The sequence below is a fragment of the Oncorhynchus mykiss genome, chromosome 13, assembly GCF_057628025.1.
Source record: "Oncorhynchus mykiss isolate SJ-2025 chromosome 13, ASM5762802v1, whole genome shotgun sequence".
In the NCBI taxonomy this organism is placed as follows: domain Eukaryota; kingdom Metazoa; phylum Chordata; class Actinopteri; order Salmoniformes; family Salmonidae; genus Oncorhynchus; species Oncorhynchus mykiss.
In genome coordinates this window covers 30,541,704-30,830,061 of record NC_143034.1, presented here as the reverse complement: position 1 = coordinate 30,830,061, position 288,358 = coordinate 30,541,704, and the positions used below count along the sequence as shown (strand labels likewise).

Here is a 288,358-nt window from a genome sequence, read left to right as displayed (position 1 = left end):
TGAGAACGCTTGGTCCTCAGGCTGGGCTGAGAAGTGGTCACCTCAGTTTCCCAAACTCGGTCCAAGGGTTGCTAATTTTTTGCCCTAGCACTACACAGCTGATTCAAATAATCAACTAATCGTCAAGCTTTGATTTGAGTCAGCTGTGTAGTGCTAGGGCAAAAACCAAGTTTGGGAAACGCTGTTTTAACCCATGGAAGCTGCAGCCTATTCTGTTTTGTAAAATACATAGCTGCCTACCTAATGCTGAATTGAAATAATGTTGATTTAATTTCTTCAAATAAAATGGAATGTATTAGGCAATAGGCCTGTAGGCTACTGTACTGGAAGGTTGTCATCTTGACATTTCCCAGCCCCAATCACGTGATTTAATTCTGTATCCCCACTCATTATCCAAAAGGGTTTCCTATGAAGTCAATCGCTGATATTGCTTTCCAGAAAACGTAACCCATCCCGGGTTGAAAAGTTCATCTGAATAGGGGATGACTTATTTTCGGTGGTGAAAAGTTCACCAGTTTATTAATAATGCAGCATGTTGGTGTGAAGGAGATGCAACAGACAGCTGTCTGGGGAGTTGGTTTTAAAGACAGGAGGGGAAGTAGCCCTCACACTATCTAGACGCTTCCATAATATCTTTGCATGTTAGATACATATTCTGTCTGAGTGTAGCTTCACCCAGAGAGGTCAAATGGAGTTTGAGGCTTGAAGTCCCTCACAGCACGGCTCTCATGAGGGTGGTCCGTAGTGCCATATGTTATGTAGGCCTTCACACTTTTATAAGAGGTGTGTGTAGACACACACTTACACATTCAAGATATCCCGTTGGCATGCACGGTTGCTTTCAGAGGCATGGAAGTACACGCCTTGACACCCTATGATGGCCCAACTTGGCAGGGTGCCACAAAAACTAAACTTGGTGTTTACGCCTTGAAGAGGATGGTGATATACAGGCCTCTTCGAAGGCTGAACTTCAGCATTCATCTGAATTAACGTTCTAGACAAGAATGGCGTCTGCTGTCTCCCATTTAGAATTGCTAGAATTTAAATGGTATCCATATTTGATGACAAGCCGCTCACATGAGAGACATTTTTTAATTTTGGCGTTTTCTTTCACTCGACTTCTCACATTTCATCCTGTGAGTGCCTCCATTCATTGGAAGCTTTGTGGCCAATTCTGCCCGGTAACAGTGCATCTGGGAGGTCAATGATGTGGTGATTGGTGAAAGAGGCTTTTATTTTAGCATGGTCAGACATTGGAGCAGGGTGCAGGTAATCCGCTTTTCTCCATTAGCATTAGGGTAACATGAGATCTACTGGTACCGACTTTACTACGGTGTGCTGAATGGAAGGGCTCGGGGTTGGTCAAGTCTCCATGGGTTGGTCAAGTCTCCATGGGTTGGTCAAGTCTCCATGGGTTGGTCAAGTCTCCATGGGTTGGTCAAGTCTCCATGGGTTGGTCAAGTCTCCATGGGTTGGTCAAGTCTCCATGGGTTGGTCAAGTCTCTATGGGTTACTACCTCCCAAGTCCCATCTCCATGGGTTATTACCTCCCCCTGAGGTCACTGTGACATGTCCCACTGAGATTTAACTCAGAGTAATCCTAACCTTAACCAGGTCATAATCCTAACCTTAACCAGGTCATAATCCTAACCTTAACCAGGTCATAATCCTAACTTTAACCAGGTCATAATCCTAACCTTAACATTACGGGAATTAACAAATATGTTATCCTGTATCAGTGGTTAGGGGCACCCTAAGGATCTGGTCATCCAGCCTGTCACTAACCTTACAATGACTGATGAATTCACTCAGGCTAAGCTATTTATGTTTTATTTTTTAGCAATTTGACTGTGAAATTCGTGGGATTTTGTGTTCCTTAGAATCAGCTTTTGACAGCATGTTGCTAGCGTTTAGAATCACAAATCCATTTTCAGTATATAAGCCTACACTTTCTTTAGCCAAGACTCCGACCTCTTATGATGCTCGTTTTCTCCTCATTTCATCCTGACGACATGTCCATTTGGTCCCTGCAGGATCAGTTTAGTCTGTCTTGTGTTCTTGGCTCATAGCCAAACTGTCGGCTCTAACAGTGTAATTTCCCCTGACGAGCTGATTGGTCGTCTTCACGGTGTCATTTGGTTTGTGTCGTGATTGTCTGTGTCATGATGTTGTGATTCTGTTCGATTGGCTGTGTAATTTTGGTCGCTGTCCTGGTCTCCGGATTAAACGGGCGCGATTTGAGCCGTAACTTCCTTGCTTTGTGCTTCACTGTGTAATTTTCCTAGTATTTTGGTGACTGTCTTTTCCTCCCTTGACATTCTTGTGTGTAATCAATTTTCACGTTGTCTCCGGGACGTGTGCGTGTGTGTCGTCGGGCCCGGCAGCCTGTCTGTTGGGGACTGGTAAGCGTGACTGTGTGTGTGTGACAGACTGGCTTTTCCTGGCAGTATCATGACTCTGTCGGTGCTTAGTGTGCTTCTCCCCAGCCTCCATACATAACTCCATGGTGAGACTGGTTCGTTCCACTACCCACCCTGCTATTCCTTTTCCTCTTTCCCAAAACAGACAGAATCACACAAACCACCAACTTTCTGACCTCATCCAGAACTTGTGTGTGTCTGCCATACATTTTATAGCACTCTTCCTCCATGACAGCCTGTATATGAAACTGGCAGACATTTGAAAGATAGTGTACAGTACCTAAGAGAATGCAGGCAAGTCTGTGTTATGGCTATAAGTCTCTCTCAGGATCCTGTCTCTGGCTCGTGCGTGTCTCAGAGAGTGTGTGTGTGTGTGTGTGTGTGTTGCGGTATGGGAATGGAAAGTGCCCCATCACCTGCTCCCTACTCCTCACCCTGCATAAATAATGACCGTTGAGTCTGTGGGGCGTTGAAATGTGTGTGTCGTGACAGACACTGCAGACATTGAGTGAGTGCATACTCCAGCTTTGAGTAATGAGGTGGGCTTTGAGAGTAGTGCATTCCCTGGGACCGCGCGGCTGTGTAAAGGATACCCCCCCCCCCGCCCAGTCTGTGTCCTCCCAGCGCCTGCAAGGGAAAATACCTTTCCTGTCACTTGTCAGTATGGGGAGCATTTTAGTTACGCTAATTTAGGTTGGCAAATTTTGTACGTATGTAGTCTAGGCATAGGTTTTTGTGGTGTTGGATACCATGACGGTAATTTCCCTTTTGGGATTCATAAAGTACCATCTCGCATCTCATCTCTGTCGGGTCGACTGTTACATTTCACCTGTCACTTTGCGGGCATAGGAGAGTAGCCTAGACACTGCGACACAGCAGTTCTATGATGGAAGGAGACCCAGAGACCCCTCTCCTCTCTTCTCCCCTCCTCTGTTTTGTGTCCTCACATTCTCCAGGGTCATCCATCTATCTGTCTGGGTCAGACTTTGGCCCAGACTCATTCAGGCTCGCGGTGAGTTATGTCGTCATGGAGGTCAGACTCCTAGACAACACTGGGGCTGCTACAGCCTTACCTCATCAATCCCTTCCCCCCTCCATTGCTCTACTGTTCCACCCCTAATGTCCCCCAATCAGCACCAGTGGTCTTGATGAGACTGGCCAACTGGGTACCTCCCAGGGTCCAGAAACATCTCCTTGGAATGTCTTTCCACTCCTCTGGCTAATGTGTAGGGGCCTGGCTGGGTAGTAGCCTGCTATCTGTCTGCTGGGTGGGGATGGGGGGGATAGAACTTAGTGTAGTGTGTGTGTATCCAGATTGTCATACCTTCATACTGGGATATTCTGTAATATTCACACGGAACACAAGGGGTGCTGTTTTCAAACCTGTAATCCAAAGGTTATCAAAGCTAACAAGTAAATGTAAAATTCCATAGAAAATGCTAATGAGTGCATTGCCAATATTTTGTTTGGGTCAGAAACTGTACTATACAAGTAACTCCAAAATGCTACACAGTTTGCTGCAAGCACAAAACAAATATTTCCCAGCAAGACTCTTGATCCACAAAGGTATTCTTCTCTTTTGTTGTTAGCTCTGAAGAAGCTAACCACTTGGCTAACTAGCTACTAAATTAGCAAACCAAATGAACAACCGCAGAGCATTTGGCACATATTAGACAGCTAACTTAATAGTTATAAGATATCTAGCTGGCAAACATTTAGTTGTGAATTCCATACTGTAATTAGATCACCTGGCGCATGTTGCAGAACAGTGAATGACTCACAAGGCTCCGTCCGGTCTCTTGTCATTGTGTGCTTGTAAACAAACACCATGTGGACTGGGGACTACCTGTAAGCTTCATAATGTGACAAGTGAAATGAAGAACGTAATGTTCTTTATCTCCTAACATATTGCACAAGTTGACTGCAGGTATTTTACTTATGTAGCTACAAATATTAAAACGTATTGAAAAACGTAAAAGAAATTGTTTCAACGGTATTGGAAAACATCCTGTGGCTTTTTCCAAATACCCCCAGTATACGGTATACCGCCCAACCCTACTGAGTTCTATTGCTACCTAGAAGAACGTGGCAGTCCTAGGAAGACATTCCATAACTTTGGCCCAATTTAGCTCACCTGGACCCCATTACACCAGGAGAGAGATTTACAGAGATGGTAGAGAGAACTGTGTACGTGAGCGAGAGAGAGCTCGACATAGTGCTCATGCAACTCATCTTTTCTTCTCTTCTGGAAGCCATTGTGTGTTGGCTCTTGGCTGTGATGCTTACCTCAGGGACTCACTCCGTATTGGAAAGAATGCTTGTCTGCTCAAAATTTTACAAGGGAAGCCTCTCTAACCACTCTCTCGGCTAGCCCGTAATGGGCGGACAGACTGACGGACAACAGGGGTTACCCAGGGCAACCATGAAGACGACTAACTAGAGCCAAGCCAGAAATCCTCCAATAATTGAGCTGTTAAATGTTTTGAGGGAGCACCACCCAAAAGTGAGGTTATCGCAAAAGGGGACTGGGATTCTGAGCAGGAATCCAAGGCACTGGCGGGGATCAGATTCCAAGCTGAAGTTGGTTCTCATTTCATAATATCAGTCGGACTTCAAATACCTGGAGTGAAGGATTGAAATGGAGTGTAGCTTAGACTATTTGTGTAGGCCTAAACTGGACTTTGCCTTCTCTTATAGGTCTAACAGTGCCCCTGTTTGACCCACATGCTGTCTCTTGTGCTTTTGGTTGTTTTATTTAATATGTAAGCTCATAGGGTTCCCCCCCCCCCCCCCCACAAGCTGCTTTGTGTTGTATTGAGAATTCACTAATATTGCTCTTCCATTGTAGCACACCGATCATTTTACTCATCTAACGTTTCTTCTTCTCTTCCCTTCCAGTGCTGTGTGCGAAGAACTTGTCAAAGAAAGACTTCTTCCGTGAGTAGTAACCCATATATATATATTTTTTTGCATCAGTGCTATTTCTGTCCTGTCCTCCCACCCTCCCCCCCCCACGCCCCGTGCATTGGGATGGGATTGTCAGCTAGCTGGCTGGCTGGCTTTGAAGCCTTCTGTAGATGGAGTCCCATAGGAGCTCAATCTGCCTGCAGTATTGGCTGACGAATACAGATTACAGATAGAACACATGATGCACATCGACGCTTGTCCCCAATGCTATCCAATGAGGTGGAAGAGCATCGGTGATGAGCTAGTAATGCCTGACGCATGCTGTTATGACCGACACGGATGAGCCATTTTAATGTAGTTTTAATGTTACTCAGTCATTAGGCTGACTGTGAAAGGCTACCGGTCGTTAAGTAAGAGACAGGAACTTCACAGTTATCTTCACAGTGGCTTTATGCCAGAGAGCCGGTGTAGTTTTATATAATGGCGAGACGAAGATACTCACCACAAATAAATACCTCTGATGGGACACAAAGCACAGGCACGTCCCCTTCATAGGCTAATTATCATAGTGTGTGGTTTTGATTTTTAAAAAAAACTGAATTGGAGCATTCTTTAGGCTATACAGTTGCACAGCTCCCTTGAGACCGTGTATTGGATTACTGTGGGCTTTAAGGCACAGTTTCCTGTAAATGACACACACACACACACACACACACACACACACACACACACACACACACACACACACACACACACCTGCAGAGGGAAGTCCCTGCTTCCTCTGCCAGTATGGCATTGGGGTGAATGTGACTCAACAAGTTTGACCTGTGGGAGGTATCTTTGCCTGGAGCCACACACACACACTCCTAACTATAGTCACACATAGTATGTCATTTCTATGGAGCACAGTCAGTGTGTGTGCGTACCAAGTTTCCGTTAAGACAATTTGGCGCCGAACAACGTGACGGGCAAGATTTTTAATTTCCTGGACATCCGTATGCATTGGATGCGTAACTCTGTTAGGGTGTCCACCCACGGTGCTCAAAATCACATTTAGATTATTGTCATTCATCTTAACAGATTGGAAAGGGCCTGTAAAAGTTATAATAAAGTAGAACAATGTTCTTATACCAACATGACAGGTTTTATTGAAAAGCAAAACATTACCCGTTGCGTATTCATCCCTGCTATAAATCATCAAAAATATAATAATTTAAAAAATATATATATTTAGTGTAGAAAAACAAGTCTCCTACATAGCAAAACACAACTTCAAAATATTATATTCATATAATACAATTTGCGAACGACCTGACCTATAGGCTATTTGTATGAACACTTTAATTAATAAATAGCAAAACACAGCTGTTTTCAAATACAATCTAGTCTTTCTAATTTAATTCAGCCTAGGCATGAACATTTTAAGTAAGCCATATTTTGTTAGTTATTAGGCTGTCTACGAACACCAGGGCCGGCCGTTCATGACTACAAACGATCCAGCTTTTGTCAAATAAACGGAAGATTTGACTTTTTGTAGCAGGTTAGGAGAATTTTATGTAGCAAGTTAGGAAAATTAGGTTACGGTTAGGAAAGAGTTAGGGTTAGCTAAAATACAAAACAATTCAACTTTTTATGTTAATTTGACAAAAGCTGGATCCCTTCTTGTCAAGACTGGGCCGGCCCGCACCCTTCCCCATTCCTGCTGTTATTCAGCACCTCATCAGTTGTGGGCCGAGTGTCTCCTCGCCAGGCGCTGCAGTACCAGGCTCTCCTCCAGAGGGCGCCCTCCTCCCGTCCGATAAACGTCCAGGGGTCAGGCCATCGAGCTGGGCTTGCTCTCGATGCCTGAGTCGGAGATGACGGAAGGGGAGCGGTTTAGGGTCTTGGAGCCACAAAATTTAGGAATTTTAAAGCTGATGTTGAACAATCAAAATCTATATGCAAATAGACATTAAGGCTTGTTCATTGCGAGAAAGCTTATTACAATGCTCCTGTGAAACGAGGCCCGTGTCATGCATTTATGAAAGCACCTGCTTCCAAAGCTCAAATTATATCTCTATTTACAGTTCTACTGCGTGATGCTAATAAATGTTGTTTATTGTAATTTGAACTATTGTGAGGTCGTGTCACGTGTGATATACGTTGTTTATTGAGAACTCTGTTTCCTACTATAGGTAGTTGGCTGCCTAGTGATTGCAACATTGTAACTCTCCGATGTGAATAGTTGGCAACGATGTTTTGTTTCCAAGTACTACTGAATAAGCTCAACTGAAATACACATCATTACTCTACTCTACTCTAGTCTATCAATCCATTCCAAATCTTTATACTATGCATGAAACGGGTGGGATATGTTGATTGTGCGTGTGTGTGCGTGTGTGTGTGTGTGTGTGTGTGTACCGTCCCTTATCAGATCTTCAAAGACTATAATAGACTGCCGTGGAACGACATGCTTCTGAGCTGCTTGCTCAACTACAACTACACACAATATTTCCTATATATAATTTAAATGAATAAGTGAAATAAAGGTCCATTGACAATTAATGTTTTGTATGCCACCTTATGACTCAGTTTCTATTGAACTGTATTCAAATACAACCACTTTCATTTTGACGCGCACATACATATCCTCCATTTTGGCTCCAATTTCAGCTATGAGCTATAAAAAATAGTCTTTCTGTGTCTCTCTCTCTCTCATATTTTTATATGTGTGTATATATATATATAAAAACTACAAGTAATTTATTGGGTTCAATCACCAACGTTTCGGCATCACCCTGAAGAAGGCACAGCGATGCCGAAGCGTTGATTTACCCAATTTACTGGGACTTTATATATAGAGTTGTGCGACTCTATCTTTATAGCTTATAGTTTATTCACTGTTAGTCAGCACCTCTACTTAAAATACTTTTCTCTGGGTGTGCGCCAGCTCATGTTTGTATCCAATTTCAGCTAGAACATATATTCATGTTAATGAATATTATTTTGGGAATTTATCTATGTCTGATGATAGTCATTTGTTTCAATGCCATCAGCTTGTGAATACAGTTACCTCAACTCATCCTCCATTTTGTCTCCAATTGCAACATAAAATCTCCATTTCATATAAACATTTATTTTCCATGCTAGATAAATGAACCATACTGTGACTGTAGTTCCATTGACTCCATTGTTTCTATGCCATCCACAGTTGTGAATACAATCCTCCATTTTGGCTCCTCCTCCACAGGGCTGCCTGACCCCTTTGCCAAAGTGGTGGTGGACGGCTCGGGGCAATGCCACTCCACAGACACCGTAAGGAACACGCTGGACCCCAAGTGGAACCAACATTACGACCTGTAAGTCACCAGTGAAGTCTCTAGACTGGGGGAACACCTTAGACCAATAAACCCTTGTTTCACCATGTCTCTTTAGTTCCAGTTTTCCTCTGCAATTTATCCTTTCTGATCTACAATAATGCCTAGTACGCAGTAGTAGCATAACCTCGTCCCCAGGGAGAACGTCTGGTGTGTGAGACTAAGAAAGTAAGGGACTAGGGTCTGGATTTGGTGAAACTCGCTGTCAACTCCTGAAGAAACCACTTCCTAAAATGGATGCCAAAGAACCACAGACATCTGTTAACACATTCTTGTTGTCTATGGTTTTCAACATTGTCACACTGTTCTGGTTTCATTGACTAAGCTGTGGCGTCTCCGATCTCCATGCGCTGCTATGATAAGCGTGCGAGGAATGCAGCAGGTTACCCTCCCTTCCCGTGCTAATGTGAAGGAACACCCACCATAAACCATTTGAGGCCTTTTGACTGGGCTGCTGCACGCTCACTCTAAGGCTAGTCCGAAATGGCACCCTATTTCCTATGTAGTGCACTACTTTTGACCAAAGTCCTGGTCAAAAGTAGTGCACAATATAGTGAAGAGGGTGCCATTTGACGCAACTCTAGTCTAACCATTGGGACTGTCCGAATGAAATGAGCCATGTGTTGTGAATGTTGAGCAGCAAGCTTTACGTGCTCTTCTTCGGAATAATCGCCACAGGGCCCAAAGGACCTACTGGCAGTGAGTTTACAGGAGGGGAAAGAGAGGGATGTAGAGGGCGGGAGAAGAGGAGAGAAAGCTAGACATGGGGAGAGAGGGGTGTGTGTGTTACAAAAAGCATTGGGAAACTATGCATAGATGTGGGTGTCTTGGCACCAAAACACTATGCACAGATTGAATAATACAGGGAATGTGGGTTACATCATCAATTAGGTCCCCAAGAAAGACAAAAATGAAAAATGTTATTAAGTTGGGCACTGCAGCGGGAAGACCTATTTGCTAGCTTTGCACGCACATGTAGATGTCTCTGTCAGTCTCTCGCTGTGTGTTTGCATGCTTGTGTGTGTGCTTACACACCTGTTCCCCCCCCTCCCCACCCACCCCATGCTTGGCTTCAAACACTCTCCTCTTCACTGGTCCCGAGGGAGTCTCCCCTGCCAGTGACCCCAGGGCTCTGTCACAGGAAATGGCTGACATGCCAAGAAGCACAGCCACAGATGGGAGCCTTCAGCCTCAGCCTGTTGGCTGGCAGGTTGCCACTGCTCTCCACACCTCCCTCTTCCACACCAGGCCAAGCCAAGTGCTCAGCACACAGGCAACCCAGCAGCCCACTCTCTGTGGGTCTGCTACTGTAGTGTAGTCTAACCCCCTCTGGACTACAGACCGTTACAGCAGATTACATTCTTCATTCGCCCTGCATGTGCATATTCATGGAAGGGACTGTACTGGTGTACGAAATGCACCAATCCAATGCTGTTTGTTTGAAATGCATTGGGTAGAGGGTATTAGTGTACACATTCAAGAAATAGGACACAGTCAAGGAGTGTGACATACAACCACTAGTGCTTGTGTACTGGAAAACTCAGCCTGAGCATTGTCGGTGTAGGTTTCACTAATACAGTCAGTGAGTTTGCAATTATTGCGTAACTTATGTAGCTATACGTTTGCAGACAGAGGCCATTAAACCCGAAAAGAGAGAGCAGTCAAAACATGTATTAGTTCAGATCATGTTTGGAGCTTGAGGAGCATACATTCTGCCCCACTCTGTTTTCATATTCGCTGCGTCAGCGCCTGCAGCAGGGCAGGCGGCATTAGAGCGCCAGGTCATGTGGCTCCCAATGGGATGCTAACGGGATGCTAATGTGATGCTAATGCACTGTATATCCCTTAGGCAAGCTAGAGACGTCATGAATAGTGAAGGGGTTGTTTTAGAGCACAAGGGCCGTAAGCGCTCTCGCTGCCCTCTGTAGGAACCAATCTGGGTGTAGACGTGACCCATTTTAGCTTCATACTGTATGTTAGAGCCCTTGATCAATTTTATACAGTAGGTGGTATCTCATATTTCTATAGAGAAAGCCAATTGATACGACTGACGGTTGCGTTTTTCAGAGGCCTTGATTGGTGAAAACCCATTCCCACTCCTTCTCTCACTGCACCAACCACGCTATCCTCCTCACCAGACTCCACCCCGGTTCCCTAATCACTCGTCCCTCTCGGGCCAGGAAACCCAGAGCAGGTGGCCGGCCGTGCTGTCATATCCCAGAAGGCAGAGCTGGTCTCGCCAGCCGTCAAGGGAGGAAGTGTGACCGTGTCGTCTGCCAGTCTGTCTAGGCCGTTGATTAGTCTAGATGTCTATATCTAGCCTCATTACTTTTAACCCAGTCTGAGCTGTCAGACCGGCATGACTGGGCACCCACTGGCATTACTAGATGTCTCCCATTGTGCCACCCCAGCTCACCAGTCACCATTAGTCACAAACCAGTAAATTGGCTAACTTGTTGCGTCATCAGCCTATAAACTGATCTAAGGCCAGTGTTGAGTGTGCCATCCTAATGGTTGAGGTAAGGGATAGTAAACTGATCCAAGATCTGTGATACTTACAATGAAAATCTCTTCAGACTAGCTAGACTGAGGCTCAAAAAGTAATACTTACCTCATACTGTGGTTTGATCATATAGCTATACTTAGCCATATGCACGGACCAGTGGGTTTGGGTCGCTCTCTCTCTCTCTCTGTGGTTTTTTTCTCCTCCTTAATTTGCTGCGGTAAGCACTGTTCTAATCACCGGCTCTACCTGCAAAGCCAGACTGCACATGGTTCCACAAGTGTGTGTGCACGCACCTGTGTGTGAACGTGTGTTTATGACTGTGTGTGTGTACACGTGTGTCTTCCTCAAGTCATTTTGACTGAGGAAATTGTGTTTACCTGTCCTCATTTTCAAAGCCTCAGACGCTAGGTCACTGTCTGGTCTGCTCTCTCATTTCCCTTTAAACGCAGCCTGGGTTTGCAACACACACACAAACTCCAAATCATGTTGTTGGCCCATACATTACCGCCACAGTGTAGAGGTGGAGCAACTTGGCTTAGTTTGAAGCCTTTATCCGGATCTAGATCAGACAGCAGGCGGAAATTTCAAACCACAATGCAAGGCTTTTAATATGAGAAAAAAAAACCCAGCTTAGATTAAAGTTTTATTTCATTTCTGTCCGTCACTCCTTTTAAAGACGTAACAATGCAAAAAGACATACGCCTCTATGGAAGCATTTATTATGTCCACAGACATCAGTTGCCAGTGATATTAGTATCAGATATTTGAGCAGACTTGTCTTTTGACAAAAGGAGACACTGTGAGGTGAGCAAATGTGAAAACTGACTAGACAACCTCTTCCCCTCTCCCTATAACAGTATGGGCCATGTGCATTTTCTACGTGCGCTCTGGGAAACCCTTCTCCTGGAAATCTTTCTCTTCATGATATATATGTACCCATGGAAGAGGGCTGAGTTGGGTAAGCTGTAATTAGACCAGTCGGTGTGTGTGTGTGTGTTACTGTAAGTGCTGTCTATCTGGGGGACTGTGGTGCAGGAGAGAGAGGGGAAACGAAGGGTTCTCCTGTCTGATTCATGATGACTAGGCTGACCTTATAGCCAGACAAGCAGCTTCATCATCGTGGACAGTTAGCACACTGTAATCAGAGTCACTTAGACCTCAGAACCCCATCCGTACATTCTGTGATGTGACTTTGTGTACACACTTGTTTCTTTAGTAGGTCATCCTCTTCGGTGTGTATGACATGTACGTCTCTCCCTTCCAGTTCTCTGCTGCCAATGACTGGAACGAATTGTAAAAATCCCTGAAGCTGGAGACTTATATTTCCCCCACTAACTTTAAACATCGGCTATCTGAGCAGCTAACCGATTGCTGCAGCTGTACATAGCCCATCTGTAAATAGCCCACCCAATCTACCTACCTCATCCCCATATTGTTTTTATTTACTTTTCTGCTCTTTTGCACACCAGTATTTCTACTTGCACATCACCATCTGCTCATTTATCACTCCAGTGTTAATTTGCTAAATTGTAATTACTTTGCTACTATGGCCTATTTATTGCCTTGCCTCCTCACGCCATTTGCGCACACTGTATATAGACTTTCTTTTTTTTCTATTGTGTTATTCGCTTGTTTATTCCATGTGTAACTCTGTGTTGTTGTTTGTGTCACACTGCTTTGCTTTATCTTGGCCAGGTCGCAGTTGTAAATGAGAACTTGTTCTCAACTAGCCTACCTGGTTAAATAAAATAAAAAATAATTTTAAAAAATTGCTTCGCTCTTACCCTGGGATAATGACTCAGCACTCCAAAAGCACAGTGATGAGACGGGCAGAGCCACTCAGTGTTGTAAGCGATGCATTTAAAGATCTTAAAAGATGCATATTAAAGAGACTAGCTCGCTCACATTCTCTCACTTTCTCACATCAGTTGGTCTGATGTTGTGTATTTGGTGACACATATTAAAGGGAATGTGTCACTCTCTCTTTGCCCTCCACAGGTACATTGGGAAGTCTGACTCCATCACCATCAGTGTGTGGAACCACAAGAAGATTCACAAGAAGCAGGGGGCCGGCTTCCTGGGCTGTGTACGCCTTCTCTCCAACGCCATCAACCGCCTCAAAGACACCGGCTGTAAGTGTGTGTGTGTGTGCGCGTTCAAGCATGTATTAGAGCAATCATTTATTTTTGCCCGTGCACTTTTTGAGCAAAAGTGAATGTGTACGTGTGTGTGTCTGGAGGTGATCTCAGTATGGTGTGAGACAGCAAAAAAAAAAAAAAAAACTCCCAACGATTACTCAAACCCAGACACACATTCCCCCCTCTATTCATCATTATTCCACTCCTATTACGCAACGCATGATCTGATTTATAGACCACATCAAAGACAAGACAGGCTTCTGTCCTGCCCCACTACCTAGAAGGCCCTACTACACACACACACACACACACCTGCCATTAAACCCTATTGATTGACGACCATCTGGGAGGCTGGCACTGTCACTGCCCCGCTCTGCCCGCTCCCTCTCTGGGTATCAGGTGCCAGTCTGGCTGGCTAGAGCCCGGAGCATGTTGGCGCTGCCTGGCCTGGTGAGACGGACGCCATCGAGAGCGGGATAGGGGGCTCCTGGGAGTTGGGAGTCTCGCCCACGCCTGGCGCTGCCAGCTCAAACACACTCCCCGGGGTTTCCACCTCTGTAGCGTGAAGGGAAACACACACACACACGTCCTGCTGTCTCTTCAGCCACAGACTTAACTGTATGTGAAGTAGACGTCCCTTTTCTACTCTTGCAGTGACTGCTTCATTATGAGTACTTACTGGAAAGTCTATTTCCTCTGTTTTACCTGGCTTGTTAGCCGTTAGCTGCTGCGTTCAGACTGGGTCCCATCCCGACTGATAGCATTAGCAGTGAACAACCGTAGGTATAGAGCATTTCTCTTTTCAGCCAAGCTATAACAGTTAAAGATGCTAGCTAGGCTGTTAAACAAGCTGTCTCCACTTACAGTATAGGCCTACATCATAGCATAGGCAATATCTGTACATCTAACTGCCCTACCTTCCTCACCCTCCGTCTATAGTATATATGTATATCTATCTATACCACTCAGCGGTTTTCTCCCTAAGTGGTTTCGAATTGGAGCCATAACCGGCTGTGACAATGAGAAATTCTAGAAATTGTCAGTCAGACAGTGTGGCACTGAAGCCAGTCAGTATGGATAGATGCTGCTGATGTGGACAACAAGGGAGACAGGCTGTCGCAAGCCCCCCCCCCCCTGCCTGTCTGTGGTCCAGACACCACATTCTCTAGGGGCCTCTTCTTCTGCTGCCTCGCCATTTCCTAACAGTCTGGCCCGGTACAGCTCTACAACTTCCTGTAAATTACTGTAGCATCACACACGCACACTGACACAAACCTCGGAGCCCTTTGTCCTAGTTACAAGTCTCCGGATTCTGTCCTTTTTTTTAGTTTTTTTGCCCCATAGTTTATTTAAATTGGTTTTGGTGCGTCTGTGATGGTGGACAGTAATGTATAGAATATATACATGGATCAGTCACTTTAGTATCGTCTATGCACTGTCTGGGTGGCAAGACTTGTATACAGAGAGACGTATACTGTTGATACACTGGAAATTAAGCCTACGTATGTTGTGTAGACAGTGTCCTGTCTTTGTGGTCGTTTTGGTTCCCGTATCCTTTGTATTCCCCCGCTCTTTCCTTTCGTCTGAGGCCCCCCCCCCCCCCCCTTCGTTTAAAAAAAAATGCACCTCAGATGTTTGTAGGGCCAGGATCCAGTTTCACTTAGTCTCTCTTCTTTTTTCTTTTTTTTTCTCCTGAAAGCTGCTTACTATTCCAACCTTGTAACCCCTAGACCGTCCCTGTTTAGTCTGGACACGTATCCGGAACAGATCCTCAGTGCTGTCTGTCAGGAAGACACCGGGGAGCGGATAGTCTCACTACACCCCCCCCACCCCCCCCCCCCCCCACCCCCCAGTCTGGAAACAACCTAGGGTGTACTCTCACTTTCTGCTCCCCCAGACCAAAGAGTTAGCTAATAGGAGCTGACATATATGTCTAGGATGAGTAGAGGGAGAGCAGCTATGGCTGATTTGGGATCAGGTCTTAACTTGCACTGTGAAATGGAGATCCCTTTACTAGTGTAGGCCTCCTTCCATTGGTCGACGGTCTTTTCTGACTCTGTCTTCATCTTTTAATATTTCTCTTGTTGTCCAAGGTATTCGTTTTCTTCACTTCTTGTTTTGAAGGCAAAGTGGTATGTTGTATAAGGGCATATTTGTTTTGACACTTATTTTACCAGGTAAGTTGACTGAGAACCCGTTCTGATTTACAGCAATGGCCTGGGGAATAGTTACAGGGGAGAGGAGGTGGGATGAATGAGCCAATTGGAAGCTGGGGATCATTAGGTGACCATGATGGTATGAGGGCCAGATTGGGAATTTAGCCAGGACACCAGGGTTAACACCCCTACTCTTACGATAAGTGCCATGGGATTTTTAGTGACCACAGAGAGTCAGGACACCTGTTTTAGCATCCCTCTGAAAGATGGCACCCTACACAGGGCAGCCCTGGGATCTTTTTTTTAGAACAGAGGAAAGAGTGCCTCCTACTGTCCCTCCAACACCACTTCCAGCAGCATCTGGACCTTGCTTAGCTTCAGAGGCAAGCCCGCATTGGGATGCAGGGTAGTATTGTGTTCCTCTTGTGGTGATGACATAACGGTATTGTAATAGCAGTGTTTGTCTTGTCCTTACTCAATACTAAGGCCAGACAGATATAATTCCTTTAAGCTTTATAAATTCCCTTGGGGGAAAAATAAAGCTTTGATAAGTTATTCTTTGCTCATGGATATTGTTCTCTTCTAAACCCACAGATCAGAGACTGGACCTGAACAAGCTGGGCCCCAATGACAATGACACAGTGAGAGGCCAGATCGTTGGTTAGTAGATCTGTGCAGTGCTGTGGACCGCACACAAGTACACACACACACACAACTCCGCACGCGCGCACACCCACAGAAGCAAGCACGCACACACACAAAAACACACTTTGGTCCGAGTTTGCAGACGTGTGGTTCTGTCTGACACAACCGCAGGTCTGGTGGATGTTTTGTCACCATCATCGGACTGTCTGAAAGGAAAGCCATGTCTGTCTGAGTAGCTCGTCGTCTTGTTTCTAAGTAAAAACCACCTTTGACCTCATAGGTTTCCACAGAGTTTGTTTGCGCAACACAGACGGGGCTCTCTGGATCCGGTGTCTCAGTACTCTGGGTTTACCTCACCACCCACTGCTTGTAGTGTTGGAGATCTTTTCCAGACTGTGACTTGACCAGGAAGAACTCTGAGCCCCAGTTCAACTAGGGTCGATAGTTTCCCTTGGTCAGGTTACGGTTAGGATAATCTCATTCTCATGGCCTTATACAGAATTGCGTGATATTGGTCTAACTAACTGCTGCTGTTGTCTCCAGTGAGTCTACAGTCCAGAGACCGTATCGGCACAGGAGGCCCTGTGGTGGACTGCAGCCGTCTGTTTGATAATGATTTACCTGACGGGTAAGGCCTCCGGATGTTTCTTTTGACTAAAGCTACATTATGTTCCAGTTTGCGTGTATCCAATGAGAGAGGCTCTGCGTGGCCAATCCAGCGTCTAGCATTTTAAGTCAGGGCATTCATACTTATGTCATTTCGTGTAGCAGAGCTGTTGAGCAGAACTGTTGTCATTGAAGTGGGTTTGTGTTTATACAGGACATCCTGCCCCCACCTATCCATCAACCAGTCATGTCAAAGTTATATGGAACGCTCTGCGTTGTTAGAAAATTTGAGGGGCTCGATTTGGATTCTGCAAGCCTCCGGAGGCTCTGAAATTGCGTCACACCCTTCATACAGAGCCTCCGGACCGCATTGCCGGATCAAGCATAAATCAGCTATTAGATCGTTTTCTTATGTAGAGAGTTATTTTTGTATTGTATAAGGTTTAGCTTGAAGGTTGATCTGAATCTGGTTGGAATAGGGGCATATTGAATCTGGATGGATAAAAAACAATTCTAATGCATATGGAAATACTTGTTCCTTGGTCTGTTGCTCACTGTGTCTGTCTTCCTGTGTGTCTGTCCGTCTGTATCAGTTGGGAGGAGCGGAGAACAGCCTCTGGTCGGATCCAGTACCTTAACCACATCACACGCACCACGCAATGGGAGAGGCCCACCCGGTACGTCAACACACACACACACACACACACACACACACACACACCTTTGCGCCGGATAGAATCTCCCTTGGAAGCTACTGACCCTGGAGGGCTGCCAACATCCAGCAGACCGTTTGTTCACACACTGAGTACCAAAGATCAGATCCATAATCTGTAATTTACGGAAACAGTCCAGACATTCTTATACAACACATCATCAACCTCCCTCTTCACCTCTGGCCTGTTTATTAGTATGTCTTCCTTACGTTGCCCTTTAAAAGGGCACCCAACCTCTCCAACTAAGTCCTAAGGGAAACCGTTGCTTATATGCCACAACTACAACCTCCCCATGCAAATCAAGCTTGTCTAGTAGTATATTGTGCCTTGCCGTCCATGCACTATTGGAAAAGGGAAACAAACCAGTCACCGGGCAGCCTAATGAGTGAGTTCCTATCAATTTCCTGAAAGGCTCAGTCCCATAAATAGGGCCAGCCAGGTTTGGCCTGGCCCACCTTTTCTCCTGGAACAACTGTCGCCTTCCTTACATAGCCCCCGTATCAGTGGAGCCGATAAAGGAAGTAAGCAAACAAATAAATTACCCCTCTGGAGCTGGCCTTCCTATTTTTCTTTAAGCTGGCTGGGGAGGAGTGTGCTGTGGGATTGGGTTAGGGGAGAGGAGGTGGGTGAGGCAGGGGTTAAGGCGGGGGGGGTTTGTCCAAGGAGATAACCAAGGCATCAGTGGCCCTGGATGGCCAGACAAAGTGGTCTGGGGCAGTGGACGGGTCGGGGGGGGGCTCTCTCTTGTCTCCCTCTCGTCTCCTCTCCTTTTCTTCCTCCCTTTGACCAGTCATCTTATCAGTTGCTTTCCTGCCACTCTCATGGACTAGACTGCCACTAAGACACACACAGGCAGGGGGACAAACCCAGTCTGACGCCATCACACGTTTACACACACACACACAAACCAATACCCCGTCAAATGTGCACACTTTCTTAGATGTTGTCTCAACCTTTGTGCCCCCCCCCCCCCTTCCTTTCCAGGCCGGCGTCTGAGTACTCCAGCCCCTCCGGGCGGCCCCTCAGCTGCGTGGTGGATGAGAACACTCCGGTCATGACACCCAACGGGGCGGCCATCGGTGTGCTGCCCAGCAGTGGCAGTGACGCGCGGGTCCAGGAGAGACGCGTCCGCTCCCAGAGACACAGGAACTACATGAGCAGGACCCACCTCCACACCCCGCCGGACCTGCCCGAGGGATACGGTGAGACGCACAACATCAACAAAACCGACATACCGGGCATAGAAACATATACACTAACACACACACACAGTCACATAACTAATGTATACACACTCATTTTCCACACTGCCTGACCTACCTGCGGGAATATGGTGGTCAGGTGATGTGGTTACAGAAGCACACACACAAGTACACACACAAGTACGCACACATGAACACACACTCTGTAATTATCAGTGAAAGGAATGAATGGAGCTTGCAGTATCCATGTAGCAGGGTAATACCAGGGAAAACATGGCTTTGTTATCAGCCTTTGAGAGGGTAGTACAACAATCTCCCTGCTACTACAACCACAGCCTTTACCCCTCCGTGTCTCTCTAGATCCCTCTGTCCCTCTTACTTTTCTCAGCTCCCTCCCTCCCTCTCTCGGCTTCCCTCTTCCCACAGCACCACATCATAACAGCTGCAGTCAGCGCAGGCTGTGTTTTCAAGGCCCCTCTTCTCTCCTCGCCCCTCCTCTTCTCCTCACTTCCCCATGTTTGCCAACACTTCCCAGCGCTCAAGTGTTCTCGCAGTGCCGAGTGATATTCCCACAAAGAAAAGACGGAGAGAGGAAGGTTGTGGGGGGGAGAGAGAAGGAGAGAGTGAGTCCAAGAGGAGGAGAGCAAGAGTGCTTGAGGGGAAGGGAGAGAGAACATTTCCCTCATTTGGAGGACAGGAAAGGGTGCATTCGAGGGGAACTGGTTTTCATTTGTGTGTTTCTGATCAACCACCACGTCTGCCCTTCTCGACGCGTCAGATATTATTATTGTTCCCTCTGTACAGCCTCTGTCTTGTATACATTATACATGCAGATGGAATGTATTTCATACATTATGCAATAAGATTTAAGTACTACAGGCTGGTGGTTGCTAGGCTGTTGCTATGGAGTGCAGCTATTTCGAGCACCCCGTGCACACAGTGTTGGACCAGTTTTGACTTTTGCAGCCGGAGACCAACACACAGTTCATTTATGTACACTGCTCAAAAAAATAAAGGGAACACTTAAACAACACCATGTAACTTCAAGTCAATCACACTTCTGTGAAATCAAACTGTCCACTTAGGAAGCAACACTGATTGACAATAAATTTCACATGCTGTTCTGCAAATGGAATAGACAACAGGTGAAAATTATAGGCAATTAGCAAGACACCCCCAATAAAGGAGTGGTTCTGCAGTTGGTGACCACAAACCACTTCTCAGTTCCTATGCTTCCTGGCTGATGTTTTGGTCACTTTTGAATGCTGGCGGTGCTTTCACTCTAGTGGTAGCATGAGACGGAGTCTACAACCCACACAAGTGGCTGGAGTGTGTCAGCAGTTCCTGCAAGAGGAAGGCATTGATGCTATGGACTGGCCCACCCGTTCCCCAGACCTGAATCCAATTGAGCACATCTGAGACATCATGTCTCGCTCCATCCACCAACGCCATGTTGCACCACAGACTGTCCAGGAGTTGGCGGATGCTTTAGTCCAGGTCTGGGAGGAGATCCCTCAGGAGACCATCCGCCACCTCATCAGGAGCATGCCCAGGCGTTGTAGGGAGGTTATACAGGCATGTGGAGGCCACACACACTACTGAGCCTCATTTTGACTTGTTTTAAGGACATTACATCAAAGTTGGATCAGCCTGTAGTGTGGTTCCACTTTAATTTTGAGTGTGACTCCAAATCCAGACCTACATGGGTTGATAAATTTGATTTCCATTGATAATTTGTGTGATTTTGTTGTCAGCACATTGAACTATGTTAAGAAAAAAGTATTTAATAAGAATATTTCATTCATTCAGATCTAGGATGTGTTATTTTAGTGTTCCTTTAATTTTTTTGTCGTCTGGTCCGCCAGCCGATTCTCTCTCTGTATATGTGATAGCGGTTGGCCTGAGGACGAGAGATTTAAAAAAAAAAAACATTGACACCTTGAGTGTCAACAGTCGAATGTGTATTGCACTATTGTTGATATGCTGCAGCAATACACTGGTTCACAGCACCGGGGCCACCAGCCACCACAATCTCCCTGTTCTGTGGAAGTTCCCCATCCTCTATTTCTACCTCCTGTTTTCATATACAACTTAGCAAGTTCAGAAATGATGAGGATACCAAACATTCGTTGTGGCATGGACTCGACAAGGTGTCGAAAGCGTTCCACAGGGAATGCTGGCCCCTGTTGACTCCAATGCTTCCCACAGTTGTGTCAAGTTGTCTGGATGTCTTTTGGGTGGTGGACCCTTCTTGACACACGCGGGAAACTGTTGAGTGTGAAAGAACCAGCTTGCGTTGCAGCTCTTTGACACGAACCGGTGTGTCTGCTACCGTACACCGTTTCAAAGGAGCTTCAATCTTTCGTCTTGCCCATTCACCCTCTGAATGGCACACATACACAATCCATGTCTGAAGGCTTAAAAAAATCCTTCTTTAACCGGACTCCTCCCCTTCATCTACACTGCTTTGAAGTGGATTTCACAAAGTGACGTCAAGGGATCAGAGCCTTCACCTGGTCAGTCTGTCTGTCATGGAACATTTTGTACACTCAGTGTACATCTCCTGCAGAGCTCTTGGGCTTCTGTTGAGCTGCATAAACTCAAGGCTCAACACTGAGCTCTGTAGAAGAACTGAACCAGAGAGTCTGAAGGAAATGATACGGGTGGTGATGAATGGCATTCGGTTAGAATGGCGGTGATTAGAGGTCGACTGATTGTTATTTTTTAAACGCCGATACTGATTATTGGAGGACCAAAAAAAAGCTGATACCGATTAATCGGCCATTTAAAAAATATATATATATTTGTAATAATGACAATTACAACAATACTGAATGAACACTTATTTTAATAACTTAATATAATACATCAATAAAATCAATTTAGCCTCAAATAAATAATGAAACATGTTCCATTTGGTTTAAATAATGCAAAAACAAAGTGTTGGAGAAGAAAGTAAAAGTGCAATATGTGCCATGTAAGAAAGCTAATGTTTCAGTTCCTTGCTCAGAACATGAGAACATATGAAAGCTGGTGGTTTCTTTTAACATGAGTCTTCAATATTCCCAGGTAAGAAGTTTTAGGTTGTAGTTATAATAGGAATTATAGGACTATTTCTCTCTATACCATTTGTATTTCGTTAACCTTTGACTATTGGATGTTCTTATAGGCACTTTAGTATTGCCAGTGTAACAGTATAGCTTCCATCCCTCTCCTCCCTCCTACCTGGGCTTGAACCAGGAACACATCGACAACAGCCACCCTCGAAGCAGCGTTACCCATGCAGAGCAAGGGGAACAACTACTCCAAGTCTCAGAGCGAGTGATGTTTGAAACGCTATTAGCGCACACCCCGCTCACTAGCTAGCCATTTCACATCGGTTACACCAGCCTAATCTCGGGAGTTGATAGGCTTGAAGTCATACACAGCTCAATGCTTGAAGCATTGCGAAGAGCTGCTGGCAAACGCACGAAAGTGCTGTTTGAGTGAATGCTTACGAGCCTGCTGGTGCCTACCATCGCTCAGTCAGACTGCTCTATCAAATCAGAATTAATTATAACATAATAACACACAGAAATATGAGCCTTTGGTCATTAAATGGTCGAATCCGGAAACTATAATCTCGAAAACCAAATGTTTATTCTTTCAGTGAAATACGGAACCGTTACGTATTTTATCTAACGGGGGCATCCATAAGTCTAAATATTCCTGTTACATCATAATTACGTAAAATTCAGGCAAATTAGTTCGCAACGAGCCAGGCGGCCCAAACTGCTGCATATACCCTGACTCTGTTGCAAGAGAAGTGACAATTTCCCTAGTTAAAAGAAATTCATGTTAGCAGGCAATATTAACTAAATATGCAGGTTTAAAAATACATACTTCTGTGTATTGATTTTAAGAAAGGCATTGGTGTTTATGGTTAGGTACACGTTGGAGTAACGACAGTCCTTTTTCGCGAATGCGCATCACATCGATTATATGCAACGCAGGACACGCTAGATAAACTAGTAATATCATCAACCATGTGTAGTTAACTAGTGATTAGGATTGATTGTTTTTCATAGGATAAGTTTAATGCTAGCTAGCAACTTACCTTTGCTTCTTACTGCATTTGCGTAACAGGCAGGCTCCTCGTGGAGTGTAATGTAAGGCTGCAAGATTGAATCCCCGAGCTGACAAGGTGTAAATCTGTCGTTCTGCCCCTGAACAAGGCAGTTAACCCACCGTTCCTAGGCGGTTCTTAACCTCTCTAGGGTATGTGGGATGCTAGCGTCCCACCTGGCCAACATCCAGTGAGATTGGAGAGCGCCAAATTCAAATACAGAAATACTCATTATTAAAATTCAATAAACAAAACATATTTTACATTGGTTTAAAGATGAACTTCTTGTGAATCCAACCACTGTAAGATTTTTTAAATACTTTACGGCGAAAGCAAACAAATCATTACAGAGTTACACAAGTCAGAAATAAAGAGAAAATGAATCCCTTACCTTTGATCTTCATATGGTTGCACTCAGAAGACATTCATTTACTCAATAAATGTTCCTTTTGTTCAATAGTCTCTTTACATCCAAAAACCTCTGTTTTGTTCGTGTGTTTTCTTCAGTAATCCACAGGCTCAAACGCAGTCAAAACAGGCAGACAAAAAAATCTGATTTCTGTTTGTTATGAAAACTCGAAATCGGCCCTAATTAACCGGCCATTCTGATTAATCGGTTGACCTCTAGCGGTGATCCATGCCCCTGAAAATGCCCAGTGTTCTTGGTAGAGGTGACTCACTTAAGGCCAGAGGGAGTGAGAGCTGCGTGGTTGTGTGGTGTCAGAAGGAAATGAGGGTAAATGGGGGTGAATGAGGGACTACATGTGCATGGACCAGGCACACACCCCGGTGTCCCTGTCACCGTCAGTGCGCACATACCGGGTGGTTACACCTACACTAATGTCCTGTCCATATTTTTTAGAACATAAACACTCATTTGTGTGTCGTTTTAAGTTGAAAGAATTGAAGAACAAAAGGGTGTGTCATTTTTAAGATTCCCTCAGCTTTTCTCAGTGTTGTCTTTCTGTGTGTGTGTGTCCCACCCACAGAGCAGAGAACCACACAGCAGGGCCAGGTGTACTTCCTCCACACCCAGACGGGCGTCAGCACATGGCACGACCCCCGAGTGCCCAGGTACACAATGCTATGAACACACACTCACCTCTGTCCGTGTCTGTCTGTCCGCGTGTCTCTGTCTGTCCGCGTGTCTCTGTCTGTCCGCGTGTCTCTGTCTGTCCGCGTGTCTCTGTCTGTCCGCGTGTCTCTGTCTGTCCGCGTGTCTCTGTCTGTCCGCGTGTCTCTCTTAATTCAATTTGTTTTATTGACATGAGGTAACAATGTATATTTGCCAAAGCTTACTTTGGAGATTTACAATATTGACATAATTAACATAATAATAATCTATATTGTCAACAGAACAGTAATAACAATGATGAAGGGTCAAAATAACCATACATATAACAATAACAATCTGTCACTCCCTCTCTCACTCTCTCTCCTTCACACAGACTAGAAACTTTGACAATTGACCTTTCGCTGTTAGACTTTTTTTTTTTTGTCTGTCTTCTGGGTCGTGTTCATTAAGGCATTCTTTGGAAAACGTTTTAAAATGTCTCTTAAGTCCAGGTAGACCTCCCTATTTCAGTCTTTTTTCTTCTGATGCCTAATGAACACCACCCTGGTTGTGTGCCCTGACCTTTCCTCACCTTCCTTAACTGTTTCCCAAAAGGTTCAATCGAACACTACACTGTACTTCTTGTTCAGTGATACGCTAATACACACACACACACACACCGATTTATCCCAAATAATGAACATATCGAAGTCTTCAGAGATTCAATGTCCTTAAGATTCAACCTTGAATCATGGTCATTTGGCCCAGAACGAGTTAAACACCCATTATGTCACGAAACAGCTTAGCCAGGCATGTGCAGACTGTTTTAACGACGAGTCCTCAGTGGACAGTTAAAACATCCCACTTCAGGGTTTTACGTTTCAACAGAAAAGAATGTTAGGTTCACGGGGGAGTAGAGACCGAGAGGGAATTTTTACAAATTATTCAAAGTGTTTTCTCAGATGTTTTGCGATCGATCCGACTCTGCCGAGTTGAATTTAGGCACGCCTCTGGGATGTCCTTTTTTATACTTGGAGAAAATATTTTTGTATACTTAGGAAGACCAATTTGCACTCAATAATCCTACCTAACTGGTAGAATAAAGATGTCGAACAGTAGTGACAGTGTTTACAAGTCGTACTTTAAAAGCCTGGTTCTACACTAAAATATCATATACTCTCATTCACCTAGATGATTAATACTCAATCAAGTATAATGATGATAATAGTAGTAAATACTGTAGTGTTATACTCATTGTGTTTATACCCTTGTTGTTTTAGCACCCTAGGTTGAGTGAGCAATGGAGTTGACGTGGTTATGGTTTAGTTGTGTTCACGGACTCCTGTGGTCCTATTTTCCTGCCCAGGGATCTGAGCAACGTCAACTGTGAGGAGCTGGGTCCTCTGCCGCCGGGCTGGGAGATCCGCAACACGGCAACGGGGCGCGTCTACTTTGTGGACCACAACAACCGAACCACGCAGTTCACCGACCCGCGCCTCTCCGCCAACCTCCACCTGGTCCTCAAGTGAGTGCAAACGCTGTCACCGTTCAGGCTGTGACCTTCGACTGTGACCTTCGACTCGAGCTGGGGTCTTTACTGTTACGGTCTACTCAGGGGTCATGCATTTTTGTAGCTGAAAACACTGGGTTTGCCTATTTTTCTAGATCACAGTGAAATATCATGGTAGCAAAAATGCAGAGGAAGCATTCTACCTGCTGTTAGCGAATCCGTCTGCTGTGTGATGGCGTCAGATCTTTATGTCCTATTTTATATCACTGTTGGTTTGTTGCTCTCTCTCTCGCTCTCTCGCTCCCTCTTTTCCTCCCTAGTCCAAACCCCCCTGGTCCAAACAGCCCTGGTCCAAACGGTCCTAGTCCAAACGGTTCCCGCGTGGCCATGGAGAGCCAGAGCCAGAACACTAACCTCAGGTAACCCTACACACACACACACACCACACTTCAGGGGGTGACAAACAATAATACTGATTCACACCACTCAACCACACACGTGTGTGTGTGCAAACTCTGCAACCTTTCACCACACGCATCACAACAGCAGCGTAAGACGCAGACTGGAAACAAATGCTGACAACGTGTGACCCTACCGGTGGGCCGTCTGTGTGTGTAGCTTTGCCACTGTTGATTTTCACATATGCAATTCAGGTTCACTAAACATGCACACACACTCCTGGCAGTCTGTCTGTGCGCAAACAGTTTGTCAGCGAGCTGCCTCAGCTGAACCTCAGGTAGTGGCATGCCTTGAAAGGCCTCTGGGCTGGATCTGGGGTTAGGGCTGGAGCCGTCCCACTACTGACGAAACACTGTAATGTGGATCAGATGCTGCTAGGCTAGAACTCTCTCTCTCTGCAGTAAGCCAGCAGGTGTGTGTGTGTGTGGTGCGTGCATGCCAGTATCCCCCCCTCCTGAGCAGCTGTTCAAACACCAGCCGTGTACCGTGCGCCCCAGTGGAACAGTCCAGTTACCATGCGCTATTACCCACATTGCTTTGCACACAGTCAGGTGGACACGGCGGAAGCAGGTGGAGGGGCAGTAGCTAAACCCAGTTGGGAACGAGGTAAATCTCAGCTAAGGTATAGGGAGCTTGAATTTCTTGTCTTACACCAAGAATGTGTCATTTTTTTCCTTCTTTTAATAAGAAAAGGTATTTTTGTATGAATTCTCGGGTGAAACCTTGCAATAACAGCGCCTGGCACGAGACGCGTGTTTGTGAAATCAACATCTGGTCATTCGGCACGAATCGTATCCGTATGTGTCAAAATAGCCCCCCCCGGCAGTGGAGCTAGCTTAGTGAGTTTACGCTGATGCACAACACTGTCTTATTCCCTTTTGAGGGCAAGATTTGCAGCACTCTGAAAGATGCTGCTTTTGGACACTTGGAATGTGTTTTTTCTTCACAGATGAGGGAAAAGTAAAGAAATGCAAACCAAAGCAATAAACTCCCACTCACTGTTGACTCAGATCCAATAGTGTCTTATTTAATTGTCTATGTATATGCCTTTGTTGTACCTCGAAGGGTGTTACGCCACTAGTCACTACCCTATCGCATTCTAGTGCTTTAGTATTTTTACAAAATACTTTTAGAGCTGTCTGTGCTGAGCACAGGTGTGTGTGTGTTACTAGTTAGTCAGGAGCCAATCGTCTCTCCCTGGAATTTAAACCCCAGACTCCATTTAAACAAGGCTGCAATGTGGCAACATTTCTTCCACCCTCTCAGTCATCACACTTCTATGAAGGCAACATTTATTCCTCCACCCTGTCAACACACTTCTATGATTCTATGAAAGGCAACATTTCTTCCACCCCCCCCCCCCTCCCCCCCCATTCAGCACACTTCTATGAAGGCAACATTTCTTCCACCCCCCAGTCAACACACTTCTACGAAGGCAACATTTATTCCACCCCTCTGTCAGCACACTTCTATGAAGGCAACATTTCTTCCACCCCCCCTCAGTCAGCACACTTCTATGAAGGCAACATTTCTTCCACCCCCCCTAAGTCAGCACACTTCTACGAAGGCAACATTTCTTCCACCCCGAATCAGTCAGCACATTTCTATGAAGGCAACATTTCTTCCACCCCGAATCAGTCAGCACACTTCTATGAAGGCAACATTTCTTCCTCCCCCCCCCCCCCTCAGTCAGCACACTTCTATGAAGGCAACATTTCTTCCACCCCCCCTAAGTCAGCACACTTCTATGAAGGCAACATTTCTTCCACCCCCCCTAAGTCAGCACACTTCTATGAAGGCAACATTTCTTCCACTCCCCATCAGTCAGCACACTTCTATGAAGGCAACATTTCTTCCACCCCCCCTCAGTCAGCACACTTCTATGAAGGCAACATTTCTTCCACCCCCCCCTCAGTCAGCACACTTCTATGAAGGCAACATTTCTTCCACTCCCCATCAGTCAGCACACTTCTATGAAGGCAACATTTCTTCCACCCCCCCCTCAGTCAGCAGACTTCTATGAAGGCAACATTTCTTCCACCCCCCATCAGTCAGCACACTTCTATGAAGGCAACATTTCTTCCACCCCCCCCTCAGTCAGCACACTTCTATGAAGACACAGTTTTCTTTCTTTTTATGGCTTTGTTGGCGCTCGCACAATCGTGTTTTATTGGGTATTAAAGGCACTTAGCAGAACACGGACATCTTGTTTGATTGCTGACTAGTTCTCAGCCGGAACTATAAACAGTCCTTACTGACTGACAACAGGCAAGTAAACAGGCAAAGTGAGACCAGATGCGGCTGATAGAAGGGTGTGTCTTATGGAGACGTTAGCACCGTCTGGGGAGAAGAGTGAGCTATCTTGGACCGGGAGGGAGGACAAAGAGTGTGTGTGTGTGTGTAAACCCTGTTTATGAATTGAGTGTGTGTATTGCATGTTTACTGTAAGTAAGTGTTGTAAGTGTTGTCACGAACCGACTCGAAGCCCGTAACCAAAAGGGAGACAACGTAGAGATCATGGATTAACAAAAATATATGTAATCACTGAAGTAGCCTATATACAATGAACAATGGTGTACCTAGTCAGTAGTGTAAGTGAATGGTTGCCTGCATAGATGTGATAATGAGGGGTGTTGAAAGGTGCCAAAGCAAACAAACAAAACAGCCACAAAAATGCCACAACCCAAATCCAGCAGTGTGTCTGCATGGAGAGATTCTCCTCCATGAATGGGGGGGGGGTGTATTTATCCCGGGACACACACTGTGTGTGTGTGTGTGTGTGTCACCCCTTCCAAACATTGAGGACTCCCCTGGCTCCAGTAACACCCCTACTGGCCCATCCCAGAACGCTCTGCGCTAAGCTGCTGGAAAACATATTAGCTAGCTAGCCTAGCGGTGCTGCAGCCAGGCCTGGCCTGCCATCAGCAGCACATCTGTCTTCGATCAGCCCCAGGATTTCAGAATATTTCACCCAACAACCACCGTGGCCCACAACACGCTTGATAAATGTTTTTCGCCGGGATTCCTCGGGCCATTTAAGTTTGTCAGAGTGGATATGCTATTGATGATGGCCTCACGATAAGCGTTACCTCGCTGTTAGAGACAGTATGCTGTGTTCCAGTGTGTGACCCCCCTAGAAAAACAGAACGGTACGGAGCCCCTAGTTAGTGGTGCTTTGGTTTTTGATTGAGGTTTCGAGTTCTTATTTCATTCCATGTAAGGCAAAGGTAGGACAATAGCCTGACCACTTATTGGTGTTTAAGTAAGTTTAAGTAAGTTGTCACTATCGCTACGTTGTCACACTTTACAGGGTTGGGAAGGAAGGAATTGAATGTGTAGTTGTATACCAGAGCGAGGGAGAGATTTAGAGAATGTGAGAGAAAGGAGGATGTGGAAGGAGAGGAATGTGAGAGTTATGCACCAAAGTGCAGACTACTGTTCTGCAATGAAGTTCCTCTCTTCTCGCTCTCCTTCTCCTTCTCTCCCGCTCTCCTTTTTCTCTCTCTCCTCTCACCTCTCTCGCTCTCTCGCACTTTCGCGCTCTCACCTCTCTCGCTCTCTTTCTCCTTCGCTCTCTCTCACTTTCGCCCTCTCACCTCTCTCGCTCTCCGTCTCCTTCGCTCTCTCTCACTTTCGCGCTCTCACCTCTCTCGTTCTCTCTCTCCTTCGCTCTCTCTTTCTCTCACTTTCGGGCTCTTACCTTCGCTCTCTTCTCTCTCCATCTCGCTCTCCTCTTTCTTTCGTTCCTGTGCTCTCCACCCTGCCTAGACTAGTGGCTAGGAAATGAAGGGATCCTGTAGTAGAGAGAGAGTAGAGGAGTGGAATAGTAAGGGGTAGATTGAGATGCGATTTGTGAAAGAGGTAGGGTGTGATTGGATGTGGAGGAAAGGGAGAGGAAGTAAATGAAAGGGTAGTAACAGAAGAATAGAAAGAAGAATGGAGACACTAATTCATTTTAATCAGATAATCAAGGAGACTGAGAGGAGACTTAGCCCACTGCTAGTGGTTTGGTGGTCGGCGGGATAGACAAATAAGTGACAGAATAGAGAATCAATAAAAGCTATTTCTGTAATCGGGTGGAGTGGCATTTACCTGCTGTTTTATATTTGACTGACTGGTTGCTGGTTCAGCCTCTGACTGGAAAAGACCTTCAGACTGCTAGACATGTCTCACACATCCACGTCGCTGTGGTCTGCACTCAGCCACACTGTCCGCCTGTCTCTCACATGCATGTTCCTGACTAAACGTGCGTATATCTATTTCTGCAGCATTACGACAATGTCTGCGTCGTATTTTTCAAGCGAGTCGTTTATATTTGGTGTGCGATGGGGGCGTCGAACTTACTTGGTGAAATGAAGGCGAGCGAATGAATCAAATGTCTTTTATGACGCCATCTTTATGTATTTGAAGTTGGTTTTGTTTACCACGGTGTGTGCCATACAAACACCTTTTTTGCCGCTTAAATTCTGTAAACGTCATTTCTGTAAAACAGAGCGTCGTCAAGGCCTTTGGATGGGTCTTTATGTATTTTTAGTCTGTCATGTGTCTTTGTGACTAATAGACACATTTTATGTAGCCTAAATACTGTAAACATCCTGTCTGTATGCAAGTGTTTTTGTCAGTGCCTATGGGGGCTCTTTGTGAGTGAGACAGGGAGGCAGCTCCAGGCTTGTGAAAGCTACCTTTGTGGTGCTAGGGTAGTGATTGGCTGACATCCTATTCCCTATATAGTGCAATACTTCCCTTGTCTGCCCTTATGGAGAACTTGGCCGTCCACTGCCAATGGGAACGTCTCCCCTCCTTTCCGGAGCCTGGGTAGATGATTGGTGATTTGAGGGTTGAGCTCCAGCGCCACAAACACACACTCCTTTGTGGGTAGTAGTCAGCACAACAGCGCCTCTTGGACGACCCTTGGTGGCCTTCTCCCCGCTGTTCACGCAAAGTGTAAAGGGCCAGGGAGAGGGAGGTTATAGCGAGGTAGTACGCCCAGCTCAATAAAGGAGCTTTTGATTCGCTGGGACCTCGGGTACCAAACCTGTGCCAACTTCAGGATTGTGACCGCTTCGGTCCAGCGAATCCTGTTCTGGCAACGCTCGCTCTCGCCTCGCCTCGTTCTTCTACCTTGGAATAACAATAATACTCCTAGATTGAATTTGAAAGTTTGTCTTTCTACCCGGATAGTCGTATTTCATCGAGGCTCGTCACAGAAAGGAACCCTCGACTCTTTCCCCTCGTGTGTCTCCGCGCCAGAGTGATTTTCGACTGAGCCGCACTTGTACTGCTATATTTACAGTTAGAAATATGCCGAGGTCATTCTGAATCGGGAACCCGAGACGCCGAACTATGCCTGAAACGTATTTTTAATTACATCGCGCGCCCTCAACGAAAACGTTCAAATTATGCTTTATTATATGGTTCAAGGGCTTCCTAACCCGAGCCAAGAGAAACTCATTCCATTTTGTTTAAGGACCTCTTTTTTCTCTGTGTGTGTGTGTGTGTGTCTTCCTAAAGTGGTTTTCAGCCCTGCGAGCCGAGCCTTACCCTCACTTTGACATGGAAGGGCCTCGACGCTGCCAATAAAATAAATACCAGCTGACTTGATTATACAGGGATACGGACCGGCGGAACACTGAGCCTGTTTAGTTTGGAGAACTCCAAATATAACACGCCTTTTTTTTCTTTTTTCCACCCCTGAAGAATGAGGGAGTGACAGGGTGAACGAGGGTGTGTGAGTGTGGGTGGGTGGGTGTTTGGGTGGCTATGTTCTGTTCTGCCTGTGGCCTCCCCTCTCAGACACCGGTTTAAAGAACTCCCTCTCTGTGAACCACCTTTGTTTGGCTGCAACTGTACTGCTACTGGACAGTAGGTCTTTTTATTAGGACCTCTGTCTTCTGTACCGTCCTGTTGGAAACTCTGGCCCTTTTGGGAGGGTGTGTGTGTGTGTGTGTGTGTGTGTGTGTGTGTGTGTGTGTGTGTGTGTGTGTGTAACCATCCCATACGGGCATAGATTGACGTGGGTACAGAGCCAGGGCAGCGGTGGACCCAGCCGCGGTTAGCCAGGGGCAGGGTGGCAGAGGGCACCGACGAAAGGCGCCAGTTTCACTTTGAAGACACTTTGAGGCTTTAAAGAGGAAACGGAGGTGTCTTACAAAGCGAAGGCTGCGTGTTTAATTAGTCTGCCAGCACTGGAAGGAGAGGAGGTGGTGGCGGAGGGCAGAAGGCACAGACGGACCACAACTCCCTCTGTCTACAACGAGCTGAGAGCCCAGAGGCGCCAGCCACCAGCACCTCACAACACTTACCTTTGTGTGCCTCTATTTTCTCTCTCTCTCTTTCTCTTGGCCCTGTGGTAATACCACCTTGATGCCCAGTGAAGTCCCAGTCTAGCCAAAGATCTAGCTCAGATTGACTCTTCTGAGATGAGAAAGAGTGGAGGATGAGGTGGGGGGGTGCAGGGGTTTCTATTAAGTTTCAGTTAGTGCTTAGAGGGCTTGTCGGAAGTCCCAAGGTTTCCCTGAGGGGGTTCATTTGCACCCATATACACGTTTAACCCCGTATTCTCCACAGTCCACACCACCTCTCTCTTGCTCTCTGTCTCTCTATCCAAATTCAAAACGAGCTGCCTTGCCATTTTAACGGAGCAGTCCACTATTGCCAAAATAGTGGAGAGAGACAGAGAGAGAAAGATGGTGTTAATCATTTCATTCCATGTGTTACAATTGTCTTGTTTGAGTTCACATAGCAAATTTTTTACTGTTTAACATTGAGCATTTCTGCTCGTCTCCCTCCCCAGTAGTCGTCAGTCGAATCAGTTGAAGGAGCAGCAGCCCCCCCCGCAGGTCCCGGCGTTGTCCCCGGCCCAGCTCCCCGATGAGGCAGAGTGCCTCACCGTGCCCAAGTACAAGAGGGACCTGGTCCAGAAGCTCAAGATCCTCCGGCAGGAGCTGTCCAATCAGCAGCCCCAGGCAGGCCACTGTCGCATCGAGGTCTGCCGCGAGGAGATCTTTGAGGTAAACTGATGGGGGGGGGGGGGGGGCTCGGCTTGTGTGAAAACCCTGTCCAGGTGTGTGATTGACGGCTTCATTTTATACTGGATCATAATGGATTGCATTTTCATGTAGATAGGTAGTGCTTTACATTGAGAGGCGTAACTCACTCATCCGCCACATCAAGAATACTTTTTATAGTAGGCTGCACAAACCTTCCTAATATTGAGTTGCACCTCCCCCTTGCTTTTGCCCTCAGAACGAACAGCCTCAATTAGTCGGGGCATGGACTCTAGATGGTGTCAAAAGCGTTCCACAGGGATGCTGACTCCAATGCTTCTCACAGCTGTGTCAAGTTGGTTGGATGTCCTTTGGGTGGAGGACCATTCTTGATGGACGTGGGAAACTGTTGGGCGTGGAGAAACCCAGCAGCGCTGCAGTTCTTGACAACCCTGTGCTCCTGGCACATACTACCATACCCTGTTCAAAGGCACCTAAGTTTTTTTGTCTTGCCCATTCACCCGCTGAATGGCACACATACACAATCCATGTCTACAAGGCTTAAACATCCTCCTTTAACTTGACTCCTCCCCTACGCTGATTGAAGTGGACTTAACAATTGGCATCAGTAAGGGATCAGACTATGGTCAGACTTTGTCATGGAAAGAGCAGGTGCTCTTAATGTTTTGTACACACTCAAAAGGCATACATGTAAAAATGACACATGCAATAGTACACTGCTCATACACCCAAACAAGTGCTTATACTGAAGAAAAATAAGAATATATATATATATCTATATAATCTGTTACAAGTCTACAAACATGCACACCCATAAGATTTATAGGTTGCTTTGCATCCATTTACAGTCTGCAAGAAAAGGCCTACTACAACTGAGCAGTAATACCCCCAAATTCGTTACGATTTGCAGTAAAAACCAGGGAGGAAAAAGGCCCTTTCAAACACCAGTTTCCACTTTCTTTCGCCTCCTCCAATCTGTTCTTCCGCGGCAAGGCATTCTTTCAGGATGATTTCAGCAGTTAAAAGTGGGGGGAAGGAGGGGAGGGGGAGAGGGAGGAAGGAAGTACCTAGTGGCAAGTTTTGGGGACAGACATCTTTCGCCAGTACAATTTGAGCAAATTAAGAAGAAAAAAAGATGACTTCATCCTGGGGACGTAACAGCCACGGGGACACGATGTGCAAGAAAGCAAAGCGAGCGTGCGCCCGTGTGTGTGTGGCGCGCCCTGCCTGCGATTTCAACAGGGACTGGTGGCATTGTTCGCCACTGACCAGTGCACTGTAATTTCCTAACTAATAACCCTCGCTTCACTCTCTTGCTTCTCCTCGAGCCTGCTTCCTCTGCTTTGCTGTGTTCACCGTTGCAACACTCCTCACAGCTCTGTGCTGTGGTGGCAGGAGTTTGTGTTTGATGGCAGCCCTCCCGAGTTACTCTGGACCCTGATAGAGGAGAGGGAGTGAGAGAGAGCGAGGGGGGGGCGGGCGAGAGAAAGCCCTTACGTGACGTAAACGGAGCTAGTGCACGTAAAGCCCACTCACACATGCACTAGCTCTCTTTCCCAGGCACATGTGTCATGGTGTTGGTGCATTCCTGCTGGTTTCTCCCAGGCACCACTAGGGCCTAGTCTACCAGGAGAGCGAGAGAACGAGGAGCGGTGTACAGCGCTGTCAAACAGCTCTGGATGGTGAATTGACTCATCTGAGGGAGTATTATGACAATGGTAAATTGTCGACCGCATATTGCTGTACTCTCTGCCCCACTTAAATTATTATTATTTGAAATTAAAATAAAGAACAGACTTTACTTGACATTATCAATTGTGGAATTCGGATCCGGAACATTGTAATCCACTGTTGCTCTTACTGCTGTTTAGAACAGAAACCACATGATTGAGGGTCGAGTTGAATGGCCTGCAGGTTGGCACATTTTAAGATTAGGGGTGTATTCCGTAGCAAAATGTTTTGCAGCAAAAACGAGACTTTATATTTTACCAATTCGGGTAGGTTCCTCCCTGTTTTGGTTCCGTTTGGTTCCTAGTGAATACACCCAAGGTTAACAGACCCATGCGCTCGTTTGTTGTGTTGTAGGAGTCGTACCGCCAGGTGATGAAGATGCGTCCCAAGGACCTGTGGAAGAGACTGATGGTCAAGTTCAGAGGAGAGGAGGGCCTGGACTACGGAGGAGTGGCCAGGTACTGCAGTCATCCACACCTCCAGGCTGAAACACTGTTAAATAATACCACGAGGTCAACCCATTGAGCAAAATTGTTTTCATCAGTCAATCTATGGTCTTCGTCTTTTCAACCAAAAAGATGCCTTTTCAAAATATTTTCAATGTCTTTTCAACATCTTTTGCTCATAGGGCAGTAGTCCAGAAAGAAACAACCTCTGTGGAAATTCACATTCAAAAAGCTTGATACATCAAACAGAAAAATTTTGGGGGCATGTGGCCAACATGCAACCCAAAATAATGGTGTTTTTATTATGCCGGTGTCACGTGACTAACAAGATGTCTGTCTTATAGGGAGTGGCTGTACCTGCTGTCCCATGAGATGTTGAACCCCTACTACGGCCTGTTCCAGTACTCCAGAGACGACATCTACACCCTGCAGATCAACCCAGACAGCGCCGTCAACCCGGTGAGAGAGAGAAATAGAGGAGTCAATAGATACATAGAGAGAGACACATAATAACAGAGAGGAGGATGGAGAACGAGCCACAAGCTGAATTCCTACGAGAGGGAGGTTCTTGTAGACTGAAGGAGGTGGAGGAGTAGACACGGGGAGAATCTCAATGACATTTTCTTGATTCCTCGTGTCTGCTCACCACCACCTCAAGCCCATTGGATGAGAAAGTCAGAGGGGAGGGACCTCGGTATAATAATGATGATAAGCTACATTTATATCACGCTTTTCTCTACAACCCAATAGTGACCACACTTGCACACAAAATAAGCATCGATGGCCAACCTCAACTCATCTCTCCTTTCTTTTTCTCCAGGAGCACCTGTCCTACTTCCACTTTGTGGGTCGTATCATGGGCATGGCGGTGTTCCACGGCCACTACATAGACGGGGGCTTCACCCTGCCCTTCTACAAACAGCTGCTGGGGAAACCCATCACCCTGGATGACATGGAGTCAGTGGACCCAGACCTCCACAACAGCCTGGTCTGGATCCTGTGAGTAGGAGACACCGACGACACGTACAGGGGGGGCTCTGACACGCGTTTTGGTCGCATATGCTCCTAAATATTTTGCTGTGCGACTTGGAAATTTAAATCTGGTAGCACCAGTGCACCTAGGAGGGAAAAAAAGTCAGATAATAATTGTTGTAATGATTAGGCTTCACTGTGCCGCTGTTTCCGAGTGGCCTAGAGAGGGGGAAAAATTGTTATTGTCTCCAGCGTAAACTGTTCAGAAATTGTGACCCGTATTTACCCGCACAATGTTTTTTCCTTCTATTGCGCGTTGGCGCTCCAGTGACGGGACGCATTTTACCTTCATAAACCCTGGGCCGTTCTAAAACGACTCGCGTGCCGTTAACACCTTAGCTAGCTAACGACCTGGTAACTTTACCAGTATATGCAAACATTTGGCGGCACAGAAAGAATGGAAAAGGGATAGCTTCTTCAGGAGATCATAGCAATGAATGAATGACTGATTTGCATGTTGTCACTCCAGAAGGTCACTGACATTCTTATTAAAGTGACAGTACAATTTTCAATGTAATGCATCTCAGTAGGAAACGGTGCTTTTTACACAATGTAAAAACCTAATATTCCACAAATTACTTTGTCATTTGAATGACTGGGATTCGTATCAACATTTTAGCTTTTATCATAAACAAATACATGTGCATGTGCTTCAAAACTAACTAGAATTCATATAGGCCCAATAACGGCAGCTCCAGAGTTCAATGGCGGCGAGCTTTACACCACTCCAGCCGACTCTTGGCATTGTGCATGGTGATCTTAGGCTTGTGTGCGGCTGCTCGGCCGTGGAAACCCATTTCGTGAAGCTCCCAGCGAGCAGTTCTTGTGCTGACATTGCTTCCAGAGGCAGTTTGGAACTCTGTTGTGACAGACTGTTTTTACGCTCTGTGTGCTTCAGCACTCGGTGGTCCCGTTCTGTGAGCTTGTTGCGCCTAGAAATTTGACAGACTAACTTGTTGGAAAGTCGGCATCCTATGACAGTGCCACGTTGAAAGTCACTAAGCTCTTCAGGAAGGCCATTCTACTGCCAATGTTGAGCTATGGAGATTGCACGGCTGTGTGCTCCATTTTATACATCTGTCAGCAACGGATGTGGCTGAAATAGCTGAATCCACTAATTTGAAGGGGTGTCCTCATACTTTTGCATATATAGTGTATAGACCTGGACACACATACAGCGTTGAGGCAGACATCTACACACACACACATACAGATGCTTGCACACAGACACAATTGAACTTACGTGAACCCCCGAAGACTTACAATACTGTACAAGCACAGCCATATACAGTATATTCAGACACACGGGATAGCATGTGTAATGTTTGAGTTTGCACGTGTGGCCGTGAGCTGACAACCTTGAGCTGAACTGTTGGTTGTTTTGTATCCATGAAATGCCACTAAAACACCAGCATGAACCAACTGCTCTCCCATCAAGACTAGCGCCCTCTGTTGACAAGACAGGCTAACATGTCCGACGACTAACATTTCCGTCTTCTCCCCTCCAGGGACAACGACATCACGGGGGTGCTGGACCATACGTTCTGTGTGGAGCACAATGCCTACGGAGAGATCATCCAGCACGAACTGAAGCCCAACGGCAAGACTGTCTCTGTCTCCGAGGACACCAAGAAGGAGTATGTCAGGTACGGAGGAGGAGGAGGCGGCCGCCTGGGTCCCAAGCACGCGCACACACACAGCCGACACGATACACACACAGCCGACACGATACACACACAGCCGACACGATACACACACAGCCGACACGATACACACACAGCCAACACGATACACACACAGCCAACACGATACACACACAGCTAACATGTTTCTGTACAGCACTTTGAGATATCAGCTGATGTAAGAAGGGCTATGTAAATACATTTGATTTGATACACACAGCCAACGTGATACACACACACAGCCGACGCGATACATGCACACAGCCGACGCGATACATGCACACAGCCGACGCGATACACGCACACAGCCGACGCGATACACACACACAGCCGACGCGATACACACACACAGCCGACGCGATACACACACACAGCCGACGCGATACACACACACACACACACAGCCGACGTGATACACACACAGCCGACGCGATACACGCACACACACAGCCGACGCGATACACGCACACACACAGCCGACGCGATACACACACACACACAGCCGACGCGATACACACACACACAGCCGACGCGATACACACACACACACAGCCGACGCGATACACACACACACAGCCGACGCGATACACACACACACACAGCCGACGTGATACACACACAGCCGACGCGATCCACACACACACACACACACAGCCGACGCGATACACACACAGCCGACGCGATACACACACAGCCGACACGTTTCTGTACAGCACTTTGATATATCAGCTGATGTAAGAAGGGCTATGTAAATAAATTTGATTTGATACACACAGCCGACGTGATACACACACACACATCCGACGCGATACACACACCCGACGCGACACACACACACACACACACACACACACACACACACACAGCCGACGCGATACACACACACACACACACAGCCGACGCGATACACACACACACACACAGCCGACGCGATACACACACACACAGCCGACGCGATACACACACAGCAACCGTCATCACCCCTCAGGTCTGAAGTATACACCTGAAACATACCTTGTGATGGAGTGACATCGTTCCTCTTAGAACCAATGGGGTTAATTTATTATTTGATTTGGTTGGTCTCATTGTGATACAATCTATTTTTCAAGATAGACCTGTTCCGACCAAGACAGCAGCTGCATGCCAGCCAGTTAGCAGCGCAGTAGTCTCTCCCCCATCCGTAACCGAAGTTAAATCTGTCTGGAACATAGGGGATATGAGGGTGAAGAGGAATAATTCCTCTGGTGCGCTGGTTTTTGCGTCACTGATTATTTGGACGAATCACGATTAAGCAGAGATGGTTGTTACCTGGCATCTTTCGAATTTCAGAAGGGGAGGGATTCGATTGGCTCATAGATGGCCAAGGGTTTCAAAGGACTACGCCTCTCGCACTGAGCCGAATCTCAACCCTCCCCTCCAGAACCAAATCTGAATTTGGTTCTGTCTTTCCAAGATTACCAGCACACCAAAAATACTTATCCCCCAGTCCTGGTTTTGGTTGAACTGCTGTGGGGGTTTCACATGTTGCAATGTTATATTGACTTAGGTCTTCTCTCTTTATAGGCTGTATGTGAACTGGCGTTTCCTCCACGGCATCGAGGCTCAGTTCCTGGCCCTGCAGAAGGGCTTCAACGAGGTCATCCCCCAGCACCTGCTCAAGTCCTTTGACGAGAAGGAACTAGAGGTATGTAGACAGTTGCATATAACATGGTCTAGGAAAGAAATGATTCACTTACTGGAAACATGACATCATTTCTCAAGAGCATACATCTTTGTGTGGGTATCCTGAATAGGGGAGGGGGGGGGTTCCAAGATGAATCTGAGACCTTGGGATATACTTTTTAAATGAAATGAAAGGTGACAGCTATCATACTTTTTCCCACGAATATACACCCCTTCAAACCATCTAATCAGCTATGTTCTCCCCTCTCTTCCCTACCCCAGTTGATAGTGTGTGGCCTGGGGAAGATCGACATAGCGGACTGGAAGAGCAACACACGTCTGAAGCACTGCACCACGGACAGCAACGTGGTCAAGTGGTTCTGGAAGGCCGTGGAGTCCTACGACGAGGAGAGGAGGGCCAGACTGCTGCAGTTTGTTACCGGGTCATCTAGAGTCCCACTGCAGGGATTCAAGGCTTTACAAGGTAAAGAGATGGGGGGGGGGGGGGCTGATGTGTTTACAGTGCCTTCAAAAAGTATTCATACCCCTTGATTTATTCTGCATTTTGTTGTTACAGCCTGAATTCAAAATTGATTAAATTATATATTTTTTCTCACCCATCTACACACAATACCCCATAATGACTAAGTGAAAAATGTTTGCTAAGTTATGGAAAATGAAATGGCTCATTTACATAAGTATTCACACCCCTGAGTCAGCAATTACAGCAGTGAGTCTTTCTGGGTAAGTCACTAAGAGCTTTGCATACCTGGATTATACAATATTTGCACATTATTCTTAATTAAATTCTTCAAGCTCTGTCAAGTTGGTGGTTGATCATTGCTGGACGGCCATTTTCAAGTCTAACTAGGTCACTCAGGAACATTTAATGTCGTCTTGATAAGCAACTCCAGTGAAGATCTGGCCTTGTGTTTTAGGTTATTGTCCTGCTGAAAGGTGAATTCATCTCCCAGTGTCTGGTGGAAAGCAGACTGAACTAGGTTTTCCTCTAGCATCTTGCCAGTGCGTCGGCAAGGACTCCCTAGTTCTTGCTGATGACAAGCATACCCATAACATGATGCAGCCATCGCCACGATTGAAAATATGAAGTGGTACTCAGAGATGTTGGATTTGCCCCAAATATAACGCTTTGTCATCAGGACATAATGTTAATTTCTTTGCCACTTTTTTTTTGCTGTTTTACTTTAGGTCCTCGTTGCAAACAGGATGCATGTTTTGGAATATTTAATTCTGTACAGGCTTCCTTTTCAATCTGTCACTTAGGTTAGTATTGTGGAGTAACTACAATGTTGTTGATCCATCCTCAGTTTTCTCCTATCACAGCCATTAAACTCTGTAACTGTTTTAAAGTCACCATTGACCTCATGGTGATTTCCCTGAGCGGTTTCCTTCCTCTCCGGCAACTGAGTTAGGAAGGACGCCTGTGTCTTTGTAGTGACTGGGTCTATTGATACACCATCCAAAGTGTAATTAATAACTTCACCATGCTACCATCTACCAATGGGTACCCTTCTTTGCGAGGCATTGGAAAACCTCCCTGGTCTTTGTGGTTGAATATGTTTGAAATTCACAGCTCGACTGAGGGACCTTACGGATAATTGTATGTGTGGGGTACAGAGATGAGGTAGTCATTCAAACATCATGTTAATCACTCTCTTTATTATACAGAGTGAGTCCATGTGACTTGTTAAGCACATTTTTACTCCTTTACTTATTTAGGCTTGCCATAACAACTTATTGACACCAGACATTTCAGCTTAATTTTTTTAAATTAGTTAAAAATTCCTCTGACGTTATGGGGTGTTGTGTGTAGGCTAGTTGCTCAAAATCTCAATTTTAATCCATTTTAAATTCAGACTGTAACCCAACAAAATCTGTCAAAAGTCAAGGGGTGTGAATACTTTCTGAAGGCACTGTAAGTATCTCTAGCTTTTAAAACAATGACATTTGTTTTCTTTGATCATATCTCCACTACCCTACCAATTGTACCTACAGTGAATAGGATTCGCCATCTTCATCGATTGTTTTCAGAATTTATCTGCAGATTATTGACCAAAAAGCCTACCGGTATACAAATTATGGAGCCAGATGAACGGCTCAGTAAGCCTGTGCTCTTGCACGTCATGGCTGCATATGAAACACGCAAAAGAAAAAATATGAATGTGCCAGGAAACAATAGGTTGTGGATTTCGACTCATCGTTACCACATTTTATAAGGGACGTGCAAATTGACTCGTAGACGATGGAAGAGCATCAGGCTCTCTCCCACTGTGTAAAGAAATTTGACTGTAACCACAGCGTACACAACACACACACCCAGGTACCGGGAGGCGGGACAGACAAACGAGCAGGGCTTCCTTGTCATCGCTCACTTTGTGACTGACAGGCGCTTGTCCTATCAATAGATCGCTAGAATGTTTTTAATATATTTTCTGACTTGTAAAAAAAATAAGTTGCTTAATTAATTGAAGTGGAAAAAGTACCTGGCTGAAAGTGAGTTTGTAACTGGCTAAATAGCCGACACTAGTGGAAAACACTGTGCGAGCCTCTGACTGCCGGCGTTGACCCCGTCTTCATGACAGAGTCGTGGTCGACCTCAGTTGGTTTGGTTAAATCCAGACAGACAGGAAGCCCTGGGGGAACAGAAGACCTCAGAGTGCAGCTGTGCGTGTTTGAGAGTTGATCTTTCTGTTCAAGCCGTGCGTGCCCGTGTGAGAGAGTCTCTGTGTGTGTGTGTGTGTGTGCCTGCCTGTGAGTCTCTGTCAGTCAGTATGTCTGTCTGTGTCTGAGGTCAACCCAGCTGTCTTTCTGTATGAAAATATACAGTATATAAAATATACACCCAGTCTTGTGTTAAAACAGCAGCCATGTTTGTTCACGTTCTAAACACGGAGTTCAACTGGTCAACTGTCCTGAACTGTCTGTCTGTGTGTAGAGAAATATAATGATGGACAACCTGAGAATTTATGATGACTCTCTCTCTCTGTGTGTGTGTGTGTGTGACCCTCCAGGTGCTGCGGGGCCCAGGCTCTTCACCATCCACCAGATCGATGCCAACACCAACAATCTACCCAAAGCCCACACCTGGTGAGTACAGTTACTGTACCACTGCTCCACTTAGACACACAGATACGCACTGCTACAAGAATGCTACTCCATACATTTAACAACATATTCTTAATTACAATGACCTGTCAATGAGGCAAAGCCATGTTATGAAAGGGTGTCCAATCTCCCAACTAATATGGTTTTACCGGTTTTAAATGCATGTCCAAATCCAATATTAATGTTTTGTATGTAGCACGGTTTAAAGAGAATTATTGAAATGCTTGTTGGCGTCAATTCATCCCGTAATGGATGGGTTGCCAACTGGCGATTTGACACGAAAATAAAATGTCATTCATTTATCGATGGATAAAGGTTCTTCAAAACTGTCCTTTCAAACCTAAAATGTACTCCTCTCTCTTCCAAACTCTTTCTCTCCCCCTCTGTCCAGCTTTAACCGGATTGACGTTCCCGCCTACGAGCACTATGACAAGCTGTACGACAAGCTGCTGACAGCCATCGAGGAGACGTGTGGCTTTGCGGTGGAATGAGTGACACATCAGTGGGGAAGTGTGTGTGTGTGTGTGTCAGCGTGTGTGTATTTTGTGCGGTCAGCGCAGCAAGACTATAGACTCTGCTGTCACCACGGGAACCCTGCAACGTTCAGGCACGCCCATGAGGATTGTGACCACACCCCTTTCTGCTGCCCAGTTCCCCAGGACAGTATGGAGACCGACTGCAGACGGACAGACAGACTGGGAGGCAGACCACACGGGAACCCTCTCCTCTCCTCTCTCTCTCTCTGCATTATTTTTTTTCCTTTCTTTTAAAAAAAATATCACTTCCTTTTTCAGCTGCTACAGAGGAGTGACGATTACATACCTTGAAACCCTGTGAGAATGCCAGCTTTTATTTAGTTTTTTAAGTTCTGTTTTTGTAATAGCTTGTATGTAATTATAATGGTGAAATCCACAGAACAACCAGTTTTGTGTTGGACCGGGAGTTTTTCCGGAAGACTCTGGTCCCTAGTATGTGCGTTCCGTGAAAGCACTTTATCTTTTATTTTATTGTGGGTCGTCTGGTGCGATCGAATGCCAAGGTCCAGACTGCAACGAGAGTATTTTAGAGAAGTTATGTTGTCTTTGGCCTGGGGGAGAGAAATATGAAGGTCCACACTGAGTAGATGACTAGGGCCGGGGGGGGGGGGGGGGGGGGGTTCCTGACCATGAGCTAACCAGGAGAAACTAGGTCTTACTGATGACCAATACAGTGTCACACAGCTAACTTCCTGCCACCTCTTGACATCAAAAGCTAATAGACATGCTAACCTGAACACCTAACCCCGTCCAGCTACACATGGAAGTAGACCTGTTGCGCTTTGGTGAAAGTCTGAGTTGAACTTAACGCTAAACATCATTATATCACACTGTACCTTTAAATCACACCATAGAAATTCCTTATCAAACGCTCAAAGTGGGTCGTTGTCTAGTGAGTGGAACTCTGTCCCAGGGACCAGGCTAGTTGAAAGCAATTCAAGGACGATGTCAGTGTTTTCAAAAGTGACATCCAACCTAAGATGGCAGGATGTTTTTTCCAGTTGCCACTCTAGAGCACTTTACAAACTGAATGGCGACAAAGGACGTGCTTTCTTCATATTAAGTTCAAATGAATATACCACGTTTTATTCCAACCATACTGCATTCAATGGAAATATACAGATAAGAAAGTATATCTACCTGTAATTTTGAGTATATATGTGTACAAAAACATACCTATTTTGTATATGGCTTGTTCCTCTTTCTATTCATGTACATGCTAGCATGTTGGTGTTATCACAGACCTCTGTATTCTCAGGTGAAGTCATCTTTCTTTGTGAGGCTGACTTGTGGAAGGGGAGATGATCTTCTGGTTATGGAAGCCGTTGTCAGGTCAAACCCGTGACCCTCTCCTTGAATGCGAGCTGAGTGCATAACCTTTAACCTTTTGGCCACTAAGAGACTGAGGTTGGGCCCAGAGAGTGCTAGAGTTATTTTTTTTAGTCTAGAAGGGATACAGCTTTTGTCAAAATGGACATTTTGTAGAAGGTTGAGGAGAATGAACCTAGCAGGTTATGAGAATTAGGTTAGGGTTAGCTAAAATGCATAGAAAAATCACCTTTTGACACGCTGTATGCCATCTAGACATGACCCTAATAGAGCCTCTACCACAACCCTTGCATGAATGGACTTTTTTTTAAACAATATTTATTTGCAATTATTTTGTCCCTTCTGAGCAAAATGTGTGTTGACATGAGAAAAATTCTGTTGAATGTTTTTTATTTTTATGCTGCCTGTTTAAATAGCAGTGGATGTGGACTATGACCATGGACTGTATTCACCTGCGTACATGCAAAATAAAATAGACCCAGTCCAGTGTGATCAAAGGTAAAGCAGATTCTCTTCAGAAAGACAATTATCAAGTATCCTAGAAATGGTGCTTTTGCACAGTATAAGATATTGTTCATGTGGTGGATCACAAGCAACCTTTTGATTTTACAGAAAATGAATAAAATGCATTAAAAAAAATATTTTTTTTGCACACGCAGACTTGTGTTGCCGTTATAATCAGCAACTTCCATCTATTTACAAAATAGTTAATGGACTGATTGACTTTTTATGTAGATATATACGCGTGTAGATATGCACACATAGAGCTCATGTCCAGTGCACGCACACAGTACTGTTTTCTGCTATCTACGTCTTAACATCATTTGACTTTCACTCAGTTTCTAGATAATAGATCAGACCATATGGACTGTTGCTTCTTGTAGCATGCTTTGCCAGCCGAGCCCTGCGACATTTAGTCGCCGACCGGTGCAATTTCTCACATGGTGTAAAACCCACTTTATTCTGTGTGTATGGAAGTATTGTGTGTGTAAATTAGTTTTCTTTTTGCTAAATTTTTGTCTGAAATTTTAACATTTTTATTTCTCATTTCAGTCTTTTGTATTTATTACAGTGTGTTCATAGTTTTTTCACATCAGCTGCTCTGTGAGCTTCAACTGACACTGTAAATAAGAAAAATAAAAGCGGAAATTATAAACCTCTTGTACCCTTGCAGAAAACAAGCAATAAACTCTATGCTGTTTGGAACTCACAGCATAATGTTTCATAGAATAAAGTGTTATGTTCTTTCCTAGGTCTCATAAAATGAAGGGAATTGGTAAGACATTTCATTTAAGTTGCACACAAAATGAGGGCCAATTATTTACCATGTAAGGCTCTCAATTTCAAAATCCATCCTCTCATCTGCAATGATTTGAAAAGACTTGACAGGTGAAAACAATGTAGTGGAAGCTCCATGAAGATGGCTTTCACCCGGGCTCATTTCCCAAAAGCATCATGAACTTAACCTTAACATGCTTTTTAGGAAACTGGGCCCTGGTCAGACCGGTGCACTGTACCAGGGACAGAACAGCTACCTGGGCCGGGTCCCTGGAACAAGTGGCCTTGACAGAACACACGATTGATAAGTGATGTTCTCACATCTATATAATGTCGGTTCATATAGGGGACATTTAGACCCGAGTTTAGTGTGTGTAAAATTGACTTTATTCCTATTTTAATGATCCTCTCTGTTATTCTAAATTTGAACTTAAACGTGGGGGAAATGCCAGTGCCAGCAAGGAAGGCATTTAGGTTGAGGAGCAAAGAAATGGAGGTGTGTCTACTTGTGTCCACAGATATTCCATATTCTAACCTTGATTTAATTCCACCACTTTTATACCTGCCAGTTTTAAGAGGGAAAAGCATCTACTTATTTTCTGAACACAATCTCCATGTACTAATTAATAATTATGTAAACTGATACTATTGAAACTAGGTAGGTCAATGAGTAATCCATTTTAACCAGGGGATTGTAAATATAGGATAAATGACAATTCTTATAGATCTATTTTACCTGGAGATTAATGTGAATCTAGTCATGGCAGAAAACTGACATGACAGGCAGGGCTATTTATGCCCCTTTCCTACAGTGAAATATGAAATGCTGTGTCATTATGCAGAATCCTTCATGTATGGCTTTATAATTTGTAGGGATTGAGAGACAAACCAAATTGGATGACAAGGAAAGTTGCAGCAAATGTAAGAGCATCTGTTAAATATTCTTAGCCACAATCGGTAGCGACCATAAGTAATAACCAGGTAGGGTAATATATTTGAAAATAAAAGAGAGCCGCACACACTAGGAGATCAGATGCAAAAATGTTATACCAACGTTTCGACAGCCAAACTGTCTACATCAGGGTATAATCACAAACACTGCGGGATGACTCGTTTATACAGTGTCAAAAGACACGGGTGTCTGTAATCATGGCCAGGAGTGGCCTAATATCATTGGTTAATAATCAAATATTAAAATGTCATATAAAGAACAGCATACAAACAAATGGATAGCATACGATCATAGATTAATTTAACCATACAAGTTTACAAACAATTACAATGGCAAAGTCACAATCACAATAATGGCTTCAGATCAAAGTCTACGTTGAGACCGAAGGGAACAAGGGTCTTTAAGTTAAAGATCCAGGCAGCCTTTCATTTTAACAATAAATTATCAAGGTCATCCACTCTCCTAGGGAGGGTGACATGTTCGATGCCAATATAACGCAGAGACGAAATCGAGTGGCCTGAGTGGCCTTATCGCCCCTACTGGATGGAAATTACAAATGTAATGGCTGTGCTCAATGCAATGGCACTTATAAATGTTTATAAATGTAGAACCTTCAAACACCCACAACAGGGAAATCGATCCCAATAAAAGGTGTTATTACGTGCTCCACTAAAGCAGTTATTTATCTTATAACTTGTCCTTGTGGTAAAAATTATGTGGGTAAAACAAAGCGCGAATTAAAAGTACGTATCTCAGAGCATCGTAGCACCATTAGGTGTAAAAACTTTACTTATCCAGTTGCGGCCCACTTCTTGGAGGCAGGCCACTCGATTTCGTCTCTGCGTTATATTGGCATCGAACATGTCACCCTCCCTAGGAGAGGGGGTGACCTTGATAATGTATTGTTAAAACAAGAGGCTGCCTGGATCTTTAATTTAAAGACCCTTGCGCCCTTCGGTCTCAACGTAGACTTTGATCTGAAGCCATTCTTGTGATTATTGTGACTTTGCCATTGTAATTGTTTGTAAACTTGTATGGTTAAATTAATCTATGATCGTATGCTATCCATTTGTTTGTATGCTGTTCTTTGTATGACATTTTAATATTAGATTATTAACCAATGATATTAGGCCACTCCTGGCCATGATTACAGACACCCGTGTCTTTTGACACTGTATAAACGAGTCATCCCGCAGTGTTTGTGATTATACCCTGATGAAGACAGCTTGGCTGTCGAAAGGTTGGTATAACATTTTTTGCATCTGAGCTCCTAGTGTGTGCGGCTCTCTTTTATTTTCAAGTTTCTACTTCGCTAGCCAGCACCTCGTCTTAATAGGTGTGCGTTTCTTTTTCTTCTAGAGGGTAATATATTTAACAGACAATTTTGTGTTCGTTCCCTTCCCTACATACGTTACATCATTTGATTTAACCTACCTTTATTTCTTTCCTCTGTAAACACGGTGACATCCTTGTGATTGAGAGTCAAGTAATAGTGGATAATAGTTAATGAAGGCCAAACGCAAATTGTAGTAAAAATCAAATCGGGACCTATAGACTTATTAATCATTATGGAGCTCAAACCGTGACTTGGCACTTGCCCTCACTGTTTATTGATCAGTGCAGGCAATTAGGGTATTATATAATTATGTAGGCATTAGGATTCATTCCCTAAAAAAAGTGTGAACAGTGTTTTTACACATCTACCCATAGGTACTGAACGGAGACTAATATGTTTTCATGCCTATCTTTCTATATTCTGAACCATTCTCCATGGTTCTACATTCAAGTCTTGCGCTGATCAAACTCAAATAAAAAAAAGGTACACCTTATTTAAATAGATTGTTTTACGAGAATTACATTTTAAAAAACTCCCTGATTACAAATTGGTAGGACACCCAGTGGGTGTGCGCTGTTTGGGGTTTATTCAAACGTATTCGGTATACAATGGAACCGCACCAATTACTGAGAAGTGCATAGGAAAGGCATACATTTCCTGATTATGAAATCGGACCCATACACCCTATTCTCATGGTACCTGGCCTTGTACGCTTAGGATGTCTTTTTAACCATTGGGCGGCAGGGTAGCCTAGTGGTTAGAGTGTTGGACTAGTAACCGGAAGGTTGCAAATTCAAATCCCAGAGCTGACAAGGTACAAATCTGTCGCTCTGCCCCTGAACAGGCAGTTAACCCACTGTTCCTAGGCTGTCATTGAAAATAAGAATTTGTTCTTAACTGACTTGCCTAGTTAAATAAAGGTAAAATAAAAAAAGAAATTGATTTGTTTGTTAGTACAGTAGTTTACTGGCAAAGGGAACTTTTACAGAATTCTGATTATCAACGCTCTCTGGTGTTGGAACAGCGTAGCGGGTTAGTTCAATAACCTAAAAACCGGACTAATAGGTCATTCACAGTACAATCAAATAAACAATTCATCGACATTGTTAAAAACGCTACGGGAGACAAATCCTGCATACAATTAAAAGGAAGAGATGGAATCAAAGAATCTTGTCCTGGCATTCATAATTAAGAGTTGCATCCAATTTTCACAATGGTCCCGTTGTGAAAGACAATTCACATGACAAAATCAAAACGACAGCACACAAAATGCACAGTGAGGGAGTCATTTAGCATTCTTAAATAATCAAGTATTTAAAACAAATCGAAGAGTAGGACTCCAATCCATGGGTTTTTAGAGACTTTAGAGTTTGTTTTCAGCAGCCGAAGGAAAGTTAGCGGCAGGTAGCTATAGATTGCTAGCTCGTTAGCGGGGTCAGTGCTGACAGCTGGTGTTGTACTGGAAGGAAGCCATTTGCACGCGACCCCGTAACCTTTGGACCTCCAGGTCGTGGAAGTAGTCGTCGTCGTCGTCCTGGACGATAATCTTCTGCAGCTCGCCTATCTCCCTCTCCATCTTGGAGCGCAGCTCCAGCTTCATCTTCTGAAGGGCCTGCAGAGAGAGAGAGAAACACTTTAATATCCTGACCCCCAACACTGCAGGATGTATGAAGTAGTCACATGCTGAACCCTGAAGAAGTTCACCTGTAAAGTATGAGCATTCATCTCAATCTCCCCAGAAATGTGGAGACAAAGTAGAGGTACAGTGTAGTAAATTGTGTGTGAATGAGCCTGCATTTACCTTTTCTTGGGCCTTCTTCCGTACTTGGATATCCTGTCTCTCTGTAGCGAGAGTGTCGGCCAATAATGAAAACTGAAAGATGGCAGAACAGCGTGGAATGAGCTTTCAGCTGTCCCGTTCTTTCACATCAGTGCCGATGGAGGAACAGAGACGAGATCAGGAAGCCGTTTCTTGGGTCTTACTTTCCCTACTAATTCCGCATAGCGTGGTGTGTGTTCATATGAAAGAGGGTCGTGTGTTGGTTCTACCTGGTCCTTGTAATAGTTCTCCATAGATTGGATCTGGTCTCTGTGTTTTTTCTGGTGCTCCTGGCGCTGCTCCTTGGCGTAGGCCCTCTGCTCTCGGAGACGAGCCTTCTGCACCTCCAAGCCCTCCTCAAACACCTGCTTAAACATCTGGAACACAACACACACACACACACACACACACTTATACAACCAATCGTTACATGTGTTTGTATAGTCATTGTGTTCATGATCTGTTTCCTTTTGACTTTACAATGGAGCTAAATACATGACAATTGTGTCAAATCTTCCCTTTAAAACAATACATGGGGTGGAAAATGGAATGGAAAGTACAGTGTTTGAAGCGTTCTAGGAGCGCCTAAACCGTGTTGGGGATGGAGGCTCGGCGCGGCGTCACTAACTGACCCTCTCCTCTTTCGTGCGGGCCCTCATCATGCGTGCTCGGAGCTGGACGTGGTAGTCACCGTGGTACTTCTTGGCCCGGGAGATCTGCTGCCTCTGCTCCTTCAGACGGTTCTGAGTCGACTTCTGTTGCTGGATACGCTCCTTAAAATCCCTCTGGGAAGGGAGAGGAGCGAGACGGCTGTACAGTTAGAGGGGCTGTTTGTATTATTGCTTGGTGTGTGTGTGTTTAAGAATGTGTGAGAGACATAAGACTGGTAATATATATATATATTATGTGTGTGTGTGTGTGTGTGTGTGTGTGTGTCTAGCCTACATGTACGCTGAAGCTCGTGCATGTTTTTGAGTGGCTCACCAGGCGTCTGTTGTGTTCTTGCTCTTTGCGGATGATCTCCCCCAGCAGGTCGTGTCTCCTCTGAGCCTCTTCCACCTGGAGAGAGAACAGTGACGTGTTAACGGGAGGAGATCGAGGTGGAAAAGTTGCAATGGTGAACCCTGGTCTCTGGGGGTCATTACGGGGCCTTTGCCCAATCACAGGCTCCGCACTTAGACATCTGTTTTAACGTTACAGACAGGTAGGAGACTTGCAGAGATCCAAGCCAAGATAAGCTAAAAACATCCCAGCTCGCCCTGTGGTTTATAAGGTGGATAGTGTGTTACAGCGCCCCCACCTGGCTGGTGAGTTTAGTGCGTGGGCCCTGCCTCTGGTTGTCCAGGGAGAGGGAGGCGTTGAGGCGGTCCACCTGGCCCAGCTGCTGCTGCCACATCCTGCCCAGGGCATGGGGCGAGAGGTGCAGGTGGGGGAACTCCTCCAGGAGCAGGGGGAGCAGGTCGTTGTCCTTCACCTTCACTGGAAAACAGGGGAGAGGGAGAGAGAGCGAGAGAATACTAATGCGCAAATCGATATCAAGCTCTTTCTCCTAAGGCATATGTAGTTGTGAAAGGATTGAATAGATAGCCAAGGAAACATCCTCCATGTTAGTTTCACCGAGGCCAATGCTGCGTTTTTAGGTTCAGGGCAAATGAAGGAGAGGAAGCCACTTTGTACTTTGATTAGATTTGAGTTGACACGGTCTCCATCTCACTGGCAGAGACTCCAGCTTGGGGGTCTTACTTGGTGGGGCTCTCCTGGTTTTGTCCTGTCGCCTGCGGCCCGGAGTCGGTTGTCTGGTCCTGGGCGAGCGGTGTCGGGCTGCTGTGGTGTACACTTGAGACGGTTTGGGGGTTCGGGGAACATCACTCAGTATGGCCTCTCTGTACTCCCTCTCCTACAGGGCAAAAGCACACATAGAACATCTGCTGTAGATAATATTGGGACACACAGTCTCTCTATCGCAGTCTCTGCCGGAGGGCTACTGTGTACACAGTCACATGGTGTCTAAACGCACACACCTCCCCAGGGCTACAATGAGTAGGTCTGATGCTGTTTACACACACCTCTCTCCCCCTCCCTCTCTTACCGCCTCCTGTGCTCTGGTTCGTTCCATGGCCATAGCAGCCCGTTCTCTGTCCTCGTACACTTTCAGCTCCTCCTCATAGGCTGTTTCCAGCTAGAGAGAGAGAAGTGTACACGCCAACTATGTTGGACCGTTCAACTTGTCTCTTTTAAAAATGTGACAATCTTTATACTGAATGTGGCGTTGGTCAATGTGATGATGTGGCAATTTCCTCTGACCTGGCGGTGTTTGTGTTGGGGCTGTAGACGGCGGAGTTGTCGTCGGCGCGTACGGGCAGCGGTGTGTCTCTGTGTGACCCTTCCACTCACCGCCTCTCTCACGGCGCCCTCTAGCTGACCTGAAAGGGAGCGGCGGGCCCGGGGAGGGGAGGGGGACAGGGAGCGGGTACAGGGGGATGTGGGTGCTCGCGGCGTACCTGGGAGAAGGGTCAGAGGTTAAAGTTTAAAGCTGAGGAAACGTTAAATCATAGAGTTGGTCAATAATGACTTATTGTAGTTCTACATTCAGGCTAGTCAACGGTGCTTTTGTTGGAGAAGTGTGGTGCAATCTGGGACCGTATCCACAAAGCATCTCAGAGTAGGAGTGCTGATCTAGGATCTGCCCATACAAATCGTATTCCTTATGATATTAAAGGCTAAACTGATCCAAGATCTGAGATGCTGTATGAATACGGCCCCTGACGTGATTGAAGAGGTGGAGTGTATGTACCTGTTGGCCTCCTTGGGGGCCTGCGACACTCCATGACACTGTCACTGTGGTGAGACTGTTTGTCCTCCTCCTTGACCTTGTCGGGCTCTCCACTCTCTCCTAGCGCTCTCTTTAACATCTGACGAGTGGAAACACACACACACACACACACACACGTGTGAACCTAGATTTACATTGCTGAGATGCCGGGGGTGACACAATCCCAGCTCCCGACACCTTAGTTTTACCCCCCACACACAACTTAGCGGTGCGATGAATGGTCAGCCGGGAAGCACGCAAAGTGAAAGCACGTCGGGTGGGATGATTCTCCGGGTGAATGGGACTGCAAGGCATCCATCAGGCGGTGAGACGGCTCAGAACTCGTCCCGTATCCCCACAATGTAAATATAGCTTGACACACACAGTCATTGGACTAACCAGTAAGGTCCACATAATGACAAGTGCGTCACACACACACACACACACGAGTGTACCACTCACCAGGTCCAGCTCCTCTAGTTGTCGGGACAGCTTCTCAGACATGTGGTGCAGCTCCTGTTCTGCCTTCCTGTTTCTCTGTCTACGCCAGGAGAGAGGCTCCTCACAATCATCCTCCTCTAGTACCCTGCTACTGCTGACAGGAGAGAGGGAGAGAGGAGGGAGAGAGAGAGAGCGTGTGAGAGAGAGAGAGGGAGGGGGAAGGAGAGGGGCAAAAGGTAGGAAGAGTAGAGACAGAAAGGGTGAGGCAGGGAGGTGAATGTTAGATTGAATGGCCTCTGTGTGTAACTAACTTATGTGCATGTATATTGCTTTTCTCGCTATGCATCTACAATGCTATTATAACCACCTCCCATTGTGTTGTTCTTACCTGAGCCCCGTCCGCCCCCTGTGAGCCCAGCTGTCCTGCTGCGTGAAGGTCTCTTCCTCCTCATCTTCCTCAGTGTCCAGTGGTGCCCTGTCCTCCAGCTCTTCCTGCAGGGTGAGGAAATGAATGTCTGGCTGTGTCCGGAATAGAACCCTCCTGGGCCCCACACTGGTAGGCTATAGAGAAAGAGAGAAATTTGCAAAATGCAACAATTTAGTCCTTAATTAGCTGTTAATTGAACATGCATTGGACATAAATTGGACATGCATTAGCAAATCATTAGATTTGAATTAGGCATGAGGTCGACTCAGCCCTCATTCGAGGCATTGTAACTACAACAGTCCAAAGGCCAAGCGGTTCGTCATGCCTTACTTCCGACTGCTCCTTGGCCTCCTCTAGCCTGGCCTTGGTTTGACTGGACACAGACTTCTCATTCTCCACTACAAATGAAAAGCATGGAGGAATAAGAGGTTGAATAAGTCAAATTGATACATGGTTTGGAGGTGCTACACATTCATCCTGTGATGCATTGGACAGCGTGCGTCACCGGGTGAGTGGTTGAAGGCTGGCCTTGGGGACACTCCATTGGTAACTGTGTCAGCCACTGGCCTTGGGGACTGAAAAGAAAGAGAGAGAGAGGGATGGTCATTCATTAGACAGAGAAAAGGGGACAGAGACAAAGGGGTGGATGCATTTCCACTCAATGGGGCGGGGAGAATTCACAATCAAACTGTGACAAAAGAGAACCCGTCAGGAGGAGTCTCAGTGGCTAGCTAGCACATGCTAACAACATAATCACGCAAAAGATGCACGCCGTTAACTACCACTCCCGGGAAGGTCGTCTAGCGGTTAAGGTCACTGGTTCGAATCCCTAGTCTGTCAATGGGCCCTTGAGAAAGGCACTTAATACTAATTGCGCCTGTAAGTCTGCTAAATGACTCAAATGTAAAACAAGGCTAAGTGAATACAGTAGTAGTACACCGTCTTATCATTGTCGTGAATACAGTAGTAGTACACCGTCTTATCATTGTCGTGAATACAGTAGTAGTACACCGTCTTATCATTGTCGTGAATACAGTAGTAGTACACCGTCATTGTCGTGAATTACAACGAGAAAGACAGAAACGAATAGCAGTAGTGTGTACAGGACAATTTGGGTAAATACTTTATTTCATCCATAACACAGCTCCTTACCATCACCTATAATGGTATATGTGAGCTCAAGGGGTACACACACACACACACACACACACACACACACACACAGATTTGAAGTCAGAAGTTTACATACACTTAGGTTGGAGTCACTAAAACTCGTTTTTCAACCACTCCACAAATTTCTTGTTAACAAACTATAGTTTTGGGCAAGTCGTTTAGGACGTCTACTTTGTGCATGACACAAGTCATTTTTCCAACAATTGTTTGGCCCCATTTGGTAATGGAATAACAAGTGGAAAGTATTTGCCCCTGCTAGCGTGTCTGGACTTGTCATAGGCTTGCAGGTGGGATGTGACGTGAACTGTGAACTGTACTTGGCGGAGGTCACTTCAGAACGCGTTTCAGAACACAGTCGTTTGCTGAGAGCTTTGAAACACGGATTCAAACGGAAAGTTGATACTGTATTACAAAGCAACGAACAAGAGTTGAGCGTAATTTGAATTGATTCAGCGTGGATATATTTGACTAAGATGGACATACCTGCGAGGTGCCAGCAGGTGCCTCCTGCTCCAATGTGGCCCCGCTGCCGAGACCGTTGGCTGGGGGAGACTGGCTACCCGATCGGGGAGCTCTGTCGGGCCTGTGGGGGATAGTCTGGTATGGGGGCTGCAGGGGGATGGCTGAGCGCAGGGGCTCCCTCAGTAGAGTGGCCTGGGTGCCTGGCGTTCCCGGAGCACCCGTGGTGCTGGGGCCCGGGGCTTGGGAAGAGGCTTCCACTGTTAGGGAGGGGTAAAATAGGTAGCTGTTAGAGGTGTAGATTTTGTAGGTCATGTCATGTTATAATAGGGTTATGCAGGATGATTGAACAAAAGGTTCAAGTGAAATATAATTTTTTCAGATTTGCCTCTAACTGGTTCACTGTTCTTTAAGTAGCCTACAGTTCTGAATGATTTTTCTCAGATACAGGTCTGTACTCCTAGCTATTAATGCCTTGCCAATAACCCTGGCATTGTGGGACGGCAGGTAGCCTAGTGGTTAGAGCGTCGGACTACAAGATCGAATCGCCGAGCTGACAGGGTCAAATTCTGCCGTTCTGCCCCTGAACAAGGCAGTTAACCCGCTGTTCCTAGGCTGTCATTGAAAACAAGAATTTGTTCTCAACTGACTTGCCTAGTTAAATAAAGGTAAAACCCTAATCCTGTAAGTGGCTCTGGATAAGGGCGTCTGAATGCCATGCAAATACCTCGTACATCTACACATCAACTCGGTACAGGTACTCCCTGTACTCCCATGTTATTTGTACTCATTGTTATTCACTGGGTATGTATTCCTTGTGTTTTATCTTTAACTCTGCATTGTTGGAAAAGGACCCGTTAGTAAGCATTTCACTGTTACTCCGGTTGTGTACGAAGCATGTGACAAATAAAATGGGATTTGATTTGAGTCTGAATGTAAATCCAGAAAGACAAGAGGACATTTTTTTCAGCACTCTATGTCATGGGCCAGGAACAAGCCTTCGGTTCCCGCCTACCTTCTTGTTTGGCCGTGAACGTGCGGGCGGAGTCTCCCAGGAGGATAAGCTCATTGGTCGAGCCCGTCTCCTCCGCATTCCAAGAGTGGAGGGAATGTTTGCTGCTAGACTGGACGGCAGAGCTGGAAGATCAAAGAAACATTGTAACGTGACCGATGTATCACTATCAAAGTAAACCAAAGGAAAGACCACCCAAACAGTGGAAAGTGCATCGGTGTGTCTGGTACGTGTGATACCAGTCCAAGTCAGAACAACTACAACCCGCACGTGTTTCAAAACAGTGCATTGGGTTTCCTGGTTTAGGAACAGAGGTTTACCCACAAGTCACCCACAATGACTCATTCAGCTTTGTTGACTTTCCAGCCAGCCTTTCTGTGCGACAGCCGTCGGGAACAGGCTGAGTAGACATAGTGACGTCACCGATGTTTGTGTTCCGTGTCCAACCTTAACATTCGCACTTACTGTTGACATTTGTGTTGTGTGGTGCTCCCTGACTGGCTGTTGTGTCAACAGGATGTACCGACTTGACTTACACGATGATGACATTTGAAGTGGTCCTGTCTGGTTCAGTCGGTAGACCATGGCATTTGAAGTGGTCCTGTCTGGTTCAGTCGGTAGACCATGGCATTTGAAGTGGTCCTGTCTGGTTCAGTCGGTAGACCATGGCATTTGAAGTGGTCCTGTCTGGTTCAGTCGGTAGACCATGGCATTTGAAGTGGTCCTGTCTGGTTCAGTCGGGAGACCATGGCATTTGAAGTGGTCCTGTCTGGTTCAGTCGGGAGACCATGGCATTTGAAGTGGTCCTGTCTGGTTCAGTCGGGAGACCATGGCATTTGAAGTGGTCCTGTCTGGTTCAGTCGGTAGACCATGGCATTTGAAGTGGTCCTGTCTGGTTCAGTCGGGAGACCATGGCATTTGAAGTGGTCCTGTCTGGTTCAGTCGGGAGACCATGGCATTTGAAGTGGTCCTGTCTGGTTCAGTCGGGAGACCATGGCATTTGAAGTGGTCCTGTCTGGTTCAGTCGGGAGACCATGGCATTTGAAGTGGTCCTGTCTGGTTCAGTCGGGAGACCATGGCATTTGAAGTGGTCCTGTCTGGTTCAGTCGGTAGACCATGGCATTTGAAGTGGTCCTGTCTGGTTCAGTCGGGAGACCATGGCATTTGAAGTGGTCCTGTCTGGTTCAGTCGGGAGACCATGGCATTTGAAGTGGTCCTGTCTGGTTCAGTCGGGAGACCATGGCATTTGAAGTGGTCCTGTCTGGTTCAGTCGGTAGACCATGGCATTTGAAGTGGTCCTGTCTGGTTCAGTCGGTAGACCATGGCATTTGCAATGCCAGAGTAGTGGGTTTGATTCCCAAGGCCACCCGTAAGTAAAATGTATGCATGCATGACTAAGTCGCTTTGGATAAAAGCGTCTGCTAAATGGCATTTACAAGCGCCTCGTCTCGTGACGTAGCGTCTTTGGTTGTATCAACAGAACAGGAACTCTGCTTGAACACGGAACTGAATCTGAAACCATGGAAATGTACATAGAAGCTGTAGGGTGGAAGATCTTGAAACACTCACTGCACACTAGAATACTGGGAGGCTCTCTCCATTAGGGACCTCTGTTCCTCTGTCTGGGGGACCACTGGCCCTGTAGGGAGGGGGGCATCCTCCACAGGAACACCGTTTGGTTCCTTGTCTGGAGGGAGGAAAGGGGGAGGATTTGAAGAAGGGAGGAAAGAGAGAGATGGGTGATTACAGCGTGGCGCAACGTGGTGACGCTGACAGGCTCCTGCTGTGAAGCAACGAGGAAACGAACAAGCCACCAGTCGACTTTCAGACCACCAATCAGTCCGTAATTATACAAATATTTAAGTCACATTAACAGACTCGGTCAGAGTAGTAGAATAAGCACTCGGGACATAGTGATCCATAGACATTGGAGCTCATGGACAGAGTAATGATCCAACCCCATTTCCGAAAGCTGAAGTGAAACAAACAACTGTTCTAGCCATGTCATTGTGAAAGTGTATGGAAGAGTTCATGGAGTGTGACAGTAACATTATCTGTAGTGACTCATGCATAGCCTATCCCACTAATTGGACATATCAACAGGTTTAAACTAGAGCCCGGCCAATCCGTTATTCTGGGTCCGATACCGGCCGATATACTGTTTTATGCCGGGAAAGTGTTATTTTCCCACAAGGTATTCGCATAAATTGCTATTCAAAATAACAATTGTCAAAGAAATATGGTTCAAAATATTGATTTCTTACATTGTGAAATTACTGAGAATGAGAATGGCTGCAAGTGTTAAGTAGGCATGAGATTCCCTTTTTTCATCCGATATATTGAATAAATTGGTTATCGGTGGAATTATCAGCCAATATTAACATAGCTGTAATAGGCCAATATTGGTCGATAATATTGGTGAACCGCGGTCTGTAGCGTCACAGACAAACATTCACAGCTCCTTTCGGATTCACGGCAAGCCACCAACCCCATCGATTTTGATAAACCAGCCTTCTTTCAATGCATGTCATTTCAATTTCCAGAGCTGATAGTCGGTCATTAAAAGTGTAATTGCTGTTTTGCGATGGGAGAGGGGGCCAGCAGACCACCATAGACGGACACAAAGGCTTGCGGAGCGCTGCCAATTGAATGGGCCAACCGCTTCCCGGTAATCCCAGAGCCAGCCGCCTCTAAACCGGGTTTAGAAACGCCATTATGTCCACTTCATGTGTGGGTGATCTCACCCAAACAGGGTTGTGTCTCAGTCAGTGACACAGATCAAGTTTGAGGGGGATGGGGTGATAGCAGATCAGGAAGAACATGGGTGATATCAGATCAGGAAGAACAGGGGTGATATCAGATCAGGAAGAACAGGGGTGATTTCAGATCAGGAAGAACAGGGGTGATATCCGGCAGGTCTTCTGACCTCAATAGGACTTCCTGGTTAAATAAAGGTTAGCCTAAATGTTGAGAGGGTAATGGAGTAAAATACGACTTTTGTGTCTACCTCCATTTTGCGACTCCTCTTCACTGATCTGCTCGGTGAGGTACTCAAGCAGCCCGTCAAAGATCTCCAGCAGGTTCTTGATGGACTCCTTGTCCCCTCGTACAATGTTCTCGCCTAGAGCCGGGGAGAAAAACCCATTAGGACAAGCGATGAATCAGTGGAACTATAATCAACACCACATTGTTGTCCTTTAATTAGAACTAACCAGTCTGCATCTTTTTACGGTGAATTTTCCTCAACAAAGAGGCTTGTGTTTGCTCTGAACAAGGCTGTGCTTTGAAATCTAAACAGCAATTTAGCCAGAGACCCTCTGCTTGTAGCTACAGTGCCTTGCGAAAGTATTCGGCCCCCTTGAACTTTGCAACCTTTTGCCACATTTCAGGCTTCAAATATAAAGATATAAAACTATTTTTTTGTGAAGAATCAACAACAAGTGGGACACAATCATGAAGTGGAACGACATTTATTGGATATTTCAAACTTTTTTAACAAATCAAAAACTGAACAATTGGCCGTGCAAAATTATTCAGCCCCCTTAAGTTAATACTTTGTAGCGCCACCTTTTGCTGCGATTACAGCTGTAAGTCGCTTGGGGTATGTCTCTATCAGTTTGGCACATCGAGAGACTGAAATTGTTTCCCATTCCTCCTTGCAAAACAGCTCGAGCTCAGTGAGGTTGGATGGAGAGCATTTGTGAACAGCAGTTTTCAGTTCTTTCCACAGATTCTCGATTGGATTCAGGTCTGGACTTTGACTTGGCCATTCTAACACCTGGATATGTTTATTTTTGAACCATTCCATTGTAGATTTTGCTTTATGTTTTGGATCATTGTCTTGTTGGAAGACAAATCTCCGTCCCAGTCTCAGGTCTTTTGCAGACTCCATCAGGTTTTCTTCCAGAATGGTCCTGTATTTGGCTCCATCCATCTTCCCATCAATTTTAACCATCTTCCCTGTCCCTGCTGAAGAAAAGCAGGCCCAAACCATGATGCTGCCACCACCATGTTTGACAGGTGTGTTCAGCTGTGTTGCTTTTACGCCAAACATAACGTTTTGCATTGTTGCCAAAAAGTTCAATTTTGGTTTCATCTGACCAGAGCATCTTCTTCCACATGTTTGGTGTGTCTCCCAGGTGGCTTGTGGCAAACTTTAAACAACACTTTTTATGGATATCTTTAAGAAATGGCTTTCTTCTTGCCACTCTTCCATAAAGGCCAGATTTGTGCAATATACAACTGATTGTTGTCCTATGGACAGAGTCTCCCACCTCAGCTGTAGATCTCTGCAGTTCATCCAGAGTGATCATGGGCCTCTTGGCTGCATCTCTGATCAGTCTTCTCCTTGTATGAGCTGAAAGTTTAGAGGGACGGCCAGGTCTTGGTAGATTTGCAGTGGTCTGATACTCCTTCCATTTCAATATTATCGCTTGCACAGTGCTCCTTGGGATGTTTAAAGCTTGGGAAATCTTTTTGTATCCAAATCCGGCTTTAAACTTCTTCACAACAGTATCTCGGACCTGCCTGGTGTGTTCCTTGTTCTTCATGATGCTCTCTGCGCTTTTGACGGACCTCTGAGACTATCACAGTGCAGGTGCATTGATACGGAGACTTGATTACACACAGGTGGATTGTATTTATCATCATTAGTAATTTAGGTCAACATTGGATCATTCAGAGATCCTCACTGAACTGGAGAGAGTTTGCTGCACTGAAAGTAAAGGGGCTGAATAATTTTGCACGCCCAATTCTTCAGTTTTTGATTTGTTAAAAAAGTTTGAAATATCCAATAAATGTCGTTCCACTTCATGATTGTGTCCCACTTGTTGTTGATTCTTCACAAAAAAATACAGTTTTATATCTTTATGTTTGAAGCCTGAAATGTGGCAAAAGGTCGCAAAGTTCAAGGGGGCCGAATACTTTCGCAAGGCACTGTAAATAGATCACTTGATTTTCTTTCAGCATTCATCATCTGTTCTCTCTGCTACCACATGGCAAGCAGTACCGATGCACCAAGTCTGGAACCAACAGGACCCTGAAAAGCTTCTACCCCCATGTATTAAGACCGCTAAATAGTTAGCTAAAGAGTTAACCAATAGCTAGCAGGACTATCTGCATTGACCCTTTTTGCACTAACTCTTTTGACTCATCACATACACTGCTGTTACTGTTTTAGCTATCCAGTTGCCTAGTCACTTTATCCCTACCTATATGTACACATCTACCTCAATTACCTCGTGTCCCTGCACAACGACTCAGTACTGTTACCCCGTGTGTATAGCCAAGTTATCATAACTCATTGTGTATTTATTCCTCTTTTTTTTCTCTCTCTACATTGTTTGGTAGTAAGCATTTCACGGTTAGTCTACACCTGTTCACGAAGCATGTGACAAATAGCATTTGAGTTGGTCAGATGATTGAATGAATACCTAGGGAATAAAGGAGTAGTTACTAGTTAATTAACTGGTGAATAGTGAGTCAAGAGTAAGTGCCGCTCACCTGTGATGTGTGAAAGGCTGATCTGAAGGTAGTCCAGAGCCAGAGAGTCGATCACAGACTGGACGTTGTGGACATCATCCTGACTGCCTGGGGTGGCGATGTAGTCTACACACACACACACACACACACACACACACACCCACACGGTTCCAAATCACAGCCTCTTGTGCACTTTGGCCACTTACTAGCTCATTGACAAACACAGTCTTGTGTTGGCAGGTTTGACGATCATAAGTAGCACTGTGTGGCATTCTTGAAATTGTAAGAATACTCTCCTCTAAAGCACTCAATTCTTGGCCTTAACAGCATACAGCGCAGCCGTTTAAAAAAATAACTAGCATGGGACAGTTGATTAGGTCTAAAAAAAAACACATATTGCTCTTTTGGTGGGCATGTTTATTGTGTCATGTTTGGTGTAAACTTACCTGGGACTTTCTCCCCCAAGATGGCCTCATACAAGGCGACAAAAACATTGGCATTACAGTCCGTCACCTTTCTCAGTCTCAGGTTAAAGTGACACTTGCTAAGGATATCATTCGCCACGTCCACCCAATCTGTAAAAAGGGCCATTACACACTAAATGCAGACCTTGAATTTATGAATAAAGTGCATAGTGTAGATCATACTTCTCAGAGCAGTGATGAACTAGACTACGTTAAAAATAAGTGGCAGTAATAAAGCCTCTCCTGAAAAATCTAAATCTTAACCCGGAACATGTTTAAAACTACCGGCCTGTATCGAATCTCCCATTCCTCTCAAAATGTTTTGACAAAGTTGTTAAGCAGAAACTCGCTGCCTTCCCGAAGCCAGATAATGCATACAAAACGCTCCAGTCTGGTTGTAGACCCCATCATAGTACTGAGACTGCATCGTGAAGGTGGTAAATGACCTTTTAATGGTGTCAGACCAAGTATCTGTCCTCGTGCTCCTGGACCTTAGTGCCGCTTTTGACACCACCGATCACCACATTATTTTGGAGAGATTGGAAACCTTAATGGTTCCCAAACTTTTTATAGTCCCGTACCCCATCAAACATTCAACCTACAGCTGCGTACCCCCTCTAGCAACAGGGTCATCGCACTCTCAATTGTTGTTTTTTGCCATCATTGTAAGCCTGCCACACACACACACTATACGAAACATTTATTAAACATAATGAGTGAGAGTTGTCGTCACAACCCGGCTCGTTGGAAGTGACAAAGAGCTCTTATAGGACCAGGGCATAAATAATAAAAATCAATAATTGTACTCTTTATTTAGCCATCTTACATGTAAAACCTTAATTGTTCATCAACAAATGGTGAATAACTCGCCACAGGTTAATGAGAAGGGTGTGCTTGAAAGGATGCACCTAACGCTGCAATGTTGTATTGGAGAGAGTCTCAGTCTTAAGTCATTTTCCACACACAATCTGTGCCTGTATTAAGTTTTCATGCTAGTGAGGGCCGAGAATCCACTCTTGCATAGGTACATGGTTGCAAAGGGCATCCGTGTCTTAACAGTGCGATTTGCCAAGGTAAGAAACTGAGAGCAGCCCTATTCAGAAATCTGGCAGTGGCTTCTGATTAAATTCTGTGCCGTTTGAAAATGTGAAGAATTTTTAAAATGTTAATCACATTTCTATTTGGCGTACCCAAGACGGCAGGGGTAGTCGTACCCCAGTTTGGGAATATGTGGTCTACACGGACAAGTTTGTGCCTGGTTTAGATCTTATCTGTTGGAAAGATATCTGTTCATCTCTGTGGATGGTTTGTACTCTGACAAATCAATGGTAAGTTTCGGTGTTCCGCAAGGTTCTGTTTTAGAACGACTTTTGTTTTCATTATATATTCTCTCTCTGTTTCAGACACAAGGAAGTGGATGGCACAAATGTTTTACTTTTAAATCTGCTTTATCTTGGCCAGGTCGCAGTTTTAAATTAGAACTTGTTCTCAACTGGCCTACCTGTTAAATAAAGGTGAAATGTTTTTTTTCTTTTAAATACACTTGGACAAAACAGAGATGCTAGTTCTAGGCCACAAGAAACAAAGAGATCTGCCGTTTGATTTAACAATTCATCTTGATGGTTGTACAGTCGTTTCAAATAAAACTGTGAAGGTCCTCGGCGTTACTCTGGACACCGATCTCTCTTTTGATGAACATATCAAGAATATTTAAGGGCAGCTTTTTTCCATCTTCATAAAATTGCAAAAATCTATCTTTTTGTCCCCAAATTATGCAGAGAAGCTAATCCATGCTTTGTCACTTCCAGTTTAGACTACTACAATGCTCTACTCTCCGGCTAACCCGAAAAAGCACTAAATAAATGTCAGTTAGTGTTAAATACAGCTGCTAGAATCTTGACTAGAACCAAAAAATGTGATCATATTATTCAAATTCTAGCCTCTCTATACTGGCTTCCTGTTAAGGCTAGGGCTGATTGAGGTTTTACGGCTAACCTACAAAGCATTACATGGACTTGCTGCATTGACTTGCTCCTACCTACGGTCAAAAGTGACGGGCCGTATTGTCCCTAGAATATCTAAGCAAACAGCTGGAGGCAGGGGCTTTCTCCTTTTGAGCTCCATTTTTATGGAATGGTCGGCCTATCATTGTGGGAGACGCAGACTCGGTCTCAACCTTTAAGTCTTTACTGAAGACCCATCTCTTCAGTAGGTCCTATGATTGAGTGTAGTCTGGCCCAGGGGTGCAAAGGTGAACAGCAAGGCACTGGAGTGACGACCCGCCTTGCTGTCTATGCCTGGCCGGCTCCCATCTCTCCACTGGGATTCTTTGCATCTGAAACTTTTGGGGCTGAGTCACTGGCTTACTAGTGCTCTTCCATGCCATCCCTAGGAGGGGTGTGTCACGTTGTGCCAGGCTTTTTTCGACTTGAGTGGGTCAAGTCACTGACGTGGAGAACTTCGTGGGCCATACTCGGCCTTGTCTCAGGGTAGTAAGTTAGTGGTCTGTTGATATTCCTCTAGTGGTGTGGGGGATGTGCTTTGGCAAAGTGGGTGGCATTATATCCTGCCTGGTTGGCCCTGCACTGCGCCCTAGGACACTGCCTCAGGACTACCTGGCCTGACGACTCTTGGCTGTAGCCGTCCCCAGTCTACCTAGTCGTGCTGCTGCTCCAGTTTCAACTGTTCTGCCTGTGGCTATGGATCCCTGATCTGTTCACTTCACGTGCTACCTTGTCCCAGACCTGCTGTTTTTGACCCTTTCTCTCTCCCAATCCCACTCCCTCTCTACCGCACCTGCTGTCTTGACCTATGAATTCTTGGCTATGAAAAGCCAACTTACATTTACTCCTCGGGTGCGGACCTGTTGCACCCTCTACAACCACTTTGATTACTATTTGACCCTGCTGGTCATCTATGAACACCTGAACATCTCGTAGAACAATCTGGCCTTAATGGCCGTGTACTCTTATAAATCTCCACCCTGCACTGCCAGAAGAAGACTGGCCACCCCTCAGAGCCTGGTTCCTCTCTAGGTTTCTGCCTTTCTAGGGAGTTTTCCTTGCCGCCGTGCTTCTAAATCTGCATTGCTTGATGTTTAGGGTTTTGGGCAGGGTTTCTGTATAAGCACTTTGTGACATCTGCTGATGTAAAAAGGACTTTATAAATACATGCGATTTGATTCAGTTTGTTGACAATGCACAGCAAAACTGCTCAGTTGGTGGCAACCATCCCAACGTGATTGTTGACGTAAAAGCAGCTAATTTGTGGGCATGCGCGGGCAGGCACAGTATGCTAGCTAACTTTACAGTTGCTAAGTTTAGAAATGTTAGCAACACCAACTACAGTGTGGTAAACTAGCTAATACTAACGCAAAGAACACTACTGTAGTTGGCAAACTGGCTATGTATGTTACAGTAGCTAGATAGCTAGGTTCAAGAAAAGTACTGGATAATTCCTTAAATAGCCTATGTAGTTATTCTCCTGATTGATATGGCTACAGTAACCACCAAGTTAGGTGCCATTTCTTCTTAGTTGGCTAGTAGATTAACCGTCGTTACCTGGACTACCTCTCTCATCATCTTGGGTTCCCATTAGGCAGTAAAGAGCGCGCTAGCTAGCTGTGTGGTAGTCAGTCGAGCTGGCAACAATACTGGCTCCCCTGACCTCTGAAAATAGTTAGTCGCATTGCTAGCTTGTTGCAGTACTTTTTCCAAATTTCGAGGTTAGCCACTCACTGATAAACCTTCATCATGAGAACAGAAATGAAAAAATGTGCCGGCTGCCAACCAGAAAGTAATCGACATTTTAAAATGCAAGTGTTTTCTGATTGGGTGGTAAACGGTTTCCACTAGTTACCCAAAACACAAAGTAAAAATGGATATACTGTAAAAATTCATGAAAACTCAAATTAGCTTTTTGGCCTTCATTTAAGGTTGGAGTTTGGCATGAGCTTGGCAGTGTGGTCAATGTTAGGGTTAGGTTTAAAAATCACATTTTAAGAAAATACATTGTAGAAATAGGCGGGGTTTATGACTTTGTGGCGTGGTAACTAGTGACGACCATGGTAAACTGGTACTTTGTTTCCGGAAGAAGCGTATAAACGATTGGGAAAATGGGTTCCTTGTCCTCTTTTTTTCTTTCTTCTAGTTATTCCAGTTGACTCTTCTGTTATTTTACAAGATAGCCCGGACAGACATTTAATAAACTACCCATATGTTTTATTAAAATATCACAGGGTGTTCTTCCGAGTATCTGTCCTAAAGTAGTTCCAAGAGTTTCTAAGCACAGAGGCCCAACATCGCGAGACTTCTGGGATGGCTAGAAAAGCAGAACAGGACTGGGTTTGGGAGTTTGAGAAGTCATTTACTTCTCCACTTCAGGGATTTTTTTTGTCGATATTCAGACAATAGCGACAATTGTCTGATAACAAAGTAACTTTTAAAAAAATAGATGTTTTCATGTCTTAAAAATATTTGACTTTTGTTAAATCATTTGTTCACAGTTTAAATGGCTTTTACAAATTTGATGTTTTTACAAGGAAAAGTAATTTTATTCATGGTTGTTTCTATTGTTTTTAACATGTACTTTTTTAAAACAAATTTAAATGTACTATTCAAATGCCGTTTTTATGTGTATAAATTGATGTACAAAAATATATATGAGCTGTTTTTAAAGGAAATGTGGTAAAACTTTTCCAAAAAAGAAACATTGCCTGCTAGGGTGCATTTTTAATTCTAATAGTTCGCCTTATTTCAATTTATGTGACAAAACAAGCAGTCATTGTAGAGAAAGAATCATTGTACCACCGCAACAGTTTCAATTACAGGTTGCACATTTTTTGGGGGGGGGCAACATTGCTTTTGTCGAATAAACTTGGGTCTATGAAAAATGATTCCTTAGTTGTTATTTTTCTAGAAATAAAGGCATAATCTAGATTCGAGCCAATGTCTTAAGTAGTTGTACATGTTATTACTCCAACCTCTTGAAAGACACTTTTTCATTTTCGTAAAACAAACATTGTATATGGAAGGAGTGCCTTTCGATTTGACTGCCTGCACATGCGCAGTCCGTTAAAACGATGACGTGTGTTTCTGCGCATGAGTTTAGCTAGCCAAAGTCGCCTTAACGTCGCCAACAAGTGGGATCTGGGTTTTCTATTAGAGAAGCAGTTTCTGCCTGTCTTTGGTATCCATTATATGTTGACTGCATTAAAATAAACATTGTAAAATTGGAAATTGTATTGTTGCTTCTTTCAGTAGACTATTGAGTAGAAGTAGCGTTCCTGTGTAAACACAATTTTGCGTCTACTACCTGCATTCATTTTTTAAATGATTTATAAGTTGTCCATGTTGAATAAGTTAATACATCAGTACTTAATTTGGCTCAAGTAATGAAGGTTACTGTAAAAATGGGTTAATAACATGTCACAAACTGCCAATCAACTAACTTCCGTGACCAAATAAGGAGAAAAAGTAGTACCAGACACAAGCGCGTTGATATGTTCCAATGTGTTATGAGCTAGTACACCGTTTGACTGACATTTGTGTCCCCGGTATTTCTATTTTCGTGTGTCGCACTTGTAGATTATCCACTTGTATTTGTCATAGATTGGTTTAGAGATATAGACGTAAATACAGTCTGTTACTTTCATACACTGCTTAATCATGCCCGGATTTTCCGACAGAGATCGTGGCAGAGACAGGGGGTAAGTAAACGCGAGTCTGTTTAGCTAACGTCGTTAGCTAGGAAAAGACGGTGCGATGGTTAGTTTTAACACGGTACTGTAGCTAGCTAGTTACGTTTTGTTTATCCCTGCCATTGGCTTTGGCTAGATGCGCAATGTTAATGCGACTTCTTCGAACCCTAATCAATTGTTAAATAACATTTTGCCTGATCTAATTGATGTAACAAGCAGGTCGGGCAAATGTTTAGCTGGCACCTAACGTTAACATTTGTTAGCTATGTATAACGCACGTTAGCAATGGGAGATTCTCAGAGGCCTATGCTATATTTGATATAATAACGATATCCACTACGCTTGCACATCGGCGCATAAAATATAGAATGTGATGTTGGTTAGGTAAGAACCTTGGAATGTTTGCTAATCTTAAATGTGGCAAATTGTTTCGAATCAAAATGCCGGCCGGTTCCCTTTGTTCCTCTACCGGCCGGAATTAAAATGGCAGCTAAACTGGTTCAAACATGACGCAGAAACTAATGTAGTTAGACCTACCACGTCTTTGCATGTGTAAGCCCTTGTTCGTGGCTCTCAGTTCATTACACAAATCATTAAATGAAGGCGTTGTTCTGTAGGGGAGTGTTAAGATAAGAGCCACGACGCTCGGTCTGAACATAAACACGCATCGATTGCGGTACGGGTTTGGAAGCATAAGGACCTTATCTTTAATATCGGCGAAATTGATACACATATTTATTGGGTTAGGGTTCCCACACGGCCATGTTACAGTGCTTGTTTACGGAAGAGGGGGTGTGGACTACCTGCACTAATTAGCTGTCTGCGTCTCAGGCACCTGTGTAAACGGAAGACTGACGTCACAAACGTGTTGTCGCTAAAAAAAAAATACTGTAGGCTGCAACGGTTTACAGTTAAAATAATTTCACAAAAGGAAAATATACTGTGATATTAAAGTAGGTGGATTTGTTTATTTAACCAATTCATGTTTAGATGGAGTGCTTGGCTTCCAGAGCGAATTTGCCCATAAATATACACTAAGGAGTAACGTTAGCCAAATATTAGACTAAAGGAACCTAACTTTTATCAAGGTAACGTTAGCTGTTGTAGTACTCATCAAGCCATGCTAACTCGTAGGGGAATGTGGGGTTTCAGCTCTGCAATGTAGCTGGCATAACTATCTGACTTCAACACCGCATCCACTGTATGCTCAGTCATCTAATATTAGGTTGTTCCCCTTACTATTTCAGGTATGGAGGTGCACCTCGTTTTGGAGGCGGCGGTGGTGGCAGTAGGGGTGGACCCCCACAGGGGAAATTTGGCAACCCAGGCGAAAGACTGCGTAAAAAACACTGGAACATGGATGAGCTCCCAAAGTTTGAGAAGAACTTCTACCAGGAGCACCCGGATGTGACCCGCAGACCACCTGTAAGTGACCCAGGCAGTTCTTTCCATGTGATTTGAGTGTGTGGTCTTCACCTTTTGATTCAAATGGTCTTTGCCAATGAACAACCTTTTATGTGTCCAATTGCAGCAAGAGGTGGAGAACTACCTGAGAAGTAAAGAAGTAACAGTGAAAGGCAGAGACTGCCCCAAGCCAATGATGAAGTTTCATGAGGCCAATTTTCCAAGTGAGTAAAACCTGTCTTCCAACTTTGCCTAAGAACAAGCTGGTTGTATAAGATGGTGGAATTGAATCTCATATGTAATCGAACTTTGTATTTTTCAGATTATGTGATGGATGTGATTGCCAAACAAGGATGGGCTGAGCCAACTCCTATCCAGGCTCAGGGCTGGCCCCTGGCCCTCAGTGGGAAAGACATGGTGGGCATTGCCCAGACAGGCTCTGGTAAAACCCTTGCTGTAAGTACATTGATTTAAAACTACTCTTGGTAGCATCTTTCTGGTACATATTTGTGCAGATGAACCGTGCTCAATTCCCCCCTCCCCCCTCCCCTCAGTATCTGCTGCCTGCAATCGTGCACATTCAACACCAGCCATTCTTGGAGCACGGAGACGGACCTATAGTAAGTACACCATAAGCCTCTTGACTAGAGAACATCCTTAGTTTTTACAGGATAATTCCCGCTGAATAACACTTGTCTCTATCTTTGTCGCTCAGTGTTTGGTGCTGGCCCCGACCCGTGAGCTGGCCCAGCAGGTGCAGCAGGTTGCCGCTGAGTACGGTAGGGCCTCCCGTCTGAAGTCAGTCTGCGTCTATGGTGGAGCCCCCAAAGGACCCCAGATTCGGGACCTTGAGCGAGGTATCTATCCACCACTTTGTTTTTCGATCATTTGTTTTCTCAGTACGTTGGTTCAGTATTAAATAATTTTGGTGACAGAGGCAGACATCTGAGTGAGTGTTGTCTGTTTCCCCCCCAGGTGTTGAGATCTGTATTGCCACCCCAGGGCGTCTCATTGACTTCCTGGAGGCTGGGAAGACCAACCTTCGCAGGTGTACCTACCTTGTGCTGGATGAGGCTGACCGTATGCTGGACATGGGCTTCGAGCCCCAAATCCGCAAAATTGTGGACCAAATTAGAGTATGTGGCTTTGACTCAACGCAATTCCTTTGGCGAGAGTTCTTCAGTATAAAGGCTCATTCCCGCAATGATTTGCAGACTTCCTCAATACTTGCAGCTCATTTCAATTGGCAGAATTCCCATTGGACTTTGACAAATCATTGCAGAGTCTGCATACCTCGACTAACCAGTACCCCTGCACATTGACTCAATACCGCTACCCCCTGTACATAGCCTTGGTATTGTTTATTTAATTGTAACTTTTTATAAATGTTTTACTTTAGCTTCTTTATTAAATATTTTCTTCACTCTATTTCTTGAACTGCATTGTTGGTTAAGTGCTTGTAAGTGAGCATTTCACAGTAAAATCTACACCTGTTGTATTTGGCGCATGTGACAAATAAAATTTGATTCGGTTTTCCTGTAGGATCATCCATTAGACTGCTTGAAGGATTTGATGAAATACCAAGTCATCTGTTTTCTGTTCTTCTCTCAGCCGGATCGTCAGACCCTCATGTGGAGTGCCACCTGGCCCAAGGAGGTGCGTCAGCTGGCTGAGGACTTCCTAAAGCAGTATGTCCAGATCAACGTGGGTGCTCTGCAGCTCAGCGCCAATCACAACATCCTGCAGATAGTGGACGTGTGCAACGACGGAGAGAAGGATGACAAGTGAGTGACACATTCCTCCTCCGCAAAGCCAAACGTCACATTTACACTGCTTCATAATTGAAGGAATTCAAACGGAAGAACTCTTCAATTGGTCATTAATTAGTCCAGGATAAAGTGAGTCATGCCAATTTGAACCCGGTCTCTTGTCTTTCCACCTAAGGCTCCTCCGGCTGCTGGAAGAGATCATGAGCGAGAAGGAGAACAAGACCATCATATTTACCGAGACCAAGAGACGCTGCGATGAGCTCACCAGGAGGATGAGACGGGATGGGTAAGGGTCATCGCAATAGTGTCTCATTTAACTGGAACATCATTCTCCTTGTAATGAGTCATGCCTCTGATGTCCATGTTTGTCTGTTACAGCTGGCCAGCAATGGGTATCCACGGAGACAAGAGCCAGCAGGAGAGGGACTGGGTTCTCAATGGTATGTCGGAAATATATTTATTTTTTTGTCACGGCAATGTTATGGACTCGTTTAATGCAACCGCTGTCAGATTTCCATGCAATAATCTGACTACAGAGCTCCGAGACCAAAACAACCCAAACAGATATCCGCCATGTTGTGTTGTCAACAGAAGTCAGAAATAGCATTACAAATATTCACTTACCTTTGATCTTCATCAGAATGCACTCCGAGGAATCCCAGTTCCACAATAAATGTTTGTTTTGTTCGATAATGTCCATAATTTATGTCCAAATACCTCCTTTTTGTTCGCGTTTAGCCCAGTAATCCAAACTCATGACGCGAGATCACTAGGTCCAGATGAAAAGTCAAAAAGTTCCGCTACAGTCCGTAGAAACTTGATTCTATACACCGTTTGACAATCTTTAGGATGTTTTTAACATAAATCTAAAATAATGTTCCAACCGGAGAATTCCTTTGTAGATACAATGGAACTCAAGTTAACTATCATGTGAATGCGCTTGGTCAGCCTCTCTGGCAGACCTCTGACTCATTCCCCTCTCATTCGCCCCCACTTCACAGTAGAAGCATCAAACAAAGTTCTAAAGACTGTTGACATCTATTGGAAGCCTTAGGAAGTGAAATTTGACCCCATAGACACTGTATTTGATAGGCAAAGAGTTGAAAAACTACAATCCTCAGATTTCCCACTTACTGGTTGGATTTTTTTCGCAGGTTTTTGCCTGCCATGTGAATTCTGTTATACTCACAGATATCATTCAGACAGTTTTAGGAACTTGTTTTCTATCCAAATCTACTAATAATATGCATATATTAGCAACTGGGCCTGAGTAGAAGACAGTTTACTCTGGGCACCTTATTCATCCAAGCTACTCAATACTGCCCCCAGCCATATTTAACTGAAATCTTTTTCCACAGAGTTCAAATACGGCAAGGCCCCCATCCTCATCGCCACCGACGTGGCCTCCCGCGGTCTAGGTCAGTATGGCTTTGGTTAAACCCTCTGGTTGTTTTCCTCAATATTTTCACTTTTAAAGAAAGTGGTTTTGGCTTTCTTTAACTTCTATGCATTTTCTGAGTTTTTCTCACCTAAAGGTGCAGTCTTTGTGGCAGGGCCTAGGCATGACAAGTTCCAGGCCTCGAGGGGGAAGGAGGACATATTGGAAATGAAGTTGCCCCACTGGCTGCCACCCAGTGGGCCTAGAGAGGTGAAAGCTCTGTGTGCCAGTAATCCTCAAGTCAAAAGGCAGTGTGGCTAAGCCTCGTTTCTGATATCTTTTTTTATTTTTTATACTTGACATTATTTGTTCTCTGTCCATGGATTTTACCTGACAAATGCCTTCGTCGAGACGTTTCCAACTCAAACGTTACACACACAAAAACAAACCCTTGACGTGACCATTTGCCTTGCATGCGTTTTGTAGAGGGCACTGTATTGCAAGTCACTGTTTGAGATTTGGAGCGATTCTGTTAGTTACGGAGCTTGTCCCCGAAAAAAAGCATGGGTGTTTTGCAAATGTCACAGCTTTCCATTGCTATATATTTTTTTTCTCCCTCACTCAAAGCACTGGTTTTCTTGAAATGGAGAGAGCAGTTTTCAACTTACTCTTGTCGAATCGAAATTGATGAGAAACTGGCACATGTGTTTAAGGGGCTATGGGAACATCTAGAGAAAGTGAAAATAGAAGAGCTTCAAAAACCAAAGTTCCTCCCTCGCCTGCTTTTTAAAAGTCATGTCGAGACCTGCCAACGAGAGACATTTTCTCAAGTGAACGAACACTGGCTTCTGGGAAGATCTTGCCTCGACGAGACTGATGGGGGCAGGGTGCTCTATGCTCTCTGAGGGGCACCACAGGGGTCAATACTTGGGCCTTTTTCATTTTTGCCTTTTTTGGGTCCCCCCTCAAATTAGTACTTGGTCTATTCGGTCTTGGCAAGACGTGCAGTGAGGCCTTTATTAGCAAGCTTCTCATGAGTGTGTACTGGGAAAAAGGACCTTCAGAACCCATACCAACTGAAAGGTCCTATATTGGCACACGAGGAGGCAACAGTGCACATAGCGGCCCTACTGCGTAGAAGCTCCTGGATGTCACTTGACAATTTGTGGGGGAGTTCGCTGCATTGGGAAAGGACTAGTGAATGCATACTCCTTAATGGTAAGACTTCAAATCCAGTTCTTTTCCTCCCCTGGTTAAAAAAGGGAGGGAGAATGCCTTAGGATTTTTTGATATGGTAAGCAAATGGAGTGTGCATCTCGTTTCTCTCTTCCCACAGTAGTATTCCCATGGAGTAGAACGTTTTTCTTGGATTGTGTTGGTTAACCCTGTTCTTTGCAGCTCAGTTAAGTCTCCAGTCTGGAACCTTTTAGCTCTCCATTCTATATGCTAACCTTGTCCTTTGGTCTGGCTGTTGTGGTGTGCAAAATCCTGTATGGCGTCCTTTTTGCCACACTGCAACACTTTACAGATGTGGAGGATGTGAAATTTGTCATAAATTATGACTATCCTAACTCCTCTGAGGACTATATCCACCGCATTGGACGCACGGCCCGCAGTCAAAAAACGGGCACCGCCTACACCTTCTTCACCCCCAACAACATGAAACAGGCCAGTGATCTCATAGCTGTGCTCCGCGAAGCTAACCAGGCTATCAACCCCAAGCTTCTCCAGATGGCGGAGGCCAGAGGAGGTAATTCCTATGGCGGGTGAGATGCGAACAAGGCTGTGGTTACATCTGCAGACATAAGATATCTATTTGAAGGGTTTTGGGGCAGAGGTTCTTAAAAAAATAATAATAAATACCAAGATGACCCACCTTGTTCTCACCATATTTGTCAACTATCATTTTAGTTTAAATGTCTTCACGCCACCCATCACTGCTATCAGTCTCATCACTGCCCTGTCTGTTTTGTCTTGTTTTCCAGGTCGTGGAGGGGGGGGAAGAGGTGGCTTTAGGGATGACCGACGAGATAGGTATTCTGGGGGAAGGAGTTACGGTGGTGGTGGTGGTGGTTACAGGGACAAGGATAGCGACAGGGGGTTCGGTGGGGGACCAAAGAGTGCCTTTGGCGCAAAAACCCAAAACGGAGGGGGCTACGGGGGTAGCACCTATAACAAGGGCGCTAGCTCTGGCGGTAGCTACGGCAACAGCTACAGCAGCAACGGACAGGCTAGCTTCGGCACCACCAATCAGGTGGGTGCATTCGGTGGCCAGAACTTCCAGGCCCCTCCACAGTTTGGAGCCGCACAGGCGGCCACCCAAAACGGCATGGGTCGCCCACCGTTTCCCTTTAACCCACAGGCACAGCAGCCCCAACAACCCCCACCCATGGTACCCTACTCTATGCCTCCTCCTTTCCCACAGTAACTGACTAGGTGTAGATTGTGCGCACAATTCACAACGAAACCACCCTTTTTCCCCTCTTGTCTTTTAAATCTTATATGAATATTATTATCCTTTGTACTGTTTAACTTTTTTTTTGCTTACAGCAGGGTTGGAATTCTTCAGTAACCCCAAGCATTGAAATGAGTCCCAATGGGGGCTGTTGAAGTGCATCTTTAACTGGTGCACCTCTCCTTGACTGTTTTTATTTGTTACATTCCTCAGTAATTTATTTTTACTAAGTAATGCAGATTTTGAGTTAGTGGTATGTTTTAAAGTGATATGTTAAGATCTTACCTGGGGGTCATGCATGGGCCTTCAAATAAAACAATTCAATTGAAGTTGTGGTGGTTCATTGTTCTATTCTGATTACTCATCCAGCATTTTATCTTAGTGGATATTCAATTAAAACAATTACATTAGGACACAAAATAATTATTATAGCAAACATTCCTAATTGCACAAGTATAATCGTTAGGAGGTAAAAGAACGTAAGATAATGGATGAAGACTTGTATCATTTTTTTTCTTGTCCATACGGATGTGACATAGCCAGCTTTACTTCCGGGTGCTCCCAGTCCACGCATTTCACATGGTTGCAATTATTTTAGATATAGACGTGTGTATGTTACTTTTTATTACATTACGTTGTCAGGCTTTGCCAAAACTACTCGTTTAAGTGCATTAACTTTCAAATGTCAATTTTCTAACGTGATTTCAGCCTAGGAATGACTCCTAAAATGAGACGTCACACAATGCATTGCTAGTTTAATTTCAGCTTGACGCATGCTCATTTACTGTGTTAGACGACTCATCTGGAGATGTGAGAATATACCAAAAACGTCACTATGCTGCAAGATGGATTTTACGCTTCAGTACTGCATCTTCTGCCAGGTCTGTCGCTGAGGACTCTGACCACACCAAAACACTGATGCAGCTATGCACTGACAGGTAACTTTTATTACATAGCTTCTGGCCAACTTCATAAAGATTATTTTCAGCGTGGAACCAACTGTGGCTATGGACCACTTGGTATGGAACTTAAAAATAACATTATTGAACAATGGTGGAACTCTGATAGGGTGCAGGGCAGAGGTGTTCGGGATAAGCACTCTACACATAAGTAAGGACAGAACTACTGAGAGGGATGGACAATTGAGTTGTTGACACCGAGAACCTACGTCAAATACTTTCCCAGAGAGCTAAGCCAGGACCAACTTATTCAGAAGCTACAGCCCCTTAACCAGAATGGTGCATCTGTTCGAGACAGTCTTTTCCAAGGTAACTATCATTGGATGTTGTATTGAACACCTCTACTATTTTTGCATGTGCGTGTAACCGATGTGAAATGGCTAGCTAGTTAGCGGTGGGGCGCGCTAATGGCGTTTCAATCGGTGACGTCAGAGGGTGTTGAGGGTGCAACAGGTCAGCACCTCAGGGTACGAAAATGTGGTTTTCTGTTTGTAAATGTAAATTTGTCCAAAAGAATAATGAAATTAATTACAGAATGTTTTGGCTTATTTCTATTGTATGTAATGAATCCAAACAGTACATCTCTCCACAATAGTGTAAGATCTTCATAAATGTGTTCAATTATAAACCTACTGATGTCTTGCCACAGTTTTTAAGACTGTTAAATGCTCTACTAAATTGTAAGTATATGTATGTCCCTTAAGGTCCTTGTGTAATTGTAATGTGATATTGTACCCCCTAGCTCGATTGTCCATTGTCTGTAATCTTTGTATGCTTATGTTCCCTCATGTGCTTTATGTATTGATTTGTTGTTAATAAATAAATAAATACAATTAAAAAGGTCAGCAACTCAGGAGTAAATGTCAGTTGGCTTTTCATAGCTGATCATTCAGAGTTAGAGACAGCAGGTGCGGTAGAGAGAGCGAGTTGAAAACATCAGGTCCGGGACAAGGTAGCACGTCCGGTGAACAGGTCAGGCAGGGTTCCATAGCTGCAGGCAGAACAGTTGAAACTGGAGCAGCAGCACGACGAGGTGGACTGGGGACAGCAAGGAGTCATCAGGTCAGGTCCTCTGAGAGAAGAGAAAGAGAATTAGAGAGAGCATACATACATACACAAGGACACCGGATAAGACAGGATAAATTCTCCAGATATAACACATGCAATTGTGATTGTTGTCTGTAACTTATGTCTACACGTACCATAACCCCACCGCCACCATGGGGCACTCTGTTCACAACGTTGACATCAGCAAACTGCTCACCCACACGACGCAATACACACTGTCTGCCATCTGCCCAGTACAGTTGAAACTGGGATTAATCCTTGAAGAGCACACTTCTCCAGCATGCCAGTGGCCATCTTAGGTGACCATTTGCCCACTGAAGTTGGTTACGACGCTGAACTGCAGTCAGGTCAAGACCCTGGTGAGGACGGTGAGCACACAGATTAGTTTCCCTGAGACATTTTCTGACAGTTTGTGCAGAAATTCTTTGGCTGTGCAAACCCAGTTTCATCAGCTGTCCTGGTCTCAGACGATCCCCCAGGTGAAGAAGCCAGATGTGGAGGCCCTGGGCTGGCGTGGTTACACATGGTCTGCGGTTGTGAGGCCGGTTGGAAGTACTTCCAAAATCTCTAAAATGACATTGGAGGCAGCTTATGGTAGAGAAATTAACATTTATTTCTCAGGCAACAACTCTGGTGGACATTCCTGCAGTCAGCATGCCAATTGCACACCCCTCAAAACTACTAGAGACACCTGTGGCATTGTGTGACAAAACTGCACATTTTAGTGGCCTTTTATTGCCCCCTGCACAAGGTGCACCTGTGTAATGATCATGCTGTTTAATCAACTTCTTATTATGCCACACCAGTTAGGTGCCAGACTGAGTTTTGGAGGGAAAATGGAAGTGAATGAGGGCGAGTTAAGTGAGGTGGAAGGTGTGGTGAAAAGCTTGGCGCCCGAGCCTGGTATCAATGGACATGATAAAGAAGAGTCTGATCCAGTAGGAGTGACCTTTTTGGAGAAAGTGGATCCTTGCCTTTTGGCAGATCCATTTGTTGTTTCAGGGTGGGTGAGAAAGGAGTTGGGTGCCGTTGAATCAGTTAAGGTAACCCATGGTGGATTTGTGATATTTGTTTGTGTTTCTTCTGACCAGAGGGAGCGGGCGCTCTGTGTTACCTAACTTGGGTCAAGATCTGTTTCTTGCTTTGCTCTTAGGAACAGGGCACCGTTGTAAGAATTGATTTCTGGTGAAGTGTTAAGTGTGGAGGTGGGGCAATTGAAGTTGAAGATTCCTGCTGTTTGTGACGCCCGCCGTTTGGTGCGACGCAGTACCAGTGGTGAAGCAGAGGAGTCACTGTCAATCCTGAGTTTTGAGTCAGTCTTTAAATCAAATCAAATGACTTTTTATTGGTCACATACACATGGTTAGCAGATGTTATCGTGAGTGTAGCGAAATGCTTGTGCTTCTAATTTTGACAGTGCAATAATATCTAACAAGTAATCTAACAATTCCCCAACAACTACCTAATACACACAAATCTAAAGGGATGGAATAAGAATATGTACATATAAATATATGGATGAGCGATGGCCGAGCGGCATAGGCAAGGTGCAATAGATGGTTTAAGGTACAGCATATACATATGGGATGAGTAATGTAAGATATGTTAACATTATTAAAGTGGCATTGTTTAAAGTGACTAGTGATCCATTTATTAAAGTGGCCAGTGATTTGAGTCTCTGTAGGCGGCAGCCTCTCTGAGTTAGTGATGGCTGTTTAACAGTCTGATGGCCTTGAGAAAGAAACTTTTTCAGTCTCTTGGTCTCAGCTTTGATGCACCTGTACTGACCTCATCTTCTGGATGTTAGTGGGGTGAACAGGCAGTGGTCCGGGTGGTTGTTGTCCTTGATGATCTTTTTGGCCTTCCTGTGACATCGGGGCTGTAGGTGTCTTGGAGGGCAGGTAGTTTCCCCCCGGTGATGCATGTGCAGACAGCACCACCCCCTGGAAAGCCTTGCGGTTGATGGCGGTGCAGTTGCCGTACCAGGCGGTGATACAGCCTGACAGATTGCTCTCAATTGTGCATCTGTAAAAGTTAGTGAGGGTTTTAGGTGACAAGCCAAATTTCTTCAGCCTCCCGAGGTTGAAGAGGCCCTGTTGCACCTTCTTCACCACACTGTCTGTGTGGGTGGACCATTTCAGTTTATCTGTGATGTGTACGCCGAGGAACTTAAAACTTTACACCTTCTCCACTACTGTCCCTTCGATGTGGATCGGGGGGTGCTCCTAACAAAGCCATGTTAGGATATATCAGTTATCCTGTTAGAGCTTTTGTGCAGAATCCACTGCGGTTTTTCGGGTGCAATGTTTATGGTCAAGTTGCAGCAGTTTGAAGGAGGGAGATTCCAAGATTTGGGAAGTGTGCAGGAGGGCATGGGATGGAGGATTGTGTCATTTTGGTGGATAACATTGTGTGTGTTAACTGTAGGGGTGCCCATGTTGCTGGGGATCAGAAGTGTCCGGTGCGAGAGAGGGAGGTTGAGGTGGCTACAGTCAGAGTATTGCAGAAAGTGTGGTATGCTGAGGTAGTGAAGAAAGTAGAGGATGATTCAAGGGTGAGGGATCCTGAGAAGATCCCTTTGAGTAGTAGATCTGTGTCAGCACAGAGGGATAGGCCAACGAGTGACATGCTTCAGTAAGGTTGACTTCAAAGCAATGTAGCGATGTACTTCATAGCAATGTACTTCAATCAACTGTACCGCTGAAATGAAATGTCAATCACAGAAAACAGATGTGGTAGCAGCTGTAGAGAAGTATTTGGGTATGCCAGATTTGACTTTAGAATAGTTTTATTTATTTATTTTTTACTTCAGGAGAGTTACAGGGTGTGTTGAGTGGTGGTGTTCCGTCCTCCCAGGCCATTAGCATGGTGTAGGAGTAGATAGGGTAGTGGAATTGAGTGGAATTGGGTAGTGGCGTTTTAATGAATGTATGACTAGTTTTGAATTATTATTTTTTGTGTGTATGTGTGGCAGGTAGCATAGTGGTTAAAGCATTGGGGCAGTAACCAAAAAGGTTGTGAGTTTGAATCCCCGAGCTGACAAGGTAAAAATCTGTTGTTCTGCCCCTAAACAAGGCACTGTTCCTAGGCTGTCATTGTAAATAAGAATTTGTTCTTAACTGACTTGCCTTGTTAAATAAAAAAAAATATTATAATGGATTTATAGTTGGGGGCGGTAATGCAGTATATTGGATCCCACCTGCTGTTAAACTCAGAAGACGAAGATGGTGTATGCATTATCTTGGCAAAGGATAAAATGCTCACTAACAGGGATATAAACTAATGTGTGCAGTTGTTGTTTTTTTTTGCGATTTGTGCGTATGGAAACTTTCTAGGATATTTTATTTCAGCTCATGAAACATGGGAATAACACTTATGTGTTGCGTTTGTTTTAGTATAATTTTTTTTAACGTGTTGAACTGTTTTGAATTATGTGCTTCACTAGTGTTGCGTGTCATGTGTAAACATGGCAAGAATTGCATAAAAAGGTATGACGACGCTGACGCTTGAGTTTACTTCCGGTGCATTTCTTCGGGTCAGTTTGGACGTGTGCTGCTAGCAGAAAAATGGCCTTAGACAAGCAAAATGAAGGAAAAATATTGCCTATGGATGAGAATAAAGAAAATACAACGGAAGATGGAATAGGACTGGAGAGTATCCTTTCTAAAGCTATAAACCTGACCCGGGACCAATATGTCATTTTGCGACACCAGTATTTTTTGGTGGAGGTGGGCTTGCCTAACTAACGTTAGTTAGCTAACGTGATGCCGGAAGGCTAGCGCTACGTGTCCTTAGAAAAGCGGTTTACAGATGTTTTCATTAGAATATTGCTAAAATAATGTTTAAGTAAATTAACATTGTCAACCTGCTACATCCATCACATAATGCAAATCCACTGCTAAAGTATATTTACTGTGATCTTTTCTCATGCGCCACTGTGTATGTAACGTTAGCTAGCTATAGGTTCCTGTGTGAATGTAGTAGACTGGCCCTTAACGCAGACTTCCAGTTCTCCAGATCATCAAGGATTCCCAGCAACAACATGGCTTGCGACACGGGGATTATCAAAGATACAGGTGAGATTGAGGACTGGACTATGACAGCGAATGGGAGTTTGACAATCATAGACTATACCTTATGTTGGCTCATAGTTACACACTGTAAAATTCACCCATCTCTTTCTCTCTGTCCTAGGGGATACTGCTCCCGGCGCTTGCGTCGTCTGCGCAAGACCCTGGGCTTCAAGTGCGGCAACAGGCACAAGTTCACTGGGAAGAAAGTGACTGTCGAGATGCTCTCTGACAACCGGTACTCTGACAACAGGTAATAGCACCCGATCCCGTTCTTACAACAGTATTAAAGTACAACTGGATTTACAATCCAAATACTTCATGCATGATGTGCATGAAAGCTGCCGGCAACCATCATTTGGTTCTAGAACTACAATGAAAATACTCATAATGCAAAATAGCAGCCAGCACTAAAGTTGGTCCAAGTCCCTTGAATATAACAAATCCTCTTTTTAGGTATCTACTGCTGGTACTGATGGAGGCTGAGCGGGCGTGGAGCTACGCCATGCAGCTGAAGCAGGAGGCCAACACAGAGCCCCGCAAGCGCTTCCACCTGCTGTCCCGCCTGCGGAAGGCTGCCAAACATGGAGAGAGGCTGGAGAAGCTGTGTGAGAGCCCTCGTGTGGATGCCAAGACCAAACTGGAAGCACAGGTAGGCTAATAGGTAGGCTAATGCCCTGATCTGGAGAGTCAGTGACTTTCCCTATTGTTTCACCTTCATTTACTTCAACATGTGGTTCAAATTCTGCGCAAGTGAAGTAACAATTTAACTGAAACTAATATTTAAAGACAAATATTTATCAGTTGAGGAACCAACAGTCTAGGCAGCTGGGCGTGTCCTTGAGGAAAGAGCGCCTCAGGGCCCTGTCTTTCTAACCTAGCGGAAATAGCTGCTGATGACCTCTGAATTAATAATAATGAATGCAACTTGTCTGCAGGCCTACACCTCCTACCTGAGTGGCATGGTGCGCTTTGGGCCTCAGGGCCCTGTCTTTCTAACCTAGCGGAAATAGCTGCTGATGACCTCTGAATTAATAATAATGAATGCAACTTGTCTGCAGGCCTACACCTCCTACCTGAGTGGCATGGTGCGCTTTGAGCTGCAGGAGTGGAAGGCTGCCATGGAGGCCTTCAACAAGTGCAAGTGAGTCTGACCCTACTATGCTACGTAAAGGCCGTGGTGTGGCCCCTTTTTTGATTGCTGAGCTTTTGATCTAGCGTATTAAGATAATTTCACATGGGGCAAATGAGGCCTCAAGAATATAGGCTACATTGTATGTTGACAGATGTCAAGTTGTCTGTTTACAAGATGTAACTACCTACGTGTAAGACGTGTGCTTAACATATCCAAACACATTCAGCATATAGCTGTGTTCTCGGACCACCATCTTGCTACTTATGAACGATAGAAAATTCCATGTGTCTGTATTGTAACCTCTCTCAGGACCATCTATGAGAAGCTGGCCAGTGCCTTTACTGAGGAGCTGGCAGTGCTGTATCACCAGCGTGTGGAGGAGATCTCACCCAACATCCGTTATTGTGCTTACAACATAGGTAGGCGACACATGCATCCCGTCGCTCAGATTGACAGTGGATTGCACTTTCATTTGCATTCACACCTCTCATATCGAGAGAATCACATACACCTCCGTAAAAAAGTTTGGGGTCACTTAGAAATGTCCTTTTTTTTTAAAGAAAAAACTTCACATTTATTAGAAATACACTATAGACATTGTTAATGTTGTACGGAAAGGCAAATCTAAGTTTGAGGTGTTCGGATCACAAAGGACATTCGTGAGATGCAGAAAAGATGCTGGAGGAGTGCTTGATGCCATCTGTCAATAATGGTGGAGGCAATGTGATGGTCTGGGGGTGCTTTGGTGGTGATAAAGTGGGAGATTTGCAAAGGGTCAAATGGATCTTGAAGAAGGAAGGCTATCACTCCATTTTGCAACGCCATGCCATACCCTGTGGACGGCGCTTAATTGGAGCCAATTTCCTCCTACAGCAGGACAATGACCCAAAGCACAGCTCCAAACTATGCAGTAACTATTTAGGGAAGAAGCAGTCAGCTGTTATTCTGTCTATAATGGAGTAGCCAGCACAGTCACTGGATCTCAACCCTATTGAGTGGTTGTGGGAGCAGCTTGACTGTATGGTATGTAAGAAGTGCCCTTCAAGCCAATCCAACTTGTGAGAGGTGCTTCAGGAAGCATGGTGCGAAATCTCTTCAGATTACCTCAACAAATTTAGAATGCCTAAGGTCTGCAAGGCTGTAATTGCTGCAAATAGAGGATTCTTTGACGAAAGCAAAGTTTGAAGGACACAATCATTATTTGTCACCTTGTCAACGTCTTGACTATATTTCCTATTAATTTTGCAACTCATTTCATGTATGTATTCATGGAAAACAAGGACATTTCTAAGTGACCCCAAACTTTTGAATGGAAGTATATGCATTCTACTGCTTCTCTCTTTCCCACACACACAACTCATTCCTGTTCATTTGACTGGTCCTGAACAACCCTACTCCCCTCTGACTCCAGGTGACCAGAACGCCATGAATGAGTTGATGCAGATGAGGCTGAGTGCAGGAGGAGGAGGGGGCATGATGGCTGAGAAACTAGAGGTCAGTGTGTGGTGTCCTACTAACTACTAATTTACTACTGGAAAGGTAGGGACAGATGTATGGCCCTACATCTATATTTTACTTGTTAGTGCAGAGAGAATCACTTTGTTCCATTGTCCATACTGTTATACCACTTAGAATGCAGGCCCAAGACATTGCTCTCTTTATCAGTAGTAGGCTAGTGTGGATGTTGGAACAGACCTGTCTTATGTAGCATACTGTTGAATGATTATGGTATTGTTCCAGGCCCTGATCACACAGACGAGAGCCAAGCAGGCAGCCACCATGAGCGAGGTGGAGTGGCGAGGCCGAACGGTGCCCGTCAAGATCGACAAGGCCCGCATCTTCCTGCTGGGCCTGGGAGACAACGAGGCCGCCATCGCCCAGGTCAGTGACCTTACCAGGGTACTAGTCACATTATCACACTGCTGAGCCAAAGCAGAACTTGACTGTTCTGGTTTCGCATCTACCGCAGTTGCTAGAAAGGAGGATGTGATAATAAAATATCAGAGCCGGCACAGTACGATTCAGGTCAGCACGGTAGTGTTAAAAGGAGGGCTCGACATTAACGCTTGTCTTCTTGTCTGGGACAAGCGACAACAACAAGTCGGACAAGCAGAATATAGATTTGTTGTCCGGCTGGACAAATAATTTGCACGTCAAACAATTGCTCAGATTCAAATTGAATCTAAGCGTCTTCTAGATGTGTTGTCTCGCGCACCGTTTTCCCGAACTCTGCAGAGAGCATCTGAGTAGAAATATTGTATTGCGTTGACAGGCACGAGCTGTCTTTCAATCACCCGCGGTTGCAAGGTGCACTTTTTGAGATCACCCTGTGAGCATTGGTTTATTCCTTGCTAGCTAGTGAGTTGTTTGCCCAGTTGTTTTTGGTCAGCAAACAGGGTTCGTACGGTCAGGAAAACATGTGCATTACCTGTGTGCAAGTGGGCCGTTGCCCGAGAGCGATGGAGACATGACAGCATGTAGCCTATAAAATAATGATAGACAACAGACTAACTAGTGAGGGAAATTCTGTTAAACCCTACTAATGTTCTTTGCCTCTTCCGACATGCTTATCAGTCACCTTTTTTTGGCTTACGGTGTTACATGCCTTTTTATTTGGGGGGGGGACCAGTAACTTGAGCTTTCAGACAAGTCAAGAAACTATCCAACTGACAAGTGGCTTAACGTTAATGTCAAGCCCTGAAAAGGGTTTTGCTGTTCTGCTTGGACACCCCTGCTTCATTATAGGCTAGTGTGAAGTAGCTATGGGGCCAGTAGCAAACTTATGAGCCTAGTGTACAAGGATGCCTTATGAACTCGAGAATCTGTTTGTGAACAGGGGTTTAGTGGCGCAGCCTAGTCGGTGCTCTTTCTTTAGCAGTATCAAGCCGTTATCAACCAGTCTGTAGTGAGAGGTTACCCTAAAGGCAGGTCGAGAGCCCCAACGGTGGCTATCGTCTCGTGTCGTTCACCTTGGGTCTCAGTAGGTGGCGTTCACTCCACTACAGCTCACTGACAGGTGTCTCTTGTCAGACTCTGCTTACCTTCCCTGTCGGTCTTCCTGTCGACCTTCCTCTTCCACCCTGCGGCCACATCAGTCACACCCACCTGCACTTGGCTCTGGCATGCTGCCGCTCGTGCTGTCAAACTGCATTCCATGCATATCAACTCACATGGCTACACCCATCAGCCCTAGTGTCTATGGACAGACTAGCATCGGAGCGAAATGGTTATCAGTTTGGGAGTGGGACCATCGTTTCTGTTAGATGTAATTGTTGTGCTTACACTTTTGAAATAAGGCTGAATTTGGGTCTGGTCATAAATTACCCTCATACCTGTCCACAACCAGTTGTATCCAAATTAGCTTTTTGAGTTGAGGGTTAACATTTCATGCACTTTGATCTATAATTGACATGTCAGTCAATGATTCTGTTACGTTTATGGGAAGGTACCATTTTGATGTGAGGAACACAAGGGTTCAGAACCAGTTGGACTGTAATACCCCCCCCCCCCCCCCCCCCCTATGGCTGCCTCTACTTCTACACTCCCCTTTTATCTACCTCAGTTGTCTAAAGTTATGGCCCATTTTATGCAGAGAAATTGCTATAGTAGACAATGTAACCAATCACAACCCTCCTTTTACTTGTGTCATTGCACATCCTGCAAATCACCAGTAGAGTGACAATTTTGAATCCATTTTCACATTCACTATGTTGGTAATGCTTACAAACTCTAAAAGTAGCATTGATCCCACTCTGATATGCCTGTGGAGTATATTATGTTCAACAATTTATATAGAATATCTAAACATTTCAATATTCATGTTTCTATATTTCAATATTCATAAATGTATGAACATTAAAATACTATTTCAGAGCAAGCGGTAGAGCTTCATTTGACATGTGTTTTTGCTTTGTAGCACACAAATGAAACATTATGGAATCTTAAAGGGAGGCCTAGGTAAGGTCAAAATGTCATATGGCAACTATTTTATTATTTCTAATTTCTGCTTTTTATATTTGACATTTGTATCTGTCAACATTCCTTCCTCCAAAGGACTTCTGTGGGTTACATTTGTCTGGGTACGTGAGGAATCCCTCAACCATTCCAACGGAACTGCCATTTAAGGCCATGCGCAAGCCCTAGGGGACATACTGAAGAAGGATGCGCCATCCCTCTCTCTCTGAAAGCACAGAAGACACCAGACTGGTTCTCCCAGTCCTTTTAGGGGCTAGGCTTTGCCAGGGTGGTGGCACTGGTTGGTGTGTCACCACAAGACACCCTCCCTACATGCTGGATGGATAGGAGTGAATGTTATTTCATTGTCTGCCCACTACGAATTTGTGTTAAATGGCAACGCTCACAGCTTTTCATTTTCATTATCTCCAGCACAGTAACATTTACATATGTGAAAATGGTGGATTTCTACTTTTTGTAGAAAAATATATTATGTTAACACATTCTACCCGATGACATTAAATGTTACGTTTGAAAAACAGTGATTTTCAAACACAGATTCATGGTGACGTGGGGAGCAAGAAAATGCCATCCCTCTGGCTAGAAACTTGTTAAATGATTATTTTTTTATCCACGGTAGGTTTCCATTCAATTGGCGGCAGAATTTGATGCGGATATTCCAAAATCCACAAAACGGACTTTGAAAAATCCTTGTGTGACGACGTAATGCACACAATGTACTTTCTCTCTTACGTTCATGTACCGGGAACAATGTTGAAAGTTAAATGTGTTTCCATCACATTTTCAACTGTCTCAAACTGTTGCGTTAAATAGCAAATGTCCCTACTCTGGTCAGATACACTGCGTCGGGTTTGGCGTAATCCAGATTTTCAGTCCTACTGTTTCTGTACCTTACCGGGGTATACGGTATTCACAGAAGTGCACACAAGCGGCGCGAAATATTTAAAAAAGTTTAAGTAGTTAGACTTTTTTTTTCTTCTTTTTTTCGCACAACAATTTAGGCAACGGGGATGTTGATCACGGAAAGGATTGAATGTCTGTGCTGTAAACCAGAAGCGTGATCTTTACATCTAGCCGCCAGATGTCAAGTTAGCAAACCAAATGCATAGCTACAGCCCGTAGCGTTCTAATAGTTGTTGTTCTAAGCAGGGGCGTAGCGTGCACCCTCGTACACATAATAAACATGTAAACAATGGGTGCGTGCTATGCCCCTGTTTTAAAACGAAATCTAAGATGTGTCAAATTATGTCCAGCTAAGATCTCCGGCAGATGCATTTTGGTTCGCTTTTTCTTTTGACCGGTTCAAATCATACCGCCGGTTTGTCGAAATACCCCGGTACACTGTCTAACCGGTATACCGCCCAAGCCTAGCAGTGCGGGTAGGCTACTTAACATGACGCAATTAAGAGCTCGAATATCTTTATTGTCAAATGGCAGTCGAGCATCGATCAGCATGTCGCCAGAATAAGTCCCTCAATTTATTGGAAAGGGGCATCAGCATCACCGTGCACTTTCACCACCCTGTGAAATTCATCGGAAATGATAAACTGCCTAGTTTACTAAACTGCATTGTTTCCCGGAGTTGGAGTGGGACGACCACATGCCATATCATCTCGTGACTCCAGTATAATGATTTCAATGTCAATATTTGTGCATTTTAAGGAGTTTCCGCCACCATTTCTCACACAATTAATTTTACAGACACAAAAAGATCCCACCATGTCAAATGAACTCTATCTTTCAGCATATATAAAATTGTACTGAAACCATCATCGGTTTCAACACAGCTGTTGTGATTTAAAAATATATATATTTATACAGTTACTTTACCTGCATAACTGGATGGAAACGTGCTGAAGGGTATGCATTTTTTAGGATATTTTTATATTTTTAAGCACATCCATATAAATGTGCCGTTTTCAAATATGTAGACACTGGTATGGTGCTGGAGATGAGGAATTGGAGGTTAAAAAGTGGCAGAATTGTCAATTGTTAAGTAGAACGCTCCCAATCATTCCCCGCCATGTTTTAGCACTTAAATAATTTTGAGGCATCTTATCCTCGGATGAATCGGTGTACATGCTTGAGACATAGTAAATCTCAGAGGATTCGCCAGTGTCTTCTCTTTAGCTGACAAAAACACAAGCAATCATTAGTCAGCAGGTGAATATATAACAAACATTTTATTAGCAATTTTTTAAAAATTTAACATGGTCACTGCTAGGACGTTCTAACTAGGACATATGAGTCATTGACGATACTGTTAATCTTTCTGACTAATCTTTTAAAACGACTGTTTATGTAAAAATGTCAATCTAAACCAGAACACTTGGCTGCCTCCCAAACCTGCAAGTTAGCCTACTGTAACGTACACAATAAGCCTGTGTTAAATCTTGGGTGACAATAAAGAACAAGGCTTCTCTTTCACATCGGTCCTGAGCTACAGTAACTCTAGGAATGTACCTCCTACAGGAATGTCTACAGCAACCTGCTCTGCTGCATACTTGTCTCTCCCAGTCACAGCCTTACCCCAAGACCTACTTTTACACTAATATTTGCATGATTTAATCTGATTGGTACCGTAAGCAAGGCTCTAACAGGCAACCATTTCAAGTATGAGCACACGTGTGAGTAAAATGCTGCCGTAGGTATTTCCGCAGCACAGGGATAGGGAAGATCTCTCTTGCTTATGCCTCACGTCCTCTATCCTCATGTCCTTCTCAATACCCATTGGAGAAGATCAGGGGAGGTATATATGGAAATATGAATTTATATTGTATGTCATATTTCTTCTGGATCACCATTTGTCCCCCACAGGCAGCCAATGAGGAGACCAAGGAACGTCTGTACGAGACCCTACTAGCCGAGTGCCGAGACACCATCCAGGCGGTGAGAGAGGAGCTGAAAACTGAAGCGGTAAGTATGACTGACTGACACTGTAAGAGTTACAGACTGATACATTTGAAGTTACACACATGACCGTTAGGGTTATAGACGGATACATTTGAAGTTACACACATGACCGTTAGGGTTACGAACTGACCGGGGTTCACATTGATACTTGGGTTTACTGACCTGACTTAGTAAAGTTCATAGGATAAACAGTAGCGTGAGTAGGAGGGTGAAGGACATTGACAGGGTCTGGTACAATCTGTCTATGGCTAAATGCTCCCTGACTTCTCAACTCTGCAGAAGCAGCGAGAGAGATCTGATGAAGCCAGTGGAAAGGTGTCCAACCTGCAGTTCCTGCACAGGTAAGAGAGGTCATTCTGTCTGACATTTTGTCAGAGGATGCGAGGCGACCCGATCTCCTCACTGCATCCTCAACTGTATTGGAGAATGTCCCTCCCCTCAGACTGTCTTCTCCAATGCGTTTTGAGAAGATGAGAAATGCAAGCAAATATGAAATAAGAGCCTATCTGTACATGGGATCAGTCTTTGACCTGTGTTTGTGTGTGTCCCTCCATAGCTACCTGACCTACATCAAGCTGTGGACGGTGGTGAAGAGGAACGAGAGCATGGCCCACATGCTGCAGGCCAAGCTGAAGGAGCCGCAGACGGATGAGAACAAAAGGGGCCCTCGCCCCCAGGACCTTATCCGTCTCTACGACATCATCCTCCAGGTACAAACACACACCTGGGTCGTATTCAGTAGCCACAAAACGGAAGGAAACCAAGTAAAACAGGGCAGTACTACCCGAGGTCGTCCAATAAAAACCTTTTTTTAGTTTTTCTGTTGAAAAATGTTTTGCTGTTGTGTGCACTAATGAATACACCTCTAACACAACACGGTGTAACATTATGTCTGGCACGTTCCAAATGTCTGTCCTTGTCATCTCATAACGTTACACTAATTGATAGTGAAACTGAATGGTTTGATATTTTCCTGCTTCATAACCACAAAACATCCAAACCATTCTTGGAGTTGGAGAAAGTTCAAATACCTCTATTTACTCAGCATACCCAGGGTCAAGTCCAAAAACTATACTGAACAGAAATATAAACGCAACATGTAAAGTGGTTTCATGAGCTTAAATAAAAGATCCCAGAAATGTTCCATATGCACAACAAGCTTATTTTTCTCACATTTTGAGTACAAGTTTGTTTACATCCCTGTAAGTGAGCATTTAGCCGAACATCCACCCGACAGGTGTGGTAGATCAATAAGCTGATTAAACAGCAGGATCATTACACAGATGCACCTTGTTCTGCGGACAATAAAAGGCTAGTCTAAAATGTTCCGTTTTGTCACACAACACAATGCCGCAGATGTCTCAAGTTTTGAGAGAGCATGTAATTGGCATTCTTACTGCAGGAATGTCCACCAGAGATGTTGCCAGAGATTAGAATGTTCATTTCTTTACCATAAGCCACCTCCAACGTCACTTTAGAAAATGTGTCAGTATAGGCAACCTGCCTCACAACCACAGACCCTGTGTAACCAGCCCGGGACTTCCACATCCGACGTCTTCACCTGCGGGATCGTCTGAGGGGGCCCGCCATTCAACCCTAATGTTAAGCCTGTAGAAATAGGATGTTTCTTTCTGACTCGTTCTATTTCCATGGTTAAGCCTCTACCCGTGAGTCAGCTTATCCTTGTTGATGTTGCCTCATGACTGTTTCTACAGAGTCTGGCTGAGCTGTCCTCCCTGCAGGGCCTGGAGGAAGATCACACGTTCCAGAAGGAGGTGGCCCTCAAGATGCTGGTCTACAAGGCCTACAGGTCAGAGCTCACACCACGGAGGTCACGCACCGTCCACACACGCATTCTCACAGGTGTCTCTTCAAAGCCTTGATGTATAAGCTAGTAAAGAAATGTCGTGAACTGTGTGTTATCACACACACTTACTTGCTGGCTTGACCCCTGCCATTTAGCTGTTTCTGATCCGCCTCAGGCCAGAACAGAAGCGTACACACCAGTCACTAACGTCCCCGCTTTCTCTCTCTCTCTCTCTCTCCCCCAGGTGTTTCTTCATAGCCCAGTCGTACGTGCTGGTGAAGAAGTGGAGCGAGGCTCTGGTCCTGTATGAGCGGGTCCTGAAGTACGCCAAGGAGGTCCAGTCCAAGGCTAAGAGCCTCAACAACAGCCTGAAGGTATCAGACACTGACTGTGGATAGTGTGTAAACGTCTGCTTTAACATGCAGGCTAACTGCAACATAGTCTTTAATAGGGCGTTGGGGCAACACGAGTCACAACGGCTTCAATGTGTCTATGCGAGGCATAGATTCTGCAGGTGTCTGGAACTCTATTGGAGTTCTCCCCCGTGAGACATTCCATGATGTGGTGGTGGGAAACGCCGTCTCAGACGCCGCTCCAGATCACCCGTAAGTGTTCAATTGGGTTGATCTGGTGACTGAGACGGCCATGACGCGTGGTTTAAATCATTTTCATGCTCATCGACCCGTTCAGTGACCACTCGTGCCACCTGGATGGGGCCATTGTCATCCTATGGGGGCATAGCCATGATAGCCAAAATAATGGACTTCCCAGTATTTTTATACATGACCCTAAGCATAATTAACTCGGCACTGTGTGGTAGCACCTGTTTTCAATATACTTTGTATCCCTCATGTATTCAAGTGTTTCCATTATTTTGACTGTTACCTATATCTACAACTCATGCGTTGAAAAGCTTTGTCTGTCAAATACTATTCATGATATAGAATCAATTGGCTCTGAGTTTAAACCATGAAATATCCACAAAGTAGGTGTTCTATTATCTTTTTGGGGTGGGGGGTGTCTGTCATTGAAATGGATACAGGTAGGTGAACATACGTGTTATTCATGATACTCTACTGTGGGACTGTCTAAAAGTGTCTTGGCCTAATGTTTTCTGTCTCCCTTGCCTAAAGGATCTGCCTGATGTGCAGGAGCTGATCACAGAGGTCAACGCTGAGAAATACTCGCTTCAGGCGGCAGCCATCTTAGGTGGGTACCTGACTTGCAAGGGCAGCCATTTTGTTTTTATAGGGTAATACCCTTACCTGGGTTAGGCAACTTTCTTTTTATTGACTTTTCTGCTCGACTTGTCATTGTTGTGACCTGACCGGTGTGTGTTTTGTAAGACTTGTGGTCTCTGGTTTATTTTGCCTGTGTTATGAAGCTGAGGGTGTGTGTTTGTATTTTAGACACGGAGGATGCTCCTGAAGCACCCTCTCAGCAGAAGGTGAAAGACAACACGGTAAGAACAATCAAAATTAGCCTCCCACATGAAAACAAAGTCTCACAGCTAACTACCCCCAATGTGCTTAGCCCTAACTCTAATCTCTCGTGGAGACATTCTGCGTGTAATTACGGTGTTTGGGTTTTTTGTCACTGGTTATTTGAACAAATCACGATTTCGCAGGTGTTAGCATCTTTTGAATTTTGGAAGGGGACATTCGGACGTAACTTGCAAAGAGAGGGTAGAGCTCCTCGTTCCACCCCTCATTCTAGCATTTCTTGATCTCTTAATGTTGACCCAGAACTTAATCTCGCTGCTGACCAATTACGTCAGACTTTAGTTCTGGGTTAACTCTGACTCCTCTGTACCTCTCAAGTTCCAGCCCGGCCACTTTCCGGGCTACTTTCAGATAATGTTGGAGTGAATGAGAAGTGTAGTGAATGCTACTGTGTGTTAGTTAGTTGTGCAGTAGTGAGAGGAAGTAGTGTTGGGAATAGGAGTGTGCCTACCACAGATTGCCTTACATGGACCAGTCTGTGGGAAAGAACACTCTCTGATCTGCCTCAGTCAATACAGGACAGAGCTGGAATGCTGCCTAGCAGACTGACATGGAAAAACTTCAATGTTTGGGTGAAATATCAGGCCTCTGCCAGACACGCTAAACTCAGCAAAAAAAGAAACGTCCTCTCATTGTCAACTGCGTTTTTTTTCAGCAAACTTAACATGTGTAAATATTTGTGTGAACATAAGATTCAACAACTGAGACACAAACTGAACAAGTTCCACAGACATGTGACTAACAGAAATGGAATTATGTGTCCCTGAACAAAAGTAACAGTCAGTATCTGGTGTGGCCATCAGCTGCATTAAGTACTTCAGTGCATCTCCTCTTCATGGACTGCACAGGATTTGCCAGTTCTTGCTGTGAGATGTTACCCCACTCTTCCACCAAGGCACCTGCAAGTTCCCAGACATTTCTGGAGGGAACGGCCCTAGCCCTCACCCTCCGATTCAACAGGTCCCAGACGTGCTCAATGGGATTGGGCACGTCTGGTATGTCAGAACACTGACATTCCTGTCTTGCAGGAAATCACGCACAGAACGAGCAGTATGGTTGGTGGCATTGTCATGCTGGAGGGTCATGTCAGGATGTGCCTGCAGGAAGGGTACCACATGAGGGAGGAGGATGTCTTCCCTATAACGCACAGCATTGAGATTGCCGGCAATGACGAGCTCAGTCCGATGATGCTGTGACACACCGCCCCAGACCATGACGGACCCTCCACCTCCAAATCGATCCCGCTCCAGAGTACAGGCCTCGGTGTAATGCTCATTCCTTTGACGATAAATGCGAATCCGACCATCACCCCTGGTGAGACACAACCGCGACTCGTCAGTGAAGAGCACTTTTTGCCAGTCATGTCTGGTCCAGCGCCGGTGGGTTTGTGCCCATAGGCGACATTGTTGCCGGTGGTGTCTGGTGAGGACCTGCCTTACAACAGTCCTACAAGCCCTCAGTCCAGCCACTCTCAGCCTATTGCGGACAGTTTGAGCACTGATGGAGGGATTGTGCGTTCCTGGTGTAACTCAGGCAGTTGTTGTTGCCATACTGTACCTGTCCCGCTGGTGATGTTTCTTGCCCTGGCCACATGCAGTCCTCATGCCTCCTCGCAGCATGCCTAAGGCATGTTCACGCAGATGAGCAGGGACCCTGGGCATCTTTCTGTGTTTTTCAGAGTCAGTAGGAAGGCCTCTTTAGTGTCCTTAATTTTCATAACTGTGACTTTAATTGCCTACCGTCTGTAAGCTATTAGTGTCTTAACGACCATTCCACAGTTGTATGTTCATTAATTGCTTATGGTTCATTGAACAAGCATGGGAAACAGTGTTTAACCCTTTACAATGAAGATCTTTGAAGATATTTGGATGTTTATGAATTATCTTTGAAAGACAGGGTCCTGACGGGCATTTCTTGTTTATATGTCATTGGTTTGGTTTATATGCCACACAGGATTGCGTTTCACTCTTAAATCTGTTATAGAAATGTCATGCTGCTATCATGAGCAGTGCATGTCGACATGGCAGGTATTAGTCGTTCACTACTGAACCTAGTGCTGGTTCATGAAAAATGACCTGCATTGGAACCACAGCGTATGTTTTCTGCTAGCTGGCAGACTAGTCAAACCTTATGACAGGTTCAAGTCATTTACTTTTACCAGTCCCTCTTCTCCATCTAATTTGTCTACCCCTACCCCTTTTGGCTACCACCCCTCTCCATCCAGCCTCTGTGCGAGCGCCTGGAAACCTTCCACCTGGACCCCACCCTGGTGGGGAAGCAGCCCAACCTGGTCCAGTTCCCCCCTGACTTCCAGCCCATCCCCTGTAAGCCCCTCTTCTTTGACCTGGCACTCAACCATGTGGCCTTCCCACCCCTCGACGACAAGGTGGAGCAGAAGGGCAAGGGCGGCCTGACCGGCTACATCAAGGGCATCTTCGGCTTCGGCAGCTAAATCGAGTCCCAGACTTTGGTGAGGCCTTCAGGTTGGAAGCAACCAGATATTGATAAACAGGCTGAGTGGGTTTCTAGAAAACTGTCATCCATCTGAACTGTGGAGACATGGCACCCTGTTTCCTTATGTAGTAGACAATTTGGTCAAAAGTAGTGCACTGCGTAGGGTATAGAGCGCCATTTCGAAATCTACCAGTTTGAGACTTCATATTCTAGAGGTTTCCTGCCTTGTTTGTTCCCTTCAACAACCCCCAACACACTTTTACAGAGGGAAATGAACCCAATTGACTTATCTTGAATTATTTTCATTTTCAACTCTTAAAAGCGTTTTCATGTACCCAGTCTCAATGTCAGTATACAGGAGGGAGGGAGAGTAAGTGTTGTATCAAACAGGAGAAACCGTATACATGCAGCCCACAGGGTAAATCCACGACCAAGCCGTGATGTCTAATAACACACATTTCTGATCGTGGTCCTACTGTCAGAATTCTATCACCTCTGTATTGCCTCCAATTTCTTATGACTTTAATATGTAGATTGTGAGAAGTTCTCAATTTAGAGAATAATGTATCCGTCTGTCTTGTCCTGCACGCCGTTGTGGAACCAATACATCTCTGCATGGTTGACAGTTAAAGTCAGACTAGACATCAGGATTGAAATGGTCCTGTTAATTTCCTTATACAACAATGGGGTTCAGTGGCCAATGACTTTATATTCGGTACAGGAAAGGACTCTTAACGTGTTTATATTCTCTAATGAATAGACTTTTTAAACCATTTGTAACTTCTGTGTGTGACAAAAGACAGAATGACCTTTGGGGTCAAAGGTGACTGCTTAGGATTCCTTTTCGCCTCGCCCCCGAAAGTCTGAGGCAGCATTCATGAACTTCTGTAAAAAATAAAAAAAAAACAACCCTAGTTCGTCTAGAAATACAGTATTTTAGTACACACTACTTCATTGTATCAGTTAGCTCGTATTCCAACAGATTTTAAATGGGAGGGTGCGGCACCCTTTTTGGAGTGCCTGACACCTCTTCAGCTTTTCCAGTACCAAAGCCAGTTCTGTAATCAACAGTCTTTAGCTATTCAACGGACCTCACATTTGCATTTGCCTATGATGACTGTGTTCTCCACTACAGGTTGTCAATTTACCTTCTGTCCTCTCTTCAATCTAAGTCTTTGTTTTCTCTTTAATTCAGGGTGATAGAGGTCTTGTACCTTCTTATTTCAATGCGTTTTTTGTTTCCCAATGTGGTCATGTATTAATGAACAGGATTTGGGTCAGATGCATGTTGGGATGGTTTCACGCATCGTCACCCAAGATGCCCGAAAAATGATTTCTGTAAACATGATTTGAAAACTAAGTGGAGTATTGAAGAGAAAATTGTGACATGATGAATTATTTTCCAGACTTCTAATTAAAAAGAGACATTTGCGGCAAACGTGGTCAGACTTTGTCCTTTTTTTCTCTCATTTCTAACTTGTTTCAAGATGTTATAACTTGGCTTTTTGTCATTTTCACTCACACCTTTTTAAATTTGACTGATACTGACTTTATACTGTAGCTTAGCTTCAATTGACAACCTCTACTACACAGACTTTATAAATCTGCTATTATAATGAAGTAATAAGGCACGAGGGGGTGTGTTTTACGGCTAATATACCACGGCTAAAGGCTGTTCTTAGGCGCAATGCGGAGTGCCCGGATACAGCCCTAAGCTGTTGTATGTAGGCCATAAACCACAAACCCCTGAGGTGCCTTATATTTCTATAAAATGGTTACCAACTTAATTAGAGCAGTAAAAATAAACATGTTGTCGTACTCGTTGTATACGGTCTGATATGCCACGGCTGTCAGCCAATCAGCATTCAGGGCTTGAACCACACTTTTATAGTAGTGCTTTTGGCACTCCCACAGTCTATTAGTGTAGTTTCATGATCATAGGCTCTTGTGTCAGGTGTGGGTGTGTGAGCAGCATGAGATGCCTGTGCTGGGTGTGTTTTTGTTCCAGGCAGATATAACTTTCAAAGCTAACCAGCGTCTTCCCACCACTTAACATTTTTCCCTTGATCCCTTCTCGGTAACTGACAGCTGGGCTCTGTCATCACGAGCCGATATGTGCCTTCCACCACGCACACTTCAGACCCCATCAAATGCATTCTAACGTCGTGGTATGGGCCATTTTGTGTGTGATAATAGGCCATGATCAGGAATCATCAGTATGAGTAGATTATGATGTGCTGTCTGGTGAATCACTTTCCTTCTACTGTATGCATATCTATACAGGGTTATGTACTTCAATATAAAATGGCTAATCACAATCCTACTTGTGTACTAAATGAATGTGGTATTAGGCTAGATGTATTACACCTTCACTGTATACACACACGTTTGTTTTCCCATGCACTCTTACTGCAAAAGTGTTGCCATGGGAACCTTGAGGCTGGCAGCTTCTGGTGTTCCTTGTACTCCACACAACCGGTATAACAGCATGACAACTGAGTTTTCCTAGTGATTATGACAGTCATGTGGTATCTTAATTGACTTACCTGGCTAAATTGTAAAAAATGAAGGACAAATTCTTATTTACAATGACACCTAGGAACAGTGGGTTAACTGGTTTGTTCAGGGGCAGATCGACAGATTTTTACCTTGTCAGCTCGGGGATTCGATCTAGCAACCTTTCGATTACTGGCCCAACGCTTTAACCACTAGGCTACCTGCTGCCCCAAATATAAAGAAATTGACAACCCTGCCCATTGATAAAAGCAGCCATATTTTCCACCTCATGGCCGTTCTTGAGGAAGACTAATGGGCATTACCAAAACACCTCAGGATTAGCAAAAACAGTAACGGTAATTATCAATCAATGGGCAAATAATAGCTTGGTTAAACCAGACTGAACATGTGACATCAAGTAAAACAAATAATTCCTTTAATGGCCCAATGGCTGTTTGACAGGAGTAAAGTAAACCCTCCCCTAACCCAGACGACGCTGGGCCAATTGTGTGCCGCCCCAAACTAGGCAGATCAAATAAAATATATAGTACACCAAAATCAAAGACCATCAAAAGGAATGGGGGAAATAATCTATCAACAAAGAAAACATCAATGTCCTTTCGCAGTATGACATGGGGAAAGGAAAGATGAAGGGGATGTGGCTGGTGTTCCTCTTTCCTTTTAAGAACACTGATCTAGTGAAAGGACTTGGCATGTCCCTATATACTTGGAATGCTTTCACCTATCCGGTCCTTTGAAACCAGCTGTCATAAATTAAAGTCAAGGAAAGTTAACAATTTAGGACTATTGTTACACAGCTCTCTAACTCTTTCACAATTCAAATGGGTCTTATCCACAAGGTAGAATGTAGAATACAAATGAAGTGGTTGAAGTTTTCCCATGATCCATTTAGGCAAATTGTGCATTCATAAATTGGCGTCAACCTGTATGCCCTCCCACCTAGCATTTAGAATTACTTCAGGTGCCCCGCGGACCGTCAAAATGATTCTGCAATGATCATTTATTTGAAAAAAACTTTCCATCGCCATTTGTCACAATAGAAAATGGGACCGAGCATATAACCAATGTGTACGCTCTATCTGAATCTTACTCTCTTGCAATGGACGTCTCCAAGCCACATTCCTCTCCGTTCCCCATTGTTGATAAGCTTAGCAGAAACCCTCATCGTGACTGAACATACAAGTCTTCCGTTTGGCAAACAAGGACATTATCAATGAATTAAGTATTTGTATGATTAAATATTTTGCAGTGGGCCTACTAGTTGAGATGTCCCTTGTCTTAGATCACTCCCCAAAAACAGTCATTCTAGGCCTCTATCCTGTTCCTTGTTGATTTCTGGTCAACCTATTGATGAGAGAATGAATAACTTTGATATCTGGTTTTATAAAGGTGCACAGTAGTCTTGTGTCCATAGCTAGGTAATTGAGGATAATGTCAAACTTTATTGTAGATTTGTGACAGGCCATCTCCAAGGGGGTGGTTTGACGCTAGTTTCCACTTCACAGTAGGGCTGTTTTTGGTTGCAGAAATGGCTTCTTGAAGACGTAAACTTTCATTTGTCTTAATTACAAATGTGTATGGGAACCATTAAATATGAATAAAAATGTTCAGTGATGAGCCTAGTTTAGTCAAGGAGAAAGCACTGAGCTATACGGGAAGGATCTTTCATGGATAGCCATGATTGGCTGAGGATAATGGTTGGGTTAACCATACAGACGGGTTGGTTGTGCGTTTACGTGTGAATTCTTAAAGAGATGGGTGGGGCTTAAGAGGGTGTGAACGATGCTGAATGGCCGTTCACAAAGAAGAGCTTTTTTAAAAATGTTCTCCTGAATGGGATAGCAAGTTTATCAACTTTCAAAGCAGCATAACTTTCCCATGTTTACTCCAACAGTGTATGAAAAACATTTTGAAGCTGAGTTTGTATAAAATGTTTAAAAAACTAAAGCAAAATCACTTACATTTGACATAATCCCCCATAGAGAGATCTGGTCACATTTGTGAAGCCCACTGTAAGGGATATGTACAAGCAAATGTATAGAACAGACCCAATTTTCTTATGGTATGTTTAAAAGAACATTTCTCTGTGGGATACATTCTAATATTCTGAACTTTGATTCAGAAAGATTTTTGTTGCCTTTTCAAAATCAATATAATACTTGGTAATTGATTGTTTTACAACAGGGATCATCACACAGTAAACCATCTATCTGCTGCAGGCCAATTTTCTTATTGAGCGGATGATCGCGGGACCTGAACAAAATTACAAATCATTTATAAACTGCAAATTGACCGGCAAAAAGCCCAAACAGATATGATATTTGACTAAAACATAATAATTTCAAACCTTTCTTACGTATGTAGGTGATCACGTGTGTCTCTATTTTTCGAAGGAATATTTGGGAACAGATTTTCAAAATGAAAATCACTTGGAGATCACTTATCGGTGTTTTTAGTCTTTTATGTCCAACAATTAAAGTTTGAAAAACTTGGGGGCCAAATAAAGCTACCGGAGGGCCGCCAGTTGGGGAACCCTGTTTTACAATATCAACATTTCTACTTGTTTATGCCCCCTTCTCTCTCTCTCACACACACACACACACACACACACTATAGGAACAGAGTACACAGGCACCCACTAAGATAGGATTGTACTTCATCTTGCCTTGTTTAAGGTTTACATTACCTCCACTACTTATTAGTATCTAATTACCCACAAGCCCATATGTCATTCTACACGGATCCTTATAGAAACGGAATGTTTCTCCAGACTCCCTAGCAAAATAGCGACAGTGACTTTAGAAAACCTCAATGAGTGGCAGTGAACCAATGAACGGGGAGGGTTGAACTAGAGAGGTGAGTAAAGGAGGGCAGGAGTGAGGAGAAGGAGTGTGTAAGAACAGGTTGGCCCGGTCCTGTGGAACTAAATAGGTTGTAAACAGGGAGGGGCACAGGTACTCTTTCAGTCAGCTTAATCACAGTGCTGACACCAACGGGGACACACACTAAAATAGGCACGGGGAGTGTGTGTCTTATCTGTGACAGCGAGAGAGGAACAGAGAGTGTGAGGGGAACAGAGAGACTTGAGTTCTGTCCGTGGAGTGGAACGTCCACTCGCCAAAAGATCCAGGATGTTCAAGAAGAAGGACAGTAATACCTTGAAGGGGTCCGGCAAGATCAGCAAGTGAGTCTTGAAGGAACGACAGCAAACTCGGTCATGCAACCCCCTCCACTCTACCGCCTTCCTCCTTTCCTCTCCTTCTTCCTAAACGTGGATTTGTTTCATATCTCCGGTGTTTGCTGTGTTGCCCTCTTTCTCGTAGAATCCTCTGGAATCTCCTTTGTTTAGTTCATTCCTAACTCCTGGATAATGGAGATTGGAAGGTGGATGGTTTACTGTGTGTTTTGGCATGTTGCCGTCGTCAAGAAGACCAACTTTTGTTCGATGTAAAGATATGAAGAGAAGTTTTGTTTGTCTCTTTGGTTGTCTTGATGTTATCGTAGATTTTGCGGGGTTTTTTATGTGGCCTTAGGTCAGATTTGCTCAGGAGAAGCATTAGAGGGGCTCTCAATCACCTGCTTGTGTATGTGTGTGTGTGTGTTTTCAGGTCACGTAAAACAGATTCAAAAATTTGATGGCGTTATCAAAGGTTCACATTGATTTGGTGACTATTCACGTCATAACATTCCCTGTGAAGGGATATATGATGGCATCAAGATTTCTACTTTACCACGAAAGAGTAGGACATACAGTACCTAGGTAAGGTAGGTTAGGGACATATAATTGTATCAATGTTCCTCCATCAATCAAGTATGACTCCTATGTCAATGCGTCATCAAAAGCGTAGCCTGGGGGCCTACATTAGCGATGAATCAAGTGTCACCCGATTAGAAAAATATGAATCACTTGAGCTTCCCTAAGGTCGAAAATCAACCCTGACCTTTTGTTTTTGTCTCGCCCTCAGCACAGGCCTGCTTAGCACCAGGATGGGGGGGTGTTTATGTTGAGTCAATGGAGACTGGTGTTAATGGGGATGTAACCTGTAAGCCTATGGGGGTTACACTGGTGAAAAGACTCCCAAGAGAAAGATGGGAATGAAAACGAGGCGGAAATACATGGCTTTATCTTGGCCAGGTCGCAGTTGCTAATGAGAACTTGTTCTCAACTAGCCTACCTGGTTAAATAAAGGTGAAATGAAAAATAAATAATAGTTTACCCAATCCATCACCTGTAGAAGTTGTCATTGGAGGGATAGTGGTGTTTAAAGAGGTTTGTGAGTCCTGTAGTGCTGGTATTTAAAGGGGAGGTTAGTGGCATCACTTCAGTGCTGCTATGGTCCTTAGGGGCAGGTTGACGTGAGAACACAGATCTACGGATTACTGAATCGGTCATCTTATGCTGCTGGTACAAGCATATGTAATCTCATTACATCATAATAGATGTTTTACTGTTGATAGCAGCACTTTCATTTCAAAATGGCTCCTTGGGTTTAAAAGGAACATGGGCAGAAATGTTGGGGTCGTGGAATGTGTAGTCAGTTTAGCAAATACAACTACACAGTCAATAGTGGACTATTTTCAACACATGCACTGTATCACCTGAATTGGTGAAATGAATTGATCCCAACTCAGATTAACAGTTGTAAGATGACAGTTACATACAGTATTTTATAGTTTATCAGGCAATCTGAAAAGCCTGGATTCTAAGCTGTGGAAAAGTATTCAACACACTTCTAACCCTCTCGGGAGATCAATGCTCTACCTTCAACCACTGCCCTGGGAGAGTACCCACTAGGTCGGCAGATCGAGAGAGCAATACAGTCAGTCACAGTCACACAGAGGGAGTGACAGAGAGACAAACAAATAGTTGTTGTGGAATGATGGAATGTTCAGCGTTTTGGGAATTCTCAGGTGGGGCAGTGGAAGTGATTCACCCTCCTTTTGATCCCAGGTCGTCACCTCTAGAGACCATTGGGTTTAGGTCCCAAATGGCACACTATTCCCTACATAGTGCACTACTTTTGACATGGTCAAAAGTATTGCACTGTGAAGGGAATAGGGTGCCTTTTGGGACTCACCCGTGGTTTCAGTTCAAGAGTGTTGTCTTATGTAGGGCCAGGAGCTTTTCCTGAACATCAAGAACCCAGTGCCCTAGTTATAGGTTCTACCTATGGCCCAGAGTTCTTCCTGGTCAAGTCAGATAAGAACTCCTGGTCCTAGTAATACATTTGGACTTTTGTTAGTCTTGGACAAAGTGTTGGTTTTGGACAAAGGGAGTTCACGGAGAACAGCTTCACACACATCTACTCTGTGTCACTCTCTATTCTTAGCCTGTGGTTTTATATCTAATGATTTTGCGTGTAAGGTTTTGTATTTGGATAGCTTCCACAAGGATAATGGCCTCTGCATCCATCTTAAATGTTTAGGACCTTGACCTTCATTGGTCACTTAAGTAAAGGACAACAACTGAAGTGCTCGGTTCAGACAGAGATTCCATGTCCACATTCCTCTCTCTGCCTTTTTCCTTTTTGTATGTTGTATCTTCTTTGCTATTTTTCTAAATCAGATCTTTAACCTTTAACCTTTGCCCTCTAAACAGGTCCACAGCCAACGACTTGGCCTTGGTGATTGCACGGATGCAGAAGAATTCCGACCAGGTGGAGAAAGATGTCCTCCGGGCCGAAGAGCTACTGGCTGTGGTGAGAATACATACTGATGGTCTCTCTCTTTCTTACTCTCTAAATAATAGTGTGTCCATGGACTTCAATTCGGGCCACTAACCGTTCTGTTGACTCACCTACTGTCTTCATTGCCATGTAGGATGCAGAGAATGAGAAGAAAAACCGCCCCCTCCAGCACCAGAAAGTGGTGGCAAGCAACCTCTCTGAGGCTGAGGGCCTGCTGAATGACCTCTTCCTGGATGTGGACAGGGCCAAGAAGTGCAAACACCCCCAAAGCAGCGAGATAGAGAGCGAGTGAGTGACCTCTTCTAGGCCCATCCCACTGATCACAAATGTCAATTCAACGTCTATTCTACCATTTCATTGAAATGATGTGGAAACAACGTTGATTCAACCAGTGTTCCCAGTGGGATATCTCTTATGAACGCTTCAGCTGCTTCAAAAAGATTAGTCTCTGCAGAAATCCATTTGTTCCTTTAAGACATTTTATCATTGGGGGATGCAGTGAGGGTCCATCTGGATTTGTTTACTAAAACGTGTTGCTCTTGCCAGTTCTCTTTGTTATCATGCTCATGCTAAACATACTAAAACGTCTTTTCCCCCTCCCTCCCTCAACCTTTTGTTCCTTCCAGTGTCAGTCACCTCCATGACCGCTGGCTGAAAGACTGTGCCTTCTACCGGGACATCTATGAGCCTGTCAACGATGTGGAGCTGAAGCCCAGAATCGACTGGGCTTCAGTGCTCAATCGGAAACAGGTAAAAATCAAGTGTCCTCTTCTTCTTTGGCAACTAACTTAAGACCAAGCCTCCATATTGTAAACATCCTTATCAAAGCATGGTGCTCATCCCCTTGACAAACTGTTCTGGTCACCAATCCAAGCTGAAATTGACTTCCGTTGTACTACATATTGACTGACTTAGCTAACACAACGGTGCACAACACAACAACGAGCACAGCAGTATACAACGTTCAGTTCATCGCTATCCTACAGGTCATGTTCATTTAAGATACCCCACACGAATGCATGCTACCATAAAGCCTCTTTTTAGTTTTCTTCTGAGTCTAATTGTGTCCATGACTGACCATACCGTTCTGCGTGTCTGTCTCTCAGAGGGAGGTGAACACGGAAGAGTACGGGCCCACCATGGCTGACCTGAAGAAGCAGATCGCCGCCCACAACATACTGCACAAGGAGATTGAGACCTACAGCTCTCAGCTCAGCACCAGCTCCACCAGCACCAAGGTAACCCCTTCAACTCTCACCTCCGTGACGATGAATTCAAGGGTTCGTGGATTTAATGGACGTGTTTGGAAACATCTTGTACAGTGCCTTGCGAAAGTATTCGGCCCCCTTGAACTTTGCGACCTTTTGCCACATTTCAGGCTTCAAACATAAAGATATAAAACTGTATTTTTTTGTGAAGAATCAACAACAAGTGGGACACAATCATGAAGTGGAACGACATTTATTGGATATTTCAAACTTTTTTAACAAATCAAAAACTGAAAAATTGGGCGTGCAAAATTATTCAGCCCCTTTACTTTCAGTGCAGCAAACTCTCTCCAGAAGTTCAGTGAGGATCTCTGAATTATCCAATGTTGACCTAAATGACTAATGATGATAAATACAATCCACCTGTGTGTAATCAAGTCTCCGCATAAATGCACCTGCACTGTGATAGTCTCAGAGGTCCGTTAAAAGAGCAGGGAGCATCATGAAGAACAAGGAACACACCAGGCAGGTCCGAGATACTGTTGTGAAGAAGTTTAAAGCCGGATTTGGATACAAAAAGATTTCCCAAGCTTTAAACATCCCAAGGAGCACTGTGCAAGCGATAATATTGAAATGGAAGGAGTATCAGACCACTGCAAATCTACCAAGACCTGGCCGTCCCTCTAAACTTTCAGCTCATACAAGGAGAAGACTGATCAGAGATGCAGCCAAGAGGCCCATGATCACTCTGGATGAACTGCAGAGATCTACAGCTGAGGTGGGAGACTCTGTCCATAGGACAACAATCAGTCGTATATTGCACAAATCTGGCCTTTATGGAAGAGTGGCAAGAAGAAAGCCATTTCTTAAAGATATCCATAAAAAGTGTTGTTTAAAGTTTGCCACAAGCCACCTGGGAGACACACCAAACATGTGGAAGAAGGTGCTCTGGTCAGATGAAACCAAAATTGAACTTTTTGGCAACAATGCAAAACGTTATGTTTGGCGTAAAAGCAACACAGCTGAACACACCATCCCCACTGTCAAACATGGTGGTGGCAGCATCATGGTTTGGGCCTGCTTTTCTTCAGCAGCGACAGGGAAGATGGTTAAAATTGATGGGAAGATGGATGGAGCCAAATACAGGACCATTCTGGAAGAAAACCTAATGGATTCTACAAAATACCTGAGACTGGGACGGAGATTTGTCTTCCAACAAAACAATGATCCAAAACATAAAGCAAAATCTACAATGGAATGGTTCAAAAATAAACATATCCAGGTGTTAGAATGGCCAAGTCAAAGTCCAGACCTGAATCCAATCGAGAATCTGTGGAAAGAACTGAAAACTGCTGTTCACAAATGCTCTCCATCCAACCTCACTGAGCTCGAGCTGTTTTGCAAGGAGGAATGGGAAAAAATGTCAGTCTCTCGATGTGCAAAACTGATAGAGACATACCCCAAGCGACTTACAGCTGTAATCGCAGCAAAAGGTGGCGCTACAAAGTATTAACTTAAAGGGGCTGAATAATTTTGCACGCCCAATTTTTCAGTTTTTGATTTGTTAAAAAAGTTTGAAATATCCAATAAATGTCGTTCCACTTCATGATTGTGTCCCACTTGTTGTTGATTCTTCACAAAAAAATACAGTTTTATATCTTTATGTTTGAAGCCTGAAATGTGGCAAAAGGTCGCAAAGTTCAAGGGGGCCGAATACTTTCACAAGGCACTGTAGCTAGTGAACATGACAACAATTCATTTGTGTTTCAGGAGGAGTATGCTGCCATCAAGAAACAATACAACAACCTCTTGGTAAGTCTGTGTATCATATGGGTACTATGAGATCCAGAGGAGGCTGGTGGGAGGAGCTATATGAGGACAGGCTCGTTGTAATTGGCTGGAATGAAATAAATGGAACAGAGTCCAACACGGGGTTTCCAAATGTTTGATGTGTTTGATACTGTTCCATTTATTCCATTCCAGCCAATTACAACGAGCCCGTCCTCCTATAGCTCCTCCCACCAGCCTCCTCTGATGGGATCGGTGGGGTTTCACTTTCAACCTAAAAAGTAATTGTAACATCTGTTCTCTTTTTGGTCTGACTCTTTACAGTTGTTATATAATACTGTTCTATTCCCACAGGACAATTCAAAATGGCGGCACCACTACCTGAGCAGTCTGTATGACTACATGCAGAGCTGTAACAAGGAGCTGACTTATCTAGGAGACGAACAGGCAAAAATCCTGAAACAGGACTGGAGCGACCACATGTTGGACCCTCCGGACGTCCGTAGACAGTATGAGGTGAGAGTCCATCTTAGGGGTCAAATAGAGTGTCACTCAATGTCAATGTACTTAATATAACAATAAAGTATGAAAATGTTGCTTGAGGAGGTGCTTCATAGGTTTCTGGCGTGGATGTACATTTAGTTTTCTATTACTGAAGGAGCCATGTTCAGTGACATCATATTTCTTTTTTTTTTGTTGTATCTCAATCAGAACTTTAAGAACAACAGCCTGCTGTCGCATGAGAGCGAAGTGAACAAACTCCAGGACGACGGAGATCGACTCATTGAACTGAAGCACCCGGCCAGCACCACTATACAGGTACACGCCAATTTACCAATTAAAACACCTCCCCTTGTCGACTACTACCATTTTACATTGTCTTCAATCATGAATCGATCACTCTTCCGTAGATTAGACATGTAGGTCCACCAAGTTTACAATGTTCCTGAAAGATATCGAGATTTCCCCTTTTTCCGTGATGGCTTCATCTTTATACTTGTTTCAGGCTCAGAGAGATTCTTTACGGAATGACTGGCAGAAGTTCCTCAACCTGTGCATCTGCCAAGAGACCCATCTGGATAACATGGAGGATTTCAAGAAGGTAAATGTCACTCAGAATACATTAATTAACGAGGCTTCATAGTATCGTCATCAGCTTAGAATAATATTCAGACTTCCGTCTTTATTGCCAGAATGGAAAGGGTACCTTCTGTTTGGTTTTGAAGCAGAAATGTCCCTAAGCACATTACCATAGACATGCAAACTGCAGCATGATCAGTAAACTGGATAGGTCAAAGATACTGTATGTGGAAAAAAGATACCATGTTCTGATGTGTTGTCTGTCTGTGTCCCTGTTCAGTACCAACTAGATGTGGAGACACTATCGGAGTCTCTGAGTGAACTCAACTCTAGCCTGAAGAAAGTGGAAGGCTCAACTGGGAGGAGTGGCTCAGCGATGACTCTGCAACTGGAGGTAAGAGAAGATATAGTTTATTAGTCCATACTAGATGTAAATTTGTCTTCTGCTTATTTCCAACCTCTCTGATACATACACACACACACACAAATACAAATATAGGTAATGCCAGGATGTGAACACTGATATCTATTGTACATCTGGATACTGTTCCAATCTCATTGAATCTTTGGTGTTAACTTGCGCAGTAAACTTTCAACACACCCATGAATCATAAAGATGCTACATTGCATTTCATATTGAGAAAAATAAATACAACTCATGCTTTTACCTCTGCACATTTATTATCAAATTTATTGTCATATAAATATATTTTTAAAAAAAACATTTTCAAGACCATTGTTTTTTTCTACAATGTCAATTAGTGGGCTTTAACTCCCTGCACCACAATAGAGAAATAAATGGTAGTGTGCGTGTTAACACTTCACTTCTAAAGACATTACATTTCTTTCACACATTATCAAACGTTATCATGACATTACCCTACTACATTATGTAAATAGTAAATAACGTGAAGAAAAATGGTTATTCTGAAATGCAATGCAGGTGGTCCCAATTTCACCTTTACCCACTCTCTCTCTCTCTCTTTCTTTCTCCATCTCTCAGGCTGAGGAGAGCACGGTGCAACGCAACGAGCAGCTCCTGGCTGACCTGAGGAAGAGGAGCACCACCATCGCCCCCCTCAAGCTGCGCCGCTACCCGCCCACCAGGTCCACCACTGTGGAGTCCCTCTGTGACTGGAATACTGAGAAGGTATGACCAGCTGCTCTTGACCTCTCACCTTTTAACTTTGACCATGTCCTGGAGCCTCCACCACAGGTTACGGTATGAAGTCAAAGCGGGTTCGAAACCTCTGTAGAATCTTTGATAAAGCTACTAAGCAATGACGTGACTACTAGGGTAGAATAGAATGCTCTACCACGGCACTGAGAGGTGTGTCAAGCCATGCAACGTAATGTAGGCTCATGTAAACATCTAAAAACCAAACATTACCGTGACTCGGAAACTCACTAAAGTAAATAAAAGTTCCTAGGTACCTCAGTATCGGGCATTGTGTTTGTGAGATGAAAAGGAATATTTACATGTGATCCATTCTGAGGAAAGCTCTCTCTTTGTGTTCTTTTAGGCTGAACTCACTCGAGGGGACAAGTTCACCCTCAAGTCGAATTCAGACGTTGAGAACTGGGACGTATTGACCAGCGGTGGGGCAACCAAAACCTTTCCAGGGGTCTGCTTCCTGATCCCACCCCCTGACCCAGAGGCCATTGCCACCGTAGACCTGTAAGCAACAGGAGCACATGTCATTTATGTCAATTATATGACATGCATGTGGACAATAATACTTCAATTTTGTGAATTAAAATGTCTCAGTTCTAACGATTTTTGTGTGTGTGTGTGTGTGTGTGTGCGCGCGCAGACATGGTGATGTGCTTGACGACATCAAGAAGAGGAGGGCTGTTTATTTAGACACAATGAAGGACAAGATCCGTTGTGTCGAAGAGAAACCCGTGTACACAGGTGAGGAAAAAGTTGCTCCATTAATCCCAATACCCCAAAACAAAGCCTTCCAAATAACTCTGGACCTGCTACTGTTACTGCTAGGATCCTTAACTGTAAATAAGGAGAAATGGCTTCTCCAACTTTTGATTCAACCTTGTCCCGAGACCACATTGTGATATCATGTTCAATTCATCACGTCATGTAAACCCCAAGCCAAAGGGTATTTATGGGACATGTGTAAATATGCAATATGTGAAATGAACTACGGCTGCAGATAAAAATGGCACCCTATTCCCTACATACTGCACTACTATTGATAAGGCCAGATTATCATTGCCCTGTGTCCCCCACGTAGCCCCACCGTCCAACCCCAAAGCTAAAGCCGTGGCCGGTCAGCTGGATAAGCTGGATGAGGACCTGGTCAAAGCCAAGCAGGGCATGTTGAGCCGTCTGAGGGCCCCGCTGGACCGCAGTGACCCCACCACCGACCTGGCCAAGAGGCTGAAGGAGCAAGAGGTGAGAGAGAGAGTCTTGTTTTTAACTTTATCGAGACAGATTCAAGTGAAAGTGAGCAGGAAGACAGAAGGCGAGAGAAAGTCTTGTTTTTAACTTTATTGAGACCGATACAAGAGGAAATGAGCAAGGAGACTGAGAAGGAGGGAGAAAGAGAGTAGAGGTGGAGCCGGGATTTGTACCCACGCTGTGGAGTGATATGTGTTGCAGGCCACATTACCCACTCGACCAGCCTCAGGCAGTCTAAGGGGACATCCAAAATGGTACCCTATTCCGCTACTTTTTGATAGATAGAAAGCATGTCTACCAGCCATTGTAACTGTACAGTATATCTTCATGCTGGTTAACAAGCTAAATCTGAATAATTATAGATTGATATTGATGGATTCGCGCCTCCTAAAGAGGATGATAACGATGAGGAGTCTAATGACGATGATGATAGTTATGCTATTGTTGGTGAGGATGGTACTAACTCTCATGATACGGTGGTTGTACATCTTGTAGAAAGCAGCAGATGCTCTGGCAGCTATGGAGCAGCCAAAGTTGGAGAAGGACATCTCCAAAGGCCTTGCAGCCAAACTTCAAGCTGCCAAGGACAAGCAAGATGGCATCGTAGCCCTGGCCGACCTATTTAACAAGAAGTACGACCATTTTACAAACATACATTATCCCCGATCACCTGTCTTAGCGATATGATATTATCAGAAAATAGCATCACACAGAAGATCTTGCTGTTAATTATTTAAAAATGTTTGCCACTTATTCTATAGGGCCAATGCATCTCTGAACCTGGAGAAGCAGATCAAGAAAGTGGATGGCATCGTCTCTGGCTTTGAGGAAAAGCTGAATAAGGATGGCCCTATCCCAGATGTCCCCAATGCTATTCAGGACCGCACCCAGGAGATCCAGGTGGGCGGGACAATTACCAGTGCACCCCATTCCCTATATAGTGAACTACTTTTGACCAGGACCATTGCCTACACTGCCTTGGATTAGTGTGCCATTTTGGACACACCTCAACAGTCTTAAGAGAACCAAAACAGAGAATACCCTAGTGGTTGACTTGAAGTAATAAAGGACTGTATCATTTGACTGCACATTTCAGTCACCCCTTCTAATTTAGCTAAAAGCACAGCACCAGGACACATTTCAGTCACCCCTTCTAATTTAGCTAAAAGCACAGCACCAGGACACATTTCAGTCACCCCTTCTAATTTAGCTAAAAGCACAGCACAAGGACACATTTCAGTCACCCCTTCTAATTTAGCTAAAAGCACAGCACCAGGACACATTTCAGTCACCCCTTCTAATTTAGCTAAAAGCACAGCACCAGGACACATTTCAGTCACCCCTTCTAATTTAGCTAAAAGCACAGCACCAGGACACATTTCAGTCACCCCTTCTAATGTAGCTAAAAGCACAGCACCAGGACACATTTCAGTCACCCCTTCTAATTTAGCTAAAAGCACAGCACCAGGACACATTTCAGTCACCCCTTCTAATTTAGCTAAAAGCACAGCACCAGGACACATTTCTCGTATCTGTTCTCTACAGAGTCTGCGTAAAGATGTGGCGGGCTCTCAGAGTGAACTGAAAAAGCTGGGCCAGGACCTGGAGACCAGCGAGCAGCTGTGTAGTTCCCTGCAGCAGGGCTACCAGGAGTACTGCCCAGACATCCATCGCCAGGGGACCCAGGTCAAACAACTACAGAACCGCTACTCTAACGTCAACAACCAGCTGAAGGAGAGGTGAGCCCAGGGCCACTTGTCTGTTAGCTAACGTTGACTACACACCATGTCAGCAAATATATGGTATCAAAAATAGTCCATTCGTTTGCTCGAACATCAGATGAATAGAATCATTGTTTTCAGTTTGTCATCGTGAAAGTGTTTTTCATTGCGTTTTTCTGTCTCAGAGAGGGCCTCTTGCAAGAGGCTGCAGGCAAGAACCAGGAATTCCAGGACTCAAGCAAATCTCTGAACTCCTTCCTGAAAAATCTGCCTGACAACAAGATCAGCCCCAGCGATGACCTATCACAGGTCAACTCCAAGCAGACCTCCCAGAAGGTCAGTTTGTTTGTGTTGTGTGTCAAGAAGCTTTGAAATTGTTGTAGATATTCTTAAAATATCATTGTAAGACACATATTTTGCAATCAAGTTTACTTTGGTCATTTTTATTGCAGAGGGTGGTGGACGACATCAAGAGGAAGGGAGACGATCTGGATAGAGTCGTTGACCTTTCCCAAGATTTGCAGAATGTCCTCAATGTAAGACTCATTATCCTACTCCATCATAATTAACCGTTTATTTGTGCAACCGATATTTAAATATTTGGATATTGAATAATAAAATCTTAATTTCAACTGCTTGTGCAGGAATATGAGGTCAACACTGACAAATACAGCAGCGCCCTCGACAATGTGGGAGCCAACGATTCCAAAAAGCGTCACACCTCCACCCTTGCCGATTCTGTGCAGAACCAGGTAATACATAAGGAATGGAAGTCAAGAGACACAAATGACATTCATGTTTATCCACTTCTATGCAGATCCAACGTAGGGCGCGTCATGTTTACCTGCATGTTTTCTTGAGCACTGTGAACTGAAGGATGGCTGTGCTTCTTTGTACATTACAGGAAAAGGCTGTGGTGAACCACTATGCTAAAACGTCAGCTGAGAATGACCAGCTGCTCAATCAGATGGGCTTTGCTAAGAACCTCATCGCTCAGGTGAGTTGGAAAATCTGCACACAACTTATTTCCCACTGCCAGTTTTGATCAATTGAATGTGTTTCGGATACAAAATTATGAAAATGTTGAAGTATTTTTTTTGTTTACTTTTTGTAGAAACATGAGACACAATCCATAGAACCAACCATAAAACCAATCATAAACATAAAGAGCCTGCAGCAAGAGTTGAGTGCGGAGAGCGATAGACGCAGCCGTGCTGAGACTGACGTGGCTACTTTCAAGACCAGGATGCTGTCTCTGAAGAGCCGTAAAGGGATGCATCGAGTTGAGGAGAAGGAGGTACTCGAGTACTACCGCGACCCTAAACTGGAGACCGACCTAAAAGATCTGGAGGACCAAATCCACAAAGAGGTCTTGAAGCGCAGCCGTACCCAGGGTGAGATTGACGGTGTGAAAATCAAAATCGCCAATTTTGGGGACGACCTCAAGTGCATCAAGCCCAAACTGGTGACTAGAGAGGTGACTGAGTTTGAGCGAGATCCTCAGTTGGATGTAGAAGCCTCCAAGTTAAAAGACGAGATCGGCAAGATAAAGAATGAGGTTCGAGTAAAAGAGGGAGAAGTCATTCAACAGAAGACAGAGGTCACCATCCTGAATGCTACAAGACCCAACATCAGGGAGAAGATCATGAAAAAGGAGGTGATTCGATTGGAGAAGGATCCAGAGATGCTGAAGGCTGTTAAAACATTTGAGAAGGAAATTGCAGATGAAGGCCACAAGAGCAAGACTCTGAATGACGAGATCTTCCAAACGAGGAGCCAGATCAATGCATTGGAGAGGATCATTCCCACCATTCAGCCCAAGGTGGTCACCAGGGAGGTGAAGAAAGTCGAACAGGACCCTGAGCTAATCAATGAATCCAAGAGGATTCGATCAGGCCTAGAGGGAGAGAAAATTGAGACGGACTCTCTGGTCAAGGAGGTCTCTCAGCTCAAAAATCGGTATAGCGAGGTGGGGCAGTGGAAGCCCAAGGTCGAACTCAGGGAAATCGTCAATGAGATCTACCGCATAGATCCACAAACAGAGTTGGAGATAATGCGTCTGAAGAAAGATGTTCAAGACTTGAACAAGCAGCGTTCTGACTTACAGGACCAGATCACTCTGGTCATGGTCGATCTGGAAGCCCTGCGTTCCAAGAAGCCAAAGGTGGAGCTGAAGGAAGTCATCCAAGATGTGGTGAAAGAGGAGAGGAGCCCTGAGAACGAAAGAGAGATACAGAGGCTCAATGATCAGGTGAACCATCTGCACCGTACTTACAATAATGTAGAGGACCAGATTAACCTCCTGAGGAAAGAGAGGGACGAGTGGAAAGCAGAAAAATCCAAGGTGGAGACAAAGCTTATGACCAAAGATATCTTCAAGTATGAGGATGATCCGCTCTTGGAGAAGGAGGCAGATCGGCTGAGAAAGGAGGTACGCGAAGAGCAACAGCGTCGCCGTACCATTGAGGAGATGGTGTTCGACCTGCAAAACAAGTACATCCTGCTGGAGAGACAAAAGCCAGAGGAAAAAGTGGTGGTGCAGGAGGTGGTGCGTCTACAGAAGGACCCCAAGCAGATAGTTGAGCATGATAAGCTTGGCAGGAGCCTGGATGAGGAGGTTAAGTCCCGCCGGCAGCTAGAGCTTGAGATGCAAAAACTTAAAACCTTAGTGGAGGAGAAGGAGAACATCCTAAATCAGAGTGATGAACATCAGACGAAGATTAAAGTGGAGTTTGAACTGAAACAGATCAAACTGCGCATCAAAGAGCTTGAGAATGCCCCGCCGCCTGTCGAGGAGAGTATTGTTGTCGAGGAGGTCCTGAAAGTTGAGAGAGACCCCAGACTGGAGAGGATGACCAACGGTCTTCGCTCAGACATGGACAAGGAAACCAATGGTGTCCTGAATATTCAGAGAAACATCAGGAACACCAATGTCAAGCTTGAGCTCCTTCAGCGAGAAAAGGCCGTAGAGAAGACAGTGTACAAAGAGGTTATCCGTGTGGAGAAAGACCAGGCTGTAGAAGCAGAGAGATACCGCCTGAAGGGCCTGGTGTCTCAGGAGAAACATGCCAGGCAGGACCTGGAGGAAAAAATCAAACAACTCTCTGATAAACTCAACCGACTGAATGGCACTCAGTCAAGCACTTCCCGGGAAGAGACAAGTCTCATTCTGGCCAGGGACACCTTGCAGAGGGAGAAAGACAACCTCACCCGGGAGCTGAAGAAGTTGGAGTCTGAGAGGCAAGACATCAGCGTATCGTTCCAGCAGCAGACCAAGCTGATGAGCGAGAGAAGCCAGATCAACAGGCAAAAGAGCGTCAAGATGGAGTCTGACGTGCAGTGTCTGGAGAGAGAGATACTGGACGAGAAAGACACGATCCACCAGAAAGACAACACCATCAGGGAACTCCAAAGGGACAAGGAGAAGGAAGACCATGCAGAGACCCGGACAAAGGAGACCAATGTCTCCACTAAAATCACCATCTTGGACCCTGATACTGGCAAAGAACTATCACCATATGAAGCCTACCTGCAGGGACTGATCGACCGTACCCAGTACATGCATCTGCAAGAGCTGGAGTGCGATTGGGAGGAAATAACTTCCATGGGACCTGATGGGGAGACCTCTGTGCTGCAGGATCGCAAGAGCGGCAAGCAGTACTCTATCAAAAATGCCTTGAGAGATGGAAAACTGACCCAGTATGATCTGCAAAAATACAAGGATGGGAAAATGCCTATTTCAGAGTTTGCCCTCCTTGTCGCAGGTGAAAAAGAAAAACAGCCCAAGTTCAACTCAATCATATCAAAGCCAGCATCCTCGCTAAAGTCTTCCCCTACCAGCAGTGCCCCTGTTCCTGCCCCGAAGGAAAGATATCCTATCGCTGGTGTAATTGACACAAACACTGACACATGCCTCTCCATACGCAGTGCAGTGGCCCGCAAGCTGATCGAAAGCGGCACAGCACAAAAGCTGTTGGAAGCACAGGCTGCTACAGGGGGCATCGTTGACATCAGCAACATGGAGAGATACTCTGTCCACAAAGCAGCCGAGAGGGGACTCATCGATTCGAGCCAACTGCAGCGGCTACTCAACGCCCAGAAAGCCTACACTGGCGTGGAGGACCCCATGACCAGAGAACGCCTGTCGGTGGGAGAGGCCGTCCTGAAAGGTTGGATGCCCAAAGAAACTGCCCTGCGTTACATGGAGGTGCAACACCTGACGGGAGGGCTGGTAAATCCCAACAACACGGACCGTGTGGGCATACAGGAGGCCATTGGAGCCAAAATGATTGACAGCACCATGATGAGAGAGCTTCAGGACGAGTACAACTACGCCAAGGAAATTGTTGACCCCACAACAAAGGATAAAATCAACTACAAGCAAGCGATGGCCCGCTGCAAGACAGATCCTCAGTCTGGCCTACTGATGCTACCTGCTTCCTCCAAAGTGTCTGGCAGCAGCTACACCCCCACATACAACTCTCATCGATTTTCTTCCAGATAATAGACCTGTTAACAGTGTGCTTGGAGGGTATTGTTGTCTCTACGGTGAATAATATGAAGTCAAATGATATTGTATAAACATAGATATCAATACTACCCAGAATGTATAATTTAATTTAGTCTGAAAATACTGCATAGCTCACTAAGGTCATGATTGTTGCTGCTGAGTTGCTTTTGTTTACCAAATTTGTTTGGAGATGGCAGAATCTACTTTATAAAAGGACACAAAGGAGTTTTTTGTTGTTTATCCTTGATATTATTGTTTTACTAGAGATGATGGGACATGGTGCAATGTTATTGACTAGGTTTCACTTGTCTATTTCTTATGTCTTATTTTCCTGACACTGATCCTTTTAAATGCAACCTTGATACTGTATCAAGAAAATAATTATTAAAGATGAGATTGTCAACATGTGCTTGCTTCTTCATTTCCAACACAATAGAAGAATTAACTACCAGAAAAAAAACACAAAGCAACATGATAACACACACCTCATGCACAAATACATCTAATATCAAATCAATAATGTTTCTCACAAAGACACATTTCCAAACTACATATCGGTTTTCTTTCACAAAATGTAACCATTACATAAATGGCCACATCAAACATTCTCTCTTATCTTAGCTACAATAAGAATGTAAGTATGCATTTTCTTGATTTACTTCATACACCCGACCCCAACATCCAGTGAACCTGTCTAACTCTTGTCAGCAGGAAGAGGGTGACTTCCAGAATTGATATCGTTTGACAAATAAAGGCAGGGCTTCACAGTGCACCAGAACAAGCAGCTTTTATGTCTCAATCAGGATTTCCTCAGAAGTCTTTTTATAGTGTAATTCCACCCTTCGCCATTCTAAATTAGCTAGAGGCACAGTCTCAATCTTTGACATGTCCATGTAATCGGCTATTTGGGGAAAATGTCCCAACCATAATAAAATATGACCTTTTGACACAATCCATCCGAGGTATAAATCAGGTCATATAAACATTACAACATGTACAAAAGAACATTCAATTCAACCTGGTTCATAACTTTACACCAGTAGCACTGTATCAGTGCAGCAGTTGTGACAGATTCATTCTTATTTGGGTCCAGGTCAGAGAGGAGCATGTGGCTGAGCAGCAGTAGCAGCATCTCCCTTGCTCTCCCCCCTCTCTCTGAAGTAGCTCCTCTGTTCATTGACACCTCTCTGCAGCAGGGCTAGGTTCACCCCATCCACACAGTTCAGCACACGGGCGTGGACCATCACACCATCACCTCCTGTGAAGAGATAGGTAAATGGGTTTTGTTAGAGTTGCGTCTTTCGAATCCGGTATCAGGAAGAATAAAAGTCAGAATCTGTCGTTAATTATCTTTAATTAAATTCAAGCAATAAATGGTAAATGCAATTTTCGTATATACGGGCTCTGGGTCCCACCTTGCAGGGCAAACAGAGAACTGACAGGATGTACGTAAACAGTTGTTCTTATACTGTGATAGGTCAACAGACGAGTTGGAACTATGTCTATCAAAGTGGAGGCTGAGCGTGGTTTAGACTTTGCTCAGCCTATCGCAGGCGCTCAGACTAGTCCTAGTCTCTTGGCGCTTCTTGGAGTTCACCCTCTGTCGATGTATAGATTCTCACTGTTCTGGTATCACACCCTAGTTGTAACAGTTGCTCAGTTCCTGCTATTGTGTTGTTCGGTATTTTTACATCTCAGTTAAATCTCTTGATGACCACCCCTCCTTATACCTGATTAACCACAACTTTGTAACATGCAGCAAGTCACACCATGTCACACACACACAGACAGGCAAGGCAAATGTAGCAAACAATACACCGCTTTGCAACATGTATGAGGATTCTGTGTTATGCACTATAGCCCGTTACCATATATGTGATTGAATATTATCTGCTGTTGGCTTGTGTGGATGTATGTATGTGTTATGCAACATAGCTGACTTGAAACCTTATTAACAGTTTCAGGGCCATGGGCCTTTCTCATGATAGAAAAAAATACAGAATAACATGAAGACAGGAACTGTGCAATGAGTTGGGGGGGGGGCACATTCAGAACGTAGTGTTGCGAGAACAGACGGTCTTTTGTTAGAAAACAGGAGCCAGGTGCGAGATAACGGTATCGAGCATGAGTGCATAGATATTCTTCACAGCAACAGTTACATCTATCAACTGAAGCGCTTAGGGGGCTAGGACCAGCTCTGCGCCAACAATCAACGATAGGCTGGGTGAGTCTAAACCACGCCCAGTCTCTACTCTGACAGGCCGGCTCAGAAGCAGGAGCTATTTCTGTCAGGGTATATTTATAATATCTTTGTCAAGAACAAGTCAGTTCTAATAAAAAATACATAGCATACAATCGGTGACTCATTGTCATATTTATCCTTATACCAGATTCGAATTAACGCAACTCTAACACATGCAAGTCACACCATGTTACTCAGTTCTTGTCACACACACACACACACACACACACACACACACACACACACACACACACACACAGATAAAGACAAAGCAGCTGTTGTTCAAACAATTCAATCTTAAGTAATATGGTAGCGGGTTTAAAATGCATTAATCCTAAATCCTTACAATCTTGGGAGTTGCAAAGCATATAAACCAAATAAAAACCCAATCTTACCCTCTGCTTTTTCAATCTCGCCCAGAACTATGTACTGGGCTCCAATGATGGGGTCAAAGGGTTCAACAAATGTAGTCTGAACAACAACTTGGTGCTGTCTTGCTGCATGCTGGATAGACAGTGTAGCCTTCGATTCCTCTGGTTGGTAACTCACCAATCTAGAAAATGAACTAGTCTGTTAGCCATGCAATCCAAAATGGATAACAAATCATTTTTAAAAAACTACGATTATACATGGTGTGTTAAAGATCGTACCAGAGGAGGCTGTGACGGAAGAACGGCTCATAATAATGGCCGGAACGGAGCGAATGGCATCGAACACCTGGAAACCATGCGGTTCATGTATTTGACACCATTCCACTGATTCACTCCAGTCATAACCACGAACCCTTTCTTAATAACAATTAAGGTGCCACCAACCTCCTGCGGTAGACACTCCTCACCTTCCAAATGTTCTCACTGAATCTCCCTCATTGACTGCACCAAAGTTGACTTCCCAAAGGAAATGAAAGACTGCAGGTGCTGGAAGCATCTTCTCAATAAGTTATCAAAGGGTAAAATAGGCAAAATACGATTAAGATGTCAGATGGCTGTTTTGTCAGTTCAAGGCAGTAATGTTTCACAACGTCACATAACGTGATGTTTTTTTTTTACGTGCCCCCTTTCTAGCCAATTCAGGAAGTCGTCGATTACTATTCAGGCTCCGGTTGTTGCACTGCTGATCTTGGTTCGTGCAGTCCTAAGATTACACAACTCACATTTTATCGCCACACGCAACGTCGTCTTTTGCAAGGGAAAATATCATTTATTTCGCCATGAATCCTGACATAACCAGAGAGCGCGAGAACGCTACATTTGACGTGGAGAAACTCACACATATTCTGGACGGAGGCATCGAGAAGACCAAAAGAAGAAGAGAAATTGGTAAGGTTGGAATGACTTGTACTGTGTCTCGTATGTGTAGCCTAGCTTTGCTCGCGAGGTTAAAGCACCACGAAACACGTGTAAACAAAACATTGAACTAACCGCTAGCTAGCTAGCTTCATAACTAGCTAGCTGACCTACATTGGCGAAGGTTGGTTATGCACAGCCTAGGCAACCGATAGTGGTCGCTATATCTGCACGCCCTCTTATCATGCTGCCTCGGCTAGGTTAGACAGTTGTTTATCTATCTGTTGTTGTAACAGTAGTTCTAACCCGTCAGCTGTTTTATCATTGTGAGCCAATGACACGATTAAGGCCACTTTTGCATTCATGTGTAACTTGTGCATGCTGTTTTGTATAAACAAGGCTCTGATTTGTGCAATGCCAGATAACACAGCCAGCTCGCAGCAACCTTGCTAGCTAGCATGCTAGGGCTGGGCGATATATGGAGTTTTTTCTTTCTCTCGGTATATTCGAGTTGATGTTTTAGCGCGATTTGGAAAATGCCTGCATCTCAAGAATCGAGGTTCCGTTATGACGTTGTTGCATTTGTAAAACGTTACATCTCACTCTCTTGGTCAGCCCAATGTCGAATCATGTCCCAATTGCGTGACAACACGTGCACAGAGGTTATCCACCAATCACAGCCCTGGACAACCTTAAACAAATTGTAACAACGCCGGAGAAGTGTCACGGTATGAGTTCCACCAACATGGAAAGTGAGGAAGCCAGCGCGAGGATGAAATCATCCCCAAAAAGGGCAGCGATATTGATTTTCTCGGTAATATGGAAGTGGTTCGGGTTCAAGAGGTCTGATGTTCAGCAAACGAATGTCCTGTGCAAAATGTGTCGAAAGACAATTGCTACGAAAAGCAGAAGTACAATCAACCCCTTCCACCACCTGTAACTGAAACTACGCAATGCCGATTCCAGTCAGTCGATTCCCAAAACGTCTGCTAAAAGACAAACTACCATAGCCGCATCCTTTTCAAACGTAATCACTTATGACAATAAACGTTTGGGGTGGAAGGAGATCATGGATGCAGTGACCTATTACATAGTGAAAGATATGGTTCCAATCTTTTAAAGTAGAAAAGCCAGGCGTCAGGTACAGTTACAGGTACAGAACATACGTTTTTATTTAACTAGGCAAGTCAGTTAAGAACAAATTGTTACTTTTTTGTACACTGTTACCTGTGAAAGAGTCGCAGAGAAGCATGCTAGTGTTTCTTATTTTTCCACCACAGCCAATCTATGGTCTTGCTGCGGGCGATAACCTGATCCACCTCTACACAGACGGCACCATTCTGTATACTTCTGGCTAGACTGTAAACTCCTTCCAGACTCTTATCAAACATCTCCAATCTAAAATCAAATCTAGAGTCGACTTTCTATTTCGCAACAAAGCCTCCTTCACTCACGCCGCAAAACTTACCATAGTAAAACTGACTATCCTACCGATCCTCGACTTTGGCGATGCCATCTACAAAATAGCTTCCAATACTCTACTCAGCAAACTGGATGCAGTTTATCACAGTGCCATCCGTTTTGTTACTAAAGCACCTTATACCACCCACCACTGCGACCTGTATGCTCTTGTCGGCTGGCCCTCGCTACATATTCGTCGCCAGACCCACTGGCTCCAGGTCATCTACAAGTCCATGCTAGGTAAAGCTCCGCCTTATCTCAGTTCACTGGTCTAGATGGCAACACCCACCCGTAGCACGCGGTCCAGCAGGTGTATCTCACTGATCATCCCTAAAGCCGACACCTCATTTGACCGCCGTTCCTTCCAGTTCTCTGCTGCCTGTGACTGGAACGAATTGCAAAAATTGCTGAAGTTGGAGACTTTTATCTCCCTCACCATTTTAAACATCTGCTATCTGAGCAGCTAACCGATCGTTGCAGCTGTACATAGTCCATCGGTAAATAGCCCACCCAATTTACCTACCTCATCCCCATACTGTTTTTATTTATTTACTTTTCTGCTCTTTTGCACACCAGTATCTCTACCTGCACATGACCATCTGATCATTTGTCACTCCAGTGTTTAATCTGCTAAATTGTAATTATTCGCCAACCTCATGCCTTTTGCACACAATGTATATAGACTATTTTTTTCTTTCTCCTACTGTGTTATTGAATTGTTTATTGTTTACTCCATGTGTAACTCTGTTGTTGTCTGTTCACACTGCTATGCTTTATCTTGGCCAGGTCGCAGTTGTAAATGAGAACTTGTTCTCAACTAGCCTACCTGGTTAAATAAAGGTGAAATCAAATTTAAAAAATGGTCGGGCAGGGGTGTATTATGTTGCAGATAGAAATGTAGCTAATGATATTGGATACATTTATTTATCCAATGGTAATACTACACAATTTGTACATAATGGTCGACCTCGTCTCGCATGGCCACCCTTCCAAAGTCCCATTTTGTGTGAGAAGTCTGGGTTTCCGACACTGTTTAACCTGATGTCTTAATCTCCCAATCTTCTCTTATCCCCCACAGAGTCACTGGTGATCAGTGACCCAGACTTCCAAAGTGAGGACCTCAACTTCCTGTCCAGGAGCGAGCGATACGATGCCGCCGTGAAGAAGAGTGCCCACATGATCCTGAAGCTCAGAGAGTATGGGATCTCAGACCCTGAGGAAATATACTGCTACAAGAGGTAAGGCTGGGACACAGACCCAGGCCAGCTACCTGCTATGGGCGGCAGGTAGCCTAGCGGCTAAGAGCGTTGGGCCAGTAACCGAAAGGTTGCTGGTTCGAATCCCGAAATATGGCAATATGCCCTTATTGCTCCTGTACGTCGCTCTGGATAAGAGAGTCTGTTAGATGACATCAGTGTAAATGCTATGGACCTGCACATCACAATTAGAAATGTGAAAGTAGATATAGGTTTTTGTCCATAGAGTTGTCTTCCTGTTAGGTGTAATGACCGATGCAGGTGAAAGTAATGAAAGGTGAGGAATTGAAGATCATTTGGGCTAGTTTTGTTATTTACAAGCAGGATTTGGTTTCAATGGACTGTGTGAAGTCTGTAAGGGTTTGGGATGATCAAAGCAAATGTCATACTTCCCGGTATCCTCCAGTCATCACTCCTTCTCACATTTCATGTTTTTTCTTTTTTTCTTAACATTTCACAGACAGTGCTAATGCTGAGCACAGCGTGACAAACATCGGACGAGGTTTCTCATGCTTGTTTTGAGGTTTGAAGTGCAGATGGCTGTATCGATGCTGCTTTGTGGACACTGAAGCAAAACACCGCATTTGCTGAAATTACACAAACCGTCTTTAAGCCTTTCACCAATATGCTAAAGTCTTCTTCACATCCCATGCTAATGTATTGCCGGCTATTAGCCCCACGAGTAATTGCGTTGTCATCTTATGAGGAGTTTTTGTATCTTCCTGATCAAAGTCTGTATTATATATATATATATCTCCAATGTTTGATATATGGTGAAGCAATAGGACTGTTACAGTGACAAACATTGGATATAGATATAGTGTTGCCAATGGGGCAAGACCCTGGCACTCTGCCGTGTGGCTATAAAGGTTTGTGTATGTGTTAGGGATGTGCACGCTTATTAGAATATCTGAACATTAGTATTAGAATACTTGTAAGTATCATTTTTAGCGAGGGTAGGGTAATTATTTTATAATCAAGTTTTGTCACATGCACAAGTACAGTTAAATGCTTAACTTGAGAGCTCTACCCAACAGTGCAGTAATAGTACAAAAATAAACACAACCTGTAAAGTATTAGTCCCATGGTTAATGGGATGAAATAAAATATCCTAGAAAATGTTCATGCTCACAAAAAGCTTATTTCTCTCAAATTTTGTAAACAAATTTGCTTACATACCTGTTAGTGAGCATTTCTCCTTTTCCAAGATAATCCATCCACCTGACAGGTGCTGCATATCAAGAAGCTGATTAAACAGCATGATCATTACACAGGTGCACCTTGTACTGGCGACAATAAAAGGCCACTCTAAAATCTGCTGTCTTGTCACACAACACAATGCCACAGGGAGAATGCAATTGGCATGCTGACTGCAGAGATTTCGACCAGAGTTGAATGTTTTTCTCTACCATAAGCCGCATCCAATATCGTTTTAGAGAATTTGGCAGTAAGTCTATCCGGCCTCACAACCGCAGACCACATGTATGGCATCGTGTGGGCGAGCGGTTTGCTGATGTCAACGTTGTGAACAGAGTGACCCGCGGTGGGGTTATGGTATGGGCAGGCATAAGCTATGGACAACCAACACAATTGCATTTTATGGATGGCAAATTGCATGCACAGAGATACCGTGACAAGGTTCTGAGGCCCATTATCGTGCCATTAATCCGCTGCCATCACATGTTTCAGCATGAGAATGCACAGCCCCATGTCGCAAGGATCTGTACACAATTCCTTGAATCTGAAAATGTCCCAGTTCTTCCATGGCCTGCAAACACTCCAAACATGTCACCCATTGAGCATGTTTGGGATGCTCTGGGTTGACGTGTACGACAGCGGATTCCAGTGTCCACCAATATCCAGAAACGTCTTTTTAACTCTCATTGTAGTTCTTGTGTGGTTTTTATTCTGTTATCTCTATTATCACTGCATTGTTGGGAAAGGGCTCTCAAATAATTTCATTGTACTGTTCTACACCCTTTTTATCCTGTGCACGTGGCGATTAAACATTGTAACTTGAAACTATACTGAACAAAAATTTAAACGCAACATGCTACAATTTCAAAGATTTTACTGAGCTACAGTTCATATAAAGAAATCAGTCAATTGAAATAAACTTTTAGGCCCTAATCTATGGATTTCACATGACTGGGAATACAGAGAAGAATCTGTTGGTCACATATACCTTTAATTTTTTTTTTTTTTTTAATTAAAAGTTAGGGCCGTGGATCAGAACCAGTCAGTATCTGGTGTGACCACAATTTGCCTCATGCAGCGCGACACATCTCCTTCGCATAGAGTTGATTGTGGCCTGTGGAATGTTGTCCCACTCCTCTTCAATGGCTGTGCGAAGTTGTTGGATATTGGCAGGAACTAGAACGTGGTCGTACACAGATCCAGAACATCCCAAATATGCTCAATGGGTGACATGTCTGGTGAGTATGAATTGTGTACAGATATTTGCGACATGGGGCCTTGGATTACCGTGCTGAAACGTGAGGTGATGCCGTCGACTGAATGGCACGACAATGGGCTTCAGGATCTCGTCACAGGATCTCTGTGCATTCAAATTGCCATTGATAAAATGCAATTGTGTTTGTTGTTCATAGCTTATGTCTGCCCATACCATAACCCCACCTCCACCATGGGGCACTCTGTTCACAACGTTGACATCGGCAAACCTAGGCTGGCTGGTGAGGCTGTTTGGACTTTGCCAAATTCTCTAAAATAACGTTGGAGGTGGCTTATGGTAGATAAATTAACATAAATATATGTTAATATATAGGTGGACATTCCTGCAGTCAGCTTGCCAATTGCACGCTCTGTCAAACCATCTGTGGCATTGTGACAATACTGCAAATTCTAGAATGGCCTTTTATTGTCCCCAATTTATCCATGCACCTGTGTAATGATCATGCTGTTTTAATCAGCTTTTATTGTACAATAAAGACGATCACCCAGCTGGAAAACAATAATGGTCTGACTAGGCAATATTTTTATTAGCCATCTTCCTCAGTCTGCTCCCTCCATTCTGATCACACACAAGGCTCCTCAGCTGCAGCAATAGAGCACCAGACTCTCTCCCTCGCTTAGCAGTGCTCGGCTTAAAAAAAACAACATGTATATCGAATATCCAGATATCCGACAAATTCCTGATACCATTCGAATAGTGAAATTATTTCAAAACCCCATCCCTAGTATGTGTGAGTTTTGGAGTACTGTTGCAGGACAGCACCATCTCTCTAGGCAGAGCAAAGGTCACATCGAGATTAAAACTGTGTCACAGGCTACGCTATGTCCTACCCTTTCACTTATAAAAACTGCCAATTCACCTCAAATATGTTTAGCCTTAAATAGCCCAAGTCGAGTATAAAAGTCAGACGTTAGTTACATATTAAAGGCCTCAGCCAGGAGCCTATATTTTCTCTTTGTAAGTCTCATTTGATAACATCTATTTCTCAATATGACAATGATGATGAGCAAATTGAAATGGGCAAATCGGAGCACATTTTGTAGTGAAACTAAAGGGATTGGGTTTGTCCAATGTCCATTTTTTTTCTAGTGTTAGAGATTCTCCGGTACTTCTGTATACTTTTTAGCCGGTACTTCTGTATACTTTTTAGCCGGTACTTCTGTATACTTTTTAGCCGGTACTTCTGTATACTTTTTAGCCGGTACTTCTGTATACTTTTTAGCCGGTACTTCTGTATACTTTTTAGCCGGTACTTCTGTATACTTTTTAGCCGGTACTTCTGAAAGTAGTGCTCACAAGCCAAAAGTTAAACCCCCAGAAATGGTGTACTATGTCACATGTGCACCACATTATTGCTCTCTGTCACTCTACTGTGTGTTGTGAGTGCACGTCTTGCGAGCTGTCACTGAAATGGTGAGGAGCTGAAGCTCATTGGCTAGAACTCTAATTGCTAGGGGGCTGGCCCATGTAGGGTAAAATGGCACTGCACAGCTTCATGTAGACCGTTGCATTCAAACTAGGGATTTCGTGGCTAATTGAGGTAAAAAACCATAGTTCTGATAATAGATTATGCATGTAGAGTTTAAGTCAGAAGTTTACATCCACTTAGGTTGGAGTAATTAAAACTAGTTTTTCAATCACTCCACACATTTCTTGTTAATTAACAAACTATAGTTTTGGCAAGTCAGTTAGGACGTCTACTTTGTGCATGACACAAGTCATTTTTCCAATTGTTGTTTACAGACAGATTAATTAACTTATAATTCACTATCACAATTCCAGTGGGTCAGAAGTTTACATGCACTAAGTTGACTGTGCCTTGAAAAACAGTTTGGAAAATACCAGAAAATTATGTCATGGCTTTAGAAGCTTCTGATAGGCTAATTGACATCATTTGAGTCAATTGGAGGTGTACCTGTGGATGTATTTCAAGGCCTACCTTCAAACTCAGTGCCTCTTTGCTTGACATCATGGGAAAATTAAAAGAAATCAGCCAAGACCTCAGAAAAAAATTGTAGACCTCCACAAGTCTGGTTCATCCTTGAGAGCAATTTCCAAACGTCTGAAGGTACCAGGTTCATCTGTACAAACAATAGTACGCAAGTATAAACACCATGGGACCACACAGCCGTCATACAGCTCAGGAAGGAGACATGTTCTGTCTCCTAGAGATTAATGTACTTTGGTGCGAAAAGTGCAAATCAATCCCAGAACAACAGCAAAGGACCTTGTGAAGATGCTGGAGGAAACGGGTACAAAAGTATCTATATCCACAGTAAAACGAGTCCTATATCGACATAACCTGAAATCCCACTCAGCAAGGAAGAAGTCACTGCTCCAAAAACGCCATAAATTAACCAGACTACAGTTTGCAACTGCACATAGAGACAAAGATTGTACTTTTTGGAGAAATGTCCTCTGGTCTGATGAAACAAAAATAGAACTGTTCGGCCATAATGACCATCATTATGTTTGGAGGGAAAAGGGGGATGCTTACAAGCCGAAGAACCGTGAAGCACGGGGGTGACCGCATCATGTTGTGGAGGTGCTTTGCTGCAGGAGGGACTGGTGCACTTCACAAAATAGATGGCATCTTGAGGCAGGAAAATTATGTGGATATATTGAAGCAACATCTCAAGACATCAGTCAGGAAGTTAAAGCTTGGTCGCAAATGGGTCTTCCAAATGGACAATGACCCCAAGCATACCTCCAATGTTGTGGCAAAATGGCTTAAGGACAACAAAGTCAAGGTATTGGAGTGGCCATCACAAAGCCCTGACCTCAATCCTATAGAAAATGTGTGTGCCGAACTGAAAAAGTGTGTGCAAGCAAGGAGGCCTACAAACCTGACTCAGTTACACCAGCTCTGTCAGGAAGAAATGGGCCAAAATTCACCCAACATATTGTGGGAAGCTTGTGGAAGGCTACACAAAACATTTGACCCAAGTTAAACAATTTAAAGGCAATGCTACCAAATACTAATTGAGTGAATGTAAAATTCTGACCCACTGGGAATGCAATTAAATAAATAAAAGCTGAAATTAATCACACTCTACTATTATTCTGACATTTCACATTCTTAAAATAAAGTGATCTTCACTGACCTAAGACGGGGAATGTTTGCAAGGATTAGATGTCAGGAATTGTGAAACGGAGTTTAAATGTATTTGGCTAAGGTGTATGTAAACTTCCGATTTCAACTGTATGAGCTACACATTGACACATCTAGCCCAAAAGGGAAGGTTTAAAAAAAAAAAAAAAAAAAAAAAAAAAAACATACTTAGTGGTCTTCTAAGATCCAGAGCATGTATTTAAGGGGATACTGCAAGATTCTGTCAGTTAAGTGGTTTTCTACTTACCCAGAGTCAGAAACTTGTGGGTACTATTTTTAAGTCTGCGGGCAGTATGAAGGACATTACAGGTAGTTTTGCGAGCCAATGCTAACTACCGTTAGCGCAAAACTGGAAGTCTATAGGTACAGTAGCTTATGCTTGCGTACCTATAGACTTCCATGACTGATTACCAGAATCTTGCAGAATCCCTTTAACAAATAAAAAGCCTTGCTTTTACAGTAAGGTCATGTTGACACTAGTGTCAACCCTAAACCTGGGTCCTTTTTAGTAGGCACAAAACACTTTTGAAATGGAAAACTATAATGCAATTTTTTTTTTTTTTTTACGAGTAAAATGACCACACACCTGCTGAGTGGTCCCGCCCAGTCTGTCCATCCGTCAACCTGTGTGTCTGTCCCCCTCCCTCAGCGTGTTTCGGCGCCACCATCACGAGGCTCTGGGGCTCCATTTCGTCATGTTCCTCCCCACCCTGTACACCCAGTGTAACAAGCAGCAGTTGAAGAAGTGGGTCCCCCTGGCTGAGTCCTTCAAGGCCCTGGGCACCTACGCCCAGACAGAGTTGGGGCACGGTCAGTCCCCATACAGAGAATTTATAATAATGATACCGTAAAGGCAGAATTTACACGACCTTAAAGTGCTTGTGCAATTGTTTTAACTAGCTAGCTAAGTATATGTTTGAATTATGGAAAGGATCACAGGGATGCTTAGGGATGGACAGTTGTCGATCCTTGACGTAGGATTTTCTTTTAAAATTGTTTTCAAATCATGGGGTGGACATTGTGATCGAAAGTGATTATTCGTAGGTGTTTGACAGATCACTGTAGTTGTTTGTGTGGACAAAATGTGCCCAGACTGTAGGCCTAACTCGATAGTTATTAGCTAAACTGAATAGCCAAAACATAATACGCTAGATTCAAAATGTCATGATTTGCCGGTCTGTTTTTCGAGTCCTCATAACCTGCCCCAGTACCTTGGACAAAAGAAACAATTGAAGGACAACAAAAAAAATCCTAACATTGCGCTTAAACAATATGAAAAAATCCATTCCCGTCTAGTTTTTAGTTTCATTCCATTCCTCAAACCCCTTTTATTTCCTCTCCTGCTGCTAGTAGTGGCCTATTATCCTAATGAATTGTTCCCAAGCTTATGTCAGTTAATTCTGATTGCTATTAAGTCTTGATTTTCCTCTACTCCCCATGTTCTCTGAATTGAGATTACTCATTACACATGATTAACCCGAATACTGTATAATTTGGAGCTTTTTTTAATCAAATGACCTAACATTCTGAATTGTGCATTTGAGTGGATGGATGTAGGCCTAATTTTTGGGCTGTTTGTGAATATATAGCTTGGATGAATGAATATAGGCCTAACAATTTGTTCTTGTCTGTCGAAGTCTCAACTGATAGAGAAGACGCACTGTGTCCTGCCAAAGAACTTGCAGTGTGCTTTGAGATTCAGAACCCTGAATATTCCATTGTTAATCTGAAAGCAGAGAGATCTGTGCGACGTAAGACCATTTTTGGCCATGCCAGATGTCTCTTGTTGCCAACGTTTTACTTCTATGACGCTGCGAAGTGGACATTATTCACGATTGAGTAACCATGGCATTTCCATGACAATACTACTCTAGGGAATGTCTAGGACTGGCTTTTCAGAATTTTCTGAAGGCCTTCTTTTTTTCCCCAGAGTTCTGGTCTGGTTCACTTCTTCTCAGCAACTCGCTAGCTAGGCTTCCATGAACTTTTCAAGTGATTTTCAAGTTTGCATAGAAAATAGATTTACTTTAGATAATTGCCTGCTGTCGTGCGTTTTCATTTGAATTATCTTGTTTCAATAAAAACAGCTGGATTTAATGACCTTTAACCTCAACAACAAAAAATCTGAAAAACCATAGTGTTGAATAAAAATGTTGTGGTCAAAGTGTTAACCATTACCCAATTTAGGCTAATTGCACATGAAGAAATTGGCAACACTGTGTATGCCGTCCCACCTATCTGTTTCATGTCTCAGGTAGCCCGCGAAAGCCAGCATGAATAGAATGCAATAATTTACAAATATTTTCCATATTCTAATAATTTGCATGTGCCAACGTATCGCCACTGTCCATGCCATGTTGAAACTTGCCAGCCAACCAGAAAAGCAAGGTGTAAGTAATTCAGGCCCTCTTGAAAGTCGGGATAATCCTATTCCTGTAAGGAAACATTATTTGTCTAGCCTGCCAGGGATCAGCCATTATTGACAGCCGCCCTGGAGCAAAAGTGCCTTGCTCAAGGGCACATTGGCAGATTTGTTTCACCTAGTCGGCTCGGGGATTCGAACCTGTGACCTTTCGGTTATTGACCCAAAAGTCTTAACCGCTAGGCTACCTGCCGTCTCCGTAACACGTATCGCACAGATTTTTTTTTTCTCGCAACTTTTTATTTTGTCGAATAATCCTGTGTCAATGGAAAACTGCCTGTTGTCTTAACCGTAAATGCCCTTACAACTGCTTCACCCTTCCTTTATAAACTAAAGCAGGGGTAGGCAACTGTGATCCTGGAGTTTTGCAGGCACTTCATGTTTTTGATTTAACCAACCTGGAATACCAGGTGTGTTGAATTTAGGCAATCACTGAATTAACTCAATTGGTCAGGTGTGGTGCATACTTGGGAAAAAATCCTGCAGCCCTGTGGCTCTCCAGGAGCAGGGTTGCCTACCCTTGGACTAAAGCGTCTGCTTTAAAAATGCTAGTTGCACTGCACAAGTTGGTAGCATTAACCTTTTGTGACTAGGGGGCAGTATTTTCATTTTTTGAAAAATAACGTTCCCGTAGTAAACTGCACTAGTTGGTAGCATTAACATAGACAGATTTATTGGTTGTCACACATTTGACATTTTAGGGTTGTGTTCATTAGGCCATGCAATTAACTTTTACAATGGAAAACTAAATTGGCCATTTCTTAATGGAGCAAGTCCAGTTTGTCCCTTCTTGTGTCCGTTTTAATGAACACGTCCCAGAGTTTGCATCACAATTCATTTGGAATTGAAAATGTTTTTTTCAGTGAAATGAGAGAGTACAGGTTACACTGCTTTTGGAAATGAACATTTCAGGCAAATAAATGAAGTGTTGCAACAATCATGCATGAGAAGGTTATTTTGAATGAATTAACTTGTGATTCTAATCAGTTCTCCGCAGACAATTTGCATGACCAGCTCAGTTTTTAATTTTTTTAATTCTTGCACTCCCCCCCCCCCCCCCCCCAAACCTTCATCCATCCCTCCATCCATCCTCTCTGCCCCCAAAATGTTATTTACCAACACTTCTAATCTCCCATCTTTTCCAACCATCTCTTCATTGTCATGTCCCATTTATATGGTCTATTATTCTATGCCAAAATTTGTTTTCTCCCTTGGCTATACCTTATTTTGCATGCCCTCCCCCAATGTCCTATCCTTCCTTTACCCTCTTCTCCCTTCAAACTACTCTCCTACCCCCTCCCCTTGCCACTTGGCGCTGCCCTAGCTGTGTGCACCGTGGGCGGTCAGAGCCCCTGGACCTTCACCTGGGAATGTTCCTGCCCACCCTGCTGAATCAGGCCAGTCCTGAGCAGATGGAGACATTCTTCATACCCGCCTGGAACCTGGAGATCATCGGCACCTACGCACAGACAGAGATGGGCCACGGTAAAATGCCAAACGAACCGTACCTGATCACCAACCTCCAGTCACCCACATGCTCTGTGGAGTGGACAAGAGATGCATGCCCAACCTCTTCGACGTTTGAGTCGAGCCACCAGATAACTCTCCCACACTCGCTAGGGCATTTCTTAAAAACGTCTCCCCAGACAGAACGCTTGTGTTGTTAAAGATTCTGTTGGGGGTAGGTTCCTTGTTCCTTGTCAATCATTGGCTTATTGGTGAAATCAGCAATCAGATAATATCGTCTTTAAGTAAATCAATCCAACCTTTATTTATGCAATTGCAGGCAGAAGTTGACAATGGAAACAGAGTAAGTTCTGCAAAATAAAAAATGAATATGCTTGCAGTCGACACCTACTCGTGAGACCAAGCCCATGCAAATACAGTTATACAAACTTGCAGGAGAAAACAATAGTCCAGTATTTTCTAAGGGCTCAGCAGTCATTTTCCATTCCCGTGTGGCTCACAGTGGTATGTCTGACTTGTCTCTTATCTCTTTACTCCCCTGCAGGGGTCTGTGTCTATCCATCTCTTTTAGCCTTGAGGCGCTTTTTGACTGCAATAACACACATCTCTCAGACCGTTTCTCATAAGAGGCAGAGACTATAAAAGAACCGTGGAACAGTATTAAACCTTATTATGCATATATATATATATATATATTGCTAATCTGTGGTCCAGGACCCTATAAATGTAGTGGGTGAGGGTCTTATAGCCCTTACCCTTCTATTAATACTACATAAGCATAATCAATTATAATACATCAATCATTTGGTGTAGCCCCTATCATGACCCCAAGGTGACCCCCACCAGTTCAATGCAGCAATTTAAAAAAATCTCAATATCAAAATGTTTCTGGGTAACAGTTAAAGTACCTTAGTGTGATTGTTTTCAAATAAAATGGTAAAAAAGAAACAAAAATGGCTTCTTAGCAAAGAGCAATTTATCAAACAAGTATTTTGCTAGCACTGTCTGGGAGTGGTCTGAGTATGGAGGGGGAACTCAAAAAACTAGCTGTTATTGACAGAGATTTTGGGTACTAATTTACCACCTGATGATGTCACCAGGCATTCCAAAACTCCATCCCACCAAAACAGGATGATGTTTTAGGCCGTCTTTTCAAACAGCTCTTACTCTAAAAGGGCATGATCATTTTCACAATTTCACAGTATTATTCCAACCTCATAGTGTGGAGTTATATATATAAAACACAGGAATCATATTTTTGACTGCACTGGGCCTTTTTTTAAATGCTATTTAAAAAAAATAATTTAAAAGGACATGTCACTCTTGCCTTTTACTCTGACTAAAACCACTAATACTGGCTGGCTTGGAGAGTGAGTGTTGTGGGCCGCACAGCTTTGCATGGCTTCCCTTTTGGAATGTGCTCTGCCCCTGGTTCTCACACAGTCTTGTTGCCAGCCACGGTGAACGTCCATGCCCACTTCTAAAGCACCCTCGGTGACTTCCTTTCCCAAACAGGTACCCTCCATCGCCTCTGTCCCTTTTGTCCCCCTCACTGTGTTTTGGAAGTATATTGAGTTTAAAGACGGACAACCTACGTCCTTCGCCACATGTATCTTCACCGTATAAACGTAGTAGGGCTGTCAACTGGCTCTATGGATACAAAGAACATTTAAACCTGTCCAACAATGTTATGAGTTCCACAGAAGACTAACAACAGCTCAGCCAGGTCTGCGTTAATGTAAAATATAATACAGCTATTAGATCTAGCTGAGGCTACTGATCCATGTTCTTCACGAACTAGTCACAAACTGCTGCTGCTAGTAGAACTGGGATCATTGTTTAAATCTTTTGACCTGAGAGATAAAACAGTAGCAAAATGAACAGCATAGAACATGTCGGGTTAACTTTGACAGCCCTAAACCGTACACGTATTAGTTACACAAATTGTAAGAAATAGATTGAATTTTCTTTTGGTTTTGATCTGTCAAACACCTACAAAGGTTTTCCCACTATAGAATAACTTTTTTTTCGGGTGAGGGAACTGGTGAACAAAAAAAAAATGTAGAAGACAAAGTAAACCCACTAGACACAACAAATAATATATTTACTGCTGTGAGATAAAGTTTAAAGTTGCTTTATTATTTGAGATTGATGTCTTGTCAGGTTTGCACTGCATAATATTTGAAAACATGAATGTGCTCCTGCCGTAACTTAGTGATAACTCTCTCTTTCTTTGGTTTTGTGTGTTGTGTGTTTGGGGGCCTTGGTGTCTTTCTCGTTGCCTAGGCACCCACCTCAGGGGGCTTGAAACCACGGCAACGTATGACCCGGCCACCCAGGAGTTTGTCATGAACAGTCCGACCATCACCTCCATCAAGTGGTGGCCTGGGGGACGTGAGTACACGCACACACTTTAGCTTCAGGGCCGATACACGTACAGTGCTTTTGGAAAGTTTTCAGACCCCTTGACCTTTTCCACATTTTGTTAAGTTACAGCCTTATTCTAAAATGTCAATCTACACACAATACCCCGTAATGATAAAGCAACATTTTTTTTTTTTTAAATATCACATTTACGTAAGAATTCAGACCCTTTACTCAGTACTTTGTTGAAGCACCTTTGGCAGTGATTACAGCCTCGAGTCTTCTTGGGTATGATGCTACAAACTTGGCACCTGTATTTGGGGAGTTTCTCCCATTCTTCTCTGCAGATCCTCTCAAGCTCTGTCAGGTTGGATGGGGAGCATTGCTGCACAGCTATTTTCAGGTCTCTCCAGAGCTGTTAGATCGGTTTAAGTCCGGGCTCTGGCTGGGGCACTCAAGGACATTCGGAGACTTATCCTGCATTGTCTTGGCTGTGTGCTTAGGGTTGTTGTCCTGTTGGAAGGTGAACCTTCACCCCAGTCTGAGGTCCTGAGCGCTCTGGAGCATGTTTTCATCAAGGATCTCTCAGTACTTGGCTCCGTTCATCTTTGCCTCGATCCTGACTAGTCTCCCAGTCCCTGCTGCTGAACAACATCCCCACAACATGATGCGGCCACCGCCATGCTTCACCGTAGAGATGGTGCCAGGAATTCAGGCCAAATAGTTCAATCTTGGTTTTATCAGATCAGAGAACCTTGGTTCTCCTTGGTTCTCTGATCTGATAAAAACAAATTTAGGGTCCTGGACCACAGATCTGACAAAACATCTTTGTTTTGTTTTGTTGTCACATGCACCAAATACAGCAGGTGTAGTAGACCTTACAGTGCTTCAGACATGATTGTCCTTCTGTAAGGTTCACCCATCTCCACGGAAGAAATGTAGAGTTCTGTCAGAGTGACCATCGGTTTCTTGGTCACCTCCCTGACCAAGGCCCTTCTCCCCCGATTGCTCAGTTTGGCCGGGCGGCCAGCTCTAGGAAGAGTCTTGATGGTTCCAAACTTCTTCCATTTAAGAATGATGGGGGCCAATGTGTTCTTGGGGACCTTCAATTCTGCAGAAATATTTTTTTACCCTTCTCCAGATCTGTGCCTCGACACAATCCTGTCTCGGAGCTCTACGGACAATTCCTTCAACCTCATGGCTTGGTTTTTGCTCTGACATGCATTGTCAACTGTGGAACTTTATATAGACAGGTGTGTGCCTTTCCAAATCATGTCCAATCAATTGAATTTACCACAGATGGACTCCCAAGTTGTTGAAACATCTCAAGGATGATCAATAGAAACCGTAACGCTTCTGAGCTCAATTTCAAGTCTCATAGCAAAGGGTCTGAATACTCATGTAACTAAGGCATTTTTATTTATTGCAAGAATGTCTAAACCCGTTTTCGCTTGGTCATTATGGGGTATTGTGTGTAGATTGCTGAGGATTGTTTTTTAAAATCCATTTTAGAATAAGGCTGTAATGTAACAACATGTGGAGAGTGAAGGGATCTGAATACTTTCTGAATGCACTGTACAATCAAACCCATCCCCAGTTAAGTCTGTGGACTTAGCTTCTGAAGAAAACACATTCCACAACATTGCTGAACAAGATCAAACAATTTACTTCTGATTCTCATTGCAGTGTGGACTAGAAACTTAAATGACAGCCAAATTATTTCAATAGAAATATTTTAATAGTGAGAATCTCTCGCTCTCTCGCTCCCCCCCAGTGGGTAAGACGTCTAACCACGCCATAGTTCTGGCCCAGCTCCACACCCAGGGGAAGTGTCACGGCCTGCAGGCCTTCATCGTACCTCTCCGCAGTATGAACACACACATACCACTGCCAGGTACTGTACATACTGCTGTGCTTGTGTCAAAAAGAGTGTGTCTGGCTGTGTCTCTGTATGTAGCATTGGTGGTAGCCAACTGTCTAATGAACTCACTCTCATTCTCTCTCAGGTGTGGTGGTAGGGGACATAGGACCCAAGTTTGGCTTTGATGAGGTTGACAATGGTTACCTGAAATTGGAGAACGTACGAATTCCTCGCGACCACATGCTGATGAAATATGCAAAGGTGAGCGACTGGGCAGTTAAGCACATTTCAAGGAGACACTGTTCTTTGTTTCTGTTGGTTGATTCTAATGCTGTCACCAAGCTTAGAGTTTAAGGTATATTGTATGCATATTCCTCAGAGCGTGTATACTTACTACCTGGTTGTCCTAGAACTGTATACCACAGACCAGTGGCGGTCTGTGCCGTTTAAGATGAGGGAGGGTGATTTCATTATTATGATATTTGTTTTAATGTTTGAGCCTTACTTCTATTAAAGCATATTGGATGACTGTCATTCATATTCCGTTCACCCAGCTCAATGTAACATCGATAGGTTTAGGCTACTACATGATACCCGACTTATACCCATCCTATGAATGAAAGTTCACAACATAGGTGGAGCTACATTTTTTAAATCAAGGTAACAGACAGTGACACATTCAATACCACCTTGCACACTCTTGCCTGCATCCGTTTGCTTCAGTTTAAGAAACATATTTTTCAACAGAATCGGCGGAATGAATACTCCACTGATCACACAAAAACAGCTCACTTTCATAGCAGCCACATAAAAACAGCATGATTACTTTGCTTATTGTATTCCTTCTCGCATACTAGTCTACATAGCTACTAGAACTAACAATTTAGTAAACCCGCTACAGTCATGCAGGTGCAGTCAGCGAGCAGTTTAGCAGTTAAACACGTGTGACCCAGTGGCAATAAATTAATAAAACCAAAAGCTTACCTCGACTTGGAAGAGTGCCAGTGTTGGATAGGATAGCCATAGCCAGCTAGCTAACATAGAATATGTTTCTGTTTGAGCCGGGTGTTTGTTTGAGTAGGCTAAACTAGCGTAACTACATTCGCTAAGTGGGAAAAAATACAATGACATATACAGTGCCTTGCGAAAGTATTCGGCCCCCTTGAACTTTGCGACCTTTTGCCACATTTCAGGCTTCAAACATAAAGATATAAAACTGTATTTTTTTGTGAAGAATCAACAACAAGTGGGACACAACCATGAAGTGGAACGACATTTATTGCATATTTCAACCTTTTTTAACAAATCAAAAACTGAAAAATTGGGCGTGCAAAACTATTCAGCCCCCTTAAGTTAATACTTTGTTGCGCCACCTTTTGCTGCGATTACAGCTGTAAGTCGCTTGGGGTATGTCTCTATCAGTTTTGCACATCGAGAGACTGACATTTTTTCCCTTTCCTCCTTGCAAAACAGCTCGAGCTCAGTGAGGTTGGATGGAGAGCATTTGTGAACAGCAGTTTTCAGTTCTTTCCACAGATTCTCGATTGGATTCAGGTCTGGACTTTGACTTGGCCATTCTAACACCTGGATATGTTTTATTTTTGAACCATTTCATTGTAGAATGTTTTGGATCATTGTCTTGTTGGAAGACAAATCTCCGTCCCAGTCTCAGGTCTTTTGCAGACTCCATCAGGTTTTCTTCCAGAATGGTCCTGTATTTGGCTCCATCCATCTTCCCATCAACTTTAACCATCTTCCCTGTCCCTGCTGAAGAAAAGCAGTCCCAAACCATGATGCTGCCACCACCATGTTTGACAGTGGGGATGGTGTGTTCAGCTGTGTTGCTTTTACGCCAAACATAACGTTTTGCATTGTTGCCAAAATGTTCAATTTTGGTTTCATCTGACCAGAGCACCTTCTTCCACATGTTTGGTGTGTCTCCCAGGTGGCTTGTGGCAAACTTTAAACAACACTTTTTATGGATATCTTTAAGAAATGGCTTTCTTCTTGCCACTCTTCCATAAAGGCCAGATTTGTGCAATATACGACTGATTGTTGTCCTATGGACAGAGTCTCCCACCTCAGCTGTAGATCTCTGCAGTTCATCAAGAGTGATCATGGGCCTCTTGGCTGCATCTCTGATCAGTCTTCTCCTTGTATGAGCTGAAAGTTTAGAGGGACGGCCAGGTCTTGGTAGATTTGCAGTGGTCTGATACTCCTTCCATTTCAATATTATCGCTTGCACAGTGCTCCTTGGAATGTTTAAAGCTTGGGAAATATTTTTGTATCCAAATCCGGCTTTAAACTTCTTCACAACAGTATCTCGGACCTGCCTGGTGTGTTCCTTGTTCTTCATGATGCTCTCTGCGCTTTTAACGGACCTCTGAGACTATCACAGTGCAGGTGCATTTATACGGAGACTTGATTCCACACAGGTGGATTGTATTTATCATCATTAGTAATTTAGGTCAACATTGGATCATTCAGAGATCCTCACTGAACTTCTGGAGAGAGTTTGCTGCACTGAAAGTAAAGGGGCTGAATAATTTTGCACGGCCAATTTTTCAGTTTTTGATTTGTTAAAAAAGTTTGAAATATCCAATAAATGTCGTTCCACTTCATTATTGTGTCCCACTTGTTGTTGATTCTTCACAAAAAAATACAGTTTTATATCTTTGTTTGAAGCCTGAAATGTGGCAAAAGGTCGCAAAGTTCAAGGGGGCCGAATACTTTCGCAAGGCACTGTAACTAGCTCTCTCTCTCCCCCACTCTCTCCGCCTTCATTAAAAAAATATATTTGTTCAAAGCTGTTCAACTATTATCTTACTTTGAGTCAATTACTCACCACATTTTATGCAGTGCTAGCTAGCTGTAGCTTATGCTTTCAGTACAAGATTCATTATTTGAGAGTTTGATTGGGTGGACAACATGTCAGTTCATGCTGCAAGAGCTCTGAAGTTGAAATAATTACTGTGTGAGTCTATGGAAGGGGGTGAGAACCATGAGCCTCCTGGGCTTTGTATTGAAGTCAACGTTCCCAGAGAAGGACAGAAACTAGCTGTCCTCCGGCTACACCATGGTGCTACCCTACAGAGTGCTGTTGCGGCTACATTCCAAAAAAGTGTGTTTTAATCAATTATTTGGTGACGTGAAGATATTTATTATAGTTCCATTCTTTAAAAAAAAAAAAAAAATATTTACTGAGGACGGTCCTCCCCTTCCTGCTATGAGGAGCCGCCGCTGCCACAGACAGTATGTATTCTCCCCACCAGGTGGAGGCAGATGGTACGTACGTGAAGCCTCCCAGTGCCAAGCTGACCTACGGCACCATGGTGTTCATCAGGTCCATGATCGTAGGGGAAGCAGGCCACGCCCTCGCCAAGTCCTGCACCATCGCCATCCGCTACAGTTCCGTACGGCACCAGTCTGAGATACGCCCAGGGTCAGTTGTAGCTCTGGACACCAGGGTCATGTTCATTAGGTCAAACTGTAGCAAAAAGTTTTGAGACGGAAATCAACATTCTTATTGTACAGATACTACTTTCCTGTGTTAGGGTTTGGTGTGTTTTCATCTGTTTGGTGCCAGCTGAAAACTGTTGTCCTGATTTAAATAAGCAATACAACTGGCCTTCTTCAGACTAGTTGAGTATCTGGACCATCAGCATTTGTGGGTTCGATTACAGGCTCAAAATGGCCAGAAACTTCTGAAACTCGTCAGTCTATTCTTGTTCTGAGAAAGGAAGGCTATTCCATGAGAAATTGCCAAGAAACTGAAGATCTCATACAACGCTGTGTACTACTCCCTTCACAGAACAGAGCAAACTGGCTCTATCCAGAATAGAGTGGGAGGCCCCGGTGCACAACTGAGCAAGCGGACAAGTACATTAGTGTCTAGTTTGAGAAACAGACTCCTCACAAGTCCTCAACTGGCAGCTTCATTAAATAGTACCTGCAAAACACCAGTCTCAAGAGGCTACTCTGGGATGCTGGCCTTCTAGGCACAGTTCCTCTGTCCAGGGTCTGTGTTCTTTTGCCCATCTTAATCTTTTCTTTTTATTGGCCAGTCTGAGATATGGCTTTTTTTTTTGCAACCCAGCCTAGAAGGCCAGCATCCCAGAGTCGCCTCTATACTGTTGACGTTGAGACTGGTGTTTTGCAGGTACTATTTAATGAAGCTGCCAGTTGAGGACTTGTGAGGCGTCTGTTTCTCAAACTAGACACTAACGTACTTGTCCTCTTGCTCAGTTGTGCACCGGGGCCTCCCACTCGTTCTATTCTGGATAGAGCCAGTTTGCGCTGTTCTGTGAAGGGAGTAGTATACAGTGTTGTACAAGATCTTCAGTTTCTTGGCAAAAAGCCAAGGGGGGTGAATACGTTCGCAAGGCACTGTAAATAGTCAAAGGAATACAAAAATACTCACACATACTTGCGCACATCCATACACAAGTAACACACTCAGACACAAACAAGAATAGAAAGCAAAGTACTACAACCCTTACCATTTTAACAAAATCTATACTCTTATTCTAATTGTGTGAGAGCTGATGTAGGTAGATGTTACATAGAGTTTGGGTAGATATTTAGGAATCCTTACTCATATATAAACAGCTGTATCTCAATGTTCTTCAAAGACTAACATATAAAAGATAGCGAACCATTAACCTTACATCTAAGTCTTCTTATTTTGTGGTTCCTCCAGAGAGCCGGAACCCCAGATTATGGACTACCAGACCCAACAGTACAAGCTGTTCCCCCTGCTGGCTACAGCCTATGCCTACAAGTTTGTTGGTCAGTACATGAACCAGGTCTACCTCCGCATCACTGGAGACATCAGCCAGGGAGACTTCAGTGAACTACCAGAGGTACTTACAGTAAATACTAGCCTGAAATCCAGAATCTGTTTTGCTAACATTCCACGCCTTGTACGCCGTGTCATGCTATACGAGGAGTGGAATGATAGCTAAACAGACTGGTACCCAGGCTAAGTAAATGCCTCCCCTTGATATAGTACGTGATGAAAGAATGGCTGGCTATGGCCCAGAGTTTTTATTATTTTCTTCCAAACCACGTGACCTGACCTGGGAAAACACTCCACTCACTGAGTAGTCTTAATGTTTCATCCATTTTAAGTAGCTGAAGTCTAATGGAGGTGTTTTGACAACAGTCTTCGTCTGTGTTAATTCTTTAGTTTAAGACGTTGGAGGAGGGGGATGCTAAGCTGACATATGGAATTGTTTTAAGATGGTCATACTATGGATCATTTAGCTATGGGATTTTAAACAATTATTTGATTAAAATATTTCATTTGGCCTTTGCTACTAAAGCAGATAGAAACACATTGAATAACACATTCATAATGTGAAAAAGGACCGTCAAAAAATGTATCATAAGAAACAAGTTATTTTTTAAATATATTTAACCCCTTTTTTGGGTTGGCACAAAACGTCCTTCAAACTAAATTGTTTTTGCAAACGAGTTTGCAGCCCAAACGGTTTGGACGCTACCACACATCGACGTTACAGACGAGTCTTCTGACACTTGTGGGGGTTGTAGAGCAAAACGGAGAATGTGTTTGTGAGAGTTTTCCATAGAGTGGTTCGGACGCTAGAGACGTTTTCGTGAGAAAACCGGTTTTCGGGATGTTTCATGGTCCGACAAACACCGCTCTAGCTCTGAAAGTGAGACACTGGAGGATGCGGTGGATTGAGACACATCCAATGCAAATAACAGATCTCTAGCTTGAACTGACAGAATTTTTTTTTTTGTTGTTTTTTTGTTATGTAACTTAGACTGGCGCACAGGTGCGTCAATCAACCCTCTAGGGAGTTAAACAGAAGATCCTCATTCATATTAACAAATTACGTCATTGTACTGCTTTTTCTGTGCCAATATAACTGTACCCTGTGCCCATCCTCTACCATCCTGTGTCACTATAACTGTACCCTGTGCCCATCCTCTACCATCCTGTGTCAATATAACTGTACCCTGTGCCCATCCTCTACCATCCTGTCAATATAACTGTACCCTGTGCCCATCCTCTACCATCCTGTCAATATAACTGTACCCTGTGCCCATCCTCTACCATCCTGTGTCAATATAACTGTACCCTGTGCCCATCCTCTACCATCCTGTGTCAATATAACTGTACCCTGTGTCCATCCTCTACCATCCTGTGTCAATATAACTGTACCCTGTGCCCATCCTCTACCATCCTGTGTCAATATAACTGTACCCTGTGCCCATCCTGTGTCAATATAACTGTACCCTGTGCCCATCCTGTGTCAATATAACTGTACCCTGTGCCCATCCTGTGTCAATATAACTGTACCCTGTGCCATCCTGTGTCAATATAACTGTACCCTGTGCCCATCCTCTACCATCATGTGTCAATATAATTGTATAACACTGTGCCATCGTCTGACCTGTGCCCAGCTCCATGCCCTGTCCGCGGGCCTGAAGGCCTTCACCACGTGGACGGCCAGCGCGGGCATCGAGGTGTGTCGCATGGCGTGTGGCGGGCACGGCTACTCCCGCTGCAGCGCCCTCCCAGACATCTATGTTAACTTCGTGCCCACGTGCACCTACGAGGGAGAGAACACCGTCATGATGCTGCAGACCGCTAGGTAGGTACACGCGCGCACACACACACACACCCTGAAAGGACACATTCTTTCCTTGCTGAATCAAAAACCTCAGTCACATTCTACAGCTCACACAAACACACATTACCATGTATTCCAAAACTTGCAAGTCAGGGCACATAAGCCTAGTATTAAAAGCTATGTGTGATATTGCGCCCTGCACATCATCGGTAGTAATTATCAACAAAGCATCGATCTAACTGTCAATGTTTTTGGGAGTGTGTTCAGTGTAAGCACTGCTAAGTGTACAATGCAAAGGGTGAGGAAAGTAGTTGCGTGGGGAGTGAGTGAGAATAGGACCAAATGAATGGGTGTATGAGTTTTTGTGTACTTAGTTGGAGCTGGGTGGTAAATGGCGTTTTATTATATACCAGTATTAATGCATGGACCGGTTTGGATTTTTACCTTACATAATGGTATTTCAATGCTTGCTTTGTTAAGTGCGATAACTGAGTGATGCTACTTGAAAAAATGATTGCAATCGTCCGTTCTTACCGGCAGTAAGAGACTGCTAACAGTTGAGATCTGATCATTTGCTAGCAAGAGCTTCAGGTGTGCCCACGTCATTTTGTGTGATGAATAGGCTAGTGTCTGTGAGGCAGTGGGTGTGCCAAAAGCACCTTAGAAATCAGCACAATGCCCTTTGTGGCAAAAGTAAAAACTGCCATGGAATCCATTGGAAAAACATGGTCAGAGGATAATTATTATTTTCATTAAGGTAAAGTTACTTTTTTACAATAGAGGCATACAAAGACAAAACAAATATTTTAGTGTGGAAATGATAGCAAATGCGTGAAGGAAATTGATGAAAAGGCTGAAATTATTCTGGGTTTAAGTTTGTTTTATAATCAGAAGAGAGAGAGCCCCATTTTTAAAACCACTTAGAATGTATTTGTTGCCACCCTAGAATCATGCATGACTCATTAAGCATATGTAACTTTTATTATACCAAAACATAAAATGCCATCAATTACCGTCAAAAATTAGAAACGTATAGTGATATGATATTCTGGCCATATCGCCCATTTCTACTTTGTTTGTTTTTGTCTGTGTGTGACCTTCGTGCCCTTCCACTGTCTTGCTCACGTGTTTGCGTCCCTCACTCCCCAGGTTCTTGATAAAGAGCTACCGGCAGGCGTCGGCAGGCCACCAGCTGAGTGGCATCGTGTCCTACCTGAACGAGTCGGAGCGTAGGCTGCAGCCCCAGTCTGTGTCCTCCCGACCCACTGTAGTCAACGTCAATGACCTGGCCAGCCTTGTGGATGCTTACAAACTACGAGCTGCCAAGTAAGTGGGCCTACAAGCTAACCAAAATGTCATAGTAATAGATCCCATTTAGATATCTGATCTTTGTTAAGTCCCAAAGGGCTGTACATTGTATGGCAGAGACTTTTAATCAGAGCAATGTGTTAGTTGGTGCCAGGCAATGCAATGGGTTGAGCTAAAATGGTCCACCAGTCCAGCACACAACGAATTGCGTCAGTTTTTGTTGAAAGGTTTCCTATGTCAATGCCTCTGTGTGTCTTTAGGCTGGTTGAGATGGCAGCTAAGAGTATTCAGCAGGAGCTACAGAAGCGAGTCAGTCAGGAGGATGCCTGGAACAACAGCGCTATAGACCTGGTCAGAGCCTCTGATGTAAGTTACCTTGCCAACCTGGGATATGGAATGTGTTGTTTTTTTGGGAGGGAGCCCTCCTATCTCTTCCCCTCTGCTTCCCTCTTTCAATTTCCTTTTCCTCCTCTCTCTCTGGTCCTCATTTAACTCTCCATCTCTTCTCCTCCTCCCTTTCCATGTCCAGGCCCACTGTCACTATGTGGTGGTGAAGCTGTTTGCAGCTAAGCTGGGGGAGATAGGAGACACTGGGGTTCACTCTGTCCTCAGCACCCTGGCCCTGCTCTATGCCCTCCAGGGCATCCAACAGCACAGCGGAGACTTCCTCCAGGTAACCACCACCATGGCAACTGTCAATCACAGACTCCCAGGGGGAAAATACAGGGACTAAATACATGGAAGAAGAATGTGTGAATTTCAATGCGTCCATAAGTGGGTCCCGTACCAAAATCTATATTCATTTTTATAATGTCATGTATGTTTTAAGCAAGACATTGTATTACACTCGTACTTGTATCACTTATCAAAGGAAGATTGTCTTGTTTTTGTATATTTAAAAAAAGAAAATTGTATTAACTCCTTCATCACCACCCCTCTTTGGAGTACAAATATATATATTTTTTTTATTAATAGCTTTTGCTTACAAATTTTACATACATGGTACTTTTATATAAAGCAGTCACATAACCGTAATACATTACCAAACATCAACTCTTTAATCCCAAACCCGTTTGGTTTCTATGTGCCATATATTTTTCAATAATTTAACCTTTTCTAATCGTATAGTATCCACAGATTGTGAGTTAAAGATGAAATCCTTTCCTACGAGTATTATTTGACTGACTATGGCTTTCTAAATCCACCAACACTGATATTTGTAAGGTTCATTTTACGTGCATGTCTTGATTATTATTATTTTTTTGAACCATTCCTGAACCTGTGACCAGGAACAAGCTACATAGGGGCAATACCAGAATAAATTATCTATTGATTCGGTCTCTTCGCACAACATGTAGCATTCTGTTGGTGGCAAGAATTCTATATAATCATTTAAATTGAAGAATTCTGTTGATTCAAGTGTTTCATGTACAGGTTCATAAACCATGTGCCATGTAATCGGTACATCGAAAATCTCTTCCCATTTATTTGGCAACCTGTATAGCACAGCTGTCAACATTTTTGTCCTCAAATGAAACTAGTATATTTTTCTATCTATGCCAGTTCCTTTCAGACAATTTGTATCTTTAATATATGGCAGACAAACAAGTTCTCTACCTTTTCCACTTGCCTCTTCCATTTTTGTGGTAATGCTGCAATCAGTTTTCTTACTCTAACTTTCAGATTTGTTTGATTTGATCCTACAGATAAAGGCTCTAACTCGTTCATCGTGACATTTGCATATTTTAACCTATTGCTTGTTTATTGAGAACACATTCTCTTTAACAATAATGACCCGACTGTTCCTTCCTCACTCCAGACTGGTCTCCTGAGTGTGCCCCAGCTCTCCCAGGTGTCCCAGCGTCTGAAGGAGCTTCTGGCCCAGCTGAGGCCCAACGCCGTGGCCCTGGTGGACGCCTTCGACTACCGCGACGAAATGCTCAACTCCGTCCTGGGACGCTACGACGGCAACGTCTATGAGCACATGTTCGAGTGGGCCCGCCGCTCACCTCTCAACAAGACAGAGGTCAGAGTTCATGGAGAGGGCTTTTAAAAAAAGAGAGAGATTAAGAAAATGAATTTACGGTTGATTTTACGTTTTTTTTTTTACCTTAGTTCGTTATTACGAACATGAATAGACCATTTTGAGAACCATTTACAAGGATTTGTTTCAGATTATGATCAAGAGCCAAATTATGTCTGTGTTCATTGCGTTGTTTGCCTACATAAAGATGGCAAACTAATGAATGATTTGCTGTAGTAATAAGTCTCCTGCAGAGTAACCTTGTCCCAAGGCTATTGCTACCGACAGAGAGAGGGAGCCGGTGGGTGGAAGAGACTATCTGCAGAGTACTCAAATTGACCCTCCTTCCTTCTCTTCTAGGTCCACGAGTCCTACCACAAGTACCTGAAACCCCTGCAGGCCAAGCTGTAAGATGGCCTCTGAGCCTTCTCACCTGACCCCTCCACTACAGGGGACGGGAAGCACACTAACAACACTAATCCAGCAGTGGGACCCCAACATGGCCGCCGCTGCCCGTCCACCAATTGGAAGGGGCTCATTCCACCCGCCCCTTCTGTGTTTAACCAACCACAGGTGGTGGAACATTTTTAAAGGGGAACCATTGGAGACCAGCCGCCTTACCCCACCTCTACTGATGTGCTGCTAATGAATCAATCATTCTACTGGACTTATTCAACTAGTACTTAGTTTATGAGTTTAAATATACCCCATGCCTTGTTAATGGGTGTAATCGAAGGTCCGAGAACCATAAGATGGAGAGGAAGAAAAACTGTAGTTAGCATACGAGGTGGCCTAAAGATGAAGGGGTTTTGATGACTGATCCTTGTGATCTAATCAAGCTCTTTGGATCATGTACATTGCAAATCACTCGATTTGTTGAGATATGTTGAATCCCATTTTTTTTTTTTTTATCTGTATAATTTCTCATCACAGTATTTGATGCTAATGTACTGAGGATGGTTGTCTTTAGTAGTGGGTGACGGGTCAGTTGTGGTTTGCCATGAACCAAAGGTGTGCGTGTCTCTGTCTAGGTGTGAGAGAGTTTCTGGTTGTGGGGTAACGAATATGATTAGTGAATAACGAGTTGATGAGTAAGCTATTCTAGTGATTTGAGAAAGGGGGCCTTTCAATTCTTGCACTTAATACAAACCACTAGTATATATGCATGAGGATCTTTTCTACCATGTGGGGCTTAATTACCAAGAAATGACATGAAAATCAAACTAGCTTGAAGAACAAGGTCGTATTCATTAGGGCACACTGTGGTAAAACGTCTTGCAATGGAAAGAGAGGTTCTTATTGAACAAGTCCGTGTAGTGTGTCGTCCCCCCCATCTGTTTCAATCAGTTTTCTTTTGTTTGGTGCCTATTGAATAGAACCCTGATTCGGAACAAGTACATTCTTCAACACAATGAAATAAGTATTTTTATACTCTGATTACTAGCTGTTGATTGTACTGCTGTTGACTTTTACAGTATGTTGCAGATTGATACATGATTGATACATTTTCAAATGGAACGAAGCAGTAACTACTGTTTCTGGGAGGATTATGTGCCAGAGGAATTTGACTGACTTTAATGAAGCTAACATGGTAGTATTATCACACATGGTCCATGCATATATTTTTGATTGATATATATGCTTTATCAATTTATTTTCTGATTTCCGTTGCAATATAAGGATGTATGATAATTATTTCAATGTACCTACTGAATTTTTGTTTAACAAATATTTGTGATAGTATAAGAAATCTATTCAGTCTGAATATGTTTTAAACTTGATTATGTTTATTGAATTGAAAGTGAATAATTTGCTTAATGATCTTAGTAATAAACTGGAAAAAACTATCAAATGATGTTCATGGTTTCCTTCAACTTTGTTTCATAGACTGCCAGAAGCAACCACTAGATGGTGTTATGAAATCAGATAGGAAAAAAGTCTTAAGTCAGAGCCATGTTTATTCATAACGTTTTAACATTTTATTTCAGTGGCATAGATTTAGGAGAACCAATTCTACAAATGGATGGAGGATAAAGGATTGAGTGTAATAATTCATAAGATTATGAATAGACTATATTAGAGATTATAATAGCACATTAGATTACAACACTGCAATGCATCTGATTCAGAAAATTTGACATTTTTGGGAAATGAACCTGTAGTTTGACAATAAATCAATCCATTCTATTTAAAACCTTTGGACAATGCTAATCTGGATGAGATTCTTCTTCTGGAATTGTGTTAACTCTTGCTTGGGTGGAAATGTCAAATGAAGTCCTCACACTTTTCCGTTCCATATATTACTATAAGCAACACGGGTTACTTTCATGTTCGTTTGCTTTTAGTGTTTTGGGGAGGTATTGCTTTTCCTGGGAAAGTCTCATGTCCCCCTCATTGCGTCATTTAGGCACATTGTGGTAGGGGTGCCAAGCTTCGGGACTCAAAGAGCCATATGATCAAGTTATGTTTATGCCCTTGCACAAACAACAATCATGCAAACATAACCAACACGTAGAAAATGATTACAGTCCATCAGCTGCGGACATAGCTGTACTATATTCATATTATTTCTAAACCATTCTTGACTTCTGTGTGTGTCTCAGTTATCAGATATGTTAGTCCTGTCTAGTCTCCGCCCACCGCCGAAATCAGGATATTTGGAGAGAGAAGGAAAGTAACACGTTGGTGCAACATTGTATGATTTTTCGGAACATAAATTGCATCTTATTCCGAGCAACATTGATGAAAGCAACGTATATATATATTTTTCCTTACAGGTGAGTAGCCTATTTTTCTCATCCAACATTGAATAGTTTTTTTCAAAATGTGTTTATGATCGAAAGGTGGGCACAATGTGTGTGTTTTTTTTTTTTTTACCAGTCCTCTTATCGGAGTTTCAGATAGGGAAACAATAGGGAAAGTGTAGACGGGAGGAAGTCACATTAAAATTAATTATAAAGTCATTTGAACTATTTCAACATCGGAATTGGGATTCTCAAAAGGACCGTAAACGACATCATGGCACGTTTTAACGTGCGTATTCATTCCGCTGCTCCGGGTGGAAAAAAATAATTAACTTTAGTCAAATGTGTCAATTTTATCTTCACATACAAACCTTCGTTCAACTTCCGTCAAACGCCCGCTAACTGGCCTCACGTTAGAATTCCCGTTGGTCTCCCATTTTTCCAGAAAACGTGGGAGGGTTTGGTGTGTTGACACGACAGGATACAGTATCGTTTTTTTTTACTGAATTATGCAGGCTCTCACTGTTAAATGCAGGTCAACATTGTTAAATAGTTGCTACATAATTTTCTTATCTTGTTGCCAAAGTTATGATATGAATACGCGAACATGCCGTTTGATAGATGTTTGCCACACCGTCACTGACTGTAAACTGTAAGATTAATGTACATGAGTTAACATTTCTTCCTGGGGTTAAATAGTGAGAAAGTAATGTGTGATATGAGTATTATATCTGTATGTGAAGGCTAAAATATCATTTTAACCCAGTCTGAAATGATTGGTATACCATTAGTTTATAACAACCATTGTTGCAGGGCTGAGAAACTGGTAGAAATCTGCAGATATGTAGTTCAAGACAGGCCTACAATAAACAATCCATTCCTCAATTAGGCAGGCTATCATTAGTGCTATTTTATTCATTCGTGTTTCAAACAATGGAGTCTTACAGATCTCTCCCTTTTGAATTATGCACACTGCAGTGCATTTCAGAGGGAACAAAGAATAGAATGTCGATAAGCAACCACTGACCCACAACATCTGCATCAGTCGTCTTTAACTGTAAGTTCTGCTACACCACAGGTGCACCTGCTGTCAAGCTAACGAAGCATAGTAGAGCGAAGTGGAACCTATGTAAATGCCTAGGTTGCAGGTTGACACAGGAGGGACACAGAACAAGTCAAATGGTCATGGTTGACTGGACTGGACTGGGAATCAGAAACAACGTTGGTTTTCCAAACATTTAGAAGTGATACAATAGCTAGTTTTTCATCCAATTGTCAGCAGATTTTCATGCAAATATTCTAAAAGCTGCATAAAACAATATGCTTGTTTTCCCACCAGAGATGTTTCCATCAAAATGACTTGTTGAGGATAAAAATGTGACTTTTGCGGTCAAATCCCCATGTTCCAAAATAAAATGACCATCGCATATTCAACTTTACTGATGGTTTTGTCACAAACTGTTGCGTTATATTGCAAATGTTCCCACTCGGGTCTTGGCTTGTGTGCTCTAGCCAACAGCTTGCACATACACTGGTGAGATTATTATGGTTAAGAGCAAGATCATTTTTTGTCTGTTAAACGGCAGCCAAGCATCGATCATCTTGTCATTAAAATAAGACTGTTGATATTTATTGTAAAGGAGTATAATAAATGACATGCTTTCCCGAGTCGTAGTGGGAGGACCACACAACATATCGTTGTGTAACTCCAAGTTTACTTCCATATGATGGTTATTTAAATACTGTACATTAAAAAAATGTATTCAGACACTGACTTTTTCTACATTTTGTTACGTTACAGCCTTATTCTAAAATGGATTAAATAAAACATTTTCCTCATCAATCTACACACAATACCCCATAATGACACAGCGAAAACAGGTTTTTAGAATATTTTGCAAATGTATTAAAAATAATTTAAAAGATACCTTATTTACGTAAGTATTCAGACCCTTTGCTATGAGACTCGAAATTGAGATCAGGTGCATCCTGTTTCCATTGATCATCCTTGAGATGTTTAAACAACTTGATTGGAGTCCACCAGTGGTAAATTCAATTGATTGGACATGATTTGGAAAGGCACACAATTGTCTATCTAAGGTCCCACAGTTGACAATGCATGTCAGAGCAAAAACCAAGCCATGAGGTTGAAGGAATTGTCCGTAGAGCTCTGAGACAAGATTGTGTTGAGGCACAGTTCTGGGGAAGGGTACCAAAACATTTCTGCAGCATTGAAGGTCCCCAAAAACACATTGGCCCCCATCATTCTTAAATGGAAGAAGTTTGGAACCACCAGGAGTCTTCCTAGAGCTGGCCGGCCAGCCAAACTGAGCAATCAGGGGAGAAGGGCCTTGGTTAGGGAGGTGAACATTAACCCAATGGCCACTCTGACAGAGCTCCAGGGTTCCTCTATGGAGATGAGAGAACCTCCCAGAAGGACAACCAGCTCTGCAGCTCTCCACCAATCAGGCCTTTGTGGTTGAGTGGCCAGATGGAAGCCACTCCTCAGTAAAAGGCACATGTCAGCACGCTTGGAGTTTGCCAAAAGGCACCTAAAGACCCTCAAACCATGAGAAACAAGATTCTCTCTAAGATTGAACTCTTTGGCCTGAATGCCAAGCGTCACGTCTGGAGGAAACCTGACACCATCCCTACGGTGAAACATGGTGATGGCAGCATCATGCTGTGGGGATGTTTTTCAGCGGCAGGTACTGGGAGACTAGTCAGGATTGAGGGAAAGATGAACGGAGCACGGTACAGAGAGATCCTTGATGGAAACCTGCTCCAAAGCGCTCAGGACCTCGGACTGGGGCGAAGGTTCACCTTCCAACAGGACAATGACCCTAAGCACACAACCAAGACAACACAGGAGTGGCTTCGGGACAAGTCCTTGAGTGGCCCAGCCAGAGCCCGGACTTGAACCCAATCAATCATCTCTGGAGAGACCTATAGCTGTGCAGCGAGGCTCCCCATCCAACCTGACAGAGCTTGAGAGGATCTGCAGAGAAGAATGGGAGAAACTTCCCAAATACAGGTGTGCCAAGCTGTTAGCGTCATACCGAAGAAGACTCGAGGCTGTAATCGCTGCCAAAGTTGCTTCAACAAAAGTACTGAGTAAATGGTCTGAATACTTATGTAAATGTGATGCTTCAGTTTCTTATTTTTAATACATTCTAAAAACCTGTTTTTGCTTTGGCATTATGGGGTATTATGTGTCGATTGATGAGGGACAAACACCATTTAATCCATTTTAGAATGCTGTAACAAAATGTGGAAAAAGTCTGAGTACTTTCCTAATGCGCTGAATGTGTGGTATGTATGTATGTACAGTGGGCTCCAAAATTGCTGGCACAAATAATGCATAAACAAATATAAACAATATAATTATAGAGAGAAACTCAAAATACCAACATGTGAGAAATACTGTACTTTATTAATGTTTCAATGGAACCAACAAAAATAATTTATTGATTTAATTAAAAATCAATATCCTCCAAATCAAGGTTTCACAATTAATAGCACCCTTAAATATTATTGTAATTAACATCTACTAAAATTAAACCACAATTTAAATTAAGTCTTAAGGAACTATATTGAGCCATTTACATCACTTCCTGTTTCACTAGGGTATAAAAATGAGGTAACACACATGCAATATCCCTTTGTCATCCAACACCATGAAGAAAAGAAAAGAACTGGCAGTTCAAAAGAGACAGATGGTCGTAGTCCTTCATAAACCCGGTAATGGCTACAAGATCCACAAACGATTGAATATACATACCACTGAGCACTGTCAGGGCAATTATTTAAAAATTCTAAAGATGTGTGTTGGACTTTCCAACAAAACAATGACCTGAAACATACCTCAAGATCCACACAGAAATGGTTCTGTGACAGCAAAATCGATGTTGTGCCATGGCCATCTCAGTCGCCGGACCTCAATCCAATCTAAACCCCGTGGGCTGAGTGGAAGAGGGCAGTTGATAAGCGCAAACCCAAGAATGTGAAGGATCTTGAAAGGATCTGCATAGATCTGCATGTCCAAAATCCCTCCAAATGTGTCAAACATTACAGGACAAGACTCTATGCTGTTATCCTTGCCAGAGGTGGTTGCACTAAGTACTAAATGAGGAGTGCCAATAATTATGAAACCTTGATTTGGTTAAATGTATTTTGTATTAAATAATTGTATGATTTTGGTTGGTTCCATTGAAACATTAATCAAGTACAGTATTTCTCACATGTTGGTATTTTGAGTTAATCTCTATAATTATATTGTTTATATTTTTTTAAGTGTTTTGTGCATTGACAGTCAGGGGTACCAGTAATTTTGGAGCCCACTGTATGTGTATGTCAAAAGTTTTAGAGCACCTATTTATTCAAGGGTTTTTCTTCATTTTTACTATTATTACATTGCAGAATAATACTGAAGACGTCAACACTATGAAATAACTCATATGGAATCATGTAGTAACCAAAAAAGTGTTTTAAACAAATCAAAATATATTTTATATTCTTCATAGTAGCCACCCTTTGCCTTGATGACAGCTTTGCACACTTGGCATTCTCAAATCAAATCACATTTTATTGGTCACATACACGTGTTTAGCAGATGTTATTGCAGGTGGAGCGAAATGCTTGTGTTTCTAGATCCGACAGTGCAGTAATATCTAACCATTAATATCAAACAATTTCACAACATATACCCAAAACACACAAATCTAAGTAAAGGAATTTAAGAATATATAAATATATGGATGAGCAATGTCAGAGCGGTATAGAGTGGCTAGTGATTTCAAGTCTATGTACAGTGCCTTGCGAAAGTATTCGGCCCCCTTGAACTTTGCGACCTTTTGCCACATTTCAGGCTTCAAACATAAAGATATAAAACTGTATTTTTTTGTGAAGAATCAACAACAAGTGGGACACAATCATGAAGTGGAACAACATTTATTGGATATTTCAAACTTTTTTAACAAATCAAAAACTGAAAAATTGGGCGTGCAAAATTATTCAGCCCCTTTACTTTCAGTGCAGCAAACTCTCTCCAGAAGTTCAGTGAGGATCTCTGAATGATCCAATGTTGACCTAAATGACTAATGAGGATAAATACAATCCACCTGTGTGTAATCAAGTCTCTGTATAAATGCACCTGCACTGTGATAGTCTCAGAGGTCCGTTAAAAGCGCAGAGAGCATCATGAAGAACAAGGAACACACCAGGCAGGTCCGAGATACTGTTGTGAAGAAGTTTAAAGCCGGATTTGGATACAAAAAGATTTCCTAAGCTTTAAACATCCCAAGGAGCACTGTGCAAGCGATAATATTGAAATGGAAGGAGTATCAGACCACTGCAAATCTACCAAGACCTGGCTGTCCCTCTAAACTTTCAGCTCATACAAGGAGAAGACTGATCAGAGATGCAGCCAAGAGGCCCATGATCACTCTGGATGAACTGCAGAGATCTACAGCTGAGGTGGGAGACTCTGTCCATAGGACAACAATCAGTCGTATATTGCACAAATCTGGCCTTTATGGAAGAGTGGCAAGAAGAAAGCCATTTCTTAAAGATATCCATAAAAAGTGTTGTTTAAAGTTTGCCACAAGCCACCTGAGAGACACACCAAACATGTGGAAGAAGGTGCTCTGGTCAGATGAAACCAAAATTGAACTTTTTGGCAACAATGCAAAACGTTATGTTTGGCGTAAAAGCAACACAGCTGAACACACCATCCCCACTGTCAAACATGGTGGTGGCAGCATCATGGTTTGGGCCTGCTTTTCTTCAGCAGGGACAGGGAAGATGGTTAAAATTGATGGGAAGATGGATGGAGCCAAATACAGGACCATTCTGGAAGAAAACCTGATGGAGTCTGCAAAAGACCTGAGACTGGGACGGAGATTTGTCTTCCAACAAGACCATGATCCAAAACATAAAGCAAAATCTACAATGGAATGGTTCAAAAATAAATATATCCAGGTGTTAGAATGGCCAAGTCAAAGTCCAGACCTGAATCCAATCGAGAATCTGTGGAAAGAACTGAAAACTGCTGTTCACAAATGCTCTCCATCCAACCTCACTGAGCTCGAGCTGTTTTGCAAGGAGGAATGGGAAAAAAATTCAGTCTCTCGATGTGCAAAACTGATAGAGACATACCCCAAGCGACTTACAGCTGTAATCGCAGCAGAAGGTGGCGCTACAAAGTATTAACTTAAGGGGGCTGAATAATTTTGCACGCCCAATTTTTCAGTTTTTGATTTGTTAAAAAAGTTTGAAATAGCCAATAAATGTCGTTCCACTTCAAGATTGTGTCCCACTTGTTGTTGATTCTTCACAAAAAAATACAGTTTTATATCTTTATGTTTGAAGCCTGAAATGTGGCAAAAGGTCGCAAAGTTCAAGGGGGCCGAATACTTTCGCAAGGCACTGTATATAGACAGTAGCAACTCTCAACCAGCTTCATGAGGAATGCTTTTCCAACAGTCTTGAAGGACTTCCCACATATGCTGAGCACTTGCTGGCTGCTTTTCCTTCACTCATTCCAACTCATCCCAAACCATCTCAATTGGGTTGAGGTTGGGTGATTGTGGAGGCCAGGTCATCTGATGCACTACTCCATCACTCTCCTTGACCAAATAGCTCTTACACAGCCTGGAGATGTGTTTTGGGTCATTGTCCTGTTGAAAAGCAAATGATAGTCCCACTAAGCGCAAACCAGATGGGATGGCGTATCTCTGCAGAATGCTCTGGTAGCCATGCTGGTTAAGTGTGCCTTGATTTCTAAATTAATCACTGACAGTGTCACCAGCAAAGCACCATCACACCTCCTCCTCCATGCTTCACGGTGAGAACCACACATGCTGAGATCATCCGTTCACCTACTCTGCGTCTCACAAAGACACGGCGGTTGGAACCAAAATATCACATTTGGACTCTTCAGACCAAAGGACAGATTTCTACTGGTCTAATGTCCATTGCTCGTGTGTCTTGGCCCAAGCAAGTCTCTTATTATTATTGCTGTCCTTTAGTAGTGGTTTCTTTGCAGCAATTTGACCATGAAGGCCTGATTCACACAGTCTCCTCTGAACAGTTGATGTTGATATGTGTCTGTTACTTGAACTCTGTGAAGCATTTATTTGGGCTGCAATTTCTGAGGCTGGTAACTCTAATGAACTGCCGCAGAGGTGACTGGTCCTCATGGGAGCCAGTTTCATCACAGGGCTTGATGGCTTTTGTGACTGCACTTGAAGGAACTTTCAAAGTTCTTGACATTTTCCGTATTGACTGACCTAAATGTCTTAAAGTAATGATGGACTGTTGTTTCTCTTTGCTTATTTGAGCTGTTCTTGCCATTATATGGACTTGGTCTTTTACCAAATAGGGCGATCATCTGTTTACCACCCATACCTTGTCATGTATATATTTTATAATATTTGAGCATGAAGGTGTTTCCACAGCCATTGCTAGCATAATACATTTTACAGACACACAAAGATCCTAGACCATATCGAACAAACAAATTGTTTGTCGACATTTATAAAACTGTCCTGCCATTTCAGCCCAGTCGTGACATATTTTTTCATGCATCAGGTAATTCATCCCAATGACATGGTTGGATTGAAACTGGATAATGACCATTCAGGCCTACAGTCGTCCATTCTGTCTTTCCTCCCCCTTGGATTCTATTGAGTCATGCTTGCAATCCCACTGCCCCTCCTAGGTTTCAGCTCCAGTTCTCAACTGTTGTGCCACAACATGCCTGCCAGAAAGCATCAGCTTTGAATCTCTCCTAGCGACAGGCCTCTTCCCAGTAGTATCTGTGGGCTCATTGGGATTTTTTTCCTGCTACGTCATGGTAATGCCAATTTATGCAAATTCAGCTTCCATTCTGTCTGACACATCATCTTTCGCTTCGACACGACACAGGAAAAGGGCCTCAACCTCAACCTGAAAGGAGGCAAGGCCGCTCTGGTCGTGGCACTTTGAACTTTGACACGTTAACTTTGATTCTCATGAACATCAGAGCATCGGAAGTTCAAAGCTTCATCCATTTTCTAATTGATGACCACTGATCCAGGGAAGGGATCTGACTTAAATGTCTGTGAATATTGGAGGAATGTGTGTCACAGACCCCGTAGTATCCCTCTGTGTCTTCTCCAGGTCGCTCTCATCTTCTGAGTGAGCCAGAGACTCATTCCACAGGCTGGAGGCTGGCTGTCTAGCTGGCTGGCTTCCTCCTTGTGCTGTACTGCTCTCTAATGCGGCTGCACCGACGACAAGCCAAAAAAAACATGACATGCCGTGTAACTGGGAGATATCAGCACGGTCTATGTTGGATCTAGTTTGAAAGGTAGCCCTGTTTTGCGTTTGGTGTCTTGTGTATTCAAAATGTTCATGGCCCCTGAAGGCAGCTAGGGGTCTCGGTAGGGGTGATGGAGCTGCGATACTTGTGGTAAGCTTCCCGCCATGCAAGTTTGGACCTGCATGCATGCTCTGGGAAGTGCAGATTCAGTTTCAGTTATTTCCTGTCCAGCTACAGTAGAACACTAACCAAGAATACTGTGTCAAATCACTCACAAGAATTCTGTAGTTTCTCTGAGAAGCTTTTAATTGCTCAAAATGACAGAAGAGCTTTTGAGGTCAAATAACCTGGCATACTACTGTATTTTTCCCAACAAAAGTTCTTCAACTATTTGATCACAAGAAATAACTAGCCATTTGAGCATTGTCATTACCACACACATTGTGTTTAGGTGGACAAGAGTGAGGGGTGATTTCAGTTGCTACACTGATGTATCGATGCATTCTGAAGTTACTTTCCGACACCATTCGATTGATTCGCCCCCCTGGTATGAAGAGATGACTGTTTTTGCCCGTTCATCCATGCACATGCAAGTTAGATCTTGAATGCTATTGACATATTGCGCAATTTGCACAAGTCCTTTTGAAATCTATTGAAGTCTGACATTTGTCAAGATCTCGAGCCTCTCGCAAGTCTCTCAAAGTTCTTGGTGGGTACTTATCTACTATGTTCTGACTTGTGGTTCAAATGCTCTTTCAGGTTGCAGCAATCAGGGTGGTAGAGATGTTACTGGTCACAGGATGTGGAGATGAGGCAATCATCTGAAGGACCGTTCCTCTTTCGCCCTGCTGCGAGTGGTTGGAGGTAACAGAGACCGATCGTCAGGCAACACCCATTTCTGGAGGCGAGGCGAGCAGTAAGTGTGAACGCTGTTCCACAGCTCCAAATGTGTGACAATTATGTCAAGTGACAAAATATGTGGTGATACAGTATTTAACTGGTTTCATTTTTGTTATTTGTTTGAAACAGCTGTGTTTCCTGCACTTTGAAACGTATATGTTGTGTGTCAAGAGTTGGTGTTCATTGAAGAAGTGATGGAGAACAATGGATGTATTGTACAGCTGAGCATCTGCGCTGCTCTGCACAAGATGCCATTGAAGCTACAGTATATTCTTCAGTGGATGTTGTCGTGCATTTCACAGCAACAAGTGAAACTTCTGCATAGGTATCTAGTCTTAGAGTCTTAGCGTAGAACACAAAGGAAGGTTAATTGGAACCCGACACTCTTAAGCATGTAGCCATGTACAGTACCAGTCAAATGTTTGGACACACCTACTAGTTGTAGAATAATCATAATAGTGAAGTCATCAAAACTATGAAATAACACATATTGAATTATGTTGTAACCAAAAAAGTGTAGAACAAATCAAAATATATATTATATTTAAGATTCTTCAAAGTAGCCACCCTTTTGCCTTGATGACAGCTTTGCACGCTCTTGGCATTCTCTCAACCAGCTTGATGAGGAATGCTTTTCCAACAGTCTTGAATGAGTTGCTGAGCACTTTTCCTTCGCTCTGCAGTCCAACTCATCCCAAACCACCTCAATTGGGTTGAGGTCAGGTAATTGTGGAGGCCAGGTCATCTTATGCAGCACCATCACTCTCCTTCTTGGTCAAACACGCCTGGAGGTGTGTTTGGGGTCATTGTCCTGTTAAAAAACAAATTATAGTCTCACTAAGTGCAAACCAGATGGGATGCTGTATCGCTGCAGAATGCTCTGGTAGCCATGCTGGTTAAGTGTGCCTTGAATTCTAAATAAATCACTGACAATGTCATCAGCAAAGCACCATCACACCACCTCCTCCATGCTTCACGGTGGGAACCACACATGCTGAGATCATCCTTTCACCTACTCTGTGTCTCACAAAGACACAGCAGTTGGAACCAAAAATCTCAAATTTGGACTCATCAGACCAAAGGAAAGATTTCCACCGGTCTAATGTCAATTGCACATGTTTCTTGGCCCAAGCAAGTCTCTTCTTATTATTGGTCCTTTAGTAGTGGTTGCTTTGCAGCAATTTGACCATGAAGGCCTGGTTCACACAGTCTCCTCTGAACAGTTGATGTTGAGATGTGTCTGTTACTCGAATTCTGTGAAGCATTTACATTCCTGTGGCGGTCCTCATGAGAGCCAGTTTCATCATAGCCCGCAATGGTTTTTGCGACTGTACTTGAAGAAACTTTCAAAGTTCTTAAAATGTTCAGCATTGACTGACCTTCATGTCTTAAAGTAATGATGGACTGTCATTTCTCTTTGCTTATTTGAGCTGTTCTTGCCATAATATGAACTTGGTCTTTTACCAAATAAGGCCATCTTCTGTATACCACCCCAGCTTGTCACAACACAACTGATTGGGTCAAACTCATTAAGAAGGAAAGAAATTCCACAAATTAACTTTCAACTTCTTATGGCTGCAGGGGCAGTATTGAGTAGCTTGGATGAATAAAGTGCCCAGAGTAAACGGCCTGCTCCTCAGTCCCAGTTGCTAACATATGCATACTATTAGTACATTTGGATAGAAAACACTCTGAAGTTTCTAAAACTGTTTGAATGATGTCTGTGAGTATAACACAACGCATATGGCAGGCAAAAACCAGTTCAAAAGTTTTTGAACTCAGCCCTATCGAATACACAGTGGGATATGGTTAAAGTTGCACTTCCACTAGATGTCAACCGTCTTTAGAAACTTGAGTGAGGCTTCTACTGTGATGTGGGGCTGGATGAGAGCTCTTTGAGTCAGTGGTCTGGCAGAGAGCCAGGTCCTGGTCACGCGCATTTCACATGAGAGCGACCTGCGTTCCATGGCTATTCTACAGACAATGGAATTCTTCGGTTGGAACGTTATTGAAGATTTATGAAAAAAACATCCTAAAGATTGATTCTATACTTAGTTTGAAATGTTTCTACGACCTGTAATATAACTTTTTGAACTTTTCGTCCGACGTTCTGGATCTGCACGAGAGTTTTGATTTGTGTACTAAACACCCTAACAAAAGTAGCTACTTGGACATAAATAATGGACATTATCGAACAAATCAAAGGATTCCTGGGAGTGCATTCTGATGAAGATCATCAAAGGTAAGGGAATATTTATAATGTTATTTCTGATTTCTGTTGACTCCAACATGGCGGATAATTAAAATGTTTTCATGAGCGCCATTCTCAGATTGTTGCATGGTTTGCTTTTTCCGTAAAGCTTTTTTGAAATCTGACACAACGGTTACATTAAGGAGAGGTATATCTATAATTCCATTTGTAACACTTGTATTTTCATCAACATTTATGATGAGTATTTCTGTAAAATGTATGTGGCTCTCTGCAAAATCACTGGATGTTTTTGGAACTACTGAACGTAAAGCGCCAATGTAAACTTTTATATAAAAATAAACTTTATCAAACAAAACATACATGTATTGTGTAACATGAAGTCCTATGAGTGCCATCTGATGAAGATCATCAAAGGTTAGTGATTTAATTTGATCTCTATTTGTGCTTTTTGTGACTCCTATCTTTGGCTGGGAAAATGGCTGTTTTTCTGTGGCTTGATGGTGACCTAACATAATCGTTTGTGGTGCTTTCGCTGTAAAGCCTATTTGAAATCGGACACTGTGGTGGGATTAACAACAAGATTACCTTTACAACGGTATAAGATACATGTATGTTTGAGGAATTTTAATTATGAGATTTCTGTTGTTTTGAATTTGGCGCCCTGCACTTTCACTGGCTGTTGTCATATCAATCCCGTTAACGGGATTGCAGCCATAAGAAGTTTTTAACAAGGCACACCGGTTAATTGAAACGGATTCCAGATGACTACCTCATGATGCTGGTTGAGAGAATGCCAAGAATGTGCACATCTGTCATCAAGGCAAAGGTTGGCTACTTTAATATAACACTTTTATTTGCTTACTACATGATTCCATATGTGTTATTTCATAGTTTTGATGTCTTCACTATTATTCTACAATGTAGAAAATAGTCAAAATAAAGAAAAACCCTTCTATGAGTAGGTGTGTCCAACCTTTTGACTGGTACTTGTAGCTAAACTCACCCAGGCTGTACTGTATTTGGGCTGACCTGTTCATCATTGAAGCCTATGACAGAAAGTGAAACATGAGACCGACTGCCCTTGCCTTTGTCTGTTTGGGAACTTGGCTCTAAGCCATTACCACTTCTAACTGTAACTAGCTATCACCGGTGGCGACCAAACCTAGCCATTTCTGAACAAGCACATTCCTGTCTGCCTGTGTCCAGGGCTGTGGTGTGCGGTGGCAGCTGTGCTTGGCGTCACGTTAACATGCAACAGTAGCACTCTGTGGGCTATAGGGGCTTGGTGACAGACACGCACTTTCCGCAGGATACACACTCACACACACTTGTACAGGAACACACGATGGCACCAAACACCAAGTATGGAAATGAAGCATTGACGCTAATCTGCTATTGACTTAAGGCCAGGGTCATGTTCATTAGGCACCCAACAAAAGAAACCAGACTGAAACAGGGAGGGGCTAACTGGTGCTTGTCCCATAAGACGTTTTTCATTTTCAGTTGCAAAATGTATACCGGTGTGTGTGTGTGTGTGTGTCCTAATAACAATGACCCTGCTCGCAGTCATGACATCTTCAAGAGCTCCACTCTCAACACTGGCCCCAATGTAAAGAATTGGACAGATTAGTTTTGAAGTCCCCAGAGAGAGGGGGTGGAGAGAGAGACTGGGAGTGTGGGAGCTCGTGATACATGAGTCATGTGATAGGAGCACTATGGTTGTCACCCTGGGTATGTCACTACACATTTGTGACTCATTACTGGGATGTGTGACTGGGCTGGGACTTGGAATTAGTGTGTACACTGAGTGTACAGAACATTAAGAACACCTGCTCTTTCCATGACACAGACTGGCCAGTTGAAAGCTATGAACCGTTATTGATGTCACTTGTTAAATGCACTTCAATCAGCGTAGATGAAGGGGAGGAGACAGGTCATACAATTATTTTAAAGCCTTGAGACAATTGAGTATTGTGTATGTGCACCATTCAGAGGGCGAATAAGCAAGACAAAAGATTTTAACGGGGTATGGTAGTAGGTGCCAGGCTCACCGGTTTGTGCCAAGAACAGCAACGCTGCTGGGTTTTCCACCCACAACAGTTTCTGTGTGTATCAAGAATGGTCCACTGCCCAACTGTGGGAAGCATTGGAGTCGACATATGCCGGCATCCTTGTAGAGTCCATGCTCCCGACGAATCGAGGCTGTTCTGAGGACAAAGGGGGCGGGGGTTGCAACTCAATATTAGGAAGGTATTCTTAATTTTTTGTACACTCAATGTATGGCATCATGAGCTGTGTTGTCACCTTTTCTTTTACAAGACTATTGTGACACTGTGTTTTAGAGAGACTGGGAACTAACAATCTACAGTACTGTGCTCCGTGTGCTGGGAGTTACTGTGGAAGCCTTGGGCCTTGGGCTGTGTTGTCACATCTGCTGTTCCCAGACTACCGTGTGAGTGAGACTCCCTCTGGACTCAGTTAATCATTTGTTACAAATGTTCCATATTGATCAAGAAAACATACCCTTATGCCACCATCTAGAAGCTACTATCATGCTTTTTCACTCGCTCTCTAACGATTGGGTAAATGTTCAGTCAACATCTGAATGTGCAGCAACACAAAAATTCCCCCCTGTGAGGAAATCATAATCCTGGAGCTGTTGTTTCCCTGGGGACTGCAGATGATGATGCGCAGTGTTCCAGTATTGCCTGAAAATCACTTCTATGTTGCTCGGTAATCTCCCTAAATGTATTTTGGCTGTGGAGGGGAAAAACTATGATGACACAATTTATAGAAAACCCAACCCACATCGCAGGTCGGTCATTGACCTATTGTTATCCTATCCAAGATCTGTTGGCAAGACAACCAGGCTATTGTTATAGTATTGGCTTAGAATAGGTGTTGACTGTTGTTCATGCTACCAGTCACATAGGTATTGTCCTAATAGATGTGTCAAAACTCTCATTGTCATCAACAGGGTAATCTCAGTGAGCAATCTGGGAAAACCTTTGAGTTTTGGCTATTCTGGTTCTGGTAATCTGTCATCTCCACACTACATTATCTGTTATGGATGGTGTTGACATTGATTGACTCATAATTGTTAAGATATGGCTGAAGATATAGGATTCATATCACAAAGATATACATAAAGATGGGCAATCCAGTATGCAGAGGATAGACGTTGCGAGTATTATTTCCATAGGCCCATGCATGTAGAATGTGACTCCCAATGAGACAATGTCAACAATGAGACTGATCTCTCTCTTTCTCCACTCGACCAAAACAACACCACCCTGACTCACTCCTTGACTGTCTCCCGGCGGAAACGATAAAAGCCTTCTCCACGTTGACAGACTGTGCGGCTAGCAACTGTCTGCCACTAAAGCACGGCACCACACTGTTAAAACCCCTCCATTAGTGAAAGCCTTGGATATTTCATTATGTGAGAGGGTGTGGGCCTGACCCGGTCCCATAGGAACATATGAGTTCTCCCATCCCCCAACGTGTCTCTGTACTATTCTGCTCTCACAGCCACGGGCTTGATTGCCCTCCTGCTGCCGTTCCCCGACGTTGACACCAAGGCCCTTTTTATTTTGCTATTGCAACTCCAAGGTTTCAGGACCTTGACTAGATCTATAATGGACACGTATTGACCAGGGAGAATACCGCTGTAGGAATATTGCAATCTTGAAACGATACAATGACACAATTCAAGAAGCCTGAAGAATGAGGACTAATTGAGCTCTGAGTGGGGGTCCAGAGGCCGATGATGATGATGATTTCTAACGGAGACTTGAAGCTGGGGACAGGAAGGCATGATTATGGTTGTGGCTTTGAGCAGATAAGAAAGGTAGGCCTCTGTACTGATATGGAATGTATTTTTAGTTGCGTTTAGTTTATTTGATCACTTGAAGGTACACCTACAAAATGATGCACTTGATTTAAGAATCTTCGAGGGTGAACACAATGGTTGACGACTTATTTCCACTGTGGTCCTTAAGCAACATCTCATTTAGAGATGAGGGACTCGGGGTGGCTTTCAGAGATAGTTATTGCATGGTGTTACGGTATGTAAACACTTCATGATGGTCTTCCTGTGCACATGGCTTGGCAGTCAGTCCATTAATCATTGCAGGACTAAATTGAAGTTTGCTTTTCTGGAAGGTCTATACAGGGATTTTTCTGCATAGAAAATGCTTGGGCAGGCTGTCTTAAGTCCAAACAGTGTAATCTAGTCATGAATAATGATGAGTGAGAGGCACAAGGATCATACCAGGCACAAAGATCATACCCCCAAGACATACTAACCTTTCACCATTACCAGTAACGGGAGGTTAGCATTTTGGGGGGGAGGGGGGGGTTATGATATTTATGCCTCTGTAACTTTCTCACTCAATATTCACGATTCATTCATGATTATCCGTAATCATGGTAGCATCCACATTAATGTAGAATTGTTCAGAAAAATATTGTTTTCTTATTTACAATAGAAGTGAGTCCAAAATTACACAATACATGATTTACCATTCATTTATTTTGGAAACAAAGTAATCTGAAAGACACCGTAAGTGAATTTGTCCAAATACTAATAACAGAACTAGATGCATAAGTGTTTGATCTTGAATCCAAAATGCTGCAGTATAGAGTCAAATTAAAGTTTCAGCTTCACTGACCAAAGAATTACGTAGGGTGGTATATATATAGATAGAATTTTAAGGCTAGCGATATCTCTCTTTCTTTCTTTCTTTCTCTCGCTCTTTCTCTAAAAATGTGTCCCAGAGTGAGTGCTTTCTAGGAATGACATGTTTCAGCCTACACCCCCACTAGCACTGTCAAGTAACAAGCTATTGTCTCAGTCACCTCAGTCTCAACTTAACCTGACACCATGCATTCATTCAAGCTCCTACCACGATGCTTCTGTCCAATGCCGGGCTGGCGTCCTACAGACGAGGTCACAGCCCCTACAGAAAACCTATTGTTAACTCATTCAGGGTAGAGGCCTTCCAGAGCCCTTTAACTAATTGCATAGAAGGGTTGTTAACACACAGGGTTGCTAATGTAACTGATTTATGGGGTCTCGTCCAGGATCTCATCAAACTAACATGGGGGAAAAAACACCTGCCGTTTTTCTAATGCATATTTGCTTGGACAGGCAGTGTTTTCCTTCAACAGATATTGTTATGTATGTGGCGGAAAAAGGCAGGCTTCTCTCTCAGGACCTACTGGGCCCCAGTGAGATGGATATTGTTTAAGTAGTGCCGGTCAGCGACTGTTACCCAAGAGTGAGGCTAGTGCGCCAGGCTCCTATTCCCTCACATTGCTGGGTCTTGTTCATTAGGGCGTGCAAAGGAAAACGCTTAAACGCTTTGCAACAGAAAACAAGAATGAGCGTTTCTTATTGGCCAAAACCTGGTAGTCCCTCCCTGTTTCAGTCCGTTTCCTTTTGTTTGGTGTCTAATGAACGCTACCCTGGGGAATGAGACTAGGGTTATGCCTCTGTTGTGACAAGAGTTATCGTATAGGGTTTCTTTCCAGCTTGACCCACTGACCTAGTCTACATATAATGTGTGTATTTAAGACACAGTAGCATGCCCAAATGCGCACATATAATATATATTCTTTAGCCTATATCTGTGGAGTTCTGAGGAAAGTTAGATGGAGATGTCCAGGGAATAGATTTTATGGTGTTGGGACCGCTGGTGTCTGGTTGCGCAACATTCGTGTGTGCTGTGGAGGGCTACTTTTGTGTTTTTTTTTTTAATGGTTTAGGTGATGGGCTTTTACATGGAAAAAGGATGGTATTCAAATCCAGTGGTTTCCCTTCCCTATACACACGTGTGATAGGTTCTTTTCAGCAGGGCAATGTGTCCTTCCTTGTTGCAGATAGGAGTTCCTCTAGTCCTTTGTCATTTGGCTAATATGTTTGTGTTAAAGTCGCTACTTCAATTAGATCCTGAATGGTTCGAAGTGCCTGTCAGTGTTGTTTGTCTTTTCAGTAGGACGTGTCTGAGTAGATCAGTCGTTGTAAATGGAGCCACATTTGCGCAGGTTGAGAATGAAAGTGGAAGTTGTAGGCTCCGGAGAAATAGAGGTGACATGAGGGTTGTGAGGAATGGAAAGGAAGAAAGGGTCACCGCTGGTTTCACATCTCTTTAAGGAGGAAGAAAGAAGAAATGTTTGTCTTTGAAGAAGATTCCATCTCAAACGTGCCATTAATCAATTTTACTCTCGTTTGCCCTCAGAACTCAGAAAGGATGGTGTCACAGGAAGGGGGGGAGCCTCCTCCTAATGGCAGCCAATCAGACAGCCGGTTGAAGAGCAAGAAGCCGCCCAGTCTGGTCATAGCCATCCCTGCCCCAGAGGAGGAAGAGAGGGTTGAAGAGGGAGCTGAAACGGTCAAGCAGGTACCCCTTTTGACCTGATCTTTCCACTTTGACCCCTCTTTATGGGAACATGTTCTGTACTTGGAAAATGGCAGTTGATGCTCTGATGAAGGCCATTTCAATAGGAGAGGGAAGAATTGGCAAGCCAACTTTAACAGTTGGTAGAATAGTCGAGGAGTTTCAGCCCTCAACTGAAAGCATTCTCCTCTATAGTAAAAGTGTTATCTCCCTTGCCTTCATACACAGTATGTCATGGGCACTGGGCCAGCCATATACCAGCCAGACCCCCCCCCCCCCCCCCCAAGTCCACTCATGCTAGTGTTGTGCGGTCACTCACGACTAGCTACTCTATAGCAAAGCCGAGATATGCCCTGTTAACATTCCTGTCATTACATTTTGGCCTTTATAAATAGGGCCAGGGTTTTTTCTGAACTGGACATAATTACCCCCAAAATCCAGACTTTGTTCCCCCCTATAAGACCCATAAACGGCCATTTGACAGCTGATCTGGTCTAATGTAGTTACATGAGCTAATTTTTGGGTACATGTATCCATTTTCCTGGTTAACTCACATCTCTTCTCTGTCTCTGTCTGGCTGGCCTGGCGCACCCCGGGGGACTCCTTCAGATGAAGTGGTTATTTAGCCTAAAATGATCTGCTCCAATCACGCATGAAGCACTCCCTGCACCATTACTTGTCAAAGGTCATCATTTTTAGGCGTCTGCCTGCAGAGTGGATGTGTAGGAAAGGGATGAGGGAGGGAGGGTGTGTGTGGGGGACAATGGATGGGTGGGTAGGTGAGTGTGTGGGTGGGTGTGTGTGTGTGTGTGGGGGGGGGGGGGGGTGTTTCCCCAACAAAGAGCCTCTGGTCGCAGGCTGGCTAGCTAAGCACACCCCCTGCTGGCTGACACACATGCAGCTCACATGGCTCCTACAATACTCCGTTAACTCCACAGTGACTCCACAAGTCGTTAGCCAAGTCGCCGTTAAAGACACGAATGGGCTTTGAAATAACATTACAATGGAAAAATATGAAGCTTTAGGATGATCTGGTGTTTCCTAGTATCACTTCTATGTTTTGTAAAAAAAAAAAGTCTGAGAAAAAGAACTCCTTGCTCTGCCATTCTTACACTTCTGTTCTGGAATAAGGTGATTGATCTGAGCTAAACCGGATAGTTGTAATCACTACAGGCAATGGAAGGCTGTGGGCTGAATCATAGCAAAACAATCATGCACTTAACACGCATTTCCGTCCAAATGTTCCATTGACGACAATGCACGATTTACACGATCTTAAAATGATTCACACACCGCAAGGGACGATTTAGCCCAGTAGTATACCAGTGATGGCGTGAATTCCATTTATATTCAGTCAGTCCATTTCAAGTGCCCTTTACTTTCATGGCCTGCGGTATACTGGCTCTCTGAGGTAGGGTTATGCTCAGTAGGTCTACCTGTATACTGACTCTCTGAGCTAGGATAATACTCAGTAGGTCTACCTGTATACTGGCTCTCTGAGCTAGGATAATACTCAGTAGGTCTACCTGTATACTGACTCTCTGAGCTAGGATAATACTCAGTAGGTCTACCTGTATACTGGCTCTCTGAGCTAGGATAATACTCAGTAAGTCTACCTGTATACTGGCTCTCTGAGCTAGGATAATACTCAGTAGGTCTACCTGTATACTGGCTCTCTGAGCTAGGATAATACTCAGTAGGTCTACCTGTATACTGACTCTCTGAGGTAGGATTATGCTCAGTAGGTCTACCTGTATACTGGCTCTCTGAGGTAGGATTATGCTCAGTAGGTCTACCTGTATACTGACTCTCTGAGCTAGGATAATACTCAGTAGGTCTACCTGTATACTGGCTCTCTGAGGTAGGATTATGCTCAGTAGGCCTACCTGTATACTGACTCTCTGAGCTAGGATAATACTCAGTAGGCCTACATGTATACTGACTCTCTGAGCTAGGATAATACTCAGTAGGTCTACCTGTATACTGGCTCTCTGAGGTAGGATTATGCTCAGTAGGTCTACCTGTATACTGGCTCTCTGAGGTAGGATTATACTCAGTAGGCCTACCTGTATACTGGCTCTCTGAGGTAGGATTATGCTCAGTAGGTCTACCTGTATACTGGCTCTCTGAGGTAGGATTATGCTCAGTAGGTCTACCTGTATACTGACTCTCTGAGCTAGGATAATACTCAGTAGGTCTACCTGTATACTGGCTCTCTGAGGTAGGATTATGCTCAGTAGGTCTACCTGTATACTGGCTCTCTGAGGTAGGATTATACTCAGTAGGCCTACCTGTATACTGGCTCTCTGAGGTAGGATTATGCTCAGTAGGTCTACCTGTATACTGGCTCTCTGAGGTAGGATTATGCTCAGTAGGTCTACCTGTATACTGACTCTCTGAGCTAGGATAATACTCAGTAGGTCTACCTGTATACTGGCTCTCTGAGGTAGGATTATGCTCAGTAGGTCTACCTGTATACTGACTCTCTGAGCTAGGATAATACTCAGTAGGTCTACCTGTATACTGGCTCTCTGAGGTAGGATTATGCTCAGTAGGTCTACCTGTATACTGGCTCTCTGAGGTAGGATTATGCTCAGTAGGTCTACCTGTATACTGACTCTCTGAGCTAGGATAATACTCAGTAGGCCTACATGTATACTGACTCTCTGAGCTAGGATAATACTCAGTAGGCCTACCTGTATACTGACTCTCTGCTCTTTCCCCTGTCCCTCTGTCCAGCCCCTGCGTTCGTCCCTGAAGAAGAGTGAGAGCCTGCAGCAGGCCAGTCCTCTGTCTGACAGTGGTACTGATGGTGGTGGTGGAGGAGGTCACAGTGTTGGGGACAGGAGGGCAGCCTTTCACAGACAGAACTCCCTGTCTCAGAGCATACGCAAGTAAGTGGGGGGCGGGGAGAGGGAGAAGCGGGAAGAGAGAGGGAAGAAATAAAGGGAGGAAGAAACTAATGGAGGGCCGAAGGTAAAGCTGAAAGGGTGTATAGAGGGAAGAGGGCAAAAAGAAAGGGGAGGTACTGTATGAGAAGGGGTTGGGGTGGTGGAAAGAGGCTGTAGATGGATAGAGCGAGAAACGGAAGGGAAAGAGAGAGAAAAGACAGTGGGAGAATCGCACTTGCATGCTCTTCGCATCCTCTCTCCTTCTCAAACCCCATTGGAAAAGAAGGTCAGAGGGGAGGGACCTCTGTCTTTCTCATCCAATGGGTTTTGAGAATGGGGGAGGGGGGCATATAACGGGGGACTTCCTTTTCTGACTGTTTGGAATGTTGGACATAATCAAGTTGTACTCTCTGTTATTATTCTCTCCTATTCCCCCCCATTCCCGCTCTTCCAATACCTTGTCTCTCCCTCCCCCTCCTGCCAGGGGTACAGCCCAAGCTACAGCCCAGGCAGCAGGTTGGTTCGGGGTGGGGGAGGACTGTGAGACCAAGCAGCAGCTATGGCAGAAGAAGAGCCTGCGCCACTGCAGCCAGCGCTACGGCAAGCTCAAGGCCCAGTACAGAGAGCCGGAGCTCCCCATCAGCATGGACCAGGGCCTGGACTCACCCGCCGCAAACAAGATGCCCAAGGTAGGCTCCTAGCCCCTAGGTCTGACAGAACCGGGTCGGTACATTCGGGAAGTATTCAGACCCCTTGACTTGTTCCACATTTTGTTACGTTACAGCCTTATTCTGAAACGGATTCAACTGAGGTTTTTAGACATTTTTGCAAATGTATTAAACATGAAAAAAAAAACATTTAATATCACATTGTACATAAGTATTCAGACCCTTTACTCAGTACTTTGTTGAAGCACCTTTGGCAGCACGCTCTGGAGCAGGTTTTCATCAAGGATCTCTGTACTTTGTGCCGTTCATCTTTCCCTCGATCCTGACAAGTCTCCCAGTCCCTGCCACTGAAAAACATCCCCACAACATGATGCTGCCACCACCATGCTTCACCGTAGGGATGGTGCCAGGTTTCCTCCAGACGTGACACTTGACATTCAGGCCAAAGAGTTCAATCTTGGTTTCATCAGACCAGAGAATCTTGTTTCTCATGGTCTGAGAGTCTTTAGGTTCCTTTTGGCAAACTTCAAGCGGGCTCACATGTGCTTTTTACTGAGGAGTGGCTTCCGTCTGGCCACTCTGCCATAAAGGCCTGATTGGTGGAGAGCTGGACAGATAGTTGTCCTTCTGGAAGGTTCTCCCATCTCCACAGAGGAACTCTGGAGCTCTGTCAGAGTGACCATTGGGTTCTTGGTCACCTCCCTGACCAAGGCCCTTCTCCCCCAATTGCTCAGTTTGGCCTGGCTGCCAGTTCTAGGAAGAGTCTTGGGGGTTCCAAACTTGGAGGCCACTGTGTTCTTCGGGACTGTCAATATTGCAGAAATGTTGTGGTACCCTTCCCCAGATCTGTGCCTCAACACAATACTGTCTCGGAGCTCTACGGACAATTCCTTCGACCTCATGGGTTGGTTTTTGCTCTGACATGCATTGTCAACTGTGGGACCTTAAATAGACAAGTGTGTGCCTTTCCAAATCATGTCCAATCAATTGAATTTACCACAGGTGGACTCCAATCGAGTTGTAGAAGCATCTCAAGGATGATCAATGGAAACAGGATGCACCTGAGCTCAATATCGATATCTCATAGCAAAGGGTCTGAATACTTATGTGAAGTTATTTCTGATTTTAACTTTTAATACTTTTGCAAAAGTTTCTAAAAACCTGTTTTGACTTTGTCATTATGGGGTATTGTGTGTAGATTGATTGAGGGGAAACTTTTATTTAATCCATTTTAGAATAAGGCTGTAACGAAAAACGTCAAGTGGTCTGAATGCTTTCTGAATGCACTGTATTAGCAGTGCCCAGGGAGCGAGGGATAGGGACTGTTTGTCGACGGGGCCACTGTATTTGTTGCACATTCAAATCAACTTTACTTAACAAGACGCTATCGTCACCTGTCTCGGTGTCCGACGTCCGATTCCAATCGACTTTTGGACCTCTACTCAGAATGGAGAGATCACAGAGAGTAGGTGGCGGTAGTGCCACTCAAGGGGAAGTGAAGTGCACCCCCTGCCTGCCCTAAACAATGCAGAGCGGGGCGCCGTGTTGACAGGAGGCAGGCTTACATCTGAGCCACAACCAGACGCGGTGCCTTTGTTAGTTCCCACACACTCCGCTCTCCTCCACCGACCCCAACACACTCCGCTCTCCTCCACCGACTCCAACACACTCCGCTCTCCTCCACCGACTCCAACACACTCCGCTCTCTTCCACTGACTCCAACACACTCCGCTCTCCTCCACCGACTCCAACACACTCCGCTCTCCTCCACCGACTCCAACACACTCCCCTCTCCTCCACCGACTCCAACACACTCCCCTCTCCTCCACCGACTCAACACACTCCGCTCTCCTCCACCGACTCCAACACACTCCGCTCTCCTCCACTGACTCCAACACACTCCGCTCTCCTCCACCGACTCCAACACACTCCGCTCTCCTCCACTGACTCCAACACACTCCGCTCTCCTCCACTGACTCCAACACACTCCGCTCTCCTCCACCGAATCCAACACACTCCCCTCTCCTCCACCGACTCCAACACACTCTGCTCTCCTCCACTGACTCCAACACACTCCGCTCTCCTCCACCGACTCCAACACACTCCGCTCTCCTCCACTGACTCCAACACACTCCGCTCTCCTCCACTGACTCCAACACACTCCGCTCTCCTCCACCGACTCCAACACACTCCCCTCTCCTCCACCGACTCCAACACACTCTGCTCTCCTCCACTGACTCCAACACACTCCGCTCTCCTCCACCGACTCCAACACACTCCGCTCTCCTCCACCGACTCCAACACACTCCGCTCTCCTCCACCGACTCCAACACACTCCCCTCTCCTCCACCGACTCCAACACACTCCGCTCTCCTCCACTGACTCAACACACTCCGCTCTCCTCCACTGACTCCAACACACTCCGCTCTCCTCCACTGACTCCAACACACTCCGCTCTCCTCCACTGACTCCAACACGCTCCGCTCTCCTCCACTGACTCCAACACGCTCCGCTCTCCTCCACCGACTCCAACACACTCCGCTCTCCTCCACCGACTCCAACACACTCCCCTCTCCTCCACCGACTCCAACACACTCCGCTCTCCTCCACTGACTCCAACACACTCCGCTCTCCTCCACCGACTCCAACACACTCCGCTCTCCTCCACTGACTCCAACACACTCCGCTCTCCTCCACTGACTCCAACACACTCCGCTCTCCTCCACCGACTCCAACACACTCCCCTCTCCTCCACCAACTCCAACACACTCTGCTCTCCTCCACTGACTCCAACACACTCCGCTCTCCTCCACCGACTCCAACACACTCCGCTCTCCTCCACCGACTCCAACACACTCCGCTCTCCTCCACCGACTCAACACACTCCGCTCTCCTCCACCGACTCCAACACACTCCGCTCTCCTTCACCGACTCCAACACACTCCGCTCTCCTCCACTGACTCCAACACACTCCGCTCTCCTCCACCGACTCCAACACACTCCGCTCTCCTCCACTGACTCCAACACACTCCGCTCTCCTCCACTGACTCCAACACACTCCCCTCTCCTCCACCGACTCCAACACACTCCGCTCTCCTCCACTGACTCCAACACACTCTGCTCTCCTCCACCGACTCCAACACACTCCGCTCTCCTCCACCGACTCCAACACACTCCGCTCTCCTCCACCGACTCCAACACACTCCGCTCTCCTCCACCGACTCCAACACACCCATTCGCCCCTGGCTGCTTATTCGTCTCCAACTCTCTCTCTCTCTCTCTCTCTCTCTGTCTCTCTCCTTCTGTCTCTCACTCTCTGCCCCCTTATTTCTGTCTGTCCCTCTTTCTCTCCTTCTGTCTCTCTCCTTCTGTCTGTCTCTGCCTCTCTCCTTCTGTCTCTCACTCTCTGCCCCCTTATTTCTGTCTGTCCCTCTCTCTCTCTCTCTCTCTCCCAATCTCTCTCTTTTTGTTCATCTTTCTCCTCTGCTCTCTGTCAACACCTATGAAGACCCGGGTCTTCATAGACTTCATAACGAGTGTCTACGCTCACGCTGACTGGCACCTCTGCACACAGACGCGAACACACACGCACACACAGACGCACACTCAGAACACTCCTAGTAGATGGATTATGGATGTGTGAATGTCATTGTGCCATCAGTAACGCTTTCATGTGGAGCCGTCAGTGTAGTTCTGTGTCAGCTCCTGTGGAGCGCAATGTTGTCATGATTTAATTTCCTCCAGCTAGCTTAAATGTCCCCTCCTTCAGGATTTCAGCATTACAATGTAGCTTTTTTTTGTGTGTGATGAAGCTAACGATGTCACAGTTAATTGGTTTATTTATTTGATTATTTCTGTTTAATCAGCGTGAACGTACCCTGTCTGTCTGCTTCTATTTCACCCCCCCCCCCCCCCGCAGATTGTGGACCCCCTAGCTCGGGGGCGTGCGTTCCGTTACCCGGATGAGACGGACCGACCTCCCCGTACCCCCCACACGGGACCCGTCACCCCGGGGTTTACCTCCCTCTCCTCCTTCACCTCCCAGCGCTCCGGGGGCTACGCCCGTTTGCCCCAACGGAAGAGGGAGTCTGTCGCCCGCATGAGTATACGAGCAGCATCCAACCTCCTCAGGGTGAGCGGGCACGGGGGGGGGGGGTTAGGTGAAGTGTGGGTGGGGTTTCCTCTCCAACCTGATCATCACTGGGGATCGTTAGAGGAAACTAGACTACCTTTTGAGTGTACATTCCAAAGTATGTGTGTGCGTGTGTGTTGCTATTGAGCGAAATACAGATGAATGCTTGATGGTGTTGTGTATCTACGTCCCTGACATAAATACAGATGAATGCTTGATGGTGTTGTGTATCTACGTCCCTGACATAAATACAGATGAATGCTTGATGGTGTTGTGTATCTACGTCCCTGACATAAATACAGATGAATGCTTGATGGTGTTGTGTATCTACGTCCCTGACATAAATACAGATGAATGCTTGATGGTGTTGTGTATCTACGTCCCTGACATAAATACAGATGAATGCTTGATGGTGTTGTGTATCTACGTCCCTGACATAAATACAGATGAATGCTTGATGGTGTTGTGTATCTACGTCCCTGACATAAATACAGATGAATGCTTGATGGTGTTGTGTATCTACGTCCCTGACATAAATACAGATGAATGCTTGATGGTGTTGTGTATCTACGTCCCTGACATAAATACAGATGAATGCTTGATGGTGTTGTGTATCTACGTCCCTGACATAAATACAGATGAATGCTTGATGGTGTTGTGTATCTACGTCCCTGACATAAATACAGATGAATGCTTGATGGTGTTGTGTATCTACGTCCCTGACATAAATACAGATGAATGCTTGATGGTGTTGTGTATCTACGTCCCTGACATAAATACAGATGAATGCTTGATGGTGTTGTGTATCTACGTCCCTGACATAAATACAGATGAATGCTTGATGGTGTTGTGTATCTACGTCCCTGACATAAATACAGATGAATGCTTGATGGTGTTGTGTATCTACGTCCCTGACATAAATACAGATTTGTTTTGTTGCTTAAAAGACCGCTCTGTTGATCTGTGGATGTTGCACTCTACTTCAGTCATATTTGAGTTGAGTTGTCTCTCTCCACGTGCCAGTCTTCGATGTTGTCCCACATAACGTCCAGGTTGTGTGTGTGGTTCAGGGTCGTTCAGGTCTAGTGGGCTCCCAGACCGGTCGTAGTTTCCCCCGGCGGAGCTTCGCCCGGCCCAGCTGGCTGGAGGAGGACACCGTGGACTCTGCAGACACTCACGGGTCCGTCTTCTTCAGCAAGGTAATGGTGCTCTGTCTACCTTTTCTCTCTGTGTCCTTCTCTTGCTTTCTCCGTCGCTCTTTCGGTTTGTCTGTCTCTCCGTGTGCCTCGGCCTCTCTTTTCTCTCTCTCTCTCTCTCTCTCTCTCTCTCTCTCTCTCTCTCCTTTCGCTGCCGCCATCTGCGTGTTTTTGTTTGTATGTGTTCTGTCTCATCTATTTCTCACACTTTTCACCTCTCTCTTCTATATGTCTCTCTCTGTCTCTTCTATATGTCTCTCTCTGTCTCTTCTATATGTCTCTCTCTGTCTCTTCTATATGTCTCTCTCTGTCTCTTCTATATGTCTCTCTCTGTCTCTTCTATATGTCTCTTCTATATGTCTCTCTCTGTCTCTTCTATATGTCTCTTCTATATGTCTCTCTCTGTCTCTTCTATATGTCTCTTCTATATGTCTCTCTCTGTCTCTTCTATATGTCTCCTCTATATGTCTCTCTCTGTCTCTTCTATATGTCTCTCTCTGTCTCTTCTATATGTCTTTTCTATATGTCTCTCTCTGTCTCTTCTATATGTCTCTCTCTGTCTCTTCTATATGTCTCTCTCTGTCTCTTCTATATGTCTCCTCTATATGTCTCTCTCTGTCTCTTCTATATGTCTCTCTCTGTCTCTTCTATATGTCTCTCTCTGTCTCTTCTATATGTCTCTCTCTGTCTCTTCTATATGTCTCTCTCTGTCTCTTCTATATGTCTCTCTCTGTCTCTTCTATATGTCTCTTCTATATGTCTCTCTCTCTCTCTTCTATATGTCTCTCTCTGTCTCTTCTATATGTCTCTTCTATATGTCTCTCTCTGTCTCTTCTATATATCTCTTCTATATGTCTCTCTCTGTCTCTTCTATATGTCTCCTCTATATGTCTCTCTCTGTCTCTTCTATATGTCTCTCTCTCTGTCTCTTCTATAAGTCTCTCTCTGTCTCTTCTATATGTCTTTTCTATATGTCTCTGTCTCTTCTATATGTCTCTCTCTGTCTCTTCTATATGTCTCTCTCTGTCTCTTCTATATGTCTCTCTCTGTCTCTTCTATGTCTCCATCTTTTCAACTCTCTCTCTTCTATATGTATCTGTTTCTCTCTTCTATATGTATCTGTCTCTCTCTTCTATATGTACCTGTCTCTCTCTTCTATATGTACCTGTCTCTCTCTTCTATATGTATCTGTCTCTATCTTCTATATGTATCTGTCTGTCTCTTCTATATGTATCTGTCTCTCTCTTCTATATGTATCTGTCTCTCTCTTCTATATGTATCTGTCTCTCTCTTCTATATGTATCTGTCTCTCTCTTCTATATGTCTCTTCTATATGTCTCTCTCTGTCTCTTCTATATGTCTCTCTCTGTCTCTTCTATGTCTCCATCTTTTCAACTCTCTCTCTTCTATATGTATCTGTTTCTCTCTTCTATATGTATCTGTCTCTCTCTTCTATATGTATCTGTCTCTCTCTTCTATATGTCTCTTCTATATGTCTCTGTCTGTCTCTTCTATATGTATCTGTCTCTCTCTCTTCTATATGTATCTGTCTCTCTCTTCTATATGTATCTGTCTCTCTCTTCTATATGTCTCTTCTATATGTCTCTGTCTGTCTCTTCTATATGTATCTGTCTCTCTCTCTTCTATATGTATCTGTCTCTCTCTTCTATATGTATCTGTCTCTCTCTTCTATATGTTTCTTCTATATGTCTCTCTCTGTCTCTTCTATATGTCTCTCTCTGTCTCTTCTATATGTCTCTCTCTGTCTCTTCTATATGTTTCTTCTATATGTCTCTCTCTGTCTCTTCTATATGTCTCTCTCTGTCTCTCTCTTCTATATGTATCTGTCTCTCTCTGTCTCTTCTATATGTATCTGTCTCTCTCTGTCTCTTCTATATGTTTCTTCTATATGTATCTCTCTGTCTCTTCTATATGTCTCTGTCTGTCTCTTCTATATGTATCTGTCTCTCTCTCTTCTATATGTATCTGTCTCTCTCTTCTATATGTATCTGTCTCTCTCTTCTATATGTATCTGTCTCTCTCTTCTATATGTATCTGTCTCTCTCTTCTATATGTCTCTCTCTGTCTCTTCTATATGTATCTGTCTCTCTCTGTCTCTTCTATATGTTTCTTCTATATGTATCTCTCTGTCTCTTCTATATGTCTCTGTCTGTCTCTTCTATATGTATCTGTCTCTCTCTCTTCTATATGTATCTGTCTCTCTCTTCTATATGTATCTGTCTCTCTCTTCTATATGTATCTGTCTCTCTCTTCTATATGTCTCTCTCTGTCTCTTCTATATGTCTCTCTCTGTCTCTTCTATATGTCTCTCTCTGTCTCTTCTATATGTTTCTTCTATATGTCTCTCTCTGTCTCTTCTATATGTCTCTGTCTGTCTCTTCTATATGTATCTGTCTCTCTCTCTTCTATATGTATCTGTCTCTCTCTTCTATATGTATCTGTCTCTCTCTTCTATATGTATCTGTCTCTCTCTTCTATATGTATCTGTCGCTCTCTTCTATATGTATCTGTCTCTCTCTTCTATATGTATCTGTCTCTCTCTTCTATATGTCTCTCTCTGTCTCTTCTATATGTCTCTCTCTGTCTCTTCTATATGTCTCTCTCTGTCTCTTCTATATGTCTCTCTCTGTCTCTTCTATATGTTTCTTCTATATGTCTCTCTCTGTCTCTTCTATATGTCTCTCTCTGTCTCTTCTATATGTCTCTCTCTGTCTCTTCTATATGTCTCTCTCTGTCTCTTCTATATGTATCTCTCTGTCTCTTCTATATGTCTCTGTCTGTCTCTTCTATATGTCTCTGTCTGTCTCTTCTATATGTCTCTCTCTCTCTCTTCTATATGTATCTGTCTCTCTCTTCTATATGTATCTGTCTCTCTCTTCTATATGTATCTGTCTCTCTCTTCTATATGTATCTGTCTCTCTCTTCTATATGTGTCTCTCTGTCTCTTCTATATGTATCTGTCTCTCTCTCTTCTATATGTATCTGTCTCTCTCTTCTATATGTATCTGTCTCTCTCTTCTATATGTATCTGTCTCTCTCTTCTATATGTCTCTCTCTGTCTCTTCTATATGTTTCTTCTATATGTCTCTCTCTGTCTCTTCTATATGTCTCCTCTATATGTCTCTCTCTGTCTCTTCTATATGTCTCTCTCTGTCTCTTCTATATGTCTCTCTTTGTCTCTTCTATGTCTCCATCTTTTCACCTCTCTCTCTTCTATATGTATCTGTCTCTCTCTTCTATATGTATCTGTTGCTTCTATATGTCTCTCTCTGTCTCTTCTATATGTATCTCTCTGTCTTTTCTATATGTATCTGTCTGGCTCTTCTACATGTATCTGTCTGTCTCTTCTATATGTATCTGTCTCTCTCTTCTATATGTATCTGTCTCTCTCTTCTATATGTATCTGTCTCTCTCTTCTATATGTATCTGTCTCTCTCTTCTATATGTCTCTCTCTGTCTCTTCTATATGTCTCTCTCTGTCTCTTCTATATGTCTTTTCTATATGTCTCTGTCTCTTCTATATGTCTCTCTCTGTCTCTTCTATATGTCTATCTCTGTCTCTTCTATATGTCTCCTCTATATGTCTCTCTCTGTCTCTTCTATATGTCTCTCTCTGTCTCTTCTATATGTCTCTCTCTGTCTCTTCTATGTCTCCATCTTTTCAACTCTCTCTCTTCTATATGTATCTGTTTCTCTCTTCTATATGTATCTGTCTCTCTCTTCTATATGTACCTGTCTCTCTCTTCTATATGTATCTGTCTGTCTCTTCTATATGTATCTGTCTCTCTCTTCTATATGTATCTGTCTCTCTCTTCTATATGTATCTGTCTCTCTCTTCTATATGTATCTGTCTCTCTCTTCTATATGTCTCTTCTATATGTCTCTCTCTGTCTCTTCTATATGTCTCTCTCTGTCTCTTCTATGTCTCCATCTTTTCAACTCTCTCTCTTCTATATGTATCTGTTTCTCTCTTCTATATGTATCTGTCTCTCTCTTCTATATGTATCTGTCTCTCTCTTCTATATGTCTCTTCTATATGTCTCTGTCTGTCTCTTCTATATGTATCTGTCTCTCTCTCTTCTATATGTATCTGTCTCTCTCTTCTATATGTATCTGTCTCTCTCTTCTATATGTTTCTTCTATATGTCTCTCTCTGTCTCTTCTATATGTCTCTCTCTGTCTCTTCTATATGTCTCTCTCTGTCTCTTCTATATGTTTCTTCTATATGTCTCTCTCTGTCTCTTCTATATGTCTCTCTCTGTCTCTCTCTTCTATATGTATCTGTCTCTCTCTGTCTCTTCTATATGTATCTGTCTCTCTCTGTCTCTTCTATATGTTTCTTCTATATGTATCTCTCTGTCTCTTCTATATGTCTCTGTCTGTCTCTTCTATATGTATCTGTCTCTCTCTCTTCTATATGTATCTGTCTCTCTCTTCTATATGTATCTGTCTCTCTCTTCTATATGTATCTGTCTCTCTCTTCTATATGTATCTGTCTCTCTCTTCTATATGTCTCTCTCTGTCTCTTCTATATGTATCTGTCTCTCTCTGTCTCTTCTATATGTTTCTTCTATATGTATCTCTCTGTCTCTTCTATATGTCTCTGTCTGTCTCTTCTATATGTATCTGTCTCTCTCTCTTCTATATGTATCTGTCTCTCTCTTCTATATGTATCTGTCTCTCTCTTCTATATGTATCTGTCTCTCTCTTCTATATGTCTCTCTCTGTCTCTTCTATATGTCTCTCTCTGTCTCTTCTATATGTCTCTCTCTGTCTCTTCTATATGTTTCTTCTATATGTCTCTCTCTGTCTCTTCTATATGTCTCTGTCTGTCTCTTCTATATGTATCTGTCTCTCTCTCTTCTATATGTATCTGTCTCTCTCTTCTATATGTATCTGTCTCTCTCTTCTATATGTATCTGTCTCTCTCTTCTATATGTATCTGTCTCTCTCTTCTATATGTATCTGTCTCTCTCTTCTATATGTCTCTCTCTGTCTCTTCTATATGTCTCTCTCTGTCTCTTCTATATGTCTCTCTCTGTCTCTTCTATATGTCTCTCTCTGTCTCTTCTATATGTTTCTTCTATATGTCTCTCTCTGTCTCTTCTATATGTCTCTCTCTGTCTCTTCTATATGTCTCTCTCTGTCTCTTCTATATGTCTCTCTCTGTCTCTTCTATATGTATCTCTCTGTCTCTTCTATATGTCTCTGTCTGTCTCTTCTATATGTATCTGTCTGTCTCTTCTATATGTCTCTCTCTCTCTCTTCTATATGTATCTGTCTCTCTCTTCTATATGTATCTGTCTCTCTCTTCTATATGTATCTGTCTCTCTCTTCTATATGTATCTGTCTCTCTCTTCTATATGTCTCTCTCTGTCTCTTCTATATGTATCTGTCTCTCTCTCTTCTATATGTATCTGTCTCTCTCTTCTATATGTATCTGTCTCTCTCTTCTATATGTATCTGTCTCTCTCTTCTATATGTCTCTCTCTGTCTCTTCTATATGTTTCTTCTATATGTCTCTCTCTGTCTCTTCTATATGTCTCCTCTATATGTCTCTCTCTGTCTCTTCTATATGTCTCTCTCTGTCTCTTCTATATGTCTCTCTCTGTCTCTTCTATGTCTCCATCTTTTCACCTCTCTCTCCTATATGTATCTGTCTCTCTCTTCTATATGTATCTGTTGCTTCTATATGTCTCTCTCTGTCTCTTCTATATGTATCTCTCTGTCTTTTCTATATGTATCTGTCTGGCTCTTCTACATGTATCTGTCTGTCTCTTCTATATGTGTCTGTCTCTCTCTTCTATATGTATCTGTCTCTCCTATATATACCTGTCTCTCTCTTCTATATGTATCTGTCTCTCTCTTCTATATGTCTCTTCTATATGTCTCTCTCTGTCTCTTCTATATGTATCTGTCTCTCTCTTCTATATGTATCTGTCTCTCTCTTCTATATGTCTCTTCTATATGTCTCTCTCTGTCTCTTCTATATGTATCTGTCTCTCTCTTCTATATGTATCTGTCTCTCTCTTCTATATGTCTCTTCTATATGTCTCTCTCTGTCTCTTCTATATGTATGTATCTGTCTCTCTCTTCTATATGTATGTATCTGTCTCTCTCTTCTATATGTATCTGTCTCTCTTTTCTATATGTATCTGTCTCTCTCTTCTATATGTCTCTCTGTCTCTTCTATGTCTCTGTCTGTCTCTTCTATATGTATCTGTCTGTCTCTTCTATATGTCTCTCTGTCTCTTATATGTCTCTGTCTGTCTCTTCTATATGTATCTGTCTCTCTCTTCTATATGTATCTGTCTGTCTCTTCTATATGTATCTGTCTCTCTGTTCTATATGTATCTGTTGCTTCTATATGTCTCTCTCTGTCTCTTCTATATGTCTCTCTCTGTCTTTTCTAAATGTATCTGTCTGTCTCTTCTACATGTATCTGTCTGTCTCTTCTATGTCTCTGTCTGTCTCTTCTATATGTATATGTCTGTCTCTTCTATATGTATCTGTCTGTCTCTTCTATATGTATCTGTCTGTCTCTTCTATATGTACCTGTCTGTCTCTTCTACATGTATCTGTCTGTCTCTTCTATGTCTCTGTCTGTCTCTTCTATATGTATCTGTCTGTCTCTTCTATATGTATCTGTCTGTCTCTTCTATATGTATCTCTCTGTCTCTTCTATATGTATCTGTCTGTCTCTTCTATATGTACCTGTCTGTCTCTTCTATATGTACCTGTCTGTCTCTTCTATATGTACCTGTCTCTCTCTTCTATATGTATCTGTCTCTCTCTTCTATATGTATCTGTCCATCTCTTCTATATGTCTCTCTCTGTCTCTTCTAAATGTCTCTTCTATATGTCTCTCTCTGTCTCTTCTATATGTCTCTCTCTGTCTCTTCTATATATATATCTCTCTCTCTTCTATATGTCTCTCTCTGTCTCTTCAAATGTGTATTCTATATGTCTCTCTCTGTCTCTTCTATATGTCTCTTCTATATGTCTCTCTCTGTCTCTTCTATATGTCTCCGTCTTTTCCCCTCTCTCTCTCTTTCTGGCTCTTCTATATGTCTCTTCTATATGTCTCTCTCTGTCTCTTCTATGTCTCTCTCTGTCTCTTCTATATGTCTCCGTCTTTCCCCTCTCACTCTCTTTCTGTCTCTTCTATATGTCTCTGTATGTGCTCTGTGTTCCAGGCGAAAGCAGTCAGTCTCAGTTTAGCCACTGTGCTAGATCACACAGATGAGATAATTAACACAATGTCAAGTGGCTATTCTGGGTCTCCTCCTCTCTCCTCCAGCAGCCTGTATGTGCTACCAGATAAATCACAGTCCATCCCTCAAAGTAAGGGAGCGGCTTGTTGGATGTACCGTTGGCGTGAGAGAGATGGAGGGATATAGTCTGGAGAGATGTATGGGCTGGTGAGGGCTATGTGGATAGTAGGTTAAGAAAGCCAGATCCTGTACTGTTGGTGTGAGACGTGTGCGATGGAGTGTGTAGTGATTTTACATGGACTGGCAGGAGGGGGACGATGGTGTGCAGGGGAGGACAGCAGACGGAATGGTTAGTGCAGAATGGTGGATGGCATTTTCTACGTTAAGACAGTTGAAAAGAGATCTCTGTGGGCCTCTCAATAACATTCTCCCCACGTCAACTCTCTCTCTCTCTCTCTCTCTCTCTCAGATGGATGCCCATGAGGAGTTGTACTCCATGGCTGATGATGTGTTCGAGTCGCCCCCTATGTCGGCTTCCTACGGAGACCACCATGAGCCCTACCAGAGCCTGTAAGTAGCCTTCATTAGAGGGATGGGACGTAGATTGATGAAGTCTCGTTGGCTTCTGCACTATTTGACTTTAAGTTTGTCTTTCTCTCCTCCACTCTTTCAACTTTTCCCTTCGCCTCATGTCTCTGTTTCTCTCTCTCTCTCTCTCTCTCTCTTTCTCTCTCTCACTCTCGCTCTCTGTGCGTCTCCCTCTCTCCCCCTGTCTGTCTCTCTCCCTGTGTCTCTGTGTGCGTTTCGCTCTCTCCCTGTGTCTGTCTTGTCTCTCTCCCTGTGTCTGTCTTGTCTCTCTCCCTGTGTCTGTCTCTCTCTCTGTGTCTGTCTTGTCTCTCTATCCCTGTGTCTGTCTCTCTCCCTGTGTCTGTCTCTCTCCCTGTGTCTGTCTCTCTCCCTGTGTCTGTCTCTCTCCCTGTGTCTGTCTCTCTCCCTGTGTCTGTCTCTCTCCCTGTGTCTGTCTCTCTCCCTGTGTCTGTTTCTCTCTCTGTGTCTGTCTCTCTCCCTGTGTCTGTCTCTCTCCCTGTGTCTGTCTCTCTCCCTGTGTCTGTCTTGTCTCTCTCCCTGTGTCTGTCTCTCTCTCTGTGTCTGTCTTGTCTCTCTATCCCTGTGTCTGTCTCTCTCCCTGTGTCTGTCTCTCTCCCTGTGTCTGTCTCTCTCCCTGTGTCTGTCTCTCTCCCTGTGTCTGTCTCTCTCCCTGTGTCTGTCTCTCTCCTTGTGTCTGTTTCTCTCTCTGTGTCTGTCTCTCTCCCTGTGTCTGTCTCTCTCCCTGTGTCTGTCTCTCTCTCTCCCTGTGTCTGTCTCTCTCTCTCTCTGTGTCTGTCTCTCTCCCTGTGTCTGTCTCTCTCCCTGTGTCTGTCTTGTCTCTCTCCCTGTCTCTCTCCCTGTGTCTGTCTTGTCTCTCTCTCTCTGTCTCTCTCCCTGTGTTTGTCTCTCTCCCTGTGTCTGTCTCTCTCCCTGTGTCTCTGTGTGTGTGTGTCTCTGTCTCTCTGTGTGTGTGTGTGTGTCCCAGTAGGGACGTGTCTAAAACCCCCACCATGCATATTGAGAAGGCCGGGTCGCAGCAGCGAGGGCGTCGTATCGCCTCCCAGGTCAAGCACTTTGCCTTTGACAAGCCCAAGCGGCAGTACGGCATGGGCGTGGTGGGTAAGTGGCTCAACCGTCACTACCGCCGCAGCATCAGCAGCCAGGTGCAGAAACAGCTGGACGACTTCAGCAGCCACAGGTGAGGAGGGAAGGGAATATGCACAGTACTTTCATACACACACACAGTCCACACCTAGTACTTCACATTTAGTGGGCATTCATTCATCTTTGAGAACCACATACGTGATTTTCGCTCTGCGGTGATATCGCTGTGTACATTTTTCAAGTGATCCAATTCGAATGAGTAAAACGACCCTGCTGTGTCGTCTCCCTCAGACCGTACTTCACCTACTGGATCACCTTTGTCCACGTGGTCATCACCATCCTGGCCTGTGCTACCTATGGCTTTGCCCCTGTGGGGTTCACCCAACACTCCACCTCTGAACTGGTGAGGAAGTCCCATAGGGCCAAGGCAACGGGAACCCCTAATAGGATCCAAAATGGCTTCTGTAATCCAGTGGTTTCTATGGTGGCTTCTGGCATAACTCTTTTGATCCACAATGGCTACCTTTTCAGTGATCTATTGCGCCGTCTCTCCTCTTCTTGGTCTCCCTCCACAGGTGTTGAAGAACAAAGGCATCTATGAGAGTGTCAAGTTCATCCAGCAGGAGAACTTCTGGATCGGCCCCGGCTCTGTGAGTCACTGCTCTTCTATCGCACATGTCATACATACTGAATGTCTCTATAGTCTTACATGTAGGGTCATAGGGAAAGGCTTATAGGTGCACATACCGTAGGCTTATGCTATATTAACACACACACACACACACACACACACACACACACACACACACATACATACCGTAGGCTTATTCTATAATAACACGCACGCACGCACACACACACACACACACACACACACCGTAGGCTTATGCTATAATAACACACACACACACACACTGTGATCTCCTCACTAAGTACCCATATCTGAATCTGATGGCCTACGTCTGCTGTGGTGTTGGTAGGTGCTCGGTGGCAGACGCACTTAGGCTTCAACAGGACACGCTAAAGAAGTTCTGGACTGACTCACGGGTACTTATTAACTAGTTATTTACTCACTTACTGCAGTGTACTTACTAGTGTGCCCTTCTGACTGGACTAGTGCGCCTTCTGACTGGACTAGTGTGCCTTCTGACTGTACTAGTGTGCCTTCTGACTGGACTAGTGTGCCTTCTGACTGTACTAGTGTGCCTTCTGACTGGACTAGTGTGCCTTCTGACTGTACTAGTGCGCCTTCTGACTGTACTAGTGTGCCTTCTGACTGACTGTACTAGTGTGCCTTCTGACTGGACTAGTGTGCCTTCTGACTGTACTAGTGCGCCTTCTGACTGTACTAGTGCGCCTCTGACTGTACTAGTGCGCCTTCTGACTGTACTAGTGTGCCTTCTGACTGTACTAGTGCGCCTTCTGACTGTACTAGTGCGCCTTCTGACTGTACTAGTGTGCCTTCTGACTGTACTAGTGTGCCTTCTGACTGTACTAGTGCGCCTTCTGACTACTAGTGCGCCTTCTGACTGTACTAGTGCGCCTTCTGACTGTACTAGTGTGCCTTCTGACTGGACTAGTGCGCCTTCTGACTGGACTAGTGCGCCTTCTGACTGTACTAGTGCGCCTTCTGACTGTACTAGTGTGCCTTCTGACTGTACTAGTGTGCCTTCTGACTGGACTAGTGTGCCTTCTGACTGACTGTACTAGTGTGCCTTCTGACTGTACTAGTGTGCCTTCTGACTGTACTAGTGTGCCTTCTGACTGTACTAGTGTGCCTTCTGACTGTACTAGTGTGCCTTCTGACTGTACTAGTGTGCCTTCTGACTGACTGTACTAGTGTGCCTTCTGACTGTACTAGTGTGCCTTCTGACTGTACTAGTGTGCCTTCTGACTGACTGTACTAGTGTGCCTTCTGACTGTACTAGTGTGCCTTCTGACTGGACTAGTGCGCCTTCTGACTGTACTAGTGCGCCTTCTGACTGTATTAAAGTACTTTCTGAATGTACTAATGTGCCTTTTGACTGTATTAAAGTACTTTCTGACTGTACTAAAGTACTTTCTGACTGTTCCAAGGGACTTTCTGAGTCATTCACACTTACTGACTTCATTTTGCCTCGAGAAACTTCACACTTGTCAGGTTCATATTCACTTCGACAGTAATACAGAATGTTCATTACAGAGAATGTGGTGGGCTGACCGTCAGTAACCCATGTTACAGTTTATGTTCTATGTAGGGTGTCAGGTGAAAAAGTGGGTGTTTTCTGATCAAGTAAGACGATGGCTCCACCACATCATCCCACATAGGCCACAGTATGACGAGTGTAAAGGGTCCCACACGACTAGTGGGTGGCTATAGCTCAAATAACTGTAGATGTGGTTTTGGTGGAAAACGATCTTTGTCTGTTCTGTACTGTGATGCACTAGGTACTACCTTTTTGTATGGTTGACTATCAAAATAGGATCCCTTGACTACTTACAATACAGGAAAGAGGTCTAACGACCAGCTAAAACAAAGGCTAGGCCAGTAAGCCTAACTCTTTTTTCGGGAGGTCTGGTTCTTAGTTAGTAGGTTAACTGTGCTGGGGTTGCCAGGTTAGGTTAACTGTGCTGGGGTTGCCAGGTTAGGTTAACTGTGCTGGGGTTGCCAGGTTAGGTTAACTGTGCTGGGGTTGCCAGGTTAGGTTAACTGTGCTGGGGTTGCCAGGTTAGGTTAACTGTGCTGGGGTTGCCAGGTTAGGTTAACTGTGCTGGGGTTGCCAGGTTAGGTTAACTGTGCTGGGGTTGCCAGGTTAGACTAACTGTGCTGGGGTTGCCAGGTTAGATGAACTGTGCAGGGGTTGCCAGGTTAGGTGAACTATTTTTGGTTGCTATGTCAATTATGTGTCAGGTTGCCAGATTAACAGTGTATTCCTGTATTCTATCCCCCCTCACAGGAGGACCTAATCCACCTTGGAGCCAAGTTCTCCCCGTGTATCCGCAAGGACAGCCAGATAGTCAGTCTCATCCAGAAAGCCAAGGACCAGGAGAGAGAGTCAGGCTGCTGTGTACAGAACGACAACTCAGGCTGTGTCCAGACCCTCAGCAACGACTGCTCGGTACGCAAACACACGTACGCAGTAGGCTCACATGCATATGTATTATTGTAGGCCCACACAAGTACTGTAGACCCACACACATACACACAAACCACTACTGTACTCCCACTTACGCTCCCTCCCTCGCTCTCTCTCGCTCTCCCTCCCTCCCTGTGTCACACTCACACACTCTCTCCTGCCACCTAGAGATGAATGCTTGTAAACTTGATCAACTTGTGTCTGGCTGTGTTTATTCGGGTCTGTGTGTAGGAGTCATTGGCCACCTTCATGAAATGGAGGGATGAAGATGTGGACATTCTGAGGTCGTCAGGCTCTGTGTGTCACCAGGACCCCAGGTACCGTCTTTGACACTGTTCTACTATAACGACTACAGTGGACACACACACACACACACACACACATACTGTCCTGACCTGACAAGGTAAAACTAACTCAAGAGAGTATCATAAAGTGTCTTCCTGCTATCTTATTTCCTGATGCATGCTGGGAACAGGACCTGTGAAGAGCCCGCCTCCGCAGAGCCTCACACCTGGCCCGATGACATCACACATTGGCCGGTGAGTGACAGGAGGATCATTCAGAGTTATGCTTCGTCTAACATTTATTGCGTGAACAGACATCGTCATGCATTCCATTTCTACAGAATGTTGCACCCCGCTGTACAGTGTAGGCCCCCCGGTATTAAAATACAGCAGTGGATGAGAGGTTACAGAACCATAGTAACCTCAGGGTCTTGGATCAGTGGAAACCAACACTAGCTTCTTCTCACCCTCCCTCCATCTGATCCCAGATCTGCACCTCCCCCCGCAAGACGAACCTGACAGGCTACAGACACATGGACTGTAACCTCAAGGGACGACCCTGCTGCATAGGCACTAAGGGCCGGTGTGAGATCACTACGAGAGAGTACTGCTCCTTCATGCACGGTTACTTCCACGAGGAGGCCACCCTCTGCTCCCAGGTAGGTGGGTGTGTGTCCGTCCGTCTGTCCGTCCGTCTGTCCGTCCGTCTGCCTGTCCTGTGGTGGGCGTTGTTTACAGGGTTTGTTTAATAACAGCCAGCTCCCTATCTGATCCTGTGGTCGCTCTTCGTTAACAGATCCACTGTCTGGATGATGTGTGTGGCCTCCTGCCCTTCCTCAACCCTGACGTACCCGACCAGGTCTACAGGCTGTGGCTCTCCTTGTTCCTACACGCAGGGTAATCCTACACTGTATTTCTATGGTACTTTTCTATACATGATATTGTTTTTAGCCTAAAGTGCTTGACAGTAAGAGTATGTCGACCTTGGGGTCATCTGACTGTAGTCACATCAGTACTTAGTGCAAATCCAAACACCATAGGTGGAGTCATGGGTTTTTGCTGACCAATTGACCTGAACGGGAAAGTCTCTGTAATGCTCTGTTAAAGGTCAAATCCAGCCGTTTTTATCTCAATATCAAATCATTTCCGGGGTAACAATTCATTAACTTACTGTGATTTTTAAAAAATAATAATGAAATGGTCAAAAATAGCTTCTTAGCAAAGAGCAATTTCTCAAGCAATAATTTAGCTAAGACTATCTGGTAGTGGTCTGGGGAGGGGGAAACTTAAAATATGCGTTTATTGGCAGAGGGGTTTGGAACTCTCTTTCTTATTGGTCTATTACAGTTTTTTTCGATTGCTAAACGACAGTGGGCACAACTGGAGTCACATGTGCAAAACTCTAACTACAGTCTGCACTACCAACAGTCACCTGAGCTAAACAGTTCACATCACCTGCACAACTCATTCCAAGCAACAAGCAACTCTTAACACATGGCTCAAAACACGCTCAGTGCAGCCAAACACTATGCACAACCCTCACTGAGATAACACACACTGTCACTCAGAACACACTGAGAGTAAAAACACTAGCATCAAACACCAATACAGAAAATACAAACTTTTCATCTTTACAGTTTGAACAATTTCAGTGACTTCATACAAAGTAATATTTTCTTCAAAGAAAAGAGTGACATTCTTTCACATGATTTATTACAATTTTTAGAACATAACAATTCTTTAAGGTCAATGAAAATTAGCAGTTTGCTTCAATAGTCTGTAGTAATTTACGGAATTACAGTAATGAGAAAAAAAAGGTAGAAACTAAAAGTACATACTGTAATTCGAACAAATAATTGAGGGGCTAATCCTGCCTCTCTCTAGCATCAGGCCACAGGTTTTCTTCAACATCACATCTAATGTTTTCTCTTGCAATGCACCTGGGGAAGAACCTTCTGAAGTGCCTTATCCATCCCTGGCAGTCCTCTGGACTCGTGTCCTCACATCCGGCACGCATGGCTTCCAAAAGAGACATTTGGTCATGTGGGTGGTGACCAAACACTTTCCACCTCCAGGCAGAGAAAAACTCCTCTATTGGGTTGAGGAAGGCTGAATATGCAGGCAGGTACAAAACCATAAATCTGTGATGTGCTGCAAACTAATCTGTGACAGCTGCAGAGTGGTGAAAAGCAACGTTATCACAAACTATGACAAAAACTTGGGGGTTTCTTACTGGCTCCCCCTGTTCTGCTGGCACTAGCTGAGCATAGAGCTGTTCTAGGAAAGCTATAAGCCTTTCTGTGTTGTATGGGCCAATGAGTGGTGTGTTGAGAAGCAAACCATCATTGGCCATTGCAGCACACTTGGTGATATTTCCCCCCCTTTGGCCTGGAACCTCCACAGTGGCCCTTTGACCTATATCATTCCTTCCTCTGCGCCGTGTTTTGGCAAGGTTAAATCCAGCTTCATCGATAAATACAAATGAATGTGGTCTTTCCAGTGCTTCCACCTCCATTACTCTCTGAAAAACAGTAAGTGCACAGTTTTACTGTAGAAATGCTAGTGTTTTTTTTTACTGTAAATATTTTGTATAGCTGTGTATGTAACCTCAGACGTCTTACCTGGACATATTGGTATCTTTGCTCTTTTACCCGTTCACTGTTTCTCTCGAACGATACAGTGTATAACTGTTTCATTGTAACTTGGTGTTTCTTTAGGACTCGAGCAATAGTTGTTGTGCTGACAGAATTAACATTTTCAAATATATCATTATCAGCCAGCACTCTATCTTGAATCTCCCGCAGTTTTATTGCATTGTTGACAACAACCATGTCAACAATAGCATTTTCCTGCGCATCTGAAAATATTTTTCCTCTTCCCCCTGTTGGGGGCAGCCTTTGGGTCCTGTTGTAAAAATATATTTTACAGTCAAACTTACTGTAATATATATCAGTGTAAATATTCTATAATTGCAATACAAAATAGATTCCTGTAATGTTTTCATTTACTGTAAGGATGTAACTCACCTGTTTGCATGATGGAAAATTCGCATTACAGATGCCACTGTGGATCTTTGCAGATTGGGTTGCACCCTCAACCCTGCTTCTCTCAATGAGAGACCATGGTTCATGACATGGTCTATAAGTGTAGCCCTTATTTCATCTGAAATAACAGCTCTTTGTCTTCTTTGTCTTCCTCCACGCATCCGCCCTCTCCCTGCCACCCTTCTTCCTCCACGAACCCATCTTCCTTGTTCCATTTCCAAAATGAGTCTTTCTGAGCTCTACCTATATATACTGTAATATGTGTGTGTGTTCACTAACAAGTCTAAAACAAGACACCTGCTTAGCCTTTCAGCTGAAATTGCAATCAGCAGTGTTTGAAAGGCACAAGGCTGAAATCTATTCCGTTTTGAATGTGTGGTTCACAGTTTTGACAGCAGTGTGTTAGCATTTGAACAAAGTGCTGTAAATCCACAGTGTTGTGCAGGTTGTGGTTAAAGTCATGGGATAAGTATGTAGAGTTTTGAAAACTGTGTTCAAGCAATGAAAAACAAACTAGAGTTTGGTCCACATGAACTGCTGCTGTGAAGACTGTAGTTAGAGTTTTGCACATGTGACTCCAGTTGTGTCCACTGTCGTTTAGCAATCGAAAAAAACTGTAACAATTAACAAATTTACTGCCTGCAAAACTCCATCCCACCAAAACAGCAGCTCTTACACTAAAAGGGCATTATCATTTTCACAATTTCACAGTATTATTCCAACCTCAGTGTGGAAATATATATAAAACACAGGGAAATCATGTTTTTGACTGCACTGGGCCTTTAATACTTTGTGTAACCCTAGTTGTAGCCTACAACACGGCTCTGATTGTTCCTTGTCAGTTTACATGGTCAGTGTGAACTCAGGGATATCCCATTGTATTCCACAGTCCCTAAGTATGGCCTTAACAGCAAATATTGTGTCGAGAGGATTCCCCCCATATGATTCAGCTATGGGTACTTAGCGAGGAGATTACAGCACGTGCTGGGGTTCTTGTGTGTGTGTGTGTGTGTGTGTGTGTGTGTGTGTGTGTGTGTGTGTGTTAATATAGCATAAGCCTACGGTATGTGCGCCTATAAGCCTATTTCCATGTGTTGTCCTCTGACTGGCCTCTTCCCTTTCCCTATGAAGCCTAGTCCACTGCCTGGTGTCCATAGTGTTCCAGATGACTATCCTGAGAGACCTGGAGAAACTGGCTGGCTGGGTCCGCATCTCCATCATCTACGTCCTCTCTGGCATCACCGGCAACCTGGCCAGCGCCCTCTTCCTCCCCTACAGAGCCGAGGTACACACACACACACACACACACAGGAGCGCACGTACACACACCTGCTCAGCTAACACAACCGCCACTGCTAATCTCCATTGAGCAGGTCAGGTGTTTTCTAGGAAAGCTGGCGAGAGAGAGCTTTAACATCTCAGCTAGGCCCGGGCAGCCACTGAGCTTAACACGGTTACTGGACGAGCTTTGGATAGGGAGATTACTGGACTGGACGTGACCCTGTCTGGAGAGTAAACGATCAGGACTTAACTGCCTCTGCCCTGTCTCCGTATCACCTGGAAGCTGGAACAGCACCATTTACACGTGGCTTGAGAAAGCCATGGAGGTCCTCTATTCATTTGTATGCTGAAAGCATTGGTAGAAATGCCATTGACAAAAACGTATTGCAATTGTGCGAACTGGCTGAATTTGCTAGGGTTGGCACAGTCGACGAGACGTTCTGACAGCCTGAGAAGAAGAGCCTTGGCTGCGGTAGCCAGATGTGGTGTGCCCGGGTCCCCCTAGTGAGAATGAGTTTCAATTCACTCCATGTACAGTGCCTTGCGAAAGTATTCGGCCCCCTTGAACTTTGCGACCTTTTGCCACATTTCAGGCTTCAAACATAAAGATATAAAACTGTATTTTTTTGTGAAGAATCAACAACAAGTGGGACACAATCATGAAGTGAAACGACATTTATTGGCTATTTCAAACTTTTTTAACAAATCAAAAACTGAAAAATTGGGCGTGCAAAATTAAGTTAATACTTTGTAGCGCCACCTTTTGCTGTGATTACAGCTGTAAGTCGCTTGGGGTATGTCTCTATCAGTTTTGCACATCGAGAGACTGAATTTTTTTCCCATTCCTCCTTGCAAAACAGCTCGAGCTCAGTGAGGTTGGATGGAGAGCATTTGTGAACAGCAGTTTTCAGTTCTTTCCACAGATTCTCGATTGGATTCAGGTCTGGACTTTGACTTGGCCATTCTAACACCTGGATATATTTATTTTTGAACCATTCCATTGTAGATTTTGCTTTATGTTTTGGATCATTGTCTTGTTGGAAGACAAATCTCCGTCCCAGTCTCAGGTCTTTTGCAGACTCCATCAGGTTTTCTTCCAGAATGGTCCTGTATTTGGCTCCATCCATCTTCCCATCAATTTTAACCATCTTCCCTGTCCCTGCTGAAGAAAAGCAGGCCCAAACCATGATGCTGCCACCACCATGTTTGACAGTGGGGATGTTGTGTTCAGCTGTGTTGCTTTTACGCCAAACATAACGTTTTGCATTGTTGCCAAAAAGTTCAATTTTGGTTTCATCTGACCAGAGCACCTTCTTCCACATGTTTGGTGTGTCTCCCAGGTGGCTTGTGGCAAACTTTAAACAACACTTTTTATGGATATCTTTAAGAAATGGCTTTCTTCTTGCCACTCTTCCATAAAGGCCAGATTTGTGCAATATACAACTGATTGTTGTCCTATGGACAGAGTCTCCCACCTCAGCTGTAGATCTCTGCAGTTCATCCAGAGTGATCATGGGCCTCTTGGCTGCATCTCTGATCAGTCTTCTCCTTGTATGAGCTGAAAGTTTAGAGGGACAGCCAGGTCTTGGTAGATTTGCAGTGGTCTGATACTCCTTCCATTTCAATATTATCGCTTGCACAGTGCTCCTTGGGATGTTTAAAGCTTGGGAAATCTTTTTGTATCCAAATCCGGCTTTAAACTTCTTCACAACAGTATCTCGGACCTGCCTGGTGTGTTCCTTGTTCTTCATGATGCTCTCTGCGCTTTTAACGGACCTCTGAGACTATCACAGTGCAGGTGCATTTATACAGAGACTTGATTACACACAGGTGGATTGTATTTATCCTCATTAGTCATTTAGGTCAACATTGGATCATTCAGAGATCCTCACTGAACTTCTGGAGAGAGTTTGCTGCACTGAAAGTAAAGGGGCTGAATAATTTTACACGCCCAATTTTTCAGTTTTTGATTTGTTAAAAAAGTTTGAAATATCCAATAAATGTTGTTCCACTTCATGATTGTGTCCCACTTGTTGTTGATTCTTCACAAAAAAATACAGTTTTATATCTTTATGTTTGAAGCCTGAAATGTGGCAAAAGGTCGCAAAGTTCAAGGGGGCCGAATACTTTCGCAAGGCACTGTAAACTGTAAAGCTCCATGCATCCAACACATTTTGCATTCCTTTTCCCAACACACACAACTGGGTCTCATGTTCATGTTTAATCACAACTGAGTGTTGACCCAGTCAGTCGACCCATTCTTTCTGTCTCAGACCATGTCCCGAGTCTCTCAAGTGTGGTCGCGCACACAAACACACTCTTACACGTTTTGTCATTCACTGACATTCCCATTGTCGCCCTATCTTCACTTGCAGAGGAAATGTCCAGCTCTCTGTGTTCCTCTCCCTGACCCGGGACACGCTGGTGCTTGTTGTGTTCTCTGGACATGATCTAATCCAACCGAGCCCTTTTTCTTCTGCAGTGTGTGATGTGCTAATGGTAAGTTAGTCCAATCCCCCTTTGAGGTGAGGCAGCCAGCTTAATTGTGCCTGTGTGTTAAGGAGAGAGCGAGAGCGGCAGGGACGTTCAGTCCAGGTTGCGGAGTCGGCAGTAGGCTAAATGTGAAGGGCACAGGAAGTGATCTCAGAGCGTCTTTGGACAGGAGACCCTGTTCCCTTGTCATCCCCTCTTAAAGCTTTACCATATTGCTGTCCATTTGGCATAGGATGTGTGGACAAGTTACTTAAATGTTTTTCCCTTGTTATATTTCTTCTGGCGTTCAGACTCCTTTCTGTATGACCAGACTGTAATAGCCCATCCATGCTAAACTTCATTGATTTACAATTGGATTCACTCATAGTCCCAGTATGTTAGGTTGTAGAAATGAAGAGTGCAAATGGAAAGAAGAGAGGGAAAAGACTGGAAAGAAGAGGATGCGCTACAGATTTGTGCTCGAGGGCAAGGCTCAGTATCGTGGACAGGAAGCATTGTCTGTGACGTGGGCATGGCCAAGTGGGAGAAGAGAGTCGCTGTGGATGACCTAATTGGCGCAAACCAACCACTCCCAATTGGCCTCTGTAAAACACACTCTCTTGCTCGCCACACATTACCCGAAGGATATGGTGTGGGTTAACAAAGGTCACTGCTACACTAATCCAGATTCCTGGTCTGTTCAATTGTTGAAAAAGTAAATGGCCTGGTCTTCCACTGCTTCCTACATACAGATTATGGATCAGAGTTTAGTACTCCCGAGGAGTACCTATTTCGGGAAGAATCTCTTCTTCTTTTGCTTCTTCATTTCTCCAGATTACCAGCTCTAAATCTGCAGGTGTGCGTCTTTGACATGATTTGGCGCTAGGCACGTCTGTCACTGTCCTAGTGTGAAGTTACTGTGAGGTAGCACTCAGAAATGTCACCGCTGCTGCACAAGCAGGACGCAGGCTTTCACACGACAGGAATAGCTCCAGAGACGTCCTCATCTCATCCACTTATAGGGCCCGGTTTGAGTAAAAGGGGATTGTCCCATTGGTGGAGTAAACAAGACCCCGAAGCGGTGGCCGAGTCTCTATCCACTGTGGTTGAACACATCACAAATGAGGATTAGTTTTAGGTCAGTGCCTAGGGCGTGTGAAAAACCTCACTCCTCCTCGCCTGTCCTTCTGGGAGGTTAGAATCTCAGATTAGCCATCTGCCCCGGTACGCCCACCACAGCCCTGACGTCAATCTAATCAAGATGCCTGCTGTAGAACCATTGACCAAAGAACCATTGCTGTTGGTTTCAACCTAGACCTAACTATTAAGTAGTTACAACGTAAATGTACCTTAAATCGTAAGGTTTAGAACGGAGGCACAATGTAATACTCTTTTGTTATACTACTCCAACAATGACACATTCCCGTTTTTTGGAACATCCAACGTCACTGTAGACATATGAAAGTGAAGATGGTTAAAATGTCTGATGGTGTAATTTATATATTGATCGCAACATTTGTTTGGGGACATCATACCAAAGATAATTACCCTGCTGCGAGGAAGTTAATTGCAGGGCTAAACCTCTCCAGACCCCTGAGCTGCATGCATTTGGATCAGTAGACTACCGAACAAATTCACTATTACACACAGACGTCAACATTTAATGCACTCAGCTGGTGCACTCGCTTCCCATTTTGCCCGATTCCTATTGTCCTCTGCTATAAGGGACTATAACAACTCCTCGGTCATCTGCCTGCCCATTAGCAAGGAGTACATATGCTACCACCACTTCCTTCATGCTAATGTACTGTAATGTATTTGATATTAATTTCAACAGATGCCAGTGAGCAGCATGCATGCATTTATCCCGGCATCTTCCACTGATATGTCCCATGCTATGGTCAACAGTGACATTCATTCATGCACATGCTGGTCTTGCCACTCATTCACCCAGTGGTGGCATCATCATTGAGTGAAACACCATCCCCGCCCTCCATTTTGTTTGGTCAGAGCAGGTGGATGTATGACTCTCTTTTCCCTCTCTCTCTCTGTCTTTCTCCGGTTATCATCCAGGTTGGCCCAGCTGGCTCCCAGTTCGGGCTGCTTGCCTGCCTGTTTGTGGAGCTCATCCAGGGCTGGCAGATGCTGGAGAAGCCGTGGAAGGCCTTCCTCAAGCTGGTTGGCATCGTCTTCTTCCTGTTCCTGTGTGGCTTGCTGCCCTGGATCGACAATATTGCCCACATCTTCGGCTTCCTCAGCGGCCTGCTGCTCTCCTTCTCCTTCCTGCCCTACGTGACGTTCGGCGACTTCGACAAGTACCGAAAGCGTGTCCTCATCCTGCTATCGCTGCTGGTCTACCTGGGCCTGCTCTCCTCGCTGGTCGTCTGGTTCTATATCTACCCCATCAACTGGCACTGGCTGGAGCACCTCACCTGCCTGCCCTTCACCAGCAAGTTCTGTGAGAAGTACGACATCGACCATGTGGTGCACTAGGCTAAAGCACTCACTAAAGCGCTAACAGCTAATGCTAGCTGGCTTTAGAACCTGGACACTCACTAAAGCGCTAACGGCTAATGCTAGCTGGCTTTAGAACCTGGACAGGAAGCGCAGTGGAAAATACTTTTAAGGGAAACAGAACTTAAAGGGAGAGCGCACCTGGTCCATATGCCCGTAAGCACCCAGGGTATCTACGCACATTGCCTTCAAGACTGTACAGCTATGCTAGTTCCTCTGGAGAGAACGACTCAGTCTGAGCGTGGTGTTAAAGTGGACTTGGAAGACGACAGAGGATATCCTACCCTGTCGGTTCATAAACTGTCACGTTAATACTACAGAGGCCTCTTATTTGTTCATTTTTGTACTCATTTTCTACAACACTGGATGCATCTTAACACTACGTGATATAGCATTTCATTATGTTCAGATACTTTGAATTAGCTGTTCATGGGAGCATTTCACTATGCTATTGAATACAAGTCATACAGTTTGTCACTGGCTGGAGCATTGTTTAAACTTGAACCTAGTTTTGTGTGCTTTTCATGAATTTTCCATGGCACTTTTTTTGGGGGGGACCAGTTAAGTGTTAAGAATTCCGTCCAATAGCAGTTACCTTTCACAATGAATTATACCATACAGACAGTGTCAATAAAATGATGTTATTGTATCTGTAAATGATGCTTGTTCTTCATCTGAAGGATTGCTCTGACCTTCCAAATCCTGCCTTCCAAATCTGCCTAGGTTATTTATGGCAACAGCCACAGGTGCTTGATAAATATACATCTAACTAATTCCAATTGAACTGTGTCACTGCCCCAAAGACAAGCTGTTAGCCTTATGGAAGGCTTTTCAGTTTAAGTGCACTACTAAATAAACACGTTGACTTGTTTTGGCCATAATTGTGGCGTTTCACTGGACATTGTGTTATAGCTTTGATACTCAAACCTTAATTAAACGAAATATCGTAAGATTATAGGATCTGACTGACCTTCCAAAAGGCAGTATGTGATCTGATCGAGCAAGGTAGAAAGTCCATGTTGTTTCACTTCAAACTACAATGTACTTGCACTATCTCTACAGTAATATATATATATAGTAATTATAGCACTTCAGTGCTATCAAAGCAAATGACTTATCAATGTATTATGTGTATATATATATAAAAAGCGAACGAGAATCCATGTACTTTGTGCCTTGATCAATGGCCATTGATTCAAGAAAGGCTGCTAGTCACTCTTTTCATTATAGATATCAAAATGGCCAACCAAGTTTCTGCCATCCTGGCCTGCTCCTGGTCTCTTAGATTATGACCCTCTCCTCTGGCAGCTGTCCACTCTTCACTGCTTAGGACGTATCCTGAGAGGTGGATTACTGCAGTGATGTGGATTATTTGAGCAGCATTTACTATGCTTTGTTAAGTCACTTTACACACCAGCAGTCAACTGGTGGCGTTAATGGCCGACTATGTCAATAACGTGCAATTCTTCACAGGTGTTGGTTGGACGACCGTTGAGTACTGTTTTACGTTGTCTTGTCATTTTGAGCATTTAAATGGTAGTGACCCTGTAATTTGCAAGGAATCTGTCCCTCTTTTCTTTTGAACACTTGAGCACAGTCTGGTCCTCTTCATAGGAATTCACAGTGCCTTCTGAAATGTGTGTAATCCTTGAATTTGAGTGTCTGTAAATCGGCAAGCGTAAATGCATAAGTCTGTAAGTGCATTTGGACCAAATTGATGAGTTATTTATTTGGAATGTGCTCTTTTACTGAGATATTGTGATCTTATTGCTGTAGTTTTTTTTTAAAGATATTAGCCTTACGTGTATGTACAAATTCACACAATGTTCTTAAAGAGAAATGTAATAATGTTTTCCCTCGTGTGTCTTGAGCTCATAGATTCAACTACCGGTAACCTTTCCTGACTTTTGTGAAAATGGCTCAAGGAACTACTACTTTGGATCTGTGCTTCTGAACTATTTCTCTTGACAATCGCATTCAGCCGGGTCGTGTGGTGGTGCTTGAAAAGCGAGGAATAGAAATACTGTTGTAGATTCACCCTCTTCAAGAGAGATTTACTCTCCACAACTTTAATCTCTGTGGGTCACGTTTTTGCAAGCGGGGAAGTTGAAAGCAAGTTGCTTTGTCCTCTAAATCTGCCATTTGTTAACCATAGAAACCCTACAGTGTCATGCATTTCTACATTCCTAATGAAAGGGAAATAGTCCGAAACAGAAATGTTTGAAAATGTGTTTATTTTCTTACTTTCAAAATGTTATAAAAATCAGTAATGTCTTGATTCAAGATTGATGGAGGCAAAGGTGGTGATTTTCTACAGGGAAAAAGACGACTCATTTATCAAGGGGAATGGAAAATCCCAGGGAGGGATATTGGTAAAAAAAATTGCTGTGTTTCAAACATTCAAATGCTATAAAGTCTATTTTCAAATACTGTGCAAGCTACAAGTATATTGTTCACAACTCCATACTATATTGGCAATTGGATTCCCATAAATGTGTCATTACTACTAACACCCTCCAGACATGGCCTGCTTACTGAATACAGTAGGCCAGGCTTTGTTTAAAATGCTTGGCAGCAGAAAATAGACGATTCTCGTAAATCCCTAGAAGTTAACGACAATAATGCTTGCTAATGGGACACGTTAGCAGATTAACCCCTATAGCCCTAGGGAGAGGGGCGTGCAATACTGGTCTACATTGGAGACTGGCGTCTCTGCCAACAAACACACAACCTAGTTTGCTCATATCCCTCCCTGATATACTGTATATCGGTAATCTAATTTCAAACATTTTCTCACAATCTAGAAAGAAACAGGTGCTGGCTAAAAGAGTAATACTACCATTAAATCTACTACCATGGTATATACCATGGTTTATAAAAGTCCCCACCCAGCTCTTTTAGCTGCCCAGTGCATTTTAAAGGCATAAATACAGAAGGATAAACAAAAACATTAGTGATCTTGAAAAGCAAATTAAAGTCCCAGGCAATCGCCCAGGTTTTGATGTGCCATAAAACTGCATATTCAGACAGGAAGAATGAGATTTAAAGTGTCCTCCTTGGTTGCTTGGCATTGAGTTAATGCTGTTTTAATGCTTGCCACGAAAGGCTTTTTTTAATCTCAAAGGCTGACATGATCTTTGAGGAAGATATGGAATTACTTGAGTAATTAAGTGACAAGAAGAAGGGTCACAAAATGCTAACAGGAAGAGAGAAGCTAGCGGACCCTTCTTCAATCTAGGCATATCTGCATTTTTGTTAGATTCTCAAGTCATCCACCAAGATGCAGTTTGTTTGCTAAAATCTCAGACTTAATATGAGTTACAAAATGTCCAGCATTTTATACAAAAATATATACTTTGCTGCACTTTTCCTTGCTGTACTTTTCTAATGTGAACCTAGCATTTTCTGCAGGTAGCAGATTCTATTTGGTCATCTTGAATAAGACATTTTGTAAAAAGGAATAAAGTAATACATTTATAATCACTTAATTACTCAAGTCATTCCATATCTTCCTCAAAGATCATGTCAGTCTTTGAGATTAAAAAAAGCCTTTTGTGAACAAACACTCACATTTGACTAGCTTTGACTTTGACTACTTTGAGGAGAAATGTACTTACTACGACTGTGATATGTGGTTGTCCTACCTAGCTATCTTAAGATGAATGCATTAACTGTAAGTTGCTCTGTTTTTTTTTAAATGCTTGGTCTCTTACGGGTCAACTATCTTCTGTAACACCCACCACATAGGACACACAAACCGTGCCACAACCACAAAACAGTGAGCACAGACAAACACCTTCGAGCCACTGCACTAGCATCCCACATGTAACTCACAGCAAGCGTAATGTCGTTCCCAGAAACTTTGTGCAATAGACCGGGAACGAGGTTTCACCAAGCTGCTTACAAACGGCGGCAAGAAAAAGTATGTGAACCCTTTTGAATTATCTGGATTTCAGCATAAATTGGTCATAAAATTTGATCTGATCTTCATCTAAGTCACAACAACAGACAAACACAGTCTGCTTAAACTAATAACTCACAAATTATTGTATTTGTCTTGTCTATATTGAATACATCATTTAAACATTCACAGGTTGGAAAAAAGTATGTGAACCCCTAGGTTAATGACTTCTCCAAAAGCTAATTGGAGTCAGGAGTCAGCTAACCTGGAGTACAATCATTGAGACGGGATTAGAGATGTTAGAGCTGCCCTGCCTTATAAAAAAAAACCACTCACCATATTTGAGTTTGCTATTCACAAGAAGCATTGCCTGATGCGAACCATGCCTCGAGCAAAAGAGATCTCAGAAGACCCAAGATTAAGAATGGTTGACTTGCATAAAACTGGAAAGGGTTACATAAGTATCAAAAAAAGCCTTGATGTTCATCAGTCCAAGGTAAGACAAATTGTCTATAAATGGAGAAAGTTCAGCACTGTTGCTACTCTCCCTAGGAGTGGCCGTCCTGCAAAGATGACTGCAAGAGCACAGCGCAGAATGCTCAATGAGGTTAAGAAGAATCCTAGAGTGTGAGCTAAAGACTTACAGAAATCTCTGGGACATGCTAACATCTCTTTTGACAAGTCTACTATACGTAAAACACTAAACAAGAATGGTGTTGATGGGAAGACATCACAGAAGAAGCCACTGCTGTCCCAAAAGAATATTGCTGCACATCTGAAGTTCGCAAAAGAGCATATGGATGTTCCACAGCGCTACTGGCAAAATGTTCTGAGGACAGATGAAACTAAAGTTCAGTTGTTTGGAAGGAACACAACACTTGAGTCGAGAGAAAAAAGGCACAGCACACTAACATCAAAACCTCATCCCAACTGTAAAGTATTCTGAAGGGAGCATCATGGTTTGAAGCTGCTTTGCTGCCTCAGGGCCTGGACAGCTTGCTGTCATCGACGGAAAAATGAATTCCCAAGTTTATCAAGACATTTTGCAGGACAATGTAAGGCTATCTGTCTGCCAATTGAAGCTCAACAGAAGTTGGGTAATGCAACAAGACAACAACCCAAAACACAGAAGTAAATCGACAACAAAATGGCTTCAACAGAAGAAAATACGCCTTCTGGAGTGGCCCAGTCAGAGTCCTGACCTCCACCCGATTGAGATGCTGTGGCAGGATCTCGAGAGCGGTTCACACCAGACATCCCAAGAATATTGCTGAACTGAAGCAGTTTTATAAAGAGGACTGGTCCAATATTCCTCCTGACCGTTGTGCAGGTCTGATCCGCAACTACAAAAAACGTTTGGTTGAGGTTACTGCTGCCAAAGGAGGGTCAACCAGTTATTAAATCCATGGGTTCACATACTTTTTCCACACTGCACTGCAAATGTTCACACGGTTCAATAAAGACATGAAAAAGTATAATTGTTTGTGTGTTATTAGTTTAAGCAGACTGTTTGTCTATTGTTGTAACTTAGATGAAGATCAGATCAAATTTGATTTATGCAGAAGTCCAGGTAATTCCAAAGGGTTCACATACTTTTTCTTGCCACTGTAGCCGTCGTCCAGCCACGGAAGGTTGGTCAAACACCCCCCAGTGAAGGAGGCATCCATCTTGGTTCGTATCCCCTCAAACACCACTGTTGCGGCGCATGTACGCGTGGCCCCGGACAGGATACATCATCTCAATGAAGGTCAGGGGCCCCACGGTGATGTCGCTGGGGCCCTGCACTTTAAATCCTGACTTCTGGTAGAAAGGGACCAGGAAGTCTTCGCACATGAGCACGGCGCAGCGCACATAGGGCAGGCAGCGCAGGTACTGCAGGTAGCGCCACATCAGGATGGAGCCCTTGCCTTGCTGCCGGAAGGTGCGGTGGACAGCAAGCACATGGAGGTGGACCGTGGAGCCATGGGGCTTGTGGAGGGTGAGAGCGTCCTGAAAAAGGAGGGAGGGAAGGCTGAGTTTTGAGTGCATGAGTGCAATGTGAGATCACCCGACTAACCACTTATCATGGCCATGGAGATTTTTTCATGATCAACTCTATTGAACCCTGAATTGACAGGTTTGTGTGGATGTAAGCTTGGTTTATGTGGATGTAAGGTTGGTTGTGTGGATGTAAGGTTGGTTGCATTCTCTGATTTTGAGATGTTTTATATAAAAACCTTGAAGTCCCCGTACTAAAAAAATAATTGTACGTTTCTATTGATAAAATACCACGTCGAAGTACATCCTCAAAGCTTGTCTTTTGATTCATTGGGTAGGCTACCAAAAGTCATTCATTATAATGAAGACATTGTCCCACTTATTCAACACATTTTGACTTGGGACTTACCATGGCTAGTTTCTCCTGGTCCCACAGTGATCCTATGATGAAGGCAACGAGGCGTCCCTCCTCAAACCAGCCCAGAGACAGCTCAGGGCACAGCGTCAGGAAGTGACACACCTCATCCAAGTGGAGCGGACACTCTCCAGACACAGAGATGAAGGCTGAGGAGGTCAGACAGACAACCCAAGTCCATGATCAAGTACACACGTAGTTGTTCAGTCTAATCTCAGTTTGCTTACTTCCAACTAAACTCAGCATAAAAAGAAACGCCCCTTTTTCAGGACCCTGTCTTTCAAAGATAATTCGTAAAAATCCAAATAACTTCACAGATCTTCATTGTAAAGGGTTTAAACACTGTTTCCCATGCTTGTTCAATGAACCATAAACAATTAATGAACATGCACCTGCGGATGATCGTTAAGACACTAACAGCTTACATAGGGTAGGCAATTAAGGTCACAGTTATGAAAACGTAGGACACTAAAGAGGCATTTATACTCACTCTGAAAAACACCAAAAGAAAGATGCCCAGGATCCCTGCTCATCTGTGTGAACGTGCCTTAGGCATGCTGCAAGGAGGCATGAGGACTGCAGATGTGGCCAGGGAAATAAATTGTAATGTCCGTACTATGAGACGCCTTAGACAGCGCTACAGGGAGACGGATGGACAGCTGATCGTCCTCGCAGTGGCAGACCGCGTGTAACAACACCTGCACAGGATCGGTACATCCGAACATCACACCTGCAGGACGGGTACAGGATGGCAACAACAACTGCCCGAGTTACACGAGGAACACACAATTCCTTCGTTAGTGCTCAGACTGCCCGCAATAGGCTGAGAGAGGTTGGACTGAGGGCTTGTAGGCCTGTTGTAAGGCAGGTCCTCACCAGACATCACCGGCAACAACGTTGTCTATGGGCACAAACCCACCGTTGCTGGACCAGACAGGACTGGCAAAAGATGCTCTTCACTGACGAGTCGCGGTTTTGTCTCACCAGGGGTGATGGTATAATTTGTGTTTATTGTCAAACGAATGAGCGTTACACCAAGGCCTGTACACTGGAGCAGGATCGATTTGGAGTTGGAGGGTCCATCATGGTCTGGTGCATCATCGGACTGAGCTTGTTGTCATTGCAGGCAATCTCAACGCTGTGTGTTACAGGGAAGACCTCCTCCTCCCTCATGTGGTACCCTTCCTGCAGGATCATCCTGACATGACCAGCCAGCATGACAATGCTAACAGCCATACTGCCCGTTCTGTGTGTGATTTCCTGCAAGACAGGAATGTCTGTGTTCTGCCATGTCCAGCGAAGAGCCCGGATCTCAATCCCATTTAGCACGTCTGGGACCTGTTGGGTCGGAGGGTGAGGACTAGGGCCATTCCCCCCAGAAATGTCCGGGAACTTGCAGGTGCCTTGGTGGAAGAGTAGGGTAACATCTCACAGCAAGAAGTGGCACATCTGGTGCAGTCCATGAGGAGGAGATGCACTGAAGTACTTAATGCAGCTGGTGGCCACACCAGATACTGACTGTTACTTTTGAATTTGACCCCCCCTTTGTTCTGGGACACATTATTCCATTTCTGTTAGTCACATGTCTGTGGAACTTGTTCAGTTTATGTCTCAGTTGTTGAATCTTGTTATGTTCATACAAATATTTACACAATTTAAGTTAGCTGAAAAGAAACGCAATTGACAGTGAGAGGACGTTTCTTTTTTTGCTGAGTTTACTTGCTTGGTGACATGAATCCCATCATGACTGACTGTTTGTTTGTCATGAATTTGGTTGGTATCCAAAGATTTATTTCCAAAATATATATTAGCCTAGTCTATAAAAAAAAATTAAAAGTAAACTTTAAATGTAAAGCACCTCATCATTAAGTATTCTATATTTGACACGTCAAATTAATGACAAAGCATTTTTTTTTCACAAAACATCAATATACCTTTTTATGTCTAGGTACAAAGTTGTAAAGAAAAACGACCAGTATTGGGGTAAAAACAAGTTCTACATTTTAGTAAGTTAAAAGTTGTTACCCTCTCTTTCGATCTCAAACACGCTGATTGCGTCCTCCGGGCTGAGGCAACGGAACTCGCTGACCGGGAGTGTGTGGCGACGCCCGCGCCTGGGGGTGATGGAACCCATGGGAGGGCGCATTAGGAGACTAGATTTCAGGAAAGGCAGGGCACTGACTGTCGACATGGTGTCTGATCGAAGTTCCAAACTCTTAAATCAAATAGAAATGTTGATATTTCAATATAATTTATACTTTATATTGAATGGCTGCCTCTCTTCGATATCTGCTCCACTCAAGTGATCCTAGTGAAGAAGGGTTGTGTGTAAAGTCTGAGGTTAATGTGGTGCGCCGTGTGTATTTTTACCTTTGGCAGTAAGTGCTATTAGTCATAAGCCTACAAGCTGGATGACCAAATTCTGAGAGAATACCTGTCAACAATAAACATATTGACCCGGATTTATTGGGGATATTCGTCACTTGTGTTTGGAATTAGCCTCTTGTAAACACGCAACTAATGGATCGGCTTTTGGCTAAGCCTAGGTATCACCTATTTTCAGTTATTTCATTTATATCTATAAATTACAATTTACATATAGGTCTAAAAATTCAGTGTTTGATGGGTACAGTTTTGGCCTTCTATACTGAACAAAAATATGAACATGCATGCCGCCATTTCAAAGATTTTACTGAGTTACAGTTTATATAAGGAAATTAGTCAATTGAAATAAACTATTTAGGCCTTAATCTATGGATTTCACATGACTGGGAATACAGATATGCATATGTTGGTCACAGATCTTCTTTTTTTAAGGTAGGGGTGTGGATCAGAATACCAGTCAGTATCTGGTGTGACCACCATGTGCCTCATGCAGTGTGCATGCAGTCTTTCTCATAGAGTTGTTCAGGCTGTTGATTGTGGCCTATGGAATGTAGTCCCAGTCCTCTTTAATGGCTGTGCGAAGTTGCTGGATATTGGCAGGAACTGGAACACGCTGTCGTACATGCCAATCCAGAGCATCCCAAACATGCTCAATGGGTGACATGTCTGGTGAGTACATAGGCTATGGAAGAACTGGGACATTTTCAGGTTCCAGGAATTGTGTACAGATCCGTGCGACATGTGACCGTGCATTATCATGCTGAAACACGAGTTGATGGCGGCAGATGAATGGCATGAGGATCTCGTCACGGTATCTCTGTGCATTCAAATTGCCATCAATAAAATGCAATTGTGTTTGTTGTTTGTAGCTTATGCCTGCCCATACCATAACCCCAACACCACCATGGCTCACTTTGTTCACAACATTGACATGAGCAGACCGCTCGCTTACACAACGCTATACACATAGTCTGCGATTGTGAGGCCGGTTGGACATACTGTCATATCCTCTAAAATGAAGCTGGAGGTGGCTTATGGTAGAGAAACTAACATTAAATGATCAATTATCTGGTGGACATTCCTGCAGTCAGAATGCCAATTGCACGCTCCTTCAAAACTTGAGACATCTGTGGCATTGTGTTGTGTGACAAATCTGCACATTTTAGAGTGGCCTTTTATTGTCCCCAGCACATCATTGTGTAATGATCATGCTTCTTGATATGCCACACACCTGTCAGATGGATGGATTATCTTGGCAAAGGATAAATGCTAACTTACAGGGATGTGAACAAATGTGTGCACAACATTTTAGAGAAATAAGCTTTTTGTGCGTATGGAAAATGTCTGGGACCTTATATTTCAGCTCATGAAACATGGGACCAACACTTTACATGTTGCGTTTATATTTTTGTTCAGTGTATAATTTAAAATATAAGTGGAATATAGGCTGTATGTAATTGTAAAATGCCTATTTTATTTAAATGTTGATATCAATATCACTCGATCAGAATTTTCCGCATAGAATAGGCCTACTGGTGATTGTATTATGAATCTTATTGGTTGCCCTCATCTATTTACAAAACGTCATGTCACTCAAATAAGGGAAACTTTTCTATTGTACATCAATTGTCTCGAGATTGTGGTTCATGATTTTTTTCCCCATGTAAGAGTTTGTTGATCATTATTTCAGTTTTAATGTATAGTTTATCCCCTGTTTGCAATACGTTGCTGACCAATATGAAATTCGTTTTTTTTTTTTTTTGGCTACCTGATAAATGCAGGTAGAGAACAGAGTTAGCGTCTGTATTTGTTGGACTCCCTTTATCAAAAAATAGAATATGCTTCTCGCATTATATAAATTTTTTATTTTTTATAGATGTATACGCGCATCTTTGCGCTTGACAAATAAGACATATGTCTCATCACGTTAGCCTACATAACACAACTACCGTGTCAGGCACGGTATGCATAAAATATGTTATTTCATGCCACAATCCTGTGAAACCATGGCTGTGTCTGCAATAATAAGCCAATTTCAGCACTCGACACTGACACCAAGTGGCGAAAAATGGCACAGAACGCCTATTCGAGCCCGGGCTACAGACTTGTTGATGAAATTGACGTCTTCTCTTTCATTATGTTTGCATTTCTGTAAGAAATTAAATAAATAAAAACATGATGATGAACATGGCTGTGATATTTGTTTAACTTTATTGTTAGGCTGTGTCCAAAGGGGGGCCCCAATCCTACGAAATTGGCCACATTACATCATTAATTTGTGTCATCGTGGAGCAAGCAACACCTGCCCGTGTGACTAGAATATCAAGAAAGATGTGCTATAATAACGGTGTGATATAACTGTCTGCTGTCTCAGACTCATTTATTCAGAGTCAAGGCCGGTGGAAAAAAACACCTTTGTCAATCTGACAGACCCTCGACTCTTCTCGGAGTGCATTTACGCAGCGCGCGCCCTACCGACGTAAACACGTGCACTTCCCTGGTTACAGGTTTCTCTTTTTTTCTTCTCCACCATCTCTCTCCCTTTCTCGCATTATTCCCTGACAACTGCAGCGATGGCGGAACCGGTGGCATCGGACGCAGCTCTTTCTCCGGCTGTAAGCCCTGGCTCGGAGCCTCCATCCATGGCGCTCTCTCCTTCTGCAGGCGGCTCCCAGCGGCTTCTTTTCTCCCACGATTTGGTGTCAGGTCGGTATCGCGACTTGGTCCGGTTCGGCCTAGTCAGAATGATACAGGGCGAGGAGGAGTTTGATTCAGACTCGGACCTCGAAGATGGCGGAGGTAGAGGCGGTGGTGGTGGTCGAGGAGGTGGCTGTATCCCCTGTAACTCGGACACCGATAGCAGTGTTGTGGACAGCCTGGCACCTCTGGGAAGGGGTTTTGTCCGGGTGCAGTGGTACCCAGAAGGAGGGAAACAAGACATACGGGAAACAAAGGTAATTGTCTGCTAACGTTAGCTAACTAGCCACACTATGTTTTCAACGTTGGTGGTAACATTTAGTGAGCTAGCTAGCTCCCAGCACAAGGTGTGCTTTCCTGTTATTGACAGCTGGTTCAATTAATTAGTAACGGTACACCGCCACCGGTTCAGCACGCTATAACCAGCATTGCGAACGTTTTAGGCGCGCTTGTGTACTTGTTTGTTGCAATTACTATACCTAGCTTCAGCATATTGCCCACATGTCTTGAAATGTGCTGTTCAACTGGGTGTGACATAGCATGTTTGGCTAGCTAACTTTTTTTATTATTGCTTACTGGTTAAACGACTAGCTAGTGTGCTAGTCATTTATTTAGGTATAACCAACATTCTCCACGAACCAGTTTAGCTAACTGGCAGGTTGGCTAGGCTACCTTGCTAGCTAATGAAACGCACGTTGCTGATCAATCAACTAGCTAGTTTGCGTCTCAGGTTTTCAGTAAATGAATCATTGACAACTTTTGTAGGAGAGGGAACACTTGCTAAAACTGCTGCTTAAACAATGAGATAAAGGACTTTAACTGAATCATGTAAGGTGGTCTCTGGCTGATGCTGTATCTGACACTGACAGCTCAAGCTAGCCATGACCCATCGTCATATGAGATTGCTAAAATGATATCACTGATAGAACAATGACCCAGACGTTTCACCGGATCTATAAACCTGAAGCATCTGGTTGACGTATCCACTCACCACCAAATGTGATGAGCGGAAGCCCAATTGCCGGCAGTGGGAGATGGATTCTGACCGACTTTCTGCTAATTTTGTCATTGATGAAGCATATTTGATCTCAATGCAGTTTTCTGTCCCCATAAGAAGCGGTTGTTTAGGAGGGCGAATTGAGTTATTGCACACGCGTAGGCCTTCTCTAAAATGCAAATACATGCTAGAATGCGTCAATATGGGTTCTGCCCACCTCCTTGCTTGCTCTGCCCACTATTATTAATTTGCTCCCATAGGACCACAGCATGTTGTTTCCATCTTGGGTTAGTTATACAAATCTTTGATTCTATGCTAAACCCTCCACTACACGAGGAGTCAGTTTAATCAATGATACTGATGGTGTAATGTTAGTTTTCCATTGGCCAAAGGCAGTTTTAAAGTGGATAACATTCTGCATGACTGACATTTTAAAGTGGATAGGTTTTGCTAACGTTTCATTTATTATTAACAATAATACATCGATACAAAGCTGTAAATGGTATTTAATAACCTTGCCTATGAATGCATTTCACAGTAGTTACCAAACTTAGTCGGAAGCAGGTTGAGGCTATCGCTATATTACATAGGGAAAGATAACCTATGCCATCACAAAAAAAATCAAGTTAAATAGGGTCCAATCTATTCACAATATTAATTAAAAAGAAAGGTTGCCCAAAGCAGAGTATCCAAGCGCTCAAAGCCCATGCATGAACGCTTTGTCGAGCCAGTATCATTACAAACAAAAAAAGAGAGCTATTGCCGTATTGACATAATGGGATTCAGTACTGCAGTAACAGGGAGCTCATTCCAGGGCCTTATGGAAAAGGGTCACACTGAGGGAGTGGGGATGGGGTTGGGCCTAGAAGATACTCATGGTGAACAGTGCTGCTCTGTCCTCTGGAGTAAATGTGTAAAGTTCTAGCAATGGATTCAGGGTCTGGAAGTCAGGACAGAGGTCTAGTCATGTATATGTGGGGATAACAATGGGTCAGGGATGTTTACCTACACACACAAGGGTGACTCGGCTCTGTGTGACTTTGAATGCCAGTCTTGTTTTAGGCCTTAAACATTGCCCTCCGTGTGTGTTTTTGTCCTTATCAGTTTGTGTGTTTGTCCAGCCTGATCTGTGTGTGTATTCTTCCTCCCTGTGTGTGTGCGTCTGTTTGGCTGTCCGTTAGGGCTGGGAATTGCCAGGGACCTCACGATACAATATTGCGATACTTGGGTGCCGATATATGTATTGCGATTCTCATGGTTCTACATGTGTTGCGATTCATTGTTCCAAACATATTGCTCAGTATATGTCTACTGCAGAGGGACAAGAGCGCCATGAGAACTAGTTTTGATCAGTCATGGAAATAAAAGTGCTGAAAACATATGCTACCGATTTAAAAAGGAGATGGGAAATGACTGGAGTTGATGCAGATGCACCGAACTAGTGCAAAAATGATATAGTCAATACAATATGATCTATTGTCAAATAATATCCCGATATATGGAACTGTATCGATTTTGTTTTCCCCCATCACTGTTGTCAGTGTGCATCCTCTGTCTACCTACTGCTCAGACGGTGTTTCTTCAGTCACATATTCTCTTGAGCAACTCAAAGATTCACATCTATAATTCATAACCAGGCCACTTCCTGCGGTATGCAAAAATGGCATATTTCCAAGGAAGTCTGTCCTGACTGCTTTTATTTCTTACCTACCTTCCTCTGCTTTATACCCATTTTCACACACTTCCGGGGACACTGGGGTACGAGAAGTCAGTACCTTAACCCTAGTTTTGTATAGCCATGCATCCAAATCATGTCACACCAACCTTTTGGAGGTCTGAAGAATTGGCTAGAATGGTGTGCAAATGTTTTAGTGGATTTTACATTTCAAGAACCTCTCCCCACGTGCTCGTGGAAGGGGTGCTGCGTTATGTTAGTCACTGTTTTCCGACCGGGTAGGACACATTTCGCAGAGTTGTTGTGTATGCCAGTTTGTAACATTGCAGGAAATATAAGAAAACCTAGAGGACGAACAGAATTCTGTTTTGCCAGAGATGTGCTCTATACATAAAATCGAGTCGTTGAAGGCACTACCATTCCTCTGCTAGATCAATACATAAAAATATGCTATGACGTGTCTACTTACAGCCTATGGTAAAAGTTTAGTCTATCAAGTGTTGCCGACGGTCTCGGATTTATTGAAATTGAAAGTAACCACCAACACGGCACACATCAACATATTTTGATGGGATTTTAATCCCCTATTCCCGACCACTGTTGCTCCTACGGCACAAACTAATTTAGTGGGCACCTTTTTCAGCTCCGCCCAAGCAAGGGATTGGTTTGATGTGTTGTAAGGCGTCACTGGTTTCCACCCCTTTGTAGCTACTTTCTGCCATTGACTTAACAAGGCTTTCCTATTAGGGAAGCCTGGCTACCTGATTCACCAGCCTCTTTGTCTCCCTCACTGCTCCTGCAGTTGTTATTCCTCAAAGGTTTTTACCAATGAGGAGTTCACTCAGGATTCGTATGACAGATATTTACTTCAAGACAGAGAAGGTGAACAACATAGTCTCGACATGCAAGTAGATAGGCCTACGGCTCAGGTCTTGTGACTTGTTGTCTCAACGTGACGCATGCGTCCGTGAGGTAAAGTAGAACTAATTCCCTCTCGTATTCAGTTCCTCACAAACGTACTCGGAGAAAGCGTAATAGAAAAAGAAGCGTTCCCCGTGGGGTGCAAAGCTTGCATTTCCCACTGTCACCTCTGTAGTTTTCTTCTTCAGATGTAAACTTATTACTCTTCATCAAGTTTCCCTGTGGAAACTTGTATAGATGCACGCCGCTGCCTCAACAATGGCAGACTGACACTATTTTTATCTGCACTGTAATAAGCTATGCCATGTTTTCCTGATGAAATCTTAATTACATCTCCAAAAGGAGAGTATGGTATGATTGGTCTCGGATCTGCCACTGGCGTGGCGCTGTTTCAATCACTTCCCAGAACCTCATTATCCAAGCCGGTCAAGAACATGCTTTGCATATTTCATTCACCGCCAGACTCTAAGACTGAGGGATATGTGTAAAGCTTGGCACATTGCGTTGAGCCTCATAAGAAATAATGGGTGTGAGGTATCACATCCGGCCGTGATTGGGAGTCCTGTAGGGTGGCGCACAATTGGCCCAGCGTCACCTAGGTTTGGCCGAGGTTATGAATTTGTTCATAACTCACTTGCCTAGTTAAATAAAAGTTCATCATTTAAAAAAAAAAAAAAATCTTAAAAATAAAATATAATCTAGGTCAAGGACACCGCCTCTCTCTGTGATGTCTTTGTTTGAGCGGGCAATCATTTTCCTCTATAGTGATCTCTCCATCCAACATGATTGGAAAGGAAGGTGCGTTGCTATGCTAGTTCTATCAGAGGTGGACTACTACCCAATGTTTCAAATTTGCTTTCTTCAAGAATTAAAAATGAAATGGCTTTAATGAGGCTCCGTTGAATAGAATCTATAGCTACCCGTTTGAAACCTGATTGGATAGGAAGGTGCTTTGCACTCTCGCAATGGTGGGCTAGTCATATTAGAAACTGTACAAAGAACCCCATGTTTCAACCTTGCCGTCTTCTTTAAGACCTGTGTGAAAAGCTGTTCATATTGGTTAAATGGAATAACCACTAACTCGAGGTGCCTCCTGAATAGCAACCATTACATCGCTAGCCTAGCAAGGACGCTGGGACTGAAAATAGTGCATCTCTTGACTACGAAGGACATTGTTTCTCAATGAGGCTAAGGCATCTATTGAAGGTCTTTGACAGGGTTCATGCTGTGGAAGCCTGTGGCTGCCTACAGTTCAGTGACGGTGAGCACACAGCGGCATTGCTAGAACACTAGCTAACTCAGCCCCGTTGCTGCAGTATACTGTCTAGCCCTCCCTAACTTTCTTATGATAGGCTTTCCAAGGCTATGACTGCAGCAGGTAGCTGACAGTGGAACGCAGGGCGTGGTACTGAGGTCGGGGCGATGGTTTCCCTCCCCACCCTCTTATCCCTTATTCAAGGCTGTGCTCGGAGACGGAGCTGTCAGACGGGGGTCTGAGGTGACCGTGACGCCTAGGCCCTGGGGGTGGAGTGTGGCGTGATGCTGCTAATGACGGTGGGTGCAGCCGGGGCCAGGGCCTACTGCTGCCGACTCTACTGCAGAGAGAGAGAAGGGAGGAGAGAAAGAGGGATGGAGAGAGTAAGGGGAGAAAGAGGATGAAGGGAGCTGGGAAGAGAATGAGGGGGCACGAGGGAGAGATGGGCTAGCTCTGGGCAGATGGTTGCTATGCTAATGAAGAGCTTTTTGTCCTTAAGTGATAAGGCCCCCCCCTTCTGTCCCATTGGTTCTTTTAAAAAACATTTTTTTTAAATGTCTTATTTTACCAGGGTCTATTTTTAGAGGTTTTTGTTTTCTTGTTGCAAGCAGTTGCAGTTATAGGCCTAACCCCTTAGTTTGCTGAATAGGCCGATATCTCTTTTTACATACCGATTCGGGAGTATTTGGTCTCCTTTTGTTGTCCGGAAGGTAGAGTGCGGTCCTTTCAGGATGCTGTTTACAGGTATTGCTAATCTATGCTAGGCAAAAATTCTGAGTATTAGCATTCACCCGTATTGTTTATGACCCTGGTTTATCCAGGGTAATGAGTGAGTATTCCGTCGATAATGGCCTGTTGGGCACTGGAATGTGGTTGGATATACATTAGGTATCACCACACGACTAGCTGAAAAGGCATTAGAGGTGTGCTCTTTAGAGGCTCGTAAGCAGCACAAGGCTCATGCTTTGTTTTTCTGACCTCGGCTCTCCCGCTCTGTCCCCTCTGGAGAACATGTCATACATAAGCCATGGTCCTATTTGTCACCTTTGTCACCTTTTTGCCCCGTCATCCTCCCCCCGTCTCATTTGCTGCTTTATTGGGCTGGCCTGTCTGCTAGTGATGTATGGGGAGGTTGGAAGGATCCATCTCTGTGATGGGTGCAGTCTAGGTTTTTGCCATAGCACTACACAGCTGATTCATATAACCAACTCATCAAGCTTTGATCATTTGAATCAGCTGTGTAGTGCTGAGGTGAAAAAACAAAAGGTGAAACCAGGGGTGCTGGACTGAGTTTGGGAAGCCCCTGGCCTATACAGTTGATGCCTTGTAATCCTTTGAGTCACTCCACATGTGCTGGTAACACCTTAGCCTTCTCCAATCATATTGAGACATCAGCCATCTTGTCGTTATTAATTATCCAGCCAACTCATTAGCATGGCGCTTGAATAATTGCCATTAGTGGTTAGCCATTCCCTACTGAGGAGGCTTAAACGATCGCAAAATTAGGGTGTCTGTATTTAGACGACGGATGATCCTAATTGACTTACAGTTAAGACTAAACGACTGACACCACCGTGATGTTACGCCATTCTCCTCACATGGGAATTGACATGTCGTCATGACGTGTGTTTTGACGCAATAAACGCTATGTAGATTTTTGGTTACTAGCCTCTTTGCTACTTAGCAACCTGGTCCTAGTCCTGCGGTTCTCAGAGAATAGGCAAAACTGCAGGCCCGTGGTTGACTATTAATGAAGTAATCCGGGACACACTGCCAAGTAGCCTCAGTGTAAGAAGGGAGTGTATGAGCTTGAGTAATGTTAAGCAGGTGCCAGGGCCTTAGCATAGAGTGGACACACACACACACATGTCACACATTCACAAGCAGCCAGAACAAGGGATCATCAGCAGATTGAAAGTGACAGGTCTGGAAGGTGAAGAGGTGTGACAGCAGGTGGAGGTGAGAGGAGAGAAGCAGCTAAGTCATCTTAGATCCATCCTTCCCTATAGCCTAGGGCTCGAGAGAATAGCTTTGGTAACTCACTACAAAGATGTGAAATGATAAGCTATCCTCCCTCCTCCTCCTATCCCTCTCTTCCCCTCCTCCCTGTCCCTGTGGAGTTCTGTTCTGGAGATTGCAGAGCAGTGATGTAATGTGGAAGGGTTGTTGTCAACCACACCCCTCCTGAGATTATGTATCTGATGCACTCTCTCTGTTTCTCTCGCGCTCTCTTTCTAAGGGCTTCATTGGCATGGGGAAAATATTTGCCAAAGCAAGTGAAATAGATTATAAACAAAAGTGAAATAAACAATAAAAAAGGAACCGTAAACATTACACTCAAAACAGTTCCTAGGATATTTGAGCAGGAATCTGCATGCAGAGCTTCAATTTGGTGTTTGTCCCCATTTTCTGAATGCTTTTTTGGTGAGAGGATCCCAGACCTCACAACATTAAAGGGCAATGGGTTCTATAACTGATTCTTCAAGTATTTTTAGTCAATCATAATTGGCATATCGAATTTTATGTTCCTTTTGAGGGCATAGAAGGCCCTTCTTGCCTTGTCTCAGATCGTTCACAGCTTTGTGGAAGTTACTTGTGGCGCTGATGTTTAGGCCAAGGTATGTGTAGTTTGTGTGCTGTAGGGCAACGGTGTCTCACTGAGATTTACTTTCGGGGCCCAGGTCTGACAATCTGTGCAGAAGATCTAGGTGCTGCAGAAGCACCAGATCATCAGCAAACAGTAGACATTTGACTTCAGATTCTAGGAGGGTGAGGCAGGGTGCTGCGTACTCTTCTAGTGCCCTCGCCAATTCGTTTATATGTTGAGGGTGGGGCTTAAGCTGCATCCCTGTCTCACCCCCTGGCCCTGTGGAAACAAATGTTTTCTGCCAATTTTAACCCTGCGCTTGTTGTTTGTGTACATGGATTTTATAATGTTGTATGTTTTCCCCCAACACCACTTTCCATCAATTTGTATATCAGGCCCTCATGCCAAATTGAGGCAAGCTTTTTTTAAATCAACAAAGCATGAGAAGTCTTTGCCTTTGTTTTAGTTTTTTTGTCAATTTAGGGTTTGCAGGGTGAATACGTGGACTGTTGTACGCTAATTTGATTTAAAGCCAAATTGACATTTGCTCAGTATATTGTTTTCGCTGAGGAAATGTGCAAGTCTGCTGTCAATTATAATGCAGAGGATTTTCCCAAGGTTGCTGCTGATGCATATCCCACGGTAGTTATTGGGGTCAAATTTGTCTCTACTTTTGTGGATTGGGTGATTAGTCCTTGGTTCCAAATATTGAGGAATATGCCTGAGCTGAGGATGATGAAGTAAAGTTAATTGGAATTTGTGGTCTGTATATTTCATTGAGGATCCCATCAACTCCACAGGATTTTTTTTTTTGGGTTGCAGGGTTTTGTATTTTGTTCTGTAGTTAATTCTCTCTCTGCCTCGCTCGTCCTCTCTGCTTCTCTGTGTGTGGTAGATGTGTCCACTGAGGACTTGCGGAGAAAGGCCGGCTGGCCGCAGCCTTTCTCCCTCTGCAGTATTGACACCTCACAGTGGGGGAGACCGGCTGGTTCTGTGTCTGGCTTTCTTTCACTGTTGTTTTTTCCCTCTGCCTTGCTCTTCCCTCCCGCTTTCTTTCCACCCCTCTCCATCCACCTCCCCTTATCCGTCTGACGGTCTCCCTGTGTCCTATTGCCCTGCCACTATTTTCCCTCTGCCTTGCTCTTCCCTCCCGCTCTCTTTCCACCCCTCCTCTCCATCCACCTCCCCTTATCCGTCTGACGGTCTCCCTGTGTCCTATTGCCCTGCCACTATTTTCACTCTGTCAGTTACTCTCTCTCGCTGCTGACCCTTCCTCAGCTCCCATCAGTTGTTCCAGAAGTATATAGTGGTTTTATACCGGACTGTCAGTTCTCTTAACGCCACCTGGTTCTCCTCTCCCCCAGGAGAACATGTGTAAAGGAGCTTTGTGGTTCCCGCTGTCTGGATCTATGGACCTCCAGCGCTGCCAGACATGGCTGGTCTGATGGAGGTGTGTGTGTGTAGAATCCTTTTGTGTGTAGGTGTGTGTGTGAGAGAGAGAATCTAATGTGAGATAAATATTTGATCTTTATCATTTTTAAGTGTCAACATGGTCAATGTGAATGGAGAACAGGCGTGGCCCAAGGCTGCAGTCTCTCTCCTTTTCCTCTATCCTTCCTCCTGCACCCTACCTGGAGAGTGTGACTCGTTAATGAGCCCAGGAAGACAAAACCAATACTGTTGCACTAGGAATGTGCATCTTTCCCTTTCGAGACAATTTGACATGGGTTCCGATGTGAAACATGAACAAAACATTTTAGTTTGACGTGATTCGGTTTGATTAGAGAAACGTTCAATACGATTCGATGCACTAACATTTGTTGCATAAGTTACATTGATGGAAAATGAGATCTCTGTCTCTGTCCTAACCCAAATGTAGCATACCTGATTCAGCTTGTTAAGGTCTTGTTGAGCAGCTAATTAGTAGAATCAGGTGTGTTAAATTAGGATTGGACTGAAACCCCACAAGACAGTAGATCCCCAGGAAGAGGATTGGACTGAACCTACAAGACAGTAGATCCCCAGGAAGAGGGTTGGACTGAAAACCCACAGGACGGTAGATCTCCAGGAAGTGGGTTGAGCAGCCCTGGTCCAAATGGTCTAAACGTTTTATTTTCCTCCCGCTGATCGAGCATTGCAGGTAGAAAAAGCAATTGTCCTTGTTATGAAATGAACTTCACCCTGTATATTTAAAAATGACCATATACACTACCGTTCATTAGTTTGGGTACACCTCGAAATGTCCTTGTTTTTGAAAGAAAAGCATTTTTTTCTGTTTTAAAATTACATCAAAGTGATCAGAAATACAGTGTAGACATTGCTAATGTTGTAAATGACAATTGTAGCTGGAAACGGCAGATTATTTTTTTTAATGGAATATCTACATAGGAGTACAGAGGCCCATTATCAGCAACCATCACTCCTGTGTTCCAATGGCACGTTGTGTTAGCTAATCCAGGTTTATCATTTTAAAAGGCTAATTGATCATTAGAAAACCCTTTTGCATTCAAGTGCCTAGTTTGAGAAACGGACACCTTACAAGTCCTCAACTGGCAGCTTTATTAAACAGTACCTTTTTTATTTTTGGATTTCACATTTATTTAACCAGGTAGGCCAGTTGAGAACAAGTTCTCATTTACAACTGCGACCTGGCCAAGATAAAGCAAAGCATTGCGACACAAACAACACAGAGTTACACTTGGAATAACAAACATACAGTCACTAATACAATAAAGTCTATATACATTGGTATACCTGATATTGCGTGGGTTTGTTCAGCATGCAAAAGGACTTGTTGCTCAATCACCGTCAACACAGTTGCAGGCTTAGTTCGACACTGAAGGAGAGGACGCATCAGTTGTCAGGTGCTTTGTGATTGGGGGGCTTGCAGCCAGCCAAGGTCGTCTGTCAGTCATCAGAGTCCATTGTCTATATTAGACCGGCACTCTCTACATCCCTGAGATGAGACATGGTAACATGTAGCTGAGACCTGAAAGCAGTGGCTACTTGCCAGAGCCCCAGCCTTTTCCATTGTCCATTACAGGGGTTCCCAAACCTGTTTATTTTTTTTTCCCCATTACCCCATTTTGAGCTTTTTTTTTTTTTTTTTGCAACCACACCATGTAAAACAATAAGGTGATGTCATCAACAGCCAGTTAATTTGTTTTATTTGATTTAGGGCTATGGCAGTCAATTACAAATCACTCTGACTGTATTTTTAAACGGAAGGAAGTATGGTTTGAAATACTGAAATGCATCAAAGACATTGGAAAGCGCAGAAGGTCAGGCGTTTTGTAGGAAGAAACACTCACGACCACATTGAGTGTATATTGGAGGTTACTCACGTAACCGCGGTTCTATGAACCAAGCGGCAAATTATTATGGTTATTTTTCTGAGTTTCTCTCGCCACCCCATGGTCTCAACCCCTAGTTTAGGAAACGCTGATCTATCACCAGACAAAATCGCTCCATCCTTGAGACGAGACAAAGGAACAGATCTGCTTTGTTAGCCTTTAGCCTGACCGCTTCGCTCGCCCCTTCAGAGAAATGTCCGCTTTGTTAGTGTGTGTGTGTTTGCACTAGTGTGTATGAGAAAGCCCCCCCCCCCTCTTTAGCGGCACCTTTACAGAACAGCCTGCTGGTTTCCAGGCTGCCGCTTGATGCTGTGCTGCTGACTAACAGCCATTGTTATTGGACAGTTACTGGTGCCTGAACAAAAGACGCCAATACCGGGGTTTCTTTCCAATACACACAGGTGTTTCCATTGAATTCCTGAACAACGCCATCGTGTCGACCAGGCAGTCGTCCAACATATGACTCACGCAGACTAAGGATATTTTCAGCATTTTCCCCTCTGGATATTTCTAGCTTTAGGATCATTGTTGGGACAAGGGGAAAACCTGTGTGTGTTTCTTTGTTAGTAGTTTCCCATAGTCTATGTATTGCACATAGGCCATGTAATGTGAGAGAGTTTTATGTATGCACATGAGCAATTGGGATTTGTGCAATCTGATTATGCATACAAATGGGATACTGTGTGTGTGTTCCATGGCCACAGGAGGAGCAGTGATTTGTGCAGGATGCGGCGAGGCACAGATCAGCTCATTGAGCAGTGAACAGGCAGGCAACAGATGAGACAGTCAGTTGTGACATCTCTAAGAAATAGCTTCCTTTGGTGGGCCAGGGGAGAAGGGGGAAAAAAAGAGAAGACTAGAGAAGGGAGAGGGAGGATATTCATGCTGTTCTTTCTCTGCGCTTCTATATGAGATGAGATCAGTGACTGTATACCCTTCCTCTGCCATCTCCCTCTCATCCTGCCCTCCTCTCCCTCTGACTATTTCTGGGAGTGGAACCGCAACTGTGTTACAAGCGTACCATGAATAATGAATGTTAACTAAGCTAAACTGCATTGTTTTGATAGCTATATAATAGCCATGGTAGAATATGCTTTCTGGAAGCAGTGCGCTAGTGTGTTTATATTGTAATGTAGTATCTTAGTACTTCACATGGTTGCTTCTGTCATATTTGGTTGAGTATGTATTGATTTTAGCCTCATGGTTCCTACGCAGCGAGACAGTTGCTGCATCCGCAGGCTGCCCCGACCCCTCTTCTCCATGGCAGAGTTAGAATCACTAAACACACTCAGGGGACTGTGTGCGCATGCTTCAGTGTAGGCCTATCTGTGTTTGTGTAAGTGTGCATGCATGAGTGTGTCCAGTCTCTACACTGGGACTGGTGTGACTACTAAGACGGAGTTGTGTGTAAATGGAGCGTCGATCCTATCTTGCCCGCCTCCTCCTCGCCCCACAATTTACAGGAGTAAGGTTATAGTCCAGACAGCAGAGCCTGAAAACATGGAGATAGCTGCAGCTGGCCTAGCCCAATCAGATTGTGGTGTTTGTGTGTACAAGAGATACAGGAATACAAGAGTAATTGCTTTTTTAAAAATCTCCGTAATGTCCAATTTTGGCTAACACACACTCGTACCCTTCCCTTCCATTTCATAACCACACGTCCTCCCTCCTAATTTTCTCTCATCTCTTCCTCCTCCTAATCATCTCTCGTCCTGCCTCCCTCTCTCCTCCAGAATTCTATTGTAGGTGATGGCATCCGGCTGGCAGCTGCCACCCATTAGAAGGAGCAGATTGACGCTACTAGTGTTAGCCACATTACACTGATTTAGTATTATGGAGCATGTTGCCACCCCACCGCTAGCCTATCCCTGGCTTACTGAATGCCTCTTGCCTTTGAAGAGCGCTCTGTCTGTCTCCCCACATTTTGAGAACAGTACGTGTCATCACGTGGAAAATGGAATAGACCGCAATGATGCTGATTTGACTCTCGAGTGGGTCTGTTGCGTGGTCTGTTTGTTTTCCTGTGTGTAATTCCCATTCCCCAGGCCTGTTCGTCTACCGCATCAACGTGGTGGATGATTATAGATATGCCTAAATTATAGCTCAAACTGTGAGGAAACGGACTGTAAAGGCTATTCTGAGTTACTTTTATCTTATTGGGAATCTGTTTTTAAAGTTATTGTCTGTTTCAGAAATGTATGGAGTAGAACAGATACGAACGGTTGTCTTTTCAAGGAGTCTGTCCTCTATTCATTACAATTCTCCCGCAACATTCTGAACATTTTATCTCACCAAGTGTGTTAACAGGAGAATGGTGCTTGGAGGCACAGGGATTCCCAGTCATCCTATGAATTATTGGGTTTTGTCTAGAAGAGATGCAGCTTTTGCCAACTGACTTTTCGGTGAACTTAAGCAGCAGGTTAGGAGGATTAGGTTAGCGAAAATGCTTAAATATATATTTTGTCAAATTTGCAAAAAAAATGGATCTCATCTAGACAAGACCCAGCTACAGCCTTACCCAGTCAGTCCCAACCCTATTTATCCTCCTTTCTCCATTCACTCGTTGATGACTTCCACCCAGTAAATTCTGATTTCTTTTAGTAATTTCCCTCTATACCAATTCCTTCATTCATCCATCGGTCTATCCCATTATCTACCCACCAACCTATTATTAGGCTATTGCAGTACATAGGGCTGCCAGGGTATATAGATCATTTATAATTAGTAGTGCCTCTCTTAAACTGCCACTTTCCTGCTGCAGTGGCGCTATTTGGGCGTTTCATTTTGGTATTTTATTCACTGGGATGTTTTGTAGATTAACAAAGGCATCAAGGGCATCATTCCAACAGTATTTTCCCAGTTCTGTGTGTGTGCGCCGAGAGTGAGACTGAACTGAACCCTCTGACATGCAAATGTTGATCTTCTACTCGGATGCTCTTATCCCCGCTTCCCCAGAGATCCCTGAATAAACTCAGTGCATTGTCTCTGTACGACCTTGTGTGTCATTCGGATGAGCGAGACCAGGCAGGGTGAAGTTGCGGTCAAAGTCGAATATCATACCGTGTACTAAACTAAGCAACAACAAAAAAAGTCTTATTTTCAGGACCTGGTCTTTCAAAGATAATTTGTAAAAATCCAAATAACTTCACAGATCTTCATTGTAAAGGGTTTAAACACAGTTTCCCATGCTTGTTCAATGAACCATAAACATTTAATGAACATGCATCTGTGGAGCGGTCGTTAAGACACTAACAGCTTACAGACGGTAGGCGATTAAGGTCACAGTTATGAAAAGTTAGGACACTAAAGAGGCCTTTCTACTGATGCTTCAAGGAGGCATGAGGACTGCAGATATGGCCAGGGCAATAAATTGCAATGTCCGTACTGTGAGATGCCTTAGACGGCACTACAGGGAGACAGGACAGACAGCTGATTGTGGTCTGCCACTGCGAGGACAAGTGTAACAATGCCTGCACAGGATCGGTGCATTCAAACATCACACCTGCGGGACATGTACAGGATGGCAACAACTGCCCGAGTTACACCAGGAACACACAATCCCTCCGTCAGTGCTCAGACAGTCCAGCCTCTCTCAGCCTATTGCGGACAGAGGGCTTGTAGGCCTGTTGTCTGGTGAGGACCTGCCTTACATCACTGGCAACAAAGTCCCCTATGGGCCCACTGTAGCTTGACCGGACAGGACTGGCAAAAAGTGCTCTTCACTGACGAGCCGCGGTTTTGTCTCACCAGGGATGATGGCCGGATTTGCGTTTATCGTCGAAGGAATGGAATGAGCGTTACACCGAGGCCTGTACTCTGGAGCGGGATCGATTTGGAGGTGGAGGGTCCGTCATGGTCTGGGGCTGTGTGTCACAGCATCATCGGACTGAGCTTGTTGTCATTGCAGGCAATCTCAATGCTGTGCGTTACCTCCCTCATGTGATACCCTTCCTACAGGCTCATCCTGACATGACCCTCCAGCATGACAATGCCACCAGCCATACTGCTCGTTCTGTGCATGATTTCCTGCAAGACAGGAATGTCAGTGTTCTGCCATGGCCAGCGAAGAGCCCGGATCTCAATCCCATTGAGCACATCTGGGACCTGTTGGATCGGAGGGTGAGGGCTAGGGCTGTCCGTCCCCCCCCCCCCCCCCAGAAATGTCCAGGAACTTGCAGGTTCCTTGGTGGAAGAGCGGGGTAACATCTCACAGCAAGAACTGGCATATCTTGTGCAGTCCATGAGGAGGAGATGCACTGAAGTACTTAATGTAGCTGGTGGCCACACCAGATACTGACTGTTCAAATAAAAATCGAATCAAATTTATGTATATAGCCCTTCGTACATCAGCTGATATCTCAGTGCTGTACAGAAACCCAGCCTAAAACCCCAAACCGCAAGCAATGTAGGTGTTGAAGCACGTTGGCTAGGAAAAACTCCTTAGAAAGGCCAAAACCTAGGAAGAAACCAAGAGAGGAACCACCTATGAGGGGTCCTCTTCTGGCTGTGCCGGGTGGAGATTATAACAGAACATGGCCAATGGTCAAATAATGGGTCTGGGACAGGTAGCACGTCCGGTGAACAGATTCCATAGCCACAGGTAGAACAGTTGAAACTGGAGCAGCAGCACAGCCTGTTGGACTGGGGACAGCAAGGAGTCATCCTTGTTACAACTGTTACTTTTGATTTTGACCCCCCCCCCTCCTTTGTTCAGAGACACATTCCATTTCTGTCAGTCACATGTCTGTGGAACTTGTTCAGTTTGTCTCAGTTGTTGAATCTTATGTTCATACAAATATTTCCATAAACGCAGTTGACAGTAAGAGGACGTTTCTATTTTTGCTGACTTTACATACATGGTGACATGACTATTTCACAATTTTGTTACATTACATAAGTATTCAGACACTTTCTTATGAGACTCAGTTGAGCTCAGGTGCATCCTTTTTTAAAATCCTTGATGTTCCTATAACTTGATTTGGAAAGGCACACACCTGTCTATATGAGGTCCCACAGTTGACGGTGCATGTCACAGCAAAAACCAAGCCATGGTGTTGAAGGAATTATCTGTAGAACACTGAGACAGGGAGCTGACCAAGAACCCGATGGTCACTCTGACAGAACTCCAGAGTTCCACTTTGGAGATGGTTGTCCTTCTGGAAGGTTATCCATCTTTGCAGCACTCCACCAATCAGGCCTTTATAGTAGAGTGGCCAGATGGAAGCCACTCCTCAGTAAAAGGCACATGACAGCCTGCAATGAGTTTGCCAAAAGTCACCTAATGACTCTCAGACCATGTGAAACAAGATTCTCTGGTCTGATGAAACCAAGATTGTGATCTTTGGCCTGAATGCCAAGCGTCACGTCTGGAAGAAACCTGGCAGCATCAATGGCAGGGACCGGGAGACTAGTCAGGATTGAGGGAAAGATGAACTGAGCAAAGCACCGAGAGATCCTTGAGCGCTCAGGACCTCAGACTGGGGTGAAGGTTCACCTTCCAACAGGACAATGACCCTAAGCGCATAGCCAAGACAATGCAGGAGTGTCTTCGGGACAAGTCTCTGAATGTTCTTGAGTGGCCCAGCCAGAGGCCGGACGTGAACCCGATCGAACATCTCTGGAGACACCTGAAAATAGCTGTGCAGCGACGCTCCCCATCCAACCTGCACTTGAGAGGATCTGCAGAGAAGAATGGGAGAAACTCTTAAAATACAGGGGTCAAGCTTGTAGCGTCATACCTAAGAGGATTCGAGGCAGTAATCACTGCCAAAGGTGCTTCAACAAAATACCCGAGTAAAGGGTCTGAATACTTATGTAAATGTGATTTATGTGTTTTTAATGACAAATTTGCAAAAATGTATAACATGTTTTTGCTTTGTTGTTATGGGTTATTGTGTGTAGATTGATTGCCGGGGGGGGGGGCATTAATACATTTTAGAATAAGGCTGTAACGTAACAAATGTGGAAAAAGTCGAGGGGTCTGAATACTTTCTTAAGACACTAGTGTTCTGTCAGCTAAGGTGTTGTATGTATTTTTTGGCATAGGTGGGATTATGTGCAGCGCCCTACAGACACTGCTTATTGTGGTTTGGAAAAGGTTGACTAGTATTTGGCACAGGCTACCTCACTGCTGCCATATCACTATTGTTGTCAGGAAGCAGTCAAAGACTGTGTTCAGATGAGATGATTGGGTTGGTAACCGGCACCCAGTGGCATCCCAGCTGCCACCAAGATGCTAAAATGACCCCTGAAATTAGACCACTTGAGTTGTCGGTCTTGTCTATGTATTCTATGATGTTCTCATCTCACTCCCCCCCCCCCTCTTTTCTCCACCCTCTGTTGCAGCTGAAACTTATAGATCGATCCATCGTTATCCGAGACATTGTGCGGCGGATGAATTCTAACGTAAGCCGAGCTCCCTCTCCTGTCGTATCACTACACTGTGTTAGCTGATGACACACTACATGACTAGTGTACCAACACAGGATGACTGTCCAGGCTGCGGTGTTTGATGTAGAATGTGCTAACATGCCTTTATCAGAAAGCTCTTACCTGCCATCTTTGTTAAGATGCGGACTGATGCAAGCACACTGATATATTGAGTAAACATTTTAGCGTAGGTGTATCTTAAGCTAATATCCAACACCTGTCCCTAGGTGGTATTATTGAGAACGCACCGACACAAATTGGTGCGTTGTCTTTGGATAGAGCGTAGGGCGACGGTGATATGGTAACCCTTGTCTTGTTTGCGGTTGTGGTTTCCAGGACAACCAGTGTGGCATCGTGACCAACATCGACATCGAGTGTGCTGTAAAACTAGTGGGGACCAACTGTGTCCTTTACCCTGTCAACAGTAAAGACCTACATCACATCTGGGTAAGAAAAAAACAGATGCCATAATGTTCTCTTGAGCACCCTATGTCCACAGAGAAGTTGCAAGATAGAAGCATTTCCATGTGATTTATCAAATTAATTTGTTCTTGTTAGGATTTCTATTTTAATGAACCCTTTGCTTATAAATACTCATTTAATTAGACTATTCAATTGTCTTGTCCTTCTCGAGTATCTCCTGTGGTAGCCTATGCCTGTAAGGTGGTCCATAATTTACACCTTTATTCTTTGGCAAAGAGATACATACTAACATAGTACGAGTCAAAAGTTTGGACACACCTACTCATCCCAGGGTTTTTCTTTATTTTTTAAATATTGTTTCCTACATTGTAGAATAATGACATCAAAACTATGAAATGACACAATCATGCAGTAACCAAAAAAGTGTTAAACAAATCTAAATATATTTTATGTTTGGTTAAAAGTACATTTGTGGAATTTCTTTCCTCCTTAATGCATTTGAGCCAATCAGTTGTGTTGTGACAAGGTATGGGTGGTATACAGATGATGGTCTTATTTGGTTAAAGACCAAGTTCAAATTATGGCAAGAACAGGTCAAATAAGCAAAGAGAAACAACAGTCCATCATTACTTTATGACATGAAGGTCAGTCAATGCGGTCGCAAAAACCATCAAGCGTTATGATGAAACTGGCTCTCATGAGGACCGCCACAGGAAAGGAAGACCCAGAGTTACCTCTGCTGCAGAGGATAAGTTCATTAGTTACCAGCCTCAGAAATTGCAGCCCAAATAAATGCTTCAGAGTTCAAGTAACAGACACATCACAACATCAAGTGTTCAGAGGAGACTGTGTGAATCAGGCCTTCATGGTCGAATTGCTGCAAAGAAACCACTACTAAAGAACACCAATAATAAGAGACATTATTGGGCCAAGAAACACGGGCAATAGACATTAGACCTGGTGGAAATCTGTCCTTTGGTCTGATGAGTGCAAATTTGAGATTTATGGTTCTAACCGCCATGTCTTTGTGAGACGCAGAGTAGGTGAACGGATGATCTCAGCATGTGTGGTTCCCACCGTGAAGAATGGAGGTGTGGGGGTGCTTTGCTGGTGACACTGCCTGATTTAATTTAGAAATCAAGGCATACTTAATCAGCATGGCTACAACAGCATTCTGCAACGATACGCCATCTAATCTGGTTTGTGCTTAGAGGGACTATTTGTTTTTCAACAGGACAATAACCATAAACACACCTCCAGGCTGTGTAAGGGCTATTTGACCAAGAAGGAGAGTGGCAGCATCAGATGGCTACTTTGAAGAATTTCAAATATAAAATATATTTTGGTTACTACATGATTCCATATGTGTTATTTCAGAGTTCTGATGTCTTCACTATTATTCTACAATGTAGAAAATAGTACAAATAAAGAAAAACCTGGGAATGAGTGTGTCTGAACTTTTGACTGGCACTGTATGCGTACCACATCAATGTCTCTGTTTCAATCATTTGTTTCATGCGTGTCCCCTGCTAGTCCTTCATGTATGGGGACTACATAGCCTACGACTTCTGGCTGGGGAAGGTGTACGACCTGACCAACCACATCATCCTCAAGCTGTCCAATGGAGCCAGGTACAAAATCTGTCAATTCAAAACGGTTTCATTTACATCTGTCTGCTTCATGCTTTGCCTCAACTTCTCTCTACCACTGCAGGTGTTCCATGAATGTGGAGGACGGAGCCAAGCTGTACGACGTCTGTCCGCACGTCAGTGACTCGGTAGGTGAAATGCCACGAGCTGCGTTTTTTTGTTGTGTGAAAACGTAGCCGTCTGCCCTCGTCCACTGCACTTTACTGATCTGCTAAGGCTGGCTAGGTGGAAGCAACTGAAATGAACTTGCTGCTCACAGCCTTGCGCTTCCTATTCCTCCTTATTGACCATAGGTAGTGGTGTAATACTTTGTAACAGGGCTGGGGGTCAATTCCATTTGAGCCGAGGTCAGTTTAGGAAACCGATTTTTGAAAATTGAGTTTAAAAGGAATCGACCCTAATCTTGTTTAAGGTAGCAGGTGGCGTGCGTCCAATATTAATCGGAAACTGTTGGGCGTTGACTGGGGATATACCTAGGTGTGACTCCTGTAACACTTTGGCTGTTTTTTCAGAAACAACACAACCGTGTCTACTTTTTCTTATTTAAAAAAAACAAAAAACACACAACCTTGTTAAGTACTAGCTATGTTCTCTTATCACTTGTTGAAACGACCAATGAGCAGCAGGATATCTTAGAGCTTTTTTAGATTCTCAAATGGACTGGTTAAGGGAAACTGCCTCTGTGTGTTAGTGAGATGCATCTCCTCCCTGGTTGGTAGGGTCTTTTCTTCGACGAGACCTATGGTTTCTACCCAGGCCAGGTGCTGATCGGGCCGGCCAAAGTCTTCTCCAATGTCCAGTGGCTCTCCGGGGTCAAGCCCGTACTCCGCAAGAAGAGCAAGTTCAGGGTGGTGGTCGAAGAGGTATGATGGCAATTTGCGCATTTTATAGTAGTACATTATTCACAGGCAATAACTTGGGCCCTGAGTTTTCCTGTTTTTTACTGACCCACATACCTTACCACCTAATAATAGGCTTAGCTGCTGAAGTACGTGTGATGTCACTGCTCTAAATGCTCATCTGTGTTTTCATGTGACACCCCCCCCCCCACACCCCTCCCCCCTCCCCCCCATAGGTCCAGGTGGCGGAGCTGAAGGTGACGTGGATCACCAAGAGTTACTCCCCCAAGGGCACGGACAGCGTCTACCCCCCTCCGTCTACCATCTCCCAGGAGAACCTCTGCAGGTACTGAACTGCACCCCGTTTGTCTGTTCATTTCAATTCTCTACGCTGACCTTTTTTTTTACAAGAGCACGTGTGTGTGTGCCTAAGTTGACAAATGTAGGCGCACACAAAGAACTTTAGTAGCATAATGACACATATTTGAGATATTAAAGCTAGAATCCTTAATTTTTCTAGGTGCGCTGGTACTTCAGAATTCCAGGTAGCACAGCAAATATTTTGCCGCATATGCGAGTAAAATGATCGCACTCTAGAGTCCTGTATTCGTAGATTCGTTTTACCATCCATCCACACTTGGGAGCACAGAGGCTGCGGTTTTCCATTTTATAGATATACAGCGTATGAGCAGTCTATTTCTGGTTGACACACATTATTTATATACACACCTCACAATCACACCTCACACTTGCATGCATGTCTTAATTGGATGTTTACATGAACAGGGTGAAGTTGTAATTTCATACAAGGACCGCGTTCGTTTTCAGCGAGCTGCACTGTAAGCCTATGGTCTGAGCTGGAGAAAGAGCAGCTTTTCTCAGTGAAGTTCCAAATGGTCACAACCATTCGCTTTTGAGATGGGCTGGTATTCAAAGATGTGCTATATTGACCCCCTAAGGTCGCTGTCCATGCCCCCGCGGAAATCTGTTTAGCTTAATAAAAATATCCCCATTTTAAAAATCTGTCCGTTTTTAAGGTTGAGATCTGCATTGGATGCGTCTCAATCCACTACTTCCTCATCCACGGTTAAAGTTGACATCGCTAGAGCGGTGTTCGACATCTGAAAATCGGTCTTCTCACAATGTCATCTGAAGCGTCCGAATTATTTGCTCTACGACCCCCACAAGCAACTTGGGACTCGTCTGAAGTCGGTTCAGCCCATCTGCCAATTTCTGTCTATAGCGTCTGATCAGTATGGGTAACCACACTAATAAGAGGCCTCTGTGGAAAGGTGAGATTCTCATGAACACGTACATGTCGGTTGTTTTGCTCTACGACGTCCACAGGTCTCAAGACTTGTCTAAAGGTTCCCCGGTACAAGTTGAAAAAATGGATGGAAGAATACACTACCGTTCAAAAGTTTTTTTCCATTTAAAATAACATCAGATTGATCAGAAATACAGTGTAGACATTGCTAATGTTGTAAATGGACTATTGTAGCTGGAAACTGCAAACTATTTTATGGGATATCTACATAGGCATACAGAGGCCGATTATCAGCAACCATCACTTCTGTGTTCCAATGGCACGTTGTGTTAGCTAATCCAAGTTTCTCATTTTCAAAGACTAATTGAGCGTTAGAAAACCCTTTTGCAATTATAATCGCACCCACAAATGTAATCAAACCCACAAATGCTGATGCTCCAGATACTCAACTTGTCTAAAGAAGGCCAATTTGATTGCTTTTTAATCAGAACAGTATTCAGCTGTTTTAACATAAATGCAAAAAAGTTTTTCTAATCATCAATTAGCCTTTTAAAATGAAAGGACATTTCTAAGTGACCCCAAACCTTTCAACGGTAGTGTATATGGAAACTGTCAGTGCCAAAAATGTGTTAATATGGGCTTATAGCAGTAAGGCCAAATACAATTTGTCACTTTTACGGCTTGGACAGGACTCAGACTGTTAGGTGCCAAAAATAAGGGGTTAAATGCATGTAAAAACAAATACATGTTTCCTCATATTTCTTATTTCTGCTATAGGACAGACACTTTTTTTTGTTCCATGTAGTGAATCTGTTATTCAATGCATTTGTATGGGCTAATAGAAGTAATGAATGTGTATCATGTAGCACATGTATCTAGATGGAAAGATGCTCATCCCCAGCACACACCCATTATTTTGCTTCAATGACCCTTCTATTAACACACTCCCCCCATACGTGTGTTCTGATCCAGAGTGAAGCGTCTGGGCTACTACGACCACACCCAGAGGCAGCTGGGGGAGAGGGCCCTGTACGTGTTCCCAGCCAAGGGAGACACCACACACATCACCTGTGAGTGGCCCGACGGGGCCCCCGGACTCCCAGAGGACCCCGTAGCCAGGAAGGTGTGTGAGTGAGAAGGAAATGGAGAGGAAATGTTTCTATATATACAGTACCAGTCAAAGTCCAGACACACCTACTAATTCATGGGTTTTTCTTTATTTTAACTATTTTCTATATTGTAGAATAATAGTGACGACATCAAAACTATGAAATAACACATATGGAATCGTGTTGTAACCAAAAACATGTTAAACAAATTAAAATATATTTGAGATTCAAAGTAGCCACCCTTTGCCTTGATGACAGCGTTGCACACTCTTGGCATTCTCCCAAACAGCTTCATGAGGTAGTCACCTGGAATGCATTTCAATTAACAGGTGTGCCTTGAGCCAATCAGTTGTTTTGTGACAAGGTAGGGGTGGTATACAGAAGATAGCCCTATTTGGTAAAATACCAAGGTTGAAACGACAGTCTGTTACTTTAAGACATGAAAGTAAGTCAATCTGGAACATTTCAAGAACTTTGAAAGTTTCTTCAAGTGCAGTCGCAAAAACCATCAAGCGCTATGATGAAACTGGCTCTCATGAGGACCGCCACAAGAAAGGAAGACCCAGAGGATAAGTTCATTAGTTAACTGCACCTCAGATTGCAGCCCAAATAAATACTTCAGTTCAAGTAACGGAGACTGTGAATAAGACCTTCATGGTCGAATTACTGAAAAGAAACCACTACTAAAGGACACCAATAAGAGACTTGCTTGTACCAAGAAACACGACCAATGGACATTAGATCGGTGAAAATCTGTCCTTTTGGTCTGTCCAAATTTGAGATTTTTGGTTCCAACTGCTGTGTCTTTGTGAGACGCAGAGTAGGTGAACGGAGGATCTCTGCATGTGTGGTTCCCACCGTGAAGCATGGAGGAGGTGGTTTGGGGGTGCTTTGATTTGCTGTTGACACTGTCTCTGATTTATTTAGAATTCAAAGGACACTTAACCAGCATGGATACCACGGCATTCTGCAGCGGTATGCCATCCCATCTGGTTTGCGCTTAGTGGGACCATTTGTTTTTTTAACAGGCCAATGACCAAACACACTTCCAGGCTGTGTAAGAGGTATTTTACCAAGAATGAGAGTGATGGAGTGCTGCATCAGCTCACCTGACCTCATCCCAATTGAGATGGTTTGGGATGAGTTGGACCGCAGAGTGAAAAGCAGCCAACAAGTGCTCAGCATATGTGGGAACTCCTTCAAGACTGTTGGAAAAGCATTCCAGGTGAAGCTGGTTTTGAGAGCGCCAAGAGTGTGCAAAGCTGTCATCAAAGCAAAGGGAAGTGAAGAATCTCAAATGTAAAATATATGTTGATTTGAACACTTAAAAAAAAAATTGGTTACTACATGATTCCATGTGTTATTTCATAGTTTTGAGGTCTTCACTATTCTACAATGTAGGAAATTGTAAAAATAAACACCCTTGAATGAGTAGGTGTCCAAACTCTTGACTGGTATTGTGCGTGCCTGTCCCCATTTTGTGTGAAACAATTGGTAACAATGTTGCCTCTCTTTGCAGAGATACTCCATGTATCCAACTTTCTTCCCTCGTTGCATGCACTAACAACTGTGTTTGCCATGGTTCGTATTATCTGTGTCCTATGACAATGTCCTTCCTGCAGTTGAAAAGAATGTTCAAGAAGGAGTCGTTAGGGAAGAAGACCAGTGAGAGTGCAGAGACACAAGGAGCAAACCAGCACTCCACCGACAAGACGGACAGCTTTTACGGTACATGCTGATTTTGATTTATGTCTGGTCATCAGAAATGTTGCCTTGTCATTTTTTGGCAGATATCCTCACTTAAACAGATGACGAGCACAAACTCCAATTGTAGAATAATTTTAGCTCCATACAGTCTACACCTGATAACTGGCCATCTGATAACTGCACACCTTGTGCAGGGTAGTTCGCCCCACAATTAAAATATATTCTTTATGCTTTGCTCAGTTCCAAGTCACTGCTTATACCACTAATCAATTATACATGTAAAACCAACTCAACGACCATCACCCGTGTCCTCTCCCCCCTCACACCCAGGTGACCTCAAGCCTGACAACACCCACCCAGACTCCACTGACCATACCGCCCTCCCCCGCCCTCACCACCCCAACAACGGCCCCAACCACGCCCTCCAGCCCTTGACCCTGTGCGCTCCTCACTCCTCTGACCCATGGCCCGAGCCAGCGGAGCAGGACGCAGATGACGAGGCGGGGGCGGAGGACACTGATGACACCTTGTCGCTGACGTCGTCGGCCAGCAGCACGGCGTCGTCGCAGAGCGGCGGTCTGGGGGGCCTGAACAGGAAGAAGAGCATCCCTCTGTCCATCCGCAACCTGAAGAGGAAGCACAAGAAGAAGAGGACCAAGTTCTCCCGCGAGTTCAAGCCCGGCGACAGGTGAGCCAGTTATCAATCAAATCCGTTTGTATTCATGGAATGCTATGTGACTAAATGTAGCAGACTACAATTGTATAGAAATGGCTACAAATGTAGCATGCTAAGTCAGAGCCTAGGCCACACTTAAATCCTCTGCCTTCTATCCCTCCCTCACGCCCTCCCTTTCTGAACTTCTGCTATTCCTCCCTCTCTTGCGCCCTCCCTCCCTTTTTCTCTCTCTCCATTCAGGAGATGGTCCCTCCCTGGCCATCTCCTTTTCTCCTTGGCACGTGTAAAGGATGATCAATAGCTTGCTGGCAAGAATTCAGCTTCCCGCTGGCAAAAATTCTGCGTCCTTGAACCCAGTGTCACTTTTATTTTTTGTCACATTCACCGGATAGGTGCAGTGAAAAGTGTTGTTTTACATGGTCAGCCATAGTAGTACGGCGCCCCTGGAGAAAATGAGGGTGAAGTGCCTTGCTCAAGGGCACATTGTGCCTCTCCCAGCTTCTGATGCCGCCCACCCCTGTACAGATGATACTCGGGTACAGCCTCTCTCTGGCCTAAATGGCACCCTACTCCCTATGTAGTACACTACTTTAGTCAAAAATAGAGCACTGTATAGGGAATAGGGTGCCACTTCCATTTGGGACGCTTACACACAGAGCCGATCAACTTACACCCTACACCCAGCCTACACTTACACCCTTACACCCAGCCGAACAAGACCAGTGTTCATCGATCCAACATCTTGTCTCCCAGAAAATGTCCTCTCTTCCTTACGGACTTTCTGATGGCTTGTTACTACCTACGGGGATCGATTTCAGGCTGATTTCCCGGAGCAGATGTCCACTAATGACCCTGGTTGTTATTGGGCTGTGTGGATGCTGCCAGTGACGGTGTGACCTGGCCTTGTCTTCAAATCTTGAACCAGTCTACCACCAATCCAGTACTAGTACCACTCCATAGTCTAATATAGTACTAATCTAGTGCCAATCCAGTACTTTTCCTAGTACCAATTTGAATCTAGTACAAATAACAATCCAAAGGTTATACTAGCATCAACCTAATTATTATTGTTGCGACGTGAAAATGAATACGCTCTCAACCGCACTTGCTCTCCTTGTGGTCCTTTGACTAAAAACCCAATAGTTAAGTTGCTCTGTTATAAAAATCACACCGGTACCCACAATTAGACCTAGCTCTGCACCATTAGTTGGACGTTTCCAAATAGGTTGAAGTTTGGGTCAATGTAACCTTTTCTCAAGACATTGCAGAATTCAAGTACTTTAAATTCTACCAGGCGCCATTCGAACACGTCAGGGATTCCAAGGCTGCACATCTGAAATGGCACCCCCTTCCTTATATAGTGTACTAATTTTGACCAGATCCTTGGTTAAAAGTAGTGCATTATACAGGCAATATGATGCTATTTCAGATGCTGCCTAAGGCTGTGATTTTTCTCTCCTTTTAAACTGCCTTGTAGATCAGATCTGGTGGTTAAATATAGCTGACAGCTGATAAATCATGTAGCATGTGCTTAGGTGTGCCCAGATAACATCCAGGTCCTCTGATTGAAAGAGACAGATGGAGAGAGAGAGGGGGAAAGGGTGATGGAGACAGAGGGTCAGAGAGCTAGGGAGATCAAGGGGGAGAAAAAAAGCTGAGATTGAGTTGCGGGAGGGAGAGCGAGCGAGAGGAAGATTGATGGGGGGAATAAAACGGCAAGGGGGAGGTAGGGACTGAAGTTAAGAGGCAGTGCAGGGGGAAAGTGTCTGAATTCTAGTGGGGGGTTGAATTGAGGTAGAGGAGAGATTGATTTAAAGAAAATACAAAACATGAGAAAAAATAAATAAACGTCCCTTTTTCAGGACCCTGTCTTTCAAAGATGATTCGAACAAATCCAAATAGCTTCACAGATTTTCATTGTAAAGGGTTTAAACTAGAGGTCGACCGATTAATCGGAATGGCCGATTTAATTTGGGGCCGATTTCAAGTTTTCATAACAATCCGAAATCGGTATTATTGGGCGCCGATTTATTATATATATTTTTTTAAAATAATTTTAACCTTTATTTAACTAGGAAAGTCAGTTAAGAACACATTCTTATTTTCAATGACAGCCTAGGAACGGTGGGTTAACTGCCTTGTTTAGGGGCAGAACGACAGATTTTCACCTTGTCAGCTCGGGGGATCCAATCTTGCAACCTTACAGTTAACTAGTCCAACGCAATAACGACCTGCCTCTCTCTCGTTGCACTCCACAAGGAGACTGCCTGTTACGCGAATGCAGTAAGCCAAGGTAAGTTGCTAGCTAGCATTAAACTTATCTTATAAAAAACAATCAATCATAATCACTAGTTAACTACACATGGTTGATGATATTACTAGATATTATCTAGCGTGTCCTGCGTTGCATATAATCTGACTGAGCATACAAGTATCTAAGTATCTGACTGAGCAGTGGTAGGCAGAAGCAGGCGCGTAAACATTCATTCAAACAGCACTTTCGTGTGTTTTACTAGCAGCTCTTCGTTGTGCGTCAAAGCATTACGCTGTTTATGACTTCAAGCCTATCAACTCCCGAGAGGAGGCTGGTGTAACCGAAGTGAATTGTCTAGCTAGCGCTCGCTAATAGCGTTTCAAACTTCACTCGCTCTGAGCCTTATAGTAGTTGTTCCCCTTTCTCTGCATGGGTAACGCTGCTTCGATGGTGGCTGTTGTCGTTGTGTTGCTGGTTCGAGCCCAGGGAGGAGCGAGGAGAGGGATGGAAGCTATACTGTTACACTGGCAATAAAGTGCCTATAAGAACATCTAATCGTCAAAGGTTAATGAAATATAAATGGTATAGAGGGAAATAGTCCTATAATTCCTATAATAACTACAACCTAAAACTTCTTACCTGGGAATATTGAAGAAAAGGAACCACCAGCTTTCATATGTTCTCATGTTCTGAGCAAGGAGCTGAAACGTTAGCTTTCTTACATGGCACATATTGCACTTTTACTTTCTTCTCCAACACTTTGTTTTTGCATTATTTAAACCAAATTGAACGTTTCATTATTTATTTGAGGCTAAATAGATGTTATTGATGTATTATATTAAGTTAAAATAAGTGTTCATTCGGTATTGTTGCATTTGTCATTATTACAAATAAATAAATTATCCAATTTAATTGGTATCGGCTTTTTTTTGGTTCTCCAATAATCGGTACCGGTATCGGCGTTAAAATCATAATCGGCCGACCTCTAGTTTAAACACTGTTTCCCATGCTTGTTCAATGAACCATAAACAATTAATGAACATGCACCTGTGGAACAGTCACGAACAGGACACTAAAGATGCCTTTCTACTGACTCTGAAAAATTCCAAAAGAACCATGCCCAGGGTCCCTGCTCATCTGTGTGAATGTGCCTTAGGCATGCTGCAAGGAGGCATGAGGACTGCAGATGTGCCAGGACAATAAATTGCAATGTCCGTACTGTGAGACGCCTAAGACGGCACTACAGGGAGACGGGATGGACAGCTGATCGTCCTCAGTGGCAGACCACATGTAACAACACCTGCACAGGATCGGTACATCTGAACATCACACCTGCAGGACAGGTACAGGATGACAACAACTGCCCAAGTTACACCAGGAATACACAATCTCTCCATCAGTGCTGATGACTGTCCGCAATAGGCTGTGAGAGGCTGGACTGAGGGCTTGTAGGCCTGTTGTAAAGGCCATTGGGCACAAACCCACTGTCGCAAGACAGGACTGGCAAAAAGTGCTCTTCAGTGACGAGCCGCGGTTTTGTCTCACCAGGGGTGATGGTCGGATTCATGTTTATTTTCAAGGTCTGAGGTCTGGGGCCAAGTGTCACAGCATCATCGTACTGAGATTGCCTGCAATGACAATAATCTCAACGCTGTGCGTTACAGGGAAGACATGCTCCTCCCTCATGTGGTACCCTTCCTGCAGGCTCATCCTGACATGACAATGCCACCAGCCATACTGCTCGTTCTGTGCGTGATTTCCTGCAAGACAGGAATGTCAGTGTTCTGCCATGCCAGCAAAGAGCCCGGATCTCAATCCCATTGATCACGTCTGGGACGTTTTATATATTTATTTATTTGACCTTTTATTTAACTCGGCAAGTCAGTTAAGAACAAATTATTGTTCAGGGGCAGAACGACAGATTTGTACCCTGTCAGCTTGGGGATTTGAACTTGCAACCTTTCGGTTACTAGTCCAACACTCTAACCGCTGGGCTACCCTGCCCCCCCGACCTGTTGGATCGGAGGGTGAGGACTAGGCCCATTCCCCCCAGAAATGTCTGGGAACTTGCAGATGCCTTGGTGAAAGAGTGGAGTAACATCACACAGCAAGAACTAGCAAATGTTGTGCATTCCATGAGGAGGAGATGCACTGCAGTACTTAATGCAGCTGGTGGCTACACCAGATACTGTTACTTTTGTCACACGTCTGTGGAACTTGTTCAGTTTGTCTCAGTTGTTGAATCTTGTTATGATCATAGAAATACAGTTGTACTCAACTTTACAAACACTTAGGTTGGAGTCATTCAAATTTCTTGTTAAGGAACTATAGTTTTTGCAAGTCGGTTAGGACATCTACTGTGTGCGTGACACAAGTAATTTTTCCAACAATTGTTTACAGACAAACGCCTGAAGGTACCATGTTCATCTGTACAAACAATAGTATGCAAGTATAAACACCATGGGACCACACAGCCGTCATACAGCTCAGGAACGAGACATGTTCTGTCTCCTAGAGATTAATGTACTTTGGTGCGAAAAGTGCAAATCAATCCCAGAACAACGGCAAAGGACCTTGTGAAGATGCTGGAGGAAACGGGTACAAACTTATCTATAGCCACAGAAAAATGTGTCTTATATCAACAACCTGAAAGGCTGTTTAACAAGGAAGAAGCCACTGATCTAAAACCGCAATAAAAAAGCCAGACTACGGTTTGCAACTGCACATTGGGGCAACGATCATACTTTTTGGTGTAATGTCCTCTGGTCTGATGAAACAAAAATAGAACTGTTTGGCCATAACGACTATCTTTATGTTTGGAGGAAAAAGGGGAGCCTTGCAAGTCGAAGAACACCATCCCAACCGTGAAGCACGGGGGTGGCAGCATCATGTTGTGGGGGTGCTTTGTTGCAGGAGGGGCTGGTGCACTTCAGATAATAATGTCTTCATGAGGAAGGAAAATTTGGGTCTTCCAAATGGACAATGACCCCAAGCATACTTGCAAGCAAAGTTGTGGGAAAATGGCTTAAGGACAACAAAGTCAAGGTATTGGAGTGGCCATCACAAAGCCCTGACCTCAATCCCATAGAACAGTTGTGGGCAGAACTTAAAGCGTGTGTGAGCAAGGAGGCCTACAAACCTGACTCAGTTACACCAGCTCTGTCAGGAGCAATTTCACCCTATTTAAAGGCAATGCTACCAAATACTAATTGAGTGCATGTAAACTTCTGACCCACTGGGAATGTGATGAAAGAAATAAAAGCTGAAATTAATCATTCTCTCTACTATTATTCTGACATTTCACATTCTTTAAATAAAGTGGTGATCCTAATTTACCTAACAGGGAATTTTAACTAGGATTAAATGTCAGGAATTGTCTGTATTTGGCTAAGGTTTAAATACAGTTTATGTCGGAAGTTTACACATGTTAAGTTTGCTGAAGATAAATGCAGTTGACAGTGAGAGGATGTTTTTTTGCTGAGTTTATATTATGGATGGAGGGAAACCGTGGCAGAGGAGATCAGGCTCCCCCCACCCTGCGGAATCTTTGATTCGCTCTGCTGCTGCGCATATGGCTGAGTCAGTTTAACATTCCATTCTTTAACATGTAGGCATTTTCCACTCTTAACCAGAACTTCTTGCTGAAATAGTTGAGCCTTGTCGGTGAAGACACAAATTCCAGTATTAGTTACTTAGTCACTGGTTCTAATATCTGCCATCTCCCTGTTTTTTTTATCGTCAGGGTGGCAGTAGAAGTGGTGTCCACCAAGACCTCGGCCGACGTCCTCTGGAAGGACGGCCGTATGGAGACCCTCATCCGCTCCAATGACCTCATCCCCATCCAGCACCTCGACAACCATGAGTTTTGCCCCGGAGACTTTGTTGTCGACAAACGACGTAAGTAGCTAGCTCACTTCATACTCACCTTCAGGCCTTGTACAGTGCATTTGGAAATTAAATCAACTTTTTCCACATTTTGTTACGTTACAGCCTTATTCTAAAATTGATTAAATAGTTTCCCCCCCTTATCAATCCACACACACTACCCCATAATGGCAAAGCAAGAACAGGTTTTTAGACATTTTTGCAAATGTATAAAACATTCAACTGAAATATCACGTTTCCATAATTATTCAGACCCTTTACTCAGTACTTTTGTTGAAGCACCTTTGGCAGCGATTACAGCCTCGATTCTTCTTGGGTATGATGCTACAAGCTTGGCACACCTGTATTTGCGGAGTTTCTCCCATTTCTTCTCTGCAGATCCTCTCAAGCTCTGTCAGGTTGGATGGGGAGCGTTGCTGCACAGGTATTTTCAGGCTCTGGCTGGGCCACTTAAGGACATTGAGGCTTGTCCTGAAGCCTGTCCTGCGTTGTCATGTTAGAAGGTGAACCTTCACCCCAGTCTGAGGTCCTGAGCGCTCTGGTGCAGGTTTTCATCAAGGATCGCTTTGTACTTTGTTCCGTTCTTTTGGAGTTTGCCAAAAGGCACCTAAAGACTCTGACCATGAGAAACTAGATTCTCTGGTCTGATGAAACGAAGGTTGAACTTGTTGGCCTGAATGCCCAGCGTCACATCTGGAGGGAACCTGGCACCATCCCTACAGTGAAGTGTGGTGGCAGCATCATGCAGTGAGGATGTTTTTTAGCGCCAGGCACATAGACTGGTCAGGATCGAGGCAAAGATAAAAGGAGCAAAGTGCAGAGAGATCCTTGATGAAAACCTGCTCCAGAGGACTCAGTTCCTCAGACTGGGGTGAAGGTTCACCTTCCAACAGGATAATGACTCTAAGCACACAGCCAAGACAACGCAGGAGTGGCTTCGGGAAAAGCCTCTGAATGTACTTGTTGCGTCATACCCAAAAAGACTTAAGCTTTAGTCGCTGCCGAAGGTGCTTCAACAAAGTACTGTTTTTAAAGGGTCTGAATACTTACGCAAATGTGATATTTCAGTTTATTACATTTTTTTGCTAACATTTCTCAACCTGGTTTTCTACTACTATCAGCTTTTATAAGCGGTTTAGCAAAAAATGTACACTACCATTCAAAAGTTTGGGGTCACTTAGAAATGTCCTTGTTTTTGAAAGAAAAACACTTTTTAATTATTTTTTTGGTCCATTTAAAATAACTTCAAATTGACCAGAAATACATTAGACTTTGCTAATGTTGTAAATTACTATTGTAGCTATGCAACGAGGGAGCTATTTATCAGGTTGGCTTTCTTACTTGGTGTCCTTGGTGAAACTTTTGTGCCTCGGGTCAGAGAGTAAACTTCAGCTCTGTCTTTGTGTGTGTGTCTGTCTCTCTGTATGTGTGTCTGTCTGTCTCTCTCTGTGTGGTCACACAGCCCAAGCTCCTACGGACCCGGGCGTGTACGGGGTCATCCAGTCGGGCGACCACAAAGGCAGGACGTGTGCTGTGAAGTGGATCAAACTCAACGCCTCCAGCGACGACGTGGAGGTCAGTCTGCTGGGCATTGTGGGTCGACTTGTGTCGCCGGGGGAACCACAACCTTTTTTAATTATTTTTTTTATGTATTCCATTAATAGCTCTATAGAAGTTTAATTTGGGCAAATCTGAAATGACTCTATTCCAATTGAGCCTATTCCACATATCGTGCGCTACTTTGGGCCAAAGCAATAGCCCCATGGTCCTATTGCTCTGCTCAAAAACAGTGCACTATACAGGGTGGCTTCTAGTGTCATTTGAGCTGCATGGTGTCAGTAATGGATGGTGGTTTTGTTTGTTTAGGTCACAGGAGAAGAGGAGGATGTTAGTGTGTACGACATCGCCGACCACCCAGACTTCCACTTCCGTACCACTGATATCGTCATCAGGATAGGGAACTCTGAGAACGGGCGGAATACGGAGTGCGAGAACGATGTAAGTTCAAAAAATGTCTTTCATTTTGGTTGTTGACATGTTAGTACTTTTCGATGTGGTGCTTGGAGTGTTCTTTGCCGGTCCACGTTGTACAGATGCTTTGGCCTGGTTACAGATCCACCATAGTTACTAAAAGCGTGCTCTGAAAGGAAATATAATCCAGTACGGTACTATCGTGTAGAAAGAGTATTTTCACATACTGTTTTTTCATCTTTTTTTTTTTTGACATGTCCAGACGTCAGTAGGTCAGGTCTTCAGAGTGGATGTGAGCAGCAAGGTGGAGGTGGTGTGGGCCGACAACTCCATTACCATCGTCCTACCACAGGTACTCATGGTAATTGTAGTCTTTCTGTCCCTCACATGCGGTAGTTGTAGTGGTCGCTGATCGGTGGCTCTGTTAGTTTCTGTTAAGGTTCTGTTGACTTGTGTTCACTATGTCAATGAAGTGTGCTACTGCTGTACCTTGCTCAGGTTTCTGTTCATGCTAATTGTGTTCATGCTAATTATCTTTTCAATCTGAATGTGTGTTGCAGATAGCATGCTGCCCTTTTAAAAATGTTATTCTATAACGACATTTTGATATTGACACAAAAAAGCACTTAATGAATGTTAGCAATGATTAATGATTGCGTATAAACACTGTGATTTTGTTTTTCTCTAACCCCCCCCTCAATCTAGCACCTGTACAACGTGGAGTCTGAGATCGAAGAGACAGACTATGACTCTGTGGAGGAGAGCAGCAGTGGCCTGTCCACGGAGGAGTGGGAGGACGAGAGCGACAGCTGGGAGACTGACAACGGCCTGACCACCAACGAGGACGACCAGCACCCTGCCAACGACGACACCACCACCCCGGCCGCCACCCCCACCGGCTCCAGCCCCTTCATCATCCCCCCAAAGGAGGGCGGCATAGCAGGGGCCACCACCCCCACCAAGCCACCTAACTCCTCAGAGGACCTGGAGGGAGCTGGGGCTATAGTCAGCCCAGGCACCGGTGCTGGAGGAACCACCCCTGGAGCAGGAGGGGGTGATGCAGCGGAGAAGCTCCCCGGGAAAGAGAGCACGCCGCGGGGCTTCCGTGAGCTCAAAGAGGCCCTGAAGATCCTGGAGAGCCTGAAGAACATGACGGTAGAGCAGCTATGGACCGGCGGCTCGCCTACCTCGCCCACGTCCGGTGCTGCGCCCGCCGCCAACGGGACTAACGCCAACGCCGCCACTGCCATCACGCCAGAGAAACCCACCAAGGAGAAGCGCTTCCTGGATGACATCAAGAAGCTCCAGGAGAACCTGAGGAAGACCCTGGACAATGTGGCCATCGTGGAGGAGGAGCGGATGGAGGCAGTGGTGGAGGGTGGGGCAGGAGGAGGTGGGAGTACGGAGGGAGGGGAAAGAGGGGGCGAAGAAAGGCCCCAGGAGGAGGCAGCGGCGGCGAAGACTCCAGGCGCGGCGCCAGAGTGGCCCAGCGATACGCCTGTTCTGTGCCAACAGAGTGGTGGAAAGCCCGGAGTCACCTTCACCAGTGCCAAGGGAGAGGTGTTCTCTGTGCTGGAGTGGTCACCAGGTGAGGACGCAATACTGCGCTTTTAGCTTGTCATTGTTTGTCTTTGTTACTGAGACATCCACTAATCTAGTAGTACAGGGAGAAGAATTCAATAACCCCAAAAATACCCTCTTTGAACATTTTAAATGCACTGGTCCATTACTTAAAATGGCCTTTTCAAATACTCACTAAATACCACAACATTTATCTGACTCCTGCCAGACACCCACACCTTTAAGAAGATGGAGTTCCAGCCAGCCGAGGCCAAGAAGTTTTTCAGCACTGTGAGGAAGGAGATGGCTCTGCTGGCCACCTCGCTGCCCGACGGCATCATGGTCAAAACCTTCGAGGACCGCATGGTATGCTCACCGACACATGAGAAGAGAGACGTTTGGAAGTGATCCGAATGTAGTCGATTACAGTCAAGTATTAAATTGCATCAGACCACTCCTCAGTGGCTAAAGTGACTCCGGTTTTGAGCTGCCAGTTTCTCTGCACTCATTAAACCCTCGACTTAAAATCTCTTCATGCTGTTATTTCTGAAGATAAGTGATGATATCTCTGAGGATGATAGTGAACATGTGCTATTCTCGTCTCTCTTCACCCCGTCCCTCTCTCTTCACAGGACCTGTTCTCAGCTCTGATCAAGGGGCCCACGCGCACCCCTTACGAGGACGGCCTGTTCCTCTTCGACATCCAGCTGCCAAACATTTACCCGTCGGTGCCGCCCCTCTTCCGCTACCTGTCACAGTGCAGCGGGCGCCTCAACCCCAACCTCTACGACAACGGCAAGGTCTGCGTCAGCCTGCTGGGCACCTGGATCGGCAAGGTAAAAGTAGACCTTTAATCCCTCACGAAAAAAGTGTGATGCTTGGTATTTTTGCTTTTTTATTAGGATCCCCATTAGCAGTTGCAAAAGGAGCAGCTACTCTTCCCGGGGCCCACACAAAACATGAACCATGACATAATACAGAACATCAAGGATAGAACTACAACAATAAAAAGGCACACAGCCTACATATCGATACCAATACACACACACACAAACTATCAAGGTCAAATACTTAGACCACCCATTACCTTCCCTCTGACTGTTATTAGACCACCCATTACCTTCCCATTGACTGTTATTAGACCAGCCATTACCTTCCCTCTGACTGTTCTTAGACCACCCATTACCTTCCCTCTGACTGTTATTACACCACCCATTACCTTCCCCTTGACTGTTCTTAGACCACCCATTACCTTCCCTCTGACTGTTCTTAGACCACCCATTACCTTCCCTCTGACTGTTCTTAGACCACCCATTACCTTCCTTCTGACTGTTCTTAGACCACCCATTACCTTCCCTCTGACTGTTCTTAGACCACCCATTACCTTCCTTCTGACTGTTCTTAGACCACCCATTACCTTCCCTCTGACTGTTCTTAGACCACCCCATTACCTTCCCTCTGACTGTTCTTAGACCACCCATTACCTTCCTTCTGACTGTTCTTAGACTACCCATTACCTTCCCTCTGACTGTTCTTAGACCACCCATTACCTTCCCTTTTGTCTTTAAAAAAAATATTATTTTGAACATGAGCTGCTTGTATAAAATGTGCCTCACACTGTCTTTCCTGTTTATCAATCCTCAGGGTACAGAGAGGTGGACCAGCAAGTCTAGCCTGCTGCAAGTGCTTATCTCCATCCAAGGCAAGTCTAAACTGATCTCACTAGACCTATTCTTAGTCTCACGCAGTATTGATTCACCCCCCCCACCTCGTCCAGAATTTCTCATTACCAGTCAGGTTTGGGTCCTTTAGCCCCCCCCCCCCCCGTTGTCTTCCCTGCAACAGAAGTGTATGTTTTATTCATGCCGTTCATTTGCTCATGTCTGCTTCGGCTACAGTGAGTGTCACACACATCACCCTCTGACAAGACCGTTGTGGTTTAACTGCCTCACCTTCCTATCAGTAATTTTCACCTCAGGATTTAGGAGACAATTATAGGATTTGCAGCTATCTCAAACTATGCTGATAGGCTTATTCAGGTTAATCCACGAAAGGCTAAATACATTTGAGTTGTCAAAGGTGTTTGTGGTTAACCAAAGTTTGAGTCTTTAAGTACACTAGAATGAAGAGTTAATGTGTGAATGTCTTTGATTTCTAAGGTATTTGGGTCCTTTGTTGTTTTTATTTCAATATCAAATCATTTCTGGTTAACAATTAAGTACCTTACTGTGTTTTGTTTTAAATTAAAATGGTCAAAAAGGAAACAAATAGCTTCTTAGCAAATAGCAATTTCTTGAGCAAGATTTTTGCTCGGACTGTCTGGAATTGGTCTGAGTGGGGAGGGGAAAACTAGCTGTTATTGGCAGAGGTTTGGAATTCTCTTATTGGTCTATTACCTAATTTACCGGTATGCATGGCACCTAGTACCATACCCTGTTCAAAGGCACTTCAATCGTTTGTCTTGCCCATTCACCCTCTGAACGGAACACATCCACAATCCATGTGTCAAGGCTTAGAATTCCTTCTTTAACCCGTCTCCTCCCCTTCGTCTACACTGTTTTGGAAATGGATTTAACAAAGTGACGTCATTAAGCGATCATAGCTTTCACCTGGTCCGTCTTGTTATGGACATTTGTATAGTTGCTGTATATAAAATGCAGGACAATCCTGTTTTTGACTGCACCGGGCCTTTTTTTACTACTTCCTTGTGTGTCTAGAAGAATCTAAAGAGTGTGTGTGTGTGTGTGTGTGTCTCTCCCAGGCCTGATCCTGGTCAACGAGCCCTACTACAATGAGGCAGGTTTCGACAGCGACCGGGGCCTGCAGGAGGGCTATGAGAACAGTCGCTGCTACAACGAGATGACTCTCATCAAGACGGTGCAGTCCATGACCCAGCTGCTGCAGACACCCATAGAGGTCGGGATACAGTCTGGTCTGATTTACCTAGAGTCAATCTGTTTCTGTGTAGATTTTCGTATATGATTTGGTTGTATTTGTGTGAATACAAAATGCAGTGAAAGTTCTCCCCAACAAAATATGGATGGTTTTTGTGTGCTGATAGTAGCTGTACAAATTTAACCTGTAAGTCAAAAGTGCCAAAGATGCATTTCAATTTTTGGAAGATTTAAGAAAATGTTTCTTATTACTGGATGAGTTGGGGACAAATGGCAGGTGGTGATGGATAGTTATACACTGCTCAAAAAAATAAAGGGAACACTTAAACAACACAATGTAACTCCAAGTCAATCACACTTCTGTGAAATCAAACTGTCCACTTAGGAAGCAACACTGATTGACAATAAATTTCACATGTTGTGCAAATGGAATAGACAACGGGTGGAAATTATCGGCAATTAGCAAGACACCCCCAATAAAGGAGTGGTTCTGCAGGTGGCGACCACAGACCACTTCTCAGTTCCTATGCTTCCTGGCTGATGTTTTGGTCACTTTTGAATGGTGGCGGTGCTTTCACTCTAGTGGTAGCATGAGACGCATGAGTCTACAACCCACACAAGTGGCTCAGGTAGTGCAGCTCATCCAGGATGGCACATCAATGAGAGCTGTGGCAAGAAGGTTTGCTGTGTCTGTCAGCGTAGTGTCCAGAGCATAGAGGCACTACCAGGAGACAGGCCAGTACATCAGGAGATGTGGAGGAGGCCGTAGGAGGGCAACAACCCAGCAGCAGGACCGCTACCTCCGCCTTTGTGCAAGGAGGAGCAGGAGCACTGCCAGAGCCCTGCAAAATGACCTCCAGCAGGCCACATGTGCATGTGTCTGCTCAAAAGGTCAGAAACAGACTCCATGAGGGTGGTATGAGGGCCCGACATCCACAGGTGGGGGTTGTGCTTACAGCCCAACACCGTGCAGGACATTTGGCATTTGCCAGAGAACACCAAGATTGGCAAATTCGTCACTGGCGCCCTGTGCTCTTCACAGATGAAAGTAGGTTCACACTGAGCACATGTAGTGTGCGTTAGTGTGAGTCTGTAGACGCCGTGGAGAAAGTTCTGCTGCCTGCAACATCCTCCAGCATGACCGGTTTGGTCATGGTCAGTCAGTCATGGTGTGGGGTGGCATTTCTTTGGGGGCCGCACAGGCCTCCATGTGCTCGCCAGAGGTAGCCTGACTGCCATTAGGTACCGAGATGAGATCCTCAGACCCCTTGTGAGACCATATGCTGGTGCGGTTGGCCCTGGGTTCCTCCTAATGCAAGACAATGCTAGACCTCATGTGGCTGGAGTCTGTCAGCAGTCCCTGCAAGAGGAAGGCATTGATGCTATGGACTGGCCCGTCCGTTCCCCAGACCTGAATCCAATTGAGCACATCTGGGACATCATGTCTCGCTCCATCCACCAAAGCCACATTGCACCACAGACTGTCCAGGAGTTGGCGGATGCTTTAGTCCAGGTCTGGGAGGAGATTCATCAGGAGACCATCCGCCACCTCGTCAGGAGCATGCCCAGGCGTTGTAGGGAGGTCATACAGGCACGTGGAGGCCACACACACTACTGAGCCTCATTTAGACTTGTTTTACAGACATTACATCAAAGTTGGTTCAGCCTGTAGTGTGGTTTTCCACTTTGACTTTGACTCCAAATCCAGACCTTCATGGGTTGATACATTTGATTTCCATTGATAATTTGTTTGTGATTTTGTTGTCAGCACATTCAACTATGTAAAGAAAAAAGTATTTAATAAGAATATTTCATTCATTCAGATCTAGGATGTGTTATTTTAGTGTTCCCTTTATTTTTTTGAGCAGTGTAGTTGGGTGGTTGTCATGGTGCTGCGGTAGAGGTCTGTAAATATTGTTTGTTTTTTTGTTCTTAATATCTTGTGTTTTTGAGGCACGAATTTGCAGGTTAACTCTTTTTGGCTAGCTAGCTAGCTGCCGTGTGTTTTTATTGGGGAAAATGTGTCTGTTACCAGCTTTTTTTTTTCACCCGGCTGCCAGTTCATGATCTTTTGAACATAATTTGAGGAGTTGCCTGACGCTCAATAGGAATGGGAGATGGAGGCATACAGCTGTGCTGAGGCAGAGGGTTGGTCGTGAGGACGACTGGCTACTATTCTTAACTCTGTGTGGTGAGTTTTTGGCGCCCAGTGCTGCTGAGGTATCAACCTAGTGGGTGCAACACAGAGTGGAAGAGGTCCAGTGGCTAAAATACCCTCCATCACCATCCCTCCACTCAAGCTGTGAACCGACCCTCTCCATCTTCAGACTAAAGACTTGGCCCCTATTGGTTGACCTGTCATGATATATTGCTTGTTTGTTTTTGCTCTTGAAGCGCTTCGAGATTCTTTGAGTTTAAGTTTAATAAATTATTCTTATAGGTTATGATTCAGATCATGGGAATATTGAGCCATAATGATTTATCTTTTGTCTGTTTCCAAACAGGTGTTCCAGCAGGAGATCCGGCAGCACTTCACCTCTAGCGGCTGGCGCCTGGTGCACCGCCTGGAGGCCTGGCTGGAGCTCCACGAGCTAGCCGAGAGGGGACCTCCGCCAAGGCCATCCCGGGACAGGCCTCCCTCAGTGGGGCCTCTAGACGAGACGCTCCCCTTGGATCTTCTGGCCCACAGCACCCCCAACAAGCCCCAGGGCACCGGGGATGAAGAGCTGGAGGACTCTGGCCTGAGCCTCTCCACCACCGCCGCCTCCCAGCAGGAGCTCAGCCAGAACTTGGACTGCGACGGCGCCGTCTTGGCCAGTGAGGTGGCCGGGGCGAGCGTGGTGGTCTCCGGGTCTGTTAGGGGGGCCACCTCGGACTCTGCGGGCGGCAGCCAGCCGGCGGTGCGACCAAAGAAGCGCAGGAAGAGCTACCGGAGCTTCCTCCCCGAGCGGAGCGGCTACCCGGACATTGGCTTCCCCCTCTTTCCTCTCTCCAAGGGCTTTGTGAAGAGCGTGCGCAGTGTGCTGCTGCAGTACCGGGCCGCCCTGGCCGCCACCCCCATCCCCGACCACATAGAGGACAAGTGACTCCCCCAACGCCTACCACCTCAAAGCCCACACTCCAAAAGCTGCACTGTGCCCCCAATGATTTCCCAAATAGCCCCCCATACGCTCTGTTCCCCCTTGCCCAACTGCTGCCCAGTGCCCCTGCCCCTTAGCCATCTATCTAGTGCACTCTTGCCCCCTCCACCCCTCCCTCAGACCACTAGAAGTTAACTGGGTGTATGTGGATTTTTCCATCAGTGTCCAGGGGCCAGACAGAGGCCAGATGTGAAGGGCGAGGAGTGGGAGTGTCTTATGGGGATCTAAGCCACGGACCATAAGCTCCCTCCCTCCATATTGGACCCTCTGAGCTCTCATGCACACACAGACAAGGAGCGAGAGCCTCGACTGGAAGGCAGCGCCACACGTCTGCCCCTCGTGGACCCTCCTAGGCCCTGACGGACGAGGAAGGAGAGGAGGAGAGATGCACAGCTGGTTTGATTTAAAAAATAATAAAAAGAAAGAAAAAGTGCCATTGACTTGCATCGTCTATAGTTACTGTAAGGGGAAGTGGAAGTACCTGAAGAGACATTCTTTGTGAATTGCCGCCACAAATTCAATTTCTTAGCACAAATTAAAATATTACTCCGCCGTGTCAATTGGATCTAAACTAAACGGAGACTGTTACAGTAGCCATGGCGTCCTGGAATCTGCAGGGTCAACCTGGACAGATTCTCACAGCTGGGTTTTCTCTGAACTACATTTCCCAGTATGCCTGGCTCCTTTAACCCTGGCGGCAACCCTTAGCACTGCTCCTGTGCCCTGTTACCACCCTGCACTCTCCAATCAACAGACAATCTCGGCAGGTCTGGGCACCTTTTGACATGCTGACGTATTGAGTTTCTTTTTAATGTGGATGTTGCTGGTTGTTTGCTTTTTGCCCTTCTCCTCTCGCTCTTTCTCGACTTTAGAGACACACCCCCAATCTGAATGTTATTAACTGCCCACCTACAACCGCTTCACTCTGCTATGTCCTTGTTGGTTTCCTCGCCAATCGCTCGCACCAAAACATGCCGTTGCAGAAACACTTGAGTGACAAGTTTACATACTAATCACTACTTCTGGATGTTGTATACACTATTAGGCCCTATGGTATATACCCTGAGGAGAGACTTGGCTCTAGAATAGAGGAGTGACATAGAACTATATGACCTTACCTCTAGGTGAGGTCAAATGAGCTCTTTAATATCTTTGACTGTAGAAAGTTTCCATTCTAAGACTTGATAACTTTCTGACACTGTACAGACTTTTTTTTTAGTTATGTCACCCATGTCGCTCTTAAGACTCAACTTGACATGTTTTTTTTTCCTTCTACAAGGGATCCAGGCTAGGTTGAAAATACCCAGTTTAAGAACCACGTTTGAAAATAAACACATTCATTGGACCAGCGCAGTTGCTGATTCGACAGAATTGGCATTGAAAACGTGACCAGCCGTCAGGAAATGAAGTGAACTGACTGTAGATCATTTGAAAAAAAGTTTAAATGAATAGAATGACAGTAAAACAATTATCCTGTGTGTTGAGTAGTTAGCTGAAATTCACAACGGTTGTGTTTTTATTTCCCACCTTGATGGCTAACTTTCTGTACTGCTGACATTCACTTCCGTTCATTTTCTGTCTGGCGCTGGTCCGATGAACGTTTTTATTTTCTACCGCTTCTCCGTGGAATTATTACGTTGTCTTAACCTTCTCCATGTTCAAGGTAGTGATGTTTTTCCTTCCTTGCAGCTGTCATTGACCCTTTAGAGTCACTTAAAGGCTGGTCGTTCACAATGGTCCTCCAGAGCTATCCCACAATCCTCTCTTCTGCTCACTCATTGGGCTACTACTAGAAGCGGGAGCCACAACCGTGAACTTGACACGAGTTTTAAAAAACGCTATCCATTCCATCACTAAATGAGTCTTATCTCATCTCAACATGTTGCCTTACTTGAATTGTTCTTCTTAGTATATTATCAGACCCTATGTACAGAGCTGCTTGTAAACCCCCGCCTGATACCCACTACATTCACCCCATTCCAGTGTTCTGAGGTTGGCCCTCTAACATCAGATCTGGGGTCGGCTTTCCCTGGACTTGTGCTTAATTTAACAATTCGGAGGTAGGAAAAATGTATAAAACGAATAATAAATGAAACAAAATAACTGATCCCAGATCTGCTTTGACAATGGCAACTTCAGCCCACAAGTTGAATGGTCAAGTTACACAGCTTCAGCCTCTGTATTCCAGTGTTACTCTCAACTGCGGTTTGTTTGGGGATGGAGATTGATTGGAGTTTGTAAACAGAGATTGAGTGTGGATGCAGAAGGTTTTGAGGAGCTTGTATTTGGTTTTGTTCTTGCCCTTTGCCTTGAGCATGATGGAGTGTCACTGTTTGTCCCCAAGATTGGAGTGGTATCCCGTTCTTTCATTTCCCCAGTTCAAAGGGTGAATGATGCACTTTTGACAACATGGCCTCTGGCATAGTCATGCTTGTACTTTGTGATATTACTTTTATGTTTCTTTAAATTATTGCCGGTTTGTTTATACTTGCTTGAAAAATGGTCAAGTGTTCTATTTATTAACACAGGGAACTTTTCTCTGTATGGCCACCAGGGGTCAGTGTTTCCATTCATTGTGTTCGCCGAAGAATGAAAGAAGCCTGGTCCCAGACCTGTATGTTCTTTGACCAACTCCTCTAGTAGTTGATTTTAAAGCACAAACAGATTTAGGATAAAGTGTTAAAAGGAGTACTGTGAAAGAAAGTGCAGCGATTTAACGCCATCTGGTTCTTATATAGCCTGGTCCCAAATCTGTTTGTGCGGTCTTTGCCGAGTTGGCAAGAATGCACAAACAGATCTGGAACTGGGCTAGTTCTGATAGTGCTTCCTTGGTTATTTGAACCGTCGTTGTTTACATCCATGACATCCATCTGAAATATATTATGCTCTTGTTTTTTGCCAGATATTCTGTTGGTCCATTCCCCTTGTGCTTACCGGTGAACTGAAAACGAGGGCGTTGGCTCGTCTTTTTGCTTGAACAAAGACGCTAAATGCTTAGTGTTTATGAGTGTGTGAAACAGTACAAAATGCCATCTGTAAATGATTGAGTGCAAAGCGTGAGACAAAAGGATTATTGTAAAGAAGAAAAGAATAGGTGAATGGGATTTTTTTATTTATTATTTTTCTCCTTCCACCTTAAAAAAAAATATATTTAAAATCCTGTACCATGCATGGCAATCATCATTGCTTCTCTTCCTCCTTGACTTTTTTTTATTTTGCTTCCTGTACAGTAAGAAGGATGTTCCTTTTGCTTCCCCATTTTAGGCTGCAGTCCTTGTAGCGTAGCAGCCTTGGTTGGTTCCCGCCAACCTTCTCCTGTGTTTGCAACCATAGATCTCTCTCTCGCTCATGCACTTGTTTCTCCACTATTCCAAAAACAGAAAAAAAAATGTGAAGCCAGGTCTCGAGAAAAAACATGAAGGATTTCAAGCACATGAAGTTATGTACAATTTTCTGTGTATGTTTATATTCAGACATTCATTACTGCGAGAGATTTCCAGCCAAAGCATGTAACATGTTGCTTTAAGCCTTGAACGGACACAAGACTTGACTGTACGATGTGAACATTTCCACAGTGGCCTGTATTGGTAAACTAATAAACTTATGATTTTTAGCCTGATCCCTCTGTACAGAAGTCATGACTATACTATAAATGCATATATTTAACAAACTTGAGCTCTGTAAGTGGTCATGAGAACGCTTGGGACATAAGTATACATTTGCAGGTTTTTCTTTCTTGATTTGTCATTTTTTACAGTTCCTTTCATTAAGTTTGAAGACGTGTTTTTAAAGTGATGTATTAAACTTTGCAAGCAGTACCATGGTTACAAGTTGTCGCTTGTGGTGGATTGAATTTGGTTGTACAGTAGAGAGTTGTTTTCAGTTGACCTCACTCAAAGGACAAAACAGCAACTTAATCTTGTTTATTCAAAAGAAACAAGTCAAATGTTTTGGTTTTCACTTTATTTGATTCAACATTTTGCCAAGTGGAAAAATAGAGCTCTGTATTCAACATCAATCAAGATTTTGTAAAAAGAACAGTTACTATCCCTTCACCAAATACACTGTCAATAAGACAAGTCAAGCAGCAGTAGTAAGACTCCCAAGATTTTTGGGATAGTACCTGACTGAATTTATTTAGCTATACACCTTCAAGTGTCAACAACGGAGTATATTAGGGCCTTGGCCGGAGTTTTCACAAACTGGGACATTAAGCTTCATCAAACCTCCTTTTCCGTTCTTAAGCAAGTGCTCAATTCAACTGGAAATGGGTTACTGGAGTAGGTCCGTTTCCTCATAAATTTTAAATATTGAAGACTAATAGGACCGGTATCAGGGTTCTATGCCAAATCTTCTAAGCGTCACAACAGTACACACCCCTCTTCCCACAACTAAAGGGCAACATGTTCAAGGCACACCAAACAGTTTCAGGGGCTCTTTCTCAATCGTCTGAAATCTGTCCTTGTTTCTTTTCCTGCATTGCGCTGATCTGAAAGAATTGAGCAGGTGAAAGCCTGCCAGCCTACTGATGAGCTTCCACCATATTTTCACCTGCCAAATATTTTCTAATCAGTGCAAACAAGCAGAGAAAATGAAGAGGGTAAGAATTGTTACAATTGAGAAAGCGCTAGGGACTGCATCACCAGCAAGGCAGGCAGACTTTGCATAGGCTGTGAGTCGGGCCCAGAGTTTAGTCAAGTGAAGTGGTCAGGACAATCTCATGGCCCAAGCTAGCTTAAAGAAATTGATTTTTTGGAGCATGTTTCAAGCCTGAGCGAAGCAGAAAATTCCTGTGACAATCAATGGAGTCTGAACAATTGATCTCATGGAGGAACAGAAAGAGACTGATGTCATGTGCGTTTTGATATTTTCACCTCCATTTCCCCATCATAATGCTTCATGACTCATTGATTCCCAGCATGCTATGGGGCATGTTCCTCTGCCCAGGTGTTGCCGACACCTGCCAGAGCTTACAACTCCTAGATATGTATCAGCTAACCACAAATGTTATACTAGCAATTTGTCAGTCAACGTCTGAGCATGGGAACACGACCAAGGTAAGGATTGGAAAGGCATGTGCTGCTGCTCTAAAATAGCAAGCAGTAGGGGGAGGAACACCAGATGAGCTCATGCCCCTGACAGGGTTAAAAGCAGAGTTAAACATCAATGCAAGGTGCTTTCTTTTGCATGCACCGCAGCTAAAATCACATTTGTCATTTTGGTCTTCCCCCATGTATAATTATTTAGTCTGGCCTGACGACAGGTTTACAACAAAGACAGTCAATACACAATATCACAACATGAAATGGACATTTTTGCATTTTGGTAAAACCTTGCGGCCCAAATGTGCACTCAGTCATATCAGGGGCACTTTGTGGCTCTAAAAAATATAAATCGAGGCCCAATAACATTCTCTCAGGGTATCCCCAAGTTCCATAACCTCTTATCATCCCCTAAGGCGAACAAGATGAACATAAACATCTTTCTTTCACAGTGTCAGTCAGAACCTTATGTTACACTGCTGTGGAGAATGAACATCATGTTTATCTGTGGAGAAGGGTTGTGTCCAAATGGGCCCTGTTCAAAAGTAGTGCACTTCATAGAGAAAAGGGTGCCATTTGGGATGCATACCACACAATGCTGGTCCCTCAGGCAGCATTTAACAAGTCCATACTCTCCCTCATCCCTCCCTCTTTACCATCCCCTGACCAATGTGCTGTTTAATCAAGCGCCCCGTCTTCCTTTTGTGTTTAAGGCAGAATAAATCGCCCTCCTTCCGAGAGTTCAGAATCAGTACAGAAGAGGGCTATGACGAGCGTAAACTCAGGCTAGCTACTGTATTAGCGTCACATTAGCCTTTGGTTGCTCTTGTCATTTCATAGTTTATCTTCTGGGTGTTTTAAAGCTTTATGATAAAGGTGATGACGGCCGAGAAGGGGAAGGGGTCTGTACCGTGTGTGTGCGTGTAGTGTACTGTTGGTGTGTCCGCTGTAGCTGCAGGCAGACAAAAGCGACGGACTGCCCTGTGGTGCACTGCAGTGTCGAGAAAGGGAGGAGGAGGGGATGGTTGAATTGGATGGAAGAGAAGGATGGATGGGGGAGGGGTGTGGGGAAAGACTGCAGTTGGAGACCCGATACAGGCACAAAGTCACGTAACCTGGACTTGTGCTGCATGCCTTCCTTTGCAGGACAGGCCACAACACAATAAACAGGCTCTCACTCTAGGCCATTTTAAAGCTAGCGGGTCATGGAAATATGAGGTATAAAATGAGCACATGTCAAATTACGTGAAGATGTGTCTTCTTTAGTATACTTGTTTGCATGTCAATGTAAGGTGGCTGGTTGAAGAAGTCATGGAAGTATGGTGCGTTTTCAGCTAATCACAACAATGCCTAATCCAAAATAAACTCCAATCTTTTCAAATCCAAAACCGGTCTTCAAGTAGTCCAGGGTCTAGGCCTTAGGATAAACTACTGACCCTCAAGACTCAAGCTTCAAGGTAATCAAAAACAACTATGGTAATTGAGCGTCAATGGTTGAGGGTTGATTTCGGCATCGGCGCAACTGTCCCCTTGTGTTACTTGGGTTCAAATGAGTTGTTTTTTTAATTATGTCAATGCTGGCTCCCGGAGATTGTATGGATCTTCCATATGTCCACGTCACAGCGGAAGAGAGGAGTGAAGGCATCTATCCATACCCCATTCGTTGCATAAGAAAGAAATGGAAGTTGCAATGCCCTCCCATAGACATAAAGCATGCCCAGGGTCTGTGAGGGACAGGGTGGGTGACTGACACTACATCATATGGACCCCTGGTAAGGAGAATGTTTGTATGTGTGGGTGGGTATGGTGGTGGGATTTGCAGTGGGGAGAAAATATTCATATTTCATGACTTATGCTTATGGAGTAAGACAGAAGAGCTCTTGATCGATCTCTCACCTCGGTTCTAGTAATCTATCCATGTCATAGCTTGCAACAGCCAATTAAAGGCCAGTTGCTTTGTGATAGTGGGAATCCATCTTAGAACAGTTTAAATGCTAATTAATGGGGAGAATGGGAGATTGAGGTCATTGGACTCTAGAAATAAAACGTACCCACCCATTGTGAACTTTTTGTGTTCTAGCCTTGCTACTCCTTTGTGGCACTTCCAATTCAAAGCAGAAATTCAGAGAAGACTACAAAGTCCATTAATCCCACCTCCCCTTTAGATGTGAGCAGAAAATGCTAATGCTAATTGTTAGCATAGCATCGTCCAGAAAATGCTAACTAATGTTAGCTTTTAGCATAGCATATCTATTAGCATAACATGCTAACGCTAGCTATCCATCCAATGGATCTTGTTTATCATCTAGTGATGAGCCTGGCTATCCCACCGTGTACCTGGGCCTGGACCGGCCCATACTCCACCACCTCCCCATCCACCGTGATCACCCCTTTTGACGAGTAGGGCTCCAGCCGCAGCGCCCGCACCCGGGTGTACACCAGGTGGGGGCTGTTGTTGGCCAGGTGGGTGCCCTTCTCCATGGCCAGGAAGAGACGGAGCAGGGCCGTGCGCGATATGCCTGCTCGGACGTATATCAGGTGGATGAGGCCGTCATCAAGTGTAGAGTCGGGCGCGGCATACAGGTCCTTTGCCAGGTGAGACTGGTACATGGCCAGCATGAGGACAAAGTCCTCCTCGGGCACCACCACCCAGTCGCTGGGCACCGGCTGGTCCAGGGGCACCAGGAGAGAGTCTGGCGGGCCTGTTAGGGTGGCATTTGCGGACATGGGTTCCCTCTTCTTCGCCTTGAAGGCGTTGTTTGAGTTACGGGAGTTGTGGAAGGTGAGGTGGGCTGTGTTCTGGCACGGCGAGTCCTTCAAAGGTTGGCAGAGGAGGGTGGAGGAGCAGAATGCAGACGATGGCCGTTGGTGTTGAGGTGATGTGCTTGTCATCTCCAACGAGACTGGCGATTGCCCATCCTCCTCTCCATCCACCTCGTCAACCGGCAGGTATGCCAGACGGCCCTTATACACCCTCAATGATGCCAACCTGACCAATGTGCCCATGGTGAAGCGGGCGGCGCCCACGTGGCGGTACTTCTCACTCTCAACATCCACGTCAGCCACGAAGCCCCAGGCCAGCGAGAGGAAGGAGAAGAGGCGCGTGGGGTTGGAGGGGCTGGAGCCCAGGTGGACAGAGGCCAGGTCCATGCGAGACACCAGGCCCTTACACAGCAGGAAGCCACAGCTGATCAGCAGCTCCTCGCTTGACACCGGCTGGGCCCTGTCAGAGGAGAGAGAAAGAGGGGGAAGAGGAAGGGGGAGAGAGAGGGGGGAGTTAGGGGTAGACACGACAGACAACAAAGACAAGCCCAGCTGGGAGAGGGGGCTGGGGTGGGGGGGTAGAGAGGTCATGGGACCACCAGCCCCACATCCACCACTCAGCCTGCTGTCTTTTCTTCATCACAGCTTATTAGATAATGACGTCTCAGAGTTCCATACGACTGGGGTCACGTCCATATGGCAGCATATCCATATTCAGCTTGGATTCAATATTCAACCTAGGCATTAGGCTCACCAGTCAATAACAGCCATTGGGGTCTCTGTTCGGCTTTCTTTTATCATGGTTTCTGTACATTGTTTTTATATACAATAACATCGTACCATTTTGAGCTATTTTCTTAGTCACTGAAAAGGGAACCTGTGTGTAGCATCTCTTAACAACCAGTAGAGGGGGTTCAAACTATAAACTATTAGAGTCATCCAATAGATCCCACTGCTCAAGGCAAAACTGACCCGTTTTACCGTTTGTGTCCTATAGCCTACAGCCCAAACAGATCTGGGACCAGCATATATACATAGAACAACCGGGGGAGATGAACATAGAACAACCGGGGGAGATGAACATAGAACAACCTGGAGAGATGGATAGACGGACAGACAGGAGGGCATGCTGCTTGTGTAATTGTGATTCATTGTGTCGATGTTCTGTACTGTGGTGGTTAAAGAATGAGCCAGCAGCAGTATGTTTGTTCTCCGCTACTGATTCTGGGGATTTACTCAATACGGTTTGTCAAACATGTGGGCAGTAGTAGGCCCTGTGCTGGTGTAGATGGTTGTTTATAGTGGGTCCGTCTTTTCGGTCTTCCTGGAAGTATATTTCTCACCCAACTGGATAAATTGGTTTTCAATTAATTATTCCCTTCTTTGAGCTAATCACTGATCCAACATGGGAAACATCAAAGCAATGCATTACATCCAACATGGGAAACATCAAAGCAATGCATTACATCCAACATGGGAAACATCAAAGCAATGCATTACATCCAACATGGGAAACATCAAAGCAATGCATTACATCCAACATGGGAAACATCAAAGCAATGCATTACATCCAACATGGGAAACATCAAAGCAATGCATTACTTGCCACAAGTAATCATGCCAGATTGAGTACTTTAAGGAAGGGGAGGAGGGAAGCATGCATTTTCAAAGTACATTATTGGGACTAACTGCTGCTAACTAACTGCTACATGGGAGTCTTGGTGTGTCACCCACCCAGAGTAGTGGTGTATAGAGGCAGCCAGGGCGTTACCGGAGCCCCCTGGTAGGATGCCCAATGGGGTCTGGATGGCCTCCTCCCAGTCCTCTCTCTCCATCAGGCCATTCACAACCTGGGGCGGGGGGACAGAGAGCAGGGGTCACCCAACAGCCAGAGACTCACCAGATCTAGGGCCACTTTCACAGACCAAGATAAGGCCGGGTCGAAACTAAAGTGCACTTTCAGTGGATCCTCTCCAAAAATAGGCTGAAAATCGGTGTCTGTGCAACAATATGCAAAGTCAGGCAGAACCACGGATCTCAGCAAACTGGGGGTTTGAGGTTTAGAAGAGAAATGGATGCCATGTCGGCACTAAAAGTTCCAAGACAGTTACTAGGTCAAGTAAGAATGCACATTTGAATTATTGTCGGGAATGGATTATTGTACTTGTACCTCACCTCAAACAGCAGTCCGTCCCCGGACATGATGACTAGAGCACCCCACTGTGACAGGTCAGCCTCTCTCACCAACTCCCTGGCATGGTTCTGCCGCTCTGAAAACAGACAGGGAAGACGAGTACATTTACACGTGTTTAAGTGTGTGCCCGGCCGTACAACCACTGTTTGTGTGTTATTGTAGTGTCAAAATCCCTCTCTTTTGTAGTTGTGAGACCTTTAACTTTCCAATCCCTTTGGGAATCAAGGGGGTGTGTGGTTTGACAAAGTGAAAAAAAATTGAGATGACAAGGGCAAGTATGACCCTTCAGGGGACAAACTGTTGTGAGTACAACAGCTGAACAACAAAACAAAAGGGAACATGGAAGGTAGACTACACAGGAGATTGGTGGTAGAGGACAACTGATATGCCACCTACAGTACCAGGCTCAGTGGAGGCTGGTGAGGGAAGGACGGCTCATAATGAGGTCTGGAACGGAGTGAATGGAATGGCAAACCCATGGAAACCATATTTGATCTATTTGATACCATTACCCCTCAATTAAGGTGCCACCAACCTCCTGTGACCAGGTTAGCAGCACATGTCTTTAGGGCAGAGAGGACAGTTGATATGCCACCTTAATGAAATGCAGTATCACATTGTAAATTAGATTAAAAGGCCATATTACGTTATAGGGCCCTCCATCAAATTTGACTGGGGCAATCAGCAGATTGTACATTGCAACAGAAGTAGGATTACGTGTCCCTTATGATGCTGATCTAAGGTCAGATTCCGTCTTTCTCCCTCAATGGTTAAGGTTGGGCTTAGGTGAGGGTACGCTGATCCTAGAACTGTATCCATCATTCCACCAGGAGAAGGATGTTTCCCTAGCACTGACCTAAAGGTCAGTTTTGTGTTATTTATCTGTATGGTTAAGGTTATGCTCAGGTGAGGGTAAACTGCTCGTGGATCTGTACTAACGGCTCCTAGAGCTGTCATTTATTTTCTTTAGGGGCCAGTAGTCTATCAGTGGAGGCTGCTGAGGGGAGGACGGCTCATAATAATGGCCGGAATAGAGTGAATGGAATGGTATCAAACACATGATGAAACCATGTGTTTGATGTATTTGATAACATTCCACCAATTCCCCTCCAGCCCTCACCATGAGGTGCCACCAACCAATTAAGGTGCCACCAACTTCCTGTGTAGTCTATATATAGTGAGTGACTGGTACTCCTTCCTGTATCATCACCATTACTTTTCAATCGCACCTTTTAGTCCCTTACATTTCCCTAACACTCCTGCCAGGTTAGTAAGAGCAGCACACTCTCAGAGAGAAGCGTGCACGCACGCGCACACGTATTTCCTCTCTCCTCAAAACACTCTTTATAAAAGGCCAGACCGTCTAAGAGCTCTTTGTTGTTGTAGCCACTCAAGCTTAACAGCATAAGCCAAGTCTCTCTTTCTTCCCCAAGGAATCTTATCTCTGCTTCTCTCTAAGGCTGTGCTTACACAGGCAGCCAAATTCTGATATTTTTTCCACTAATTGGTCTTTTGACCAATCACGTCAGCTCTTTTTCATAGCTGATCTAATTTGGTCAAAAACATCAGATTTGGGCTGCCTGTGTGACCGCAGTGTCTGTTTGCACAGAGATACTGTGTAGCAGTGTTTCCCCAACTCCGGTCCTCCAGTAACAAGTGACAAGAACACCTGATTCTACTTAAAGCCCTTGACAAGTAGATTCAGGTGGTTTTGTCCGGGGCCACAACAACAATATGTAACGCTGGGGGTACTGGAGGACCGGAGTTGGGAAACCCTCCTGTAGATCTTGATGTTCCCTTGTTTGTTCTTGCATCTGAAACCCACCGACAGCAATACCCTCAATCTATTTTTCCTTTCTGTGTATGTAGTCCACAATACAGTAGTGTGATTGTTCGGTGTATCGTTTTATGCTGGTCTTGACACAACAGTAGAGAGCATTTCCCTCTGCAACATAGGCCTCGGGGGGGGGTGGCATCCAATTACTGAGTCAGCGTCCCAAATGGCACCCTATCCCCCACACAGTGCACTACTTTTGACCACAGCCTACATTGCTGTGGTCAAAAGTAGTGCACTGTGTCGGGAATAGGGTGCCATTTGAGACACAAAGAGACCTTTCATTCATTACCCTCCTGCTGGGCCTGAGAACCGTATATACAGGCAGGGAAAATCTATTTTCCCTTCATCAGTCTCCTCACGTGACATTTGCATACGCAGAGGCTGTAAACGCAGTGTGTGTATAGATAACCGGTCAGTGTTAAGGTGGAGGTGGAAAATCTATGTTGGCTGGTTGCTAAGTAGGAGAAGATGTTGTTAACCCACTCCCTTTACTGTAAATGGTGATAGCTGATATTAGCCGCTAGCAAAAAGGGAGGGAGGTAGCATATGTGTGTTTAAAGTGTGTGGGGGGGGGGGGGGGCTTTTAGTCATTTATATGAGTGTTTGCTCGAGGTTGGATGTTAAAATATAAGAGGTCTGGGAATGGGTGCAGTGCAGACACACACAGACAGGCAAACAGACAGACACAGGTAGGGGGGGGGGCTTTTAGTCATTTATATGAGTGTTTGCTCGAGGTTGGATGTTAAAATATATGAGGTCTGGGAATGGGTGCAGTGCAGACACACACAGACAGGCAAACAGACAGACACAGACAGCTGAGGGGGAAGTTGATGCTTTTAGTCATTTTTATGAGTGTTTGTTTTGGTGTTGGGTTGGATGGTAGAATGTAGAGGTCTGGGACTGGGTGCAGGGCAGTACTGTAGTGTAGTTTGACTGACCGGCTCAGTCTCTGGGCTGCAAGCAATTGTTCTTCCTTCTTCCCAGCTCTGTGGCTCGAGACTAAATCATTACACCGCTCCCTTCTGCTCTACACTGGTCCTTGGGTGGAGGGGAGGTGTGTGTGAGTTTGGCCGACTATCCTGTTCTCTACAGTGTGTGTGTGGACAAATATCCTGTTCTCTGCACTGTGTGTGTGGGCGTGCACATGTGTCTCTCAGGGCAGCCATTGTTGTCCCTCTAAAGAAGCTATCATTCGGACTCGGATTCCAAAAAAAAGAAAGAGCGCGAGGCTTAACCCTAAATGCCACCATGCAGTTTCATGTCCCCACTCCCCTCGTCCCTACTCACTTTGATTCACTCTCCTTTCCCTGTCCCTCTCCTCCCAGCCACACTCTCACTGACCCTGCCTCCCACAAAAGGAGGTTCCAAACCCATCTCACACTAGGGTGTATACAGTATACTGCTGGGCTAAGGACACAGACATGACAGACATTTTTTATTTTTTATTAAAAAGGGACCTTTCAATGGTCTAGGAATGACGAGGATCGCACCAGGGCTCCATAATGCACACTGACAGACATAGCAGGGATACTTTTCATTGCCGTGTGCGCATGTGTGCGTGGGTGACTACCTGTTCACAAAGGCTACGCCGAGTGTGTGTCTAACCGGAGACTTTGGGTCAACAGAGGTGGAGCAGAAGTGGCAGTGGTGTGTGTGTGTGTATAGAAAAGTCAACCCGTTTGGGAGCTGGAGGACACGCTGTGGCAGCTTAGTCAGCACCCAGGGACAGGGACAGCCTGAGGGATGTAGAACCACTAGAACCACCGCCTCACCGCACGCTCTCCCCCCTGTGAACCAGTCATAGAGAACAGGTCAAAGGCTGTAGAACTCACTGTTTTGAAAACCAACCACAGCTAGGTTACAATGGCACTGGAAGTTATCCCGCAACCGATTCTCCTAGGTCTCAAACTGACTGACTCTTAATAGTCAACACTGGCTTTTTCTACTATCTAGTTTCCGGGCCACAGGCTATATGATGGGCTTTTACTGTTCTGTTCCAAAACCACCACAGCTAGCACTGATGGTAGATGGGTCACAACTGCACGTATCTCACTGGAAAGGCTGTCACTGGGAAAGGAAGTGGGAGATAGCTAAGAGCGAGGGAAAGATTGAGAGCAAGAGAGAAACAGAGATCTTTTGAGACCCTCGTGCCAAGCGTCCTCCATGACCAGTTGCCCCGTCTCCCTCTGGGCAGTGACCTCATCCTTCCCCTCCCACTGGCACCAAACACAGCCAGGGCTCCAATAATGGGCCTGTCCTCGCTTATTAGCGTCCCCATGCTAACCGTCCGCTAGGCTAGCACAGCTCTGGCCCTGCCTTACTGGATTAGCAACCAGAGCCACTGATATTTTCTTTTCACATTGAACTTTTCAGCATGGTTCCAGTGAACGGATAACCAGTCCAGCCCAGTACAGCTTGGCTTGGCTGGACTCTGTAGTGTTCAAAGGTGTAGCAATGGTGATGCATAATCTTTGTTTGCAAACTAACGCCTGCATAACCTTTCGTCTTAGTGTTGGCATCTACCTGTACGGTGACTACCTGGCTATTACAGGTTAGACTTGAATCAAACCCAGCGTCTCCGAGCTGTGGCTGATCATGGAGAAGGATGACGACATCCCAATGGACAATGTCCTAGAGATATTCTACAGTCAGAGATGATCTACCCTTGTATCTGGCAAGTTAGATCACCAATCCTTCTGCATAGGACTGACTGGTCTCAGAAATAATGTGCTTTTACATACATAGCATTTCAGAATGCATTCAGAGAAATGCTCTCTCAGTTTTGGGAAAGGGATTCATTTTCTTGCCTGCTCTTTGATACTGCAGTGATTTAAGAACAGAGAGAGGGAGATAAACTCAATAACCTAAAACTAGGGCTGAAATGTAGGGCTTCAAAAGCTACATCGGGATCATGTTCATTAGGGAACCAAATGGTAGAAAATTTACTAAAACATAGTAGGGGACTGCCTAAACTTGTCCAACAACAAACATTTATTTTTCATTTGCAAAGCGGTTCACTACGGTGTGCCCTAATGGATATGACTCATCTGATAAGCTTTGAACCAGAAGCCCAAAGCAAAACCAGGACATTATCAATCCAATGTCCCCAGACTGTGGCAACACATATTATAATGATTACCCCATCAATGTGGCTTATAAATGACATCAAATCACACACACACACACACACACACACACACACACACAATTAGCCCATCAATAGGGTCCACAACATCAAATCATGGGGATACAGATTTACAGAGGTTTGTGTGTAAACATAACATATTACATAATGGATCTACATACATACATATGTGCCAGCAGTAGATTAATGACTGCCAGCTAGCGATGAAAACAGCCAGAGGATTTATAATGGGGGAGGGAGAGGGGGGAGAGAAAGAGGGAGGGTCAGCTTGAGAGAGACTGCCATTAGCTGCTTTGCTTTGTGGGACATTGCCAATTGGAGAGGAGGGACACAGAATGATGGTTTCTGTTTTGTTTGTCCAGTCTGCCAAGCGGCTGAGAGTTAGTGTGTGTGTGTGTGTGTGGTGCTGGTAGTGCAGCGCTTTGACAGTCGAGTTATTCATTGACCTGTAATTGCAGGTGTTAGTGCAGGATATTGACCTGCGATAAGCTGTGTGTCAGTGTATGCACACGCATTTACTCAGCAGAGATGACTTGTGTGTGTGTGTGTGTGTGTGTGTGTGTGTGTGTGTGCGTGCTTGCCCTGTGTGTGTGTGTGTGTGTGTGTGTGTGTGCGTGCGTGCGTGTGTGCTTGCCCTGTGTACCTATATGCGTGTGTGCGCGCGCGTTCCACGCATGCATGCGCGTATATATGCACGTACAGTACGCTAAACTCACCAGTGATGACCAGTGTGTGTGGGACCCCGGCCTCGTTAAGCATGCGTTGGACGTGTCCGGTGAAGAGGCTGAGGGCCTGGCCCTTCCCACTGTGGGGGTTCACCAGTAGCATGACGCTGCAGGGACGGTGCACCTCACTGTAAAGCACACCTACAACAGAGAGGATGCGTGGACAGAGGTTATGACAGATGTTAGACCCTCTAATTTTCATAACCTTGGCAGAAAATCCCATTAACACAGAATCCTGTACAATGTTTAAAGTTAATATTCAGTGTTGTTTAACACAGTGTTTAGCATAATTACATATTTTCCCCTTTCTGTAACATACATGATTTCCAGTGTTTTACTCGAGGTGCGGGTTTGACGGTCGCTCGACATGATACTGAATGTTTATGGGTTATTCTCATGTCTGTGGATAGGGATTGACGCCAGACTGGAGGTACAAGGATCGAGGACACACTGATGTGTGATTCTGTAGCAGCAGCCAGTCATTGACTTTTGGGTTTTACTTCCTTACAAGCCTCTCGGGCTGGCGTTTCCAGAACATTTGGCGCTGTCGGATTAGGACATAAAGGGCCCGTCTCCAAGAGGCCAGTTAGATATTTTCTCTACTTCTGTGCTGGGTGTTGTGTCCCTGTTGCAACTTGTAATAAACCCGATTGAGTCTATCTGTGACTTCTCTTCTCTTTCGTTACAGCAATATGAAATGGAGGGAGAAGCTTGATCTTACTATTATTAAGGTCAGGAGTTTTTCCTGACCATGTTCCATGACCAGGCCCTATAACTAGGGCCCAGAGTTTTTCCTGTTCAGGTCACATTGGTAGTCAGGAAAAACTCCTGTCCCTTATGTCTACCATTAATCCTCAGAATATACTGATTAGACAAACACTCAGAGCTATGACTCGGGGGCTTCTTTGCCAATTATTAACTTTCTGCATCAGCCCTCTCTAGCTAAACCATTCTGGGAAATTAAAGTATTTTAGTCACGGAGGATTGGAAAGCGAGATAAACAAGTTTGACAGATGATGAATGACTTGCTATGGGTGGAGCACAAGGACAGTGTTTTGGATGCTCCCTGGATGAGGTCATCCACCAACATCAAACCTAATTGGCAGGATGTGTTTTTCTAGACGACCCCACGTCTACTGGAGCTACTGTCAACATATATCGCAGACTACACAAGTTAGGAAACACCACCTATCATAGTTACCATATCTGTACTACTGTAAACAGTGCATTGCAGACTATGAGTGTGTCCCAAATCGCACCCTATTCCCTTTATAGTAGTGCACTACTTTTGAGTAGGGAATAGAATGCCATTAGGGATGCAAGCCTCTGACAACACAGGTTAGGTTATGAAACCCCACCTACCAGTACTGTAGATCTGTGGTATCTGTGGAGTTTGGTCATGGGACTTTGACTAAGTTAGATGGAATGGGGTGTGTCTACTATAGGTGCCTTGTCACAAGGCAGTTAAAGTGACATCATGTTTTCTTGTGTGTTTGATAACACATGGTCTCAGTTAACATGGCCTATTGTACCTAGATAGGCTTCCTACTTTGCTTGACGTATACCAAACAAAAATATCAACTCAACATGTAAAAGTGTTTGCTCTGTGTTTCGTGAGCTGAAATAAAAGATCCCAGAAATATTCTGTATGCACAAAAAGCGTATTTCCCTCAAATTTTGTGCCCACATTAGTTTACATCCCTATTAGTGAGCATTTCTCCTTTGACAAGATAATCCATCCCCCCTGACAGAAGTGGTATATCACGAAGCTGATTAAAAAACATCCTTACACAGGTGCACCTTGTGCTGGGGACAATAAAAGGCCACTTTAAAATGTGTTTTTTTTTTTTATGGGGGAAAGCGTATTCTGATTGGCTGGTCCTGGCTGCCAATTGAGTGGGACTATGCCCTCCCAGGCCCACCCCAGGCTGCACCCCTGCCCAGTCATGTGAAATCCATAGATTACGGCATAATGAATTTATTTCAATTGACTGATTTCATTATATGAACTGTAACTCAGCAAAATCGTTGAAATTGTCTATATCTTTGATCAGTATAGATAAAGCTTTGTAGCGGCCCAAATACACTTCCATCTAAAAAAAAACACACCCTCACACAAAATGTAGGTTGAATCAACATGGTCAACATCATGAATTTTCTAAAAAAATATATTTTTAAAAAGCAACACTGTTTTTCATGTCTCATTCTAACTCAAATTCTAACCACATACCAACAATAGTGTTTTCGATTCATTCCAAGTTGAATTTACGTTTGTTACCACTTTAATATCAACCAAATTGGATGTTTATCGGATGTCTTTGCCTGATGGGTCTTGTTCTCATGAAATGTGGACCCTTTCTTAACAAGTTATGAAGTTCTGGGAGGACGGAGTTGGCAGGGTCCTCATTCGTAACCTTTGAGTAAATTTCACACAAAATGTCTGCATGCTCCATTTCTGAAAAGCCTGTGCACGTACAAAAATATTGGGAGTTGTTGATATTTTACAGTGACTTTTTCAAGCTAAACATGCATGCTGCTTGTCCGCACAACTCACACATTCTGCAAGACTAATTGCATATTCAAACAATTTAAAAAAGTAGGCTAAATGCTACAGCCCTCACCCCCAGATGAATTGTTGTTCACTATTTTGTTTATCAATAGACTATTGGGGTTCTATGTCCTGCCTTGGTAGGCTCTGAGATTAAACAGACGCTCCCATCACACAGCAATACTGGAGCCTACCCATACTGTCAAATTACAGAACCAGTCAAAAGTTGACACACCTACTCATTACTAAATTCAAACAAAGGAACCTACACTGGTACGTTATATAGCCAGTTATATGATCCTGTCAGTTTAGGGATTATTGAAAGACGGGACAATCTCTACTTTTTCTTGAAATCGTTTTCTAAATATGAACAACATTTGAAATATACAGTACCAGTCAAAAGTTTGGACATACCCATTCATTCAAGGCTTTTTTTCTTATTTTTTTTTACTATTTTTTACATTGTAGAATAATAGTGAAGACATCACAGCTATGAAATAACATATGGAATCATGTAGTAACCAAAAAAAGTGTTAAACAAATCAAAATACATTTTATATTTGAGATTCTTCAAAGTAGCCACCCTTTGCCTTGATGACAGCTTTGCAGACTCTTCCGTTTTTTTATGAATACAATTTTCATCATATCCCCCATTTGCACAAAATACTGACTTGCCAGCTTGCAATACAATATTTCAACCACTCGCAGATGTGTGTACGCGTGATCTAGAGTTTGTGGCGAGGTGAGCACATTCTCACATCAAGTCAATTTATTTAAAACGCCAACTTTTGCATGAAAAATAAGATGTGTGTACGCGTGGTCTAGAGTTTGTGGTGAGCACATTCTCACATCAAGTTAATTTATTATAAACGCCAACTTTTGCATGAAAAATAAGCACGGTTTATAAATGAGGCCCCGGGGCAGTTCCCTCATAAATCATTTGGCATGGACCTGTGCCAACCCAGCTGGAAAGGGCCCCAACCATGCTGTGTTTTTGCATCATCATTACCCGCAAGGCCTGTCTTGTCTCGACCCATTGACACTCCCTTTTAGCCAACCTACCCATTCCTAAACATTCCTTCATTATAAACTGGCTGTGGTTGAGAGTACCACTTCCACCTACGGTCTTGCTTGTCAGCAAGATGCAATGGTTAGGGTGAGGAGTTTTTCCAGGTGAAACTGGTCTCTAGCTGACCTGACCACGAAAGCTCTTGGCCCTAGTCATAGTATAGCCCTAGTATCCTACAGCCTATAACTAGGGTTTGGAGGTTTTCCTGGTCAAATCGGGGAACATCCAGTATAACCCATTATCAGCTAAACGACACTGGCTCATTGCCACATCTAAACGAAACCAACAAAGCACACACCCAAACAGAGAGAGAAAAATTAGCAATCTGGTTTTGGCCTGTTGTGGTTGGAGCTCTGAACAGATCTGTGTTCTCCCTTTAACAATCACATCTGAGCATGCCCAGTGGGCACTGAGGTAACACAGTAGTGTGGGGGCGGATAAAGTTACAACAAAACTTGCCATGCCCTTAAAAGGTCATAATCGTGTCATCCTCATTAAAGGTCAATCTCTTAATTCTCAACATCCTATGGTTGCGACATGTAGTGGTAGCAGACTACTATAAAACTATAGTCCGGTTGTTACAGTGCCTTGCGAAAGTATTCAGCCCCCTTGAACTTTGAGACCTTTTGCCACATTTCAGGCTTCAAACATAAAGATATAAAACTGTATTTTATACCATCTTGACAGTGGTAAACCAAACAATTCCAAAGGAACGCTTGCTGCCTGAGTGACATTTCAACTGAATTCACTAGTGCGGTGATTAAGAAATGTCTCATCTGTAGACTTCAAAATGTAAGAGTGAACAATTTTATCCTGAACTTTAATGAAATAATCACTGCTCTGCTATTCGCCACAGGAAATTCCAGTTGAAATGAAAGGGAAGGGAGAAAACCCCCATAAAAGAGTATTTTTCTGGTCTCGGCTTAGGACAGCATCTTAGAATAGCAAACTTGCACAGTATTGCGTGATAGATCTCGCTTGCGACTCAGTGAAGTGTCTGTTCTCGTTAAGACATGGAAGACGGAGCATTTGTTTATTTATTAGCTAACACTCGCTTTTCCTCGAATCTGAACTGGGTGGCTTACAGCTTCAATTGACTATAGAAGATGTTGGTGTAGGGTGAAGTTTCCCCTAGACACACTGATCTTGGGTCAGTTTTCCCTCAGATGGTTAAGGTCAGGATTGGGGGAGAGGAAGCTGATCTGAGATCTGTACCTAGGGGAAAGTTCACCCCTGAGCGATGATGTTCATATCAGGGAGTGAAAGACTGACGACTCACAGTTGAACTTCCTTGACTTTCGGGTGAACTTCCAACGAAAACATTCTTTGAATTATGCATTAGCTACTTATTCTAATGTCGCTACTTTGAGTGTAGCTCAAGTTCTCTATTTGTGGAGACTGGGGAGGTATGACACAACGTTAATTGCGGTTGAATGAGCCCGAGGTGGCCTAACCATCTTTATAGGAAGGAAGGGAAGGCAGGGTGCCAGGTGTTTTATACACTTGCCTGGGCCCAATATGTATTTCTGTCTGCAGTCTATGTGGTTATGAATACCTGATGCGGCCATTCTCCCTCCTCTGTCTCTCGTGCGTCTGTCTCTCTCAATGTGTCTCTCTCTCTCATTGTGTCTCTCACTCTGTAATTTGGGAGTTCTGTCTAGGGGGAGAGGATAGGGGGCCAGGGGGAGGGGGGTGGGGTTTGCTATCATGCTATCTCTTTCCCCCACCTCACTTACTCAGGCTCACTTCTAACAATGTTTGAACATGCATATTTCCTCCCTTCCTTGGAGTAATCCCTGATCTAACATGATTAGTGGTGTAAACAACGCAGTGGCGTGCTCGCTTTCATCTATCTGACTGTTAGTTAGATCCGTGGTGACTTTAAAAAAAAGTAGGGAGGAAGTAAAGATGTCTTCCTTAAGAGGGTTTTAAAACGACCTCATCCGCCACCTTTTAACACTTTGGCTCAGCCACTTTATGGTCCCCGGCCAGACGTCACAGTTTCATAGCAAACAGTTTACTACAACGTATGTTACATTCAGGTCGTAGTACAGATGTTTATATCGGCTTGTTTTGACCCGAATAAATGGTATTGACTGGGATTGCACCTTTAAAACCTGGTTTTCTCGACACAACTCATACAGGGTGTCTATGTGCCTTCATGACAATAGTAGTCTGACCTAAATTCAACCAAATGAAACTACCCTGGTACATTATATTGTCAGTTATATGATACTGTCAGTTCAGGTATTATTGAAAGACACAATCTCTGCTTTTTCTTCAAATGTTTTTCTAAATTTTAACAACATTTTAAATATACAGTACCAGTCAAAGGTTTGGACATACCCATTCATTTAAGGGTTTTTCTTTAATTGTACTATTTTCTACATTGTAAAATAGTAGTGAAGACATCCAAACAAGGAATAACTCATATGGAATCATGTAGTAACCAAAAAAGTGTTAAACAAACCAAATATATTTTATATTCTTCAAAGTAGCAACCGTTTGCCTTGATGACAGCTGACAACAGTCTTGAAGGAGTTCCCACATATACTGAGCACTTGTTGGCTGCTTTTCCTTCACTCTGTGGTCCAACTCATCCCAAACCATCTCAACTGAGTTGAGGTCAGGTGAATGTGGAGGCCAGGTCATCTGATGCAGCACTCCATCACTCTCCTTCTTGGTCAAATAGCCCTTGCACAGCCTGGAGGTGTGTTGGGTTATTGTCCTGTTGAAAAACAAATGATGGTCCCACTAAGCACAAACCAGATGGGATAGCGTATTGCTGCAGAATGCTGTGGTAGCCATGCTAGTTTAATGTGCATTGAATTCTAAATAAATCAGACAGTTTCAACAGCAAAGCACCCCCATACCATCACACCTCCTCCTACATGCTTCACGGTGGGAACCACACATACGGAGATCATCCATTCACCTACTCTGCGTCTCATAAAGACACAGCGATTGGAACCAAAAATCTCAAATTTGGACTCATCAGACGAAAGGACAGATTTCCACCAATCTAATGTCCATTGCTTGTGTTTCTTGGCCCAAGCAAGTATATTCTTCTTATTGGTGTCCTTCAGTAGTGGTTTCTTTGCAGCAATTCAACCATGAAGGCCTGATTCACACAGTCTCCTCTGAACAGTTAATGTTGATGTGTCTGTTACTTGAACTCTGAAGCATTTATTTGTGCTGCAATTTCTGAGGCTGATAACTCTAATGAACTTATCCTCTGCAGCAGAGGTAACAATGGGTCTTCCTTTCCTGTGGTGGTCATCATGAGAGCCATTTTCATCATAGCGCTTGATGGTTTTTGCGACTGCACTTGAAGAAACTTGAAAAGTTCTTGAAGTTTTCCGTATTGACTGACCTTCATGTCTTAAAGTAATGATGGACTGTCGTTTCTCTTTGCTTATTTGAGCTGTTCTTGCCATAATATGGACTTGGTCTTTTACCAAATATGTCAATCTTCTGTATACAACCCCCACCTTGTCACAACACAACTGATTGGCTCAAATGCATTAAGGAAAGAAATTCCACAAATTAATTTTTAACAAGGCACACCTGTTAATTGAAATGCATTCCAGGTGACTACCTCACGAAGCTGGTTGGGAGAATGCCAAGAGTGTGCAAAGCTCACATCAAGGCAAAGGGTGGCTACTTTGAAGAAACTCAAATATAAAATATATTTGGATTTGTATAGCACTTGTTTGGTTGCTACACGATTTCATATGTGTTATTTCGTAGTTTTGATGTCTTCATTATTATTCTACAAAGTAGAAAATAGTAAAAATAAATAAAAACCCTTGAATGAGTAGGTGTGTCCAAACTTTTGACTGGTACTGTATATTTTGAATGACCAAGGTATCAGCTATCATACAATGTAAAGGAACAACCCCCTGATTTTATTTATTTTTCTCATAAAATGCAACTAACTGGATTTGTCAAAGACCATTAAAAGGCCTTTGATTTTTACATTTATTGTCCAAGTGTTTAAAGGCCTTGATATGATTCATTTTAACAATAGATTATTCAAATATGTAATACAAATCTCCAGACGTATTTTTGTTGTCTAGCACTATATCACGCTCCAGTTTTTATTTTATTTTCTTTTTGGCATGTTCTTTTAGATTCAGAACATAAAACAACATTTAGAAAGCAAACATTTTCCATTGGATCTAGCACGGCAAATACGTCAATAGTTTAAGCATATGTTGCAGAAAAGTGATTCAAATATATATTTTTTATATTTATATTGACAAAAATATGGATCTTAAGGTCGATTAGCCATCCATGATGAAGTTGACAAGCCACTGATGGCGTTAACAACAAATACTCAAAATACATATTTTTGCTTATAAAACAAAACTACTTCAATACAAATATTTGTAAAATATATAAATGATTAATTTGAAAACACTCAAAAATATAACCATTTCATCAGATCTTTCAGCACTTTGATGTTATATATTTTTGGATTTGCATCAAAATTTGCAAAAAGTTGCAACAAAATTCATATCCTATCTTAATCCATCGGGCAGATGGAGCTGACAGTTTATGGTTGTAACAATGGCGATTTCAATATTGTTCGTTTAAATCTATCAAAAGCAGAAAGCTTTACAGACCATGATTTGTCCTGTTGCACTACATGTAATGAGGACATGAACAAGGGGTCCTTATGGTAGAGCTGACCCTGCTCATTCATGATTAACTGAATTGACCAAATCTCCAGACACTTTTTTAGGAATCCTAGTTTTGAAATACATTTTGTTTAAAGTCAGAGAGGGCTATTGCAAGAAACTACACAATATCCTTTTCAGTTAATATTCCTTATTACACATTTTAGAATTGTAAACACTTTGAGAGTTTTAAATTGGGAGCCTTTGCTCCGGACAAGGGCATTTCCGGGCATTGAGCAACACATGGAATTGAATAATATTGAAAATATTTAGAAAATTCCAAAAGAAAAAACTCCCCCCGTATAAAATTCCCCTAAATGTAATTTTTAAGCTCAAATAATAAAAACAAAATCAAATATTTTCCAACTATAAAAAGAAAGCTTGCCTGCCAGACAAGGATTGTCCCGACTTTCAAGAATTCCTGAGTTAGTACATAATACGGTAGGTACATAACCTACCATGATAAGCTCAACGCCAACAGACTCTTAAATAGTACAATGGTAGCAAGCCAAGTCATGCTTAATTATTGCATGTACCCATCAATGCATTCCTACACGTCAGGTGTAGGTAGTACTAAATCTGGACCAACACCCATCACGAGAAAAGCCCGTTTCCACATGAAAGGATTTCTGGATTATAGGTTATCATCACCCATTTGGCCACTAGCAGCCATAACACATATCTTAAGTATAATATGGAGAAGGACTGGGCGATATACCGTGAATGCTGGTAATACCGTTATGTATCCACATACCGGTAAAGATTTTTACAATACCGTCTATAATTACATTTTGATAAAATGCTAAATAAACAAAAGTTTTACAAAAAAGTTTTGTCCATGTTTTGTTGAGCATTAAACCATCAGAACGGAGAAAGCCTATTAACACCACTTAAATTAATTTGATGCCATCCTAGGGCCATGCACTGGTCATAAACCATATTTAGAACGTGTATTACTCAGAAACATTGAATACTGTCAAAAATATTGTGATACGATGTTAAAGCCTAGCCTTAATATTGAATGGATTTGCCATAGGCTAACACATCCACTAAATGTAGTTAGCTTAACTGTCTGTATTTGTGCTGGTAAGATACAAATCAGATGTGTCTTGTGTAGGCTGTTTTAGTTCCCCCATCATATATATTTTTTTCATATCGATCCTGAAATCGTCTTTGTATACCTACATGAACCTCACCAACCTAAATGCGTCTGATGGTACCTCACCAAGACAAACACAAATAGAATAGTCTTGTACACAACAGCGTGGCAGTGTGTTCGAGCGAGTAAGCAGATCCTGGCTGAGTTGAGACTCAAACCAGACCGACCACAAAGGGTGTCTAGGGAGGAGATGCCTAGTGTGGTGATTTGTTCTCAGAGAGAGAGAGAGAGAGAGCGAGAGAGAGAGAGAGACATTGAGAGAGAGGGGGAGAAAGAGAGAGGATAGCGAAAGGGATTCAGAGATTGGGAGAAAGATGGGGGAGAGAAAAAGGGGAAAGAGAAGGAGAGTGAGATGAGGGAAAGATAAAGAAGGACAGATAGAATGGCACAGATGCAGATGGAGAGAGAGAGAGACGGGAGAGAAAGATACATAGATCGTAAAGTCAGCGCGAGACAAAGTGAGAGAGAGGAGCGGAGAGGATCTAACCACCCACTGGCTGTCATTCTCCTCTTGAGTGGTGTCTCCTGGGTAACTTCGGCAGTGGGGTGAGATGGTTGTGTTGAAATAAAACAAACGACTGAAGTAAAAACTTTACGTATTTTTATAACCTATAACTGACAAGACTTTCGCATTTGATAGAATTAAACTATCACTCAGATTTAACTAAAGACTTGCAGCTTACATGCCTTACAGTACATGGTCTGTAAACATGCAACGTAACATAACAGCAGATTATAGCCATGATACCTTACAGATAAAGCTGTGTGTAGAGGAAGATGGATACCCATTGTGAAAAACCCACAACCACATAGTGAGAGACTGCCCTTCTCATAGATGGTAATAGACAAGCATTTCGCTACACTCGCATTAACATCTGTTAACCATGTGTATGTGACAAATAAAATTGGACTTGGTCTTCGTTGAAATGTGATTGAAGCATTGTTGTGTCATTAGCCGAATAGAGAACACGAAAAGAACACAGCATGCCATAAACGGACAAGGACATTCACTTTCTTTTCATTGCTATACAGATGTAATTCAAATCTCATTCAATGTGCTGTACATTGAGAAAAAACAGATCCAAATTCCTATCAACATTATTGAGTGACAATGACATTTAGCTGATTTTCCGTCCAGCTTGTGTGAGTGTGTTGTAATTCCTCTTTTTACTTCAATAATCTTCACTGAGTGGCCTGAAACACTAAGCTGCTGTGAGCCCATGGGTCTAAACAGGGAACGCCCCAGAGAGAGGTGTGTGTGTGTGTGAGAGTGAGTGTGAGAGTGAGTGAGTGAGTGAGTGAGTGAGTGAGTGAGTGAGTGAGTGAGAGAGAGAGAGAGATGGGCTTAGTCAGAGGTCTTGACAGCACGTCAAGGCTCATCTTGGAGAACATCCGACAAGAGTCCTCAGCGAAAGGACTGCTGTCTCACTGCTGGGGCCTCCGAGCGAAAAAAACACACACGACTTTCCATCTCCCTCTTTCTCTTCTGCTTTTGAAGCAGAGGAACAGATGTATGAACACAGAAAACTCAATGCTACCTATTTTCCTAGAAAAAAAAACAATAACTAGAAGCTAAACCATGCCCCTTAGCATTGGGAATAAAATATAATTCTGTAGCAGTGGAAGTCCGTGGTATATTGATCTGTTTCATCCAGGATCGATAATATCCAATAACACCTAGTCAACTCCAATAGAATATCAATGTGTGAAACGATGTCTATATAATACCAATATGCTGTCATCCTAGTATTAAATAACATTTAATATGCTATGTTGTATGATTACACCATGTTCATTACTATACCCCAAATCTCTAAATGTCTATTGTAATGCATGCTGTTGTCCATGCAGTGGATCTGGTTTGTCGAAGGGGCCACTGGGTAAGATATTAGTAATGGTATTGAGTGTGCTGGAAGTGACCTGCTTTGTTGCTGAAAGGAGAGGCCCTTGAGATATGGGACAATGATGCCTGTCTTATTAATTTATCCGCACTGTGTCCCAAATGGTGCCCCATTCCCTACACAGTGCACTACTTTTGACTGGAGCCCATGCAAAAGGGTGCCATTTGGGACTCAGTTCCATTTCACGCTACAGATGCACTGTAATGACATGGGTGCCGCGGGATATGTTGATTTACAGGCAGATGAACAGGCGATACGGCTCCCTAAAATGGTATGTTGTTTTATGGTAATAAAATGGTTGTGTCAACGTTGAGGCGATATCATTGTCAAGTTTCAAAGGGAACTATAATATCCATAGTACAGTATCTTGCAAAGTTGACTTCTAGCTCATCACTCCACTATCTTGCTTCTTGGACAGCTTGATCATTGGACAGCTTGATCATTGGACAGTTTGATCATTGGACAGTTTGAACAGTTGTAGTTAGATTGTGCAGCAGCCCACCGCTCCCCCACCACTAGATGTCACGGCACACAGGCATATATTCATGCATTGCGTAAATAGAAACGCCTCACTTTGCTGAGGAATTCCAATAGCTCACATCCTTTGACAAAGCCTCTCTAAAGAATTCCCATCATCTCGGTTTATAGGCTACCTTCATCTGTTAAGTTAGTGTGATTGGATGACTATAGACTTACATAGCACTTTCCTTCTGAACGGATCAATCTTTTATTGGTTCCCTGCATTGTTACCATGTCTACAAGGTAAGAGACAATGACGTGGGTTGACCCTTGTTTCTGAACCTTCCAATTAAAGTGCATTTTCCCACTAGAGTAATTATAGACTTATATCCCTTAGCACTTATACCTTTAGTAGGCCTGTTGCCAAGACCAGGGCTGCCCAACCCTGATCCTGGAGATCTACTGCCCTGTAGGTTTTCAGTCCAACCCTCTTCCTGAAGATCTACCCTCCTGTGGGTTTTCAGTCCAACCCTAATTTAAAACACCTGATTCTACTAATTAGCTGCTCAACAAGACTGAATCAGAGATGCTTAATTCGGGTTGGACTGAAAACCTACAGGACAGTAGACCTCCAGGAAGAGGGTTGGACTGAAAACCTACAGGACAGTAGATCTCCAGGAAGAGGGTTAGGCAGCCCTGGTCTAGATCAGGATTTCTCAACCCTCCCCCAGACATTTCACATTTTAGTTTTAACCCTAAACACCTGATTCAATTAGTCAACTAATCATCAAGCCTTTGACTAATTGAATCAGGTGTACCAGTTTAGGGTAAAAACAAGGAGAGAAGCATGTTGGGAAATCCTGATCTAGATGTTTTTTCTCTGTTAGTATTTCTCTATTAGGCCAGGGGTATTCAACCCTACGAAGTCTGGACCTGCTGGTTCTGTTGTATCTGATAATTAATTCCCAGGTTTAAAAAAAAAAAAACGTAAAAAGCAGAGGAACTGGAGTTGAGTTTGAGGGGGTTAGGCTATTGTTATTCTAGATGCTGTTTTGTTGTTACTTTGGGCTGTTAAAGGTTGCTTAGTGAACATTTGTAATTTGAGTCTGTCTGACCAGTCCTATTGTTTTATTCATTTACGGAAATTAGTTTTAAAAGGTAATAGAATAGCCTGAGACAGATGACACTGATAAAGTGCGGAACTTGCTCCACAGCAATAGACTAGATTACGCAAAAACAACCCTTTGTCTATGACTAAATAATGTGCACTAGACAGGTATACCGACTTCATAAATAACATGAATGCGATAAGCACACACACCACTTTCAACCGCTTATGAGAAAATTATACGATACTATATGGTTAACTAATTTAATTAATGACTTGCTCACGATTTCTCAAATGTTGCTGACGAACAGAGCTCTCCCGGATGGTGCCAGCCCATTTCTCTGCCTCCTCCAGGTTGGCGCGTGGGTCCTGGAACAGGGCCACCCGAAAGCACTGCTCGACACGTTGCCTGGCCACCCCAGAGCTCATCCATCGTCTTTTAAAAGGGTAGAAATAGACCGAGAAGTACGCTCCCGCGTCCGCGTTGTCATCTGCGCTGAAAGCCCGGCAGCCGACACAGTCCCTCAAGTTGAAAACCACCTTGGTCCGTCCCGCAGGTGTTGACGTGATCTTCTGAATGGTGAGGTCCCTCTCGGTTAAACTCACCGCGTACCTCACCTTTCGGTTGCCCGTGGTCGTGAATTCCCCGTACTGCAGAACCTTGGTGATTCCGTTGCGATATGATGGAGGGTCCGATTCGGTTATCTTCGGTTCCATCCTGCGCGCAGAGGGAGGAAGGGACGCGATCCGCAGACCTGCTTGCGCGTGATAGGGGGACGCACACAGTCATATACCGGCTGAAGAAGCAAGCGGTCCGCAGGGCAAGAGACTGCGAGTGATTTCAACGCAATTAAGATTTTTTGCCATTTGAAAAATGTGTCAGATCGCTCTCTAGTGATAGAATTGAGGAACGACAGTTAAAGCGTTGTGGACGGCGCCTGTACCAAAAGTGATCGTCTAGATTTGCCCACGAAATAACAGTATAACAGTATATTTCACATGGGACCTGTCAACGAATTACATTATGTTCAGAATTTTTCATCAGACCTTGTCTACAAAGTGTATGACCATTGTGTCATTTCGAAAGAATGTAGTCTGCATGGGCTTCTCTTCGCTAATCAACGCACCAAGCGCGCAGGAAATGGGGAGCGGAAAAGTGGAAGGCAAAGCACACTTGTTATATCAGTAGAATCTCAGGGGAAATTCCAAATGTGTCTAGACTAGAGTGAAGAGGAAAGGAATGCAGTAGTCTAACATTCGTCTCAGCTCTTCATCCCAAAATCTCTTATCTGCGGTCTGTGTCTACAGCGCGCTCTTTGGAGGAAGTTGAGCTTGTGTTGTCACCATTTGTGGTCCACCACTAGTACCAGAAAGAGGGAGTGTAGGATTCTGCCACTTAGTGCGGCATGCCAGTGCGTATCACATGTTATTTTAATGTGTTGGTCAGTAAACGCCTCAGTGGCAAATGTTGCTTTCTCTAGAAATTAAGAGTCTAATTCCAAAACGCTATATATCCGTTTTCAGAAATGTTGGTAACTTCATTTCAGATAGACAAATAACCATGTTTTTTGCTAAATGCAATATGTCTCACTCTCAGAGAAATAAGTAGACTGCCAGGTTTTACAGTCAAATGTATCAAATAGCTACATTTTTAATAAAGACATGTACGATACCTTTGTGACGTCAATATCTAAACGTTTTTCAAACAAGTAATTTGAGATCTGTATGTAAAATCATTTAGATTGGACCTTTTATGCATTAAGCAGATGGTCTGATTCAGAGCAACTTACATTAAATGCATTCATGTTAAGATACTGTAGCCCAGTAAAATAACCACATATCACAGTCAAACATACAGGATACGAAATTACATTCCAGCTAAACAATAGATATATAGCGTTTTGCAACATAACACAATTTCATACACATCTAAAGTCTATGAATAAAACATCGGAGAAAGGTCATATTTTACACACACACACACACACACACACATGAAGGTAAGCAATAATAGTTTCTGATGAAAAAACATACATGTGAAAAATTGGTGGATATAACATTTGGGAAATAAACTCTTAATATGTAATGTGATGATCATCAATGTTTATTTTATTATTTGAAAAAAATGTCACAGCAACACTCTGTGTTGATGTTGAGTGTTGCTATGGAGCTGTTACATGCATTTTTTTTCAAAGCCTGATAATGACGTGTAATATGCATTACACCTTATAACAGTTTAGGCTAAACCTATCAGCATTGGTGCACTTACACTGACACGGCATTGTACTGAAGATGCAGCAATGGCTCGAACCCCTTGCAAGCTGCAGAGACAGACTTGGATTGATCAGCTGCGACTTGGTCCGGGTCTGCTATAACCATGGTTGTTGTGGCAGAGGAGAGGGTCAGGGCAGTTTCATACAGGAGGCCTCTGGTTTCATTTGATAATGAACTCTCTCTCTCTTTCTCTCGCTCTCTCAGCTGTAGATAAAGAGGGTGTGATTAATTGGTTTTGGCATCAAGACACTCAATTCTACCACAAGCCCGTCGCCGGGGTGTCAGAATGGGGGAGAACATCTATCTCAGTGTAATTACCCTTTTATCAAATTAGTCATCGAAACAGTGTGTGGATAAAAACAGCAAAGACAATTTGGGCTCTGATGTTGCAGAACCTAATAACTCAGTAGGACCTATCAACTGATGGATTGAAGTACTCTACTCAAAGTGTATTGTAAACTGAGTATAAAGCATTTTAACTGTGTACATTTTAAGATAGGTGCACTCTTATGTCCGCTAATAGTAACTGGCTTAGACCCCATCAGCACAGGGTCTAAGCTGACTAGGACAGTGAACTCCCTCTTCAAGGGATCAAAACACCATAGACCATTCCTGTTGATTAATTTGTATCGTTATTGTGACATATCAAAGGGTTGATACACGATAGACCATTCCTGTTAATATTCCTCCACCCCCCTCTTAATTTATGTCAACCATTTCTTCTTCTTCTCTGTTCCCTCTGGTTTCTTCTCTGGCGTCTTCTTCTTGACCCAGAGGGCTTTCAGACAGACTTTGCTGCTATTCTGGTTCTGAAACAGAGACACAGTATTACCCTCACTAATAAACACTGCAGGACAACATCATCCTCACCCTCTTCCTGTTTGACATGTTTCAATGAAGTTCTAATGTATAAATCAATCTATGGAAGATTAGATCTGGGGTGGCAGGGTAGCCTAGTGGTTAGAGTGTTGGACTAGTAACCGGAAAGTTGCAAGTTCAAACCCCCGAGCTGTCGTTCTGCCCCTGAACAGGCAGTTAACCCACTGTTCCTAGGCCGTCATTGAAAATAAGAATGTGTTCTTAACTGACTTGCCTAGTTAAATGAAGGTAAAATGTCTGTACATTTTCTTCCAGAGCTTCCTGCAGCTGGACCGTCCATTCTCCTGTTGAACCATTTTTATTTATTTTATAAGAATCTTTAGTTTGACGGAGTCATGCTGAGACCAAGGCCTCTTTTACAGATGAGCCCTGTATACACATCAATACACTATACACATCAATACACTATACCCATCAATACATTATACGCATCAATACACTATACACATCAATACACTATACACATCAATACACTATACACATCAATACACTATACACATCAATACACTATACACATCAATACACTATACACATCAATACATTGTACGCATCAATACATTATACACATCAATACATTATACGCATCAATACACTATACACATCAATACACTATACACATCAATACACTATACACATCAATACACTATACACATCAATACACAAAAAGAAAAACGCAACAAAACAAAACATCCTTCAGTAAAAGGTCCTCAATCAGCCTTTTGATTCATCACATTTTAGAGACCCATGAAGAGTTTTCCACAAGTAAGGTGAAAAAAAACTTAAACCAGATTTACCTAACTCAGTGGAGATCAAAGGGATCTCCATAGTTAGCCATCTCTGTTAACAATGGAGTATGGTACAGCAGAAGTTTATGCAGGAAGGCTTTATAAAAAAAACGATTACTATGAATCGATCTACGGGACTTCAGAGAGGGGGCCAACCTACAGTACTTTCTGATACAGAATGCAGTGATGTGTACGGAACCTAACGCCCATAATAAAGTCTAGTGCGCTATGATAAACTGCGTCAGATGGCTTCAAGACAGTGGCGGCTGCATTCATATAGACAATATCGCCATAGTCCATAACTGGTATGAATGTTGACTGAATGGTTTGTTTTCTGCTATTTAATGAAAGCTGTGACCTATTCCTTCTCTTCCTCTCTCAACCTCTCCAGCTCTTCTCTCTCTAACTTCCATGTCTCCTCCTGATTGGCGGACTGGGCCTCGAGGTGGGCCATGGCTTGTTTTCTTTTGGATTCATCCTTTTTCCAGTCATCTATGGTTTGACAGAGCTCTGAGCCTCTGTTTAAAGTCTCTTTTCAGCCAGCTGTAGCTTAATGGCCATTTGTGTGTTCAAGTCCCTTCTCTTGCTGCTTGAGCTTCCCCATCTTGTTTTATGTTTCGACCTGTGACCTGATGGAGAGTGTTTGTTTCTCATTTCATTCATCTCTGACTGGCCAGCCACTTCTCCTCCTTGGCCATGGCAGTATGGAGATCTTCTTTGTCTAAGGCCCGGAGGGTCTCCCGGAGAGTGTTCAGCTTGAGTTGTTGCTCTTTCTTGATGTACTCCAGGAGAACATCGAAGAGTTTATAGTCGGCCGTCTCTCTCTCGACTTCTCTGATCCGTCTCTCAAGATCTCCCTTCTCCTCTCTCCAGCTCTCCCGAGAGGCAGAGAGGGTCTGAAGAGGTGTGTGTGTATTTAGCTAAGTGGTTCAATTAAGACAAGATGGCGCCGACGGAGATGTTTTTTTAATGTATTATTTCTTACGTTGTTAGCCCAGAAAATCTGAAGTGTTATTACATACAGCCGGGAAGAACTATTGGATATGAGTGACGTCAACTTACCAACATTACGACCAGGAATATGACTTTCTCGAAGTAGATCCTTTGTTCGGACCTCCACCCTGGACATTGGATCTAATCCCAGAGGCCGACCCAAAACAATGTTGTCGCTGCAGGAGAGGCAGACGGAGCTGCCTCCTGGTCAGACTTAGAAGGCAAGCACACCATCCACCGCTTCCGAGCATACTACTCGCCAATGTCTAGCCTCTAGACAACAAGGTGGATGAAAATAGGGCACACTTCGCCTTCCAGAGAGACATCAGAGAATGTAACATTCTCTGTTTCATGGAAACATGGCTCACTTGGGATACTTTGTCAAAGTCGGTACAGCCACCGGGTTTCTTCATGCGTCGCGCTGACAGAAACTAACATCTCTCTGGTAAGAAGAAGGGCGGGGGTGTATGCCTCATGATTAATGACTCATGGTGTAATCATAACATACACAAAGTCAAGTCCTTTTGTTCACCTGACCTAGAATTCCTTACAATCAAATGCCGACCACATTATCTTTCAAGATAATTCTCTTCACTTATAGTCAGCCGTGTATATCACCCCAGCAGATACCTTGACGTCCCTGAAAGAACTTCACTGGACTCGACGTAAACTGGAAACCATATATCCTGAGGATGCATTTATTGTAGCTGAGGATTTTAACAGAGCTAATCTGAGAACAAGGCTACCTAATTTCTACCAGCACATTGATTGTTGTACCCGCTCGAGCAAAACATTGGACCACTGCTACTCTAACTTCCGCGATGCATACAAGGCCCTCCCCCGCCCTCCCTTCGGCAAATCTGACCATGACTCCATCTTGTTGCTCCCCTCCTATAGGCAGAAACTAAAACAGGACACGCCCATGGTTATGTCTATCCAACGCTGGTCTGACCAATCGGATTCCACGCTTCAAGATTGCTTCGATCACGTGGACTGGGATATGTTCCGGGTAGCCTCAGACAATAACATCGACGTGTACACTGACTCGGTGAGTGAGTTTATTAGGAAGTGCATTGGAGATGTTGTACCCACTGTGACTATTAAAATCTCCCCTAACCAGAAACTGTGGATTGATGGCAGCACTCGCGCAAAACTGAAAGCGCGAACCACCGCATTTAGTCATGGCAAGGCGACTGGAATCATGACCGAACACAAACCAGCCCCATCACAGACATCAACGTCTCACTCCCAGACAAATTAAACAACTTCTTTGCACACTTTGAGGTCAATACAGTGCCACTGACATGGCCCGCTACCAAAGACTGTGGGCTCTCCATCAACGTGGCTGACGTGAGTAAAACATTTGAACATGTTAACCCTCGTAAGGCTGCCGGCCCAGACAGCATCCCAAGCCGCGTCCTCAGAGCATGCGCAGACCAGCTGGCTGGTGAGTTTACAGACATATTCAATCAATCCCTATCCCAGTCGGCTGTCCACACATGCTTCAAGATGGCCACCATTGTTCCTGTTCCCACGAAAGCAAAGGTAACTGAACTTATTGACTATCGCCCCGTAGCACTCACTTCGGTCATCATGAAGTGCTTTGAGAGACTAGTCAAGGATCATATCACCTCCACCCTACCTGTTACCTTAGACCCACTCCAATTTGCTTACCGCCCCAATAGGTCCACAGACAATGCAATCGACATCCCACTGCACACTGCCCTCTCCCATCTGGACAAGAGGAATACCTATGTAAGAATGTTGTTCATTGACTACAGCTCAGCATTCAACATCATAGTACCCTCCAAACTCATCATTAAGCTTGAGATCCTGGGTTTCAACCCCGCTCTGTGCAACTGGGTCCTGGACTTCCTGACGGGCCGCCCCCAGGTGGTGAAGGTAGGAAACAACATCTCCACCCCACAAAGGTGCTGTCTCAGCACTCTCCTGTACTCCCTGTTCACCCATGACTGCGTGGCCATGCACGCCTCCAACTCAATCATCAAGTTTGCAGACGAAACTACAGTGGTAGGCCTGATTACCAACGACGAGGCAGGCTACAGGGAGGAGGTGAGCCCTCGGAGTGTGGTGTCAGGAAAATAACCTCACACTCAACATCCACAAAACAAAGGAGATGATCGTGGACTTCAGGAAACAGCAGAGGGAGCACCCCCCTATCCACATCAACGGGACAGTAGTGGAGAAGGTGTAAAGTTTTAAGTTCCTCGGCGTACACATCACAGACAAACTGAAATGGTCCACGCACACAGACAGCAACAGCGCCTCTTCAACCTCAGGAGGTTGAGGAAATTCGGCTTGTCCCCGAAAACCCTCACAAACTTCTACAGATGCACAATCGAGAGCATCCTGTTGGGCTGTATCACCACCTGGTACGGCAACTGCACTGCCCTTAACCGCAAGGCTATCCAGAGGGTAATGCGGTCTGCACAACGCATCACCGGGGGCAAACTACCTGCCCTCCAGGACACCTACAGCACCCGATGTCACAGAAGGCAAAAAAGATCATCAAGGACAACAACCACTGCGTGTTCAACCCGCTATCATCCAGAAAGCTAGGACCAAGAGACTGAAAAACAGCTTCTATCTCAAGGCCATCAAACTGTTAAACAGCCATCACTAACATAGAGAGGCTGCTGCCAACACACAGACTCAAATCACTGGCCACTTTAATAAATTGATTTAATAATGGTATCCTTAGTCACTTTAAATAATGCAACTTTAATTATGTTTACATATCCTTTCATTACTCATCTCATATGTGTATACTGCATTTTATACCATCTTATACCATCTAATGCGCATCCGTATCTTTATATGTAAATACAGTATTCTTATTCATCCCCTTACTTTGTGTGTATAAGGTAGTCGTTGTGAATTTGTTAGATTACTTGTTAGATATTACTGCACCGTCGGAACTAGAAGCACAAACATTGCTCTACACTCACATTAACATCTGCTAACCATTTGATTTACAATCTTGGCCCATAGAATTAGGAATTAGAACCTTGGCCATTATGACGTACATCTGTCACCACTTTCATGACACCTGTAGGCCCCTACTCGTTTATGATTAGGCCTAATATGGTTTCTGTTCAATTCAAATAGGAAAACAATTGCCAAATGTGTACATGAAAACGCTATACAAGCGTATTATAGCTTGTTATAAATGTAGGCTAGCTTACTGTATCTGTGGAGCCGTCTTGGAACGTCGCATCACTTTCCTATTCCATTTGGATCTTTATAATCCATTTCAAAGCATTGATTATACCTATGTACTGTGCTTGTTTACATATTTGACACCTCATTCTTCTGATCTCCTCTCTTTATGTTAAGAACTCTTTGGACATTTTAAACAGACAATTAACTCCAACCTTTCACTCACACACGCATTGCACCAAATACTTTGTTCACACTCACCGAGATATTGAACACCAAATACTGAAAATAAAGCACTTTACTGAGGGAATTGAAAGTCCGCAACTGATATCAGTATCACATGGCTCTACGTGTTATAGTTTAATGGTGCTTTGAGGTACAGTATAGCCTACTATTCACCAACAGATGGCAGTGTTGGATTGGATCAGAGAACAGACCAAAGCTCATGTTGCCATAATGCTTTGCCAAATGAAAGACTATAATTTTTGGTTACTGAATTGCCAGTAACACAATTTTAGACGCCACAACGGAATTTTGGACCCAGGGAGCAGACTGAACTCAAGGTGAGTGTTGCCTCAATCTGACCACCTCCTTGTTTGAAAATCAGAGTCCATGTTATCATGCTTTGGGCATCCACAATGAGAGGCAGTAGTTGGCTGGGCTGGTGCTCAAGGCATTGGCACATTTCTCTAGCTAGCCTGCTGTGGGAGGGAGGGTTGAATGAGTTTATGCAGATGGAAATTATGGGTCTCAGTAAACACCTGGGCCCGGAGGAGAGACGAGATGATCTCATTCGTATGCAAGTCTTGTACCACATGATGTGCTACTAAAAGCTACTGTGTTAACCCCCTCCCTAATCCACGCTGAAAAGAAGGGTAGATGCATTCCCGCTTGGATAGTGAGTGTTTAAAAAATGTATGCTTTCAAGGTTAATAGGGAAGGGAATATCAAAATGTATATGTTATGTAATGTGTTTTATGGTGTGTGTGTGTGTCTGTACGAGTGCGCGTGTTTGTGTACATTTCTGGAAACATGCCGGTTTCCCCAGCTTGCGACTATATAGATCACAGAATCGGATCAATTTCTCCACAAAGACGCTTTTGATTTCAAATTGGGGGGGAGACGTGAAGATGTGGACTCCTCATTGACACAAAATTACGCAGCTGAGAATTCTCTGAGTGGACTGAAAATGGCAACTCTTGAGTCTTTTTTTACCTCATCGCTCCAGCTGTGAGCTTTCTAGCCTATGCACTTCCGCAATGTGGTTTCAGGGCAATTTATATCATTCTGTACCTAAATCTGTGACACTCTATTTAGTATGATACACTACATTACATTAGGTTACATTATGAATGGAATAGCAGTCTTACAATATTGTACCTCTTGGAGGACGTATAGTATTGCACGTCTTTATCTGAGACCAGGTTGCTTATTGCACATAATAACAAAGGAGAATTACGGGGAGAATTTAAGTTGCCAGTTAGGGGAACTAACTACAAAGTTTAGAGCAGAGCTAAAATGACAAAGGATAGGTGAATTTACGTAGGTGAATTGGATTAAGTTGAGTATTTAGCATTTTTCTGTATTTTATTAGAATTCCCAATTAGCTGGCTCCAAACAGGAAACAAAACATGGAGCTGGTGTGTAAACTGTTAAGTCGTCAGTGTACATAGACACACAGGCTTTATTAAAGGTCAGTGGAAGGTCATTAGTAAAATCAGAAAACAAAAATGGCCCAAGCTGGCTGCACTGCTGTACACCACACTCAGTCGAATTTGCATTAGAGAAAAAACCCTCTGTTCTTTTAGATAGGTAACTTTCAATCCAAGGGCTAACTAAAATGCTACAGTTGTTCTCGACTTGAACATGCAAACTTTGGATTGTCTCAGATTACGTCCACCCATCCTTCCCAACCAACCTCCCTACTTTCGTTTCTGGTATCATATGTAAATTAGTAGGTATCATATGTCTTTGAGGTGCTCAGAAATACGTAAAGTATATTTTGTATTGCTCTGAGACCAGGCTGGCCTCCAAGGGGGACACAGCCTCCCATCTAGTCATTTTCAGGAGGTCCAAACCCCTTTTACTTTATAAGACTTATGAGAGGACCATTCTAAATGACCTGCTCTATTTTCTCCATCAGTCACGCCTCTGCAGATGTATTCTCCTCAGATAACCTTGGCCTCAATCACCAATTAACTTCTGAGATGTAGCTACAGCAGCCACAGCACAATAGTCACTCCTTGAAGACTTGCACTCCGTGCTCAACCACAACAGGCCACATCGGTCTAAAAAGCAATTTCATTGATTTGGATTTCGGATAAATAACTCAGGAGTGTTATCTGGTTGCCAAGGTGCAGAGATGTCAAGTGCTCATTATGTTCTACCTGGATGAACCTCTCTATTCTCCATTTGTACTTCAATCCTCAGGGGATGGGACCCAAATATTCAATTTGGCCTTTACGACTACAGCCCATAGAAAAGCATTGAATAAAACATTCATAAATGGTAAAAAAAAGAGAGTAAAAAATGCATCATAAAAAATAAGGTTTAGAAGTGTGTGTCCTATATCAAGGATATATAAGAAAGCTCAGGAAATATTGTTGTTGTTTTAAAGACACATTTAACCCCTTATTTTTGTTGGCACAAAACTACCTCCATACTTCGATTCGTTTCTATTGTTTACCTTCAGGCGAGAGGTCATAGAGGATAATGGAGAACACTATTGTGTTTGTGAGAGACCCCCCTGACCTTAGTGGGGTCATAATAGTTTGTAGCTCACCATCGCGTTCTTGTGAGTCTCCCCTTTCCATAGAGTGGTCATTACAGTTTGTAGGCCGTTCTGACACTACAGACGGTTTCATGAGAAGACCGATTTCCAGGATGTCTCATGGTCTGACAAACACCGCTGTAGCTCGGCCACCTTCCACCGGGGATGTGGAAGGCCGACATAGGCAGATGTGGTGGATTGAGACGCAGTGGTGAGACTGATATCTCTAGCTTAAATTGAGGGGTTTAGCTGTTTATTTTATTATGTTGCTTAGATTGAGGCAGATCATTGTATCAGCTAAATCAAATCAAATTTGATTTGTCACATACACATGGTTAGAAGATGTTAATGCGAGTGTAGCGAAATGCTTGTGCTTCTAGTTGCGACAATGCAGTAATAACCAACGAGTATTCTAACCT

The 288,358-nt window shown here is 44.0% G+C and overlaps 11 protein-coding genes across 25 annotated transcripts in view; 7 read left to right on the top strand and 4 right to left on the bottom strand.

Annotated features, from left to right (window-relative positions):
• The window catches only part of LOC110485958 (E3 ubiquitin-protein ligase SMURF2), a 71,632-nt gene extending 26,070 nt beyond the window's left edge, over positions 1–45,562 (top strand). Inside the window, exons 2-20 of one of the 4 annotated variants that reach the window (XM_036940629.2) lie at positions 5,319–5,357; positions 8,557–8,665; positions 13,188–13,321; positions 16,078–16,143; positions 16,672–16,756; positions 17,328–17,411; positions 18,432–18,649; positions 23,744–23,828; positions 25,175–25,333; positions 25,639–25,737; positions 32,571–32,787; positions 34,870–34,973; positions 35,306–35,420; positions 35,782–35,960; positions 37,502–37,639; positions 39,239–39,359; positions 39,620–39,821; positions 42,370–42,445; positions 42,855–45,562. In XM_036940629.2, coding sequence (XP_036796524.2) covers positions 5,319–5,357; positions 8,557–8,665; positions 13,188–13,321; positions 16,078–16,143; positions 16,672–16,756; positions 17,328–17,411; positions 18,432–18,649; positions 23,744–23,828; positions 25,175–25,333; positions 25,639–25,737; positions 32,571–32,787; positions 34,870–34,973; positions 35,306–35,420; positions 35,782–35,960; positions 37,502–37,639; positions 39,239–39,359; positions 39,620–39,821; positions 42,370–42,445; positions 42,855–42,954 — 2,330 coding nt within the window. In that variant the 3' untranslated portion in view covers positions 42,955–45,562. Of the gene's footprint in view, positions 1–5,318; positions 5,358–8,517; positions 8,666–13,187; positions 13,322–16,077; positions 16,144–16,671; positions 16,757–17,327; positions 17,412–18,431; positions 18,650–23,743; positions 23,829–25,174; positions 25,334–25,638; positions 25,738–32,570; positions 32,788–34,869; positions 34,974–35,305; positions 35,421–35,781; positions 35,961–37,501; positions 37,640–39,238; positions 39,360–39,619; positions 39,822–42,369; positions 42,446–42,854 lie in introns of all 4 variants that reach the window. The other 3 variants (XM_036940627.2, XM_036940628.2, XM_036940630.2) reach the window with 3 other exon arrangements.
• Positions 45,563–49,166: 3,604 nt separating this feature from the next.
• Positions 49,167–66,271, bottom strand: LOC110485957 (centrosomal protein of 95 kDa). 4 transcript variants are annotated; one of them, XM_021557220.3, is made up of 21 exons: positions 65,543–66,271; positions 61,965–62,093; positions 61,540–61,644; positions 59,045–59,158; positions 57,607–57,724; positions 56,041–56,162; positions 55,050–55,285; positions 53,899–53,968; positions 53,724–53,791; positions 53,355–53,527; positions 52,988–53,120; positions 52,508–52,625; positions 52,018–52,214; positions 51,803–51,892; positions 51,457–51,610; positions 51,014–51,192; positions 50,698–50,772; positions 50,346–50,498; positions 49,944–50,090; positions 49,696–49,814; positions 49,167–49,506 (listed from the first exon to the last, which is right to left on the bottom strand). In XM_021557220.3, exons 1-21 carry the CDS (start codon positions 65,574–65,576, stop codon positions 49,491–49,493), a joined length of 2,550 nt encoding a protein of 849 aa, XP_021412895.3. In that variant the 5' UTR covers positions 65,577–66,271; the 3' UTR covers positions 49,167–49,490. The 4 variants fall into 4 exon arrangements, with proteins under 4 accessions (XP_021412895.3, XP_021412893.3, XP_090052139.1 ...); XM_021557218.3 differs by having other exon boundaries at positions 49,696–49,767; XM_090196013.1 differs by having other exon boundaries at positions 52,988–53,117.
• A 1,158-nt stretch (positions 66,272–67,429) lies between these two features.
• LOC110485955 (putative ATP-dependent RNA helicase DDX5) lies at positions 67,430–75,015 on the top strand. Of its 2 annotated transcripts, none has more exons than XM_021557216.3 (13): positions 67,430–67,689; positions 68,928–69,105; positions 69,212–69,308; positions 69,407–69,540; positions 69,639–69,704; positions 69,800–69,941; positions 70,060–70,220; positions 70,696–70,868; positions 71,029–71,139; positions 71,232–71,293; positions 72,212–72,271; positions 73,760–73,981; positions 74,217–75,015. In XM_021557216.3, exons 1-13 carry the CDS (start codon positions 67,649–67,651, stop codon positions 74,657–74,659), a joined length of 1,890 nt encoding a protein of 629 aa, XP_021412891.3. In that variant the 5' UTR covers positions 67,430–67,648; the 3' UTR covers positions 74,660–75,015. The 2 variants fall into 2 exon arrangements, 1 of the variants encoding a protein (XP_021412891.3); XR_016485813.1 differs by having other exon boundaries at positions 67,459–67,689; positions 72,212–73,449.
• A 218-nt stretch (positions 75,016–75,233) lies between these two features.
• On the top strand, positions 75,234–96,007 carry LOC110485956 (signal recognition particle subunit SRP68). 2 transcript variants are annotated; one of them, XM_090196014.1, is made up of 18 exons: positions 75,234–75,624; positions 75,872–75,954; positions 80,254–80,367; positions 80,723–80,789; positions 80,908–81,036; positions 81,240–81,435; positions 81,845–81,927; positions 82,228–82,337; positions 83,330–83,412; positions 83,659–83,799; positions 88,711–88,809; positions 89,086–89,147; positions 89,363–89,516; positions 90,522–90,616; positions 90,858–90,987; positions 91,747–91,822; positions 92,023–92,075; positions 94,340–96,007. In XM_090196014.1, the coding sequence occupies exons 1-18, from the start codon at positions 75,605–75,607 to the stop codon at positions 94,565–94,567; spliced, it is 1,923 nt and encodes a 640-aa protein (XP_090052140.1). In that variant the 5' UTR covers positions 75,234–75,604; the 3' UTR covers positions 94,568–96,007. The 2 variants fall into 2 exon arrangements, with proteins under 2 accessions (XP_090052140.1, XP_090052141.1); XM_090196015.1 differs by having other exon boundaries at positions 75,473–75,624; positions 75,755–75,954.
• A 3,892-nt stretch (positions 96,008–99,899) lies between these two features.
• LOC110485952 (envoplakin) lies at positions 99,900–115,902 on the top strand. The gene is made up of 22 exons (XM_021557211.3): positions 99,900–100,270; positions 102,686–102,785; positions 102,907–103,061; positions 103,400–103,523; positions 103,880–104,011; positions 105,752–105,793; positions 106,124–106,285; positions 106,481–106,588; positions 106,776–106,871; positions 107,130–107,243; positions 107,853–107,999; positions 108,373–108,527; positions 108,664–108,764; positions 109,102–109,262; positions 109,764–109,900; positions 110,030–110,168; positions 110,814–111,007; positions 111,175–111,325; positions 111,442–111,525; positions 111,634–111,741; positions 111,894–111,986; positions 112,104–115,902. The coding sequence occupies exons 1-22, from the start codon at positions 100,218–100,220 to the stop codon at positions 115,491–115,493; spliced, it is 5,946 nt and encodes a 1,981-aa protein (XP_021412886.3). The 5' UTR covers positions 99,900–100,217; the 3' UTR covers positions 115,494–115,902.
• On the bottom strand, positions 115,896–118,719 carry LOC110485954 (CST complex subunit TEN1). The gene is made up of 3 exons (XM_021557215.3): positions 118,580–118,719; positions 118,137–118,294; positions 115,896–116,757 (listed from the first exon to the last, which is right to left on the bottom strand). The coding sequence occupies exons 1-3, from the start codon at positions 118,666–118,668 to the stop codon at positions 116,594–116,596; spliced, it is 411 nt and encodes a 136-aa protein (XP_021412890.3). The 5' UTR covers positions 118,669–118,719; the 3' UTR covers positions 115,896–116,593.
• Positions 118,720–118,778: 59 nt separating this feature from the next.
• On the top strand, positions 118,779–147,228 carry LOC110485953 (peroxisomal acyl-coenzyme A oxidase 1). 2 transcript variants are annotated; one of them, XM_021557213.3, is made up of 14 exons: positions 118,779–119,060; positions 121,567–121,726; positions 127,979–128,139; positions 133,505–133,612; positions 135,357–135,476; positions 135,589–135,704; positions 138,716–138,885; positions 140,143–140,305; positions 141,876–142,066; positions 143,195–143,371; positions 143,614–143,719; positions 143,883–144,026; positions 145,173–145,379; positions 145,737–147,228. In XM_021557213.3, the coding sequence occupies exons 1-14, from the start codon at positions 118,952–118,954 to the stop codon at positions 145,785–145,787; spliced, it is 1,983 nt and encodes a 660-aa protein (XP_021412888.3). In that variant the 5' UTR covers positions 118,779–118,951; the 3' UTR covers positions 145,788–147,228. The 2 variants fall into 2 exon arrangements, with proteins under 2 accessions (XP_021412888.3, XP_021412889.3); XM_021557214.3 differs by lacking the exon at positions 127,979–128,139 and adding an exon at positions 131,076–131,236 and having other exon boundaries at positions 118,814–119,060.
• Positions 147,229–147,847: 619 nt separating this feature from the next.
• Positions 147,848–198,887, top strand: LOC110485109 (inactive rhomboid protein 2). 5 transcript variants are annotated; one of them, XR_016485811.1, is made up of 19 exons: positions 148,000–148,153; positions 157,182–157,338; positions 165,777–165,938; positions 168,675–168,829; positions 169,311–169,515; positions 173,414–173,626; positions 174,697–174,825; positions 182,527–182,627; positions 183,631–183,843; positions 184,041–184,152; positions 184,325–184,399; positions 184,730–184,796; positions 186,686–186,847; positions 187,097–187,182; positions 187,341–187,404; positions 187,638–187,808; positions 187,946–188,046; positions 191,325–191,478; positions 196,020–198,887. XR_016485811.1 is itself a non-coding variant. In XM_090196012.1 (18 exons), the coding sequence occupies exons 3-18, from the start codon at positions 165,789–165,791 to the stop codon at positions 196,437–196,439; spliced, it is 2,508 nt and encodes an 835-aa protein (XP_090052138.1). In that variant the 5' UTR covers positions 147,848–148,153; positions 157,182–157,338; positions 165,777–165,788; the 3' UTR covers positions 196,440–198,887. The 5 variants fall into 5 exon arrangements, 2 of the variants coding, with proteins under 2 accessions (XP_090052138.1, XP_036796519.2); XR_016485812.1 differs by having other exon boundaries at positions 148,011–148,153; positions 183,634–183,843; positions 196,020–197,341; XM_090196012.1 differs by lacking the exon at positions 184,730–184,796 and having other exon boundaries at positions 147,848–148,153; positions 183,634–183,843.
• Positions 198,888–199,026: 139 nt separating this feature from the next.
• On the bottom strand, positions 199,027–207,018 carry aanat1 (aralkylamine N-acetyltransferase 1). The gene is made up of 3 exons (XM_021559441.3): positions 204,779–207,018; positions 202,748–202,902; positions 199,027–202,350 (listed from the first exon to the last, which is right to left on the bottom strand). The coding sequence occupies exons 1-3, from the start codon at positions 204,942–204,944 to the stop codon at positions 202,045–202,047; spliced, it is 627 nt and encodes a 208-aa protein (XP_021415116.3). The 5' UTR covers positions 204,945–207,018; the 3' UTR covers positions 199,027–202,044.
• A 420-nt stretch (positions 207,019–207,438) lies between these two features.
• On the top strand, positions 207,439–252,253 carry LOC110485950 ((E3-independent) E2 ubiquitin-conjugating enzyme UBE2O). Of its 2 annotated transcripts, none has more exons than XM_036940621.2 (20): positions 207,439–208,092; positions 224,969–225,028; positions 225,389–225,499; positions 227,009–227,106; positions 227,189–227,252; positions 227,844–227,987; positions 228,200–228,309; positions 230,203–230,353; positions 231,962–232,067; positions 232,377–232,734; positions 238,719–238,873; positions 240,324–240,436; positions 240,728–240,859; positions 241,095–241,184; positions 241,538–242,420; positions 242,622–242,758; positions 243,025–243,228; positions 244,037–244,094; positions 245,154–245,308; positions 247,791–252,253. In XM_036940621.2, the coding sequence occupies exons 1-20, from the start codon at positions 207,712–207,714 to the stop codon at positions 248,370–248,372; spliced, it is 4,092 nt and encodes a 1,363-aa protein (XP_036796516.2). In that variant the 5' UTR covers positions 207,439–207,711; the 3' UTR covers positions 248,373–252,253. The 2 variants fall into 2 exon arrangements, with proteins under 2 accessions (XP_036796516.2, XP_036796515.2); XM_036940620.2 differs by having other exon boundaries at positions 241,095–241,193.
• Positions 252,254–252,374: 121 nt separating this feature from the next.
• LOC110485951 (sphingosine kinase 1) lies at positions 252,375–278,208 on the bottom strand. Its single transcript, XM_021557210.3, has 5 exons — positions 277,343–278,208; positions 264,124–264,273; positions 258,407–258,501; positions 257,966–258,081; positions 252,375–256,691 (listed from the first exon to the last, which is right to left on the bottom strand). The coding sequence occupies exons 1-5, from the start codon at positions 277,773–277,775 to the stop codon at positions 255,770–255,772; spliced, it is 1,716 nt and encodes a 571-aa protein (XP_021412885.3). The 5' UTR covers positions 277,776–278,208; the 3' UTR covers positions 252,375–255,769.
• Between the last annotated feature and the right edge of the window lie 10,150 nt (positions 278,209–288,358).

Coding starts and splice junctions, on each gene's coding strand:
- LOC110485952 (XM_021557211.3), top strand. CDS start 100,218: ATGTTCAAGAAGAAGGACAGTAATACCTTGAAGGGGTCCGGCAAGATC. Junction 107,244..107,852: donor CGATGACTCTGCAACTGGAG/GTAAGAGAAGAT, acceptor TCCATCTCTCAG/GCTGAGGAGAGCACGGTGCA. Junction 109,263..109,763: donor AGAGGCTGAAGGAGCAAGAG/GTGAGAGAGAGA, acceptor TACATCTTGTAG/AAAGCAGCAGATGCTCTGGC.
- LOC110485954 (XM_021557215.3), bottom strand. CDS start 118,668: ATGCTTCCAGCACCTGCAGTCTTTCATTTCCTTTGGGAAGTCAACTTT. Junction 118,295..118,579: donor TCAGTGAGAACATTTGGAAG/GTGAGGAGTGTC, acceptor TTCATTTTCTAG/ATTGGTGAGTTACCAACCAG. Junction 116,758..118,136: donor CGAGATTGAAAAAGCAGAGG/GTAAGATTGGGT, acceptor ATCTCTTCACAG/GAGGTGATGGTGTGATGGTC.
- LOC110485109 (XM_036940624.2), top strand. CDS start 165,789: ATGGTGTCACAGGAAGGGGGGGAGCCTCCTCCTAATGGCAGCCAATCA. Junction 174,826..182,526: donor GGTCCGTCTTCTTCAGCAAG/GTAATGGTGCTC, acceptor TCTCTCTCTCAG/ATGGATGCCCATGAGGAGTT. Junction 187,405..187,637: donor ATGACATCACACATTGGCCG/GTGAGTGACAGG, acceptor ATCTGATCCCAG/ATCTGCACCTCCCCCCGCAA.
- LOC110485955 (XM_021557216.3), top strand. CDS start 67,649: ATGCCCGGATTTTCCGACAGAGATCGTGGCAGAGACAGGGG. Junction 67,690..68,927: donor GATCGTGGCAGAGACAGGGG/GTAAGTAAACGC, acceptor TTACTATTTCAG/GTATGGAGGTGCACCTCGTT. Junction 73,982..74,216: donor GATGGCGGAGGCCAGAGGAG/GTAATTCCTATG, acceptor CTTGTTTTCCAG/GTCGTGGAGGGGGGGGAAGA.
- LOC110485951 (XM_021557210.3), bottom strand. CDS start 277,775: ATGGAACCGAAGATAACCGAATCGGACCCTCCATCATATCGCAACGGA. Junction 264,274..277,342: donor TCAGCAACATTTGAGAAATC/GTGAGCAAGTCA, acceptor TCTCTGTTGTAG/GTGTGCTTTACAGTGAGGTG. Junction 256,692..257,965: donor TCTATACACCACTACTCTGG/GTGGGTGACACA, acceptor CTCCTCTGACAG/GGCCCAGCCGGTGTCAAGCG.
- LOC110485956 (XM_090196014.1), top strand. CDS start 75,605: ATGCAGCTATGCACTGACAG. Junction 80,790..80,907: donor GGGGATTATCAAAGATACAG/GTGAGATTGAGG, acceptor TCTCTGTCCTAG/GGGATACTGCTCCCGGCGCT. Junction 91,823..92,022: donor TCAGGCGGCAGCCATCTTAG/GTGGGTACCTGA, acceptor TTTGTATTTTAG/ACACGGAGGATGCTCCTGAA.
- aanat1 (XM_021559441.3), bottom strand. CDS start 204,944: ATGTCGACAGTCAGTGCCCTGCCTTTCCTGAAATCTAGTCTCCTAATG. Junction 202,903..204,778: donor GTTTGAGATCGAAAGAGAGG/GTAACAACTTTT, acceptor TGACCTCCTCAG/CCTTCATCTCTGTGTCTGGA. Junction 202,351..202,747: donor ACCAGGAGAAACTAGCCATG/GTAAGTCCCAAG, acceptor CTCCTTTTTCAG/GACGCTCTCACCCTCCACAA.
- LOC110485953 (XM_021557213.3), top strand. CDS start 118,952: ATGAATCCTGACATAACCAGAGAGCGCGAGAACGCTACATTTGACGTG. Junction 135,477..135,588: donor CACACACATACCACTGCCAG/GTACTGTACATA, acceptor ATTCTCTCTCAG/GTGTGGTGGTAGGGGACATA. Junction 138,886..140,142: donor CAGTCTGAGATACGCCCAGG/GTCAGTTGTAGC, acceptor TGGTTCCTCCAG/AGAGCCGGAACCCCAGATTA.
- LOC110485957 (XM_021557218.3), bottom strand. CDS start 65,576: ATGGGAACCCAAGATGATGAGAGAGGTAGTCCAG. Junction 51,193..51,456: donor AACCAGGAGAGCCCCACCAA/GTAAGACCCCCA, acceptor CCTGTTTTCCAG/TGAAGGTGAAGGACAACGAC. Junction 50,773..51,013: donor GCACTAAACTCACCAGCCAG/GTGGGGGCGCTG, acceptor TTCTCTCTCCAG/GTGGAAGAGGCTCAGAGGAG.
- LOC110485950 (XM_036940620.2), top strand. CDS start 207,712: ATGGCGGAACCGGTGGCATCGGACGCAGCTCTTTCTCCGGCTGTAAGC. Junction 232,735..238,718: donor GAGTTCAAGCCCGGCGACAG/GTGAGCCAGTTA, acceptor TTTTATCGTCAG/GGTGGCAGTAGAAGTGGTGT. Junction 243,229..244,036: donor TGGGCACCTGGATCGGCAAG/GTAAAAGTAGAC, acceptor ATCAATCCTCAG/GGTACAGAGAGGTGGACCAG.